Genomic DNA, 233,934 nt, shown 5'->3' with positions numbered 1-233,934 from the left:
ATACCAGTGGGTCTTACATCCACGGTGGGCAAACTAATAGTGAGGATTCTTTGAGATAAGATTTAGGAGCACTTGGAAAAGTTCAGTCTGATTAGGGATAGTCAACATGTCTTTGTGAAGAGCAAGTCTTTCCTCTCAAGCCTGAAAATTTGCTTTTTGAGAAAGTGACAAAGCAAATTTATGAAGGTAGAGCAGTGGATGTGTTGTAGATGGACTTCAGTAAGACATTTGACAAGATTCCCCACGGCTGGTTCATTCAGAAAATCAGAAGAAATAGGAACCATGTAAACTTGGTGGTGTGGATTCACATTTGGCTTACCAACAGAAGGAAGAAGATAATAACAGATGGAACATATTCTGTTGGAGGTTGGTGACTAGTAGTGTTTTGCAGCTTTGTGATTTATCAAGTTTGCAGCTGGTACGAAGATCGGTGGAGGGGCAGGTAGTGTTGAGAAAACAGTAAAGCTGCAGAAGGACTTAGACAGATTAGGAAAATAGCAAGAAAGTTGCAAATGAAATTCGATGTTGGAAAATGCATGGTCATGCACCTCGGTAGTAGAAATAAATGTGTAGACCATTTTCTAAACGGGGAGAAAATCCATAAATCTGAGATGCAAAGGGACTTGGGACTTTGCAGAACACCCTAAAGCTTAACTAAGACCATAAGACATAGGAGCAGAATTCGGCCATTCAGCCCATTGAGTCTGCTCAGCCATTCCATCATGGCTGATGCCAGATCCCACTCAACCCCAGACACCTGCCCTTTCACCATATCCTTTGATGCCCTGACCGATCTGGAAATGATCAACTTATGCTTAAATATACCCATAGACATGGCTTCCATCATAGTCTGTGGCAGAGCATTCCATAAATTCACTACTCTTCTGGCTACAAAGAATTCCTCCTTACTTCTATTCTAAAAGGTCACCTCTCAATTTTAAGGCTGTGCCCTCTAGTTCAGGATACCCCCACCATAGGAAACATCTTTTCCACATCTACCCTATCTTGTCCTTTCAACATTCAATAGGTTTCAATGAGATCCCCATGCATTCTTCTAACTTCCAATGAGTACAGGTCCAAAGCTGCCAAGCGCTCCTCATATGTTAACCCCTTCATTCCCGAATCATTCTCATGAACCTCAAGACTCTCTCCAATGACAACACATCCTTTCTGAGATTATGGGATTCAAGACTGTTGACCATACTCCAAGAACGACCTGACTAGTGCTTCATAAAGGCTCAGCATTCTCTCATTGCTTTTATATTCTATTCCGCTTAAAATAAATGCCAACATTGCATTTGCCTTCTTTACTACAGAATCAACCTGTAAATTAATCTTCTGGAGTCATACAGGAGGATTCTTAAGTCCCTCTGCGCCTCTGATGTTTGAACCTTCTCCCCATTTAGATAATAGTTCACTCTATAGTTCCTGTTACCAAAATACATTATCGTGCATTTCCCAAAACTGTATTCCATCTGCCACTTTTTTTGCCTATTCTTCCAATTTGTCCAAATCCTGCTACAATCGCATTGCTTCCTCAGCACTATCCCTCCACCTATCTTTGTATCATCCACAAACTTTGCCATAAAGCCATCCATAATTCCATTATCCAAATCATTGACAAACACTATGAAAAGTAGCTGTCCCCATAATGACCCCTGAGGAACACCACTAGTCACTGGCAACCAAGCAGAAAAAGCCCCTTTTATTCCCCCTCGCTGCCTCTTGACTGTCAGCCATTCCTCTATCCATACTAGTATCTTTTCTGTAATGCCATTAGGTTTTATCTTGTTAAGCAGCCTCATGTGTGGCACCTTATCAAATGTCTTTTGAAAATTCAAATAAAAGACATTCACTGCCTCTCCTCTGCCTACACTGCTTGTTATTTCCTCAAAGACCTCTAACAGATTTGTCAGGATTTCCCTCCACAGAAACCATGCTGTTTTTGGCTATTTTGTCATCAGTCTCCAAGTACCTTGAAACCTTATCCTTAATAATAGACTCCAACACTTTTGTAAACACTAAGGTTAGGCTAATTGGCCTATAATTTCCTTTCTTTTGCCTTCCTCCCTTCTTAAAGAGTGGAGTGACATTTGCAATCTTCCAGTCCTCTGTGACCATGCCAGAATCAAGTGGTTCTTGAAAGACCATGACCAATGCATGTGTTACCTCTTCAGCAACTTCTCTCAAGACTCTGGGATGTAGACCATCTGGTCCAGGTGACTTATCCATCTTAAGACCTTTGAGTTTTCCTGGCACTTTTTCCTTTGTAATGGCAATGGCACTCACTCCTGTTCCCTGACACTCACAGACCTCTGGCACATTGCTACTGTCTTCCACAGTGAAGGGTGATGCAAAGTACCCATTAAGGTAATCTGTCATTTCTTTGTCTCCCATTACTAACTTGCCAGCATCATTTTCCAGTGGTCTAAAATTAATTCTCACCTCCCTTTTACTCTTTATATAATTGAAAAAACTTTTGGTATCCTGCTTTATATTATTGGCTAGTTTGCCATCATATTTCATCTTTTCCCTTCTTATAGCTTTGTTTATATTTGCCTTTTGTTGGATTTTAAAGGCTTCCCAAGCATCCAGCTTCACACTCATTTTTGCTCCCTTAAATGCCCTTTCCTTTGCTTTTATGTCACCTTTAATTTCCCTTGTCAGCCACGGTTGCCTACCCTTGTCATTTGAGAATAACTTCTTCTGTGGGACATATCTACCCTGCACCTTGTGAACTATTCCCAGAAACTTCAACCATTTTTGCTCTGCTGTCATCCCTGCTAGTATCCTCAACCAATCCACCTGGGTAAGCTCCTCTCTCACCTCTGTAATTTTTTTTATTCCATTGCAATACCAATACATATGACTTATGCTTCTCCCTCTCAAATTGCAGTATGAATTCAATCATATTATGATCACTGCCTCCTAAGGGTTCCTTTACATAAAGCTCCTCAATAAGGTCTTGGTTATTACACACCCAAGGTGGAGTCGGTGGTGAGGAAAGCAAATGCAATGTTAGCATTCATTTCAAGAGGTCTAGAATATAAGAGCAGGGATGTGATGCTGAGGTTTTATAAGGCATTGGTGAGACCTCACCTTGAGAATTGTGAACAGTTTTGGGCTCCTCATCTAAAAGATGTGCTGACATTGGAGAGAGTTCAAGGAAGTTCACAAGGAAGATTCCGGGAATGAAAGGATTATCATACGAGGATCATTTGATGGCTCTGGGTCTGTACTCACTGGAATTTATAAGGATGGGGGGGGGGGGGGGGGGAATCTCATTGAAACCTTTCAAATGTTAAAAGGTCTGGACAGAGTAGAAGTGGAAAGAATGCTTCCCATGGCGGGGGAGTCAAGGACTAGAGGGGTGTCCATTTAAAACAGTGATGTGGAGAAATTTCTTTAGCCAGAGGGTAGTGAATTTGTGGAATTTGTTACCACAGGTAGCTGTGGAGGTCAGGTCATTGGGTGATTCATAGGTTCTTGATTGGACATAGCTTCAAAGGATATGGGGACAAGGCTGTGAAGTGGGGCACAGGAGCGGAAAAAAGGGCCAACCATGACTGAATGACAGAGCATATTTGATGAGCCAATCACCTAATTCTGCTCCGATGTCTTCTGGTCTTATAAATGACTTGGATGAGGAAGTGGAAGGATGGGTTAGCAAGCTTGCAGATGACATGAAAGTTGGTGGTGTTGTGGATAACGGACAAGATTGACATAGGTTACAATGGAATATAGGCATTTCAAAGTAATTTTTTTTATCAAAGTACATACTGTACATGAGAGCATATACTACCCTGGGATTTATTGTTCTTGCAGGTATTCATGGTGAATACAAAGAAACACAACGGAGTGAATGAAAAACAGCACACGAGATGGACCAATAAGTAATGTGCAAAAGACAACAAACTGGGCAAATACAAGAAGGAAAAAAACAAACAAGATATAATAATAAATACATAAACAATATTGAGAACAAGATGACGAGTCCTTGAAAGACAGTCCATAGGATGTGGGAACAATTCAGTTTTAGAATGAGTGAAGTTGAGTGATGTTATCCCCTCTGGTTCACAAGCCTGATGGATGAGGGGCAATAACTCGTACTCCTCAATAATAAACAAATGTTTTGAGAGGCTGGTCAAGGACTACATCTGCAGCATGCTACCACCCATACTGGAACCGATACAATCGACTGAGTGATGAAATAATAGCCACTGCTCTACACACCATCCTTACACATCTGGAGAAGAAGGATGCTTATGTGAGAATGCTGTTCTTGGATGACAGTTCAGCATTCAACACCATAATACCCTCCAGGCTAGACAAGAAGCTCAGAGACCTCAGCCTTCACCCTGCCTCGTGCAGCTGATCCTGGACTTCCTGTCAGATCGCTGGCAGGTGGTAAGAGTGAGCTTCCTCATCTCTGCCTCTCTGACCCTCCACACAGGTGCCCCTCAGGGTCCTAAGCTATCTCCTTTACTTCCTGTGTACTCATGACTGTGTCACCACCCACAGCTCCAATCTGCTCATTTAATTTGCTGATGATACTACATTGATTGGCCTAATCTCAAATAATGACCAGGCAGCCTACAGAGAAGTCATCACCCTGACACAATGGTGCCAAGAAAATAAACTCTCCTTCAATTTCACAAAAACAAAGGAGCTGGTTGTGGACTACAGGAGGAATGGAGACAGGCTAACCCCTATTGACATCAATGGAGCTGGGTTGAGAGGCTGAACAGCTTTAAGCTCCTCGACATACACATCACCAAGGATCTCAAATGGTCTATACATACCAGTTGCATGGTGAAAAAAGCACAACAGTGCCTCTTTCATCTCAGACAGTTGAAGAAGTTTGGTATGGTACCCTAAATCTTAAGGACTTTCTACATGTGCACAATTGAGAGTATCCTGATTGGCTGCATCACTACCTGGTATGGGAACTGTACTTCCCTTAATCGCAGGACTCTGCAGAGAGTGGTGTGGACAGCCCAGCATATCTGTAAATGTGAACTTCCTACTATTCAGGACATTTACAAAGACAGGTGTGTAAAAAGGGCCCGAAGGATCATTGGGGACCTGAGTCACCCCAACCACAAACTGTTCCAGCTGCTACTATCTGGGAAGCGATATTGGAGCACAAAAGCCAGGACCAACAGGCTCCAGGACAGCTTCTTCCACCAGGCTATCAGACTGATAAATACACGCTGACACAATTATATTTCTAAGCTATATTGATTGTTCTGTTGTACATACCATTTATTACAAATTACTATAAATTGCACATTTAGACAGATGTAACGTAAAGATTTTCACTCCTCATGTACGTGAAGGATGTAAGTAACAACGTCAATTCAATTCAACTGTTCCTGAATCTGGTCGTGTGGGACTTGAGGCTACTGTACTTCCTTTCTGATTGGCAGCAGAAAGAAGAGATTGTGGCCTGGATGGTGGGGGTCCTTGATATGATGGATGCTGCTTTCCTGTGACAGCACTCCTTGTAGATGTGCTCAGCAGTGGAGAGAGTTTTACTTATGATGGACTGGGCTGTAGCCACAATTTTTTGTAGGCTTTTCTGTTCAAGGGCTTCGGTGTTTCCATACCAGTCAGCATACTCTGCACTGTACCATCTACTGAAGTTTGTCAAAGTTTTAAATGACATGCAAACTTCTAACAAAGTAGACACATTGCCATACCTTCTTTGCCATGACAATTGCATGATGGACCCAGGACAGATTCTCTGAAATTATAACACTGAGGAATTTAAAGCTGCTGACCTTTTCACACCTCTGATCCCCTTATGGGGTCTGGCACATGCACCTCTGGCTTCCTCCTCCTGTAGCCAATAATCAACTGCTTACATTGAGTGAGCGGTTATGTTCTAACATCATTCAGCCAGATTTTCAAACTCCCTCCTATATGCTGATTCCTCACCACCTTTGATTTGGCCTATGACAGTCAGCAAACTTAGAGATTGCACTGGAGCTGTGGTTTACCTCACAGTCGCAAGTGTAAAGCGAGTAGTGCAGAGGGCGAAGCACACAGCTTTGTGGTGTACCTGTGCTGATGGTGATTGTGGAGGAGATGTTGCCACTTCAAACTGATGGGTCTGCAACTTGGGAAGTCGAGAATCTAATTGCACAAGGAGGCATTGAGGGGATAGTATTGAATGCAGATCTGTAGTCAATGAAGAGCATCCTGATACATGCATCGCACTGTTCAGATGTTCCAAGGTTGAGTGAAGAGCCAATGAAATGGCACCTGCTTTTGACCTGTTGTAATGGTAGGCAAACAGAAGTAGAACAAGTCATTCCTCAGGTAGGAGTTCATATGTTTCATAACCAACCTCTCAAAACACTTGATCACTGTGGATGTAAGTGCTACTGGACAACAGTCATTGATGCAGGTTACTACTTTCTTCTTGGGCACTGGTATAATTGAAGGTTAAAAATATCACTGAACACTCCAGACAGTGGATAAGCACAGATTACCCTCCAGAATGATTCTCTCATGTCAGCCTCAGAGACTGAAATCACAGGCTCCTCTGGGTCTGTAGAAGATCATGAAGATACTTCCATGTTTTGTTGGTCAAAGTGAGCATAAAGGCATTGAGCTCTTCTGGGACCAAAACTATGTTGTCACATATGCGCTTGGTTTTACTTTATAAGGGGTGATGGCATTCAGGCCCATTCACAGAGCATCTTTCTGTGATTTCAGTTTGGTCCAGAATTGCCATTTCACATGTAACATGGCTTTCCAGGGGTCACACCTGGACCTCTTGTATTTTACCTGGTTGCCAGACCTGAACACCACTTATCTGACTCTCAGCAGATCTCTTGGTTCATCTAGAGTTTCTTTTGGGGAAGACTCTGAATAATTTTGTGGGGACACATTTGTCCACCACTGATTTTATGAACTCCATGACAACTGTGTCATATTTGTTTGAATAATGCCAACCTGGGCTGAGAAGTGGCAGATAGAGTTCAATTCTGAAACATGTGAAGCGATACACTTTGGAAGGTCAAATTTAAAGGCAGAAAACGGGGTCAATGGCAGGATTCTTAACAAAGGGGAAGAACACAGGGATCTTGGGGTTCAAGTCCACAGATCTTCAAAGTTGATAAGGTAGTTAGAAGATGTATGGTGTGTTGGTATTCATTAGTCAGGGGTTTTGAGTTCAAGAGCCACAGGGTAATGCTGCTCTAGTTAGATCACACTTGGAGTGCTGTGTTCAGTTGTCTCATTATAGGAGGAATTTTGAAGCATTAGAGAGAGTGCAAAAGAGATCTACAAGGATCATGCCTGGATTAGAGAACACATCCTTGGAATAAAGGACGAGAAGCGACAACTGTCAATGCCAGGGGACATCCTTTTAAGGTGAGTGAAGGTGTCAGCGTGTGTTTTTTTTTGAAACACTGAGTTATGGGTACCCGAAACACACTGTTGGGGTGACGGTAAAGGCTGATAGAAGAGGAACATTTAAGAGACCCTTAGACACATGGATGTAAGAAAAATGGAGGATTATGGGGTATGTTGGAAGGAGGGATTAAATTGATTGTGGAGGTGGTTTACATAAGTTGGCACAACATCACGGCTAAAGGGCCTATACTGTACTACAAAGTGCTGTACTGCTCTATGTTAAACTGCACTAAGATATCTTGAGAAGTAAGAAAATAGTAACAAAGAGACACTTTAAGTATAATGCTTAAATCACTAACATTAGAATGGACCATGAACAAGTAACTTTTCATCCATATTTTGGCATGAATCATGTATTTCTCCAAAACATAAAATATTTTGGAGCATGAAAGATCTATGCCTATTTTAGCCCATTTGGAAGCAGTAATGGGATACTGATGCAGGATAACAGCATCTTGGCAGATATTCAGGCTAATTTTATCTTTTACGTCTGTAACAGTTCAGTATCAGAATACCATGTAAGGAATCAAACAATTTGCCAGCTTTTACGTGGCATTCCTAAGTTGCTTCAATTCACCTTTGTCTTAAGAGGATTTACAAATTCCAGACTTACAATGGAATTTTACTTTCAGATCTGTGCTGGAGTGGACCAGCTGTTAGTAACTTTTGCAGTTGTTCTGAGACTGCTCAGCTGCTTGTGTAGCCACAATTATTAAACAGACCACAATAAATGAGAATTTAAAATATTTAATGAATATTTAAAGCTCCCACAAATTATTTTAAAAATGTTGTCTTCCTTCTGTGAAGAAATCAAGTTCACAGTATTATCTAAATGATACAGTTGTCTTTGAACCAAATGGGTTTTGAATTCTAAATCACTTCTGAACAAGAATTTCATAGTGGGCTGTGACACAGTTTGAACGTGCCAATGGTAAATAAATAATTGTTTTATTTTAATGTTAGAATCAGTGAAATAGCTTCATTCAATAATATAGCTCTATACCACTTTAGGGACAAAGATTTAAGTTTCCCATGCTAAGGGAAGTGGGACAAATCTATCTGTCCAATTTCCTTCTCAAATCTTCTACTTCCGTGTCTTGTATTCATCTATGGAAAAAAGACCAGCAGAGAGTTATGTCTAAAGCCAGATTTTAAGCCCTTGTCTCAAAATCACTACTCTTTCCAGCAGTTGCTCCTTTTCCTAAAGAGTCTCAGAACCAACTGTTACATTTGCAGTTGTGATGTCCAGTTTAAACCACGCTGAATTGCTCACCTATTTAATCCATTACAAAGATTACCAGTACCAGTTCAGCAATATCATGACTCAGCCTACCCATCACTGAAATCCATGTATAGGCATCTGTCATGTGTTGACCCAAAGATTGCCCAGATGTCTTTCCATCTGTAAACTGCAGATGATCACAAACTCCACTGCCATAATCTATTCTGGACCTGGTCCTGCTCACTTGGCATTCCACTCCTTACTTACCAACACATAATTCCTATTTTTCAGTACCTAACAAATTTCCATCGTCATTAAATCCCTAATAGCCTTGCCTTTCTGCTTATACCTGGTCAGCCCTAGAATTCTTCATGAATTCTGCTCTCTCAACTCTATATCCACTTGCTTCAAACTAATTTGTTGTGGATATGCTGATGACCAGTGTATAAAATACATCAAATAGGGTTCAACTGTTTGAGATTGTTATGCCGACTTCACACAGTACCTGTAAGGATGTAGTCTTCAGTTCAGAGGTCATCATTTTAAAAGAACAGTCAGAAAAGTACCAAGAGACAGAAGTGGGGAAAAGCATAAATTGCAACAGTGCCATCTTTTGGGCAGTGTTGTGGCAAACAACAACCAGATGAGCTACTTCATCTTCCACCGACATCAAAACAAGAAACCACTGACTCAACACCTTGCTTTATATCTAGGTTTGCATGCAATCAATGATAACATATTGGTTAATAATGATATCGTAACAGTCTTGTCAGCTTCGCACAGGTTCTCTCTTACTTAATATTTATTGTCCTCCAAAATATAATGCCTCTTTTATCAATGAATATTCTGATTTATTGTCTATAATAATTATGAATTATGAAAGGTTGCAATGGTAGGCAATTTCAATTTTCACATAGATGATCAGTGCAACTCCAAAGCAAGAGAGTTCACAAACATTCTGCAATCGCTTGACGTTGACCTGCATGTCACTCAGCCAACACATAACAGAGGACACACATTAGATTTAGTCAAATCAAAGGGACTCAGATCCTAAATATTGGCACTTCAGATTGTTACTGTATTTTCTTTAATGTAACAATACCTGCTACTAGAATTAAAGAGGAGTGCATTGTTAAGAAATGTTTTATTGATACCACAGCTGCTTCTGGCTTCTCTAGCCGGTCAGTTTGAATTTAGCATTTACTTTAATACAGCTTGCCTTGTAAGTAATAAGGTGGAAAATTTCAACTCTAAACAGAGGGCCAACATAGTAGTCCCCTTAAAAACTTAAGAAATCACCTACCATAAAGCCATGAGAAACTCAAGCAGTCTGTAAAGTCAAAAGAGAATGCCGTAAGGCTGAATGTGAATGGAGGGAGACTGACCTAACTGTTCATTATGAAATCCTGAGGGCTCAAACTAAATATAACACAGCAGTTCACCTTAAGAGACAGTCGTACTTCTCTAAAATTATTAATAAAGTGCAAGTAATCCAAGAGCATTGTTTTCAACTATTGATTGTTGGTTAAACCCAGATGGTTGCTGAAAGCATCTGAGGCTAAAAGTGAGTTTGCAACATTTTTTACAGAAAAAAATAAATAAGATGCAATATAATAAAGATCTCAAGAATAAACCTTGTTGAAACTCAACAAGCTCAACACTGTGCACTAAACTCCTTTACTAAAATAAGTTTACCTGAACTTTGAGCAATAACTACTCAGCTAAAACTGTCCACTTGTGTCCTTGATCCTATTCCCATCAGCTTTTTAAAACAAGTTTCTGACGCACTAATCAAGAGTGCACTTGACATAGTTGTATACTCACTGGTTTCTGGAATTTTCTGGATGCCTCAAAAACTGCAGTACTTAAATCCCTGCTTAAGAAAAATAATCTAGACTGCTCTGTTTTGGACAATTTTAGACCCATTTCCAACTTGCATTTTCTAAGTAAAATTTTTGAAAAAGCAGTTTTTCAATAATTAAGTGATTACTTGAATAAAAATTCTATTCTTGACGAGTATCAGTCAGGTTTAGGTCACATCACAGTACAGAAACTGATTGATTTGAAGCAGTTAATGACTTATGGCTTAACGCTGATGCAGGTAACATATCAGTTCTTGTTCTCTTAAGTTTGAGCGCAGCATTTGATACCATAGAACACAGCATTCGCATAAACCACCTTAGTCAATGGGTAATTCTTTCTGGTATTGTCTTAAGCTGGTTTCAATCTTATATAATAGGAAAAAATTCTTTGGTAGCTCTGGTGATTGTCCAAAATCCATGATATTTTGTCTAGTATGCTGCAAGGATCAATTCTTGGCCCATTATTGTCCTCACTCGACATGCTCCCATTGAGTCAGATTATTTCAAACCACACCTATGCAGATGACACACAACTGTATTTATCTATTACATCAGATAACTCTGAGGCTCTAAACCCTTAGTCCAGTGTTTTACTAGTATTACAGAATGGATGAGTTGAGATTTCCTTAAACTAAATATGGGGAAAAAACCCAAAAATTTTGGTTATTGGTAGCAATAAAAAAAATTAGAAATAATAATTAGAAATAAATTTGATCATCCGACCTTACAAATCAAGTCCAGAAGGAAAGAGCTTGGGTGTTATTAATGACTCCAGGTAAATTTCAAATCTCATATTAACCGTATTACTAAAACTGCCAATAAGACTACTATAATGCACTCTTTTCACGAATGCCCATGTGCTGTTGTGAAAAGCTTTGTGAGTTACTGCAATGTATTCTGAAAAAGGCTACATACTGTAGCAGCTTGTTCAAAATGAAGCAGCAAGAATCTTAACCAAAAAAAATGAAAATCTGAGCACATTTCACTGGGTTTGGCATCATTACACTGGCTGCCTATGTCCGTTAGGATCAATTTTAAAATACTTTAATTGGTTTTGAATAATCTAGCACCTCCATATACTTTGGAATATCTATCCCCTTACAACCCCATCGTAACCTTAGATCCGTGAATACTGGGTGAGAAACATAGAAAACCTATAGCACAATATAGGCCTTTCAGCCCACAAAGCTGTGTCAAGCATGTCCTTAGCCTAGAACTACCTAGGCTTACACATAGTCCTCTATTTTTCTAAGCTCCAAGTACCTATCCAGGAGTCTCTTAAAAGACTATCGTTTCCACCTCCACCACTGCCGCCAGCAGCCCATTCCACGCACTCACCACTCTCTGCATAAAAAACTTACCCCTGACATCTCCTTTGTACCTACTTCCAAGCACCTTAAAACTATGCCCTCTCATGCTAGCCATTTCAGCCATGGAAAAAAGTCTCTGACTATCCACATGATCAATGCCTCTCATCATCTTACACACCTCTATCAGGTCACCTCTCACCCTTTGTCACTCTAAAGAGAAAAGGCCGAGTTCACTCAATCTATTCTCAAAAGGCATGCTCCCCAATCCAGGCAACATCCTTGTAAATCTCCTCTGCACACTTTCTATGATTTCCACGTCCTTCCTGTACAGAGGCAACCAGTATTGAGCACAGTACTCCAAGCGGGGTCTGACCAGGGCCCTATATAAGTTGCAACATTACCTCTCAGCTCTTAAACTCAATCCCACGGTTGATGAAGGTGAATGCATCCTATCAATGTCCCGCTGTAACCTCTGACAGCCCTCCATACTATCCACAACACCACCAACCTTTGTGTCATCAGCAAATTTACTAACCCATCCTCCCCCCAACCTTCCTCATCCAGGTCATTTATAAAAATCACGAAGAATTAGGGTCCCAGCACAGATCCTGAGGCACACCACAAGTCACTGACCTCCATGCAGAATATGACCCATCTTTGCCTTCTGTGGGCAAGCCAGTTCTGGATCCACAAAGCAATGTCCCCTTGGATCCCATGCCTCCTTACTTTCTCAATAAGCCTTACATGGGGTACCTTATCAAATGCCTTGCTGAAATCCATATACACTACATCTGCTGATCTTCCTTCATCAATGTGTTTAGTCACATCCTCAAAACATTCAATCAGGCTCATAAGGCATGACCTGCCTTTGACAAAGCCATGCTGACAATTCCTAATCATATTATGCCTCTCCAAATATTCATAAATCCTGCCTCTCAAGATTTTCTCCATCAACTTACCAACTATGAAGTAAGACTCACTGGCCTATAATTCCCTGGACTATCTCTACTCCCTTTCTTGAATAAGGGAACAACATGCGCAACCCTCCAATCCTCCGGAAGATCTCCTGTCCTCATTGATGATGCAAAGATCATCGCCAGAGGCTCAGCAATCTCCTCCCTCGCTTCCCACAGTAGCCTGGGGTCCAGTCCCGGTGACTTATCCAATGCATGCCAAAAGCTCCAGCACATCCTCTTCCTTAATATCTACATGCTCAAGCTTTTCAGTCCAGTGCAAGTTATCCTTACAATCGCCAAGATCCTTTTCTGTAGTGAATACTGAAGCAAAGTATTCATTAAGTACTTCTGCTATCTCCTCCAGTTCCATACACTCTTTTCCACTGTCACACTTGATTGGTTCTATTCTCTCATGTCTTATCCTCTTGCTCTTCACATACTTGTAGAATGTCTTGGGGTTTTCCATAATCCTGTCTGCCAAGGCCTTCTCATGGCCCCTTCTGGCTCTCCTAATTTCATTCTTAAACTCCTTCCTGCTAGCCTTATAATCTTCTAGATCTCTATCATTACCTAGTTTTTTAAGCCTTTTGTAAGCTCTTCTTTTCTTCTTGACTAGATTTTCAACAGCCTTTGTACACCACGGTTTCTGTACCCTACCATCCTTTCCATGTCTCATTGGAACATACCTATGCAGAACCCCATGCAAATATCCCCTGAATATTTGCCACAATTCTTCCGTACGTTTCCCAGAAAACATCTGTTTCCAATTTATGCTTCCAAGTTCCTGCCTGATAACCTCATATTTCCCCTTACTCCATTTAAACATTTCCCTAATTTGTCTGTTCCTATCCCTCTCCAATGCTATGATAAAGGAGATAGAATTATGATTACCATCTCCAAAATGCTCTCCCACTGAGAGACCTGACACCCGATCAGGTTCATTTCCCAATACCAGATCAAGTACAGCCTCTCCTCTTGTAGGCTTAACTACATATTGTGTCAAGAAACCTTCCTGAACACACCTAACAAACCCCACCCCAACAACCCTGTTATTATTACACTTTTGCTTAGTGTTCCTACAGCCAGCATATAAGAACTGGTAAATGCAATGTACACTGCAGATGGTGTGGTCAAAGCAATATGTACAACACGCTGGAGGAACTCAGCAGGTCGTGCAGCATCCGTGGAAATGAGCAGTCAAAGTTTCCGGCCGAAACCCTGCGTCAGTTGTACATATAAGAACTGGTGATGCAGCCTTTTACTTTTATGCATCAAAAATCTGGAACACTCTACCTACCAACTGAAATACACCAGGGTCGTACTGTAGAACACATTTAAAAAAACATAAACTCTATTTTTTAAAATTTGGCTTATTTATAGGATTACACAATGCCTGTTGATGTTGATAATATTTATATAATTTGGTCTATATGATTATGTTTTATTCTATATAATGTTTGTCTTTACTTATGATTTTTAATTTTGGCTTGTATTTTTATGACTGCATTGATTTATCTTTATAATCTATGTAAAGCACATTAAGCCTGTATTTTAATGTATGAAAGATGCTATATAAATAGAACTATTATGTTGATAAATTGCAAATTAAGTTTCTTAAAAATTGAACTGACAAGGAGTTATTAAGTAATTTCTTCCAGCATTTCAAATTTCCTCTCCCTGCTTTACAAATAAATGTGAAATTAATATCTTTGATTAATTGCACCTGAAAGAGCTGCTAACTGGCCCAATTCACATTGCTTTAAAGGGGGAAATTTGCTCTAGACTTGTCTTAAATTCATTGATTAACACAGTGTCACCATTGTATATATACTTCTTAACTGCACGAAAGCTTTCCTTTCCAATGTCATTAATATTCTTGAGCAGAATTGGCAACGTTAATCCCAGATAATCTTTTTTTTAAGTTATGCGATTTGAACATTGCTGGCATTGCTGGCAGGATATACAATATATCCCAATCCTAAACTTGTGAGCTACCTTCAATTGTGAAGAAGAATTCACTGTCCTATTGGCTAGAGAATTCCACCTTTAAGGAATGGGGAAAATGATCAAACGACTGCTTTGTATTGAATGTGTGTTATTAGCTGATCTTATCCATATCTTTATAATCTTAATGTACTTGCTCAGAAGCTCATGGAAAAGCTTTATGGAGTCAAGAGGCCTGCCATCCACCACAGCATACTCAATCTCTGACCTGCTCTAAAGTCATAAAACAACTTTAAAAAATATATATCTAACTCCAAGACCCAAACTGGAATGTATCTTCTATCCGTTTTAACTTGAAGTGAGGCAGCAACATATATAAACACAAGAACATAAGAAAATGGGAGCAGGAGCAGCTTATCAGGCCCCTCAGGTCTGTCCAAACATTTAGTATGCCCATGTCTGATCTGTCCTACGTCTCAATTCCTCTTCTGTGCCAGTTCTCCATGACCTTGAATTTCTAATTTTGAAAGATCTATTCATCTTCACCATAAGTACTATTAATAACCCTTCCTCCAACACTTTCAGATATCCACCACTCAAATAATAAATTCCCATGTACTTCAATTTTAAATGACCAGCCAATTAGGTCCCTCTGTTTGAGTGCAAACATCTTAATATCTATCATGCCTCCTTAAACTCTCCTGTTTCAAAGAGGTAATTCTTCTAAACTCAAGAGGCAATTCTGTTTCATTCAGCCAATCTACAAATGTAAACAAGACTGGCATGAAGTATAGGTGCATAAATCCAATCTCATCCTTTCTTTACTTCATTAAAATAAGGAAATTGAATATAGTGATGAATTTAGAAATATTGTATACAATAACCTTTCCCGCGATTAATTCTGGGGATGGATCATACATTGGGAGATGAAATTTCACATATCTGGTTGGTACATATTTTATTAATCACGTCTTTTTACCCTACATTTCAGATAATTTGACAAACATCACTCTGTACTAACCCTTCTATCATACACAAGATTACTTAAGGCTTGCTATTCAATCATTTATTTTTTAATGAAGGGAAGTTTGATATTCTCATTTATTTCATTACACCTCAGTCCAATTACCATGGCAGCTTTCTCATTTTTTGCATATATTGTGAAAGCCTGAGGGTATCACATACAGTGTATCATTGGGGGATACCATATGTAATCAAAGTAGTGGTATGAAACATGATTTCTTTATGGTTTACATTTCATAGTACACTCCTCAAGAAAAAGTTACAAATGTCAAACATAACTTGTCCATTACAAATCTGCTAATGCTCCTGTTCTTTCTAGTTCAAATAACCATCTAAAAACATAGATATTAGTGTCTTCTCCACAACCGATAATTGACTAAATAAACTTATAATCTTCAAGTTTCCCTTTTATATACTTGCAAATAATCTTTTATTATTATATTAATTTGTTAAACTGTATTTCCTTCAACTTTCCTTCTAACTTTCAACAACTTGTGTTTGCCTGGGTTGAACTTGCATGTACTACTCAAGGCTAACAAACAGAATTAAACAAGTAAGCCAAAAAGCTACAAAAAGCATCATTTGAAAATTTCAATACAGCTCCTGTTTGCAGATTCTGAAGCCATAATATGACGACTACTTCCAACATCCAAAGATTAAAGTGAAAAGTCAAGCAATAACAACTTACACAACAAAGATCTGTTATTATTTTCACTTATCAAGTAGAGGTCAACTCCATGCATGATACTCAACAAACCGAATATAATTTCATAGGGATACGTCATATCACAGCTTAACAACCTGACAAGAACCCACCAGGATGTAATTATATTGGTTGAGATTCTGAAATATTCAGTATTGCGTCAGATTGAGTTGTGCCAGCCAGGCTCAATGTCAAGATAACTTGTTTACTATTACTAATATTTGAATAGAAATTTTGGATTGATAGGTTATTCCAATGGCAGGTTATCAGGCCAAGCACACTTACACTGGGGTTGGGTTTTAATCTCCTCCTAAAATACAATCCCAATCAGCATCATAATAAAGAGTTTGAAAAATGTTATGTTTCTTCTTGATGTTATTTTGGGCCATGGACAGCAAAGTCAAAAATTATGCACCACACTTTAAAGTACAACAAAGAAATATAGGTCCACAACTAGATGGTTGTTCAGTGCACGGTAACAAAAGAATGCAACTTATGACAGGAGAATTGCATGTTTAACAATGTTTGCATTTTTGTGAAACATTAGTTTTAAAAAAGGATTAAAGAGATCAGCCATAGCTGAAGCAGTTAAAAACATCCTGTACGAGAAATTAGAGCCAGAAACTGCTAGGTCTTAGATGAACAGCTGGGAGATGAGATTAACCTGAAGTCCTATTTAACCAGCATGGACAGAATGGCCTTTTTCTGTTCCATGACTTTCAATTATTTTATTTTGAGTGCTTCAATACAAAAATCAAGTGATAAACCTTGGTATCATTTTCAATTAGGTTTTGAAGTCCAGCAGTAACCATCAGGACAACTTAGATCTACTTCCACCACTTTCTTTCATTACATTTAGCTATCTTTGATCTATACAATTTCCTCGTCCTAATCACCACAATCCCTATTTTAACCACTTTTTCCATTGCTGTTTCCATTTCTTCCATAAATTTTGTTATTTTACCTATTTTCGTCCATGCTCAAAGTTGTCCCTCTTATAAAATTGCAAACACATTAACAGATGATTTACTGCATTGTGGAAAAAGTTATTAATTCCTGGTAGGAAGGGAAATTGAAAGCCAGGAGACAAATTTATTGTAAAATGCATAAGTATGCACAGATGTAATGAAAATCATACTTGAAGCAGCATCACAGGCACATACTATCTTAAAAGTAGTATTTACAAATAAAATAAATTAAGCATGAATGACACAAAATTTTTTAGAAGAAAACACAATTAGTACAAAAACAAAGCCCACTTTAGTGCAAGGTAGTCAAAGTGACCATAGTATTATTAAACCATAGTGATTAGGGTTTTGCCAGTTGGTTCAAGACCCAAATGATTGAAGTAGCTGGTCTTTAACTCAGTGGTGTGGGACATAACATCTAAGTACCAAGAAAGTAGAGCACATTTTGGTACACAATTTTAGTACCATTGTGCTGTGTTCAAAGCAAAAAACATGAGTAAAGTAGGAAATTATGGATATGCATGTCAGTTTTTTGTTTGTATTGCTGAGTAGTTTTTTAAAACATTAAAATCAGAAAAACACGTGTGTAAACAACTTGAAACATACCAGTAAGCCCATAATTTGTTTCATCTGCTTGTTTGTCATTTGCAGGATTAAAAAATGGAGACAGAATTTGATTCTTAAATTTGGTCTAGCTGCAGATCTAAGAAAATTTTGTCCAACTATGGCAGTTAACAGCATAAAATAAACAGACTGATATGGAAAAGTACTTCCTTGGAAATACCTAGATGAACTTGCACATCATTGAACATCACCATTAGTCAACTCAGTTGTTACTAATGCAGAACAAAGGTCAAGAGGTACGTGTGATACTGTTCACACTGCCATTTGTCCAAGCCACAAAACAAGCAGTCAGCAATTGCTGCACAACCTATAAACATGCAGAAGAAATTCCAGTGCTCTCTTCCCTAAACAGCAATTAAGGGAGTGGTGGGATCAAATGTAACTGAGTGTAAGTTAATCTTACACGCTTCAGTAAGCTATACTTCCAGCTGTCAAACATATCAAAGTTATTTCATATTGTCTTTGGTGAGAGCCAAGTTGAATGTGTACATTTCAGAAACTATCACTCCATCCGAAAACTTGAATAGGGCTGTGCTTAGCCTCACAGTCATAAGTATAAAATGAGTAGAGCAGGGGACTAAGTAGACAGCCTTGTGGTGTATCTGTGCTGATGGTGATTTTGGAGGAGGTGTTGCCAATTCGCACTGACAAGGGTCTGCAACTGGGGAAGTAGAGTATCCAGTTACCCAAGTCTTAGAGGTTGTGATTAGTTTTGAGGGGATGATAGTGTTGAATGCTGAGCTGTAGTCAATGAAGCACATTACTGCCTAGATCTTCCAGGGTTGAGTGAAGTGGCAATGAAATGGCATTCTTTACCATCCTATCTCACCGTGCCACCAACTTTGGATTTGTACACTCAGGTCCCTCTGTCCCTCTCTAGATTTAATCATACCTGTAACATTAACATGTAAGCCATTAATGAACCCAACAATCAGTGAGCATCCCAGCACCAATTCCTGAGGTACACCACTGGTCACAGGCATTTAAGTAACAAAAGCAAACCTTTGTGTGTGCATTGTGCATTTAATAACAAAAGCAAACCTTTGCATTGTGTGTGCACGCGCCCTTAACTCCTGGTGCAGTTGTCAGGGCGCTATCATGACAAGCTTTTTGCACCAATCTTTTTTGATGATTGCTCATCGTACGCCGTGTCTTGGGCATCTGAAACCTGGCGGAACCCATCCCTCTCCAGGTTTTTTTAACAAGGTTGAATTGCTAGCTCGACACTCAACCCAGGCACGGATGGAAAACGTGCAAGGGAGCACGTTCAAACCCGGGACCTCTCGCCTCAAAGTCCAGTGTTGATGCTCCTGAGCCACCATCCTCCATCTATTACCAAATAGATTTCAAATTAGAACCCAATCCTGTGGGTTATAACCTCTATGGATCAGTCTTCCAATAAATTACCCTCATCTACACCACAATAACTCAATCAAATTAGACACAAAGGGCTTCTCACCAGTTAAGTCACACAGACGAACCCTGATCAATCCCTGCCTTTCTCAGTGTATACTGATCTTATCCAGTATTCCACCCACCCAACTCCCACCCCCATAACCTACCTACCACTGATAGGCTCAATAACCTGTAATCGCCCGGCTTAATTTGAGAATAAAGGAACCACAGTTGCTATTGTCACCCTGGTGTTCTTGCACCTTATCAGTGTCCATCGAAGATTTAAACATCTCTGCAAAGCCCAATCTTCAACCTTGCTTTCCACAGAAACCTGGGATAAATTTCATTATGCACCAGGGATATATCTATCTTTATGTACATTAAAATGTGCAATACTTCTTTTTTAAATGAGAATACACTCATGACTATCACCAGTTCCCTCCCTGAAACCTCTGAACTACCATGTTTTTATCTTTAAAGAATTTTTCGTTTCAGACCTCACTCATGTCCAGTGGCTCCATGCTGATTGCCTCTTTGGTTGCTAACAGGCTTCATTCTTCCCTTGATCTTAACATACTTACTAAATGTTTTGGAATTTTCCTTAATCTGCTAATAATACCTCATGCCCCCATATCAACCAATTGTCCCCTTTAAGGACCAACAAAACTCTATATTCTTAAATGTTTTCAGTAATCTCTACCTTCCCACAAGTTTCATTTCTTTCTTAAACAAACTGTTCCTGTACTGGAGTTCTCTAATATCTGATTCACAGCTCCTGTGACCATCTGCCACATCTACAACATTTAATCAATAACAAAATCCTGTTGTGTTTCTGTCTGATCATGGTTACTCTTAAATTGACAGACAATATTGTAGTTATGCCACAACTTGGTGACTTCAATGTTTCCTCTTCATCATGGTAGCAGTTTTCACTGCAACCTGATACAAATAACACATTCAAGTGAAGCTTTTTTCCCCAGGATAACAACTTAATTGGATATCAATGGGAATTACATGTTAAAATAAGATTCCAACTCATGTATACAACAGGATACATTGTACGATTTCCCCAACCAAGAATGCTGGGGAAAGAAACTTCATTGTGATAATTCATTCAATAATGTTATATTGTGCAGATTCAGAACAGCATCACCAGAGTTATCATATATTAGTTTCAAGCCTGTGGGATAATGTGCAATATGCACAGCAGAAAGTTATCCTAAAGGAGGGAAAAAAACATTTTTAAATGCACTATAATCCACTTACATATGCAAAAGTAACAATTCAATTCCGCAAATTTCAAAACCAGGCTTGGGTATAAATGACTTTTGAACTCACAGCATCACAAGTTATTTTTAACAAACAGTTTAAATTTACCAATGCAGTTATAAGTTCAATCAGGCTGGACCAAAGCAGGCGTTTATAGTGAAATATATATATATATATATATAATTATATTCTTCTAACTGCCCTAGTACCTTAAAGTAAAAAGCTAATTTGAACATTGACATCTATTTTACTCTGCCTGCAACAGCTGGAATTAGAAAATATTTCAGAAATGTTTCCAAAAATCTACACCACTTCTCCCCACCCTTAAAACCAAATTCTGCTGAAGACCACAACCAAAAAGAAGAATGTGAACAATGCTCATGGAAACTTTACTCCATTTCAACTTGCATGTGCCAGGCATGCTCTTGCACAAATCATGAGTTCAGTTTTCAAGAGATCATAAATGGAGTAGACAAGCATTGCAATCATTGCATCAGGAATTCAAACATTAAATGCTTATAAAATTAGACATTTTAGTTGATGACATGACAAAAAGTATGTTATTGTCTGAACCCCCCTAAAAATCTCAGTGGTTAAATTTACTAATCAATGTGTTGGAGACAGACAAACCAACTTGAAGCCAAATGAACTTTATAGAGTAAGTTAGAAGATACTATTAAGCTGCTACAAATATGCCTCAGCTTGCTTTCACAAGGGATGGATATACAATAGCATGCCTGATTTTGCTCACTTAAAGTGAGCTCTGTTAAAATGTGTACAAACAAGATCTACAATAGCCTTAAGAACAAAGTGGCAATGCTTATTAAAATGTAAAAGAGTATACCAGTACACTGGTGTTTCCATGGTGGAGGTGGGGAGGGGGGTGAAGGGAGAGGAGCTGAAGACAAAATTGTTTTTTCACAAAAAGCATTGACCTTGCCCATTTTCAAATACACACAAATGTTGCATTAGGGAATACATGGCATGTACACATGAGCTAAAATTAACTGGTAAAGAACGATAAATAAACATCTGAGAAAGTGAAGGTTTTAAACACTTGGCTCTGATTGTTGGCATTGACATCATTCATTGATGGCCACATTAGAATGCCTACTGCTGCCAATGTAGATGATTTATCTAAACATTTAAACAATTAGCTAAAAAGTTGCATTTTCTTGAGGTATTTTGCACAGATCTGTAAAGCACCATATTGCACATCAGACAGATATAAGGTGGATGAAATTTTAAATAGATAAAACTAGTAATAGATTTAAACCGTACTGTAAAAATTCTGAATCTTGCACTCACATCCTAAAACATTACTAGAAAATGTTACCAAATAAAGAAGTTTTTAAAATAAATATTCTAAATCTAAATATTCCAAAGATATGCAGGTCAGAACAGGAACAGGGATAGGAATTAACATGGTTGGCCACCGGAAATACCACTTTTGTCAGATGGAGAGATGCTCGACAAATCGGTACCCCAGTTTACATTGGGTATCTCCAATGCAGAGGAGGCCGCATCAAAAGCACTAGATATAATGGAGTTAACAGATGGTTTACTGCTGTCTTCTCAAGTGCATTTTGGCATTGTCAAGAAATACTATCTTGTGTTAATGTTATCTGTACCAATTAAATGAATATAATGCATTTTAAATGTTGAGCATAAACTCTTACAAATCCTGAAGCTCTCTTAAACCTTGGGGAAAAGAGGGTTGAAGTTATTGGATCAAAATTTCAGATGGGCACACAACATGGAACCATTACTGTATTGCATTTTTAATGTATTATGTGCAAATCTACAGAAAAATGATATTCTTATTGCCTGCAGTAACTGAAGCAAGTTTGTGAGTAAAATAAAGTCATGACTGCACTTTATTAAAGGAAGCACACAGTATGAAGATAAAATATCATCTATGATAATGCTTCATCAGTTTTTTTTTGTGTAGCTCATATAAACCAATGGTTTAAAATACCTGAAAAGAATGTAGGTACTCAAAATGTGAACTAATTCTGTAAACAACTGCACTTGTTGGCTGAGAATCACATAGATGCATCAGCATAGAAATAGACCTTTTAGCCTACTGAGGCTGCACCAGTCATTAATCACCCATTTAAACTAATTCTCTACTAATCCTTTTTTCATTCTTCCCACACCACTCAACACAAACAATGACTTAAAATTAACCAACCTGGCTATTGGCCAAGGCTCAACTAGGTTCCATAAATCACTTTCATCTTTTTTAAATCAGAAGAATCGTCACCTATTGCACAATTTTATTTACAGCACCTAGGAAATGAACCAGTCCATCCCTACATACAGCAAGGTTCCATATCATTCATAAACACAATAGATTCTGCAGATGCTGAAAATCCAGAGGTAAACACACAAAATGTTGGAGGAACTCAGCATCTATGGAAATGAAAGTAGTTGACGTTTTGGGCCAAGGCTGTACTTCAGGAGTGGAAAGGGTAATTCACCAGCTTAAAAAGGTGGGAGAAGGAAAGGAGGACTAGCTAGAAGGTGATTGGTGAAGCCAGGTGGGTGAGAAAGGTAAAGGGCTGGAGAAGAAGGAATCTGACAATAGAAACAAGCGGACCATGGGAGAAAGGGGAGAAGGAGGGGCACCAGGGGGAGGTGATAGGCAGGTGAAGAGAACAGGTAGGAGGTCAGAGTGAGGAATAGAAGAAGAGAAAAACAAATTACTGGAAAGAGAAATCAATGCTCATATCATTAGGTTGAGGACTACCTAGGCAGAATATGAAGTGTTCCTTCTCCACCCTGAGTGTGGTCTCATCATGACTAAAGAGGTCAGTAGCCTGAGGAAAACCTGCCGCAATATTCAGGGTCTGGGATGACTGATCTCAAAATAAACAATAAAGCAAGATACAGTGGCATGCAGAAGTCTGGGCACCCCTGGTCAAAATTTCTGTTACTGTGAATAGCTAAGCGAGTAAAAGATGACCTGATTTCCAAAACACAAAGTTAAAAGATGACACAGTTCTTTAATACTTTAAGCAAGATTACTTTTTTATTTCCATCTTTTACAGTTTCAAAATAACAAAAATGGAAAAGGCCCGAAGCAAAAGTTTGTGCACCCTGCATGGTCAGTACTTAGTAACACCCCCTTTGGCAAGTATCACAGCTTGTAAACACTTTCTGTAGCCAGCTAAGAGTCTTTCAAGTCTTGTTTGGGGGATTTTCACCCATTCTTCCTTCCAAAAGGCTTCTAGTTCTGTGAGATTCTTGGGCCGTCTTGCATGCACTGCTCTTTTGAGGTCTATCCACAGATTCTCAATGATGTTTAGGTCGAGGGACTGTGAGGGCAATGGCAAAACCTTCAGCTTGCACCTCTTGAGGTAGTCCATTGTGGATTTTGAGGTGTGTTTAGGATCAGTATCCTGTTGTAGAAGCTATCCTCTTTTCATCTTCAGCTTCTTCCAGAATTTGCTGGTATTTAATTGAACTCATTCTTCCCCTTATCCGTGAGATGTTCCCCGTGCCACTGGCAGCAACACAAGCCCAAAGAATGATCAATCCACCCCCGTGCTCAACAGTTGGAGAGATGATCTTTTCATGAAATTCTGCACCCTTTTTTCTCCAAATATCTGCTCATTGTGGCCAAAAAGTTCTATTTTAACTTCATCAGTCCACAGGATGTATTTCCAAAATGCATCAGGTTTGCTGTCTGGCCCACTGAGTTCTGCCAGCATTTTGTGTTTTCATTCTGTCTACAGTGTTCATCTCCTTTCATTTCCTGCCCATTCCTTAAGACCATAAGACATAGTAGCAGAATTAGGCCACTCAGTCCATCAATTTCATCAATGGAGTCCATCAATGACTCCATCGTGGCTAATTTATTATCCCTCTCAACCCCATTCTCCTGTCTTCCCCCATAACCTTTGATGCCCTAACTAGTCAAGAACCTATCAACCTCCGTTTTAAATATATTCAATGACTTGGCCTCCTCAAATATATTCAATGACTTGGCCTCCTCAAATATATTCAATGACGTGGCAATGAATTCTACAGACTGACCACCCTCTGGCTAAAGAAATTCCTCCTCATCTCTTTTAAATGATGTTCCTCTATTCTGAGGCTGTGCCTTTTGGTCCTAGACTTCCCCACTATAGGGAATCACCTCTCCATGTCCACTCTATTTAGGCCTTTCAATATAGGTTTCAATGAGATCCCCCATCATTCTTCTGAACTCCATTGAGTACATGCCCAGTGCCATCAAATGCTCCTCATATGTTAATCCTTTCATACTCGAATCATTCTCGTGAATCTTCTCTGGATCCTCTCCAATGCCAGCACATCTTTTCTTAGATAAGGGGTCTAAAACTGCTCATGATACTCCAAATGCGTTCTGACCAATGCCTCATAAAGCCTCAACATTACATCCTTGCTCCTACATTCTATTCCTCGTGAAATGAATACTAATATTGCATTTGCCTTCCTTACCACCAACTCAATCTACAAGTTAACATTTAGTGAATCCTGCGCTCCCAAGTATCTTTGCACCTCCAATTTTTGAATTTTCTCCCCATTTAGAAAATATTCTATGCCTTTATTCCTTTTACCAAAGTGCATGACCATACAGTTTCCTACACTATATTCCATTTACCACTTTGCCCACTCTCCTAATCTAAGTTGTTTTGTAAACTCCCAGCTTATTACATGCCCCTTTTCCTGTCTTCCTATCATCCACAGACTTGGATGCAAAGCCGTCAATTCCATCAACCAAATCATTGACATAATAGACAATAGACAATAGGTGCAGAAGTAGAAGTAGATCACCACTTGTCACTGGCAGCCAACCAGAAAAGGCCCCTTTTCCTCCTCCCAGCTAGCCAATCTTCTATCCATGCTGGTATCTTTCCTGTAATACCATGGGCTCTTACCTTGTTAAGCAGCCTTATATGCAGCATCTTGTAAAAGGCCTTCTGAAACTCAACGTAAACATTCACTGACTTTGTCTATCCTCCCTTTTATTCCTCAGATTTGTCTGTCAAGATTTCCTCTTTGGCCTATTTTATCATGGACCTTCTAATACCCCAAAACCTCATCCTTAATAATGGACTCCAAACTCTTCCCAACCACCGAAGTCAGGCTAACTGGACTATAATTGTTTTTTTGCCTCCCTCCTACCTTAAAGAGTGGAGTGACATTTGCAATTATCCAGTTCTCAGGAACGATTCCAGAATCTAGTGATTCTTGAAAGGTCATTACCACTGCCTCCACAACCTCTTCAGCTACCTCTTTCAGAGCCCTGGAGTGTAGTCTATTTGGGTGAGGTGACTTATCTATTTACAGACTTTTCTGCTTCCCACACACCTTCTCCTTAGTTACAGCAACTACACTCATTTCTGCTCATTAACACTCTCGCATTTCTGGCATACTGCTAATGTTTTCCACAGAAAACCCTAGCCTTCTGGCATTTTTTTGTACTCCTTACTACCTCCCCTGCATAATTTTCGAGTGGTTTAATACCTACTCTCGTCTTTTGTTTACTGTTTATATGTCTGGAAAAAAATTAGTATCCTCATTTATATTATTGATTAGCTTACCTTCATATTTCATCTTTTTTCTCCTTATGGCTTTTGTAGTTGTACTCTGTTGGTTTTTAAAAGCTTCCCATTCTTTTACTTTCCCACATAATTTTTGGAATGTATCTAACCTATGCCAACTGCCCCCGAAAACTCCAGCCATAGCTGTTCTGCCATCATCCCTGCTTATGTCCCCTTCCAATAAACTTTGGCCAGCTCCTCTCTCAGGCCTTTAGAATTCTCAATGGTAATACTGATACATCTGACTTTATCTTCACGCTCTCAAACTGCAGGGTGAATTTTATCATATTATGATCACTATCTTCTACGGGTTCCTTTACCTTAAGTTCCTTAATTAAATTTGGTTCAGACAGACAGACATACTTTATTGATCCCGAGGGAAATTGGGTTTTGTTACAGCTGCACCAACCAAGAATAGTGAAGAAATATAGCAATATAAAACCATAAATAATTAAATAATAATAAGTTAATCATGCCCAGTGGAAATAAGTCCAGGACCAGCCAATTGGCTCAGGGTGTCTGACACTCCTAGGGAGGAGTTGTAAAGTTTGATGGCCACAGGTAGGAATGACTTCCTATGACGCTGAGTGTTACATCTCGGTGGAATGTGTCTCTGGCTGAATGTACTCCTGTGCCTAACCAGTGCATTATGGAGTGGATGGGAGTCAATGTCCAAGATGGCATGCAACTTGGACAGCATCCTCTTTTCCGACACCACCGTAAGAGTCCAGTTCCACCCCCACAACATCACTGGCCTTACGAATGAGTTTGTTGATTCTGTTGGTGTCTGCTACCCTCAGCCTGCTGCCCCAGCACACAACAGCAAACATGATAGCACTGGCCACCACAGCCTCGCAGAACATCCTCAGCATCGTCCAGCAGATGTTAAAGGACCTCAGTCTCCTCAGGAAATTGAGACGGCTATTACACAATGTTGTGTCATTACACAACACCCAATCTAGAATGCCTTTTCCCCTAGTGGGCTCAACCACAAAATGCTCTAAAAAGCCATCTCCTAGGCATTTTACAGATTCCCTCACAAAGGATCCTGCACCTTTTTGATTTTGGCAAACTACCTGCCCATTGAAATCCCCTATGACTATCATAACATTGTCCTTTATATATGCCATTTCTATTTCTTGCTGTAATTTTACCTTTTTTCTTTTTTTAAAATCTTGCATCTACTATATCTGAAAGCCTCTAGAATACTACCACCCAGACATTGCATTCCAGACATCCATCACTGTGTTTAAAAAAAATCTTGGCCTGCACATCTTCTTTAAACTTACCTCTTTCATCTTAAATTCACATACTCCAATATTTAGACATTTTAACCTTGGGAAAGATACTGTCTGTAAACACTATCAATGCCTCTCATAATCTTATGAACTTCTATCAGATCTCCCCTCAGTCTCTGCCCCTCCAGAGAAAGCATGTTTGTCCAACTTCTCCTTATGGCATATGCCCTCTATTCCAAGCAGCATTTTGCTAACCTTTTTCTTCACTCTCTCCAAAGCCTCAAAATCCTTTCTCACAAAATGCTGGAGGAATTCAGCAGGCCAGGCAACATCTATGGAAAAAAGTACAGTCGACATTTTGGGCTTGAAATGTCAACTGTACTTTTTTTTCCCCATAGATGCTGCCTGGCCTGCTGAGTTCCTCCAGCATTTTGTGTGCGTTGCTCAGATTTCCAGCATCTGCAGACTTTCTCTTGTTTGTGAAAATCTTTTCTCTATTGGCTGACCAGAATTGAATGCAATACTTCAGGTGTGACCTAACTAGAGATTTATGCCGTAACACAACTTACCAATTCTTGATCTCAATTACTCTATTAAGAAAGGCAAGCATACCATATGCCACTTAAACAAGCCTAGAAAGCAGCCAGTAAGTTGTAAACTCAGCCGTAAGCACGAGCCTTTCTAGTATTGAAGATACCTTCAAAAGGCAATGCCTCAGAAAGACCCCATCATCCAGGACATGCCCCCTTCTCATTGCTACCGTCAAGGAAGAGGTACAGGAGCCTGAAGACACACACTCAACATCTCAGGAAGGGATCTTTCACCATCAGATTTATGAATGGAGAATGAACCCATGAACACAACTTCACTATTTTTTGTTCTCTTTTTTCACTACTTACTTAATTTTTTATAAACTTAATGTAATTTTTAGTTTTCTTTATTATTATATATTGCAATATACTGCTGTTGCAAAAGAACAAATTTCAATGACGTATGCGAGTGATATTAAACCCGATATATTATTAAACCTGTGTAGCCACCTTCAGGAAACTATGGATTTGGATCCAAGATCCCTCTGACCTATTGCCTTCAGCCTTTACTCCAAATGCAAGGTAGTACAAAAGTAAGGAAGTCTGAAGTAAAACAGAAATTGCTGCATTCGTGCAATGGGACAGGTAGCATCTGCTGAGAGAGAAAGTGAGCTAATGTTTCAGATTTATGTCCTATTACTTGGGTAATGTTTTTGTCACTGCACAGGGTTTTAGTAATACTACAACAGGAATACTCAGTACAGTTCTGTTTTCCTTATTTGAGGATATATTTGCCATTTAGGCAGTAAAGCTCAATAGATGAGGAATATGCACTGTGAAGAAAGACTGATTTGCACACTGAACTTTACAACCTGTGGTGATCTCATTGAATATCATGATTTTGAATAATCTCAGATAGGATCAGCTCTGTGGGTTTAAGTGCAAGGCAAAGGGAAATTACTTAGTCATTTATGACTTGGACAAGAAAAGATTTCTTCCTGCAGAGTTATAAATCATTAGAATTATGTACCCAAGTGAACTTCGGAGAAGCCTGAGGGGCCATATGGCATATTTCTACCCCAATTTATTATGCTTTAAATTGATTAAGAATTCAAGTCAGCAGAATATTTGGTAATTCTAAATTCTAATATTTTGATTCTACAATGCAGAAAATAAAACCAAGGTAAATTATAAAATCATTTACACTACTGTATATTAAATTCATTAAACCATGCTCAAGATTTCATGCTCTACTTCAAATGCATGACAAGTAATACAACCTGAAAATATAGTATATGCATTGTGAAACTACTTTAAAGGGGATCAGTTAGAACAGGCACATCTAAATACTTTTGCCTTTATGAATGGTTCTGCAATACGTTAGTGCAGTAATACTATAACATTTACTGTTACTCACTTGATGCTTATTTGCAATATTTTTATAACTTGCACATTTATATAATAGCCAGTTATTAATTTTTCAAAGAATTGCATTATACTATAATTAAACATTTCTATAAGGGCATTCTTATATGTTGAAGTTAACATTTTACAGCCACTGATTCTTTCTTACCTGATTCTTTGTTAAGAGAGCCAATGATTGTTGTGTGGCAATATCATTATAATTTTGATCAGTTATGTCATTTCCATTTGAGTAAGATTCTTCTCTACTGCTGTCATCAGATTGCTCAAAATCATCACTGTCTTGGTCCATTTCCTCTTCATCATCATCTTGTTCTTCTTCTTTGTTCCCTTCTTTGATCTCTGCTGTGATTTCATTGTTGTTTTCTTCTTCATCAGTTGCAGTGGCAGGAGCTTCATCAATGGTGCTGCTACATGCCTCAGCTCCACTGCCATCCGCATTCCTTATACAGTTTGCCTCTTGTACTTCCACAACTCTGTTCATTTGGTCTTCCTCTCCATGACTTAATGAGGCATTACCTCGGAGAGACCCTCCTGTTCGATGCCTCTTGCTGCCCCCACACAGCAATTCCTGGTTCATGTCCAACAGCCAGCTTGCAACTTCCTGAATTTTTGCTAGATTGGTGGATCGTGTGCACGATGTTGCAGCCTGAGAACCAAAGAGATTAGACTAAATTAGAGAAAGTTTCTTTATATTCCAATAATACATTTTCAAGTTTTCAAAGATACTGAATATTTTCTAAGTTGAAAACTTTGAAGCTTTGCATATCAAAAAAGTAGCATATGTAAATATTCTTCTAATAATTTTACAGATTGTTTTGTCACTATTAATGGTTCAAGATAATTCATAATGCCTCATCGCACAGTAATAAAGAGAAGATTAAATTGAACATTGTGAAAGAAAATTACTGTGAATTCTAGACATTTTAAATACAAGCAGAAAATGTAGAAATACTCAGATGAAAATTTATCTCATCTTCACTGATACTGCCTGACTATTTCCAACATTTTCTGTTTTTATTTCAGAACATTTTAAATATATGGAAAGACTCTGCTCTGAGAAATTCATCCAGAAAATAAGGAAGATGACAATAAAGTCAGATACTGAGCAACTAGCTACATGCCAACTAAAATTATTTTCCCAAAAGTCAACAAATCCTTTCCACCAAACAAATGTGTTCAACCCGTTGAGATCCTCTATCAGATTATCTTTTGCTCCAGAGAACAGAATAAATTTGAAAATAAAGGTAATGGCCAAAATGCCAAGGAAAATTTTAATCTTGCTATTTTTTTTTTCCATTTTACATCAACAACCTAGCTGACCTCATCAAACATTTTGAAGTTCTGACCAGAGTTCCAAGTGAAAGTGCAAGAACGAGCAGGAGCTACGGAAAGATCACACCTGATCCTGTCCTCCCCAGGCATCCCAGAAGCATTACCAGTGGGCTTCTCAGCTGAAAAATAATTCAGCTTTTCATTCCCAAATCTCAGAACACTCTGACCAATTATAGCACTTGTACAGCTCACCCAATTAAAACATCCCAGTTCACACGGGTCTTGTACAATGACTACCCCAGCAGACTGGGGAAACAAGCTTTTCGAAAAAGATCAAAACAGTGCATCAGGATGCAAATATTTTCTTTTTCTGTTCTTCAATACAGAATTGTTCAACTTGTGTGATAAATCAATTAAATCCCCAAGTTTGCATAGATTAAAATCTTCCACTTTTGTGAGATTATTTGTTAATACATATTAACTAATAACCTCATGCCTTTGGAAGAGCCTGTAAGTAGTTTTTAAAATCTGCTACACAGTATCACTTACAAATACATTAATAATCACAATATTTGAATCTTGAACAGCAAGACTAACGATTCAAAGTTGACTGTATTTATTCCAATCCTTTAAATGAAAAAAATAGTAAATGATTGAAAGATAGAAAACAAGATAGCAGAACTTCAAAACGTAAAGTTCATGCATAGCATAATTCCATCTTAAAGAACTTCATTATTTTTCCACTGAGGTTTTTCAATGCCCAAAAATCTCATCTAAATACAAATGCATATTCTTACACCCATCAAGTTATATGCAATAGGCAAAACAAAGTGGGACAAACACAAAAACTTTGCAGAGATCCATTATGACTCAGTGATGAAACTTTGTCTTGTTTTCCATTGAACAAAAATAGGATTTTTTCTTGCTGCCAGAGATTAAATTTGACTATCAACTACCTCTACTGGATTTGTACTTCTACTATATTCTACCATACAGTATTTTTTTATATTGCACAACAGCATGTTTTTTTTACTTTTTTTAACCAATTATACAAAGCTCCTTTGAAATCCTTGGAAACTCAAAACGGACAAATTGGTGCTTCCATATCTCCTACGCATCTCAAAATAGTCTAGTAGCATTTTCAGAATTATTTACGAATGATAATATTTTTGCATTGCATCTTTCCCTTCAAAAACATGCAGCACTAAAGCTTAACATCCATTGACAATCAACACTGGCGCACTACAGGGTTACATGCTTAGCCCACTGCTCTACTCCCTCTACACTCATGACTGTGTGGCTAGGCATAGCTCAAATGCCATCTATAAATTTGCTGATTGTTGGCAGAATCTCAGATGACGATGTGAGGGCAAATGAGCAAGATATACCAACTAGTTGAGTGGTGTCAGCAACAACCTTGCACTCAATATTAGCAAGACCAAAGAAATGACTGTGGACTTTTAAAAAAGATAAGATGAGGGAACACAAACCAATCCTCATAGAGGGATCAGAAGTGGAGAGCAAAAGCAATTTTAAGTTCCTGGGTGTCAATATCTCTGAGAACCTAACCTTGGTTGTACGTACTGATGCATCTATAAATAAGGCAAGATAGTAGCTATATTTCATTAAGAGTTTGAGGAGATTTGGTTTGTCACCTAAAACACTTGAAAACCTCTACAGAGAACTGACTGCATCACCGTCTGATATGGGGGGGAGGGCAACTGCACAAGATCAAAGTAATCTGCAGAAAGTTGCAAAATTAGTCAGCTCCATCATGGGTACTATTCAAGGTGGTATCCAAGACATCTTCAAGGAGCAGTGCCTCAGAAAGGCAGCATCCATCATTAAGGACCCCCACCACCCAGGACATGCCCTTTTCCTATTGTTATCATCATAAGGAAGTACAGAAGCCTGAAGACAGAGACTCAGTGATTCAGTAACAGCTTCTTCCTCTCTGCCATCTGATTTCTAAATGAACACTGAACCCATGAACAATATTTTGCTACTTTTTATTTCTGTTTTTGCACTACTTATTCAATTTAACTATTTAATATACATCTATGCTTACTATAATTCAGTTTTTACTCCCTCTGTATTTATCATGTACATTGTACTGCTATCACCAAGTTAACAAATTTCACTACATATGCCAGTGATGTTAAACCTGATTCTGATTCCTCATGATAAATCTTGGTTCTAGTGAAAAATATCTAATTAAAAACTGCAAATGAGACAGTCAGCTAGAGAAATGCACATCATACGACTGTAACCATTTTTTGGGAAACTGTATATTATGATATTGACCAATTTAAACCACATGCAGCCTCAGGCCTAATCAACTGTGATGAACATACTTTTCAACCAGTTCCATGCAGGCTACATCTTCACTGAGAGGTTACTTGCAAGCTCCATTCAATAACAAAAACTAATCAGCAAGTTGTCCTTTCCTGTAGCCACTAAGACTTGTGAAATACAGATTGGGTACCCCTATCTGAAATGCTTGGGGCTGTAAGTGTTTCAGATGTTTTTTTTTATTTTGGAACAAGGTAGCTTGGTAACGCCATCATTTCCAACTCTGAATTTATGTGCTACCAGTAAGCAGCCTTTATCTTGCACTTGTTCATCACATATACTGTATGTACTGTTGCAGCTGTTCGTCAGTAATGACCTTGGCAAACTCATCAATGAATTTCTCTGCTGCTTTGTGATCATCAGATGCTTTATCACCACAAATCTTTGAAAATTTAACCTCATTTTTCTTAAATTTCTGCAACCAGCCTGCAGAATATTCACAATTACCTTCAATTTTCAGTTCTTGATAGATCTTTGCTTGTTTCATGATCACCATACCGTAGAGGCATATGTTCACTCCAATGCTGTTGAATTCACTCTTTCAATATATATTCGAGATCTTTAGTTTTCGCTTTATACAATGTTTTTCTATTTTTCATTAACTTCTCTTCATTACGTATGTGGGGTCACTTCTCAGAATTGTCTGTGGTGTGCATCACCTGGGAACTTTCCCAGCACCCTGTGGAATTTTTCATTTGTGACGTCATGTCAGCACTCAAAGAAATTTTGACTTTCAGAGGTTTCTGGATTTTGGTATTTTGGGTAAGGGGTACTCAACCCGTACATTTTCCAGTCAGTATGAAGGATGATTGGGCATCCTTTTCTTAATCTTTGCAAGCTCTTCTCTGGTATCTCAGATAGCAACCAGAAATTCCCTAGGTATTTCAATCACCAATGAAGTATCTAGTATTAATGAATCCAACATCTAACCCAGTGTGTATTTGATCAACAATATCTATCCAGCATGCATTTCAAAAGCACACTGATAGGTAATCATATCATATCTAAAACCTCATTTGTGTCATATGAAGTATTTATTAATGTAGCAGTTCTTATAAGTTATTGCAGCCAGAAAACAAATCTCAATACACCTATCATAAGATTATTAAATGCCCTTTTAGCTATGCTGGAAATACTGCTTTGTTTGAAGAAAATGCTATGTTCAAGGAAAGGCGGATTACAGTGAAATTTGTCTCGAGGTACTTATGAAACATAGAAATTCCTGAAATACAGGTAGTCCCTGAGTTACGAATGTCCGACTTACGGTCAACTTGTACCTACGAACCGAGGAAAGAGAATGCCGTCCGCCATTTTAAGTTGTTGCCATTGACACTGTGTTGAGTGTTTAACTTTATATTTGGCTTAAATTTTTCTTAGTAAGATTCACCCTGACCCCGACCCCCCACCCCCTGTTCCAGTTGGCTGGTGGCGCAGTCAGATCAGCACCAGGCTAGAGAGCGGAGGTTCCCAAGTTCGATCCAGTGACAGACCGCTCCCATGCCAAGGTGATGTCGATCCAGTGACTCCCGTACCATTCGTGCCGGGTTGATGTCGAGCTCGCAACTCAACCTCGTAAAAAAATACTGCCACCTCCAGTTTAAATTCCCATGCAGAATACTGTGGAGGATCAAATACCCAAACTCAACACAGCCCTCACTTGTCCCATTTAACCTGTCTCAGTGCGGTGCAGTTTAGGATGTGGAGAAATCAATGCGGAGGTTCTTAGGACCCAGCAGACCTCGGGAGCTGGCGGAGCTCGGGACCTGCCGCCCGCAGTGTTTCTGTTCCATTGATAGGAAGCGATCGTGATTGAAAATAAAGTGGAAATAATAAAGCGTTCGGAAAGAGGTGAAACGCCATTGGTCATTGGAAAAGTGTAGGTCAATGATCGGAACAATTTTAAAGGGTAACAGATAAAGTGAGAATAATGGAGCATGTGAAACTCCCTGCCCTGATGAAAGCTACAATTATTACTAAGCAACACAGTGGTTTAATTATTGGAATACATACATTTCTTAAGTGTTTTATATGCATAGAAAGGTAAAATATATACTATATACTAGGACAAACGTTTGACTAACTGACACTAAATAATACCGGATGTACTTGCTCCGACTTAAGTTCAAATCCGACTTAAAGACGGACTCAGGAACGGAACTTGTACGTAACCTGGGGACTGCCTGTAATAAGCAGCAGCAGAACACTGAAAATTTCACACAATTCAGTAAAAATCAAAATCTTCACAAAAAAACTTGTTTTTTAAATTTTCTACTATTTTCTATATTAAAAAGGAAAAGGTAATCTTGACAGTCTAAGACTCTGGGCACAATTTACCCTCCAAAATAATAAAGTTAATCATACTTCCAAAACACTGGTTGTAAAGCTCTTTTTGACTCCCCAGTGCCATGGAAGATATTATACAACTCAGTGTTTTTCATTTTACACTGTAAATTTCACTTTTGGGAAATCTACCAAACAGAGCGATTACGGATAGCTGAAGGATTAAAATATCAGGACCCAGTTTTGAACAAAATAGTGCTCAGTAAATTGTTGGGATGGTTCCTTAACTTAATATAGATTTAAAAAGCATACAATACTCAGTGGATCCAACTATTATTGAATATCTTTTAAATACAGATGTAGCAGCTAATTCTAACAAATCAATCGCCACACTGCTGCCAATCTAGCATGGGTATTTATCCTTGTACGAAGCACCCTCCAATCGCTCCAGTAATGATGTTCCATGAAGTTGAAGAAATGTACTTGATTCTTTATTAGCAATGAGCAAAACATACAATCTTGAAGTGATGTAACTAAGTGTAATTAGATAGATAGATAGATAGATAGATACTTTATTCATCCCCATAGGGAAATTCAACTTTTTTCCAATGTCCCATACACTTGTTGTAGCAAAACTAATTACATACAATACTTAACTCAGTAAAAAATAAGATATGCATCTAAGTCACTATCTCAAAAAGCATTAATAATAGCTTTTAAAAAGTTCTTAAGTCCTGGCGGTAGAATTGTAAAGCCTAATGGCATTGGGGAGTATTGACCTCTTCATCCTGTCTGAGGAGCATTGCATCGATAGTAACCTGTCGCTGAAACTGCTTCTCAGTCTCTGGATGGTGCTATGTAGAGGATGTTCAGAGTTATCCATAATTGACCGTAGCCTACTCAGCGCCCTTCGCTCAGCTACCGATGTTAAATTCTCCAGTCCTTTGCCCTTGACAGAGCCCGCCTTCCTTACCAGCTTATTAAGACGTGAGGCGTCCCTCTTCTTAATGCTTCCTCCCCAACACGCCACCACAAAGAAGAGGGCGCTCTCCACAACTGACCTATAGAACATCTTCAGCATCTCACTACAGACATTGAATGACGCCAACCTTCTAAGGAAGTACAGTCGACTCTGTGCCTTCCTGCACAAGGCATCTGTGTTGGCAGTCCAGTCTAGCTTCTCGTCTAACTGTACTCCCAGATACTTGTAGGTCTTAACCTGCTCCACACATTCTCATTGACACATTAAGAGGTCAACAAAATATATGACACCCAGCGGTTCCCAGAATTAAAATGCCCAGAACAAAGCATGAATATGTAACTTATTCTAAGGCAACACGAGTGAATCTGCAGATGCTGGAAATAAATAAAAACACAAAATGTTGGCCTGCTGAGTTCTGCCAGCATTTTGTGTTTTTACATACCCGGTAACTTATTCTCTTCACTTTCACCACGCACCAACCCGCGTGACTAGTTACCATAAAAACCACACAACACAGAAAACAATGCACATAGAAAATGGATACATGGCTCCTGCAACAGGGTTCCATGCATGGAAAGGGTGGGGGTAGGAGATGGATGTGGTTAGTATGCTGGGGAAGGAAGCTGCATTTTATCAGGCATTAAACTGTTGGGAAATGCCATCAATGCTGAGCAGAAACAGAGTTCATTCTTGGTTTAAGCATTTGGGATACCTGTACAAACATGAAAGTCCCAGTCTTGGAAAGTGGTCTTCAATGACACTCTGAATTGACATCCGAACAGGGTTCAATGCAGAGTGCAAACTTGTGATAACCCTCCACATTTAACACCATCATTTTGCCTGTTGAACCTTAGAAGCTGCCTATCCAGGGGGAGGGGGGCATCACTGCAATGTAAAGTATCAGCTGCAGATGTTAGTTCATTTCCATGTTTTAAATTAATTTGAGAAATAGATTGAACAGAGTAATTCCCAAAGAGTGTTTAAATTTTCCAAAATTAGATTGTGTATTACCTACATTTTGAAATCCTTCAGCTTAGCATGTCAATGCTTACAGAAATTGAAGTTAAAAGAGCTGGTATTGACAGTCTACATGTCCCTGAATTCTACATTTCAATGAACAGGATGCAATTCAGAAAAGACCTGAACAGCAAGAAGGATAGAGCGGTTGTTCTTTAGAATTTCCAGCTACAAGGGAGCATCTATAATTCAGTACTATAGGCACCCAGGAAATTGAAATCTTAAAATAATAAGATAAAACCAATAGACAACTAGGTACGTATGCTTTGGTGGCAAAAGACTGACTGCTGACATATCATTGCCTTGTACTTTCAGTTCCTTGTGCAAAAGAATGTTTGTTGGGGAGGCAAGGGGTGAACAAGCCTGAAAAGACATTAACTTTAAAGTTACCCGTTCTTCCATGTACTCAGATCATCCTTTTAGAAAATACTTTTTATATTTTTGAAGCTACTGGATGCAAATTTTTGAATAAATATCCTGAGGACTGGGGGTTCAGGGTACTGACTAGTTAAAAGTGATGTGAAAGAAGTGGATTTATGCTTTCTGTGCTGCTACTAACGCCACCAAAGGAACACCACACACAAAATGCCGGTGAAACTCAGCAAGTCAGGCAGTATCCATCGAAATGCATAAATAAGCTGAGCTTTCAAGCTGAGATCCTTCATCGCAACTAAAAAGGGGGAAGAGGCCAGAATAAGTATGTTGGGGAGATTGGGGAGAGGGGAGGAGGATAAACTGGAATATGATAGGTGAAGCCATGTATGTGGTGGGGGGGGGTGGGAAGAAGTAAAATTCTGGAGTAAAATTCAGAAGTAAAAGGGGGAGTCTGGATAGGGAAGAGTTAAAGGTAACACCAGAGGTTTTTGCAGACCTGGGCAATTTTGTGTTAATCCGTGAAACACCTTAAGTCTCCTGTTCTCATGTTTTTTTTTCCCTTTCAAGGTGACTGAGTCCTGTCGGAGTCCATAATCTATCGCTGCACTCAAACTGCATTCTTAATGAAGGGTGGGTTCTCGCCGTTTGGAACTTGCCAGACAGCCTGTTCTTTGGTATCTCCAGAAATGGCTTGGAAGGCATGCACCTTCAGCATACAGCCTTGTGCTGCCCTATGGATGTCCCCATTCCTCACCAATGTTGCTGACTGAAGCATTGCTGGAGATCGGAACATTGAGACATCAGAGGCCTCTACACTCGAGTGATTCCTCTCTCTCTCTCTCACAATGGTGAGTGAGTTTGGTGATTCTCGAGTTGGGGGAACGTGACATACAGTAGACGCTGCAGACAGTAATATCGAAACAGTAAGCAGTTGGCCTCCCCTCTTGCTGTGGCAGGAGCGATATCTCTCTCTCACCCTTGTTAGTGAGAGAGAGGGCTTGTTCAGATTTTGAGGTGCAAGGATGGATAGTATTTTTGGTGTATAATAGATCATGGCCTCTGGGGGCTTACTATTGCTTGGTAGGTGGTGGCGGGCTGATGCTTTCTGCTGGAACAATTGGAGAGATGGGAAGGAGGGAGGATTGATGTTCTGCTGCTGCTTGTGCATGGAGGGGGGGTTGGGATTTTAATGTTTTTCTTTTATTCATCCTTTGGGGTTTTTCTGTTTTGTGGATATCTGCAAAGAGAAATAATTTTATATTGTAAGGTGTATACATTCTCTGACATTAAATTGAACCATTGAGAGGAAAGGAGAGTGGCTCATGGGAGAAAGGAAAGGAGGAAGGGCACCAGGTGATAGGCAGGCGAGAAGAGGAAGAGCCCAGAGTGGGGAAATGAAGAAGAGGGAAGAGGGAGGGGAAAATTACTGCAAGCTTGAGAAATCGATGTTCATGCCATCATGTTGGAAGCTAACTAGACTGAATATAAGGTAACACTCCTCCAACCTGAGAGTGGCTCATTATGGCATAAGGGGACACCATGGATCAATGTCGGAACAGGAAGGAGTATACGAATTTAAATGGTTTGCAACTGAAAAATTACACTTTTTGCAAATGGAGCTGAGGTGATCAACAAGGCAGTCCCGTAATCTACGTTAGGTCTCACCAACACAGAGGAGGCTGCACAGGGAGTATTGAGTACAGTAGACAACCCTAACAATAAATTGGTAAACAAGCATTTGAAATGGGTGGAGGGTACCTCTCTCGAGTTAAAAGATGTAGACAGTTATGGTAAATGATGACTGGAGTTCAGATTTTGAGAATAGTGCAGGGATTGTAAACAATGGACTCGTAGAAATTACATTTTAAGTTACAGCAAATCAATGTATGGAGCGAAAATAGCAAAGCCTGAAATGCTTGGAAAAGAAGTACAATTTAACAAATTAAAGCTGATAAGCTTATGATGAGGTATATTTGTTGCAAAATACATTGCAGAATAACAATGCCACATTCACATTAAAATCCGAATACACTGGAACCCAGTTCATTGGGGCACGTTGGGACCAGTACATTTTGGCCCAATTGAACAGCTGCCCCAACTAGCTGAAGTTTCATGAAAATCGTTAAAAGGGTACAACAAAGATAAATTACTGTTTAACTGAGTAACTTGTGTATTTAAGTGAAACACAGAATAAATCAGAACACCACCAATACCACTACTGTACTATAAAATAAGCTGGTAAGGAAGGCGGGCTCTGTCGTGGGCAAAGTACTGGAGAGTTTAACATCGGTAGCTGAGCGAAGGGCGCTGAGTAGGCTACGGTCAATTATGGAAAACTCTGAACATCCTCTACATAGCACCATCCAGAGACAGAGAAGCAGTTTCAGCGACAGGTTACTATCGATGCAATGCTCCTCAGACAGGATGAAGAGGTCAATACTCCCCAATGCCATTAGGCTTTACAACTCAACCGCCAGGACTTAAGAACTTTTTAAAAGCTATTATTAATGCTTTTTGAGATAGTGATTTAGATGCATATCATATTTTTTTACTGAGTTAAGTATTGTATGTAATTAGTTTTGCTACAACAAGTGTATGGGACATTGGAAAAAAGTTGAATTTCCCCATGGGGATGAATAAAGTATCTATCTATCTAAAACTCTGTATTAGTTCCTAATATTTATCAATGGAGGAATTCAACCACAGAATGATGCCATGTTCTTTTGATTGACTGTGAGTGAACAAAATCTGCACAGAGACCTAGTGCAGATAATGGACTGCCAAGATGATTGTCTATACATAGTTCCTAACTTGTTAAAATCATGAAATTGTTTCATTTTTACCCCCAAATGTTTCTGGTATCTCCTAGCCTGAATGCTTGAAAGCGCAGTAAACATAATATTTCTGAATTGTCTTACTGCTTATTTCTTGCCAGCTATTTGTGACAAAAATCACTACTTTTTGAACACAAACAAGCAACTTATGATGTTTAAAAAATGTTCGCTCTGAGCATGATGTAATGTCTATCAATCACACCAGTACACATGACTGACACAAGTTAGAAACTGTTTGGCAAGTCTCCTGTCCCAGTTAAGCTTTGTAGTGTCCCAAATACACAAGGCAAGATCCAAACAAGAGAAAATCTGCAGATGCTGAAAATCCAAGTAACACACACAAAATGCTGGAGGAATTCAGTAGGCCAGGCAGCATCTATGGAAAAAAGTACAGTCGACATTTTCAGATGAGGTCTTTCATCTAGGGAATTCCAAATATTTTCTCAATTACTTCTTATTCTTTTAAGGGTTGTCCCAATTAAACAGCTGCCCTATTTAACTGATGGCTGAATTAACCAGAATCCACTGTATTATTTGAAGTCGACTACTAGTTGTGGTTGACTAGAACTTATACAGAACTATATAAGGAACCGGATAGCAGGTATGACAGAATTTCAAGATAACTAACCAATTTTAATTATAATGTTATGTTTCAGAAGATCAATAAAATATTTTATCCTTTGCAGAGTATTCATATTCCAGCACTAGTGGATTTTTCCAGTTACAACTGCTCAGTTTGAGAAATTCAGATGTGTATATCACAAAGGTTCAATGATTATCAAAGTGTACAACTTTGAAATTCTTCTTCAGATAGCCACAAAACCAAGAAAGAAAAAGAACAGCAGCACGATCAACAACCCCCAAATCATCCCCCCCCCACCCAATGAAAACAAACAAAAATGGTACAGGCACATCGGCCCTCAAATCCCCTACCCCTGCACACAAAAAAAACCAAGAAAGATCAAGTGAAAAAAATTGAATATAAAAAAATATAAGACTGAAAAAAAGAAAGTCTATCGTCCAACTCCACACCCAAAATGCAGAAAACCTGGGTAATATTCTTTGGACACAGCGGCAGGCTCTCCCTTTACAGGTCCCCAGTAATCAAAAGGCAGACAGTTGGCGCTCACCTTCCACATTCATCTCAAAGTTTCAATCTCACTCATTGCTTTGACTGGGGAACAATGGTAGCTTTAATTGGCAAAACTGAGTCGAACAATGGCTTATGCCCCATCCTGCAGCCTACTCGCCGTGAAGTTTGTGCACGCTGATTCTGTCTCCTGGAATTCTCTTGGAGTGCTGAAACACCTGAATGATTGCCAAACTTCCATATTCCCCTACTTTGTCGCTTGCTTTAGTCGATGAACAATGGAAGATTTAATCAGTAAATGGAGTCTAATATCAGCTTATGTCCCATCCCGCAGTCTGCCCGTGCTCGCCACCTTTACCTCCCAGAACCCTCTCAGAGACTGCCGAGCACTGGAACACCCAAACGATCTCCAAACTGGAAATCACCAGCTCCAACAGTTCCTGAATCAAATTCAGGATGAAAACCCAATATAAAAGACATAAAGGAAGTGAAATATATGTTTTCTTGATCTATCCAGAAGACGTCAACTGAAGGAGCATTGCACGCAGGCGCTATCTTGAACGGAATGGTATGACTTTCAATCCACAAAGTAGATTGCATTTCTTTCATTCTGTTCTGCTGAGTAATGGTTTTTAATTTGATTACAAATCTTAGCATCACTTAAGGTAATTAGTTGTGAGAAAGCATAATGGTAAATTGCATTGGTTAAATTCTAGATTTATATATACAGTATGTTGAAGTGATAACTTTTCTAGAGAAAAGAGGAAAGTTCCTGGAGGAGATTATTTCACTGTGGGACCAGCAAATACCTTGATTTGCTACTGGCACACAAATTTACAATCCATGTTCAGCCTCAAGATTTCGACTGAAAATTAATTTTTAGTATGGAAAGTGAACAGCAGCAATGGTCATCAAAACAGAAGGTGAAGTAGGAGAAAAGCAAAAATGCAGGTTTAGTCAAATGGAACTCAATAATCTAAATCATGCTTCTTAGTCTATAGTCACATTAAGACACATTTTCTAATCTTGAATGATTTTTAAATTTTGCGAGATAAAATACAAATACTGCCAATAAATTGTCAAAGGTATATCGAGCTAACTGACGATTAAAGGAAAATACAGTTCGATCAGTTGTCGAAGGTGACAAGAGGATATAGACAGGCTGCAGAGTTGGGCAGAAAAATGGCAGATGGAGTTCAATCCGGACAAATGTGAGGTGATGCATTTTGGAAGGACAAACCAGAAGACTGAGGACAGGATTAATGGTCAGTTACTTAAGAGTGTGGATGAACAAAGGGACCTTGGGGTTCAAATCCATACATCCCTCAAGGTCGCTGCACAGGTTGATAGGGTAGTTAAGAAGGCCTATGGGATGCTGGGCTTCATTAACAGGGGGATTGAGTTCAAGAGTAGAGAGGTCATGTTGCAACTCTACAAATCTCTGGTGAGGCCACACTTAAGAGTATTGTGTTCGATTCTGGTCACCTCATTACAGGAAGGATGTGGAAGCTATGGAGAGGGTGCAGAGGAGATTTACCAGAATGTTGCCTGGTTTGGAGAACAAGTCATATGAAGCAAGGTTAGCAGAGCTGGGACTTTTCTCTTTGGAGCATAGAAGAATGACAGGGGACTTGATAGAGGTCTACAAGATTACGAGAGGCATAGATAGGGTGGACAGTCAGTACTTGTTTCCCAGGGCACCAATAGCAAACACCAGAGGGCATATGTACAAAATTAAGGGAGGGAAGTTTAGGGGAGACATCGGGGTAAGTTTTTTTACACAGAGGGTTATGATTGCCTGGAATGACTTGCCAGGGATGGTGGTGGAGGCTAAAACATTAGGGGTATTTAAGAGCCTCTTGGACAGGCACATGGATGAAAGAAAAATGGAGGGTTATGGGGTAATGTGGGTTTAGTACTTTTTTTTAAAGGATTATATGGATTGGCACAACAAGGAGGGCTGAAGGGCTTGTACTGTGCTGTAGTGTTCTATGGTTCTATATTAAACTTCAAAATTTACAAGTCCCTGAATGGTCAAAGGTCAATGCTTCCCTCATTTTAAAATATTTGTAATGAGAATAAGTAATGCGTAGCTGAGGACATCATGTATTCTTAAATACTGTTTGCAAAATAGACTTTGATCCAGTCTCTAAATGTAAAGGTATGGTAAAATCTAAAACTGTATATCTGATACCTATATTTTTAACAGTATGATGAACAATCCTGTGCTGATTAAATGGCTGGTGTTTACTGATATCTTTAGCTTATTACTTCAGCTGTATGAGGTACTCACCTGCTTCAAGCAGGTTTCAGTTATATCAATGCCTAAGAAGAACATGGTAACCTGCCTCAATGACTATTGTCCAGTAGCACTTACATCCACTGTGATGAAGTGCTTTGGGAGATTGGTGATGAAACACATCAACTCCTGCCTGAGAAGCAACTGGGATCTGCTCCAATTTGCCTACAGTCACAATAGGTCAACAGCAGATGCTATTTTATTGGCTGTTTACTCAAACCTGGAAAATCTAGAGAACAAAAATGGATATATCAGGATGCCATTCATTGACTACAGCTAGGCATTCAATACTATCATCCCCTCAAAAATATTCAGTAAGCTTCTAGAGCAAGCCTCAATACCTCCTTGTGCAGCTGGATTCTCAATTTCCTCACTTGCAGACCACAGTCAGTTCGGACTGGCAATAACATCTCCACCATAATCTCCCTCAGCAGAGATGCAGCACAAGGCTGTGAGTTTAGTCCCCTGCTCTTCTCACTTCTGTCAGGCTAAGCACAGCTCCAATGCCATGTTTAATTTTGCTGACAACACCACTATTGTTGGCTGAATGAAAGGTGGTGATGAATCAGCATGAAGGAGGGAGATTGAAAATCTGGCTGAGCTGTGCTACAACAACCTCTCATTCAATGTTAGCAAGCAAGACATGGAGCTGATTATTGACTTCAGGAGGAGAAAACCAGAGGTCTATGAGCCAGACCTCATAGAAGGATCAGAGGTGGAGTGGGTCAGCAACTTTAAATCCCCTGGTGTTATCATTTCAGAGTACCTGTCCTGGGTCCAGCATGTAAGTGTCATTAGAAGAAAGCATGACAGCATCTCTACTTTCTTAGAAATTTGGAAAGATTCAGCATAACCTCTAAAACTTTGACAAACCTTTATAGATCTGTGGTGGAGAGTACATTAACTGGTTGAATCACAGCCTGGTGTGGAAACACCAATGCTCTTGAACAGAAAAGCCTACAAAAAGTAGCGGATATGGCTAACTTCACCACAGGTAAAGCCCTCTGCACTGTTTAGCACATCTACAGGGAGCGTTGTCGCAGGGAAATAGCATCCATATTCAAGGTCCCCCACCATCCAGTCCATGCTCTCTTTTCACTGCTGCCATTAGAAAGTAGTTATAGGAGCTTCAGAAACCACACCACCAAGTTCAGGAACAGTTATTACCCTCAACCATCAGGCTCTTGAACCAGCGGGAATAACTTTAATCAACTTTACTTGCCCTATCACTGAACTGTTACCTCAACCGATAGATTCACTTTCAAGGATTCCTGTTCTCATGTTCTCAATATTTATTGTTTCTTTTTTTTCTTTCTTTCTGTATTTGCACAATTTGTTATCTTTTGCACATTAATTCATTAATTTTATTGTGTTTCTTGTATTTACTGTGAATGTCTGCAAGAAAATGAATTTCATTATTGCATATGGTGACACATATGTCTACTTTCAGGGGTGTCAAACTCATTTTAGGTCACGGGCCGGATTGAGCAAAATGCAGCTTCATGCGGGCCAGATCAGTCGGACGCGTGCGCTCGCAGCTTTCGTTACCTCCGTTTTTTCAGCCTGCTCTCATGTGTCTCAGTCTCTGCTATAACTACAAAGTGTTTCACTTTACAAATTCCGTTTCTTATGAAGAAGACTGCCGAGCAAGACTGCCGAATAAACACTAAAAACCCTGAAAACCTGGTACCTGAATAATCTCAGCATTAGCCATACCATATGCCATGCTTCGATTACTGGGGCCAGCTTTAATAGTAATTAGATATTATCTCGCGGGCCAAAGATAATTCCACCGCGGGCTGGATTTGGCCAGTGGGCCTTGAGTTTGACATATATGACTTAGATAATAAAACAAAGTACTTTGAACTCTCAGCTTGCACCAGTGCCTACTCACAATCAGAGAAAAACAGAAGACAAGCTGAGGTGGACAGGAACTGCATGAATTTCGAGAAGGAATAATGCCACATACTTTGTGACAAGAGTACTACAGGCTGGTAACAAGTTTTCCACAGTAGTCCATGCAGTCTAAAACTGAGCTGCTGACATCTTGAAACAACACATACAAAATGCTGGTGGAACTCAGCAGGCCAGGCAGCATCTGTCGATGTTTCGGGCCGAGACCCTTCATCAGGACTAAATGAAAGGAAAGATAGTAAGAGATTTGAAAGTAGGAGGGGGAGGGGGAAATCCAAAATGATAGGAGAAGACTGCAGGGGGTGGGGTGAAGCTAAGAGCTGGAAAGATGATTGGCAAAAGGGATACAGAGCTGGAGAAGGGAAAGGATCATGGGACGGGAGGCCTAGAGAGAAAGAAAGGGGGAGGGGAGCACCAGAGGGAGATGGAGAACAGGCAGAGTGATAGGCAGACAGAGAGAAAAAAAAGGGAGGGGGGGGAAAAAACTAAATAAATCAGGGATGGGGTAAGAAGGGGAGGAGGGGCATTAACTGAAGTTAGAGAAGTCAATGTTCATGCCATCAGGTTGGAGGCTACCCAGATGGTACATAAGGTGTTGTTCCTCCAACCTGAGTGTGACTACATCTTGACAGCAGAGGAGACCATGGATAGACATATCAGAATGGGAATGGGACGTGGAATTAAAATGTGTGGCCACTGGGATCCTACAGTTTGGAGTATCAGGTTTCTTTGATATTACCATTACTTCAGTTTTATTTTTGTTTAAGGCTAGGCCAAGTCATGTGCTCTCTGTGTTGATGGTAGATACTAGTTTCTGTAAATTTACTTCGCTGTTTGCTATCAGTACTGTATCATTTGCATAGGGGAGGCTGTTGATTTTGTATCCGTCTATACTTATTCCAGGTAGGTCTTGTATGGTTCTCATGATGTTTTCACTGTACAGGGAGAACAGGTCTGGTAATAGAACACAACCCTGTCTGACTCCTCGCTTTATTGGCTGATATTCACCAATCTTCTCTATCCGTATGGCTACACTTCGTTGCCAAAAGATACAGCAGTAATGAAAAAGAACTCAAAATGAAACCAGCTAGAAAACCTCAGAATATTATCAGTAATCAGTGAAAATAGTACAGGCACAAAACTTTTTGGAAGTGTAGAAAAGGACTGCAGAGATACCAGTATTACAATGACTAAACAAGGGATAAATAAAGCAACATTTCACTTTATAACATCTGAAAAAGCAAGTAACAAGATTTTATAGCTCAGTGTTAAATTTGGTTATATATTAAAAGACAACAGAAGATGCTTAGAATAGAAGAATATAAGAATATAGAATAACAGAAGAATAGAAGATAAGATCCATCCTATTAGTTATATAATCAACAGACAGTATTTCACCATATTCATATCTGGTGATTCTTTCACTCATTCATGAAGTGCTATCACCAAGTATGAACATCAACACATATCAAAATCAGCATTCAAAATACATTCCTCCTTTCTTTTATCTGCCAAAGTGCAGCCCTTCACATTTTTCCACATCGTATTCCATACACAAAGTAAACACACGTTCATGGATCCTTCCTGTATCCCAGCATAGGAAGACACTTGCTTTGTATCTTCAGTAAATGGCATTGATCACTTTATCCAGATAATTGATAGAAATTTCAACAGCTTAGATCCTCAACACCAAATTCTACAGCAGTCCACTAGGTACAGAGTTCCAGGTCTGGTCTCACCAGAAAAAAATACCCAGGAAGATAGAGAAAAGGATTCAAGGATGTGCTCAAAACTTGGTTAAAGAAACATCCTCACTTACTACTACAAGGAACCTTTGTCCATGACCATTCCGTAAGAAGCATAACATAGGGGATGGTATTGAGAACCTGGAGTCCATGTTTCAGAAATAAAGGAGCTCTATTTAAGTGGCAGGAGGAATGCACCACCTAACAAAGTATCCACTTGCTAAACCCATTAAACACTCCTTATTCTATCTAGGGCAGATTCTGCTATTTCCATGTTGGTGTTATCAGCCAGCTCAGAACCTACAAAGTGGACTGGAAGGAAATCATCGTTGAACCCAAGATTAGATGGTGAGATTTAGTTCAAAAAACACATGATGCTTATTTTTTTAAGATCATTGTTTAACTGCAACAAACATATGCTCCATATTTTGATTACCTTAATCTCATAAAACAAAAGCTTCAAAAGGAATTCACAAATATGATGTCAGGCTTTATTTACAATGAAAATTACACTTGAGGTACTGACAGTCAAATAAGAGTAAAAATAAACTAGATACCAAGTTTTGGTAAATATAGGATAAATCAGGAAGAAATTTTCTTTATTCATCAAGCTAGAGAGAAACAAATGTAAATAAAGGAAGATTTATTTGATGATTTGTGGTTGATGCAAAATTCACAGCAACTTTAAGAAAAAATAAAATCTTATACACGAAGAGGTTCTGAAAAAGACTACAGGGAGTTAGAAAGGAAGTTGAGAAGCAGGACCGCAAAGGTAGTACTCTCAGGATTATTGCCTGTGCCACGTAACAGCGAGAATAGGAATAGAATGAGGTGGAGGATAAATGTGTGGCTGAGGGATTGGAGCAGGGGACAGGGATTCAGATTTCTGGATCATTGGGACCTCTTTTGGGGCAGGTGTGACTTGTACAAATGGACAGGTTGCACTTGAATCCCAGGGGGACCAATATCCTACTGGGGAGGTTTGCTAAGGCTACTAGGGAGAGTTTAAACTAGAATTGTTGGGTGGTGGGAACTGAACTGAAGAGACTGGGGAAGAGGAGGTTAACTCACAAATAGAGAAAGCTTGCAGACAGTGCGAGAGGGAGGATAGACAGGTGGTAGAGAAGGGACGGGCTCAGACTAAAGGCTTGAGATGTGTCTATTTTAACGCAAGGAGTATTGTGAACAAAGCGGATGAGCTTAGAGCATGGATCAGCACTTGGAGATATGATGTGGTGGCCATTACAGAGAATTGGATGGCTCAGGGACAGGAATGGTTACTTCAAGTGCCAGGTTATAGTTGTTTCAGTAAGGACAGGGAGGGAGGCAAAAAAAGTGGGGGCGTGGCACTGTTGACCAGAAATAGTGTCATGACTGCAGAAAAGGTGGACGCCATGGAGGGATTGTCTACGGAGTCTCTGTGGGTGGAGGTTAGGAACAGGAAGGGGTCAGTAACTTTACTGGGTTTTTTTTTTAAATAGGCCACCCAATAGTAACAGGGATACCGAGGAGCAGATAGGGATACAGATCCTGGAAAGGTGAAATAATAACAGAGATGTCGTGATGGGAGATTTTAATTTCCCAAATATCAGTTGACATCTCCCTAGAGAGGGGTTTAGATGGGGTGGAGTTTGTTATGTGTGCTCAGGAAGGTTTCTTGACACAGTATGTAGATAAGCTTACAAGAGGAGAGGCTGTCCTTGATTTGGTATTGGGAAGTGAACCTGGTCAGGTGTCAGATCTCTCAGTGGGAGAGCATTCTGGAGATAGTGATCATAATTCTATCTCCTTTATAATAGCATTGGAGAGAGATAGGAACAGACAGGTTAGAAAAGAGTTTAATTGGAGTAAGGGGAATTATGAGGCTATCAGGCAGGAAATTGGAGGCTTAAATTGGAAACAGATGTTCTCAAGGAAAAGTACGGAAGAAATGTGGCAAATATTCAGTAGATATTTGTGTAGAGTTCTGTATAGGTACGTTCCAATGAGACAGGGAAGTTATGGAAGGGTACAGGAACCGTGGTGTACAAAGGCTGTAATAAATCTAATCAAGAAGAAAAGTTTACAAAAGGTGCAGATAGCTAGGTAATATTAAAGATCTAGAAGATTATAAGGCTACTAGGAAGGAGCTTAAGAAGGAAATTAGGAGAGCCAGAAGGGGCCATGAGAAGGCCTTGGCGGGCAAAATTAAGGAAAACCCCAAGGCATTCTACAAGTATGTGAAGAGCAAGAGGATAAGATGTGACAGAATGGGACCAATCAAGTGTGACAGTGGAAAAATGTGTATGGAACCAGAGGAGATAGCAGAGGTACTTAATGAATACTTTACTTCAGTGTTCATTATGGAAAAGGATCTTAGTGATTGTAGTGATGACTTGCAGCAGACTGGAAAGCTTGAGCATGTAGATATTAAGAAAGAGAATGTGCTGAAGCTTTTGGAAAGCATCAAGTTGAATAAGTTGCTGGGACCGGATGAAATGTACCCCAGGCTACTGTGGGAGGCGAGGGAGGAGATTGCTGAGCCTCTGGCGATGATCTTTGCATCATCAATGGGAATGGGAGAGGTTCAGGAGGATTGGAGGGTTGCGGATGTTGTTCCCTTATTCAAGAAAGGGAGTAGAGATAGCCCAGGAAATTAAAGACCACTGAGTCTTACCTTAGTGGTTGGTAAGTTGATGGAGAAGATCCTGAGAGGCAGGATTTATAAACATTTGGAGAGGTATAATATGATTAGGAATAGTCAGCATGGCTTTGTCAAGGGCAGGTCGTGCCTTATGAGCCTGATTGAATTTTTTGAGGATGTGACTAAACACATTGATGAAGGAAGAGCAGTAGATGTAGTGTATATGGATTTCAGCAAGGCATTTGATAAGGTACCCCATGCAAGGCTTATTGAGAAAGTAAGGAGGCATGGGATCCAAGGGAACATTGCTTTTGGATCCAGAACTGGCTTGCCCACAGAAGGCAAAGAATGGTTATAGACGGATCATATTCTTCATGGAGGTTGGTCACCAGTGGAGTGCCTCAGGGATCTGTTCTGGGACCCTTACGCTTTGTGATTTTTATAAATGACCTGGATGAGGAAGTGGAAAGATGGGTTAGTAAATATGCTGATAACATTGGAGGTGTTGTGGATAGTGTGGAGGGCTGTCAGAGGTTATAGCGGGACATTGATAGGATGCAAAACTGGGCTGAGAAGTGGCAGATGGAGCTCAACCCAGTTAAGTTTGAAGTGGTTTATTTTGGTAGGTCAAATATGATGGCAGAATATAGTATTAATTGTAAGATACTTGGCAATGTGGAGGATCAGAGGGATCATGGGGGCGGAGTCCATAGGATACTCAAAGCTGCTGTGCAGGTTGACTCTGTGGTTATGAAGGCATATGGTGCATTGGCCTTCATCAATTGTGGAATTGAATTTAGGAGCAAAGAGGTAATGTTGCAGCTATATAGGACCCTGGTCAGACACCACTTGGAGTACTGTGCTCAGTTCTGGTCGCTTCTCTACAGGAAGGATGTGGAAGCTACAGAAAGGGTGCAGAGGAGATTTACAAGGGTGTTGCCTGGAGTGGGGAGCATGCCTTGTGAGAATAGGTTGAGTGAACTTGGCCTTTTCTCCTTGGAACGACGGAGGATGAGAGGTGACCTGATAGAAGTGTACAAGATGATGAGAGGCATTGATCGTGTGGATAGTCAGAGGCTATTTCCCAGGGCTGAAATGGTTGCCACAAGAGGATGTAGGTTTAAGGTGCTGGGGAGTAGGTACAGAGGAAATGTCAGGGTTAAGTTTTTTACTCAGAGAGTGGTGAGTGTGTGGAATGGGCTGCCAGCAATGGTGGTGGAGGCGGATATGATAGGGTCTTTCAAGAGGCTTTTAGATAGCTATATGGAGCTTAGTAAAATAGAGGGCTATAGGTAAGCCTAGTAATTTCTAAGGTAGGGACATGTTTGGCACAACTTTGTGGGCCGAAGGGCCAGTATTGTGCTGTAGGCTTGCTATGTTTCTAAAATAAATTACATAGTTTACTGTTTCAGAAACAAGCCCAAGCACAATGGGACAAATTACTTTGTTCTATGAAAAATCATCTCCTGCACCAAACTACAAAAAACATTGCTTGAGAGTAGTTCCTCATTATTAAGCCAGTGCTGCATAATTGTATTTTTATCACAACTGCAGTATATTGAAATTAAGGCTCAAAGGTTCATTTTACTATCGAAGTATCCAACTCTGAAATTCTTCAATTCTCCGGGTAGCCATGAAACCAAAAAAGAAAGGCAACACAATCATCAACCCCCAAATCTCACTTCCCCACAAAAAAATGAACGAATACAAGACAGGCATAACAACCCCAATCCCCTCTTCTGTACTAAAAGCAGGAAAAAATGGATCAGACACATCGACCCCCAAATCCTTCCTCCCACACAAAGTAAGAAAGAATATAAAAACTATAAGACTGAAAAAAAGATTTAATAGTCTAAGTCCGCATCCACCTGGGCAACACTCTCCACAGCTGCAAGCTCTCCTCTCTCTGGTGATGTAGCAGAGCAATCATAAGTCAGGTAGCCACTGCTCATCCACCACACTCACTTCGATGCTTCAATCCATCCTCTTCACTTTAGTTGGTGAATAATGGAAGCTTTAATCGGTGAAATGGAGCCAAACATTGGCTTGCACCACATCTTGCAGGCTGAGGTTCATGCCCACTGCCTTCTCTTGAAATCCTCTTGGAGACTGCAAAGTGCTGGACCACTGAAACGATCGCCAAATTTCCACACTCACCTTGATATTTCAATCGTCCTTGTCGCATTGATCGGTGAACAATGGAAGCTATAATTGGTGAAATGGGGTCCAACATTGGCTCATGCATTATCACCATGAGGTTAGCTCTCGCTGTCTCTGCCTCCCTGAATCTCAGAGACTGCAGAGTGATGAACCCAAACAGCAAAACACAGTCTCCAACAGTTCCAGAATCACATTCAAGATGAGAAACAAACACAAAAGACATAAAAGAAGTGAAAAAAATGGTTTATTTGATCTATCCAGAAGATGTCGACCAAAGTAGCATTGTACGCAGGCACCATCTTGACCAGAAGGTTACCAGATAATTATCTAATCATGTTGTAATTCTGCTGCTTTTGGACAAATTAATTCATCTTCAATGCCTGGAACAAGCTATGTTTGTAAAGATATCACTGAATTAACTCAGTCAATATAGATAATTTAACTAGGACAATTCTAGTTTAAATTAAATAGCTGAATTCACAGAATACCAGAAATTTACTAATTTATATACAAAAAATAAAATCAGTCCCCTCAAGTGTATTTTAAATGAGATTTATGCTTGAGAATTACACAATTTGCATTCATATTTCAATGAGATATAATCACAGCAGAACCAATGTGAATATTATCAAGCAGCATTTAGAAAAATCAACTGCTTCTATCAAATAAAAATGTTTTAAAAAAATAACATTTTATTGTAGTTAAGAAGAATACATGTCTAATCAGCTGTTCTTTGTTGCTCTAATGTTCCATAATTTGAATCGGTGGACTGGACTGTTTTCAGGCATTCATCCGGATGAGTATGCTGCAGTTGTTACTGACTTAATTGAAACCTGTGTGGATGAGTGTGTGCCTACGAAAACTTGCTGTGCATTCCCAAACCAAAAGCCATGGATGAGCTAGGAGGCTCATTGTCCGCTGAGGGGTAGATCTGTGGCATTTAAGTCTGGAGGAAGCCAGGTCTGTACAGGAAAACCAGGTACGAGGGCTATTTCAAGAGCAAAGAAACAACTCTGAGTGAGGCAGGAGATGACATTGAATGCACATCAACTCTGGCAGGGTTTGCAGGCCATTCCTTTCTACAAAGCAAAACCAACATCATGCAGGCTGAGGTTCATGCCCACTGCCTTCTCTTGAAATCCTCTTGGAGACTGCAAAGTGCTGGACCACTGAACTATTGACCACTGATCTACCATACAAGTTCAATGCCTTTTATGCCCGCTTTGAAAGGGAGAATATAGTTACAGCTGGGAGGAGTCCTGGGAGGTGACCATGTGATCTGTCTTGGAGGCTGACATCAGGCTGTTTTTCAGGAGGGTGAACCCTTGCAAGGCGACAGGCCCCACTGGAGTTCCTGGTAAGACTCTGTAAACTTGTGCAAACCAACTGGCAGGTCTATTCAAAGACATTTATAATCTCTCATTGCTACAGTCATAAGTTCCCACCTGCTTTAAAAGGGAAACAGTTATACCAGTGCCCAAGAGGAGTAAAGTGAGCTATCATAATGACTATTGTCCTGTAGTACTCACATCTATGGTGAAATGCTTTAAGAGGGTGGTCATGGCTAGAATCAACTGCTGCCTCAGCAAGGACCTGGACCCACTGTAATTTGCCTATTACCCCAATAGGTCTACAGAATAACACAATCTCAATGGCTCTTCACACAGCCTTAATATTACTAGGACAATAAAAACACCTATGTCAGGATGCTGTTCATTGACTATAGCTCAGCATTTAATGCCATCATTCTCACAGTCATGATTGATAAGCTACAAAAGCTGGGCCTCTGCAATTGGATCCTTGACTTCCTAAGTGGAAGACCACAATTTGTGTGGATTGGTAATAACATCCTTGCTGACAATCAGCATAGACGCACCTCAGAGACGTGTGCTTAGCCCACTGCTCTACTTTCTCTATATCCATGACTGTGTGGCTAGGCGTAGCTTATGACATCAACAAATTTGCTGATGATACAACCATTGTTGGCAGAATCTCAGATGGAGATGAGAGGGCGTACAGCAGTGAGATATACCAGCTAGTTGAGTAGTGCTATATATTGAGTAGTATTGCTAGTTGCAATCAACGTCAGTAAGACCGAAGAGCTGATTGTGGACTTCAAAAAGGGTAAGATGAGGGAACATGAACAAATCCCCATAGAGGGAATCAGAAGTGGAGGGAGTGAGTTCTTTGATGCCAATGTCACTGAGACTCTAACCTGATCCCATAATATCAATGCAGCTATAAAGAAGGCAAGACGGCAGCTATATTTCATTAGGAGTCTGAGGAGATTTAGTTTGTCACCTGAAAACTCAAAAATTTCTACAGATGTACTGTGGAGAGCATTCTGACAGGCTGCATCATCATCTGGTATGGGGGTGGGGCTACCACACAGAGTCAAAAGAAGCTACATTAAGTTGTAAAAGTAATCAGCTTCTTCATGTGTTCCAACCTCCATAGTATCAAAGACATCTTAAAGGAGTGGTGCCTCAGAAAGGTGGTGTCCATTATTAAGGACCCCCATCACCCAGGACATGTCCACTTCTCTTTGTTACAATCAGGAAGGAGAAACGGAAGACTGAAGGCACACACTCAATGATTCAGAAACAGCTTTTTACTCTCTGCCATCTGATTTCTAAATGGACACTGAATTCATGAACACTCCCACTTTTTTATTATTTGTTTCTGTACTACTATTTATAGTTTAACTTTAATATATACATACTTACTATAATTTATTTCCCTATATTTATCATGTACTGCATTGTACTGCTGCCGCTAATTTAACAAATTTCATGACATACAGTATGCTGCCTATATTAAATCTGATTCTGATTCTACTTGTTTCAAATATAAATGACAATTCACTGTTTAAAAAAAGTGACCCTTTAAATGTTTTAAAGTCAACCTATTGATATGTATTCAATTAGTCCCCAAATTCTTCAATATGCAAGGATTTTGCAAGTTTTTACAAAGAACTGGATAGGAAAAGACTGGAAACTTAACACTAGGCATTGACATTACATTTAGCAATTAAGTGTAAAATCATATGTCAAAATATTTCCAAATAAACTACTACTCAATATTCCTTTCATATTTTGCTAAAAATCTAAGTAGTTGTTCTTTTGTGGGGATAAGTATTTCATCTCTAGACAGTAGAGGAAAAAAGATATTTATCTACTTAATTTCAAAAGGCCCAGCTTTAATAAGACAATCCTTTGGGAACTCAGTTAATAAATACAAACTACTTGAGCTTAAATTATGTTTCAGATATCAGCTGAAATTCACAACTGCTGTCACACTGCAGATTCCTGTTGGCAATCTATTTTTTTTCAGTGCTTTAAGTGGCCCCAGCTGCTCACTGAATGCCATTTGTTAGCTTCAGCCTCATGTGCAATTAGTCTTTGGTTTGTGTCCAAAACTTCAATGAATCAACTTTCCTCACCGAGCTGAATTATTACTTGTAAACTACATGAACGACAAAAATCTAAAGGGTTATATTAAACTTTACAGCACTCGGTATATAATAGAAAGTATTGTGAAGAAATTAGAGACTAAAAGATCCCATGAAATGTCCTTTGGCAATTATGATTAAGGTGAATCCCATGGCATTTTAAAGCCAGAGAAAGAATAGGTCCACTCAAAGACAGAAGAGACAGTTTATGCGTGGAACCAGAGGAAGTGGAAGAGGTCCTTAATGAATATTTTCTATATATTTTCACCAGGAAGAAGGACATGGTTGCTCATTAGATTAGGGTGGATTTTGATGCTGATATTCAGGGTACTTTGAAAGCCACTAATGTGAATAAGTCCCCAGGATTGATACGAACTATCCCATGGATAATGAGGAAAGCAAGGGAGGATATTGCCAGGGCCTTGACAGTGATCTTTGTATCCTCCTCAGCTACATTCATGGTGTCAGAAGACTGGAGAATTGCCAATGTTTTTCCCTTTGTTTTAGCCGGACAACAGGGACAAACCAGGAAATTATACTCTGGTAAGCCTTAAAGCAGTAGTAAGGAAATTACTGGAGAAGACTCACAAAGATAGGATTTACTTGCATTTCGCAAAAGAATGGACTTATGGATAGACAGAATGATTTCATGTAGATGGGGTCTTAACTCAAATTTGATTGGTTCTTTTGAGAAAGCGATGAAGATAACCAATGAGGGTAGAGCAGTGAATATATTCTACATGAACTTCAGTAAACCACTTGACAAGGTCCCTCATAGGTGGTGTCAGAGGAGGTGGCAATAGTAAATGACAGCAGTACTTTTACAAATGAACAGGTATGCAAGAGGGATACAGAGCATGTTCAAAATAATGGGATTAGTTTAGATTGACATGATGGTAGGTGGAACATGGTTGACCATGTTCTCTGTGCTGCAGTTTTTTTAATCTTCAATGTGTGTACTAAATCTCCATGTTTGAATATTACATATTTAAATAGTAGCATGATTTATATCAAGCATGATTCATACATAATTGCATAATTAGGTACAATTCAATAAATAAATTCTTATTTGACATTTATACATAGCTACTTCTATATTATTGCAAGCAAAAATATTAATTGTTAAAGATAAATATATGTACGGGCATGATTCTGACATATGCTAAAAATATTCTGAACAACAACCTTGGTGAGGTTTATAATAAGATTTAAACAAGCTTCCCGAAATGTAAATACTTAGTGCTGGCTTCATGACAGAGCAGTTGCAGGCCAGATAAAAATGGTATAGCAAATCTGTACACTAGCCATGTTTTGGATTTGGAAGTATTCTCAAAAACCCATCCAAAAGGAGTTCAATAATGATACATCCACAGAGCTAAATAAACAAATAAAACTTCAAGTTCCATGTGACTTCTTCTGATTCCATCAACCCTGCAAACAATTGCTTAGCCCAATGTTGTAACAACACAGTTGAAAATCTGCGACTCACTTGACAAACATTCTGAATAAACATTTCAGGATGACAGTACACATCAACTCCACCTAAACTTCACTTCCAATCACACTACACTAAAAATAAGAGCCAAAATACATTACCACAATACATCTGGTTTAGTGACAAGCAAGAAATGAAGCAAAAATTTAATCCAATTTATTTTTATACTTGCTGCAGGTCTAAACGTGTCTCGGCAAAATTAAGTGCATTGGTTAATATACAGACAGCTCGAGTGAGCAAATTAAACAGAGTTTAGTGCTTACAGAGTGTTGTTAAGTTTTAGATGAAAAACCAAACACAAGGAATCAGCATTAAATGGTATTTTACTGTTCTTGCATGTTAGCACATTTTAACTGCAACTTTAAAGTGTTATTTCTAGCTCATTTTTCACTCATTATTTACTGTGACACACTTAATTTTTGCCTAACTTCACCACTGTGAGGCATCCTAGGGCTGTTCTTCAACATTAAAAAGTGCAAAATAGTTATCGGGTAAATGTGCACTGGACCATGCATTTTTTTCTAGCTATGCACAGAACGTAGTTTTTAGGGCTATTTAGTGAACAAAAGGATTTCCCAATAGCAGGCACATGATACAATATCTAAGATTTCAAAATAACATGCTAGTAATTATGCTGGATGATATTTTCAAGTGACCTAAATTACAAGTTACCCAGATTGACACTGGACTGTCAATTTAAACAAGGAATTACTATCCATCAAGCTAAATTCTAATAATTTGGAGAAGTCTAATGAAACACTTTAGGATAAACTCAATTTAGTTCCTTGCATAAATCTACTGCACAAAATTGATAGAAGCCACATATTTTGTACTAATTTAGTTTCAGGCTACAGAATGATCACAAACGTACTCTTTGACAGGAGGCAGTATGTGTGACTAGGCAAGCAGATCTCTGCCTTTCACTCAGCACTGGTGCATCATCTCGTCCCTCTCCGCACTACATCTCCAATGACCCAACAGTTAAGTGGATTAAGTTTGCAGATGACACCACTATCACAGGAGTAATCACCAGAGACAACAAATACAAGTAGTACTAGGGAGTAAACAAACTACTGTCCTGGTGCAATCATAATAACTTGAAGCATTATGCCCTGAAAACCACAGAGATTCATATTAACTGCAGGAAAAATGTGTCTCCTCACCATCCACTCATCATCAACTATACAGTTTATAGCATTCAGGTTCCTGAGCATCATTTCACAGGACCTCATGTGGAAAAACCATACCTCCATTAACAAAAAGGCTCGGCAGAGGATGTACTTCTTGTGGCAGTTGGTAAAATTCCATCTTTCCCAGAACATACTGGTGCTATTCTACACTAACATCATAGAGAGCATCCTCACATCAGTCAATACTGTCTGGTTTGGTGCAGCATTCTCCTGAAATCTATGAAATATACAGTGTACTGTCAGGACAGCAGAAGAGCCTACCATAACTGCAGGATTTGTATGTGTTCAGGACAAAGAAGTGGGCAGGAAAACCATTGTGGACACTATCCATTCAGAAACCTGGCTTGTCCAAAGCTTCCTCTGTAAAGCATTATAGGACTATTTGGGGAAAAAAACCATGCCATCTTATAAGTCTCTTTCACCAGGCAGTTAATCTCGTCAACCACTCTAGTTAGGGATCATGCCCACCCTTCTTTATTTATTACCTCGGTCACTACACTGCACTATAAAAAGTTTAAAGCATTTTTATAATGTTGTTTACATTGTAAATACATGCTGGCATTTATGTATTTATGCACATTTGTCCCATATCCATAACTTTACTTTTATATAATTCTTTATCATTGTTGAATGTTATTGTTTTTGTTGCATGTAGCACCAACATACCACAGCACATTCCTAATAAATGTAAATATACAGTATATGGCAAATTATGTTGATTCTTGTATCTTTGTAAAGAGTAGTAAGAGCTCCCCATTCTGAATCTAACATTGCTTTGGTTGACCTGGGAGTCTTTCGACATATAAATCAGAAAATAATAAATTTGCCAGTACCATTAGCCTGGATTTTAACAAGACCAAAATTGATCCAAGGCAATTCAAAAATATCAAGATGGAAAAGAAACACTGCACTACCAATGACTTAAGATTTTTTGACACCTGCTTTATGAAGAGACTTCATAGAATCATAAATGCTTAAGATCTTCCCACACTTCATGAACCGTAACTTTAAAATATCAGATTGGATTTAAGGATAGATTGGTAACAGCTTAGAATGAAATTGGCAATAGTATGGGAATTTGAAATTGGACATTATGTATTGAATGTTTCCTCTCAGTAAGGGTTTTTTGATGAAATAGGAATAATGCCCATTACTGTGAAAATGTCACTCACCTGTTCTTTTTTTGTTGTGTTTGTGATGTAGGGCGGGATTAGATTTGTAATGCTCCCAGCAGGTTTACAGTATGTGTGTGAAAAGAGAACAACTAATCTTTTTACTAAAGGAAAAGTTCACTTCTAGGCTTGGAAGGTGAGTAAGTGGGAGTCTTGAATAAGTGAAAGAGTAATGAATAGGCAATAAATGGAAAATGATCCCAGATTTAACCATATTCCATCAGTGCCTTTGAAGGATTTCCAACTAACAATTTTTAGGTTCGGAGGATATAACCCATAACAAGTGATATCAACTTTCTGGAATGGGGCAATTGCCCCATTGTTTTAAAAGTTCTCCTGTTAGATAAGCAATTCTTGTTCATAAGTATTCTTGCTAAGCAATTGAATTTATTTATTTATTTATTTAGGGATACAGCATGGTAACATGCCCTTCCAGCCCAATTGCACCCATGTGACCAATTAACTTATTAACCACACGTCTTTGGTATATGGGAGGAAACCAGGGTTGAAAATAGGTAGGCTTTGTTATAATTATACTGAACATTTGAGACCTCACCTGGAATATTGCTAAGTTTTAGTCCACTTTTCTTTAAAAAATGGTGACATTGGAGAAAAGTAGAAAGCAGATTTACCAGGCTAACTACTAAGATGAGAAGATTGTCTTAGAATAAAACAATAGTGTGGGCTCACATTGCTTGGAGTTTAGAAGATTGAGTTATGACCTTACAGATGTTGAGATGTTTTCACTATTTGGGGTCTCAGAGAAGTGTGAAGTGGTTCATTTTGGTAGGTCAAATATGATGACAGAATATAGTATTAGTGGTAAGACTCTTGGCAGTATAGAGGATCAGAGGGATCTTGGGGTCCGAGTGCACAGGACGCTCAAGGCTACTGAGTAGTTGACTCTGGTGGTTAAGAAAGCATACGGTGCGTGAGTGCGTGGAATGGGCTGCCAGTGACAGTGGTGGAGGTGGATACAATAGGGTCTTTTAAGAGACTCCTGGACAGGTATATAGAGCTCAGAAAAATAGAGGGCTATGGGTAACCCTAGGTAATTTCTCAGGTAAGGACATGTGCGGCACAGCTTTACAGGCTGAAGGGCCTGTATTGTGCTGTAGGTTTCCTATGTTTCTATAAGAGGATACAACAACAAGGGACAGGCCATTTAAAAATGAGACACATTATCATTTTTTTCTGGGGGGGGGGGGGAGAAGAGGGGAGGAAAGACTTTTCACCATGCTCTCCAAAGCATCCATATCCACCACTGTAATACTGCAATCAGAACTGTACACAATCCTCTGAATACAACCTGAAAGCAGTTTTATACAGCTGTATTTATGGAATAGTGGCAGCAGGAATTTAAAGGAGCTAAAGAAACAGTACAGTTATAAAGGGAGTTGACTTATATCCATGCAACTGGATGAAAAGGACCAGGCTATGTTTAGGCAATACAGAGTGGAATGCATAAAAAGGTATCTCATGGGATAACTGACATAAATAACTTCGGAGACTTACTATTGTAGATGATGATCTAGAGTCTGAGACTCCAGAGATTGCTACACTGAACCCCAATCAGACTGATCCAGATAAGGTAATATCAAAATAGAGGCAGTGGGTTTTTGGAATTACTTTAACCTAAATAGCATGTTTTGGAATTTTTGAAATTAAATTCCAAGTCTTGGAATTCTTTGTAGCAAACTGAATAATGGCGATTAAGAAACATAAATGTAAAATAACTATGGTAAGTTATTTCCCAGTGTATTTTATCATGCACTGCATCAAATTTGCAAAATTATGATTCATTTCCCTTCCTGTCTCCTGACTTCATGATAAATATAGTGATCCTAATATGGAGTGCTTATTAGTACAGTACAGTTAATTAGGCCATCAGTTAATCAGGGCAGCCGTTTATTTGGGACTACTCTTAAAGAACAAAAATTGAGAAAATAGCCAGGAGTCCCTTAGTTTATGCGACTTAATTGTTGCAGGACAGTTTCTAACTAGTGTCAGTCATGTGCACTTGTGTGACCATTAGACACTGCACTATGATTAGAGCTGATTTTTAAATAGTGTCAGTTGCGTGTCCTTGTGTTATGTTATTCATTTGGGCCAATGGACACCAATTTTTGCCCTTGTGATACTACTCCATGCAGTAAATCAATGAAAGCAGTCCATTATCTGCATTAGGTGTCTGTGCCAATTTTGTTCATTTACAATTAATCAAAATAACATGGCAGTGTGCACTGGATGAATTCCTGTGTAAATAACTATGAGAATCTAATACAGTTTTATATTATTGTAGTAGTATTGGCAATGTACTAATTTGTTTTCTATTCTATTTAAATACATAATTTGTTACTCAGTTAAATGGTACTTTATAATTTTTATACCTTTTTAACTATTTCCATGAAACCGGATAATTGGGACAGTCGCTTAATTGGGCCAAGAAGCACTGGCGCCTGTGTGTTCCAATTAACTGAATCCACTATAATATCAGTATGAGCTAATGAGTTAGCAAAGTATTCCTTTAATATGCATTCTCTATAGTACCCATCTGTCAAAGCAATAACCAACTTCAGTTTACACTGTCACACTTTATCCACATTAACTGAAAGCTAACAACCACCAACAATTCACAACCATCATTTAAACATCAACAGTGAATGCTTATTAATAAATTTCAGAAGTTTGGCTTTTGCACCTGCAGATACAACAAAAATTTTCTCGAAAAGGATAAGTAACAGGCAATATAAAACTGGCTCTGTCCAAGTATTTTATTAACTTTAATTTACTTTGCTATTTTGTTGAAAAATGATTAATCAACATGTAGAATCAAAAATATACAACACAGAAGACCATTGAAAGTGAAGCACCTGCACTGGTGTTCTGAAAGAATCATCTGTTTAGTCCTATTTACTTGCCCTTTTCCTATATTCTAAAATGTTTCCCTTTCAAATATTTAACCACTTGCCTCCACTGATTACAAGCAACCACTGGTTCAGCTTTCACCATGATTTCGGGTGAGACATTCCATTTCCGAACCAAGTCTTCCTGCAGCTAAAATTCTCCCAAACATTCCATTTATATTTTAAATTTGTGACTTTAAGTCACCAATTTTGCAACCAACAGAATTTTTTCCTTCTTATTAACCTTGTCAAAACAACACACAAGTTGCATTGAAGATGTGCATTTATTTTGGAGAAAAGAGAATAATTTACAGTGGATTCTGGTTAATTGGGACACATTCGGACCAGTACATTTTGGCTCCCATTTATTCTGTTTCATAGTTAAAAAAGCATAAAAAAGAAAAACTACTGTTTAACTGCATAATAAATTATGTATTTAAATGAATTACAGAACAAATTAGAACACTACAATATTATAAAACTGTGTATTAGTTCATAATGGTTTCCGAGGAACACATCAAGGATTATGCTGACATAGTACTCGTTTGGCAAACTATCCATTGAAGGTTTAATGTTGTCCCCAATACCAACAATTCCTTTTTATCAGTTCCTGACGTATTTGAGCAACAGAATGCAGTTACAGTGCCTTGCAAAAGTATTCTGCCGCCAACCCTTTGTTCACATAAATGAGTATCACAACCCAGGATTTTGATCAATTTAACTGAGAATTTTTATTTATGAATCTCATGCTCCCTTTTTCACAGTAGAACAATAGGTAAAATTGTAAAGCATAAAAAGCTAAATATTTATAAATTGAAATGGCAACAGTTCAAAAGTATTCATCCCCCTTTGCTCTGTACTTAGTTGAATCACCTCTTGCAACTATTACAGCCAGTCGTCTTTTTGGATAAGTCTCTATTAACTTTGCACAATATGATAGAGCAAGATTTGCCTGTTCCTCCTTACAAAATTGCTCAAACTGCATCGGGTTATTTGGGGAGTGTAGGTGAACAGCAATCTTGAGTTCTTGCCAGAGATGCTTGCTTGGGTTAAGGTCAGGACTCTGACTGGGCCACTCAAGGACATCAATTTTCTTCTTTTGAAGCCACTCCATGGTTGCTCTGGCACTGCTCTTTAGATTGTTGTCCTGCTGAAAAATGAACTTGCTCTCCAGTTTGAGTTTTCTGGAAGAGCTAACAGGTTTTTAGTCCAGGATCTCTCTGTAATAACAGAATTCATCTTTACATCAATCCTGACTAGGTTTCCAATCCCTTTTGCGGAAAAGCATCCCATAGCACGATGCCACCTCCACCAATCTTTACAATACGGACAGTGTCACCCGGCTGATGTGCAGTGTTAGATTTACACCACACATACCACTTAGTGTTGAAGCCATAAAGTTCCACTTTAGTTTAATTTGACACAAGACTTTCTTCCACATCTTTACAGTATCTTCTAAATGATGCTTTGGAAAGTCTATACGGGCAATGATAAGCTTTTTCTTTTTAGCCAAGGCTTCTTTCCTGCCACTGCTTCATAAGTACCCTTTTAGTGCAAGGCCTTAGAGATTGTGGAACCATGAGCTTCATCTCCAGTGGCAGTCACTGAATTCTGCAAAGTGACTGTTGGTGTCACAGTAGCCTCTCTTACAAGTTTCATTCTCCTCTGGCAACTAAGTTTACTGCAGAGGGGTGGCCTGACCAAAGCAGCATGGCTGTGGTTTCATATTTTTTCTACTTTTTCCATGATGGACTGCACTGAGTCCTTCCCAGATTTGCATTTCTCTATTATAATTTCTCTGACTTGTCTTGAACGCTCTCATGTTTTCATTTTGGTGTGATCTGTTGAAAATCTACTATACTGTTGGACCTTACAGAAAGAGAGGATATTTATTCTTATGAATTCATTGGAAACAGGTGATCTTCCAATTTTCTACATCAACCAATTTGGTAAGTTTGATAAAGTAATATATTGCACCTGAGGAAAATTAGCATAGTGATTATAAATGAGATGAGTACTTATTCAGCCTCACAATTTTTGATTTTAATTTTTAGTAAATTGTTGACATGATGTAAAGTAGCTCAAAAATCATACTAAAATATACTTTAAATTTGGAAAGCAAGACAGCAAAATGTGAAAAATAGTTGTGGGGATTGAATATCTTTACAAGGCACTGTATGTGTTTTTAAACTTGGTCTACTGACATGCACATCTTGTTCAGTTGCAATGGAAAAGTCATTGACTAAGGGCTTCTTCAACATCTGGATCCTTACCTTCAACACTTTCGTTTTTGAGATGTTCCTAGTTGTCCTTTGCATAATACCCATTCTTCTCGCAGTTTATCTTACTGATGTATCAAGCATGTAATTACAGATTTTGGCACCCCAGTTATCTCTGCCAATTAATAGTGAATGGTGTCAGGTGGATGGTTTTTAATATGGTTCAGTAGAATAATATTTTTGGCTAGTGGCAAGCCTTTTAGTGACAAGGGCCTCAAGCAATGTTCCCTCTAAGGTGCGCGCTTCTGCGCATGCACACATCTTTTGCTACTAGTGCTTAAAAGATTGTCACCTTTTACCTCATTGGCACGTTAAGTATATTTCACGATCGTACTCACTCACATTTCCTTTTCCGGTCTCTGATGTGGATGGTATTGACAACGTGGAGTTTGCGATGATTTGTCGGCAGATTTTAGAACTGGCTTATTTCTACTGTTTTTTTTTAATTGAACAAATTATTCAGTGCGCACATGTTGTTACTGGGCAAAAAATTGCATAAGTTTTTTTTGCACACACTGGTCATTACAAATTAGAGGGAACATCAGTTTCAAGAATGTTTTAAGAATCAAAACTAAAACAAAAATTATCAAATTATCAAAATTCACTGCTTTTTCAATCAGCATCCTTTGGCCTAAATGGATAACATAACACAAGCACACATAAATGATGCAACTGTTTGCTCTAAGCATGGTGCAGTGTCTAACAGCCACACAAATGCACGTGACTGACCGCCTCTTGTCCCAATTAGGTGGCATGGTGTCCTAAATGAACTAGGGGTATATTGGCTATTTTCTCAATTTGTTTTTATTGTTTGTTTTTGACTCCGTTCTTATGTACTAAGTATACAAATTTATGTAATCTGCAAAATAAGAAATTGTACTTGTGATTTCACCAGTCTAAGTTATTAATATAAATGAGCATAGTGGTTAGCATAAAGCTTTACAGTGCCAGTGACCTGGGTTCAATTCCCACTGCTGCCTGCAAGGAGCTTGTACGTTCTCCCTGTGACGGCGTGAGTTTCCTCTATGTGCTTGGTTTCCACTCACAGTGCAAAGATCTACCAATTGGTAAATTAATTGGTCATTGTAAACTGTCCCATGATTAGTCTAGGGTTAAATCAGGTGTTGCTGGGTGGTGCAGCTGGAAGGCTGAAAAGGCCTACTCCATGCTGTATGTCAATAAAATGAAAAATAAAATTAAAAAAAACGTAAAAATAACAAATTATGAACAATGATCCCAGTCTCTCAAGAACACGATTATCCACCTTATGTACAGTCCTTACTGTAGTTGTTTTAGATAGTTTACTATCCATAATAATAGTTTTCTGACTTTACATACTGACTTTAGTTGCAATTACTTATGGAGGCATTTAAAAATCCAAATACTGTTACATATACAGGCAGTCCCCAGGTTACGTATGAGTTCCGATCCTGAGTCTGTCTTTAAGTCGGATTTGTACGCAAGTCGGAACAAGTACAACCAGTATTATTTAGCGTCAGTTTGTCAAACGTTTGTCTTAGTATATATTTTACCTTTCTATGCATATAAAACACTTAAGAGACGTATGTATTCCAATAATTAAACCACTGTGTTGCTTAGTAATAACTGTAGCTTTCATCGGGGCAGGGCGTTTCATATGCTCCATTATTCTCACTTTATCCGTTATCCTTTAAAATTGTTCCAATCGTTGACCGACTATAGCCTAATGCTTTTCCAATGACCGATGGCATCTCACCTCTTTCCAAATGCTTTATTATTTCCACTTTATTTTCAATTGTGATCGCTTCCCGTCAATGGAACAGAAACACTGTGGGCAGCGGGTCCTGAGCTCTGCCAGCTCCTGAGGTCCGCTGGGTCCTAAGGACCACCACACTGAGACAGGCTAAATGGGACAAGCGGGGGCTGTGCTGGGTTTGGGTATTTGATCCTCAACAATATTCCACGTGGGTATTTAAACTGGAGGAGGCAGTGTTTTTTTTTAAAATGAGGTTGAGTTGCGAGCTCAACATCAACCCGGCATGGATGGTACGGGAGTCACCGGATCATCATCAACCCAGCATGGGAGCGGTCTGTCACTGGATCGAACTCGCTGATCTCACTGTGCCATCAACTGACCGGAACCGGGGGGGGGGGGGGAGGGCAGGGTGAATCTTACTAAGAAAAATTTAAGTCAAATACAAAGTTAAACACTCAACACAGTGTCAATGGCAACGACTTAAAATGGCGGATGGCGTTCTCCTTCCTCGGTTCATAAGTACGAGTTGTCCGTAAGTTGGACGTTCATAACTCGGGGACTACCTGTATTATCGTTTCTTGTTTACTACATTTTTCCAAATAATTCAAGATCAGTTGACTTCCTGTCAGAAATGTATGCTTACTTCTGCAATAAACCTCAGCCTTCTATGGCAACTGCTGCAATGCCTTATATCCCTTCACTTTATGCTGATGGGAAATATCTGATATGATAAACGTTATGAACAGAAGTCTGAAATTTAGTATTGCTATTCATAAATAAGGAAGGTGCAAGGTTAGAATCAGAGCTTCTAAATTTTCTTTTGCTTTCCACTTTCTTCTTGGGAAGTGTGTTCACCTTGTTCTTATACAACATTTCTTAGACAAGCTGTTCTTGTTTACATGTGTTCTTTCCACTACAAATAAACTCTTCTTAGGCTTCCATCTGGGTACAGGTATCGATGCTAACTGATGTTTTGATGACAAACTCTGCTATCTTCATCAGGGAATATGCCTGGGCACGTCTGGTATGCTGGTGTTTAAACCCCTGCATTCTGTCCCTCTTGATTGGTTAGTCCTCATCCAATCAGGTTTCCACTGTCCCACCTTGTTTACAATTGAATTCCAGATTTTACTTGGAGCGAGACCTTCAACATTGTTAAAATTCTTTTCCTCTTGTTTTTTTTCCAATGGCTTCCTTCAGCAGCTGGTCCCATAAGCCATTGGCAAAGCACAGTAGTTCTGTGCTGTCAAAGTCAATCCTACTGCCTCGCCTTTGCAGGGAAGACAGACGGTAGCAACAACAACAGCCACCTCCCAGCACAGAGCAGATCTTTATACTTTGACTAACTATGCAAAAACAATTTTGGACTCAGAGTCTCCACAAAAAAGTGAGATAATTGCACACAACCTTCCAACAGAATGGCTAAAGGGTAAAGGAAATCAATCCTTAAAAGGGCCAATGGAAAAATCAGGAAACCTAACAATGAGGAGAAACCCATCACTACTCTCCGTCTTACCTATATATCCATGGTTTCTGGAAGGATCACCAGGATCCTGAAGAAATACCAGTTTAATACCATTCACAAGCCCATAAAGAAGCTCAAACTACAGCTTATGCAGGTCAAAGATGACCTGAGACTCAGGGCAGTTGGCATTTATAGGATTCCCTGTGAACGTGGAGCAGCGTATATCATACCGGACACATGGTGGAAAACCACATCAAGGAGCACAGTAAGTTACCCAGAGAAATCAGTGGTAGCAGAACACTGCATTCACAATGGCCATAGGATTGACTTCGATGGCACAAAACTACTGTGCTGCACCAGCGGCTTTTGGGACCACCTGGTAAAGGAAGCCATTGAAATAAAATTACAGGAAAAGAACTTTAACAAAGGTCTCACTCTAAGTAAGAACTGGAATTTGACTGTTAACAAGGTGGGACAACAGAAACCTGATTAGATGAGGACTTATCTATTAGAAGTTGGACGACAGGAGTATAAACACCACCGGACTAGACATGCCTAAGCATCATCCCTGATGAAGATGACAGAGTTTGTTATTGAAACATTGGTTGAAATCGATATCTATACCTGGGTGGAAACCCAAGAAGAGTCTACTCGTAATATACATTGAGAAAGCACTAGATCCTTCTTCATTCTTTTCATTGTTTAAATTCTTTACTTCAAAATGATGTTTCTTTCAGAAGTAAGGCAATGGAAATGATTAAAATTCCCTTATATCATTATGAATGGATTGGCTAAGAGTTCACTTTGGAGGGGGACACTCACTGTTCAATCTCAATTTCAGAATAATAGCTCCATATGTGTAGCAAACTAAAAGAACCAAGGGTGGTATTAAATTAGAAGAAAAAATATATAAAGTTGAAAAGAAGAGGAATAAATTTCAGAATTGGGAGACTACCTGGAGGCAAAAAGAATGGAGGGTGGGGAAAAAGCATAGTTAGAAAACAAAACAGGAATCATCAGTGTGAAATATTGAAAGAACAGACAGATTAAACAAATTTATTTTGAATCTACCTTCATCAAAGACACTAAAAATACAACAAAAAAAGCAGAAAACCGGGGACAAGAGAGACTGAGGAACTTATATTATTGAAAAACGTAACTAATGAAACTAAGGCATGCACCCTAGGGATCTAAAAGAGATGGCTGCATATGATGAATTTATTGACTGTGGTCTTAATTTCTCATGCTTTAAGAAACAAATGCCAAACTAAGGATCAGCAAATATAATCATATAGGGAAGTGACAAACAGCAAACTACAGGCGAGTTACGACATACAACAAATTTCTGGAATTCTCCAGTAAAAAAGTGGTAACAGAGCACATTAACAACATGGTCGACATCATTTTGCCGAAGGTAACATCTTAAAAAAAATAGGTTTTTGATGATGCAATTTCCAAGTTAATTTGCAGCCAATTTAGGTTTTCTAAGAGGTATTTGAAAGGGTGCTGGATGAAGGATTATGCATAAAGTAAAGACTCATAGATAATCCACTTGCCTGTAAAATGGATTGGTTCTCAGAAAGAAAGCAGAAAATAGAGACAAATTGATTATTTTCAGATACACAAGATACAAGGAGTATCCTTTGGTATCAATGTAGGACCTTAGAAAGAAAGCCAGAAGATTAGGAGGCCCTCTGAACCTGATCCACCTTCAATATAATTATGTCTGATCCCTTTACTCTTCCCCCTATATCCAATTATGCCTTTTGCATCCAGAAATATATCCATTTCCTTCAATACTTTCAGCAACTTAGTCTTCATATCCCTGTGAAAGAGAATTTCTCAGATCCATCAACCTGAGTGAAGAAAGTTCCACTTATCAATCTTAAATGTCTTACCATAATCTTAAGAATGTACCCTTTATTCTTGAATCCTGAACCAAGGGAAATGCCTTCCAGATAAACCTTCATTGCAACTCCTCGATGGATAATACTCCAGCTATGGTCTCACCAAAGGCTTGTATAATTGCTCTAAGACACCTTTGCATTCTAAGCTCCTTTTCAATATTTTCTAGTCCATTACTGGATAAATAATACTGCTTTTCCCACCAAAGCGGATAATTCTATATTTACATATATTGTACTACGAATATTGTATTTATTTACTCAAGTAATCAAAAAGCAAAAAAACACCGAATTAAATGGCATCAATCTGAGACATTCAGTTTCTCCTTCCACAAAAGCCCGCTGATACGCTAGCCAGCATGTTCATTTTAATGGGAATGTAGATTGTGAAGAGAAAACTGGATCAGAAAAGGGAGAGGGGCAGATTCCCTGAATTGGAAGAAAGATGGGAGTGCAAAGTGAAGATATCTTCTTTGGTAGAAAGAATTGTCAGAGTTTGAGTCACAAAATCAAAGAGATATAATACAGTGAGCCCTTTAGGGTCCATGCCTACCATCACCATATACTTACACTAAAATGGAACAGAACACTTTACGTAATGAGGTGCCAGAAATGGATGAGGGAGATACAACAGTATTATTTCAGAAGCATTTGGATAAGTTCTTGGAGGGGGCAGGGCTTAATGGGAATGGACTGAATACAAGAAATTGGTGCTAGCTGAGAGGGTACTGTGAATGGTATAGACCAAAGGACCTTCATCTGTGCTATATTGTTCTGTGACCAATCCAACATTTTTTTCCCTAAAGATCTCACCACCTTCTCGTTAAGTCCCCTGATTTTTCACCACTCACCTCCACATTGGGAGCAATTTGCTGTGCCAATGGCATATTACCAATTACAACATATTTTATTATAGGAGGAAGCCAAAGCACTCAATAACTCAACAAAAACTCCCAGTCACAGGGAGAATGTGCAAACTCCATGTAGACAGCAACTGCAAAGGTCAGGATTAAATTGGGTCTCTAGCACTATTAGCTGTACTGCTGTGGTTTTAGTGAAATATTGTGTGGCTATTCCTGTATTTTAGAAATCCTCCTACAAAAAAACAATGTTAGTATAAAGATAATAGCAAGTAAATGAAACAGCAAATGAAATGTTGCCCTTCAATTCAAGGGGTAGGAGTGGGGTTGCAATACAAAAATAAGTTGCTTTCAAATTCGACTGCATTTTGTTCAAATTATTCCGATTTTCGACTTATTCTCTGATCACAGTCTACTTTGTGTGCTCATGCAAAGTATGCATGTCTTGATAGTTAAAATTGACTTTTGTTAACATAAATAACAAACATTATAAGATTTGCTCTGATTTTAAATTTTGTTCAAAGTACATTTATTTTCAAAGTATGTATCCAGTATACAATCCTGAGATCTGCTTCATTAAGCTAAAAGCTGCTGTAATTTTACATTAATCTTGTTCCAGTCAACCACATAAAAATGACTTACAAATTATAACGATAAAATTTTCCATTTTAATTATGAGCTTTGACAGCAAAATTTGGCAAAAAGGCACATTCTTTAATTTATCGGTTGCATTACTTTCTGAAATACCTCAAATAATTCCAGAATTTAACTACAATAATATATTAATATACCTACTTCGAATTCTTGATTACTTTCCTTAGGTCTAAGTTATTTAATTTCTAGACATGCTGTATAATCTTAGGAAATTATATTGCAGGAAAAATTCCTTATTTTGCAGAAGGTTATAGAGGTTATAAATTATGGATGCCTTCCCTGCTGTGCTCATCAAGGCATCTTATTGCCAGTGATCACTAGCAGCAGTGCCCCTAGTTGTTGGTGTGTCATTCCTATTCCATCGATCAATATACATCTGACTGCTACAAATCACATCTGGCTTGAAAGAAATATCAAGCTAGGCATCACTGCTGGAAAGCACATTAATCATTCTACTTTCTTATCTTCGTTGATTTGGTGCTTAATCTTTCTCTTTCAAAAGTTAAAGTTTGTACTTTATGATTCAAAACTGTGTAAACATGCAGCTTCAGTCAAGAGAAGATAAGAGCTGACCACTTAAAGCCTGAGTCTACCATAGACTTTTGATCAACCAGCTTGTGGGAGAGTCAGGACAGAGAATGATATACAAAATTATGAAGTATTGCTGTGAACCAAATAGCAGCATTAATCTTACAGTAAAAGAGTAAAAATTTATGTAGACAAAGACACTGAAAGTTGGAGGAAAAAACTGAGCAAAAGAAACAAAGTTAGTAATCAGGTGAGGAAAATGTGCTAAGGGGAAAATAATAAAGTTGAAAAAGGATGATTAAAATGCTGCAATGTGAGAAAGAGAAAATAAACTCATCAACAATGATAATAAAGCAAATAAGAAAATTACAAGTTGTTATTACCTTTTTAAAGGTGGAAACTAAAAAAAAAAAGTCTCCCTTATACCCGAGAATTACCAATGTTGGTCCAAGGTCTTCCAAACACTGTGACTGTTTATTGAGACATTCTGGAGGCGAAGACCCGTGTCCCTATTCTGGTAAAACCTTGATTTCAAAATTCACACCTTTACTTTTTCAAATCGCTCCATGGTTTTGTTTTTCCATCTCAAATCACAAGTCCTATAACAGCATGATTTCTACACTTTCAATTTTGGTTTCTTGCACATTACTGATTTTCATTACTTCCAGCTGCCAAACTCCACATTCTGGAATTCCCTCCCTAAACCTGATCTGTATCAATATTTTCTTAAGTGGCTAGAGATTCACTTGCTCAGTAACTTTCCAAGCTTGGAAATGGTTTAAGCACTACAGAAATACAAGGTATTGCTTTGAATGAGGATTCTGAATAAAGTCACTTGTCTGTAATTTTTAAAGTTTGATAACAAAATACTGAAATCAAGACAAGTATTCTTGACAATTTTCAAAAAAGCAGTTGAAGTAGTGAACAGGAAGTTATGGTGCATCTTTATAAAACTCTAGTTAAGCCACATCTAGAGTATTGCATGTAGTTCAGTCATCCCATTAAAGGAAGTAAGTTCAGGCTTTGGAGATGGTGCAGAAGAGGTTTTACCAGGATGTTTTGTGGATTAGAGGCCACGTGCTATAACAAGAGTTTGGAAAAACTTGGATTGTTTTCTCTGGTGCAGCAGAGGCTGAGGGGAGATCTGTTAGACCACAAGACCATAAGGTATAGGAGTAGAGTCTGCTCCACCATTCAATCATGGGCTGATCCAATTCTTCTAGTCATCCCCACTCCCCTGCCTTCTCCCCATAACTTTTGATGCCCTGGCTAATCAAGAACCTATCTCTGCCTTAAATGCACCCAATGACTTAGCCTCCACAGCTGCTCGGGGCAACAAATTCCACAGAATTACCACCCTCTGACTAAAGTAATTCCTTCCCATCTCAATTCTAAATGGACGTCCTTCAATCCTGAAGTTGTACCCTCTTGTCCTAGAATCCCCTACCATAGGAAATAATTTTGCCATATCTAATCTGTTCAGGCCTTTTAACATTCGGAATGTTTCTAGGAGATCCCCCCTTATTCTCCTGAACTCCAGGGAATAAAGCCTAAGAGCTGCCAAACATTCCTCATACAGTAACCCTTTCATTCCTGGAATCATTCTCGTGAATCTTCTCTGCACCCTCTCCAATGTCAGTATATCCTTACTAAAATAAGGAGCCCATTCCAAGCGTGGTCTCACAAGTGCTTTATAGAGCCTCAACATCACATCCCTGCTCTCATATTCTATTCCTCTAGAAATAAATGCCAACATTGCATTCGCCTTCTTCACAACCGACACAACCTGGAGGTTAACCTTTAGAATATCTTCAGATTCAGATTCAGTTAATTTGTCATTTAGAAACCACAAATGCAATGCAGTTAAAAAATGAGACAACGTTCCTCCAGAATGATATCACAAAAGCATATGACAAAACAGACTACACCAGAAAATCCACATAACGTTTGGCAATCCCCAATCCAGAGCCCGGAGAGGCTGCTGCGTATTAATATCGCTCTACCATCTTAGCGTGTTCCCCGGAAAGGAGCTCCAAATCCACCAGACAAAACAAGACCAAAAACTAAAGCTACAAGACCTGCACAAAACCACATAGTTACAACATATAGTTACAACAGTACAAACAATAGCATAATTGATTTAAAAAAACAGACCATGGGCACAGTAAAAATAGTCCAAAGATGTTAAAAGACTATAAGTTCAAAAGAAATCACCACACAGTTTCCACAAGTCCCCAGGGTCCCGACAGACTCGCCATCCCACGCTGGCAGCAGAAGGGAATAGCCCCTCTATGGACTTCCACGGCACTGCCCGACTCAGCCTCGCAGACGCAGCACACGATGAAAGCTCCATCAAACCCAGCCTCGCAGACGCAGCACACACCGAAAGCGACCTGACCGCAGCGGACTCCGAGTCCTTCGAACCTCCAAGCCGACGACCATCCCCTCCGGCACAGCTTCTCCGAGCACCATCCTCTGCCGAGCGTATTAAGACTGCCCCGCCAACAGCCATTGGCAACGCGACCCCAAGGACTGGGGGCCTGTTCTGCCCAGCAGTCCTGGACCTCACAGCAGCAGCAGCAATGAAGAAGGTCTTCCTGGAGATTTCCCGGTTCCTTCGTGCTCCCACGTCTGTTTTCAATTGATTATGATTGCGCACGGCACCCCACTTCACAATAACAGATAATCAGCTCCGGAGTGGCCGCTGCAAGCTGCATCGCGCCGCCATCTTGGAATTAATATCTTGCACAAGGACTCTCAAGTCCTTTTTCATCTCTGCATTTTGAATTCCCTCCCCATCTAAATAAGTCTTCCCGTTTATTTCTTCCACCAAAGTGCATGACCATACACTTTCCAACACTATATTTCATTTGACACTTTGCTCATTCCCCTAAACTATGTAAGTCTCTGTTTACTCAACACTACCCGCTCCTCCACCTTTTTTGTATCATCGGCAATTTTAGCCACAAATCCATCAATACCATAGTCCAAGTCATTGACATACATCGTAAAAAGCAGCAGTCCCAACACCGACCCCTGTGGAACTCCACTGGTAACTGGCAGCCAGCCTGAATAGGATCCCTTTATTCCCATTGTTTTCTGCCAACCAGACAATGCTCCACCCATGCTAGTAACTTCCCTGTAATTCCATGGGCTCTTATCTTGCTAAGTAGCCTCATGTGCAGCACCTTATCAAAAGCCTTCTGAAAATCCAAGTACACCATGTCTACTGCATCTCCTTTGTCTACCCCGCTTGTAATTTCCTCAAAGAATTGCAATAGGTTTGTCAGGCAGGATTTTCCTTTCAGGAAACCATGCTGGCTTTGGCCTATCTTGTCAGGTGCCTCCATGTACTCTTTAATCTCATTCCTAACAATTAATTCCAACAACTTCCCAACCACTGATGTCAGGCTAACAGGTCTATGGTATCCTTTCTGCTACCTCCACCTTCTTAAATAGCAGAGTAACATTTGCAATTTTCCAGTCATCTGGTACAATGTCAGAATCTATCAATTCTTAAAAGATAATCGTTAATGCCTCCACAGTCTCTCCAGCTACTTCCCTCAGAACCTAAGGGTGCATTCCATCAGGTTGAAGATTTATCCACCCTCAGACCATTAAGCTTCCTGAGCACCTTCTCAGTCGTAATTTTCACTGCACATACGTCACTTCCCTGACAAAACTCTTGAATGTCCGGTATACTGCAGACATCTTCCACTGTGAAGACTGATGCAAAATACGCATTCAGTTCCTCTGCCATCTCTGCATCTCTCATTACAATATCTCCAGTGTCATTTCGTATTGCTCCTATACCTACCCTTGACTCTCTTTTATCCTTTATATATTTAAAAAAGCATTTAGTATCTTCTTTGATATTGGTTGTCAGCTTCCTTTCATAATTCATCTTTTCCTTCCTAATGACTTTCTTGGTTTCCTTCTGCAAGTTTTTAAAAGCTTCCCAATCCTCTATCTTCCCACTAGCTCTGTCTTCCTTGCATGCCCTCTCTTTTGCTTTTACTTTGGTTCTGACTTCACTTATCAACCACGGTTGTGTCCTTCTTCCCTTTAAAAAGTTCTTCTTATTTGGAATTTATCTGTCTTGCACTTCCCTCATTTTTCACAGAAACTCCAGCCATTGCTGCTCTGCTGTCCTTCCCTCAAATGTCCTTTTCCAGTTAACTTCGGCCAGTTCCCCTCTCATACCATTGTAATTTCCTTTATTCCACTGAAATACCGACACATTGTATTTTATATTTCCCCTCTCAAATTTCAATGTGAACTCGATCATATTGTGATCACTGTTCCCTAGGGTTCCATAAACTTTCTTATCACCTCCAGATCATTGCACAACACCCAATCACCTAGTGGGCTCAACAAGCTGTTCTAAAAAGCCATCCCTTAGACATTCTACAAATTCCCTCTCTCGAGGTCCAGTCCTGGTCTGGTTTTCCCAATCCACTTTCATGTTAAAATCCCCAATGATTATCACAACATTGCCTTTCTGACATGCCTTTTCTGTCTCCTGCTGTAATTTGTAATCCACATCCTGGCTGCTGTTTGGAGGCTTGTATACAACTGCCATTAGGGTCCTTTTACCCTTGCCATTTCTTAACTCAACCCATCGAGACTCTACACTTTCCAATCCTATGTCATCTCTTTCTAATGATTTAGTATATATTAGAGCTTTATGAGATTGTGAGAGGCATAGATAGAGCAGACAGACAGCATCTTTTTCTGGGGTTGAATTGTCTAATACCAGAACACATGCATTTAGAGGGAATAATTTTCAAGGAGATGTGAGGAGCAGGTTTTTTTTAAACACTAAGATTGGTGGTGCTTGGAATGCACTGCCTGGGGTGGTGGTGGGGGCAGAAACATTAGGTACTGTTAAGAGATGTTTATGAGAGGAAAATAGAAGGATATGGACATTGTGGAGGCAGAAGAGATTAGTTTAGTTAGCCATTTGATTATTAGCTTAATTGGATCCACACAATATTGTAGGCTGTGGGGGTTCCAGTGCTGTACTGTTTGCTCTATGTTCTAAACTGAAACAAAATGTAATTGAAATAAAGTGGTACATGACATTTTAAAAACTTTAGAACAAAACAATTGCTCTAATGCAGCACTTACTTAACAACACAAAATGTTTTCTCCCAGAATAAAATATTTTATTACTTCGAATGTTAAACTTCCCACCAAACTTCCTTCCCGAGTTTCATGACAAATTATAACTGTCGTGATTCCTTAAAATTAATTTCTTTGACTGAACGTCTTTTTCAGAATCTGGATTTTATTTACACTTTCCCGGGGAAACGTGATTTAATCACTGAATATATTCGATAACAGGCGATGAGAAGGAATACAAGAGCAAACAAACCAATCCATCTGGATGATGGTTCCCGGGTCCTCATTCTCTCAAGGGAATTCACTTGACATTTCAAAATAGAATGCTCTTCATGTGTGGAATTAGTTGCCAGCATGAATCTAAATAAACCACAGGAGAACATTGATTGCTATAGATACAACCAGTCCGACAGAGCTGAAACTTGAAGTTTGCAGCTAAGTATATGATAGGGTCTACAGTTCACTTGTAGTGTAATTCAAAATGAACAGCATTTTATTCCCATGAGAGAATGATTTTTGGAAGCAATAATTTAGTAAAATTTTTGTTCAATCTACTAATTTACACCATTAAAAAGGATCTGAAAATTTGTTTGATTGCTGTCTTAATAAATTATTAAGCCTTAACCCTTTCAGACAGAAATTCTTGCTTTCTTTTGACCCATAGAGAAGAGGCTGAAATGCAAATTGTTAGGCAACAATAGGATGCCCCCAAATTCTGAAACAGTGGAAAGGAAAATTTTAAAATAACTTTCCATTATTCCTTTCTAACTTCAGTGTGACAAAAGATACATCCTAATCAGAAAAACCATTTTTATTATTTTATGCAGGCTTCCACTGAAATATGTACGTACAGCTAAAACGTTGTTCAAAATTACACCAAACTACCTCGTTATCATTGGTTCTGAAAAATGTTCTAAGTATTTATAACATTTCAGGAAGAACTATTTTTCAGCATTCTTCGTGAAGTTATCTGTTGCACAATTTTACTTTGCTTGATTGATTTTTGGTACTACCCAATGGATGGAAGCATTTAGTAATCATAATTAAAGTACTGGACGTGGATCACGATCTTCTGAATAAGGAGAGAAAACACCATCAATATGCCATCATACGTATCCTTCCAATGTTAAAGTACCCTCATTTGCTCAAACTGAGTTCCTTCAAATTAACATCATAAGATACAGGAGCAGAATTAGAACATATGGCTCATCGAGTCTGCTCTGCCATTACATCATGGCTGATCCACTTTTCCTCCAGGCCCCAATCTCCTGCCTTCCCACCCATATCCCTTCATACCCTGACCAATCAAGAATCTATTAACCTCTGCCTTAAATTTCCATAAAGACTTGGCTTCCACAGATTCACCACTCTCTAGCTAAAGAAACTCCTCCTCATCTTCCTTCTAAAAGGACACCCCCTCTAATCTGAGGCTGTGTCCTCTGGTCTCAGACACTCACACCAGAGGAAACATCCCCTCCACATTCATTCTATCAAGGCCAATCACCATTCGATAGGTTTAAATTAGTTCAACCCTCATTCTTCATGAATTCCAGTGAATACAGACTCAGTCATCATACATTCCTCATATGACAAGACATTTAATCCTAGAATCATTTTCGTGAACCTGCCTTGAGCTGTCTCCAGTTTCAACGTCCTTTCTAAGGTAAGAGGCCCACAACTGCTCACAATACTCCAAATGAGGCCTTACCCATGCTTTACAATGACTCAACATTATACCCTTGCTTTTAACATTCTAGTCCTCTTGAAACGAATGTCAACATTGTATTTGCCTTCCTTACCACAGACTCAACTTGCAAATTAACCTTTAGGAAATCATGCACAAGGACTCCCAAATTCCTCTGCACCTCAGATTTTTGTATTTTCTCTTCATTTAGAAAATAGTCAACCCTTCATATCTTCTACCAAAGTGCATGACCATACACTTCCCAACACTGTATTCCATCTGCCACTTCTTTGCCCGTTCCCCTAATCTGTCTAAGTTCTTCTGTAGCCTCTCTATTTCCTCAACACTACCTGCCCCTCCACCTATCTTCGTATCATCTGCAAACTTTGCAACAAAGCCATCAATTCCATCATCCAAATCATTGACATATAATGGCTTGAGTCTGTTATATTCTGTATTCTTTCTATTAAAACTTTCCTTTGCATTCCTTTGCTTTTAAACTTACAAACTTAACAATGCATATTTTTGTCTCACGTACTCAGAAGCATGTCTTTAAAATGATTTTAATTTGAATCTTTGCCCTGTGTGGTTCCTGCAATCTTCTGGCATTTCTTCTCAGACCAAATGTGGTATTGGTGCGACCCAAGGGTGAAATTATTCCATTTTCTATTAGCAAACTGAGAATGAAGTTGATTTAGATAGCACATTAAGTACATTGGCAAGAAATTGAGTTCTTAGTAATAAAATCAAAATGAGTAAAATTCTGTAATCTAAATGGTCCAAAATTCCTAAGGGAATTTTCAACCCCTTACTTTCTTTGACTATGCTGACACCAAAATTAAATAGAAATTAGCATTTTTTTAAATAGAAGACTGTATTTGTGTAGTGTCTGGTTGCAGTGTCAGACAGGAACAAGATTATGTATGGATGTGAAATCTGATGGACCAAGAACCAGAGCAGATCACTGTCCATGTACCTCAAGACTTTTTCTGTAGTTAGAATATGGACGGCAGTATCTTGGATGAGCAAACTTACGAAAGCTGGAAAATAAAATCCCGCTCAGAAGAACATTAGATTCATCACATCCACAGTAACAAAATTATGAGTTTACAGTTAAAGTGGAGACAGAACCAGGAAATCCAGAGCTAGAATCATGCTCTCTTATTAGTAGTGCAAATGGGTGGTCAGATATTCAGCTTGGATTATATAATGAAATCCAAGTTTGCATGCAGCCTAGATCAGTCTTAAGAGATTTGCCAGAGAAAGGGATAGTGTCTGACAAAGAATCAGATTTTGCACTAAGGATTAAAGAAAATGGCTTTGGTCTTTTAAATATTTAGTTGGAAGTAATTTGATTTGCTACTACTGGAATTGTGGATAAACAGTATATTGAGTTAAAGACAGTGGAGAAGTTAAAGAAAATAAGGGTGATGTGAATCTAATGTGGAACTTAATATTAATTATATCAGCAGAGGCCAGGAGAGCAAGTTGTGGGTCAGCTGTTTGATGGGAACGGGTAAAGAATCAAGAAGGTGTGATTCAAGGACAAGATGAGCCTGGAAATACCATAATGGGAGTAAGACTTGAACTTTGGATTGAGAGAGAATGTGCAGGATGATGGTAAGATGAATGGTCATTACCTTAAAGAAAAGGTCCAGTGCCTCTTTGCTCTTGTATATTGTATGAGGGGGCCCTAAATTGATGTCAATATTTTAAAATAATATTTTATATGAACTATAGTGTTGATATCAATTCTAGGAATTCTGACCAAAATGTAATTATTCAACTGATTGTATAAAGAAGTGATGAAAAATAAGATCTTGAGCTATGGCAATACTTCAGCCAATGGAATTAAAGTTTTAATTAATCTAATAAAGATCTGACATAGACCAAAGGGTCTCTTGTACTGATAACATTTTGCTTTCTGCAACTTGCTTTCAATACCACAATTTGCTTTTCCTCTTTTAATAATAAAGCTAATAAATAATACCACCTAGATCCAGGCAGTATTAAATCCATCACACTCACGGCTAGCAGAATTGTTTCCTATAGTTGCCTTAGTGACAACATCTTTGAGATTTCATTCAAGTGCTGAATGTGGGTAAAAGGAAAATCTTTTGTACCTTTGTCAGAATGCTTTCCAAATGAGCGATGAGTAAAATGCAGACTTCTGCTGAGATGCTGGAGAATTGTACAAATACCATGCATGAACAAAATGATAAGTCTGGAGGCCTAAACCACAGAGTTTTTTCACTCCTAGCACTGTTGCATATCCAGTAAAAGCAGAATCCAATAACAATTTTATTTTAAAACTGAGGAACTGCTGTACAACTGTTCAGAAATCCCATATATCAATGAGTGGCTCACCAGGTAATGGAAACATATGGGACTGCATATGTTCTTTGCCTGGCTCCCTTCTTAATCACCAAGGTTCCATTACAACACAATTTGCAAAGTTTTCTGGGCTCCCTTCTTACTGACTTAGTTCACTGACAAACATATTATAATATTGCCTAACATCTCAAAAAACTAAATCAAAAGTATGTTTGGGGTAGTAATCAAAATATCATCCAACAGTCAGGAAAATCTGCCAACCCAACACCACTAGTTCCAAATATGCTAGATTTTCAGAGTTTTACTATTGGCCAAAATAATTCCCAGCATTATTAAACCAGCTCTACAACCAAAAGTCCACAACAGATTCACTGCCTGAATAGGAACTTTTTGAAATCAATGTTGTTTTGAACTTGATCATTTGCTGATTACCTACTTGAACATTCCAGATGTAACATTCGCATTAATCTAAAGTAAACTTTTAAGATTGTTGTTCTCAAGGAAAACAATCATTTTAGTTTTTTCTTATATCTCAGTTCTTTTATATTATTTATCTCAAAGGCTTGAAGCCTTCAATTACTAAATTATCAAAATTACAGTTTAAAATTACTTTATTCAATGCCTACAAAAGTCCTTCAATAATATAGTTTGAACATGCTCTTTACAAACTAACAGGAAATAAATAAATCATTAAATCTTTAGGTAGAATATTCCATAGAAGAGTGATGTAATAAAATATGAAACTAAGCACATAAATTTAAACAAGTTAGTGGAAAAGTTCAATCAACAAAGATGGATTAAATGAAACACCTTGGGAATAAATTTTAAAACAGCATTCTTCGACAAGCGCATACTCCTTTAAAGTTTCATTGACTGTTGCTATTACATCTGTAACTGTTAGGAAGTTTGGCCCCTACTCGAAATTTGTGTGAAACACAAGTGTGCGGCACTGTGATGCTAGGATTCTCAGTACTGAATCAGAAGCTTTCTGTGGTTTCTCCAAAGTAATAATTTGGCACAGATTCTGGGATGAATAAATGCAGGTCAGAGATGGGTATACTTAGGCCTTCTACTTTTACCTTTAAGATGATAGATTTAATCCAGTTATTTAATTACTGTTATGTATTCACTAGTATTTATTATAACTTTAAACTGAGTCTGTGAATTATATCTTTACTTGTTTAATAAAGTTTCAATATTTGTAAATTCATGTGAGGCTTAGCTGCCTTTCAAAAGAGACTGGCTGAAAGTGACCTTCTTAAGGTTCTTGCCGCAAGATCCACTGGACAAATGGTGAAGACAGCAACCCAGGCACTCCCAGGAAACCATAAGAGCATAAAATGTAGGAGCAGAATTAGGCCATTTGGCCCATCAAGTCTGCTCTGCCATTCAATCACAGCTGATCCTTTTTTTCCGTTCCTCAACCCCACTCCCCAAGCCTTCTCCCCATAATCTTTGATGCTGTGTTCAATCAAGAACCTATCAAACTCAGCCTTAAATACATTCAATGATCTGGCCTCCACAGCTGTGTAATAAATTCCACAAATTCACCACCCTCTAGCTAAAAAAAAATTGCCATATCTCTGTTTTAAATGGACGTCCCTCTATCCTAAGGCTGTGCCCTCTGTCCTAGACAACCCCATCAAACATCCTTTCCACATCTACTCTGTCTGGGCCTTTCAAAATTCGAAAGGTTTCAATGAGTACCCCTGTCATCTTTCAAAAATTCAATGAGTACAGATCCAAAGCCATTAAACGTTCTTCGTACCTCGAAACACCAAACATTTGGCACCTGGCTCTATAGTGGAAGTCAAAAGTATTATGCAAACTACAGGGAGACATGGGATTAATTTTAATGTGGAATTAATATTAATTGACATACAGTAATTAAAGTAAAAGCCGGAATAAATTAACAGCCTAAAATGGAGCCTAAACTCCAGAGTTCAGCAAAGTACTGTATTAACAAGGACCTGCAAGAACCGCACATGCTGAGTGACAGATGCTAGCATAGCAGAATCTGCCTCTGCAAGCCAGACGTGTTGTGGTGACAACCCCACTGATTGGCATGAGTAGATATAGCTCTGTAGATTACACGAAAAAATTGTTTCCAATTACTTCTGAGTGATTTAATGGGTGATTAGTTGCATTTTCACCTTTGAAAAATACATAAAGTTTACAACACTTTCAATAGCTTTCTGGTCAACAACTGTAAGGCATTTATTTTTATAATCCCTGATGATTTGACAGGAAGCAGTTCTTTGCACCCAAGTTCTTGTGAATTTTCAACACTTCTCAAAGGTTGATTGGGTCAATTAGGCAAAAAATATTAAATGCCCTGAATCTAAATATTATAAACATGATACATTCGGCCCTCCTTATTCGCGAATTCCGCAAGCGCGAATTCAACCAACCGTGAATCACGAAAACCCGGAAGTGCTCTTCAAGCACTTGTTGTTCGAGCATGTACAGGCGTTTTTTTCTTGTCATTATCCCCTAAACAATACAGTATAACAACTATTTTACATAGCATTTATATTGTATGTTTCAGCGCCGGGCTCAGGAAGTTCCCAAGTTCGATCCAGTGACAGATCGCTTCCGAGCGCGCTCTCCACTGTGCCGGGTTGATGTGGAGGATCAAAACTCCAAACCTAATAATTAAACCACTGCGTTGCTTAGTAATAATTGTAGCTTTCATCAGGGCAGAGCCTTTCTCACTTCATCCTTTAAAATTGTTCCGATCGTTGACCGATGTAGCCTAATGCTTTTCCAATGTCGTTTCACCTCTTTCCGATCGCTTTATTATTTCCACTTTATTTTCAATCGTGATTGTGATTATTTTCGTGACAGAAACACTGTGGATTCAGATCTCTGCCGCTGGGTCCTAATGTCCACCGCACTGAGACAGGTTAAATAAGGTCTGGGGTTCCACTGGGTCCTAAGATCCACCGCATTGAGACAGGTTGAATAAGGGACTTGAGCATCCACGAATTTTGGTATCCGCGAGGGGTCCCACAACCAATCCCTCGCGGATAAGGAGGGACGACTGTATTCTGACCGTCCTAGGAGTTTTAATAAAAGGTCTACAGAAGTGGTGCATACATTGATCTTGATCTTCCTGATCAAACTGAGTAAATTTACAGGTAGGTAGCAAATAAAACCAAGAAAGGAGGGAGAGAGCAAATAGGCTTGAAGCGGTAGGAGAATGTTAGGTTCCATTATTAGGAATGTGGTTACATGCTGCTTGGAAAGATGGTATTATGTTTTGGCAAAGCAATATCTAGAAGAACATAAAGAGAAGTGGAAGTAGGTTCAATAAGCCTTTAAGCTTACTCTGTCACTCAAGATCACAGCTAATTCCATGTATCAAGACCACTTTTACTCAATCCCTATGCCCTCCAATTCCCTTAATCCAAATATCCATCAATTTCAGCCTTGATAATACATGACAAGTTCAACTAAATGTCCACAAACTTGACTTGAAGAATTCGTAACTCATACAGACTTTCTACAGAAAGAAATTTCTTCTTATTGTTCTCAATGGCCCACCGCTTATCCTAAGGCTTTGTACTTTAGTCCTAGATTGTGGCTAGAGAAAAACCCCATCTGAAATCTACCACCTCAATCTGAATCAGAGTTTTGAATATCTTGATACAGGATACAGTATACTGCATATATTATCTATTTTTGTAAGTATGGAGACCAAAACTGCATGAATATTCTGAAAGATGTCTCACCAACCCCTGTACAATTGCAGAAGGTCTTATTTACTATTGTGATTTAACAGCATTGCAACAAAGATCAACATATAATTTACCTTACTAATTGCTTGCTCCATTGACAAATGTAATTTGTGTTATGAGCAACACACTAAAATCCCTTTGTACAACAACATTTACCATTTAAAGTCTGTTTTTTTATTAGTTTGAGTACCCCTTATCTGAAATTCTAAAATCTGAAAGCCTCTGAAATGCAAATTGTTTTTGAGCACTGACATGACATCACAAATGGAAAATTCTACAAGACGCTGGGAACGTTCCCAAGCGATATACAAGTCCCTGCACACCACAGACAATTCTGAGAGGTGATCTCACATATGCAATGAGCAGAAGTTAATAAAAAAATAGAAAAACACTGCATAAAGTGAAAATTGAAGATTTTGATAGCGTGTAGTCAATGTCGGGGTGAACATTTGCCGCTTAACAGTATGCTGAAATGAAACAAGCAAAGATCTATCATGACGAACTGAAAACTGGAGGTAATTGTGAATATTCAGCAGGCTGGTGGCAGAAATTTAAGAAAACGCACAGCATTGCATTTTTAAAGCATCGGCTGATAATGAAAATCTAGTACCAGAACAAGTCTACGACGCTGATTGTTTTTACACCTTACATAAAACCTAAAAAATACTGTAAAATTCAAATAGTGTACTATAACCTGTTAATCAAAACATGGTATTATAGGTGCAGACTGAAAGCCTACTGTCGTTTGTTGTTGTTCAACAGCTGATTCAGGTATTCTCACAATGCTGCTTTTTTAACCCTGCACACATTATATTTTCATTACATTAATGGTGTATAGTGTAGCCATGAGCACCTGCATGGCCCCCAGCTATGCCTGCCTTTTTGTTGGCTATGTGGAACAGTCCATTAACTAGTAATGCTGCCAGACTCTTTCTGCACTATATTGATGACTTAGGGCTGCTTCACTTCAGCATGCTGAGCTCAACAATTTCATCAACCTTTGCCTCCAAAAATCTACCCCACTCTTTAATTCACTTGGTCCATTTCTGACACCCCTCTCTCCTATCTTGATCTCTTTATCTCCATTTTTAGAGAGACTATCTACTGATATCTTTTATAAAGCCGCTGACTCTCATAGCTATCTTGGCCATACCTTTTCCCACCCTGTTACTTTAAAAAAAATGCCATCCCCTTTTTCCAGTTTCTCTATCTCTACCACGTTAGTTCTCAGAATGAAGCTTTCCATCCCGGACATGTGAGATGTCCTCCTTCTTCAAAGGACGGTGTTTGCCTTCCTCTACCATTGATGATGCCCTCACTCTCATTCTCTCCATTTCCCCGGCATCCACCTTTCTGCCATCTTAATAGGTATAGTGTTTCTCTAGTTCTCATCTACCACATGAGCCTCTGCATCCAGCACATCATTCTCCACAACTCCTGCCATCTTCAACAGGATCCACCCCACTGCCAACTCTTTGCTTTCCACAGAGATTGCTCTCTCCATGATTCCCTTGCCCATTTGTCCCTCCCCACTGATTTCCCTCCTGGCACTAGTCTCTGCAAATGGCAGAAGTACGATAGCTGTCCATTCACCTCCTCCCTCACCAGCTTCAGGGCTTCAAACAGTCCTTCCAGGTGAGGCAACACTTCATCTACAAGTCTTTTGGAGTCATCCACTGTATTTTGTGTTTCCAATGTGGCCCCCTCTATATTACTGAGACCCAGTGTAGCTTGGGAATGCTTTGCTGAGCACTTTTGGTTTGTTTGCAATAAGGAGGATTTTCTAGTGACTAATCATTTTAATTCCACTCCCCATTCCCATTCTGACATATTGGTCCACAGCATCCTCTGCCACCATGATGAGGCCACTCACAGATTGGAGAAGCAACACCTTGTATTCAGTTTGGGTAGCCTCCAACCTGACAGCTTGAAAAGCGATTTCTTCAACTTCTGGTTATTCATACTACTTTTCCATTGCAAATTCGCATTCCCTTCTAACCTCTTCTGCCTATCACCTCTCTCTGGTGACCCTCCTCTCCTATCATAACTTCAGTACCTATCTTCTCCCTCACCTGAGAACAGGAGTTCCTTTGTAATACCATAGATCAATACCATTAAGCATGGGGTCTGTGGACCCGGATTGGGAACCTCTGCCTTAGAGCTTGTACTCATTTCCCTCCTCCACCTTCTTATTCTGGCTTCTTCCCCCTTCCTTTCCAATCCTAGGTGAAGGGTCTCGGCCTGATATGACAATTCTATTCTTTTCCACAGATGCTGCCTGACTCCTCCAGCATTTTTGTGTATGCTATTCTGGATTTCCAACATCTGCAGGATTTCTTGTATTCTCTCACTATTATTGGCCAGGGAATTCAAGCATTTAATGAACTGCTTGTTCCACTCCCTTTCGGGAGTGTGTGCAGCCATCAGCACTTGTCGCAACATTGAACTGGGCCAGTTGCTGTGGACTCACCATCAGGTATGCTGGAGTTCATGTTTTTTGTATTATTTGTTTACTTTTTTTTTAATTGATTACACAATTTGTTCTTTTTGTTCCCAAGCAGCAAGGTTCATCAACACCTCCATCCACTAATCCATCCCCACTACTTTATCATTTCCTGTCAGTCACCATATTGTATGTACAGACATTCCTGTGCCTAGCACTTTCGTATGGACATATAATCAATGTACATAAGCTATATTATGCATTTATTTATTATGCTTTTAAAATTATTATATTTATTATTCTTTATTTTATTGTGGTTTTTTTTGGTACTGTATCAGATCCAGAGTAACAATTATTTCTTTCTCCTTTACACTTGTGTACTGGAAATGACATTACACAATCTTGAACATCGAAAGACCTGCAGGTGGCAGTGTACCCATGTATCTGCTACCCTTGTCCATGGCAGTAGCGGTCACCAAGGTATTAAACTGCAGTGGATTTTACTGCAACCATGGCACACCGATGGTGTAGGGAATATTTTTATTGGTGAATAAAGTGCCTATAAAACTGGAAATGAAAATAAAAATGTTGCCAGGTCTAACTATAAAAACAAGAAAATGGAAATCAAATGCAGAGCAAGAAACATCTGCCACTGAGAAATATCAACTCTTACTCTTATAACAGTTGTTGTCAGGCTTGTTGAATATTTTCAGACATCTCTGTTTTAACTTTATGCCAACTTAATAGGTTGTCTAACACTGGCTGCTATTGAACTTTTTGAATATTTTTGGAGCTACACTCAACCAGGTAGATAGAAAATATTCTATCACATTTCTGAATTTCATATTGCAAATGGAGCATAAAGGTTTGGGATGCCAAGAGATGAGTCACCTGCACAGGCTGACAAGTCCTGCTTTGTAGCACACTACATGTTGACAAGTTTCTGAAAAGTATGCCAAAATATTGATGAACATAAAGAATAGGTCATTAGACACTTTGAAGACTGTTATTTTTTGCCAAACTTGTGGTGTAACTGTTACTTTTACACATCAGTGAGTGGGGGGAGGGGGGGGTGGTGGGAGGGGGGTCAGAGGGAAAGGGGGGCTTGGTGGGAGAGAGAATGTTGTTTACTTAGGTTTTCAGGAGGCCTTTGACAAGGTGCTGCATGGAGGCTGCTAAACAAGCAAAGAACCCATAGTATTACAGGAGAAATACTAACATCGATGTAACACTGGCAGGAGGCAAAGAGGGGGAAATAAAGGGGGGCTTTTCTGGTTGGCTGCTGGTGACTGCTCTGCAAGGGTCAGTGTTGCACTAACTTCTTTTCACGTTATATGCCAATTATATATGAAGATTTTGTGACCATGTTTGTGGAAGATAAAGATAGGTGGAGGGGCAGGTAGTACTGAGGAAGCAGGTAGTACTGAGGAAGCAGGGAGTCTGAAGAAAAAGAATGGGTATAGTGGCAAATGGAATATTGAGTAGGGACGTTTTCTAAACAGGGAGCAAAATCAGAAATCAGAGATGGTAAGAAAGACAATTGCAATTATTATCATTAATTTCAAGAGGACTGCAATATTAAAAACCAGGGGTGTAATGGTAAGGCTTTATAAGGCATTGGTCAGACTGCTCTTGTGGTATTGTAAGCAGTTTTGGGCCCCTATCTAAGAAAGGATGTGCTGGCATTGGAGAGGGTCCAGAGGAGGCTTATGATAATGATCCTAGGAAGGAAAGGGTTACTGTATGTGGTTCTAAGTCTGTACTCACTGGAGTTTGAAAGTTATTGAATACTGAAAGGCCTGGAGAAGAGAGGACATGTTCCTATAGTGGGAGAGTCTAGGACCAGAGAGCACAACCTCAGAGCAGAAGGATGTCCATTTAGAACAAGATGAAGAGAAATTGCTTTAGCTAGAGGTGGTGAATTTGTGGAATTCATTGTTGCAGATGGCTGCGAAGGCAGTCATTGGGTATATTTAAAATAAAAGTTGACAGGCCCTTCATTAGTGTGTCAATAAGTTACAGAGGTGTTTGTGGGGGGGGGGGGGTACTGAATCAGCTATGATGGAATGGCACGTAGACTCAATGGGCCAAGTGGCCTAATTCTGCTCCTATGTCTTATATATCAATGGCAATTCTCATCTCACTGCAGAAATTAGCTTGTTAGAATCAAGACTATGACTTTGGGAACCAACTGGTTCTGAGAAGACAAATGGGAAACACTATGTAGTTTACTGGTGAGTGTTATATGACAGTATTACAAATCTCACCATTTTACTGATAACTGAAAACACTATTATTTCCTGCATTGGATTTGATATGCTTTTAGTGATTATGGCAATTTTCAACATCCTCAGATGGTTGCTAGCACTATAACTATACTGGAGCAACTTTGCTGGAGGGACAGAAAGTTTTGGAGACAAGTCAGTACAGCTGTCGGAGTGTTGTCTGTATCTAGCATGCTCAGCTGTTCAAACTGTCTTCTATGATGGCTAGGAATCCCACTGTGTGATAAAAATCCAAGGAAATCACGCAAAATAGAGGTTGAATTGTATGTAGAAGATAAGGGAATAGTAAATTATTATGGAATGGTAGAAGAATTCAAATATCCAGTAATTACCCCATGACATTTAATGGTATTACCATCATGAACCTTCACCATTGATATCCTATGCAGGGGTGGAGGGCTACCACTGACTAGAAACCTAACTGAGTAACCACATACACAATGTCTACAAGTATAGCACAGGGTGCAAGAATCCTTTGCCAAGTAATTCACGACCTAAATCCTCAAAGCCTATCGACCATCTACAAGGCTCTAGTCATGGTACATGACAGAAAAGGCTTGGACAGATAAGAACCAAATGCAGGCAAATGGGATGAGCTTGGACAGACAACTTGGTTGGCATGGACAAGATAGACCAAAGAGCCTGTTTCCATTCTGTACTCCTGTGAGGACTATGATGGAATCCAACCCACTTGCTTGGATGAGTGCAGGCTTTGAGAAGAGTCAAGAAACAACACTGACCAATTAGCTACATTAAATGGTAAAAATTTCCTATGCAAAGTACTGTACGATTGTACAGATCAATAGTTAAAGAGGAAAGGGTGTTCGAAAGCCAATCAGCATTAATTTAAGTGAAAGTCATATCTGACTATTCATTTTCTTAAAATAAGGAGTATTCATGGCATATTAGATGAAGTATACCTGGACCTTAGTAAAGGTAGAGCATTTGATAAAATTAAATGATGAAATCCCACATGGCACATTAACCAAGAAAGTAAAAGTCCATAAGATTCACAGGAGAGTGGTAAACTGGATCAAAAATTGACTCAGTGGGAGACATCAAACGATACTACTCAAGAGTCTTGATGAGGGGTCTCGGCCTGAAATGTCAACTGTTTACTCTTTTGCATAGATGCTGCCTGGCTTGCTGAGTTCCTCCAGCATTTTGTGCATGATACTCAAAAGAGTAATTTCTAGTAAAATGTGGGTAGTGTGGTTCCAAAGAATGCACCTGCTTTCTGTGTAATCACCTCTTAAAATCCTGAAGTGCAGCAAAGAAGATCCTTTGTTTCCCATGTTCTTTAGTGATTTTTATTACCCATTTGTGTCATGTCTACTTACAGAAGATGCAACCTCTGCAGCAAAGATTCAAGAAAAAAAAACAATGTTTTATTTATTCGCCCTTAAAATTTTTCATATCACTGTCTCCATGAGGCATATTTTTTCATCCACTTCCTTCCCCCCCCACATAATTGATGTAGTTTTTTTCCTATGTTCCCTGCTCATGTACTGTCATACTTTCACTTGCCTCTCTAATAATTTCCACCCTTAGTTTAACTATTATTTTTGTAATCATAGATAGGCTTCCCAAAAATCACCCAATACTCTAGTTTTTTACTCTTCTTGGCAACATAAACTTCTTATATAAAAAAAGATGCTAATCTAGCCAATGCATTCTTTTTACTCACACAATTTGGTCTATTTAAATTCAAAACTATAGTTAATGAGTCTCTTGATATGCATGTTTACTTATCCTCCATTTCCTATTCAATTAAATCCAAATAACCAAACAAAAAAACCCTGAAATTATGCTGAGCATACCAACCAGAAAGATTACCTTTTTAATTTAAAGATCCCAGTTGGTCAGATGATAAACCAAACTTAAGACTTATTGGAGAGAAAAGAACAAGAGTTGATCCATTCTTTGATAGACAAACTTTGCAAGTTTTGACTTAGCTCCAAGCCATTTTAATATGACTAATAAACAAATAGCTCAGAAATATTGGGAAGTTTATTAGAAACACTTGCACACCAAACCTGGTACATTATCAATTTGGAATCTTTGATCTCTTGCACTGTTCCAATACAGTTTAATGGAAACTCAATGGACCCATGTCATTCTACAAAACAGCCTCATTGAAATTGAGGTTAACAATTTCATATAATTTTATTTACTGACAATTTTTTTTAACCTGAAGTGTTAATACTGTTTCTTTCCACCAATGCTGCCTGACCAACTTAGTGCAACTTTCAGCAATTGCCTTTTGATTTTCAGCTCAGTATCTCACTGAGACAGTACATTAGCAGTATTTCAAAATGTGATTTGAAAACAGGATCATCTGCTCAACATTAAAGCCACCATCTGAGTATTACAGTCACTGACACATGATGAAGGATCTCTGCCCAAACTGTCAACTGTTTATTCCTCACCATAGATACTGCCTAACCTGAGTTTCCCCAGCATTTTGTGCATTACACAGACACTGGGTGCAAATAATGTCATGGATCTGTTGAATTAACCAATGATTTAAAGTTCAAAGTTCAATGTAAATTTATCAAAGTACATATATCACCATATATTATCCTGAGATTCATTTTCAATGTGCAAAAGACAAATGAAAATACAACAAAAATAATAATTATAACAATAATAATAAATAAGCAATAAATAGAGAACGAGATAAAGAGTCTTTGAATGAGTCCATAGGTTGTGCAAACAGTTCAGTGTTGAGGTGAGCGAAGTTAAATATCCCCTCTGGTTCAAGAATCTGACGGTTGAGGGGTAATAACTGTTCTTGAACCTGGTAATGTGGGTCCAGGGCTTCCTGATGGCAGCAATGAGAAGCGAGCATGACCTGGATGGTGGGGGTCCTTGATGATGGATGCTGCTTTCCTGTGATTGTGCTCCTTGTAGATATGCTTAGTGGGCTTTACCCATAATGGAATGGGCTATATCCTCTACTATTTTTGTTTACACTAAATTATTCAGATTCTGGAAATTTCAAAATCATTTTGTGATTTCAGGTTATGCTAGTTTTCCTCAACAAAAGCCATATCAAATATATTGCTAATGATTTTAGCAATGTGAACTTCAAAATCGAAGAACAGCAAAAAACAAAAGACACCAGCCTACATTTTGCAGGACTGAAAAACCACTTTAACAGACAGTATCCCGTTTTATTACTATGAAACAAATTGGTCAGTTCACCTTTTTATGTAATTTCAAATTCATTCTATCAAAGTGAGAAAAAGGAGTAGGCCATTTATTCAGTGAAGTCCACTGTCGTTATTATTAGCAATGAGAATTTTTAAACTGCTAACAGATAATTTCTAAAGCATTTTCTATAACTTCTCTCTCTACTTATAGTGAGGAAATTATAGACCAGTTTACCCTGACTTCAGTGGTAACATGTTGGGAGTTCATTTTTAAGAATGGGGCTTCGGGGTACTTGGATGCACATGATAAAATAGACCAAAGTCAGCATGGTGCAACACCTTTTGTTTATATATATAGAGAAACTATAGAATAGTGCTTCAGAGGGGGATCTGGATATACTCATAAAACACCAAGTTTGCAAGCAATTGGTTAGGAAGGCAAACAGAAGGGTGACCTTTATGACAGAGGGACCGGAGTACTAAAGGAAACCATACAGAGTTATTGAGAGAATAAATGAAGCACTATATGGTGGTGCTAGAAAGTTTGCGAACCTTTTAAAAATTTCCCTCTTCCTGCACAAATTACCTAAAATGTGATCAGATCTTCACACGTCCTAAAACTAGATAAAGAGAACCCAATTAAACAGATAATACAAAATTAAACATTTTCATTTATTTGAGAATAATGATCAAATATTACATGTATTTGTTGGAAAAAGCATGTGACCCTCTAGGATTATCAGTTTATTTAAAGGGGAAATTAGTCAGTTGTTTCAATCAATGGGATGACCATCAGGTGTGAGTGTTGGAGTTCCTGCCCTATTTAAAGAACATAAACCTGGGTCTTCACTATCAAAGTCTGATCTTCACCACACAGCTTTTTGGAAATGTGCCATGCTCGAGCTAAGGAGATTTCTGAGGACTTCAGAAAAAAAGTTTTTGATGCTCACCGGGCTGAAAAATTATACAAAACTATTTCTAAAGAGTTTGGGCTCCACCAATCCACAGTGAGGCAGATAGTATACAAATGGAAGAAATTCAACATCGTCATTACTCTCCCCAGGAGGGGTAAACTAACAAAATCACTCCAAGAGTAAGGTGTGTAATATTCCAGGAGGTCACCAAGAACCTTAGGGTAGCATTCTAAGGAGCTACAGGCCTCTCTTGCATTGGCTATTGTCAGTGTTCATGAGCCTACTATCAAGTAAATACTGAACTATAATGGTGTGCATGCAGGATTGCAAGGAGAAAGCCACTACTCTCCATGAAGAACACTGCTGCTCATCTAAAGTTTGCTAAAGACCCAATGTGGATAAGCCAGAAGGATATTGGAAGAATGTTCTGTGAATGGATGAGTCCAAGATAGAACTTTTTGGCTTAAATGAAAAACGTTATGTTTAGGAAAAGGACCTCATTCCATCTATGAAACATGGTGATGGCAGGTCATGGTTCGAGCTTGCTTTGCATTTCCAGTAACCGTTGATCAGTCCTGGACATTGGCTTGGAGGAATTTTAGGCCATTCCTCCTTACAAAACTGCTTCAACTCTCGTTATTGGCGGTCTTCCTTGCATAAATGGCTTGCTTCAGGTCCTTCCCCAACATTTCTATAGGATTAAGGTCAGGTCTTTGACTCAGCTATTCCAAAACATGAAATTTCTCCTGCTTTTAACCATTCTTTGGTGGACTGACGTGTGTTTAGGATCATTGTCTTGCCGCATGACCCACTTTCTCTTGAGCTTCAGTTCACTGATGAATAACCTGACATTTTCCTATAGAATTTACATTTCAGAATTCTGGGGTTTGAGAGGGTGAACAGCTTTAAGTTTCTTGGTATACACATCAGTGAGAACCTCACGTGGTATGTACATACCAGCTGTGTGGTGAAAAAAGCACACAGTAACTCTTTCACCTCAGATGGTTGAAGTTTGGCAGGAGTTCCCAAATCCAAAGGATTTTCTACAGGGGCACAATTGAGAGCATCCTGACTGGCTCTATCACTGCCTGGTATGGGTACTGCACTTCCCTTAATTGTAGGGCTCTGCGGAGAGTGGTACGGATGGCCCAGTGCATCTGTGGATGCGAACTTCCCACCATTCAGGACATTTACAACGACAGGTGCGTAAAAAGAGCCCAAAGGATCATTGGAGACCCGAGTCACCCCAACCTCCAGCTGCTACTATCTGGGAAACAGTACCGCAGCATTAAAGCCAGGACAAACAGGCTGCGAGACAGCTTCTTCCACCAGGCCATTAGACTGATTAATTCATGCTGTTACAATTGTATTTCTAAGCTATACTGACTGTTCTGTTGTACATGCAATTTATTACAAATTACTACAAATTGCACATTAAGGAGATGTAATGTAAAGATTTTATTCCTCATGTATGTGAAGGATGTAAGAAATAAAGTCAATTCAACTCAGTCAATTCAATTCATAGTTCCATGTCCTGGTCCCAAGGCAGCTGGACAAGGGTTAACACCTGCTGAACAACCCCTGTTACTGAAAGGAAAGATTCAAATACTTTTTTCAACAAGTACATATAATATTGGATTATTTTTCTCAATAAATAAATGAAATATAATTTTGTGTTATTTATTTAACTGGGTTCTCTTTATCTAGGTTCAGGACTTGCATGAGGATTTAATCACATTTTAGGTCATATTTATGCAGGAACAGCAGAAAATTCTAAAGTAGTGGTCGCCAACCCGTTGATCGCGATCGACTAGTCGATCTTTGAGACTTTCCCAGTAGATCCCGAAAAAAAAAGAAAACTAAATACACAAATACTGTTGAGAGATTGTTTCCAGGTTGCAGGGTTTTAGTTCTGTTTTTTCTGCCCAGTGCGTATGCGTGTAGCTGCCCCGCCACGTGCTGATCCCAAACCATTGGGCCACAAGGAAACGCTATGAGTCAGCTGCACCTTTCCTCATTCCGTCACGCCCACTGTTGAACTTGAACCCACGCGAGGTCATTACCCAAGCACGTCAGCGATCACTGGTTGGCCTCAGGTAACCGGCTGCTTCGTGCCGCTGACGAGAAGTGCCATTGCTACCGGCCCAGAACGCAAACAGATAGGTGCCGCCTCTAGACCCTGTTTACCACACTGAATGTTCGTGAGGAACCCGGTGCTAAAATATTCACAGACGACCTAATTCAGGCTCAGGGTTTCGTAAGTAGCAGAGCAGCTACCTTGCTGCAATCTACTGAAATAAACTTTTGTCTTCCGATAGATCCTACAAGAGGGGTGGACGCGCGCCCTGGCGCACTCCTCGCTTGGTCGGTCGCTCTCTACGGACTCTACGCCGTGGCCCCAGCATGGGAACAGATGCACCTGGCCAAGGCGGTGGGCGGGCGGGAGGCTGGAGTTCAGGCCAGGAGGCTGTCTAATGAGTCAATGAAGCCCTCAGAACTGCTTCAGTACTGAGTCCAAGCACCCTGCACTTAAAGACAAACCCAATGAGTTTTTTCCAGTGTTAAAAACGTGAGCAAGCGGGACAGCAGGTAAGTGCTGAAAGCCACTTAAAGTAAATTGCAGAATAGACTGGACATAAGGAACCTGCTTTGAGTATCGCCGTATTCCAGTTGTGTTTAACAACCCCCCTCGCCCTCCCATCACCCCCCACCCCCCCTTCGGCCAGTCCGCAAAAATATTGTCAATATTAAACCGGTCCGCGGTGCAAAGAAAAGGATGGTGACCCCTGGTGTTTATACATTATTTCTACTTCTGGGTTGCGGGGTTTTAACTTCTGGTCTTTTCTGCCCGAGTGCGCATGTGTGCAACTAATCGATTTTGAGTTGATCTTGCCTTTCACTAAGGCCGAGGTAGGGGATCTTGGGCTTCAAAAGCTTGGTGACCACTAATCTAAAGGGTCACAAACTTTCTAGCATCACTGTATATACTTCCACTTCTTACTTACTTGGGGAATACTTGCAGTGAACACAGCTCAATGTTTCACCAGATAAATATTTGGTTTGAGCAGTCAACTTATGAGGAAAGATTGAACAGATGAAGCAGATACTTCATTTAGTTTAGAAGAATGGGGCGTTATCTTACAGAAATATGAAATACTTTATAGCAACTTGACAAATGATGCTGAGGAGGGGATCTTGATGTACAAGAGCATAGCTTCAGAATAAATCACATGAACAAGATAAAGCCAAGGAGCAAAATTTCTCAGACAAGAAGCTTTTGAATCTTTGGAATTCTTTACCCGAACAACTATGGAAGTTTATAATAATACTCAAAGCCAAAATGGATATACTTCAGGAATTTAAAGAAGATTTGGCACAATCATGACTATGGATGAATGATCCAAAATCTTGCCAGGTCCAGGGTTCTATCATCTCTATACCCTTTCACCTTTCCAACTTTGACTTCCACACCGACTACCGTTGTAAAGTAACAGTTTAATAATTTTGTGTTATGTGCTTTGTCAGCTTCCTTTTTAAGAATAGCTATAAAGTAAATAATGACTATTACTTGCTAAAGAAAGCATCTTTTCATCTTAAAGTCCTGACGAAGGGTCTCAGCCCGAAACGTCAACAGCGCTTCTCCCTATAGATGCTGCCTAGCCTGCTGTGTTCTACCAGCATTTTGTGTGTGTTGTTGTTTTCATCTTAATGTCACTGTGTAATCAGTTAAACTGTAAATACCGTAGATTCCGGACTACAGAGCGCACCTGATTAAAAGCCGCTGGCTCTAATTTTAGAAAGAAAATCAATTTTTTACTTGTACAGGCCGCACCGGATTTTCGGCCGCAGGTGTCCCACGTTGTAATATGAGATATTTACACAGAAAGATATTACACGTGAGGATTTTTTAACTTTTAATTAAATCCATATGGTAACATAAACAAATACATATTGCAAATGCTTTTTTTCGAACCGTGCCTGTAACGCGGCTACTTTTAAATATACGTTGCGTATACTTTTTTACTGAACAACATTCCAATATCTCCTAACGACTGGTAAAAAATATATATACTGCAGCCTACCAGGAAAAGTTATTGATCGCCTTTAACTTAAAAGCAGCGTTTTGGCTCCGCCGCTCCCCCCCGCCTTCCCGTTTATCGCAAACTGGCATTTTTCCCACAAGACGCGGCGAAACCGGGTGTGACATCATAGCATCCCGCGATGTAGTACAGAAAACAAATATAGTTAAAACTCTTCTAACTTTAACTAGAAAATGAATTACTAAGCGAAAATATTATAAACTAAATAACTGCCATAAAGGCAGCACAATGCTTTTCTTCGAGTGTTTTCCATGTTGATGAGGGTGAGTACAAATGACTGATTTACAATAATTTAATTGTGAAAGTGCGCTTGATTTATCGTACAATTTCATTGGACCTCTGAACTACTCATCAATTTTATTGGTCTACTGTTACGAGGCAAAATGTTTTTGGCGGCATGAAAAAAAAATGCATTAGCCGCTCCGTATTAAAGGCTGCAGAGTTCAAAGCTGTTCAAAATGTGGGAAAAAAGTAGCGGCTTAAAATCCGGAATCTACGGTAGTTAAAATTACATGAAAATATATTTCAAATAGTGGAAAAATACATTAACAATCAGGATTCAGTATACATGAAGTTTACATGTGGAAAGGACTAAAATCTGATTATTTTTAAAAGTCAGTTGTTACTACAGATAATATTAGTGGTATTTACAATTTCTTCCATAACAGCTGAAAAAATGCAAAATTTCAGAAGGCATTATTTGCATATACATGCACTGTCTCATAGCTTTATGCAAGAAAATATAATTTTAAATTGTGTACAGGCAAAAATTCAGAGCAAGATTGTGTTTTTTTTTTAAAAAAGACATGCAGATATCTTTAAAAGTTTATATATAGAGCATATACGTAATGGGGGTGATTGATAAGTTCATGGCCTAAGGTAGAAGGATGGCCAGGTGGATTCAGAATTGGCTTGCCTGTAGAAAGCAGAGGGTCATGGTGGAGGGAGGACATTCAGATTGGAGGGTTGTGACTAGTGGTGTCCCACAAGGATCAGTTCTGGGACATCTACTTTTCGTGATTTTTATGAATGACCTGGATGTTGGGGTAGAAGGGTGGGTTGGAAAGTTTGCAGATGACACAAAGGTTGGTGGTGTTGTGGATAGTGTACAGTATTGTCAAAGATTGCAGAGAGACATTGAAAGGATGCAGAAGTGGGCTGAGAAGTGGCAGATGGAGTTCAACCTGGAGAAGTGTGAGGTGGTACACTTTGGAAGGACAAACTCCAAGGCAGAGTACAAAGTAAATGGCAGGATACTTGGTAGTGTGGAGGAGCAGAGGGATCTAGGGGTACATGTCCACAGATTCCTGAGAGTTGCCTCACAGGTAGATAGGGTAGTTAAGAAAGCTTATGGGGTGTTAGCTTTCATAAGTCGAGGGACAGAGTTTAGAGTCGTGAGGTAATGATGCAGCTCTATAAAACTCTGGTTAGGCCACACTTGGAGTACTGTGTCCAGTTCTGGTCACCTCACTATAGGAAGAATATGGAAGCATTGGAAAGGCTACAGAGATTTACCAGGATGCTGCCATGTTTAGAGAGTATGCATTATGATCAGAGATGAAGGGAGCTAGGGCTTTACTCTTTGGAGAGGAGGAGGATGAGAGGTGACATGATAGAGGTATACAAGACATTAAGAGGAATAGATAAGAGTAGACAGCCAGCACCTCCAGGGCACCACTGCTCAATACAAGAGGACATGGCTTTAAGGTAAGGGGTGGGAAGTTCAAGGGGGATATTAGAGGAAAGTTTTTTACTCAGAGTGGTTGGTGCATGGAATGCACTGCCTGTGTCAGTGGTGGAGGCAGATACACTAGTGAAATTTGAGAGATTACTAGACCGGTATATGGACGAATTTAAGGTGGGGGGGTATATGGGAGGCAGGTTTTAAGGGTTGGCACAACATTGTGGGCCGAAGGGCCTGTACTGTGCTGTACAGGCACAGTATGACTCAAATTTAGAAAACCTAGCACATTTATTTTTCAACATAGTCCATATGTACACTTAGTCCAGTGGTCGTGGAGCATACAGATCCCTTCTTTGTAGAAGTGGTCCACAGTGGGGATGATTGATAAGTTCATGGCCTAAGGTAGAAGGAGTTGAGTTATTAACTTCAAACCTTCTGCATTATCACTCAAAGAGTTGAGCTAATGTAGAAGATGAACTCTCGTTACATACACGTGCAGTTCAACTCTGAGTGAAACAGCAGAAGGTTTAGAGTTCATAACTCATCTCCTTCTACCTTAGACCACAAACTTATCAATCACCCCATGCTGTGGACCAGTTCTGGAGGTCCAAGACACCAACTTCTACAAAGAAGGGATCCATATGCTCCACCACTGCTGGACTAAGTGTGTAAATGTAGGAAAAATAAATGTGCTAGGTTTTCTAAAATTGACTCCTTTTACTTAGGCCACGAACCTATCAATTACCCCTCGTACATACATACGTGGCATATACACACACACACAGAAAGGTATTAGAGGTGAATAGCTTTTTATTTTTCCAAGGGCTTGTTCACAAATATCAGACTTGTAAGCCATCTGTACACACTACTGACAAAGATGGCAAGTGCCATCTATTATAAACAATAACCAACCGTATGCAATATCTTGCTGCTGCACTGTGTAATGCAACACATGGGTAGGCGTAAGCCCAATCCAGAAAACAACCATAAAGGCTAAAATAATTCACAACTTGCTACAGCAGTGAAATCTGTCAAGGATTTTGAATGCTTCTAAACAGCTGCAATTTAAAAATATACAGAATTTAAATGATTAAACAAAAACAATTAAGATGATTAGAATACTGAAAAAACTAAAAATCAATATAAAAGATGTATTATCTAATACCCAATACATCAAACCCCTAAACTAGAGGGCACAGATAAAAGAGGGGAAGTTTGAGAGACCTGAGGTAACTTCTTTAGACAGAGGTAGCCAGTACCTGCAATGTTCTGCTGGAAAAAACATACAAGGCAAATACACTTGCTATGAAGATTTCTTACAATTGCAAGATTTAAGAGGTATTTGGGTTGGTTTACGGAGAAGGGCTTGGAGGTTATAGGATGGGAAGATGCTGTGGTCACCAAAAGGTCTATTCTGATGTATTATTATGAGTGTACCAAAGTTTTCTCCATTTTAATTAAAGGCCTTAATGTCACTATGCCAGGTCAAAAGTGCTGCAGATTTGGTGATACCCTAGCAGAAATGCTAAAGAACTACAGCGAATTCATGTTCCATGCTGAAATATTGTCAATCTGGACTTACCCATGTCAGAAAGAGAAACAAGGTAGAGCAATTTCTTTAGCAGGGAAAACATGTTAAGGCTAAAATTTGTATTTTCTTCTCCTCTGCCAAATTTCATAAATCTGATGTCATTATCATCCTTCAATGAATGTACAGCTATTCATCAGAATCAGGTTCATTATCATCAACATGTGAAATTTCTTAACTTAGCAGCAGTAGTACAATGCAATATATGATAAATATAGAGTAAAATAATAAATAATAATAATATACTAAGTATATATGTGAATATTAAATAGTTGGGTTTAAAATAGTGCAAAACAGTTATATATTTAAAAAGTGAGGTAGTGTTTATGGGTTCAATGTTCATTTAGGAATCGGATGGCAGAGGGGAAGAAGCTGTTCCTGAATCACTGAGTGTTTGCCCTTCAGGGTTCTATACCACCCTGCTGATGGTAACAATGAGAAGAGAGCATGTCCTGGGTGATGGGGATCCTTAATAAAGAACGCCGCCTTTCTGAGGTATCACTCCTAGGAGATGTCTTGGACACTACAGAGGCTAGTACCCAAGATGGGACTGACTAATTTTACAACTTTCTGTAGCTTCTTTTGGTCCTGCCCAGTAGCCCTCCCATACCAGACAGCCAGCCTGTCAGAATGCTCTCCGCAGTAATCTATAGAAGTTTGAATGTTTTAGGTGACAAACCAAATTTCTTCAAACTCCTTATGAAATATTGTCGCTGTCTTGCCTTCTTTATAGGTGCATCGATATTTTGGGACCAGGTTAGATCCTCAGATCTTGACATCCAGGAACTTGAAACTGCTCACTCTCTCCACTTCTGTTCCCTCTACGAAGATTGGTTTGTGTTCCCTCGTTTTATTCTTCCTGAAGTCCACAATCAGCTCTTTTGTCTTACTGACATTGAGTGCAAGGTTGTTGATGCGATACCACTCAAACTGCTGCAACACCACTCAACTAGTTGGTATATCTTGCTCATGTATGCCCTCTCATCTCCATCTGAGATTCTAGATTTAAATCTTAAGGATCCGCAAGCATATCTTATAAATCAGCATGCTGTTTGTTCTAGAAATATGCTGCAGAATGATCAATTTATGTATTCATACATGGGCTGAATGCAGCACAACTCTGAAAATCTAATGTCACAGTCTTGCAGTGCAACACACTGATCATTCTGTGGCTAATGAGGTGAGAGGGCAACTCTGGCTGAAATGCATTGCTTTCCACAACAACCATTCCTCCCAATCCAGAAACACGTCAAGTTAGAGAATACAGTGGAAGTCACAGTCCTGATAAGTGTCTGCTGAAGTTTGAGTATCCATATACGAATCTTTGGACACCACACTCGAATGTAAAAGAACCACCGGTATCTGTTTCTCTGCTGTTGGACTCTGATAATTGGTTTTCATAATTCTACAAGTACAATTATTCATATCCTGTTAAAAATCAAAATCGTCAGCAGAACTATATAGATGCAGAACAAACTCAGAAGCTGCAGCACACTGCAAAGGCATCAATATCTGAGAGACTCACAGCTGCTGTTAGAAATCAATGTTATTATTCTTTAAGCATAAAAGCCCTAATGCTATTTATACAGAGAACTCTCAATAAAGAGATTCTAAACTTAGGGAATGAAACTTGGACTCTTAATGCTTATGTTATGGGGCACAAAATAGTTCAGTCTTAGAAAAACCCTTTGCTTCTTTTTTCAAGAGATTAAACTGTAGTGAATTATCTGCAACCAGGGAATGGAGGCAGGTGAATGGAAGAACTAAGTTAAAGCTACAAATCAGATTGTAGCTATCCAATTCAAAACCTTTTGTATCTAGTGCATTTCATATGCAGAAAATCAACAACTTTTCAGTATTCTCATCACCATATAACAAAAAAAGCTTCTGCTACATAATTCAAGCCCCAGGTTGAACTCTCATTCACTGAAGTGCATTCAATGTGCAGCAAGCTGATCAACATTTCATCTTAAATTGAGAAATTACCCACAACCTTAATACACAATGCAGCTTTTTCTTCCAACTCAGCAGTTAGAGCATTTGTTAAATAAAAGATCACACACCAAGATAATATTTAATCATTCTCTGGTGCTAGTTACAAGAAGTTTTTACATTTAAGATCATGTTTTTGCCATTTCTTAACAAGATTTTAACAATGACAATGTTTTATGCTCCTTAATGTAAGGGACAATTAACAAATAGAATATAATTACTAAAGAGAAACAGACTATACTTGAAGTGAATTAACAAATAAAAATTAAGTATTGTGAGTGAATGTATGTGTGTAGAGAGGGACAGAGACAGAAAGAAATTATAACTAAGTGATGAAAATTTGCTTTACTGAACTTGAGTGACATTGAAAGATTCCCAACCGAGGGTCCACAGACCCTTTGCTTAATAGTATTAGTCCATGATATAAAAAAAGATTGGAAACCCCTGCAAAAATCTGGAACCTGTCCGAATCAACAAAGTATACCATGTTTGCTGTTCTTCACCAGTCCAACTGAAGAATCTGTACAAAGACAAGTGTTTCCTGCTTTAGGGCTCCATAATTTGGACATTTAAATCAGGCAAAAATCAGAGAGTGCACAATGCAGAGTCATTTTGGTTAGAAAGATCAAAGAGCTAGAGTAAAAGAAAACATTTTTAGATTTTATATTACAGTATTATTAAAAACTGAATGAAGAGGCTAAATTGTAGAAGTTAAATTGCAAAGCCAGTTAGACTGCTCAATGGAAATGGACAAACTGTACTGCAGTGTTTTAAAAGTCACATGGTTAAGTTCAGTAACTTCTAAATTTCATGGGAGATATGGCAAAACGAAGTATACATTAAACAGGATAACATTAACTTCCTGATTTTAGACCTTGCATGTGCAAATACAGTAGCTTTTCATTTTTTTTCTTAATAATGGAAAGCAGCAATAAATTTGTTAGTTCTATCCTATAATTATGGCCAGTAACTTAATCTTAACATCTGTATGCTTACAATACTGTTAAAGATAATTACTTCAGTCCAAGTACAGCATTCAAAGCAGGGAAGTTGATCTTTTACAAATAGATACTTTATTGATCCCAAAGGAAATTACAATGTCACAGTAGCATTACAAGTGCACAGATATACATATGGGAAGTAGAAAGAATAAAAAATAAGTTACCACAAACAGTCTAACGGCAGTGGGTCATCACTTCCCTGGGTTTAGGTTGACTCATTATAAAGCCTAATGGCTGAGAACCATAATGACCTCACATAAAGATCTTTGAAATAGCAAAGTTGTCTTATTTGAAGACATTCACACACGGACACATGAAAATCTGACAAAATTAAACATGCTTCAACTTCCAGAAATTTATATGACTAATTTAAATTAAAACATCAAATCACAGAATCCATTAAGGTTGTGATGTTGTTGGAAAAAGTGGATGTACTTGAAAATTTTAGCAGACGAAATAATATTAAGATTGTTGGACTTAAAGAAGGTATAGAGGGAGAGGATCCAATAATTTTTTTTCAAAAATGGATTCCGGAAATTTTGGAAATGGAAGAAGGAACCCAGTTAATTGAAACTGAAAGGGCTCACACAGCCTTAAGATCGAGACCTCAAGTTGATCAAAACCCATGATCAATCTTGATAAAATGCTTAAGATATCAAGATAAAGAAAAGATCCTGAAGGTGGCTGCCCAATGTGCCAGAAAGAGAAACGGGCCATTGATGATAGAAGGGAAAACAATTCTTTTCTATCCTGATATAAGTTATGACCTTTTGAAGAGAAAGAAGGAATTTAACCCAGCGAAAAAAGTTTTATGGAAAAAGGGTTATAAATTTATATTGCGCCACCCGGCAACCCTGATAATTTTTTTAGATGACGGAAAAAGAAGATCTTTTACTGATTATCGGGATGCGGAAGAATTTACACAAGAACTCCCAAATATTCGCTAACCACAGCCAAAGATTTAAAAGTGAAACGGATTAAAGATGAAGACAGGGACATTGAATGGAGTTGATGGATGTTTAAGGACAGAAGAATATTTAAATATATTCTTAATTATATGATACGGGGGAGAAAGGTAAAAATTTGAGAAATATTAACCGAGAGTAGTGATATTATTTTTTCTTCTCTTATATGTACTTTTTTTATGTTACGGGGGAGCTGGGGGAACTTCGGATCGATTGCTACAGGATTCACGTGTGTAATCATGGCGATTGCCATGACCCGTACAATGGAGGGGGGTAATGTTGTGTTTTTTTTTTATTCACAACATTAGTAGGAGGGTATTTTGTTATTTTTTTCTTTATAATCTACTTTTCTTTCATCTTTCTTTCTTTGCCTGGACAATCGGGGGGGGGGGGGGGGGGAGACACATAGCAACACGGAGAATTTTAAAAAGATTCCCCAAGGTACTACAAAAGTTGAAAAGTTAGGTATTACTATAGACTGGAGTAACCCTGCTAAAAATAATGACTATTTTACTGAATTTTTAAAGTTTTAATGTTAATGGGCTTAATGGATCGGTGAAAAGAAAATGAATTTTAACATACATAAGAAAATGAAAATAGATATAGCTTTTAGCTGCATTCCATTTGAAAAAAATTACTTATAATTTAAGAGATAAATATGAAATATTTCTGAAAATTTGGCGCCCTTATTTACAAAAGATAGGATTAAATATATATAGGTGCTCCGAAGATAAAATTATTGGTTATTTGGGGAAATAAATAAATATATATACTAAAACTATTATGAACTCCATGGAGCATGTGGGGATCTTCCGATATCCAGGCATTCTTTCTTTCTTGTTTTTTCTCTTTCTACAGGGATATGTTAGGGGGAAGGGGTTAAGGGGAGGGGGGAAGGGTTGATCATTTTTTTTCCTTCTGTAACCATTTGAAAATTCAATAAAAAAAATTTATAAAAAGGTTGTGATGCACTATTTCAGCAGAGAAACTTCTGAGGAAGGTCAATAAATCACCCGATCCTATTACAAAATCAATTACTGCAGTACATTTCTATTGCTCACAGACTGATCATGGCCAAATATGATATTGGATAGCTACAGGCAAGGTCAATGAGAACTGGAACATATTATTAATAATCCTTATTCATCCCATATTGCACCAAATATACTGGACATTACTATGGTCATTTAATGAACTTGAATGTTGTTACCTTTTGATTGTTGAGCAAACCATTGGAAAGTCTTTCTAGTTGTCCTGATGTAAAACTGCAAGAAAGATTATCTTTGCAGCAGTTTGGGCGTCCCAGCCTCTTCATTAAAGAAGAAATTATACTGCAACCACAGCCACACATTGACTTACTGAATTAGGCAACTCTGTCAAGATATTCTCAGCAAATCAGCATCATCCCATACACATAAAATTGCCAGGTGCCTTGTTCCACAGCTCTCCAGTTTAAATCACGACTGACAAAGAGAAAACCCCATAGTTCCTGGAAAGGTAGTAGTCGTAATCGCATTGTCAATTTAACTGTCAGTAGAGACGGGTTGGCTAATCACAGCTGGGGGAAGCAAAGTGATGTTGGCTCTCTTCCCTCTCTCAATACTGAAATCAGCAGGAAACAAAAGCTGAGAATCTATTGCTAGAATGAATATGAGGAAGACTTTGAAAGTGACAATACTCTCTCCAGTCACTACCATTGATTAACAGATCCTAACAAATGCTTCCAGCTGTGATTATGCCACTTCAGCACAGTCAATCCAATCAGTTCCCTCAGTCATTGGACTCTTGCTGTTCCCAACATTCAATTGAAGTAGGCCACACCCCTCTGTCCCCAGCCCAGAGTCCGCTCAATACCTTAAGGAAGACTGCTGCTGCAGTGTTTAAATCAACAGGAAAACACAATGTATTTCCTTCCTCTCCACCCCCCACTTAAAGCCAATGCACCCTTCCTGACACTACCCTTTAAACAACTGTCAATCACACAGTCAGAATCACAAGATAATCATACTGCTATGATTGCTCAGGATTTGTGTTAAAACAACTGATAGTTTAATATATATAACAAATTAGGAACCCTTGATATGCAATCTGGAATCAATAAAATTTATTCTGTATACAATCACAGCTTTTTTCATGATACTACAGTTCAATTTGATATAGAATGCATGTCAGCATACTACATGAATAATATTCACCCATCACATGTTCAGAGTGGATCTTTCACCCCCCCCCCCCACCCTGGAAAGTCACAATGGTTAGAGTCTTTATCTTGCCTCAAACACTTAACCTGATTACTCACTGTATAAACAGATTTTAAGCTATCATGCAATTATTTTAGGAATATTATAATTAAATTATGTAATTGTCATCTCAGTTTAAAAGCAAATATTTAAAGAGACTATCCTAAATACCAGCCCAAACAGGGGGCAAAACACACAAAAATACACCACCATTTAGCTAGTTTCCATGATTCCTTTTATTTATCACTAGTTTTGAAATCCAAGGTTCAGGCTCCTTTTCAATATACTGCAAATAATACCTTTACTCATGAATTTAGATTACCACAATACGGTGTGAATGTAAATAGGAAAATAATTTAACCTCTTTTGCTAATCAACTGCTCTATGTTGCTTGGAATCCTCAGCCTCTATCAGCAGTCAGGATTCAGCTGTCTTAGCACCTGATCCTACTAACATACATACCTACCCTAGATTTAAAAAATGAGGGGCAAGCTGGTAGTTTTACATAAATCTGCTAGCAAGCTTCATTACTGCAGTACCACATCCCAGTAACAGAACACTTATCACATCACATTCAAAGAGCCACTGTACAGTGCAAAAATAAAGTGTATCACAAGCTGCCAGCAGCTCCCAGCAAATGTTCATTAACAGCAATTGTATATGTATTTGGAGGTTTACAATCATTCACACAACATCAGCAGAGAGCATCTCCATTCAAATTGAAGCAGCTTTGTCTACATGCAATCTGGCTATTTTATGGAACAGGTACAAAATGCACCTCCAGTTTTGTTGCTTTTTGGATCATTATTGCGCAATGAAATTCCCAATGCTAGCAAGATTTTAAACACATAGTTATACACTCAAAGAGCACTGGAATAGTTACATAAATACTTTTCTCTAGCCAAATCAGCCTCAAAATTCACTCCACTAGAGCTTTCAGTCTTTGAAAGAAGATGCAAAACTAAAAATTCCCAGAAAATGTGTCAAAATTTGTAGCTCCTTTTAAATTTGTATAACCAGGTTTAACCACAACACAAATGTGCTTGTTTTAAAGAATGTGCAATTAAAATAATTTAGCTCCCAAGTACACTGCTGGACTCTTCTAACTACATCTTTAAAAGCAGCACACTTCCTTTCCATTTTCCTATAAGCCACATTTCAAATTATCACCAAATTACTTCATTACATGGCCTTAGACCACAAGGAATTATGGTATGCAGATTCTGCCTAGCATGAATGCAAACAATAACTTTCGGTTAATGGTGCAAGCCTCTGATACATAAGGCCTTGTGAAATTATTTGTCAACCCCATTTAATTAAGATCTGTAGAAACAATTTTATTTGTCTTAAACTGCAGTTCAATGTCGTTTTCTTGACTAAAAGGAATTGTCTGAAAATATTACACAAGAATGCTCACAAGAAAATCCATAATAAATCTTATTTCATGGAATGCTTCTCAGTCCTTTTGGTGTTGAACTATGTCACCTACCAAGAATGCGCCTGATTCCACTGAATACATCTGCCTCTACTGGGCAGGAAACAGCACCCCTAGATTCACCAGCCCACACGCCAGGCACTGGGAAACCACAAACAGCTGACATCAGGTTGCACCATGTGAACAGCTGAAGATTCTTTCAAGGTTGACTTCCAGGAAGTGAAGTTATTGGCACCTGGTATGGATGGGAGGCAACTGATTGACAAATAGAGAACGGCAAAAGGGTGACTAGCAAAAACTGGAGAAAGTAGGTGGATCAGGCAAGAGGGGACACAGAGCAGAGGTAAAAGCAGAGAAGACCTGTGAAAGGAGACAGAATTGAATGGGAGGGAAAGAGACTGAAGGAGGTAAATAAAGTAAGAGGTTAACTAAAGCAAGGGAGACTATGTGACAAAGGGGGCACTGAGTGTGGATAAGATCATATGTTTGGCTAGATTGTGCAAGTACACATGCACCCATGATCAGAATGTGCATGCGGGGTTAGTTTCCAATTATATGTACAAGTAAGCTTTTGTGCAGTATTAATACACAAGTGTGTGTGCAAAGTTTGTGCAGCAGAGCCAGTTCCCCAAATACCTTTGGCCTCCTTGACATCAGCCCAAAATTTCATTCTGTTAAGAGCAACTGGTAGCATGCAATAAAATTCAAGCTCAAGGCATCATCATTTCTCAGAGCTGAAGCAGAAACAAATCCCATTCAATACCAAGGAATTACCCAAGCAGTGAAGAAGCTGAGCAATTAAGCCACAAGAGTTCTGTTCCAGCTGGGCACTATTCACTCAAAACTTTATGAGCAGCATCATAATGAAATATAAATGTCAACTGATGGAATTTCATTTCCCAATTACATCATTTGACTGGCAAGAAGAATATCAAGAAAACTCACTCAGAATCAAATAGCCACAAATAGCAACATTTCAGAATCAGAATTTATTTTCAATTGAACCTGCCACTTTCCAAGTTCCATCCCATCCACTTTCCATGAAGTAAGATCACTAGGCTAGGTTCTAATGGGATAAGTCTCCTGTGCATCAATCAAATTGCTATCCCAGGTCTAAACAAGATGACAAAATTGCATTGGTGCATAACTACTGTAACAGAACCCTTTACTATAGTATGTTCTTAAACATATGCTTCCTAGTTCTTAAAATAGAAATGCAGAAGCTATAGTCAAAATATTTCAGTTCACTTTAGTGTGGACACAGAACGATACACCTAAAGGAAAATAACAAAAGTAGAAAATTTAGACCAGTAAAATTACAAGACCATAAGATACAAGAGCAGAAGTAAGCCATTCAGCCCATTCGAGTCCGCTCCACCATTCAATCATGGGCTGATCCAATTCTTCCAGTCATCCCCACTCCCCTGCTTTCACCCCATATCCTTTGATGCCCTGGCTAATAAAGAGCTTATCTATCTCTACCTTCAATGCACCCAATGACTTGACCTCCACAGCCACTCATGGCAACAAATTCCACAAATATACCACCCTCTGACTAAAGTAATTTCTTCACATCTCTGTTCTAAATGGACATCCTTCAATCCTGAAGTCTGCCCTCTTGTCCTGGACTCCCCTACCATGGGAAATAACTTTGCCATATCTAATCTGTTCAGGCCTTTTAATATTCGGAATGTTTCTATGAGATCCCCCCCTCATTCTCCTGAACTCCAGGAAATACAGCCCAAGAGCTGCCATACATTCCTCATACAGTAACCCTTTCATTCCTGGAATCATTCTTGTGAATTTTCTCTGAACCTTCTCCAATGTCAATATATCCTTTCTAAAATAAGGAGCCCAAAACTGCACACAATACTCCAAGTGTGGTCTCACGAGTGTCTTACAGCCTCAACATCACATCCCTATTCTTATATTCTATACCTCTGGAAATGAATGACAACATTGCATTTGCCTTCTTCACCACCAACTCAACCTGGAGGTTAACCTTCAGGGTATCCTGCACAGGGACTCCCAATTCCCTTTTCATCTCTACATTTTGAACTCTCTTCCCATCTAAATAATAGTCTTCCCGTTTATTTCTTCCACCAAAGTGCATGACCATACACTTTCCAACATTGTATTTCATTTGACACTTCTTTGCCCATTCCCCTAAACTATCTAAGCCTCTCTGCAGGCTCCCAGTTTCCTCAACACTACCCAATCCTCCACCTATCTTTGTATCATCAGCAAATTTAACCACAAATCCATTAATACCATAGTCCAAATCATTGACATACATCGTAAAAAGAAGCAGTCCCAACACTGACCCCTGTGGAACTCCATTGGTAACTGGCAGCCAGCCAAAATAAGATCCCTTTATTCCCTCTGTTTTCTGTCGATCAGCCAATGCTTCACCCATGCTAGTAACTTCCCTGTAATTCCATGGGCTCTTATCTTGCTAATCAGCCTCACGTGGGGCACCTTGACAAAAGGCTTCTGAAAATCCAAGTACACCACATCTTCTGCATCACCTTTGCCTACCCTGTTTCCAATTTCCTCCAAAAATTCCAGTAGGTTAGTCAGCCAGGATTCTCCCTTCAGGAAAGCATGCTGACTTTGGTCTATCTTGTCATGTGCCTTCAGGTACTCCATAATCTTATCCCTAACAATTGATTCCAACAACTTCCCAACCATTGATGTCAGGCTAACAGGTCAGCAGTTTCCTTTCTGCTGTCTCCCACTCTTCTTAAATAGTGGAATAACATTTGCAAATTTTCCAGTCATCCGGTACAATGCCAGAATCTACAGATTCTTGAAAGATCATTGTTAATGCCTCTGCAATCTCTCCAGCTACTTTCTTCAGAACCTGAGTGTGCATTCCATCAGGTCCAGATTTATCCACCCTCAGAACATTAAGCTTCCTGAGCACCTTCTCAGTTGTAATTTTCACTGCACATACTTCACTTCCCTGACACTTTTGAATCTCCGGTATACTGCAGACATCTTCCACTGTGAAGACTGATGCAAATTACGCATTCAGTTCCTCTGCCATCTCTGCACCTCTCATTACAATCTTTCCAGCGTCATTTTCTATTGGTCCTATATCAACTCTCTTTTACCCTTTATATACTTTAAAAAAGATTTTAGTATCTTCTTTGATATTAGTCACCAGCTTCTTTTCATAATTCATCTTTTCCTTCCTAATGACCTTCTTAGTTTCCTTCTGCAAGTTTTTAAAAGCTTTCCAATCCTCTATCTTCCCACTAGCTTTAGCTTCCTTGTATACCTTCTCTTTTGCTTTTACTTTGGTACTGACTTCACTTGTCAGCCACGGTAGTGTCCTTCTTCCATTTGAAAATTTCTTATTTGGAATTTATCTGTCTTGCACTTCCCTCATTTTTTGCAGAAATTCCAGCCATTGCTGCTCTGCTGTCCTTCCTGCAAATGTCCCTTTTCAGTCAACTTTGGCCAGTTCCTCTCTCATGCCATTGTAATTTCCTTTATTCCATTGAAATACTGACACAGTGGAATTTAGTTTCTCTTTCTCAAATTTCAAAAGTGAACTCGATCATATTGTGATCACTGTTCCCTAAGCGTTCCTTAACCTTTCAGCTCTCTTATCGCCTCCAGATCATTGCACAACACCCAATCCAGCACAGCCGATTGCCTAGTGGGCTCAACAAGCTGTTCTAAAAAGCCATCCCTTAGACATTCTACAAATTCCCTCTCTCGAGGTCCAGTACTGGTCTGGTTTTCCCAATCCATTTTCATGTTAAAATCCCCAATGATTATCATGACATTGCCTTCTGACACGCCTTTTCTATCTCCTGCAGTAATTCGCAATCCACATTCTGGCTGCTGTTTGGAGGCCTGTATACAACTACCAATAGGATCCTTTTACCCTTGCCATTTCTTAACTCAACCCATATAACTATAACAGCACGCAAACAGGCCATCTTGGCCCTTCTAGTCTGTGCCGAACGCTTACTCTCACCTAGTGTCCCACCTACCTGCACTCAGCCCATAACCCTCCATTCCTTTCCTGTCCATATACCTATCCAATTTTTTTTAAATGACAAAATTGAACCTGCCTCTACCACTTCTACCAGAAGCTCGTTCCACACAGCTACCACTCTGAGTGAAGTTCCCCCTTGTCTCACCCCTAAACTTTTGCCCCCTAACTCTCAACTCATGTCCTCTTGTTTGAATCTCCCCTACTCTCAATGGAAAAAGCCTATCCACGTCAACTCTATCTATTCCCCTCATAATTTTAAATACCTCTATCAAGTTCCCCCTCAATCTTCTACGCTCCAAAGAATAAAGACCTAACTTGTTCAACCTTTCTCTGTAACTTGGGTGCTGAAACCCAGGTAACATTCTAGTAAATCTCCTCTGTACTCTAATTTGTTGACATCTTTCCTACAATTCGGTGACCAGAACTGTACACAATTCTCCAAATTCGGCCTCACCAATGCGCCTTGTACAATTTTAACATTAAATCCCAACTCCTATACTCAATGCTCTGATTTATAAAGGCCAGCAGACCAAAAGCTTTCTTCACCACCCTATCCACATGAGATTCCACCTTCAGGGAACTATGCATCATTATTCCTAGATCACTCTGTTCTACTGCATTCCTCAATGCCTTACCATTTACCATGTATGTCCTATTTTGATTAGTCCTACCAAAATGTAGCACCTCACACTTATCAGCATTTAATCAAACTCTCCACCCCTTACTCTGTTTATCCCTAACGGTGCAAACAACTTTATTATCTTTTTCTTCCTTCTCCCCTACATCTTCGGTCTGAGTGTTCCCCTTCTCTGTCACCTGCCTATCCTCCCTCACACACTGTCTACTAGCTTTCTCTATTTGTGAACTAACCTCCTCTCTCCTAGTCTCTTCAATTTGATTCCCACCCCCCCCCCCCAACCATTCTAGTTTAAAGTCTCACCAGTAGCCTTTGCAAATCTCCCCTCCCAGGATATTGGTCCCCCTAGGATTCAAGTGCAACCCATCTTTTTTGTACAGGTCACACCTGCCCCAAAAGAGGTCCCAATGATCCAGAAACTTGAATCCCTGCCCCCTGCTCCAATCCCTCAGCCACACATTTATCCTGCACCTCATTCCATTCCTACTCTCACTGTCGCGTGGCACAGGCAATAATCCCGAGATTACTACCTTTGCAGTCTTTCTTCTCAACCCCCTTCCTAACTGCCTATATTCTCCTTTCAGGACCTCTTCCTTTTACCTACCTATGTCATTGGTACCTATATGTTCCACGACCTCTGGCTCCTCACCCTCCCACTTCAGGATATCTTGGACGCAATTAGAAACATCACGGACTCTGGCACCAGGGAGGCAAACTACCATCCAGGTCTCCTGACTGCGTCCACAGAATCGCTTATCTGACCCCATAATTATCAAGTCCCCTATTACTACTGCCTTCCTCTTCCTTTCCTTACCCTTCTGAGCTACAAGGCCGGACTCTGTACGGGAGGCACAGCCACAATTGCTTCCCCCAGGTGGGCTGTCCCCTCCCCCCCCCCCCCCCCCGCCAACAGTACTCAAACAGGAGTACTTACTGTCAAGGGGTACAACCACTGGGGTACTTGCCCGTTTCCACCTAAACCCGTTCAGCCAAAGCCCTTAAGCCTTGACTCTGCTCCTGGCTCACTCCGCTGCCTGCCGTATAAGGCTGTTTAAATCTTCCGTGCTTCACTGCCCGACGTCACACACCTGCACAGTCCCACCTCTCTTAACTCCAATGAGAAGAACAAAAAAATCAAAATGGCTCCTGCTGCACTCCTACCCGATTCTCAGACTTCATTCTCCAAATTCAAACCCATAAGAGACTCTACACTTTCTGATCCTATGTCATCTCTTTTTAATGAGATAACATTATTTCTTATAAACAGGGCCACACCACCCCCTCTGCCTACTAACCTATCTTTCCGATACACTGTATATCCTTGGATGTTCAGTTCCCAATGGTAGCCATCCTTTAGCCAAGTTTCAGAGATGGCCACATCATCAAACTTGCCAATCTATAGCTGAATTTCAAGATCATCCATTTTATTTCTTATGCTGTGTGCATTCAAATATAACACTTACAGTTCAGTATTTGCTGCTTTCTGTTTTAACCGCACCACACCTCTATGCCCTGTAAATCATCCCACTGGCTGCGATTATGCCCTGTCCTTTCTATCATCTCTGTTGCATGCTATCTTTGATTTATTTCTGTTTTCCCCTTCCTCACTCTGGCTCCCATCCCTCTGCCAAATTAGTTTAAAACCTCCCTAACAGCTCTATTAAACCTGCCTGTTAGGATATTGGACCCCTTTGGGTTCAAGTGTAACCCATCCTTTTTGTACTGGTCGTACCTCCCCCAGAAGAGGCCCCAATGATCCAGGAATTTGATCCCCTGCCCCCTACACCAGTCTCTCAGCCATGCATTAATATGCCTGATCATGCTATTCTCGTGCTGGTTAGCACATGGCCCAAGCAGCAAACCTGAGATTACTACCGTGAAGGTCTTGCTTTTCAGCTTCCTACCCAATTTCTTGAATTCTCTCTTCAGGACCTCCTCCCTTTTCCTACCTATGTCATTGGTACCAATATGTACCAAGACTTCTGGCTGTTCACCCTCTCCCTTTAGAATACTCTGCACCCAATCCAAGACATCCTGTACCCTGGCACCTGGGAAACAACACACCATGCAGGCATCTCTATTAGACTGACAGAAGCTCCTGTCTATTCCCCTTACTATGGAATCCCCTATGACTACCACATTTCTCGTCATCTTCTCGCCCTTCTGCACCATGGAACCAGGCTCAGTGCCAGAGACCCAATTGTCATGATTATCCTCTGTCAGGTCACCCCCTCCTCAACAGCATTCAAAACAAGATAACAATTACTGAGGGGGATGGCCACAGGGGTGCTCTCTACTATATGAGCTCTTCCCTTCACTGACAGTCAACTAATAGAACTTGAAAGCAAACTTTTACAATGTACTGTATAATTCATATTATTTCCAAAAATTCAGAAATGCATTAGTTAATCAAAGACAAATAGTTCACTCACTGTCCTAATTCATTCTTCTATTTAGATGGGTTTTTCTGAGATAACCAAACATGTTGTTGTATATAACAGTATTTGCTGATGTCATTTCAGGTCCCAAAGCATTTCAAAGAAACTCTGAAAAGATGAGTGATGTATGAGTTAATCAGACAGGTAACTGGTGAAGTTGGGAGAGACTACAAATGCTGGAGGCACTTAGAGGGTAAAGCAGCATCCGTGGGGCCAAAGGGATATACAAGGATTTGAGTTGACTCTCTACATCACGACAGGGTGTAGAAAACAAGACAACTGATACAGAGGTGAGGGGAAGGAGTGAGGTATAGCTGGCAGGCAACAAGTGAAACCAGCTGAGGAAGGAAATGATAGACAGATGGAAGGAACTAAAAGGGGGCAGGGGAAGAAATTAAGTCTGTAGGTAGAAGTAGAGCCAGAGCACAATAGGTACAGACAGATAAGAGGAGAAAAAGAGAAGGCCAGATTAAAGGAGGAGGACTGCATCAGTGAACAACACGACCAAGGACGACATCCTCCAGATGGTCCACGAAACCACTTTTCTTCATGTCTTCTTTTTCTTTCAAATGTGATTCTGCTACTGTTGGAGCCTGCTACTTACATTTTGGTGTGTTTTCAGGCCGATTGAGCAATCTGGCACTTTTCTGTGTCCAAGGGTGTTCTGTAAGGATTCAAGGAAAGCACGTGGCTGAGGTCAAGAAGCTTGAAGATGTGGTGTGAGCCTCTGAATGACACCATTTCTCATCAAGAAAGATTGAAATCATCGAGGTGAATGCAGAAGGCTAGTGGACGTTCAGTGCCATCTATCAGCCTGTCGCTTGCTGCTGCTGGAGGAAGGTGTCTGCATGTGATGTTCTCTCTCCCTTTTGTTCGCTGCTCCCGAAGGAAGGGCCCTGTGTTCACATTGTCTCTTTCTGCCTCGATGTTGTCGGAGGATGGTGCCGGAGTCCTAGTTCTTGGACAAGGTTTGTACATTGGACTCTGTAGTTCACTTTATGATGTGCCTTTGGTCGCTCCTTTTTCTGTTGCTATTTTGGGAGATTTTGAATCAGGGCGGCCTGCAGATAACAAACATTCAGTTGAACTGAGTATGTCTGGACTCTTTCGATTTTGTGTTTTATATTCTGTGTTATTTGTTGTCTTTTGTGCAATTATTTTTGCACGTTGGTTCGGTGTTGCATGTTTTTCTTTGAACAGGTTCCATGGCTTTCTTTGGTTTTGTGGCTGTCTGTAGGGAAGACGAATCTCAGGATTATAGACTACATACTTACTTAATAATAAATGTACTTTGAATCTTTGGAGCTAGAAACAGGCTGGAAGTGATGTGGAGACAAAAGAGAGACCACAGGTGCTGGTGTTTGATAAGGAAGGTGATGAGAAACTAGATATGGGAGGGATGAGGGACAGATAGAACTAGATTGAGGGAGGGGAAAGCAGAGGAAAAAAAAGGAACAGCAAGTTGCAAAATTCATGGTGACTATTCTTTTAGTTTGATGAAGCATGGACAATGTCACCATTTTCCCAACTACCCACATTCTGTCCACAATGGCCATCTTGACAGCCTGGTCGCATGCCATTTAAAGTCCTGGGCTTTCTCCACTGCCAAGGTAAGTCCAAATGCAAACTAGAAGAGCAGACCTTTATATTCCATTTGGAACATTGAAATTAAAAGTAGAGCCAGCATGTATTTGTTAAAGGTAAACAGCATTTAGCTAACATGATGCATTTTTGTTTCAGTCAACTGAAATTGCTGATAATAGGATGCATGAATTCTCAGATTATCTTTTAAAATCCCATATTAAAGCTGGTTAGCAAAAACGTGAGCCCCCATTGGATTATATGGAATTGGATTCAGAGACAAGAAATTGGTCAATGGACAGAAAGCACAGAAGCAAGATAAACAGTCAATTCTCACACTGGATGAAGACCTGAATGTTATTTCTCAAGTATCTGAGGTATCGGTTCCCAGAAAACTACTTTTTCCAATCACCCAGACACGAGTACAGGTAAAAAGACATAAAAGCAGAATTCAACGCTTCAGTCCACTGAATCTGCTTCATCATTTAATCATGGCTGATTTATTTTCCCCTCTCAACCCATTCTCTTGCCACTGACGGCCTTACTAATCAAGAACCAATCAAATCTGCAGTTAAAATATACCCAGCGACTTGGCCTCCACGGACGTCTGTGGTAATGAATTCCACAGATTCACCACCCTCTGGCTAAGGAAATTCCTCATCCATCCTAAAGGGGTATCCTTGGGTATACTGAGGCTGTGCCCCTAGTCGTGGACTTCCTTTTACAAATTGTCACTTTACAAAAACAGTTAACACATTCATAATGAATGAGAACAGAACAGATAAATGGTGCAGTAATTAGCCTGCCTTTTTGTGAAAAGGATAAACCTGGGCATTATTTCTCACTGTTAGAAAAACAGCTTGGTTAGAGACCAGGTAGTTCTTCAGCTCAAGTCTTCAGCAGTATAAGAATATTGTCTCAACTTGAAGTCTTTGCAACATCCAGTGCTCCCATAAGTTTATCATTTGAAGTTAGTAGAAGATGGCAAAGTTTTCAATAAAACACAGAAAGAGATCATCTACAATACGTTAGACCAAAGATAGCTGCAAATGCATCAGGCCAATTCTCGCCTGCTAGGCTTTACCATTTCAGAGATTTTGAATGTATGTAGACCCTTCTCCATTTGGCCTTTCAGGGCACTCTAGACCTAGTTAACTCATTTTGCATCATGAGACTGCAGGAAACCTTCTATTTCCTCAATAACTACTGATGCAAAAATGTCATTAGCTGGAAGAACTTGGGCTCCAAGATTTGGCACATGACCAATAGCTGATGTCACTGGAGTCTATTGTGAATCCATGTTTTGTGGCCAGTATGACATTGGTAATTATTCCATAACTCAATAATTCAGTGAGGGGAATAATTGCGAAAGAGACAAAATAGAACAGGCAAGTAGTTCAGAAGACTCTTGAGGGTTTCTTATTATTGAAATACTTCAATTCAGTGTAGCCTGTCAAGCAGTACATTTAAGGAAGTGTGTTAGGATAAACCCAGAAACTGCAGACCAGATTCACCTCTGCATTGATGAAAGTTCCAGGTACAACAATCAAGGGCAGAATAAATGTGGATTGATTTAAGAGAACCAACATTGAATTTGTTAAAGGCAAATCTTGTTTTGCTTAATTGATAGCTGCTTTTCGTAATAGCTAAGAGAATGAATAAAAGAAATACAGCCAACACATTTGGGGACAGTTGGAGTTGTAACCTGCAGAAGCAAAATTAATCATGCTCAGATTGCCTGCCATCTTACCTTTATCCCTGCAGCTGCAAGTAAAATAATGAACTTTGTAAGCTGAAAAAATATTTAGCAAAGTGTTAATTTAGAATATTTTTATTTGAGTAGACATAATCCTGCTATTTGGCAGCCAACTAACTCTGCAGTATATTGCCGAGTAATGAAAAAGGCCTTGGAGGTCAATCTTTTTGGACAAGATTCAGGATACTTCCCATTTAATCATGCAATGAGAGCAAAAGCAGAGTGGTCGATATCAACTATTAATTATGCAGAAGGTTATTTTGAAGAACTACCAGATGAACCATAGGTTCAGTGGCAACTGTCCAGAGACTGCATTAAAAAAAGTTGAAACATTGTATAGGAATAAATACATTGAGAATGAACTTGGCATTTGCAGCAGTATAAAAATTGACATAATAGATAGATAGTTCAAAGATATTTAGGTAATCTACAACCTGTTAATGCAATTAAGGAAACAGACTGACAATATCTAGGATAGTTTGATGGGAAAATGCTAGAATCTAATATTAAGAAAGTGGTAACAAGGCACTTTCAAAATACAGTAATAATGGAGTAGGCAGAGTCAATAATGTGAATTCACAAATGAGAAATAATGTCTCACATACCTTTCTGGGAAGGCTTGTTTTACTGTTGTTCTGTTGCTGCTTGTATGTTGTGCGAACATGATGTGCATTCTATATTGGTGACAATGTATGACAACACTTGCAGGCTGCCCCCAGCACATCCTCAGGTTGTGTTGGTTGTTAACACAAACAACGCGTTTCATTGTATGTTTCAATGTACTGTACATGTGACAAATAAAACTGTATCTGTAGCTGTAAATAACATAATAAATAAGAGGGAAACCAGAGAATGTGGTGCATTTCTACTTTCACATAAGACAAGAGATAATCGTATAAAATTACAGCACTTTGATAGGGAAATAATAAAGTGGAATAGAAACAGAAAATGTTCATTCACCAAGTCAGAAAGCATATGCAGAAAGAGTAATAGAATTAATGCTTCCAGTGAAAAAACCCTTTGTCTTAACTGAGAATAAAAGAAGACGAGGTAAATTTAAATTGCAGAAAAGGTAGGAAGGATGGTTAAGAGAATAAGCACACAAAACCTTCACCCGATCTATAGTTGGATTCTCCAGTGTAGAGACCACACTCTGAGCATCAAATGCAGTACACTAAATCAGAAATGCAAGCAGTTATTCTTGGATGGTGGGTAGGCAATAAGGCAGGTGCTGCAACAAAGTTGCTGCTTTCCAGACTCTAGGTCAAATTCTACACCTTCTAATAACACGCTCACACCCCCATATCCCATGACCTATTATGTATTTCGTAGAGATGGGCATTTCACAGCTTTCACAATCTTTTATTTGTGTTTACTGTCACTCTCACCCTCTCCACATTTTTTACACAGCTTTAATGTTCCTTTGTTTCATCTCTCCAACTGCACTAATTAACCAGATGTCTTCATCTAAGACTTAAGCCCAAGGCAATCAGTATGACAGATACAGATGCAGGCCGTTTCTGCAGAAGTCCATGAGCTGATTTTGTCAATAAACTGGAAAATACACAAAATCACTTGACTCGGCACCTATATATCTAGGATATTGTAATGATTGATGGCAAGGACCAATTAATATAGAGCCTAGTTTTGTACTACAGCAAACAAAACAGGCCCTTTGGCATGCTGACCTGTATTTCTGCCTAGTTCTACCTAACTACACTTGGACCATAGCCCTCCATACTCCTATCCAACCTGAGCATGCATCTGCCATATCTGGTAGCAGATTTTTCTATACTCAGCGCTCTGGGTGAAGAAGTTCCCCCTCAAGTTCTCCTTGAATTCTTCAACTTTCACCCTTAACCTATGACCTCCATTTCTATTCTCATCTACCATCAGGGGGAAAGTCTGCTTCCATTTACCTTATCTGTACCCCTCATAATTTTGTATACATCTATCAAATCTGCCCTTATTCTCCTACACACCAGGGAATAATGTCCTAATCTTTTCCACTTTTCCTTATAACTCAGGTCCTTAAGTCCTGCCCATATACTTGTAACTTTTCTCTATTCTTTCAAGCTTATTAACATCTTATTGCCATATTGGCAGCACAGTAGCATAGTGGTTAGCACAATGTTTTGCAGTATAGGCAACCACGGTTCAATTCCTGCTGCTGCCTATAATGAGTTTGTACATTCTCCTTGCAACTGTGTGGTTTTCCTCTAGTTATCTCCCACATTCCAAATACATATTGGTTTGTAGATTAATTAGTAAATTGTTCTGTAATTAGATTCAAATTAAATCGGGTGATGTGGCTCCAAGGGCCAGAAGGGCCTATTCCATGCTGTATCTCAAATAAATAGCTTTTCTATAGGTAGATGACTAGAACTGCACACGATACTCCAAATTCTCATCAACATCATATCCAACTTCAAAACATCCCAATTCTTGTACTTAGATTTATGCTCTGATTTACAGAGGAGAAGGTGCCAAAAGTTCTCTTAATGGCCCTAGCTATCTGTGATGCCACATTCGAGGAAATATAGATCTATATTCCCAGATCCCTTTGTTCTACCACATACTTCAGTGCCCATTGATTCTCTGTGTAAGCCCTACCCTGGTTCGTCCTGCCAAAGTGCAACACCTCACGCTTATCTGCATTAAATTCTATCTACCATTTTTCTGCCTATTTTTCAGTTTGTACAAAAGATCATATTGCAAGCTTTAATAGCCCTCCTCAATGTCCACTATGCTCCCAATCTTGGTGTCATCCACAAATTTGCTGATCCGGTTTCCCATCATCATCAACCAATTTAGCACCAATCTCTGTGGCACACTACTAATCACAGACTTCCAGACAGAGTGCAAACATCTACTATTACTGTCTTCTTCCCACTAAGCAATGCCAAATCCAATTTACCACTTCATCCTGAATGGCAAGCAACCTAATTCTCTGGACCAGGCTCTCATGGAGGACCTTGACAAAGACCTTTCTACAAGTCAATGTAGACAATGTCTACAACATTTCCTTCATCAACTTTCCGAATAACCTCTGAAAAACACTATAAATTTGGTTAGACACTACCTACCATGCACAAATGTAATGTTGATTATCCCTATCAAAGCCCATATCTATCCAAATACTTATGCAAGATTTCAATTCAAGAAGATTTCAGCTCATCACCTTCTCAAGGGCAACTAGGGATGGGCAATACATGCTGGTTTAGCTGACAGTGCCCACATCCCATAAATGAATAAATAAAAAGTATCGCAGGAAAAGAGTGCTAAAGTTGAGGTAGCTGGTTTACAAATACAGGCAACTTGTGGTTAAGAGAAGCTGTTGATAGGGCAGAATTGCAGTCAACAGGATGAGTTGCAACATAAAAGGCAGACAAAATCGAAAAGAGTGAATACAGAACTGAAGGTGTTATATTTGAATATGCAAGGTATACAGAATAAGGTAGATGAATTGCAGCACAGTTGTAGGTTGGCAGGTATGATATAGGCATCACTGAATCATTGGCTGAAAACAGATTATACCTGAAAGCTTAATATCCAAGGATACACATTAGGTATATTGAAAGGAGGGGCAGGAAGGCAGAGGGGATGGTGTTGCTCTATTGGCAAAAAAAAAAGAAATCAAATCGTTAGAAAGAAGTGACATAGGGTTGGAAGCTAAGGAACTGCAAGGGTAAAAAGACCCTGATGGGAGTTGTATACAGACCCCCAAAGGATGTGGTCTACAAATTACAACTGAAGATAGAAAATGCATGCCAAAAGGGCAATGTTACAATAGTCATGGGGGACTTCAATTTGCAGGTAGATAGGGAAAACCTGGCTGGTGCTGGATCCAGGAGGGGGAATTTCTAGAAAGCCTTCGAGATGACTTTTTCAGAGTAGCTCGTACTTGAGTCAACTAGAGGATCAATTATTCCGGACTGGGTATTGTACAATGAACCAGAATTGATCAGAGAGCTTAAGATAAAAGAACCCTTAAGGGAAAGTGATCATAATATGATCAAATTCACCCTGAAATTTGAGGAGTAGCTAAAGCCAGATGTGTCAGTATTACAGTGGAGTTAAAGGACTATAGATGCATGAGAGAAGAGTTAGCCAGAATTAATTGAAAAGAACACTGGCAGTGATAACGGCAGGGCAGCAATGGCTGGAATTTCTGAAAGCAATTTGGAAGGCACAGGATACATACATCCCAAAGCAGAAGTATTCAAAAGGAAAGATGACACAACTGTGGCTAACAGAGTCAAAACCAACATAAAAGCCAAAAAGGGGCCAAAGAGCAAAAATTAGTGGGAAGTTAGAGGAATGGGAAGCGTTTAAAAACAAACAGAAAGCAACTAAAAAAGTCATTAAGGTAAAGATAGAATAAGAAAGTAAGCGAACCAATAATATTAAAGTGGATACCAAAAGTTTCTTTAGATACATAAAGTGTAAAAGGGAGGTCAGAGTGGATATCGGACTGCTGCAAAACGATACTGGAGGCATGGTAATGGGGGACAATGAAATAGTGAACAAACTGAATAAGTATTTTGCATCAGTCTTCATGGTGGAAAACACTAGAAATATGGTTCTAGGTGTGGGGGGGGGGGTTCATGAAATGTGTGAAGTTACCATAGCTAGAGAGGGGGTTCTTGGGAAACTGAAAGGTCTGAAAGTAGGTAAGTCACCTGGACTAGTTGGTGTACACACCTAAGTTCAAAATGCAGTGGCTAATGAGATTGATCATGAGAAATGATCTTTTAAGAATTGCTAGATTCTGGAATGGTTCCAGAAGACAAATGTCACTCCACTCTTCAAAACAAAAGAGAACCAGAAGAAAGGAAATTATAGCCTAGATAGTCTGACCTCAGTGGTTGGGAAGATGCTGGAGTCAATTATTAAGGATGAGGTTTCAAGGTACTTGGAAGCAGATAATAAAATAGACCATAGTGAACATGGTTTCCTCAAGAGAAAATCTTGCCTGACAAATCTGTTGGAATTCTTTGAAGAAATAAGCAGGATAGACAAAGGAGAATCAGTTAATGTGTACTTGGATTTTCATAAGGCCTCTGACAAGGCGCCACACGAGGCTGCTTAACAAGGTACAAGCCCATGGTATTAGAGGAAAGTTTCTAGCATGGATAAAGCAGTGGCTAATTGGCAGGAGCCAAAGAGTGGGAATAAAGGGAGCCTTTTCTGACTGGCTGCCAGTGACCAGTGTTGTTCCACAGGGGTCCGTGTTGGAACAGTTTCATCTTACGTTACATATCAAAGATCTGGATGATGGAACTGATGGCTTTGTTGCAAAGTTTACAGACAATATGAAGATCAATGGAGAGACAGGTAGTTTTGAGGAAGTAGAAGACTACTTGTAGGTTGAGTCTGTGGTGAGGAAGGCAAATGGAATATTAGTGTTCATTTCAAGAGGACTAACAAGAACATAATGTTGAGACTTTATAAAACACAGGTCAGGCCTCACGGAGTATTGTGAGCACTTTTGGGCCCCTTATCTTAGAAAGGATGTGCTGAAACTGGAGAGGGTTCAAGGGAGGTTCACAAAAATGATTCCAGGATTGAATGGCCTGTCATTATGAAGAGCGTTTGATGGCTCTGAGCTATATTCACTGCAGTTCAAAAGAATGAGGGGTGACCTCTTTGAAAACTATCAAGTGGTGAAAGGCCTTGATAAAGTAGATGTGGAAGGGATGCTTCCTATGGTGGGTGAGTCTAAGACCAGAGGACACTGCCTCAGAACAGGGAGCATCCATTTAGAACAGAGATCAGGAGGAACTTCTTCAGCCAGAGTGGTGAATCTGTGGAATTCTTTGCCACAGGCAGCTGAGAAAGGCCAAGCCTTTATGTTTATTTAAGGCAGAGATTGATAGATTCTTGATTGGTTAGGGCTTGAAGGGATACGGGGAAAAGGCAGGAAATTTAAGCCGAGAGGGAAATTGGATCAGCCTTGATGAAATGGCACAGCAGACTTGATGGGCTAAATGGCCTAATTCTGCTCCTATATCTTATGGTCTTATTGTCTAAGACAGGTGCACTCAAGAGTAAAGGAGGGAATTTGTACTTGGAGCCAGACCAAGTGGCTGAGGTACTAAATGAGTAACTTGCATCAGTATTTAACAACGGGAAAGAATTGGAGGATTGCTTCTGTAGAGTAGGCCAGGCAAATAAGCTCTTGTATCTTTCTGTTCCAATGATTTGCTCACAGCTGACGTCAGGCTTACTGGCCTACAAGGTGGAGAGCTTCGCAGAAGTTCCATGGCATTCCAGCAGCCCAATCAGCAGCAGGAGCAGCGCAGAGAGGGGGTGTCTCACAGGTCAGTGGCACTCGTTTAAAAGGAGAGCTTCACGGGCATTCAATGTCATTCCAGCCGCCCAATCAGTGGTGGGAACAGCAGTAGTGATGAGTACATAAAAGTACAGGAGGGACAAGCAGAGTGGGTATTGTTGGGAAGGGGCCAGTGGTAAGAGTGAAAGTGTCAGGCTTTGGCTTAAAAGAGGTACTGGCCCTGGGCAAGTTATCGGGGTAAGCTTAAGTTTCCCTTTTTCCTTACTGTGCTAGGGGTACTTGCTGCAGTTTAAAAAGCCATAGTGCTTTCGTTATGCCAGATGTTGGAGTCCTGGGAGAACCAGTCTCCCAGGGAACTACAACTGCATGAAGTGCATCCAGCTGCAGCTCCTTGAAGACCGTGTTCAGGATCTGGAGCAACAGCTAGATGACCTACAGCTTGTATGGGACAGTGAGGAGATTACTGATCTGAGTTACAGGGAAATTGTCACCTCAAAGTTGCAGGAGGCAAGTAGCTGGGTGACTGTCAGGAGAAGGAATGGGGCATTGAATAGGCAGTTAGCATAAGAGCACCCCTGTGGCCATTCCTCCTCAATGATAAATATATTGCTTTGGATACTGTTGTGGGAGATGACCTCCCAGAGGAATGCCACAGAAACCAGACTACTGGCACTGAGCATGGATCCATGGTACAGAAGGGAAAGAGGGAGAAGACAGGAGCAATAGTGATAAGGGACTCTAACAATCAGACGTAGACAGGCGATTCTGTGAACGGGAAACCCGGACAGTATATTGCCTCCCAGGTGCCAGTGTCAGGGACATCTCAGATCGCATCCAAAGCATTTGGATGATGGAACTGATGGCTTTGTTGCAAAGTTTACAGACAATATGAAGATCAATGGAGAGACAGGTAGTTTTGAGGAAGTAGAAGACTACTTGTAGGTTGAGTCTGTGGTGAGGAAGGCAAATGGAATATTAGTGTTCATTTCAAGAGGACTAACAAGAACATAATGTTGAGACTTTATAAAACACAGGTCAGGCCTCACGGAGTATTGTGAGCACTTTTGGGCCCCTTATCTTAGAAAGGATGTGCTGAAACTGGAGAGGGTTCAAGGGAGGTTCACAAAAATGATTCCAGGATTGAATGGCCTGTCATTATGAAGAGCGTTTGATGGCTCTGAGCTATATTCACTGCAGTTCAAAAGAATGAGGGGTGACCTCTTTGAAAACTATCAAGTGGTGAAAGGCCTTGATAAAGTAGATGTGGAAGGGATGCTTCCTATGGTGGGTGAGTCTAAGACCAGAGGACACTGCCTCAGAACAGGGAGCATCCATTTAGAACAGAGATCAGGAGGAACTTCTTCAGCCAGAGTGGTGAATCTGTGGAATTCTTTGCCACAGGCAGCTGAGAAAGGCCAAGCCTTTATGTTTATTTAAGGCAGAGATTGATAGATTCTTGATTGGTTAGGGCTTGAAGGGATACGGGGAAAAGGCAGGAAATTTAAGCCGAGAGGGAAATTGGATCAGCCTTGATGAAATGGCACAGCAGACTTGATGGGCTAAATGGCCTAATTCTGCTCCTATATCTTATGGTCTTATTGTCTAAGACAGGTGCACTCAAGAGTAAAGGAGGGAATTTGTACTTGGAGCCAGACCAAGTGGCTGAGGTACTAAATGAGTAACTTGCATCAGTATTTAACAACGGGAAAGAATTGGAGGATTGCTTCTGTAGAGTAGGCCAGGCAAATAAGCTCTTGTATCTTTCTGTTCCAATGATTTGCTCACAGCTGACGTCAGGCTTACTGGCCTACAAGGTGGAGAGCTTCGCAGAAGTTCCATGGCATTCCAGCAGCCCAATCAGCAGCAGGAGCAGCGCAGAGAGGGGGTGTCTCACAGGTCAGTGGCACTCGTTTAAAAGGAGAGCTTCACGGGCATTCAATGTCATTCCAGCCGCCCAATCAGTGGTGGGAACAGCAGTAGTGATGAGTACATAAAAGTACAGGAGGGACAAGCAGAGTGGGTATTGTTGGGAAGGGGCCAGTGGTAAGAGTGAAAGTGTCAGGCTTTGGCTTAAAAGAGGTACTGGCCCTGGGCAAGTTATCGGGGTAAGCTTAAGTTTCCCTTTTTCCTTACTGTGCTAGGGGTACTTGCTGCAGTTTAAAAAGCCATAGTGCTTTCGTTATGCCAGATGTTGGAGTCCTGGGAGAACCAGTCTCCCAGGGAACTACAACTGCATGAAGTGCATCCAGCTGCAGCTCCTTGAAGACCGTGTTCAGGATCTGGAGCAACAGCTAGATGACCTACAGCTTGTATGGGACAGTGAGGAGATTACTGATCTGAGTTACAGGGAAATTGTCACCTCAAAGTTGCAGGAGGCAAGTAGCTGGGTGACTGTCAGGAGAAGGAATGGGGCATTGAATAGGCAGTTAGCATAAGAGCACCCCTGTGGCCATTCCTCCTCAATGATAAATATATTGCTTTGGATACTGTTGTGGGAGATGACCTCCCAGAGGAATGCCACAGAAACCAGACTACTGGCACTGAGCATGGATCCATGGTACAGAAGGGAAAGAGGGAGAAGACAGGAGCAATAGTGATAAGGGACTCTAACAATCAGACGTAGACAGGCGATTCTGTGAACGGGAAACCCGGACAGTATATTGCCTCCCAGGTGCCAGTGTCAGGGACATCTCAGATCGCATCCAAAGCATTTTGGAGGGGGAAGGGGAGCAGCCAGATGTCTTGGTCCATATTGGTACCAATGACACAAGAAGGGAAAGCAAAGAGGTCCTGAAGAGAGAATTGAGAGCGCTAGGCCAGAAAGCTGAGCAGGACATCCAGCATAATAATTTCTCGATTGCTACCTGTGCCATGTGGCAGTGAGCATAGAAACAAAATAACATGGCATATAAATGCATGGCTGAGGTCCAAGGGGCAGGGTTTCAGGCTCTTGGATGACTGGATTCTTCTGGGGGAGGTATGACCTGTACAAAAGGGAACAAGTTACACCTGAACCTGAGGGGTACCAATATTCTCGTGGGCAGGTTTGTTAGAACTGTAAACTAATTTGGCAGGGGGATAGGAACCAGAATGAAGGGACACAGAACAGGATGGATGGTAAAAAATCAAAGATAGCGTGCAGTCAGACTGTAAGGAAGGATAGGCAGTTGAAAGGACAAAATTGCAGCCAGCGGGGTGAGTATCAAAAACAGTAGCAAATATAGTACTCGAAGTTAAAAATAAAAAAAATTGGATAGGTATATGGACAGGAAAGGAATGGAGGATTATGGGCTGAGTGCAGGTCGGTGGGACTAGGTGAGAGTAAGCGTTCGGCACGGACTAGAAGGGCTGAGATGGCCTGTTTCCATGCTGTAATTGTTATACGGTTATGAGTGTTATATCTCAATGCACAGCATAAGGAATAAGGTGGATGATCTTCATGCGTTTGTACAGATTGCCGGTATGATGTTGTGGCCATCAATGAACCTTGGCTGAAGGATGGTTGTAGTTGGGAGCTGAATCTCCAAGGTTACACATTGTATTGGAACGATAGGAAGGTAGGCAGAAGGGGTGGTGTGGTCTGTTGTTAAAGAATAATATCAAATCAATAGAAAGACGTGGTATAGGATTGGAAGATGTTGAATCAGTGTGGGTTAAGAAACTGCAAGGGTAAAAGGACTCTAATGGCAATTATATATAGGCCTCCAAACAGTAGCTAGCATGTGGACTACAGACTACAACTGGAAATAGAAGAGGCATGTCAAAAGGACAATGTTATGATAATCATAGGAGATATTAACATGCAGGTAGATTGGGAAAATCAGGTTGGCTGCCAGTGACTAGTGGCATACTGTAGGGGTCAATGTTGGGACCTCTTCTTTTGATGCTGTTTTATCAATGATTTGGATGATGGAATAGATTGCTTTGCTGCCAAATTTGCAGATGATATTTAGATTAGTGGAGGGGCAGTTAGTGTTGTGGAAACAGGTAGGCTGCAGAAGGACTTAAGACAGATTAGGAGAATGAGCAAGAAGTGGCAAATGAAACACAATGTTGGAAAATGCATGGTCATGCACTTTGGTAGAAGAAATTAATGTGCAGTCTATTTTCTAAATGGGGGAAAAATACAAAAATCTGAGATGCAAAGGAGTTTGGCATAATGCCTAAAGGTTAAAATGCAGGTTGAGTTGGTGATTAGGAAGGCGAATGCAGTGTAGCATTCACTTCAAAAGGTCTAGAATATAAGAGCAAGGATGTGATGCTGAGTCTTTATAAGGCACTGGTGAGGCCTCACCTTGAGCATTGCAAACAGTTTCGGGCCCCTCATCTTAGAAAAAATGTGGAAAGGGTTCAGAGGAGGTTCACAAAGATTACTCCTGGAATGAAATGATTATCATACGAAGAATGTTTGATAGCTCTGGGCTTGTACTTGCTGGAATTTAGAAGGATAGAGGATGACCTCATTGAAACCTTTCAAATGTTGAAAGGCCTAGACAGAGTAGATGTGGAAAGGATGTTTCCCATGGTGGGGGAGTCTAGGACAAAAGGGAACAGCCTCAGGATAGAGGGATATCCATTTAAAACAGCAATGCAGAGAATTTTCTTTAGCCAGGTGGTGAATTTGTGGCATTTGTTACCACAGGCAGCTGTGGAAGACAGGTTGTTGGATGTATTTAAAACTGAGATTGATAGGTTCTTGATTGGCCATGGCATCAAAGGTTACAGGGAGAAGACCAGGGAGTGAGGCTGAGGAGGGGCAAAAAGGATCAGCCATGATTGAATGGTGGAGCAGACTCAATGGGCCTAATGACCTAAATCTGCTGCTATGTCTTATGGTCTATCATTTCCTGGCTTACTTATTCTTTGAGCTCTCCTTGAACAATAGAACATTTGCTATCCTTCAGTCCTCTGGCACCAAACCCGTGGCTAAGGACATTTTAAATATCTCTGCCAGGACCCCTGCAGTTTCCGCACTAGCCTCCCGCAAGATCAGAGTGTCTGTCTCCCATGTAAATACAGATGCAAAAAAAAAAACACTTACGATTTCACCCATCTCTTTTGGCCCCATGCATAGATGATTATGCTGTTCTTCAAGACTAATTTTATCCCTTGCTATTCTTTTGCCCTTAACGATACAAGCCCTTGGGATTCTATTTCAGTACATCTGCTTGAGCAAACTGCCGTCCTCTTCTCGCCATCCTGACTTCTCTTTTAAATGTTCTCATATTTCTCAAGCATCTCATTTGATCCTAACTGTCTATACATGATATGTGCTTCCTTTTTCTTAACCAGGGTCTCAATATCTCTTGAAAACCAACATTTATTTAGTGTCTTCCTCTGCCAAGTTACAATGGCAATTAAGTATGAAGGATACCTCATGCTCAAATGCTGGATTCAATGAGCTACTTGAATTGCACTGCATTGCTTACAGAGCATATTGCACAAGTATCAATTGAAGTGATTGCTTGTCAATTGTAAAAGCAACTCTAGCTTAAGTGGTTTCCTATGGTGAAAACCAGCAGTCTGTGTTCTTAAAAGAGAAGTGTCCCAATGCTGTGGGGAGGATGAGTGTAAATGGGTTTTATTTCAAGATTGGATCTCATTTGAAGCTGATATTTTTTCCAGAGCTCATGCATAGCCATAGGCAAATCAGGCACTTATTACCTGGGAGTGGATGTATTCCTTCTGTCCTATCCATCCCTCTCCCACTCATGCAATTCAGAACCAATTTTCTTTCCTCTTTCCCAAGTTTTGACAGAGGGTCTTAGACCTAAAACATGAACTCAATCTCACTTTTCACAGATGCTGCCTAATCAGTTTCCAGCAATTATTGTTCCTTTTTTAAATTCCCTGCACATGTAGTTTTTGTCATATTTTCATTTATTGGCAGAACTGGTTAACAGACAGAACACACAAGGAATAAACAGATTGCTTTCAGAGTGGGAGGGTGTAACCAGTGGGATGCTGCAAGAATCAGTACTGGAACCCAACTGCACACTATCTACATCGATTAGGATAAGGAGGTGGGGGGAGAGGGAGTATAAAGTATTTAAGCTTATTGCAGATGCAGTACGGAACAGGCCCTTCTGGCCCAATGAGCTGTACTGCTCAGCAACCCACCTATTTAATCCTAGCCTAATCACAGGACCATTTACAATGACTAATTAACCTACTAACTGGTACATCTTTGGAATGCATGAGGAAGTTGGAGCACACAGAAGAAACCTACATGGTCACATGGTGAATATACAAATTCCTTATTGACGACGCTGGAATTGAACTCCGACACCCCAAACAGTAATAGTGTTGTGCTAACCACTACACTACCGTGGCACCAGTGTTGCTGCTCAGAAAGATCCTGATGCCTTTGCACATGAATTTCAGAAAATTAACATGAATAAATAGCAAGTAATTAATAGGCACATCAGCCTTTATAAACAAGGATCTGAGTGAAAGAATGAAGATGTGTCCCAGGTACAACTACAGAGAGAATACTGTGCATATGTATGGTCTCCTTACCCAAGAAAGAATAAAAATGTGCTAGAGAGAATACAGCCATGTTAATGAGATTGATTCCTGGAAATTATACAATTCAAAGAGTTTAAAGAGTCCATATACCTTTGTGTTTAGAAGAATGAGAGGTAATCTCATTGAAAGATATTACATTTCTTCTTGAACCTTTCTGTTTGCCTGGTATTTCCTTCCCACGAGGGTGCCTGGAATAGAATGTTTGTTTTGGGAGTCAAGTATGTGAATGATATGGCCTGCCAAAGATGCCAACTTCTCCTTAACATGGCTCTCAATTCTGGCCACAAAGAGAGCACTCTTACTGGATCGCTTGCCCTTCTTATGATTTTGGAGCATTTTAAGGAGAAAGTGTCTCAGAAACATTGGAAGGAAGGGAACACTTCAAGGAAGTCACCGTGCAAGTTCTCTTATCATACAATCTTTGTCCTGTAATGTGCTGACCAAAATGGCACACGATACTTCAGCTTTGGCACAATTCACTTTTTAGTTCTAGCATAACTATCTTGTTTTTAATCCATGCCTCGGCCAGTAAACAAAAATTTCTGTATGCCTTCCTAACCATTTTACCTACCCATCCTCTTTGCACCTTGCTGATCAAATGCACTACCTCAATGGTGGGCAGGGGCATGCCAGGTTCCTGGCACAGAAGTGTTACCAGTTCAAGTTCAGTTTATCATCAATACTTATACACCCAAATGAAACAACGTTCCCCCGGACCATGATGCACAACACAGTTCATATAACTCTCATGCACAACACATAGTGATTTACCACAAATAAATGAACAAATAAGAAGAACTGCATCTATACAGTAATTGTACAATCATCCCTGTTTGCATTGATTCCAGTAGCACACCATTCTTAGGAATTTGTCTTGTGTGTGAAGAAAGATAGTCACCCAGCTCTTAGCCATAGAAAAAAACCCACATTTTTGGTGCATTCATGAGATTACTTTTCCTATGACCTAAAGCAAGCAGAGCTCTTCTATAGTAACAGCATTCAAACTTCTCCGTAACTTCCGCCACCTCCAACGGGATCCCACTACCAAGCACATCTTTCCCTCCCCCCACCTTTCTGCAGGGATCGCTCCCTACGCGACTCCCTTGTCCATTCATCTCCCCCATCCCTTCCCACCGATCTCCCTCCTGGCACTTATCCTTGTAAGCGGAACAAGTGCTACACCTGCCCTTACACTTCCCCCCTCACCACCATTCAGGGCCCCACAGTCCTTCCAGGTGAGGCGACACTTCACCTGTCCGTCGGCTGGTGTGGTATACTGCATCCGGTGCTCCTGGTGTGGCCTTTTATATATTGGTGAGACCCGACGCAGACTGGGAGACCGTTTTGCTGAACACCTACGCTCTGTCCGCCAGAGAAAGCAGGATCTCCCAGTGGCCACACATTTTAATTCCATTTCCATTCCCATTCTGATATGTCTATCCATGGCCTCCTCTACTGTCAAGGTGAAGCCACACTCAGGTTGAAGGAACAACACCTTATAAACCGGCTGGGTAGCCTCCAACCTGATGGCATGAACACTGACTTCTCTAACTTCCGTTAATGCCCCTCCTCCCCTTCTTACCCCATCCCTGATATATTTAGTTTTTCTTCCCCTCCCTTTTTTTTTCTTTCTCTCTCTGCCCATCACTCTGCCTGTTCTCCATCTCCCTCTCGTGCTCCCCTCCACCTTTTTCTCCCTAGGCCTCCTGTCCCATGATCCTTTCCCTTCTCTAGCTCTGTATCCCTTCTGCCAATCACCTTTCTGGCTCTCAGCTTCACCCCACCTCCTCTGGTCTTCTCCTATCATTTCACATTTTCCCCTCGCCCTCCTACTTTCAAATCTCTTACTATCTTTCCTTTCAGTTAGTCCTGATGAAGGGTCTCGGCCCGAAACGTCGACAGCGCTTCTCCCTATAGATGCTGCCTGGCCTGCTGCATTCCACCAGCATTTTGTGAGCATTCAAACTTATTTCCTTTTCTCGTGATCATATTTACAGCTTCTTCAAAATCTTCTTAAATGTTCTCTTCAAAGAATAGAAAATTAAGGTCACAACTTTATGCAAGTTATTTCTGTCACCCTTTAGCATTTCAGGCAGGATGTGTTCTCTAGAGGGCCTGTCATTTTTTTTAAAGTATTGGATGGGATTTCTATCACTTGGCAGGGTAAGCTAACATCAGGATTGCAAAAGAATGCTCCTTCAAAATGGGCATTAACTGCTTCTCTATCCCTATATGAGCTTTTCTCAATCCTTGGCTCTCAGAAGGGTGGGTCCTTCAGCATTTCAGCTGTGCACATTCTGAAGAGTGCTAAAGAGTACAGGTATTGTGCCTATTGAATAGTTTCTCAACACATTTAGTTCTTGTAACCCACAATTTTTTTTTGTTAGAGCTTGTCCTTCAGCACCTGTAGACTTTTTTTGGTCTCCCTTTAGCATAGCCTAGCAGGTCCAATACTAACGAAGTCCTGACGAAGGGTCTTGGCCTGAAATGTCGACAGCGCTTCTCCCTATCGATGCTGCCTAGCCTGCTGTGTTCTACCAGCATTTTGTGTGTGTTGTTGTTTGAATCTCCAGCATCTGCAGATTTCCTCGTGTTAGGTCCAATACTTTGCAGTTATGAATCATTAGTTCCTGGAAATCATGGTAATTCTCATTAAACCATCTCAATATTTCCAGGCAGGGAATCTAAACATCTCTACATGGATGCTAATCATGATGGACTTCAAAGTAAACCACATATTATAAACATGAGATTCTAGTTGGTCAGGAGTTGCCAGGTTATTCACAACACACCTGATTTTTTTTAATGTGTGGTGTCCTCAGAGTCTCAGCATGGATTTTCCTGAAGCGGTATTGTTGTTGCCATCATTTAAGGATTTGGTAGAGATGACCACAATCGTTGGCAGCTCCTATGGTCCCTTTATCAGGCAATAGCATAAACTAGCAAGTGCCAGCATATAGATTGAATGCCTTGCCACAAGGTCTCATTTCCAGGTTATGGAAGAGATGTGTTTCTGAGAACCATCTATAAAACAATATCTCTATAACTTTGAAATCTTAGCTTATTTTCTAACCATCTCACATCACTCTTGACACACTTGCTATAATTCTTTTCATTTATCAAAATTCACCTTAATACAGGCCATAATTAATGAAATATATATTGTATCTAGTCATTAATAAATATGACAAAACATTTCATTATTACTACCATCACCACCACAAAAAAAGCTTTAAGATATATAGGACAATGTGCAACATTGCATTTCTGCAAATCAAGTCATTTGCAAGTTCTTCTAATAAAAATCTATTTGCTTTTCTTTATGACAAGACCATTGTACCAGATATTTCATCAGAAGAACATCAGCAGATTTAACTTCCCAGAGGTTGATGTCCTTTTCAACTCATAGGAGCCACTAGTGGAGTAATGGCAGAACTTCTCGTCTTCATCTCCCATCTCATAGCCATGAAAGAAAGTACGGGAATGGTGATACTGTGGAAGCTGCATTAAGACAATGATTGCCTAGAGAAGTTGCAGTCAAGTGAGACCTTTGAAATAAGACCACGGGAAACACCTCTGACTACGACCAGACAAGATGGACCATGGCAGTGTATACTTATGCCAGAAGAGTGAGGCCTCTTTTTGAGAAAAGTCTTCCTAAAACATAGTGTGCCTTTACACAATTAGGGAGGTGCTGAAGACAGACAAGATAACAGAAGGATGTGAAACATACCCAATAACTAAGGCTCTTTTGTCTTAACTTCAAAATAGTAAATGTCTGCTTGAAGTTTCGATTGACCTTAACACCTTTATTGTGAATGACGACTGATTTTGCAAGTAAGGAATTTAAACATATACAATGATCAATATCCATAACTGATAAGCCAGTTCTGTATAAAAATAGTAGTTTACTGTACAGACTTCAGAACAGTGCGTTCTCTTTGTGCACAAGTAAAATTAAAAAAGAATGCCTGAACCATAAGAATGCGTGTTTTCTAGGCCCAGTTATTTTATTATTGGTGACAACAGTTACTTCGACAAAATCACCAGACAGAAATATCCCTCAGGCTTTAAGTTATGTGCCATGATTCAAGGTAAATGGAATTCAATTACCAAACCAGGATTTGGTAATAAAACATTTGTATTAATCAACAGCAGCAAGAGACTACTACTAATTTAGAAAAAGCATGGAATTGAAAGTGATCTGAGAAACCTGATTAATAGTAAGCTGAAGTTATTACAACAATACTTGGATATAATGTGAAGCCGATCAGACATTTGATTCTTTTCATACTAAACTAAAACAATTGAGTAATACTGTGACTCCATACACACCTTGAGTAGGCCTGTATGTCTCCAGTCACTAGAATACAAAAAAAGATACTACAGGCAAATGAAATGACAAAGTGAACAGGCAAAATCATTGAAGGGATATGGGGAATTGATCTTATAAATTAGGCATGTTTTCACAGTAAAAGATCATGAGGTGCTAAGAATACCATCATTATCTGGCTGGAATTCTGATGTAAACAATGCTGTTTGAAATGATCTACAAGAGTAGAATAAAAAGTATGTTGGATTAGATTGTATCATTTATTTTCTTTGTGGTTTAACCTTCTTGCCTTGTTTGTCTTTTTATGTAATTGACTATATATATGCAATTGTTCAGTCTATTTCCTAGTGGTTATAGTTCTTCTATATTTTGAAAGCTTCTTAGGTATCACATTATTTGAATAGAGGCTATGTGATTGGCTAACTCTTATCTACTAATGGAATGGAATGAATGGAATGTCTGTTACAAGAGCAGAGTATGTTGCCACTCTTCTTTCCCTCTATTTTCTCTTAGCACTCTCTGTAAATGTGCACAATGGTAGCGAGGGCTTTACCCATGATGGACTGAACATATCCACCATTATTTGTAGCATTTTCTGTTCAAGGGCATTGATATTTCCATACCAGACCGTGATGCAACCAGTCAATATATTATCCACCACACATCTACAGATGTTTGTCAAAGTTTCATACGCCATGACGAAACTTCACAAACTTCGAAGGAAGTACAAGCACTACCATGCTTTCTTCGTACTTGTACCTACAATGCTGGCCTCAGGACAGGTCCTCTGAAATGATAACACCGAGGAACTTAAAGTTGCTGACCCTCTCCCCCCTGATACCCCAAAGAGGACTAACTCATGCACCTCTGGTTTCTTTCTCCAGAAGTCAATCTTTCAAGCATCACTTGATCCTGGCATGGTCCCAAAGGGCTGGAAGATTGCAAATGTCACTCCACTCTTTAAGAAAGGAGGAAGGCAAAAGAAAGGAAATAATAGGCCAGTTAGCCTAACCTCAATGGTTGGAAAAGTGTTAGAATCTATTATTAAGGATGAGATTTTGAGGTACTTGGAGACTAATGATAAAATAAGTCAAAGTCAACATGGGTTCTGTAAAGGGAAATCTTGCCTGACAAATCTGTGAGAGTTCTTCAAGGAAGTAACAAGCAGTGTGGGTAGAGAAGAAGCAGTGGATGTCATTTACTTGGATTTTCAGAAGACATCTGATAAGTTGCCACACATGAGGCTGCTTAACAAGATAAAATCCTAGGGCATTCCAGGAATGATGCTGGCATGGATAGCAAAATGGCTGACAAGTGGGAATAAAAGGGGACTTTTCTGGTTGGCTGCCAATGACTAGCGGTGTTCCTCAGGGGTTAGTATTGGGACCACTGCTTCACACATTGCTTGCCAATGATTTGGTTAATGAACTGATGGCTTTGTGGCAAAGTTTACAGATGATACGAAGATTGGTGGAGGGGTAGGTACTGCTGTGATTGCAGCAAGACTTGGCCAAATTGGAAGAATGGACAAAAAAGTGGCAGATGGAATAGTGTTGGGAAATGTATGATAATGCATTTTGGTAAAAGGAACAATAATGCAGACTATTATCTAAATGAGAAGGTTCAAATATCAGAGGTGCTGAGGGACTTAGGAATTCTCGTGCAAGACTCCCAGAAAGTTAATTTACAGGTTGAGTCTGTGGTAAACAAGGCAAATGCATTGTTGGCATTTATATCAAGGGGAACAGAATATAAAAGAAAACAGATAATGCTGAGCCTTTAAAAGACAACAGTCAGGCCACACTTGGAGTATTGTCAACAGTTCTGGGCCTAATATCTCAGAAAGGATGTGTTGTCATTGGAAGGGTCCAGTGGAGGTTCACGAGGATAAGTCCGGGATGAAGGGGTTAACAAATGAAGAGCGTACTGAATGTTGAAAGGACTAGATAAGGGTGAATGTGGAGGGGATGTTTCCTCTGGTGGGGGTATCCAGAACTAGAGGGCACAGCCTTTAGAACAGAGGTAAGGAGGAATTTTTTTAACCAGAGAGTAGTAAATCTGTGGAATGCTCTCCCATAGACAGTGGTGGAGGCCAAGTCCATATGCACGTTTAAAGCGGAAGTTAGTCATTTCCTGATCGGTCAGGAATCAGAGGATATAGCAAGAAGGCAGGTGTATGGAGTTGAGTGGGATCCAGGATCAACCATGGGAGAATGGCAAAGCAGACTCAGATGGCTGAGTGGCCTAATTCTGCTCCTATATCTTATAGTCTTAGAGTGACACTATTATAGCTCAGGGTAGAGTTCAGAGTGCAATTACTTTGCAAGCAAGTTTGTACATTCCTTCCTGTGTGTGCATAGGTTTCCTCAAGGTGTTCCAGTTTCCCTCCACAGTCAAAAGATGTACCAGTCAGTGGGTTAATTGGTCACTGTAAATTGTCTTGTGTTAGGCCAGGGTTAATATCTGTGGTTTGCTGGGTGTCGCGGCTTACTGGGGCTGTTCCACAGTGCATCTCTAAATAAATACATAGGTGTCACTTTGTTAGGGGCATAATACAGATCTCTGAACAGTCATTTAAGGAGATAGATGGACAGATATGTAGGCAAATGGCAGAGAGATACGTTTTTTTTTTAAAAAGTGTCATGGTATGAAAAAACTTTAATTTCCTGAATATGAATTGGGATTGCCTTAATGCAAAGGCTCAGAGGTAACAGGATTTGAGATGTGCCCAAAAGCCTATCAAGTACAGATTTCTGAGCCCTTATTACATGGGTAATAAAGAAAGCTATTAGAATAAAAAATCCAAGATACAGAATTAACGATTACTTGGAATGGCAGGGTCTTATCAAAAAGAGATGTAATTGCTTTGTCAGAGCAGATCCTGTCTGATTAATATGACATTTTGTTTGGAAAACAGATAACGTCCTCTCATTTTTGAGAGATCATTGATGAAAGCATCAGTAAGGTGTTATGTAGGAGTCTGGCCCAAATCTGTTAGGACCTACAGGATCCAGTGCAAGTTGGTAATTAAATTTAAAATTGGTTTTCCAATAGGAGACAGAGGGTGATAGTATAGGATTGTTTTTATGTTTGGATGCATGTTACTCCTGATGTTTCACGCCGATTGGTGCTGGGTTCCTTGCTGGTTCTAATGCATGTGAATAATTTGGATGTGGATGTTAGAAGAATAACAAGATGTCAGAAAGATTGGTGAAGTTACTGACAGTGCAGATGGCTACAGTATATGTATTGATGAAATGGGCTGAGAAATAGCAGATGGAATTTAATACAGATACTGGTAACTTGATGCATTTTTGAAGTAGTAATGAAGTTACATTAGAACATTAGAAAGTTTTTGACAACAGGCCATTCAGCCCAACAAAGCTTTCAAAATTCCTATTCACATAGTGTTGAACTAACTATCGATTTAACACAAAAAAGATTATACTTGTCATTTATTTATTGAGAAAAATGATCCAATATTACATGTATTTATTGGAAAAAGAATGTGAACCCTTCACATACCCTTTGCTTTCAGTAACGGGTGGTGAGCCCCTTGTCTAGCAATAACTTGATCAATCCTGCTCATCGGCTTGGAGGAATTTTAGGCCATTTCTCCTTACAAAACTGCTTCAACTCTGGTTTGTCTGTGGGCTTCCTTGCATGAACTGCTTGCTTCAGATCCTTCCACAACACATGCATTAAGGGCAGGACATTCCAAAAGACAAATTTTCTTCTCTCAAAACCTTTCTGTTGTTGATTTACTTGTCTTTCAGATCATTCTTTTGGTGCATTATCCAAATTCTATTAAGCTTCAGGTGATGGATGGCTATCTTGACATTCTCCTGTAAAATATCTTGATACAATTTTGAATTCATTGTTCCCTCAACAACTGCAAGCTGTCCAGGCCCTGAGGCAGCAAAACAGCCCCAAACCATAACGCACCTTCCACCATGCTTCGGAGTTGGTGTGCAGTGCTCTTTTACCTCCAAACATTGTAATGTGAACTTCTGCCAAAAAGTTCAACTTTTGTCTCACCTGTACACAGAACATTGTCCCAGAAGCATTGTAGAATATCCAGGTGGTCTTTTGCAAATGAGATGTGCAGCAATGTTTTTTATTTGGAAGCAGTGGATTCCTCTGTGGTGTCCTTCCATGAACACCATTCTTCTTTAGTGTTTTTCTTACACATGAACAGAAACTTCAGTAAATTCTAGAGATTTCTGCAGGTCTTTTGCTGTTACCCTTTTTCACCTCCTTCAGCATTGCACATTATGCCCATGGTGTGATCTTTGTAGGACACCTAGGGAGAGTAGTAACAGCACTGAATTTCCTCCATTTGTAGACAATTTCTCTTACTGTGGAACGATGAATACTCAGGTCTTTAGAAAAGTTTTTGTAGCCTTTTTCAGCTTCATGCATCTCTGTAATTCTTCTTCTAAGATCCCCTGAAAGTTGATCATGGCATGGTGTACCTAAACATATCTTTCTTGAGAAGAGCAGGCTCTGTCAGTAACCTGACTTTGTGTGTCTTTGTTATAGGGCAGAGCATCTGTACAATCCACACCTCCAACCTCATCTCATTGATTGGAATACCCGGATTCCAAATACATTTTGTAGAAGACCTTGCCACAGAGGGGTTCACATTCTTTTTCCCAACAAATATATGTAAAATTGGATCATTTTGTCTCAATAAATAAATGAATAAGTATAACGTATTTTTGTTATTTATTTAATTGGGTTCTCTATCTAGTTTCATGACTTGTGTGACGATCTGGTCACATTTTAGGTTATTTTAATGCAGAAATAGCAAAATCTCTACAGGGTTCACACACTTTCTAGCACCACTGTATGTTGTATGTCCCTGGAGATCTATTAAATTTCAGCATTCAGCAGCACCTCACTTTCTAAGCTCTCTAAGTCACTTAAAACAACTTTATTTTACTGGCGTATTGCTAGTATCTTTGTAGGTGAATACCAGTTAAGAGTATCCACCATGTCCTCCTCTGTATAACTTAACACCCCACTATTCTTCATAATATACTTAACTTCCTCCTTGACTTTTCTTTTACTACTAAAGTATTGGGAAAAAAAAGCAGCAATATCCTTCTCAACTATCTTTTGGTAATCTGAATTTCCCTCTTGACTATAGCTCTCATATTTTCATATACTCTATGGTTGCTATTTTTTCTGTATTCCTTCTCTTCAATAATTTTTGTCTATCTTTATTCATTTATGTAGCTGACCTATTGTTTTTATTGCTTCTCCCGAACTTGGGTATGAACATTTCCTACACTGAGTGTATTACCTCTTTAAATCGACCCCACTGTTCCTCAACTGGCTCAATATACTCCATGAAACTTCAATGCCTGCTTCAGTCAATCAATTGTCCTTTTTACTCTCAATATCATTGGCTTGAGTTTGAATTACTGGGACTTCTACAAAAATAGCTTATCATGAAAATATTCTTGAAATTGCTCCACATACACAACAGTAATAGCTATGGTCATACTTTCCCAATTGCCCATTTGTTAAAAGCACAGTCTACTCAGAACTACACAGTTTTCCACCAAATTCTCCACTTCATGGCCAAATGCCACTGTTTAAAACCTTTTCAATTTTATGATTCAATCTACAGGCAAGTGAAGCTGAACGGCTTCCTTTGATAGATGACTCCAAATCCTTTCAAAACGCAAGTTCATGGTGGCAAGTCACATGTGATGGAGCAGGGCGGGCAAAATATATGTTTGGAAACTGCCATAAAAAAGATTAAGTTTGAGCTTTTCCACATGAGAGTACTGAACATAAAAGCAGTTGTTAGATATACACATAATTATGAGAATCATGAACACGAGAAAATCTACAGACACTGGAAATCAAAGCAATACACACAAAATGCAGGAGGAGCTCAGCATGTATAGAAAAGAGTAAACAGTTTACTTGGGTATTAAAGTTAATATTTCCCTATTGTCTGTGGCTAAAACAAATTACTCTTTAATTTTGAAAAAAAATAGAAGATATTAATAGATGGAGACACCTGCCAGCATCAGTCCCAGCCTGTATATCGGTCATTAAAATGAACGTCTTACCCCGCACTAATTTTACCAGCTCAATGATTCCACTTGCACCTCCAGCAGGATATTGGCAAAAACTGGACTCCTTACTACAATGCTATGTTTGGAACGGTAAATGACCCAATACAAAGTGGTCAGCTCTACAATTCAAAAAGTCAAAAAAATCTTAGCTATTGGATGGAGGAGAATAAAGTTTCATCATGGAAAAATATAGAACAAGAGCTAATAGCACCAATAAGGTTGAAGGACTTTCTCCTTATAGGTATGTCTACCAAAAATGTGATTTATATTATGGTCCAATTTTAACCCATATGCTACAAGTGTTTACAGCAGCAGAAGAATTCCTAAAATTTAGACGTGTATGGTGCAAATCATCTACATTATGGAACAATTATCATTTTCTATCTGGGAGGAAACCATTCACTAACAAAACTTGGGAGGATAAAGTTATTACTACTCTTCAAGATATTAATGGGGCAAGTACTATCCTTAGCTTTCAAGAACTGGTATCTCGATATAATATTGATAAACACTCTCTTTTCTTCTACTTTAGAGTAAGATCAACTTGTAAAGCCCACAGAGTTCCCTGGGGGTCAGATTTAAAGGACCATTCCATTTTAAGTTGGATACAGAGTGCTCCAAGACAGATAGTGTTATATATCTATGATAAATTAAACACCCAGAAATATATGCCCACATCAGGAATGAAAGCCTGGGATAGGGACATATCTGAATTGGGACAAGACTTAGACTGGGATGCGATTTGGAATAATGTTGCCAATGCTTCGAAAAACCCATTTCATTCGTATATACACTTGAAATTTTGTCATAGAGCATATATCTAACACTGAGAATTAGACATCAAATGGGACTGGTTCCTGACCCATATTGCTCATTTTGCCCCCACAGAACCTTTGGCTCTTTTATACATGTTGTATGGGAATGTCCAGGGGTTTTTGGTTTGTGGGGGAAGGCTATTACTACTCTTACAGAACTAATGGGGGTACAATTACCAATGGACCCCACTGTACATCTTCTAAATGATGACTCCCACCTTTCCCTTACGGAAAAAACACACAAAATCTGTCGGGCAGGCTTGACTGCAGCTAAGAAGATCGTAGCCCAGTGTTGGAAATCTCCTCATGATATATCAAGTACTCACTGGCTTCGGAGCTTTTTGGACATTTCTTACCTGGAATTATCATCAGCAAGAGTAAATGATACACGACCAAACAATTTTAATGTGGACAAATTTGATATCTAACTTAAAAGATCTTCTGTTAAAATAGGAATGCTTTGTCTGTGAATGCACTACTATTCAGTTGGTTGGTGGAGGGGAAAGGGGTGGGGGGCAGAGAGAGGGGTGGAGAGGGGAGGGGGTGGAGAGTTGGGGGTGGCTGGGTTAAACAGTCAAAATGTAATCGGCAACTGGTTGTACTGAATGTAATTTGTTGGTGTTGCAATAAAAATTAGTGATAATAAAAAAAGAAAAAAGAGTAAACAGTTGATGTTTTGGGCCAAGACCCTTCTTCAGTAGTAGAAATAACAATGAGAAGTCAAAGTAAAAAGTTGGGGGAGGGGGTAGGTGGTACAAGGTGAAACTGGGAGAGGGGAAGCAGTGAAGTAAAGAGTTGTGAAGTTGTTTGGTGAAAGAGATAAAGGGCTGGAGAAGGGGGAATCTGATAAGAGAGGACAGAAGGCCATTTTAGAAAGGGAAGTTGGAGAAGCACCAGAGAGAGGTGATGGGCAGGTAAGGAGATAAGAGGAGAGGGATTGAGAATGGGAATGGGGAATGGTGAGGGCGGGGCAATTACTAGAAGTTTGAGAAATCTATGTTCATGCCATCAGGTTGGGAACTACCCAGACAGAATATAAGTTGTTCCTCCAACCTGAGTGTAGCCTCATCACGAAAGTAGATGTGGTCATGGGACTGACATGTTGAAATGGGAATGGGAAGAATAGAAATGAATGGCCACCAGGAGATCCCGCTTTTTCCAATGGACAGAGTGTAGTTGCTCAGCAAAGCAGTCTCCCAATATCCGTCAGGTCTCATCAATAAACAGGGGGCCACACCAGGAGCACCAGATACAGCAGATGACCCCAATAGACTCACAGGTGAAATGTTTCCTCACCTGGAAACACCTGGAAGGAGGAAGGAGGAGGAAGGAGTGAAGGAGGAGGTGCAGGGGCGGGTGTGACACTTGTTCTGCTTGCAAGGTTAAATACCAGGAGGGAGTCAGTGGGAAGGGACAAATGGACAAGGGAGTCACGTAGGGAGCAATCCCCGCCGAAAGCGGAAAGTAGTGGGGGTGGGTTGAGGAGAAAAGGATGTGCTTGGTGGTCCCACTGGGAATGCGGAAGTTATGGAGAATCATGTGCTGGATGCGGAGGCTGGTGAGGTGGTAGGTGGAAAGAAAGCAGAGGGTGGAGGAAGGAAAGCCCTTTCGCTGAAGGAGGAGGACACCTTATTAGTTATGGAAGGAAAATTCTCATCTTCAGAGCAAGTATGGTAGAGGCATGGGAACTGAGATAAGGGGGTGGCATTTTTACAGGTGTCAGGGCGGGAAGTAGTATAGTCCAGGTACCTGTGATTGATTGATTGAATTTCGGTTTATTGTCAATTTAGAAACCGCAACTGCAATGCAGTTAAAAAATGAAACAACGTTCCTCCAGAATGATATCACAAAAGCACACGCCAGAACAGACTACACCAGAAAATCCACATAACGTCTGGCAATCCCCAAATCCAGAGTCCGGAGAGGCTGCTGTGTATTAATATTGCACTACCATCCTAGTGCATCCCCCGGAAAGGTGCTCCGAACCTACCAGACAAAACAAGACTACCCAGACACACCAAGTCAGGAGACCAACTCTACCACCCAACAAACCAAAAACTAAAGCTACAAGACCTACACAAAACCACACATTTACAACATATAGTTACAACAGTAACTATATTTACCATTTATTTTTACCATAACTGATCAAAAAAAGACCATGGGCACAGTAAAAATAGTCCAAATATGTTAAAAGACTAAGTTCGAAAGAAACCACCACACAGTTTCCACAAGTCCTCAGGGTCCCGACAGACTCGTCATCCCACACAGGCGGCAGAAGGGACTACCCCGCTATGGACTTCCACGGCGCCGCCAGACTCAGCCTTGCAGACGCAGCACACAGTGAAAGCACCCCAACCGCAGCGGACTCCGAGTCCGAGTGAGAATCAATTAGTAGATAAACTGTCTCCAGAGATAGAGGTAGAGAGATCAAGATAGATAGATCAAGATAGAGAGGGAAATGTCAGAAATGGACAGGTAAATTTGAGGACAGGGTGAAAGTTGGAGGCATAGCTGATGAAGTCAATGGGCTCAGCATGGGTGCAGGAAGCAGCACCAATGCAGTTGATGTAGTGTAGGAAAATCTGGGGAGGGGGGAGGGGGGATGATACCACTGTGGCCTTGGAACATGGACTATTCCATGTAGCCGACAAAAAGGCATGTACCAGCTGTGACCCATGCAAGTGCTCATAGCAACACCATTGGTTTGTAAGAAGTGGGATGAGCCGAAGGAGAAATTATTGAAAGTGTACATCAGTGAGACCTGGTGTAGGTTAAGAGACTGCTTCACCAAGCACCTATGCTCCGTTGCCAGAAAAAGCGGAATCTCCCGATGGCCACCCATTTCAATTCTACTTCCCATTCTGACATGAAAGTCTATGGCCTCCTCTCCTGCCACATTCAGCTTGGAGGAGCAACATCGTATATTCCATCTGCTTGCCTCCAATTTGATGGCATGAACATCGATTTCTTGAACTTTTGGCAACTGCCCCCCCCTTCCCCCCCTTCACCGCTCCCCATTTCCCTCCCTCACCTTATCTCCTTACCTGTCCATAACCTCCCGCTGCTGCTCCTCCCCCTTTCCTTTCTTCCGTGATCTTCAATCCGATCAGATTCCCCCTTTTCCAGCCCTTTATCTCTTTCACCAACTTCCCAGCTCTTTACTTCACCCTCTCCTGGTTTCCCCTATCACCTACCACCTTGTGTTTCTTCTTCCCCTCCCTCCACCTTCTTACTCTGGCCTGGTCTTTTTCTCCAGTCCTGATGAAGGGGCTCTGCCCGAAACACCGACTGTTTTACTCTTTTCCATAGATGCCTCTTGGGCTGCTGAATTCCTCCAACATTTGGCGTGTAACAATTATGAGACTATACAGTATTAAAAGATTGCGAAGTCTCATTAAATCAAACAGTTTGTCACCAGGTTTTGTGTTATCATGGGATCTGGACCAACTCAGCAAGCAGTGGATAATAATAAAAATATGATTATATTGCTACTCTGGTCACACTGATTTAGACTTCAACAGTTAAAACTTCTGAAGGCTTAGATTACATTTGCTCTGCAATTATAACAATTGTTCAAACTTAGACACTTGTTTTCCAACACCAGCTCTTCAGCATTTCCCTCCAAATAGCGGTAACAGGCTCTTGTCAATGAAAAAATTTGGGGGTAATATCCCCCACAAATCCAATCACTGAGTACAACAAATCCTTGAGTAACACACACAAAATGCTGGAAGGAACTCAGCAGATTAGGCAGCTTCTATGGAGAGGAATAAACAGTCAACATTTTGGGCTGAGACCCTTTTTATGAATCCTGATGAAGAGTCTCAGCCCGAAATTTTGATGTTCATTGCTCTCCATGAGATGCTGCCTGCACTGCTGAGTTCCTCCAGCATTTTGTGTGTTACTCATGGACTTCCAGCATCTGAGAATCTCATGTCAATAAATCCATAACGTGTCACCAACAAGACCATTCATCCACTGCCTCCTTCCCTCACGTCTTTAATTTTGAGTGTGGATCCTCAGGTTCCTGTTCCTGTACCTGTGGTGTGGCTCCTTAGTAATGGATCCCACCTCAACAGAAGGAGGGCAGTGCCTGTGATGGAGCTTTCTGCAATTAGTCAATGCTCTCCACCATATTTCTATAGAAATTTGCATTTAGGATCTTTGTTGGTGTAACTAATTTCATCAAACTCCTAACAAAGCAGAGCTTCAGGCGTGCCTTCTTCATGATTGCCTGATGATTCATTTCCAAGTGGTTGTCAAAATAAATATTGCAAACCTTTGAAAATAGTCTATTTATTTTACTAGAAGGAAGAAACAGGATAATTTAGGAGTTCAAGATATGTAGGTACATTTTCCTGTTAGAAATCTACACTTTCATTGCATTCTACTTCAAAACATTGCTAGTAATAAGTAGCAGAACTTTTTATTCCACAACAGGAATATTTCACACCAACTTCATTAACACTTATTATCTGAATGAGATTAACTCATTCAGATAAAACTAGGAAGTAACTTAAATCTGAGACCTGTGATCTACCTCAGGCATAGACTGATGGACAACAAGTAACATATGGCATTGAAATGCTTAGTCATGAACATACTCCATAAGAAAGTCTTACCAACTACCACCTTAATTAAGTGACATTATTGTCAACATTGAGGGTCACACTTGAGCAACTTGGCCAAACACATAAACACTGAGTATAAGAGCTAGTCAGAGGTTAGGCATCTTGCCTAAAGCTTTTTCATCATCCTATAAGGGACATCAGTAGTATTATGGGACATTTTCTCCTTCCAGTAAAAAAAAATTCCCTTCCCCTACCTTTTTCTTCTATTCCCCACCCTGGCCTATTAACTCTTCTCACCTGCCTATCACCTCCCCCTTGTGCCACTTCACCCAAGGTCCACTCTCCTATCAGATTCCTTCCTCTCCAGCCCTTCACCTTTTCTACCCACTTGGCTTCACCTATCACCTAGCTAGAATCATTACCCCCCTTCACTTTTTTATTATGTCATCTTCCCCCCTTACTTTCCAATCCTGAAGAAGGGTTTATTTCCATGGATGCTGTCTGACCTGCTGAGCTCCTCCGCATTTTGTGTGTGTTACTATTTTCCACCTGTCTGGAAGAGCACAGTGCCAAAATTCTCAAGAATGTCAATACCACCTATGACAAAGCACTTCATTTAATTGGCATCTCATCCACCAACATAAACACTGATTCCTTCAACCAACACATTGATTGCACTGTGTACCATCTACAAAACACACTGCAGTTAGTTTTCCAGGAAACTGCAACAGTACTTCCCAAATACATAACCTTTACAGCAAAGAACAAAGGTGACAGGTGTATGGGAATACTACCACCTGAAGGCTCCTTTCAAAGAAGCACATTGTCCCGATTTGGAAATACTTTTTCTAAGGTATCTGTAGTAAATTATGCCTGCCTTCTAACAATGGCCCACTAACTATAATCTTCCACAAAAAAATGATTTTTGTATACAGTAATTACACAAACCAAGTACATGAGTACTCTTTAGAAAAGAAACCGCATATATTTTGTACAGTACTGGCTTCTACATTAACAATGAAATTAATTTAACTTCAGTTTATGTAGTTCACCCTTATAACAAAAAACAACTACTTCTTTTTCCCCTTCAATGAAATATTCTGCTTCTAGCTCCTTGCCACTTTTATGCACCACATAGTTGACTTGCAGAACACTCAGGAGTAGGTTATTCTCCCTCTGCAGTTCCTGTGCCCTAACCCCAGCCTCACTGTCTTTCTCCTAGTGACACTAAGTCTCTTTGGGATAGATTCCATAAGCAATGCACTACAGTGCCACTCAGCCAAATCCTGTCTTCAACCAGCATCAAGTATAAAGAAAAGAATATATTTTAATAGACAAGTTGACATCTATTTTCCATCAAAATAAGTCATTAGTTTTTTTTTTTGAAAACTACAACCCTTAAATGGATCATTACCTCATTACATTAGTTTAACAACAATTTGAATTTGGTCCCCATTTGCTGCTTAATGCTAAATTCTGACACACCACTAAAATCACCTAAGTACACTGGCACCATACCAAAGCCTTGGATTATAACACAAGCACCATTTAAACTGGAATCAAGTCATGACCAGGTGAAAATGAAAGCCAATAGTATACTCTACTTACACCCAGAAGTTTAGAGACAGTGAAGTAGAAATAAGTTTGAAACAAGGCCAAGTTTATGTGAATGCACCAAAAGAAAGTGATCTTGAGGATCACAAAACAAAGGTCATCACTGGCCACTCCCACTGTTTAGCCACAGTACATAGGCACTACTGTGGCAAAAGAGTTCATGCAAATTGTACCACAATTACATAGTCTACTTATAAATATATTTGTATATCCTTTGCATCTACAAAGCAACAATACTGCTGAATGCGTGCAATATTAAGTATGTGCATCAGGCTGCAAAACCACTTTTTTTTACATTATAGATTCAAATTCATTTCGAGAGAAGTGTGTACAGGAAGTTAATTATGTGAAGCACTGGTGAAGTTAGAAAATTTAGTAGCTTGCACACATCTGATAAACTCCAGCTATTAAAGATTTCTTATGAGATAAATGATGCAACAAGATTTCTTGAAGCAATATATATTCAGAAATAAAATTCTTATTGCTTCTGAGGGAACCCTGAACTTCAGGTTTTAAAATTATAATTTTCGCACTTTATACTTTATCATTACTGATCCTTGAGACACTATGGTGGTCTGACAATTCTTACAATGGCATGCAATCACAAGGGAGGGTCTAATTAGGATTGGATTTACAAACATATTGTTCTATCCATCAGATGAGATAATATAATTGGCATGTCTCATTGCCATGTATAACAACTTCAGAGAAGTTAAATGATGGGTATTCTGCAGCATCAGCTTATCTTTCGACCTCCACAATGCATAGGGTCAAGTGTAGCAGAGTGAATGATATGCAACCTCCACTTATTGAAAGTTGCATATCGTACTGTATTCCAAGACAGAGCAAATATGATTGTGCAATTCCATGAAGTCGTCAACAGTGACCGTTTCTTGACATCTGCCCCAGAAGTGTTTTAACAATCCATACAAATCTTCTGTTTCGCACATGGCTGAGCAATTCATATGATCTTAAAAACAAAAGCAATTGTAAATTGAAACATCTATTACTGTAACTACCGTACATTACTGATTTGTATAAGGCTATAAGTAAACTAGCTTTTCAGCTATCTCTAATGCCCTTCAATGCCAAAATGTTGTTACCCTGACAGAGTAAGCTATTGTAAAAGACATGGACTGGATAATGTTTCAGTGATAGTTTTGAATGTTGATATGACAAACACAGACTGTTTACAATGTAGATGGACCAAAATCTTATCATAAAGTAAGAGAGCACAGGCAACACTTTCGCCTTTCTCACTCAACAACCCATCAAAATAAAATTGTTTTCTCCTTTGTGGCCATAACTAACACATAAACCTTTGCATATAGTCACTTGGTTGTCATAGAAAGTGAACTGCAATAAAACATGTTGCTACATCACTGCATCATTTCCCATTGCAGAAGTACTACAAGACAGTGTTTTCTAAATGTAGTCACATTGAAAACTAAGTCACAGTAAATACAAAATCTAAGCTCTTAAATCCATAGTCACTTTCTAACTTGCCTTAATACTGTTGATACATAACTAATGATTCAAAAATAATTAATAAAGAACACATGACAGACTACCCAAAGTTCAAATAAAATTGCTTTTAATGTAATTTGCTTTTTATTTGTATTAATTTTCAGGATCTGAGCATCACCAGCTATTTATTGCTCTACACTATTTATCACTGTTCACTATTTATCCTTGAAAAAATGATATACTGTCTTCCTAAAGTGGTGCGAATAATCCCACACAAATTTTGGGCAAGGAATTCAGTATTTAGATCCAGCTATTAAGGAACAGCAATCAATTTGCAAGACAGAATGATACACTACCTGAGCAGGGCTCAATAGGTAATTTCCTGGCGCTCTTGTCCTTCTTGGTTACAGAAGTATTTGGTTTGGAAGTTAGCATCAAATCAGCCCAAAGTAAATGGACTACATTTTGTTGATGACAAACTGCAGCTATCATGAATCAGTGAAGGAAATAAATGTTTGAGAGTTGATAGGTACCTATAAGTTAGTTACTTTGTTTTTAATGCCTCTAAGGAATTGTTGGGCCTGCACTCATCTAAATAAGAATTCCTGAATTGAACCTTGCAGAGGAAGGGGAAAATCTTGCGACTAAGTGAGTCATGGGCTAACGGATGTCCAGCCAGAATATTTATGTAACAGACCCATTTGAGTTTCTGGTAAAAAGACATCTCCATAATGAGGGTGGGCACATCTTGAGCTGGATTACCATTACCAAGGATAGTTGTTCAGAATCACCAGATAAAGATGGTCATTGCTCAGCACTTGTTATTTGCCATTTATCAACCCGTGTCTGACTGTTCTCTAGGTCATGTACCTATAGGCATGACAGCTGTTTCAATTTGTCCAGGAGTTGTGAATGGGATTGAGCACTGTACAATTGACAATGCATGTCCTCACTTTAAATGATTCATGGGCCTGACATTCTGCACTGAAAAATTCCTGTGCTAATGTTGAGGCTGGAGTAATTGTATTCTGAAAATCACAACCAGTTTCCAGTTTTTGTATGGAGTCATACCTCATACAGTGGAAATTTTTCTCACTGACCACTTTTAACAGTTCACCTCATTTCATCAAATGATATCTTCAAAGGGTATCGAAACTAAACATCAGCAAGTGGGTAAAAAGCAAGTAAATCTACTTGATAGTACTATCGGCAATGGTCTTTCAGAATCACTTTGCTGAAGACTGTATGGGTATCAGGTAATTTGCTAGATTATCCTTATACACTCCGATATCTCCATTGAGAAGGCCTTGAATCTCTCCACATTTTTCTCAACAACAGCACCGACCAGTTCCCCTTCACCACCACCACCCTCCTTCTGAAGGAACTGGTGGTCTTCACCCTCAAAAAGATGACATTCCCTTTTCTCAGTTCCTTTGTCTCCACTGCACCTTTTTCTCCCAGGATGAGGCTTTCATTTCTAAATGTCCTCCTTTAAAGAACAGGGTTTCTCTTCCTCTACCATTCATGTTGCCTCACAAGTATCTCCTCCATTTTCCACACTCACCCTATCTTCCCACCACCTTAACAGGGATAGAACTCCTCTTGTCCTCACCTGCCACCTCACGAACCTCCACATCCAATGCAAACTACATCTTCAATGGGAGCCTGTTATGTTTTGCAACTCCGAAAAATAATTGAAAGAAAAACACAGGAGCTCAGGATAACTTAGTTTTTTCCTTAGCCAGGTAATCACATATGACATAGTGGCATAATGATGTATGCCATTCATATACTTCATACATATAACCCATAATGAATTATATAAATAAAGAATACTTAACCAAACAATACATTTACAATATTACTCAAATATTACAGAAGTATTAACTACACTACACTTCTAATAAACTCCAACTCAACATAGAATGCATCTCAACTCAAATATCCAACATAATACTCTCTAGTCATCTTAAATACACAGTATACTATATAATACAACTATTTGTATGGTCATGGCTGTGACAGACTCTCAGGTTGTGGGGCCTCCGCTGCAATGGCTGCAAGGGTTGATTCAGACTCTGACAGCTCAGGACACCTTCCTTCTAACAATTGTCTCTGCTCTTCTCAGGTGATTGATGTATCATCTCCAAGTGACATCAGCTGCAATCTCCACTGAGTAGGAGAGTGGTCCAGTTCTGACCATAATTTTTCCAAGTACCCGTTTTTGATCATCTCTGTAATCCCTTGCCAGGATTGCCTCCCCAGGAGTGAAACAGTGAACCTTCTCATTTGAGAAGCCTTCAATTTGTCTCAGCTGTTTGTCCTGTCTGCTCCTTCTGAGACTGAGTTTGAGGAGATTGAAGTGTGAGTGCCTGGAACAGCATAGATGGCGAGTTGTTGGTTGTGGAGTGTGCTGCATTGCAATATGCAAGGAGGAAACTGGCGAGCACAGATTAAGTGTCAGTGTAGAGTATTCTGCTGATATTACTTGCAGTACATTCTTGAGACTCTGGACAAACCTTTCCACCAAGCCATTTGGAGCTAGGTGGTTCAGTGTAGATATAATATGTCTTATTCCATTCATTTTCAGGAATGACTGAAACTATTAACAACAAACTGTGGTCCATTGCCAATGACTAAGTGCTCTGGGACACCAGTCCTTGAGAAGAGGCTTCACAACACATCAACAGTGTGGAGGCTCTCGTGCAGGCTATTGGGAAGACTTAGCCACTTTGTAACTGCAACCACAACTACCAAAAAAAAAATGTGCCCATGAATGGTCTGGCAAAATCCATAGGCAATGCAGACCATTCCCAAGGATGGACAGGCACTATCCTTGGCATCTTCTGGACATGCTGGCATCCTGAACAGTGCATGGTAAGCTGCTCAATCTAACCCACAACACCAGACAAAGCTTTCAGCCAATGCTTTCATTTTGTCTACACCCAGATGACTGGCATGTAGCTTCTCCAACACTTTAGCTCTCAACTTGGATAGTACAGCTCTCAATCCCAACAAAAGGCAACCTCCATCAAGGATTGATAAAAATGGGGCAACTGGAAGATCTGTTGCATGTTCCAGACATTTCATTGCTGTGTAGACCTGAGACGGTGTGGGGTCTTTTATAGTTTCCCTTTTGATCTCCTCTGCCATAATAGGGAGACTTTCAATTTCCATTAGGGAGAATACACCACAGTGGCACAGCAGTTAGCACAATGCTATTACAAGTTGAGGTGTTAGGTGTTCAATCATACCATCCTCTGTAAGGAGTCTGTATGTCCTCCCCATAGAATGCGTTTCCTCCCACAGTCCAAAGACGTACTGGTTAGTAGGCTAATTGGTCATTGTAAATTGTTCTGTGATTCAGCTAGGGTGAAATCATTGTGGCTCAAAGGGACTATTCCACACTAAATCTCTAAATAAATACATCCAGAGGAGTGTCCACTTATGTAATTTTTTTCCAGGTCTTTCCTATTCCTAGGATAAATGAGACAATCCATCAGCATTTCCATAATTAGTCATTCTTTTGAATTCAATCTTGTAAACACGTCCTCACAGAATAGAATCCATTCTGCATTTGTGCTGCTGCAGTTAGTGGAACATCCTCATGTGGATTGAAAATGAACATCAGTGGTTGATAATCAGTAATGAGGGTAAACTTGTATCCCACACAAGTATTGGCTAAAATGTTTTACACACCAAATCCCACTCAAAAACCTCTATCAATCTGGGTGTAATTTTTTTCTGCAGTGGTAAGAGAAAGTGATGTAAAGGCTATGGGGCGTTCACTTCCATCACTCAAAACACATGACATGACTGCACCTACACAATATGGCAAGGCTTCACAGATAAACTTCACTGGACGATGTGGATCATAATGTGTGAGTATGACAAATCAATTAGGAAGGGGTCTAATCGGTCCCAACTTCATTCTGCGGCAGGACAATGACCCCAAACACACAGTACTACAGTATCTTCAGCAAAAAGAAGGAATTCTGCATTAGATGGTATGGATTAGGCTGTCTGGGTTTACTTGGAGAGACAGAAGGAAGTTAGGCAGCCAAAGAATGCAGAAGAATTGTGGCAAATTCTGCAAGATACTTGGAACAACTTAATAAACCATTTTTTTAAATATATAAAATTGCACAGCAGCGTACCTGAGAGAACTGATGCAGTTTTAAAGGGAAAGGGTGGTTACAGCAAATATTGATTTGATTTAGTTTTTTTTTTAAAAAAAACTGTTAACTGATCTCTTTAGGCTGATGATGAAACACATCAACTCCTGCTTGAGAAGCGATTTGGATCCGCTCCAATTTGTCTACTGGAGCAACAGGTCCACAGCAGAAGCTGTCTCATTGGCTCTTCACTCAACCCTGGAACATCTGGACAACAAAGATGCATTCAGCAGGATGCTCTTTATTGATTACAGCTTGGCATTCAATACCATCATCTCTGAAAATTAATTAGTAAGCTCCAAGACTTAGGCTTCAATACCTCCTTGTGGAATTGGATCCTCAATGTCCTCACTTGCAGGCCCCAGTCAGTTCAGATCGACAACATCTCCTCCATGGTCTCCATCAGCACAGATGCACTACAAGGCTGTGTGCTTAGCCCCCTGCTCTATTCACTTGACACTTAAGACGGTGTTGTTAAGCATAGCTCCAATATGATATTCAAGTTTGCTGGTTACACCTTTGCATAAGCCAAATCAAAGGTGTGATGAATCAGCATATAGGAGGGAGATCAAAAATCTGGCTGAGTGGTGTCACAACAACCTCTCACTGAGCACCAGCAAGACCAAAGAACTGATCATTCATTTCAGAAGGAAACCAGAGGTTTATGAGCCAGTCCTCATTGGAGGATCAGAGGCGTAAAGAGTCTGCAACTGTAAATTCCTCAGTGTTACTATTTCGGAGGACCTGTCCTGGGCTCAGCAATTATGAAGAAAGCATGACAGTACCTCTACTTTCTTAGGAGTTTGTGAAGTTTAGACATAAAATTTAAAACTTTGACAAACTATTATAGATGTGTAGTGGTGGGTATATTGACTGTCTGCATCACAACCTGGTATGGAAACACCATTGGTCTTAAATGAAAATCCTACAAAAAGTAGTGGATATGGCCCAGTCCATCACGGTAAAGCCCTCCCCACCATTCAGCACATCTACGGACACACTGTAGCAGAAAAGCAGCATCTATCATCAGGGATCTCCACCATCCAGGACATGCTCTCCTTTTGCAGTTACCCTCAGGAAGGTGGTACAGGAGCTTCAGGACTCATGAACAGATCAAGTATTTCCTCCTCAACTACCAGGGTCTTGAACCAAAGGGGATAACTTCACTTGCCCCATCAATGAAATGTTCCCACAACCTATGGACTTACTTTCAAGGACTCATCTCATATTCTCAATATTACTTACTAATTTATTATTCTTTCTTTCTGCATAGTTTGTTGTCTTTTGCACACTGGTTGAACACCCAAGTTGGTGTGGTATTTCATTGATTGTTATAGTTATTATTCTGTTATGAATTTATTGAGTACACCCACAAGAAAATAAATCTCAGGGTTTATTATGGTGACATATATGTACTTAAAAATAAATTTACTTTGAACTTCATAGTCATTTTTTTGATATTTATAAACTATTTATTTCATTGTTAGAAGCATCTTCTCTTTACAGAATATTCTTTTTTAAATATGCCCAAGACTTTTTACACAGATATATTGACTGGTAGCATCACAACAAGATTTGAAAGATACTTGGGACAGTTATAGGACAGGAAAGTTTTAAAGGGATATGGACAAATGGGAATAGCTTAGATAGAATTTAGCCAGCATGGACTAGTTGGACCAAAGGGCCTTTTTCCTTGTTCTGCATCAATATGACTCTATTTGGCCTCATGCATTCTGAGACATTCAATATGACCATGACTTCCCACTTCCCTATTCTAATCTATTATTCTTTGATTTTTTTTTTTGGATGTTAAGAAAATCGGTCACTCACAATCCTGAATGTGCTCAATGAGTGACCCTTTCCCAGAACTCCTGAGTATTAAGGATGACTAGATTTTTTGAATGAAGACGTCTCTTTTCCACCTGAATCTTGAAAGCCCAATCCCTTATTTTGATTTTGCAGCCTTTGGTTTCTGACAAACCAGGAGAAACATCAGCCCAGCACCTTTCCTATCAAGCCTTCTACTGGCTTCATCATGTCATAGATATCACCCCTCCTTGTTTAAAACTCTACAGAATAAAGACCCAGTCTACTTAAATCACTCCTTGCAAGAATCAATATAATCAAGCATCTTGCACTCCCTATGGCAAGATGTGTATAGTAAAGGTACAGAAGGTTACAAGCCAAACACAAGACAAATGGGACAAGTTTAGATGGTGAAGTGATATCAGTTAAAATACGAATGTTTAAGGAGCATTTACACAGACATGAACTGGCAAGAATCAGAGGGATAGACTGTCTAGGTAAAAGGAATTGAATTAGTATGATAGTCAGCATAAATAGGGAGGGATAAAGGGTCTCTTCTGTACTGTACTATTCTATGCTGTATTATTCTGCAACTTTAAATGTAATGCAAATTATAAACTGATTTGCATAGTATTTTGCATCAGTCTTCCCTGTGGAATGCCAGCGACTGGAGAGTGTCAGCAGATAGAAATGAATGTAAAAGGTACTCAGGAAAATTCTGAAGGTAGACAAGTCACATAGACCAGACTGGCTACAGTCAAGGGCTTTTAAAGAAGTAGCTGAAAAGATTGTGGATACATTAGTAATGATCTTTCAAGAATCTCTATATTCTGGAATGTTTCCAGAGGACTGGAAAATTACAAATGCCACTCCACACTTTAAGGGAGGCAAAAGGCAGGAAATTATAGGCCACTTTACCCGACTTCAGTGGTTGGGAAGATGTTGGGAGTCCTTTAGTAAGGATGAGGTTTCCAGGTACTTGGAAGCACATGATAAAATAGGCCAAAGTTAATTAGCAGGTTTCTTTTTTGGGAAATCTTGACCGACAAGATAGGGTCAGGGATTGTTTTGCTGCTGTTCTTTCTCTGTGGGGAGGGGTGGGGGATTCTGGGGTCTGTGAGTTTTTCCTTTACTTTTTTCATGTGTATTTCATGGCTGTCTGGAAAAGACAAATATCAGATTTGTATTTACCATGCATACTTCGACAATAAAATGAACCTTGAACTTGTTGGAATTCTTTGAAGGACTAACAAGCAGGATAGACAAAGGGGAGTCAGTGGATGTTGTTTATTTGTTTATTTGGATTTTCAGAAGGCCTTTAACAAAGTATTGCAAATGAGGCTTCTTAACAAGATAAGAGCCCATGGTATTACAGGAAAGATACTAGCATGGATAGAAGATTGGCTGACTGGCAGGAAGCAAAGAGTGGGAATAAAGGGGACCTTTTCTGGTTGGCTGCCAATGACCAGTGGTATTTTGCAGGGGTTGGTTTTTGGACTGCTTCTTTTCACATTATATTTCAATTATCTGGAATTGATGGCTTTGTTGCCAAGTGTTCAGACAATACAAAGACAGGTGGATGGGCAGGTAGTGTTGAGGAAGCAGGAAGCCTGCAGATGTACTTGAACAGATTAGAATGGTCAAAGTGGCAGATGTATAGGGAAGTGTATAGCCATGCACTTCGGTAGAAGGAATTAAGGTGTAGACTATTTTCTAAAAGGGGTCTATTTCCTAAAAGGAAACCAGAGGTGTAAAGGGACTTGGAAGTCCTTGTGCAGGATTCCCTAAGTGGTAACTTCCAGGTTAAGTCAGTGATAAGAAGGGCAAATGAAATGTTTGCATTCATTTTCAGAGGACTAGAACATAAGAGCAGGAATGTAATTCTGAGGCTTTATAAGGTATTAGTCAGACTGTAAGTGAAGCATTAAGTTTTGGGCCCTTATCTAATAAAAGATGTGTTGGCACTGAAGAGGGTCCAAAGGAGGTTCATGAGAAATTTTCCACGGGTTCATCTTTGAGGAGAGATTGAGTCACCTGGGGCTGTACTCGCTGAAATTCAGAAGGATGAGAGGAGATCTTACAGAAAAATCTAAAATTATGAAAGGGATAGATAAGATAGAGGCAGGAAAGTTGTTTCTACTGGTAGGAGAGACTAGAACTAGGAGACATAGCCTCAAGATTCGGGGGAGTAAATTTAAGATGGAGATGAGGAGGAACTGTTTTTCTCAAAAAGTGGTGAATCTGTGGAATTCTCTGCCCAATGAAGCAGTGGAGACTACCTCAGTAAATATATTTAAGACAAGGTTGGATAGATTTTTGCATAGTAGGGGAATTAAGGGTTATGGGGAAAAGGCAGGTAGGTGGAGACAAGTCCATGGTCAGATCAGTCATATTCTTATTGAATAGTGGAGCAAGCTCGATGGGCCGGATGGCCTACTCCTTCCTGCTCCTATTTCTTATGTTCTTACAGCTGGATCTCTTGAATATTAAATCTTACATCTCTATGGTATTAAAATGCTTATAAGGTACTACTCAAATTCACTGAAAACTTAAATTTTGAATTGTTAAAGAAATACACAGCACCTAACAACAGCAGAAAACTTTTCCCAGGAAAGGAGAAACCAATCCACGTTGAAACCAGTGTAAACAACAGTCTTATTGGTAAATATCATGAGAAAATTCGCATTTGGTCTAATTTGGTTTTATATTCCTGATATCCTTACTTTAAAGTAGGTATGTTCTTTAATTTGAATCCAGTTTCAAAAGAAATCTAAGCTTACAAAAATAATTACAAGTATAGGGCAATTATATATTTTCTCCCTATCTTCAATGAACAATTGATGAACAAAAGAACCAAAAATTTGAAAAAAAACAAGCTGAAAGGAATTAGGATTTGTAGCACAAAATTGGAAAATTAATAGGACTGTACACCAATAAACCCTTGGAACATAATGATCTGCATCTTTTAAAAGAGTTGGGTATGGAGATGGCAGATGTATTAATGGCATATTTCAAAATTATGTTCTAGAACCTTTTCCAAAAATTGGAAGATAGCAAATGTACTCAAATTATTTATCAGAAGGAAAACTAGGAATAACGGAACTGTTAGCTTGACATAGGTAGTAGGAAAATTCTTGAAATCTAGTCTAAAGAAGTGGTGTCAAGTCATTTTGGAGAAAAAAATTGAAATTAGGCAGTCAATGTGTAGTTATGAAAGGGAAATTATGCTAGACAAAACTATTAGAGATTGTGGCTAATAGAATTGATAAAAAGAGATAAGTTGATATGTTATAATTGAATTCTGAGAAGGCTTCTAATAAAATGCCACACAAAAGATAACTAAAGATTAAATCTTACCATACAGGTTGGACTGAGCATTTTTAATGGACAGAAAACAACATGAAGGAACAGAAGCCAATTTTGGGTTGCAAGATCATAACTATTGCAGTGCCACAGGAATCACAACTGAGGCTCCAGTTATTCACAATCTAATGCATCACTGAGTGAGCATACTAAGTATGATATTGCCAATCTGTCTAACGATACAAAAAAAGTTGAAATGATAAATGATAATGAGGAAGATGCAATAGTGAATAGGCAAGGACATGATGGAAAATGACAGAAAAATGTGAAATCACTTGTTTTGCTAATAATAGTTTCTTATATAGAAAATAGGATTTTTATATGGTGAGAGATTGAAAAGCATTAGTATTAAACCCAAAGTTAGTATAAAGGTCCAGGATTTATGAAGTTAAAATACATGCTGGGCTTTATTGCAAGAGGATCCAAGTCATAATGTCAGTTTCTTTCAACTACAGCATGGCCCAGTATCACATTTGGAATGTTATGCAAGTCTAGCCTCCCAATCAAATGAAAGCAATAGTGGCAGTTCATAAAGATTCGACAGACAGGTACAATGACAGAATGCTGGACATAATCAGCAGGTCAAGATCAACGGCATGAAACGTAGGATCAATATATTGGAGCGTAACTGTAAAAGCGGCAAGATAAGTATTTTTCTAAGTTGCAGAGAGGGTGATCTAGAGAAAAATTGGATTACTTATGATAGGCACAAACCAAAATTGTCAAGGTTGCCATTAGTCAACTAGACCAAAAACAAAGGAAACAATTTAAAGTACAACCAATAAAAATGGGTCTATCGGAAATTAATACATTTAACATCAAGTTGCAACTTTGTAAGATAGCTAGCTAGTAGAGGAGTTGCTGCTCCAAGCTCACGTTTGACATTACTGGGATAATACAGGAAGCCAAAGACAGATCAAAGTGGGATAAAGAATCAAAGTGACAGCTAAATGGAAGCTCACAATCACCTTTGTAGAATGATCAAAGGTGTTCTGCAAAGCACGCAATCTGCATTTGTTTCATCCCATGCGGAAGTCACATTGTGAACATAAAATGCAAAGGACTAGTTATTGCCCTGGAAAGACAATTTATGTCCCTGGAAAGTGGAAAGAGAAAGGGGGAAAAGACAAATATTACATTTCCAGCAGTTGTATGGGAAATTGTCTTGAGAAAGGGCAATTTGACTTGTGGAGATGGAAAAACAGGCCAGGAAATCAGAGGGGACAGTCCCTTTGGAATGCTGAAAGAGTTAAAGGAGGGGTGATATATCTTAAGATGAAATCCCATTGTAAGTGGTGAAAACTATGAAAGATGAGCCACTGAACATGAAAGCTGGTGAAGTAAAAAGGACAAGGAGAATCATTTCCTTAATTTGGCTGAAAGGAAAAGAAGTTACTACAGATATGCAGAAAATAGAGGCTATACAACTGACAGCACTGTCACCTGTAATTCAGCAAATCAAACAACCAATCTGTGTTTGGTCTTCATTTGAACTTGTTCAGTTGCATTCAGCGTTCACATCCCCTTCCCTCTAACAGGAAGCTCAAACATGGACTGGTTGACCACTTAGCAGGAGCATTCACGCAACACTCCAAACTTCCACTGGGATATTAATCTTTGTTCCTCTCCCATTATGAACTCTGTCTTTGACTTTGTATCATTTTCCAATGATGTCCAACATTGGTTTTTGGAAATTCTAGCCCCAGAGAACAGAATCCTTGAATATGTTCAAAGTTCATTTAGATTTATTAAATGTAGATTATGGCGGTAGTACAGGAAACTGGATGAAAGCAAAGTTGCATCAGCCATGATATTTTTGAATGGCAGAGCAGGAGAGGGCAAATTTTTAGTACCCATTTGGGAAGAGATCTAGTACCCAATGGGTTCAGCCCAATTCATGGGGATATCTTTTGGTGGAATATCATGGTCAGATCCAGGCATGTCAAGTTGGAAATCTCAGCATATAATATAGTTTGTAAGAATTCTCCACAAACCTACCACCCCCCCCCCCCGAAAGTTAGCCATCAGAAGGGAATCCTGTATTTTCTTTCTGTGCCACCTTTGTGCACAAGACCATAAACATATTAATAAAAGTAAGTATTTTGCTTCTGCAAGCCTAGATATCCATTCAATAAAATAACGCTGATCCAATTTTCCTCATTCACTTTTCTTTTCCCATAACCCTATATACTCTTGCTGATTTAAACTCTACTCATCACTGAATACATCCAGGAATTCAGCTCCCTGGGGTAAGGATTTCCAAAGACAACTCTTTAAGAGAAGTTTCTTATCTTGTACTTAAGTAGGTATCCCTTATTCAGGAGCAATGCCCTCCCAGAATTTACCCTATAAGCCCCTTAAGAATCCTTTATGTTTCAACAAGATAATCACATTCTTCTAAACTTTGAATATAAAGACTACCTGTTCATCAGACAATCTCTCCATAATCGATTATCCAGTGTTACGCCTGTGCCCCCTCCTTTTTGAGAATCGCAAGATCGCTATTAAGTCAGGTCAGGAGACCCAGGAAATGAGAGAGAGACGCAGAATCCACAGGGGGTTTGGAATGTTCTGGCCCCTCAACAATACAAAGCTACGGAAATGGCCATTGTCTCTTGGAAACGGAATTGTGTATTGAGTACTGTACTTCATGGAAGCCCTCAGGGAATGATCAGAGGGGGTTGGTTGAGGGACTGCATCATCCCGACCTGATTGACATCTGAGACCCTGTGAGTCAGGATAAAAGAGGGTCTGGGGAACAGCCCCTTTAGATGCACAAGAAACGCTAGAAAACCTGTAACAGCGTAATAGTGAAAGCCGGTGGAAAGCCCACGTGCGTCCTTTTCCATTTGCCTCGGAATTGGTGGGCCTTACCATGGAAGAACAGCTTTAGCTAAAACAAAGGAGAAATTAGCCCCAACGACTCTCGAAGGATTGACATCATAAAAGGAATGGACAAGTTTTAAACTCTCTCTCTTGACTCCAACCAAAGGCTGCAGCCTGCAGCTTGAATGAACTTGAGTGACTTTTATATTTCCATCGGACAATACATTATCCCCTAGACAACGATAGAGTTATTTCTTATTGATTATTATTATACCCGCGCTTTTAGATTTAGTATTGACGACGTATATTATCTGTATGGTTGCATTGAAATTATTTTTGTGTATTTTTATCAATAAATACTGTTAAAAATAGTACCATCAGACTTCAACGGACCTCTCTATCTTTGCTGGTAAGTGACCCAGTTACGGGGTACGTAACACCAGATAAACCTTCTCTTAATTGCCTCCCATGATATATCTTTCATTGAATGCTTGCACATGTCAATAGCGGGCCAGATTGCAAACAACTATGAAACAGAGCACACTAAGAGATAGAGAGTCTAGTGCAGGGGTGTCAAACTCATTTTAGGTCACGGGCCGGATTGAGCAAAATGCAGCTTCATGTGGGCCGGATCAGTCGGACTCGTGCGAACGCAGCTTTCGTTGTCTCCGTTTTTTCAGCCTGCTCTCATGTGTCTCAGTGTCTGCTATAACTACAAAGTGTTTCACTTTACAAATTCCGTTTCTTATGAAGAAGACTGCCGAGCAAGACTGCCAAATAAACACTGAAAACCCTGAAAACCTGGTACCTGAATAAACTCAGCATTAGCCATATCATACACCATAGGCGCTTCGATTACTGGGGCCAGCTTTAATAGTAATTAGATATTATCTCGCGGGCCAAAGATAATTCCACCGCGGGCCGGATTTGGCCCGCGGGCCTTGAGTTTGACATATATGGTCTAGTGCATGGTGTTGTTAGAACAATTTTTGGGGTTAGCACATGTAGCAATTAACTTAGCTGTCTTCAGTCACTAGCCTTCAGAATTGAATATGCATTGAAGATTAAATTTAAAATGCAGACCAGACAGTCCACTTAACTGATTGCCTACATATGACAGACTCTAAACAACACCTGAATGCATGGATATGACAGTAATTAAAATGTATTTTAAGTGTGATGGTGGGAAGATCCAGACATTTGTAGCAGACCAGAAGACATTGTAAATATAGATTTGTTTAAATTGTCCTGAATTTTCTTTGATCTTCATCACATAAAATATTGTGTAGCGTTGGGCCAGGCAGACCTTTTTCCACCAAAAGGGTCTCCATCTGATGTCTGTTGTATCTCACTTTGTCGAATAGAGAGGCTGCTTCATATCTACCAGTACTTTCCTCTGGTGACTTCATTCATACAAAGACAGTGTCAAGACAACAGCCTTTCCCTCAATGTCAACAAAACAAAACTGGTAGACTTCAGGAAGCAGAGTACATATCTCTCTCTGTATCAATATAATCATATCTCTCTCTGTTATAGTTACCATCTAACCAACAATCTCTTTGATTCCCCCCCACCCCCCACCCTCATCAAGCAGGAGATTCCACAGCATTAAGACAAGGATAGTTAAGATGGAAAACAGCTTCTTCCTACACCTAATAATTTGTGAACTTTTTTGTGGTAATATTACTTTGTGTGTAGTGTGTGAACTATATGTATTGTATTCTGCACCTTGACAGAGAAGGACACAGTTTTACTTGACGGTATACATGCATACAGCTGAAATGACAATAAACAAACTCAAGAGCTTCAAGTTCTCATTAACAATTTGTTCTTGTCCAGCCACATGGATGCCAAGCAGGCAAACCATATTTAAGCCAAGAAAGCAATTTTACTGGCTTAGAAAATTCAGTACACCCCTGATGCCTCTTAACAAGTTTTATAGATGCACCATAGAAAGCATCCTATCTAGATGCATCGCAGCTTGGTATGGCAACTGCTCTTCCCAAGGCCACAAGAAATTAGAGTTTTGAATGCAGTCCAGTCCATCACACAAACCAGCCTTCCCACCAATAATTTCATCTACACTTCCCATTGGCTTAGTCAAGCAGCAAACATACACAAGGACGCTCACACCTCAGTCACTCTCATCATCTTCCTCTTCCTTTTGGACTTTTATAAAAGCTTGACAATACACATCACCAGGCTCAAGGACTTCAGGAGGGGCGGAGTTAAGTTATGATGGTGCTAAATGGCGACTCCTTTACTTGCATCTTTGGAAACAGCTCTATTTCTATCTTTGATATCTCGTTTTTTCCCTTTTCAAGGTTCTTTTGAAGACCCTGGCCTGCAGTTACATTCTGACTTCAGTTCTTTGTGGGAAGAGGACCCATTCTCAGGGCCTCACAACCAGCCGCTTTTTGATATCCCAAGAACGCAGCTTGGAAGACTAGCATGCCTTCAGAGAGCCAGATTTTCATGGCTCTGCAGACTGGCTGATTCTAGGCCGGTAACCCTGACTGAGTTGTCACAGGAGAACATGGAACATTGGGAGCAACAGGTTAACTGCCGTGGGCTGTTTGTCCAGAGACCCAAGCCTTTCTGGAGCCGACTGTCTTGGCACAGAGTTCGGAAATAGCAACACAACAGACTTTTAACTTCATAAATCATTGAGCTGTTTGTTATGTCTCCCCTCTCACTGTGTTAAGGAGACACCTCTTTTTCCTTTATTGGGTGGGGGGAGGGGGGAGAGAGAGAGGGAGACTGTCTTTATTGATGTTTTACTGCGCACTTGAGTGCTCAATGGGGGGGGGGGGGGGGGGAGTGTACCAATACTTTTTTGCCGGTGGGGAGGAAGGGTGTTGGCTTGTTGCAGCTTGTGTGTGGGAGAGGGTTCTAACATTTAACTGTCATTCATTTTTGGGGCACTGTTTTCATGGATGTTTGTGAAGAAAAAGAATTTCAGGATGTATAATTGTATACATTTCTCTGACATTAAATGTACTTATTGAAACCAACTGAGATGAACCCTTGATCTGTCAATCTACCTTGCCATAGCCCTTGGACTTTATTTGTCTACCTGCAATATACTAAATAACCAACTATATTCTGTTTCCGCCCCCCCCCCCCCCCAGTACTAACTCAATGTACTTCTGAATGAAATGATCTGTCTGGATGGCATGCAAAAAATAAACCTTTCACTATCTCAGTACAATAATAAACCGACTACCAATAAAGGACTTGGTACTTTAGATTTCACAGTGTATACATTCTACCTTGAATCTCCTGACAAAATGGAAGATCCAAAAGATGCAGTAGCAATGTTATCAGGAATGACCAAACATGAGTGCATCAAACAATGCCATGGATATCTCAAATATCATCACCATGTGCCTACCACCAGTTGAACTTCTGTCTGTTCTTGGCTATTCATTCTTCCTATTTTTCATATCAGCCTGGGTTGCCAAAAAACCAGACCCTTAGTATCTGTAAGTAGTCAAACATGACGGTGAAGTGTTGTGCATTTAATATCTCAGTAATATTGTACATACATTGTTTGAGTAAACATTCTTTGTTCTTTACATAATAATTTGCAGGTTATATGTAGAAGTATGTGAATGGCATACGTCATTAGGGCATGCCTCACTGAACTAAAAGTGAAACTAGAGTACGCACATTATTCCCAGCTAGGTGTTTCCTCTTTCAATTAGCTTTATGCATTGGAGTTTCAGCGATGAGTAAGTTTAAAATGAACCCAAGATTATCCCCTACCTGTTGAAGCACAGCAAGACAGTTGAGTTTAAAAAAAAGGTAGGCAACGGTTGAATTCAGGAGTTCATAAATAGTGAGTATCGGGCAATAATCACAATTTTTTTTAAAAAAGCAGAAATGGCTGGCTACATCGGAAAGATAGGCACATTTGATTGCACAAAAGATAACTAGCTGATACACACTAAACTAATTGAACAGCATTTTGAAGTAAATGAAATAGCCAATAAGAAGTGAGTGCCAGTTTTGCTGAATGCATTAGGTGGAAGAGCATACAGTTTGCTTTCAAGTTTAACTGCTCCAACCAAAGCAGCCGAAATTAGCTTTGCTGATATCATGAAAGTACTTCAGGAACATTTAGAACCAAAACCACTGTTAATTGCAAAACACTTGATTCTGTTCATGAAACCTAAAAAGGAAGGCAAGTCCATTTCAGTGAATGTGGCTGAACTGAAGAGATTATCTGAGCATTGTCAGTTCAGTGATGGGCTTAATGATGCACTGAAAAATGGTTTAGTTTGTGGAATCTCACCAGATAGCATTCAAAAATGACTCCTAACTGTAGCACAACTCACATTTAAAAGAGCTGTTGAAATTGCTGTATCAATGGAACTCAAACAACAAGGACATGTTTTTCTTTTGTTTAAACTTACAATGTCTTCATTCAATACCTGAGGGCCACCACCTTTACATCCCACAATTACCCCTGCTCCTCCCATGCAAACACATATAACAGGGAGAGTGTACATTCATACTAAATACTTATAGTCCAAATGAACAGAACTCAACAAATTCTCATCCTTTAAGTAGGTATTAAAGAAAATTACTTTGAAAAAAAATGTGAAGACAATTCAAATGTCCATTAGGATATGGGACTTAGTCCTAACCCTTGAAGTTAATACAACTCTTAAGGTACCCAATCCTTCACTACGTGCCTCTAACAACACAAGAGCTGGGACTCCCTGCTTTGTGAGACAGTCAGCAAATTGTTCCTTTGTAGTTGAACATACCACATGACGAATTTTCTGTGCTTGGGCAAGTTCTTTGATGGTGCTCGTCTCTAAGAGAAGCCTCTTTGCTGTAACTGACTTTTTGATTGATACTATCAAATCCACCGAGTAGTTGTCTGTGACAAGTTATTTGTCAACTGTCCTTCTTTTGGTCACCATAGAGAAGTTTAGAATAGTGTGGGGCCAGAAAAACAGCATTATCAATACCTTCAGACATTGCAAGGGTTTCTTCAGCCAGCATATTCTGTACATCCGTTCAGATCCTTTTTGATCAGCAATAGAGAGGTGAAAATCTTTCCTCTTCTCCCATCAGTACAATAAAATGTCCCCTTGAGTACCTTGACCAGAAAGATTTCCAAGTGAGGCATCACCGAAGACAACAAGCCTCAGGGAGCTATCTTACAAAACTGTTGAAATTTCAAGACTTCTTTTTCAGATTGAATTCTGCGCACAATCTTGTTTGCCTCATGTAAAGCTTGTGCTGGACGCCAAGCTGCAGGCATCAAACATGATGTCAGATCTGCTCTGCCTTGCCACCCTTGGGTCAAAGATAGGTCAGATTCTAAATTGCTCCGCTTCACTGAGGGGTGAATCCCACTGTGTGGCAAGTGAAGATTCCACACAGATTGCCTGAACATTCCTGATGTAGCTTTCTTGCTGCAGTTGTACTGTTCCATCAACAGCAAGGTTATCTATCTCTACATAGCAGAATCTGTCATGTCTCTCCCGTCAAACCTGAAAGGCTGACTTTAGCTGAAGGATAACTGGTATGGCAAGGTTTTGTGAGACTCCCCGCATATAGTCATCTACACAAGAGGCAAGTATTATAAGCACATGATATCCTGAATCTTGCCAGTAAAAAAACAGCTGGATCCACTTGTGACATCGTTCCACCTGATTTCAACATTATTTCCTTAACCTTTTTATACCAGAGTGATGCAACTGCTAGACCATTCACACATTTTATGTCAATGTCACATGACAGTTCCATTCCCTGTAAGAATGCAGATTTTATGTCCATGCAATGGGGTTGCCAATGCTTCCGAAATATCACTAAGAGAAGCAGTTGGAGAGACTCTAATGCACATGTTGGAGAGTCTTTTCTGAGTTCTTCTATGTTCAGTTTCTCAAAACCATCAGCTGTGCTTCTGGTATAATTCCTGGCGGGATTCTTTCAGGGTGCACACTGTCTTTTGACCAATGTCTCTGGCTTCCTCAAACACTCCATTATTTCTCCAACTTCTGATTTCATCCTGATTTGCTGATTCAAACGACATCTCTTTAGTTACTAGGTCATCTTCATATTTCTCACATAGTTCAGCCTGATCGAGAGTTCATTCAATATGAAGTCTGTCTACACATGACATGTTGACTGACCCTGCAGTGCTGGTGACCATGACTGGTTCTAGGTAATTCAAGTTGTACCAACTTTCGTTTCTCCCAATGGCTTTGCCTGCTCGTCCTAAGACTTCAGCTTTGCATGAAATACCAATGTCTTGGTCTACAAACCTCACAGTCTGTCCTGTTTGAAGACGGAAACTTCCATGTTGTCTTTGCATGTGTGACTTCTGTTCAGGAAAGTCTGTTGAGTTCCCAACTGCCCTCTCTTGATCCTTGTCTGTACTATGTGACTATGTGCCAGGTAAATGCTTTTCATTTTTTGTGTCATTTGCCATGGAGTTCTGATGGTCTTCAGTTAATACTTTACATAGTCTGGAATGATGCACTCTCACATATATACCTCCATGTCTCACAAATACCATAACTCCATCCTGACCAATGGCAACTCCAGGACCTTTCCATTCTGTACAGTCTGCTCTTTTGTAATACACGGTGCCCTGTGTCATTTGTAGGATGTACCTGTGCCCTTAGTGCTCTTCAAACTCTCTCTGAACACTCTGCTTCAGTGAAAGCCCTCCTGTGGCACATGCAGTGATGAAATATGTTTCCCAACCCACACATTCCTTGTACTGCCCTCTAGAGCAGGTGGTCCATCAATCAGCAAAGAGGGAAGGATTGGATTCTGGCTGAACAACAAATGATACCGGGCTACAGCCACGTACATTGTGCATGGTATTCTTTGCAATAAAGGCCCAGTCCAGGGCTGTGTTCCAATCACAGTCATTGCTTTTCTTTACATTCAGTTTTATCTCAATAACCATTAATCTGTCTCGCTCCAGAAGTCCATTACTCCAAGGACCATATGCTGTTTTTGTCTTTGTTTCAATGTTGAAGTTCTCTACTATACCTCAGAATTCATCATTAAATTCACCACCATTAGCAGTTTCTCAGGTGGGCAATGCACACTCATCCAGGAAGGGATGAAGTTTTTTAAAAACCATCTCTGAGGGTCTCTTTTATTTACAATGCTATCAGCACTGAAACATGTAACCTCAATGATGTGGAGATACCACTCCTTGCACCAGCTCACGTAGGTATACGGCCACTGCTTCTTTGTATTCAGATGCTAGTGGCAAACCAACCGCAGGCTTGGGCTTGAGCTTGCCAAACTTTTGTCATGTCTTACAGCTGTCAATTACCTCACTCTTCCCAAAAGCGACAACACAACAGCCAAGGCTGTTCCATAACACGAGTCGACATTACAATTTCATTTTATCAGCTTTTGTAAGGCTGGTGGGATCTTATAATTGGAAGCCATTCTCTGCTACCACTGTTAATGCCTGAACAACAAGGTTGTAGCGATGTGCCACACACAACGCTGAAATAACGACACGCAGTCGGTAAGTCATTTGGAGACTAGTTTATTCAAACTTTGCGGCACTGGCATTTAATCCCTAGCGCCCGCCCTCTCCGGGCGGAAATGACGTCAGAGGTGCCTTACCAAAGTCTCCCCCCGTGCGCTAGCTATTTGTGAGCCGGTTCGCCTGTGCAGAAAGTGGGTCGCCACATAACCCCCCCCCCCCCCACCAGAACCGGCGATACACCCCCCCCAATGTCCACTGTCTGGATCAGCCTCTGTTTGGGAGGTCTGCCTCTGCGCCGCGGTGCCTGAACCTCGACGGGCTGCGCCAAGTCCACATGGGCTGGTTTGAGTCAGTCCACCGTGAAAACCTCCTCTTTCCCCCCAATGTCCAGAACGAACGTGGACCCATTGTTGTTGATCACCTTGAACGGCCCCTCGTAGGGCCGCTGTAGCGGTGCCCGGTGTCCGCCCCTTCGTACAAACACAAACTTACAGTCCTGCAGGTCTTTGGGTACATGGGTCGGGGTCCGTCCGTGCTGTGAAGTCAGTACGGGGGCCAGTTTGCCGAGCCTTTTGCACAGCCTGCCCAGGACTGCTGTGGGTTCTTCCTCTTGCCCCCTTGGGGCTGGTATGAGCTCTCCTGGGATGGCCAGGGGTGCGCCGTACACCAACTTGGCCAACGAGGTGTGCAGATCCTCTTTGGGCGCTGTACAGATTCCAAGCAGGACCCAGGGGAAGCTTGTCCACCCAGTTAGGTCCTCTCAGGCAGGCCATGAGAGCCGACTTCAAGTGACGGTGGAAGCGTTCCACTAGTCCGTTCGACTGTGGATGGTAGGCAGTAGTGTGGTGTTGCTGCGTTCCCAACAGGCTGGCCACAGGCTGGAGGTGAACTGGGCGCCTCTGTCGGAGGTAATGTGAGCCAGTACCCCGAAGCGTTCTACCCAGGTTGCGATCAGTGCTCGGGCGCAGGAATCGGCAGATGTGTCGGTGAGCGGGACCGCCTCTGGCCACCTCGTGAACCGGTCTACCATAGTTAGGAGGTACCGCGCTCCTCGGGACACTGGTAGGGGGCCCACGATATCCACATGAATGTGGTCGAACCTCCGGTGGGTGGGTTCGAACTGCTGCGGCGGGGCTTTAGTGTGCCGCTGCACTTTGGCTGTTTGGCACTGCGCGCACGTTCTGGCCCATTCACTGACCTGCTTGTGAAGTCCGTGCCACGCAAACTTGCTGGAGACCAGCCGGACAGTTGTCCTGATAGATGGGAGCGCAAAACCGTGTATGGAGTTGAAAACTCGCCGCCTCCAGACTACCGGGACGATGGGGCGAGGTTGGCCGGTAGCCACGTTGCACAGGAGGGTCCTCTCACCTGGGCCTACGAGAAAGTCCTGCAGCTGCAAACCCGAGACTGCGGTCCTGTAGCTGGGCATCTCATCGTCTGCCTGCTGCGCCTCCGCCGGTGCTGCATAGTCCACCCCCAGGGACAGGGCCTGGACAGCTGGTCTGGAGAGTGCGTCCGCCACGACGTTGTCCTTTTCTGAGACATGCTGGATGTCCGTCGTGTACTCGGAGATGTAGGACTGCTGGCGAGCCGACCAAGGATCGGACAACTTCATGAACAGGAAGGTCAACGGTTTGTGGTCCGTGAACTTCTAAGAAGTACCTGAAATGCCGGATTGCCAGATACAGTGCCAACAGCTCCCGGTCGAAAGCACTGTACTTGAGTTCAGGTGAAGAACGCCAGGGGTTGCCAGCGCCCCTCAATGAGCTGCTCCAGCACCCCACCGACTGCTGTGTTGGATGCATCCACCGTGAGGGCGGTCGGAACGTCCGTTCTGGGGTGCACCAGCATCGCGGCATCTGCCCAGGCTTCCTTGGCTTTAACGAAAGTGGCCGCGGCCTCCTCGTCCCAAGTAATGTCCTTGCCTTTACCCAACATCAGGGTGTACAAAGGGCGCATGATACGGGCTGCTGAGGGGAGGAAACGGTGGTAGAAGTTCACCATACCAACGAACTCCTGCAGGCCTTTGACCGTGTTGGGCCGGGCAAAGTGGCAGATCGCGTCTACCTTGGCGGGCAGAGGTGTTGCCCTGTCTTTGGTAATCCTGTGGCCCAGGAAGTCAATGGTATTGAGACCGAACTGGCATTTGGCCGGGTTGATCGTGAGGCCAAAATCACTCAGGCGTGAGTAGAGCTGGCAGATGCTCCTGACGACAACTGATGTCGTCCAAATAGATGAACGCAAAGTCCAGGTCGCGTCCCACCGCATCCATTTGCCGCTGGAATGTCTGTGCAGCATTTTTCAGGCCGAATGGCATTCAGAGGAACTCGAACAGGCTGAACGGGGTGATGAGTGCTGTTTTGGGGATATCTTCAGGGTGTAGCGGGATTTGATGGTATCCTCGCATGAGGTCTACTTTGGAAGATTCTTGCCCTGTGCAGGTTTGCTGCAAAGTCCTGTATGTGCAGCACGGGGTAGCAGTCTGGTGTTGTAGCCTCGTTCAGTCTGCGGTAGTTGCCGCATGGTCTCCAACCCCCGGCTGCTTTGGGCACCACGTACGGGGGGAAGCCCATGGGCTGTCGGGCCTCCGTACAATCCCCAATTCCTCCATCATCTTGAACTCCTCCTTCGCCAGGCGGAGCTTTTCCAGGGGGAGCCTTTGTGCACGGGCTTGGAGGGGTGGTCCCTGGGTCAGAATGTGGTGCTGTACCCAGTGTCTGGGCATGGCTGCCGTGAACTGCGGTGCCAGAATCGATGGAAAGTCCGCTAGGATTCTGGTGAATTCGTTGTCCGACAGCGTGATGGAGTCCAGGTGTGGAGCTGGCCACTTGGCTTCACCCAGGGAGAACGTCTGGAAAGTCTCGGCATGTACCAGTCTTTTCCCTTGCAAGTCGACCAGCAGGCTGTGAGCTTGCAAGAAGTCCACCCCCAGAAGTGGTTGGGCCACCGCGGCCAGTGTGAAGTCACACGTAAACCAGCTGGAGACGAACTGCAGCTGCACTGTGCGGGTGCCGTAGGTCCGTAACGTGCTGCCGTTTGCGGCCCTCAGGGTGGGTACTGGCTTCCTGTAGCGGGTGTCGTACCCCATCGGGGGCAAGACGCTGATCTCCGCTCGGGTGTCGACCAAGAAGTAGCATCCCGACTGTCTGCCCCAGACATACAAGAGGCTGTCCTGGTGGCCAGCCGCCATAGTCATTAGCGGCAGCTGGCCCTGGCCCTTGCAGGGCGGGCGACAACGGCGGGCTTTTGTGCCCCACTGCTGGTGGTAAAAACACCACTGTTCACTGGCCTCCTCACTCCTGCCTCTGTGTTGTGTGTGCCCCCCTGCCGGGCCTGGTCTGGTCTGCTGTTGGGCGTGTGGCCTGGTAATCTGACCGACGGACGCCACGCTCTCCCTCTTGGCTTTCCACAGCACGTCTGCCCGGACCGCCACCTTCCAGGGGTCGCTGAAATCTGCGTCGGCCAGCAGCAGATGTATGTCCTCGGGCAGTCGCTCTAGGAACTCTTGCTCGAACATGAGGCAGGGCTTGTGTCCATCAGCCAGGGCCAGCATCTCATTCATCAATGCTGACAGCAGTCTGTCTCCCAAACCGTCCAGGTGAAGCAGGCGGGCACCTCACTCATGCCGTGAGAGGCCAAAGGTCCCAATGAGCAACGCTTTGAATGCTTCATATTTGCCTTCTTCCGGGGGCGACTGTATGAAATCCGCAACCTGGGCGGCCGTCTCCTGGTCAAGGGCACTCACTACGTGGTAGTAACGCGTGGAATCAGAGGATATCTGTCGAATCTGGAAGAGGGCTTCTGCTTGGTTAAACGACACGCATGGTCGCAGCGTCCAGAAAGTTGGCAGTTTTAGCGAAACTGCGTGAACAGATGAAGAGTCAGTCATCTTTGGTCCAAATCCCGTTTGGACCATCAGGGTCACCAAGGTAGCGATGTGCCACACACAGCACTGAAACAACGACACGCAGTCGGTAAGTCGTTTGGAGACTAGTTTATTCAAACTTCGCGGCGCTGGCATTTAATCCTTAGCGCCCACCCTCTCCGGGTGGAAATGACGTCAGAGGTGCATTACCAAAGTCTCCCCCCGCGCGCTGGCTATTTGTGAGCCAGTTAGCCTGCGCAGAAAGTGGGTCGTCACAAGGTCGTATTTTTCTTTTGTTTAAACAACTTTACTTTCAACATCTCCATTTAATACCCAAGGGCCACCACCTCGACATCCCACAATTCTCCCCACTCCTCCCGCACGCACCTAACAGGGAGAGTACACATACGTACTAAATACCTACACAGTCCAAATGAACAGAACTCAAAGGCAATGCCTAAACAGAAATTGGTCTGTTAGAACAAATTGTTACCATTGTGTCAGTGGCTCACTTACACCAGATTAGGTTTAAAGGTGAAACCTGAAGCAAATGCAACAAAGTAGAACACATACGGACGAGCATGTTGGACAGACAAAATTAAATGGACTGCACAGGGAAGAGAAAAAGATAAAAAGTCACGCTGCAGTTTCAAAACAGCACTAATTTGTGTGCTGTTGATTAAAATTCTAATAATGATGAGAATGACACAAGACTTGGTAGCCTTGAGGTTTATAATGTGACAACTAACAAGAGACAAGAAATATGGCTTACACTAGAAGTGAACGGCAAATTAATTAAGATGGAATTTGACACCGGCTCGGCTGTTTCAGTTATTCTTCTACAAAATGAGTTTGAACAGCATTTCAAAGATACTAAAGTATTCAGATATCCAACTAAAAACTTACACAGGAGAAAAGATAACTCCGATGGGAATGACATTTGTAACAGTGCAATACAACCACCGATAAGCCACAATGAGCTTGTATGCAGTATAAACAGGAGGACCAGCATTATAGGGTTGTGATTGGTTAAGACAGCTAGAACTTGATTAAGAGATTCATCCACTATTTGCATGCCACATCCCTTGCAACAGTTAACCGAAAGTGAATTAAAAAAGGTACTGGATGATGTGTAACTCAAAGTAAAAACAAGAGTACATATGTTATTCCCAGCTCTGTGTTTTTCTTTCAATTAGTTTGATGCTTTGGAGTTCCAAGAGATAATGAAGGGTACAAAAGGTTGCCTTGCTGAAGAATAGGGCCTTGCACCTGCTCAATAGAATCACATGCTCAAAGTTGGATCAACGATTTGTTACAATAAAAGACCATGTTCAACCCAGTATTTATACATTCCTGACAGACGGGGTCAAGTACTCAACACAGCAAACAAGTGAGAGCAATGATAGTGTTTGGGGGCAGGTGTTGACAGCAACCTTACTTCTTCCCAGATTTAATCAAAGTTTCTGCTTAGTTAAGTGATTACATAGAACTATTTCCAACTGTATATTTTCTAAATGAAATACATTTTGTTGGGCAATTCCAGCTTGCACAAGACAGAAGAATTAGGCCATTTGGCCCATTGAATCTGCTCTGCCATTCCATCATGGCTCATCCCAGATCCCACTCAAACCCATACACTTGCCTTCTCACCATATCCTTTGATGACATGACCGATCAGGAAACAATCAACTTCCACCTTAAATATATGCATGGAACTGGCCTCCACTGCAGCCTGTGACAGAGCATTCCACAAATTTACTACTGTCTGGCTAAAAAATTCCTCTTTACCTCTGTTCTACCTCTCAGTTTTGAGGTTGTTCCCTCTAGTTCTGGATACCCCCACCATAGGAAACATCCTCTCCACATCCACCCCATCTAGTCCATTCAATATTCAGTAGGCTTCAATGAGATTACACCCCCCATCCCCACTTTCTTCTAAATTTCAGAGAGTACAGCCCCAAAGCTGCCAAACACTCTTCATATGTTAACCCCTTCATTCCCAGAATAATCCTTGTGAATCTCCTCTGGACTCTCTCCAATAACATGTCCTTTCTGAGATATGGGGCCCAAATATGCAGGCACAGGATAATTTGTCGATGATTTTTCATGCCCAGGCTGCTAAGAAAGGCATTCTTCCCCAATTGCCCTAAACATGGATGACCACATTGCTGCTCAGTGCAAAACTTACAGCCAAGTTCTGTGATAAGTACAGCCTACAGCCTTTCACTCCACAGCAACTCTGAAGCTGTAGACAATGGCCAAATGATAGGTTCAATGGCCTTTCTGGTAGAGGATTATGACCCCCAAGGGCCTGTAAAGATTGTGGGCTTTGTATTAAAGGATTTGCTGATCCTCTGTACTGAACAGTCTTCCTTGTTCAATCTTAGGACTACTACACCCCCCCCCCCCACCCTTTGCATAGGTCAGAAGAGCAGGCATTTCTCACAGTGCCATATGGAGTGAACTCCAGACTGGAAGATAATCTTAGAAGCCATAGAATGAAGAACGACATACACAAAATGCTGGAGGAACTCAGAAGGCCAGTCAGCATTCATAGAAACGAACAGTCAACATTTTGGGCCAAGACTCTTCTTCAGAGCTGAAAAGGAAAGGGAAAATGCCAAAATAAAAAGAGTGGTGGGGGGAGGAGGAGGAGGATGGCTAAAAGGTGATGGGTGAAGTCACATGGGTGGGAAAGGTAAAGGGCTAGAGATGAAGGACTCCGACAGGAGAGGAAAGCGGACAATAGGAGAAAGGGAAAGAGGAGGCACAGAGAGAGGTGATAGGCAGATGAGTAGTAGTAAGAGGCAAGAGTGGGAAATAGTAGACGGGAGGGAGAGAGATTTTTTTTTAATCCAAAGGAGAAATTGATATTCATTCCATCACGTTGGAGTTGACACAAACAGAATAGAGGTGTTACTCCACTTTGAGGGTGGCCTCATCTTGGCACAAGAGGCAACAATGGATCAACATGTCAAAAGTGGAATGGGAATTGGAATTAAAATGTTGGGCTACCAGGAAGTTCCACATTTTGCAGATGGCACTGAAGTGCTTGATGAAGCAATCCCCTGATTTGCGACGGGTCTCACCAATGTTTAGGAAGCCACATCCAGAGCACTGGATACAATAGACAGCCCCAGCAAATTCACAAGTGAAGTGTTGCCTCACCTGGAAGGACTCTCTGGGGCCCTGAATGGAGGTGAGAGAAGAGGTGAACAGGCAGGTGATGCACTTTGGCTGCTTTCAGGGGTAAGAGGGAGAGACGAATGGACAACGGAATCAATGAAAGAGCAATTCCTGCAGAAAGCAGAGTGGGTTGGGGGAGATAAAGATGTTTTCGATGGTAAAATCCCTTTGGAAATGGCGGATGCTGCAGAGAACGATGTATTGAAGAGCATGGCACCCTGGCCCTTCACCTCAGTACTATCCGAAATTGCTCACTGAGTACCTTTGATTGTACTTGAAGCAGTTTTCTGTGGGTGTGGCAGCTCCACTCTCCGGATACCTTCGATTTTAAGAATCTCTCAGCAGTGCCCTTAACCACTTTCCAATAACACATTCTGCAATCAAAGACGAGTTTCACAATTTTCTTTCCCATCTACATTACTGTGTGCAGAGTGATGCATCTGATTCTGTCCTTGTTCATCTCCAACAAAGGACTCTGCTCTCAGCTAACCCAGAAATCTAAAAGGACTAGGAACACAATAAAGGGGATCCTGTGACTGGGTGTTCCAGCACAAGTAATTGTTTACCACCAAGGAGTACTCCCTAGTTCAGGAATCTGTGCTCAGGACACAAGTAAGACACAACTTGCACAGAAAATCTCTGGCTCAAGACTGTTGTGGAAAGTCCTTCTCAAACTTCTATTGAAACACGCACAGGTAAGAGGACTGACCCTGGGTATTGAGGTCTTAATACCAAAATTGCTCAGTATGATATGGTAATGACTTACTAAAATGTACAGCTTTTTTCCCAAAAGCAGCATTTAATTTGGTACATGAATGCCTAATAAAACAGTACTGTAAGCCACAATAAAGAGATCACCCTAATATACTGTACTTCAGGAGCAAGTACTACAAAAATTCAAAAATTGCATATACTACAACTATCTGCGTACTCTGCAAAATTACATTATGGTAAACAAATTCAAATCCTAACCTCGGGAGTGAACACCGTGGAACCATTCGAAGACTATTTCTCGTTTGGGCAACTGAATTCAGAACATATCTTTTTAAATCAATTTCAATCAAAGAGAACTGTGGGCAGCTTAGAGCGATTAGGTACCAAATGCTGCGATGTGTGCAATGTTGTAAACCTCACTTTGCCTCAGCACTTCTAAATGGAAACATAAAAGGATAATATACACACGGCAGGAACGAATTAAAACGGCTAAGTTATCAGAGCTCCAGGCATCCGTGACTCTTACAGCGGTAAAGCCGATGAATATTTGATTTCAATTTATCTCTTAATCCTAATTGTGCAAATATACGCGTCGATTAACTTCTAATGGGATCGCTGAAATGTCTACCTGGTAAATGAAGGACAGAATTACAGAGCTCGCTACTTTACACGCCAACACATTCAGGGGTGGCTGCTTTGCCTCGATGGTCCCAATCAACAGCACAACGTGCGTGTGAAGGAGGAAACTTACCCGAGTGGCAGGGAGAATGAAGACGCTCTCCGACTCCAGATGAAGCTCGACGCCACCTCCAGCTCCAGCCGCCCCGGTTTCTCCTCGCCGCCACCCCCCACCCTCCGGGGGTGGGGTGGGGTGGACCACGGGCCCCGCTCAGTTTCAGTACTTCAGTCGGGGGATAGCAAGCGGGCGGAGTGGACCGCTGCCCCTCAGTTGTGCCAAATGCCACCGGCTCTCCCCGCTCTTCCAACATCAGGGGCGACCCGGTTCCGACTCCGACCCCACCCTACCCCCCCTGCCCCTACCGTGAGGGGGTGACCCACCCCCACTCCAGCAGCAGGCTCGGCCGCTCCTTTTGTAGCGCAATTGCTGAAGCAGCTGCTGGCGGCCGGCCTCCCAGTCACCCGGGCTGCCCGCAAACTTTGCCCGCTCCTCCCTCTCGCATCGCCCCCGTGGGGAGGGGGCGGCTCCCTGCGCGCGGGTGCACCTCTGCCTCGCGCCGTGCCTCGGGCAGCCCAGCGCACGAGCCGGCTCCGCCGGTCGCTCCCAGTGAAGTTCGAGATCAGAGAGAGAGAGAGAGTGTGTGTGTGCGCGCGAGGCGGGGAGGGGGAGGGGAGGGGCAGCTGAAGGAAAGGGAGCCCCAGCGCGCGCGCACGGCGCGGGGAAATGACGTCACCCGCCGACCAGCTGCTTCAGCGGTCGAGGGAGGGCGGAGAAACCATGGTGATGTTCAAACTTCAGCACGAGTGCAGTAGGTGGAACGGTCGATAATTGCTCCGTGCTTGTTAACATTCTGAACTCAGCGTGGGTCGGGAGGGTCGCCCTTCCTGCCAGTGAAAGTTCAGTGTAACACCTCTGGTGCAGGAGCAGATCCTCTGCTTATTTGCCCTTTTGAACTACTTCTGCGATAAGGGTAAAACTGGGCGTTAAAGTTTACAAATCGGCCACCGAATCCTTAGTGATCATTTCAATTCTGGCATATAAAAGGTGGGGGGGGGGGGGGGAATAGACACTAGTTGATGAATTTGCACCCGACGTGTGGATTTGTGAGAGGGTTGGGGAACGTCATGAGTTAAAAGCGAGATGCCGGCCGATCAACGGGAAGGACAAAATTGTGAAAATATTAAAAATAATAAATAGCATGAGAAAAAGCTATAATCGACGTGTATTTGTGTAAAAAGCATAAAGGTTATGAAAGGAAAAAAATACAATCAAAATCAAGAAAAAGATGTTGTAAGGTGCATCATAGTTACGAGTTTAAATGCATCTGTAGGAGATCTGTCAGAATTTGAACCAATATCGCAATGATAAATAAATGAATTTAGTTTAGAAGTAGTGTTTTAAATGAGCAATCTGTAGGTGATGGATGTTGAAAGATACCCTACAAAGAATGTTGGATTAATCAAAATGTGAAGGTGACAAAGACATGAATGTAGTTGGATCAGTGGCTTAGAAAATTATGAAGGTGTAAATAGGAATACTTGGTCATGAGTACCGTTGAATGCTCAGCTCAGGATAGCAAGGCAGTTAAACATAATCTGTTTCAGGCTGAGCAATGGCCAGAAAGGATGGTGAAATTAGCAGTAATTTTTAGAAGTTTGTAGCAGAAGCCTAAGATGATGGCATTGGTATTCCCAATATTTAACTAAATAAAGTTATCATTCATCCAAGACTGACAATTCTCAGACACCTCCTCTTACCCCTCGAACAGGACCCCACTAAGGAAAACCAGGCTATTGTGTCTCACACCATCACAGTCTTTATTAGTTCAGGGGATCTCCCATCCACTGCCACCAACCTCATAGTTCCTGCATCCTGCACCTCTCGTTTCTACCTCCTACCAAGATTCACAAACCTGTTTGTCCAGGTAGATCCATTGTTTCAGTTTGTTTCTGCCCCACTGAACTCATATCGGCTCACTTCAACTTTGTTTTATTCCCCCTAGTTCGGTTCCTTCCTACTTACATCTATGACACCTCATACGCTCTTGATCTTTTCAATGATTTCACATTCCCTGGCCCCCATCATCTTATTTTCACTACAGATGTCCAGTTCCTATACACCTCCATTCCCACCAAGAAGACTCAAACCCCCCTGTTTCTTTCTGGACACCAGACCCAACCAGTTCCTCTCCACCACCACTCTCCTCCGTCTAGCGGAACTTGTCCGAACTCTTAATAATTTCTCCTTTGGCTTCTCCCACTTCCTTCAAACAAAAGCTGTAGCCATGGCTGCTCGCATGGGTCCCAGCTATGCCTGCCTTTTTGTTGGCTACATGGAACAGTCTGTGTTCCAAGCCTACACTGGTGGGCATCCCCCATTCTTCCTACACTGTATTGATGACTGCGTTGGTGCTGCTTCCTGCATCCATGCAGAACTCGTCAACTTCATCCACTTTGTCTCCAACTTTCACCCCACTCTCAAAATCACCTGGTCCATTTCCAACACCCCCCCTCCCCCTCTCCCCCTCCCTCTCTCGAGACAGCTTATCAACTGACGTCTACTATAAACACGCAGACTCTCATAGCTACGGCTTTTGGTAATGCTGCCCCCCCTTCACCATTCCTTATCCCCTTTACCCTCTCTCACCTTATCTCCCTGCCTGCCCAGTGCCTTCCTCTGGTGCTCCTCCCCCCTTTTCTTTCATCCATGGCCTTCTATCCTCCTCGATTGGAGTTCCCCTTCTCCAGCCCTGTGTCTCTTTCACCAATCAACTTCCCAGCTCTTTACTTCATCCCTCCCCCTCCCGGTTTCACCTATCACCTGGTGTTTCTCTCTCCCATCCACCATCTTTTAAATCTACTCATTTTTTCTCCAGTCTTGATGAAGGGTCTTGGCCTGAAACGTTAACTGTACTTTTTTCCATGGATGCTGCCTGGACTGCTGAGTTCCTCCAGCATTTTGTGTGGGTTGCTCGGATTTCCAGCATCGGCAGATTTTCTCTTGTTTGAGAATGGTATTGTTGTGAGACAATGCACAGTGATCATATTCAAAGTTGATGTTGTAAATGACATAGCTTTTGCTGCTTTGGAGTGATAGGAAGGGTAATATTTTGATGGAAATGGGGTGGTAATTTGGATGAGAGAAGAATAACGGATAAGCATTTAGAGGAGAGAACTGATGGCTTTCTTTTTAAAAATCTAGTAGAAATGGTGACTGGGTCAGAAAATATGAGAAACTGGAATTGTGCATAGCAAGTGTTTCATGGACAAATTGTATTAGGGGATATATAAATTACAATAAGAAGTGTATATGAATTAAATAAGTAGTGTAGAAAGTACTGAAATGTTACGTTTATCCATTTATGTTACATGGATCAGAATGTTGGACAATATCTAGTAACATGAGGAAACGAATTGAAGCAGCAGAGATGTAGTTTCTGAGGAGGATGCAATGAATATCATGGACGAAAGGAATATCTAATGAGGATGTCATGAACAGAGCAAGCACAAAAAGAGAAATAATGTATGAGATCATGAAAAGGCAACGTAACTTCATTGGACATGTGATTAGGAAAGAGGAGTTGGAATGCACGGTAATTATGGGAAAGATTGAAGGGAAGAAAGCAAGAGGAAGGCAGAGACAAATGATGATGGAGACAGCAGCCAGAGAACTGGAAATGAATGCCAATGAATTGATCCACTTGACCCGAAACAGGAGTGTGTGGGCCATGGCAGTCAAAGCTCAAACTGGGCACGGCACCTGATGATGATGGTGAGTGCAGAAAGAGAAGAAAAAATTACTGAGGAAATGTTCATGTGTTCATTGTCCATTCAGAAATCTGATGGCTGAGGGAAAGAAACTACTTGAGACAATGAGTGTGTGTCATTGGGCTCCTGTGCCTCTTCTTTGATAGTAGCAATGAGAAGAGGGCGTGTCCTGAGTGAAGGGGTTCCTTAATGATGGATGCCACCTTTCTGAGGCATCCCCTTTTGAAGATGTCCTGGATGCTAGGGAGGCTAGTGCCCATGATGGAACTATATTTTCTGCAGCTCTTTCTGAACCTGTGCAGTGGCCCCTCAAACCAGATGTTGATGCAACCAGTTAGAATGCTCTCCACGGTACATCTGTAGAAATTTGTGAGTCTTTAGTGACATCGTCATGGCTATCCCTCGAGGTCAAGGTTGATGGTCTTTGTTCCGTTTCCACAGAACGAAGATGCCTGTGCGTGTATTTGTTTAACGTGTACTTGTAGTTGCACTCCAAGAAGCACACGATACTTCACAAATCGACCAACTGATTCCAATGGCATGGAAACCACGACGATTGGAGCTGAAGGATTTGTTGCAGCCTTCATCTGCCTTCACAGCCATTGAATTCGAAGTAACTTTATCCACCTGTTCCACTGTTGAGATCTTGGTTTGATTGTTCTTTGTCATGGACCTCACCTTCGACCTTACCGCCATGGGTGACCCTACCAGGAGCTTAGCTCCAGATGGCATCACTCTCGGGATCTCAGGATCACACAAGCTTCTCCACCAAGACAAGGTGACAATCCACGGAGAAGCTTTAGTGACATACCAATTTCCTCAAACTCCTAATGAAATTTAACCACTGTCATGCCTTCTTTGTAGTTGTATCTGCATGCTTGGCCCAGGCTAGATCCTCAGAGATGTTGACACCCAGAAACTTGAAGCTGCTCACTCTTTCCACTCTGATCCCTCGATGTGTTCCCTGGATTTCCCCTTCCTGAAGTTCACAATCAATTCCTTAGTCTTACTGATGTTGAGTATAAGGTTGTTGCTGCAACACCACACAACCAGCTGATCTAGCCACTCCTGTACACCTCCTCGTCACCCTCTGAAATTCTACCAAAAATAGGTGTGTCCTTTACAAATTAATAGATAGCATTTGAGCCATGCCTAGCCACCCATTTAGGATTCATTCAAATTTCATGACATATGCTGATGATATTAAACCTAATTTGATTTTGTTTCTGATTCTTATATCATATTTCCCACTCTAGCTTTTAATCTCCTCCAACCTTTAACCCGAAATGTCTACACTGCTCCCATTCTGGCCACATGCTTCCCTGAACAGAATCACTCAACCATTATCTTAAGTTGACAAGACCTGAAAATGGAATTCCTTCCAAAAATATGTGTCTCCCTTATAATTTATAACCTAGCTTTTGATCAAATGTTCCTGGATAACCTTGCATGACTCGGAGAAACATACAAAATGCTGGAGGAACTCAGTAGGCCAGGCAGCATCTATAGAAAAGAGTAAACAGTCAATGTTTCAGGCTGAGACCCTTCATTGGGACTGGAAAGAAAGATGAGAAATTAGAGTAAGAAGGTGGAGGGGCAGGGAAGAAGAAGTACAAGGTAGTAGGTAGGTGAAACAGGGTGTGAAGATGATTGGTGAAAGAGATAAAGGGCCGTTGGAGGAGGAATCTGATAGGAGAGGGTAGAAGATCTTGTAGGAGGTGATGGGCAGGTAATGAGATATGATGAGAGAGGGAAATAGGAATGGGGAATGGTGAGCAGGGGGATTACTGGAAGCTTGAGAGATTGATGTTCATGCCATCAGATTGGAGGATATAAGGTGTTGCTCCTCCAACCTGAGTGTGGTCTCATTGTGGCAGTAGAGGAGGCCATGGACTGACATGTCGAAATGGGAATGGGAAGTTGAATTGAAATGGGTGGCTACCAGGAGATCCCAGTTTTCTGGTGGATGGAACATGGGTGCTAGGTGAAGAGGTCTCCCAATCTACATCAGGTATCACTGATATACAGGAGGCTACATCAGAAGCACCGGGTACAGTCGATGACCCCAACAGACTCACAAGTGAAGTGACGCCTCACCTGGAAGGTCTGTTTGGGACCCTGAAGGGTAGTAATGGAGGAGGTGTAGGGGCAGGTGCAGCACTTATTCTGCTTGCAAGGATAAATCCCAGAAGGAAGATCAGTGGGGAGGGACGAATGGACAAGGGAGTCACATAGGAAGCGATCACTACAGAAAGCAGAGTGTGGGGGGGAGAGAAAGATGTGCTTGGTGGTGGAATTCGTTTGGAGGTGGTGGAAGTCACAGAGAATTATGTGCTGGACGTGGAGGCTGGTGGGGTGATAGGTGAGGACAAGAGGAATCCCTGGTGGGGTGGTGGGGGGATGGGGTGAGAATAGACGTGTGTGAAATGGAAGAGATGCAAGTGACGGCAGTATTGATGGTGGAGGAATGGAAGCCCCTTTCTTTGAAGGAGAGCATCTCTTTAATTCTGGGATGAAAAGCCTTATCCTGAGAGCAGATGTGGTGGAAATAGAGGGAATGGCATTTTTACAAGTGACAGGGTAGGAAGTGGTATAGTCCAGGTAGCTGTGAGAATCAGTGGGCTTATAAAAGATATCAGTACATAGACTGTCTCCAGAGATAGAGACGTAAAGATTGAGAATGGGGAGGGAGGTGTCGGAATTGGACCAAGTAAATTTGAGCGACACGCACAAACTGCTGGAGGAACTCAGCAGGCCAGGCGGCATCTATGGAAAGAAGTACAGTCGACATTTCGTGCCGAGACCCTTCAGCAGCCTGAAATGCTGATTGTACTTTTTTTCATAGATACTGCCTGGCCTGCTGAGTTCTTCCAGCATTTTGTGCGTGTTGCTTGGATTTCCAGCATCCGCAGATTTTCTTTTATGAAGCAAATTTGAGAGTAGGGTGCAAGTTGAAGCCAAATTTGATGAAGTCGACAAGCTCAGCATGGATGCAGGAAGCAGCACCAATTCCGTCATTGATGTAAGAAGAGTTGGAGAGCTATACCGATGTAGACTTGGAACATGGACTGTTCCTCATAGCAGACAAAATGGCAGTCATAGCTGGGAGCTATGCAAGTATCCAAGGCTACACGTTAGGTTTGAAGGAAGTGGGAGGAGCCAAAGGTGAAATTATTGAGAGTGAGGACCAGTTCTGCCAGACAGAGGAGAGTAGTGGTTAGATATGACTCGAAGACAGTTTTGTTTGTTGATGCCTTTGTGAAATGCCTCTGTTTTTTTAACTATAGCAGTGACACTACATTAATGGAAATTATCACTTTCCTTCTTGCCTTCTTGGATTCTTGATGAGTTATCAGAAATGTTCCTAGTTTACAGTTATAAAAACAAATTTTTGAATGAACACACATAACATGGCTTAATAAAAATTATATTTTACTACTACCTTGTCTGGTCTATTACCAGCTGATATCTTCATGTGGTAATTAATTTGAGAGGGCACTCTACATCAATATAAGAAAGTACAAATTAAGAGCATTGGGCCATGTGGCTCTGCAAATCTGCTTCATCATACAGTACTAAAGTTAAGGTGAACTTAGTGCAGTATTTCATCCGTTCAGTACCCAGATACCTGAATTTCCTTTTTCCATATTTTAGTCCTAAATGGTTCACTCTTTATCCTGAGAAAAAAGTTAACCTGGTTTTGAACTCTACAGTTATAGGAAATTGTTTCCCAGCATCTACCTGTCTATTTTTTCAGAATTGTTTCATTCTTCCAGCCTCAAATGAACTTGAGCAATTTTATTCAGTTCTTTCACGTGAAGGAATAAATCTAATTCGTCTGTTTAATGCTGTTCTCAATGTAAGCATACCCATTGTGGTTTTGGTGACTGAAGTTGAAAGTCTTGGTGAAATCTCACTAACACACGACATGTGGATAAAGCAGTCTTGTACTCCATCCTCTTTACAGTAAAAGGAAAAAGACTATCCACATTTTGAATTACTTGTTATATCTGCTTGTTAGCTTTCACAATGAATGTCAATATTTGTTTATTATCATTTTTTTAAAAAGGTGATTTTTTAAATCCTTCCCATTAAGTAAGTAAATTCACATTTCCTGATGTTATTCTTCATCTATAAAATGGAAAAAGCTACAGAAAGTGGTGCCACAGCTCAGTGTGTCACAAGCAAAGCCCTCCCCACCACTGAATGGAGCACAGTGAGAAGAAGATCCACCATCAAAGAGCCCCACCATCTAGTCTCTGTCCTCTTCTTACTGTCGGCCAGGAGGTCCCACACCACCAGGTTCAGGAAGTTATCACTCCATAACCATCTAGCACTGGTGTGGATAACTTCAAACACTCTGAACTGATTCTACAACCTACAGACTCACTTTCAAAGACTCTTTACAACCCATGTTCCCAGTATTATTTTTTATTTGCACAGTTTGTCTACTTTTGCATGTTGGTTGTTCGTCAGCCTTTGGCTGGTTATATATATATATAGTTTTTTTTTTATAAATTCTGTTGTATTGAGCTCGGCAGGTTGAGTTGCACCCTTGGAGGTGAGGGGAAGATTTGGGTCCGGACCCTGCATCAGGACTGAGAGTGAAGAGAGAAGATAGCCAATGTATAGAAATAAGAGGGAGGGGTGAGACAGAGGCTGGTGGTGATAGTTGGAGCCAGATGAGTGGGCTGATGGGCAGATGGAGCTAGGAGGTGGGGTGGACTGCTGTGTCAGAGGCTGGTAGGTAAGAGATGAAAATAGATGAGGGAAAAATAATAAAGGCAAATGGAGCCAAGTGGGGGAGGGGAGAGGGAAGGGTAGAGGCAGAAGCTGGTAGGTGAATGGTGGAGCCATATAGCAGATGGATGAGGCAAATGAAATGAGGATTGGGAGGGCATAAGAAAGGTAAACCAAAGGAGAAGAAACCCAGGTGGATAGGGATTGCATGTTAGCTGAATGGAACCAGGTGGGGGAAGGTAATGAGGCTTGGTAACAGGAGAATGAATAGATTTTGGAAAGATTAGGAAAATAGGCAAAGAAGTGATAGATGGAATACCAATATATGTAAGTGTATGGCCATGCTCTTTGGTAGAAGGAATAAAGGCATAGACTATTTTCTAAAGGGGGAGCTAGTTCAGAAATCAGAGGTGCAAAGGGGCCTGGGAGTCCTGGTGCAGGATTATCTGAAGTTTAACTTGCTTGTTGAGTCAGTGACAAGGAAGGCAAATGCAAAGTTTACATTCATTTCCAGAGAACTAGAATATATAGAAGCAAGGATATGATGCTGAGGCTTTATAAGATGCTGGTCAGACTGCACTTGGAGCACAGTGAACAGTTTTGGGCCCCTTATGTAAGAAAGGATGTTCTGTAATTGGAGATGGTTCAGGGAAGGTTTGTGAGAATGATTCCAGGAATGAAAGGGTTAAGATGAAAGTGTTGGATGGCTCTGGGCCTGTACTCACTGGAGTTCAGAAGAATGAGGGAGAATCGCATTGAAACCTACTGAATATTGAAAGGTATAGATGGAGTGGACATAGCGAGACTGCTTACACTAGTGGGAAGTTTAGCACCACAGGATACAACCTCAGAATAGAAGGAAATCACTTTAGAACAGAAATAAAGAGGGATTTCTTTAGCTAGAGGGTGGTGAATCTGTGGAATTTATTGCCACAGCTGGCTGTGGAGGCCGTTATTGGATATATTTAAAACAGAGGGTGATTATTAAGGACGTCAAAAGTTATGGGGAGAAGGCAGGAGAATGGGGTTGAGAGGGATATTAAATCAACCATGATTGAATGGACGAGAAAACCCACAGGGCTGAATGGCCTATTTCTGTTCTAATCTGTTATTGTTGTACAGGTGGAAGGATGCAAGGTGGAAAGGGATGGAAAAGGTGAACAAAGGGAGAAAGAACCAAAGTAAGTCAGTAGGAAATGGGAATGGAGTGCAAAAGCAGTGGGAAATTCAATTGTCTTTGACAATGTCCAATTGTAGTTCTAAGTGAGAAGTTCATAAATGAAAGCAACTACAGTAACTATGTCACAGAAAGGCATGCGAGTATAACATCATGGTCATGACTGGAAAGTGGTTAAAGCTGTAGGTTTTATGCATATTATATTTTGTGGTGAAATGGGTGTGGAGCAAATTTGGAGAAAAAATATAGCTACAAAGTAGGATAATTTGCTAAGAAGGTAAACAAATGAGATCATGTAAATTGAATGCAGAATATAAATATGGCAATTATTGTGCTCAATGTGTCTCTAGGCTCCTGAATACTGAGAACATTTAGTGGCAAATTCATGAGAAGTGAATAACTTAAAACAATGTTACTGTAAATAATTTCAAAAGCCCCAATTTAATGGCGGACAACTTTGGCTGTGAAGGCAATATTTCAAGTTCATTCCATTTCAGGAATTCATGAGATGCATGCTTTGTTTAACAATGCAATACCAAATCCCAAAAAACAGAAATACGATAGTCTTTGCTGATCTACTCACAGCCATTCTGCTGTCTTTGTACTATCCCCTTATTGATCCATTCACTATGTCCTTCTTCGCTCTCACCAGCAATGTTCTCCAGTATTAAACAGTGAAAGAATTGTGTCATCAGCCCTAAGCCCCAGTTTCATACAGTGACACCCACACACATGGGTATAGTATCTCTTTCGGAGTGACTACCAATAGTATTCAGCTGGATTTAGAGCTGAACATGAATTTGGATTTGGACTCAGATGAAGAATTACACCCGGCCCCAACATAGTGTCTGGAGATCTGGCCCCAGTCCTCAGCTTAGTCAACCCCTGGTCCAAGTGGTCCTGAAGGTCTCCATTAGTTTTTGCCCAATGTTGGTTGAGCTTCAGGAATTCAAACCCAGTCTGCTTAGGCTTTTCATTTCTACCTTTAGCCAAAATCCTCTTTTTGTCTCCTGGTAATATCACAGAACACAACTTTTAAAGAGTTGGGACTGTTCTGGTGATACCCAGGCAATGTGGCAAGAATACATGAGGGAAGCAAGCATGATAGGGCAGAAGCAGTTAGCAAATGTGAACGAGCTAACCCCATCTTGTCATCTGCTACTGTAACATATGAAACACAGTCCTAAAACTAAAGTTCAAGTCTAAAGTACATTTATTATCGAAGTATGCATACTGAGAACCCCCACAGAACCCATTAATAACAAAAGAAGACCATCGAACACCCAGTGGCAGAGAGAGAAAAGAAAACAAATCGTGCAGACAATAAAGCAAGAAAACACCATTCAGAATTGAAGTTCACAACATCAGGCATCACTATAGCTGATTCAGAACTCCACAGAAGCCAATTTGGAAGGCCTCAGCCCAGCACAGAATCAAGCAAACTCTGCGGAGCTCCAAACCGAATTGGCCCATCTCTCACCTCCAACCCCGAAAGCCCAACCATTTCAATCTGGTTTGGCACTTAAATCTTTCAAACCTCAGGTTGTTCCTCACCCTCGGGCTCAGGCTCCATCACCTCGATAAGGCGAATACCTGACCTTTCCAATTTGGCTCAGCTCTTAAATGGAACAAACCTCGGATCCCTCCTCGCCTCGGCTCCACCATGCCTAATTGCCTCTCAAGTCCGCTCCGGCAACTCCAACCCGAACATGCTGCATCCGTCCTGTCCCAGTGAGGTTCCATTCACAGTACAAAAATGCCAGATTATACAGCTGATTCTGCTCAACTTGGACAGGCCACTGTTTGCAGAAAAAAAATGTGAATAACAAAGTGTTTAGTTTTTTTTGTTTCATTGGCCACCAGAAAGTTGTCGCTTAAACCAGTTAGTAGTTTAAACCATCTTAAAAGGAGACCATAACGATGTAAGCTGCATGAAAATGATAAGTTCTTAAAATGTATCAAGCCCAACATACAGTCACCAATATACTTACCGACCGAACCACTCTACAACAGATGCAATAGCATCTGTCATGCACCTGGCCCTGACACACCTGAAAAACAATGATGCCTAGGTCAAGATGTTGTTTGTGGAGTTCAGTTCAGCATTCAACACTATTGTCCTACAGACTTCGGTGAACAAGTTCCTTCTCGTCAGTCTAACTACACCACTGTGCAACTGTGTGCATTGAACTTCCTAACCAACAGACCTCAGAGGTCAGGATGAACAACTACTCCTCCCTCCTCATGAACCGCAACATGGGTGTTGCCCAGGCCCGTGTGTTCAGCCTATTGCTGTACATGGCCAAACATCTGAGTCAACTTCACCAGTGACACTACAGTGCTGGGGCTTATTGCCAACAACGATGAGCTGGCCTACAGAGAGGAGGTGGAAGATCTCAAGGCAAGTAACTTCTTCCTTGATGTTAACAAGACAAAGGAGATGGTTATCGACTTTAGGAAAACTCCTATCACACACAGCCCCCCCCCCCCCACCTCACCTCAGTTGTACAACAGCGTAAGCTGCAAACAGTTTCAAACTCCTGGGAATGCACATTGCACACAACCTCTCATGTTCCCGGAATGCCTCTACAGTCCGAGGAGGCTGAAGAGAGCTGGATTTTGCACATCTGTACTGTAAAGAGCATCCTGACACGGTATGGAAACTGCACTGTGGTGGAGAGGGAGGCTCTGCAACAGGTAGCCAAAACTGCCCAGTACATCACCGGCACCAGCCTACCCTCCATCAAAGACGTGTGTTCAGAAAGGTGTGCAAAAGGGCCAGTAACATCGTGAAAGATCCCGCCCACCCACCCTGCTCATGGATGATTTGTTCCACTCCCATCCAGGAGGAGGCTATGTAGCATCCATGCCAGGACCACTAAACTCAAAAACAACACACAAAAAATGCTGGAGGAACTCAGCAGGCCAGGCAGCATCTATGGAAAAGAGTATAGTCAATGTTTCAGGCTGAGACCCTTTGGCAGGACTGGGGGATAAAATGCCCGAAACATTGACTGTACTCTTTTCCATAGATGCTGCCTGGCCTGCGGAGTTCCTCCAACATTTTGTGTGTGTTGCTTGCATTTCCAGCATCTGCAGATTTTCTCTTGTCTGAAACTCAAAGACAGTTACTTTTCTCAAGCAGTAAGGCTGATGAACATCTCCACCCACTAACCCACCCCTCCACACCCCAACCACCACTACTTTATTATTTCCTGTCATTCACCTTATGTATAGTCACTCCTCTGCCTAACGTCACTTTATGGACATACAATCAATCTATGTATGTAAGCTATCTTATATATTTATATCTATAGTGTTTTATTATTATTATTGTGTTCTTTATCTTTTGTGTTTTTTGTACTGCATCTGATCCAGAGTAACAATTTTTTATTCTCCTTTACACCTGTGTATAGGAAATGACATTACACGAACTTGAATCTTGAGAGAAGCACTCGAAAGTTTTAGCAAATGAACCTGAATGAATGAAACAGATTACAGCGGGTGGGCGGAGGGGGATAACGCACAGTGGAAGCAGCGCATAACTTGTTGAGATTTAACTGGTTGATGAAACGAAGTATAGACCAGGTTTTACATTGATGTTCCACATTAGAAAATAGCTGATTTCACTGTGCTTGAACTGACTTCACTGAAAATCAGACGTGGCTTTTACTTCCGATAAGAAGAAGTGGGTAGCTTAAGCCAGTTGGAGTTGAAAACAATTATATAGGATTGAAAAGTTACCATTTAGAGATACATCTTAATCAAGGACAGCCAACATAGATTTCTTTCAGAAGGTGATTTCTGACTAGCTTAATTGGATCTTTGGAGAATTATCAAGGACTGTCAACGAACCTAGCTCATTTGATGTAATATATATGGATTTTTGCTTTTTTTGAGAAATCCCACATTGTGGAATGGTCAAGGAAGTAAAAGCCCCTTTCTTTTCAATCATAGAAGTAAGTTGGATTTTAAAAAATGCCTCAGTGGGAGAAAGGAAAGGATATATACTGACACGAATTTTGGTAACTGGTGAGGCAGATGCAGATCAGGAGTACATATTCTAGACTATGAATAAAAGCCAATGTTATCAGGCTGATTTAGCAAGAAGGGGGTTGGGAATAGTGGCTTAAGGACTGGAAGGTTGCTGACATTTGGTAGGCTTTCAAAAAAGAAGCAAGGATAGACTGATCCAGGGGAAAGCCAAACAATTGAATTAAAATTTGTCTTTGTGGGGAAAAGTTAGACGGTAATTGCCGACAAGAGTTTTGGTGCAGGAAAAAATGTAAATCAATCTGAAGTGAAAATTCCAGCAGGGAGGGTTTGACAGGATTCACTATTAGATCCCTTGCTTTTCATTGTGTATATATAATAGAGCTGGGTGTTAATTTAAGGTCACAAATAAGGACACGCCTGTCCCATGTAGACATGCTCATCTTCAGTCTTCTCTACTGGCAGACTGAGGCTTGACACAGATTAGGGGAACAGCACCTCATATTCTGCCTTGGTTTCCTCCAACCTAATGGCATGAACATCAATTTCTCTAACTTCCAATAACTACTGTCTGTCTCTGTTTCTTCCTTATCCCATTGGCCCCAGCATCCCATCTCTTTCCTCTCCCCCCCCTTTTGATCTGTCCATCACTCACACATTTCTCACTCTGATTCCTCTTCATCTCCTTCCCTTTATTTCATGGTCCATTGCCCTCTCCTATCAGATTCTATCTTCTTAAGCCCCTAATCACTTCTACCTATAACCTCCCAGTTTTTTATATCATTCCCACTCTCCCTCTCCTTCACTTGCCTATTAACACCCCCTCAGCTAGATCCACCTATCTTTCCTCCAACCTTTTAAATTGGGTATCTTCCTTCTTTCCAGTCCTGTTGAAGAGGTTCAACCAAAATCAAAGTTCAAAGTAAAATTTATTATGAGAGTACATACTTGTCACCACATACAACCTAAGATTCTTTTTCATTAGCAAATCTATAGAACAGGAACTGTAAACTGTAAACAAACTGTGCAAATGCAGATGTAAATAAATGGCAATAAATAAGGAGCAGGAAATAACACGATAAAAGAATCCTTAAATGAGTGTAGTTGTCCCTTTTTGTTCAAGAACCTGATGGTTGAGGGGTAGTAACTGTTCTTGAAACTGGCAGTGCAAGTCTTGAGGCCCTGTACCTTCTACCTGATGGCAGCAGTGAGAAAAAAGCATGGCCTGGGTGCTGAGGATCTTTGATGATGGATGCTGCTTTTCTACGGCAATGTTTCATGTAGATGTGCTCAATGGTTGGGAGGGTTTTACCTGTGATATACTGGGCCAAATCCACTACCTTTTGTAGGATATTCCGCTCAAAGGCATTGGTGATCCCATACCAAGTTGTAATGCAGCCAGTCAGCACACTTTCCACCACACATCTATAGACGTTTGCCAAGATTTTCGATGAACTGCTAAACCTCCGCAGACTCCTGAGGAAGTAGAGGCACTGTTGTGCTTTCTTTGCAATAATATTTATATGATGGGTCCAGGACAGGTCCTCTGGGATAGTAACACCCAGGAATTTAAAGTTACTGACCCTCTCCAACTCTGATTCTCAAACTAAATGGGGGCAAATTCCTAGGTAGATTGCAAATATCAGGTTGGTTCTTGATCTCAAGAAGGAGAATTTGTAGAATGCCTATGAGATGACTTTTTAGAGCAGCTTGGGATTGAGTCCACCAGGAGAAAGGCAATTCTAGATTGGGTGTTGTGTAAAAAGACAGATTTGATTACAAGGCTTAAGGTAAAGGAAGCAGTGATCATAATATGACAGAATTCACCCTGCAGTTTGAGAGGGAGGAGGTAAAGTCAGTGGTATCAGTATTACAGTGGAGTATCCTAGTGTGCAAAGTTAACTCCAGTAGACTGGGGGGATGAGTGAATGTGTGTGTGAGGTCCAATGGCCAGGAAGGTGGTTCTGCGGCACTCTGTGAAGAGCAAAGGGCATGGCAAGGCACAGGAGACATCATGGCCATCCACTGCAACCAAGAAGGTCTCCAATAACTTGTACCACTAGAATAGAGCTTCTGAGGTCAAGAGAGTGGAACTGCTCCACTTTAGAAGCTTTCCTGCACAGGTTCCTCATCATCATTGAAATTGAAAAACAACAAAGGGAATTATAGAGGCAAGAGAGAGGAGCTGGCCAAAGCTGATTGAAAGGGGACAATAAGAGGGATGACAGCAGAACAGAAATGACTGGAATTTCTAGGGGCAATTCAAAAGGTGCAGGATAGAAACATCACAAAGATGAAGAAGTATTCTAAAGGGAGGATGAGGCAACAAGTGGCTGATAAGGGAAGTCAAAGACAGCATAAAAGCAAAAGAAAAGGTATATAATACAGCAAAAATTAGTGAGAAGTTAGAGGATTGGGAAGCTTTTAAAGACCACTAGAAGGTGACTGAAAAAGTCAAAGAGAGAAAAGATTGATAAGCTAGCTAACAATATGAAAGAGGAGCACTGAGGTCCAGGTCCTAGAGTGAGGCACTAACTGGTGCTTGGACAATTTAAAGTTCAGCCCAGACAGACTGAAACCCTGAGTGTCAGGACCTGAGGGAGCTTTGGGCTGATATTGCTCGCTCTCCCACAAATGTTCTTTCCTCTCTCTGCAGCACAGAGCTGTGAACTGATCCGGCTGCTGTGTCTTTTTGCTCACTGGTGTGATGAACTGGGACTGAGGCTTGGGCCTACTCTGGCTGCTGTGGGAGTTGATCTGGGGACTCAGTCTGGTTTGGAATGCTGTTGGCTTGCATGATTTGAGCATTTTTGTCTCTTTCTTTGCACAGTGGTCTTTCTTTTTTTAATTGGGTCATTTGGGTTTCTTGCTTTGTGGCTGCCTGTAAGCAGACAAATCTCAAAGTCTATAAACTATGCATTCTTTGATGATAAATGTGCTTTTATAATGTGTCGGAATGGGAAGAGAATTGAAATGGGTGGTCACTGGGGTGACCCGCTTTTCAAATTTCAATTGAAAAGCCAGGATCTCCCAGAGGCAACCCATTTCAATTCTACTTCCCATTCCCATTCCAACATGTCAGTCCATGACCTCCTCTACTTCTGTGATGAGGCTACAGGTTGGAAGAGCAACATCTTATATTCTGTCTGGGTAGCCTCCAATCTGATGGCATGGACATCGATTGCTCAAGTTTATGGGAATTGCACCCCCCTTCACCATTCCCCATTCCTGTTTCCCGCTCAAACCTTATCTTCATACCTATCCATCACCTCCCTCTGGTGCTCCTCCCCTTCCTTTTCTTCTGTGATCTTCTGTTCTCTCCTGTCAGATTCCCCCTTCTCCAGTCCTTTATCTCTTACACCAAACAACTTCCCAGCTTCTTACTTCACCCCCTGCCCCTCTCCTGGTTCACCCATCACTTACCACCTTGTACTTTTTCCTCCCCTCTCCTCACCTTCTTGCTCTGACTTCTCTTTGTTTTACAGTTCTTTTGAAGGGTCTCAGCCCGAAACATTGACTGTTTACTCTTTTCCATAGATGCTGCCTGACCTGTTGAGGTTCTCCAGCATTTTGTGTGTGTTGCTTTGGATTTCTATCATCTGCAGATTTTCTTATGTTTGTTATTCCTTCTCTATCCAGTTTTCTCACTTTTCCTAAATATAAAGACTGCTAATAGTCTCTTATTCACAGACTTATTATCCATTGAGAGGATATTATTCAAAGGTGAGCCTTGCCATTGTATGCAAAGAGGCTTTTCAAACAACAGCTGAGTCCTGCCTTTGTTAACCTCGCCCAACATCCGCATATCCTCTCCAACACTGGTTACTGTATAACAATCAAAAGTGGAACTTGGCTTCTTTAACTCACTGATAATTATTATGAGAGTCACGCAGCCAAGAACATTCTGAAAAGAACAATGGATCAGGGATTATGGCCAAAAAGATCAGCTACTGTCTGAAAAAAATCATTGCAAAATCAAGGAAACATCTTCAGCTGTTTTGCTATTTTTCACACCAGGAAAGACATTTTGGATCTTTCATTTCCACATTGAGTAAATTGAGCATTACTAAAGTGCTCAAAAGAGAGAGTAAGAATTTGTGCACAAGGAAGATAGAAACTAAACATTAATATAAATAATTTATTTAGGCTTAGAAAAATATGATCAATTATTGACAAGGTTTTACTTTGAGACGATTTCACTTTGGGCAAAAATGGATTAATTCAAAGTAAAACTATGGAAAAGCTCTATGCTATAATTGATTGAATTTAGATCAGTATCACAAAATAATGAGCTATTTGATGTATAAAAGTAATTTACTTCAGTTGATCTGTGCATTATAAGTAGCTACTCAGAAAAGCATTTAATTGGTAAAAAGTTAAAATTTTCTGTGAATTAATTATTATTGCAGTATTTATCCTGACACGGAGGACATTTTGAACAATGTAGCAATAATCAATCAAGTATTGAAACTTTAAGTTAAAGAGGCTTGTTCAGTTGAAAACAGTAAGACTCAACAAGTCTGAAATTTCTTGAGAAGTAAGTTTCCTTATTGCCACATGTTCTTCAAAAGGATAATGGTTATGAACAGACAGGAGATTTTTCTATCCCCATGAGTGGCTCCATATGGGTGCCACTCGATTTTTCTCAAGATGGAATGCTGTACTATGAGGTTAGTGAAAAATTATTATTCATTGCTTAATTACTTTCAAAGTTCAAAGTAAATTTATTATCAAAGTAGATATGAGGGATGATTGATAAGTTCGTGGCCTAAGGTAGAAGGAGTCAATTTTAGAAAACCTAGCACATTTATTTTTCAACATAGTCCCCTCCTACATTTACACACTTAGTCCAGCGGTCATGGAGTATACGGATCCAGAAAGGGGCCACATCAGGGGTGATTGATAAGTTTGTGGCCTAAAGCAGACAGAGATGAATCATTAACTTCAAACTTTCTGCATAATCACTCAAAGAGTTGACCTGCATGTGCATGTAACGAGAGCTGTATAACTCATCTCCTTCTACAAATGTTTGTACCTTAGGCCACAATCTTATCAATCACCCATCTGTGGACACTTTCTGGAGGTCCAAGATCCGTATACTCCATGACTGCTGGACTAAGTGTGTAAATGTAGGAGGGCACTATTTTGAAAAATAGATGTGCTAGGTTTTCTAAAATTGACTCCTTCTACCCTAGGCCACGAACTTATCAATCACCCCTCACGAACTTATCAATCACCCCTCATATATGTCACCATATACAGCCCTCAGATCATTTTCTTCCGAGCAAACTCAAATCCAATAACCATGATAGAATTAATGAAAGACTGCACTAACGGGGTGGACAACCACTGTGCAAAAGACAATAAACTGTGCAAATACAAAAAGAAAGATATAATAATAAAAATCACTAAATAAGCTATAATAAGCAGTGTGTCAGACAGAGTGGTCAGCAGCACTGGGGCTCCACAGGGGACTGTCTTGTCTCCCTTTCTCTTCACCATCTACACCTCGGACTTCAACTACTGCACAGAGTCTTGCCATCTTCAGAAGTTTTCTGATGACTCTGAAATAGTTGGATGCATCAACAAGGGAGATGAGGCTGAGTACAGGGCTACGGTGGGAAACTTTGTCACATGGTGCGAGCAGAATCATCTGCAGCTTAATGTGAAAAAGACTAAGGAGCTGGTGGTGGACCTGAGGAGGGCTATGGCACCGGTGACCCCTGTTTCCATCCAAGGGGTCAGTGTGGACATGGTGGAGAATTACAAATACCTGGGGATACGAATTGACAATGAACTGGACTGGTCAAAGAGGCTGAGGCTGTCTACAAGAAGGGTCAGAGCCGTCTCTATTTCCTGAGGAGGCTGAGGTCCTTTAACATCTGCCGGATGATGCTGAGGATGTTCTACGAGGCGGTGGTGGCCAGTGCTATCATGTTTGCTGTTGTGTGCTGGGGCAGCAGGCTGAGGGTAGCAGACACCAACAGAATCAACTGATTAAGGCTGATGGAGATTGGAAGGGTCTACTTATGGATCAGGGCTTATTAGAGAAGATGGGAAGAATTGTAGGCAGGGCTGCAGTCCAAGGGCCAAAGCTGCAGAGGGGCCAAAATAGGTAGCTATCATCATGGCGGACAAAAAAAATACGAGAGTGGAGCACAGAAAAGAAAAAAGAAACAAGAAAAAGAGGACCGTGAGAAAGAAGCATTAAAAAAATCATTGAAATTGACAGAATTTTTAAAAACTGTTCTTGATGATGCAGCAGTACCATCGTTCTTGTCACAGTCTGAGACCAGTGGACAAATGGAGACTTGTTCACCAGCTAGCGCCAGCATTAGCACAGGACCACCGTCCTTGCCACAGTCAGCAGCTAACGTTGAAGAGGCAGAGAGCATTACTTTGGGATTCCGGACCACAGAGGCCTCCGAACAACCAAGTCAGGCCACCATTAATGTTAACGTTACCGCTACTGAGGATCCTTACAGCACTGATCCTACTTGCTGGAGAAAGGAAACGTCAGATGATTCAGTCCGAGCATACTGGGCTAAGGAAGGGCCGGAGTCCTGCCAGAATAAGGATGTGGATATCAAAGCTTTGAACGAGTATGCAAACAGCAGAGCCGTTTTTTCTCCAAATTTCACTTCAAATGCAGCTCGTAAATGGTGAGTATATATCAAGGCAATGGCTCTTACATTCCCCTTCCACCAGCTGTGTGTTTTGCTTTGCATGCAGCATCTTCAGTGATGGTAACTGTCAGTCCATCTTCGAAACTGGCTTTAGTGACTAGAAACATGCAGCTGAGCTCATACGAGAGCATGAAAATAGCGAACACCACAGGAAAACGATAGTAACCTACATTACACTAGCGTTATCTTCCCAAATGTAAGCATTGCTTTGAGGCTTTACCTGACTCTCCCTGTCACAAATGCAAGTGGTGAGCGATCTTTCTCCAAGCTCAAGCTAGTGAAGAATAGGCTCAGATCCACAATGGGGCAGGACAGGCTGAATCATCTGATTCTGATGTCAATTGAAAGTGATCTTGTTTGGAAACTGGAGTTCAGTGATCTGATCAAGGACTTTCCTGCAAAAAAATCCAGAAGAGCTAGGCTTTAATTTTGAAAAACAAGCAACTCTGACTTTGTAAATATCTGGGCTTGTGTGTCAGTGCTGTTCCTGTTTTTGTGGCAATAGGCTAATAGTTGATGGTTTACAAACCTAGTAAGTAATAAGTGATCTTTACTCTGCAAGCCACACAGCACAGCAATAGGTTAGTATATGCTAGATCTCATTTTTCAAAAAGATTGTTGGAGTATTGTCAAGTTTCCTAGTTTGCCATAGTACCATCTCTCTTAGCCTTTTTGTCTCTTATTTCCATTTTACTTTCTCAGAACGTGCGGTTGAGAAAAATACCTGGATAAAAATGCTTTGGCATTGTTTGTGAAATAAGGCCTATGGTATGTGCAGCAATAGCTAAATAAAGATTTAAGATTGGGTACATCATACTTCATCTCCCTCATAATTTTACTAAGCCAACTAAGCCTAGGTCAATTTTTGAGTGCTTTAGATGCTGTCCTTCAAACTAAGGATCTGCATTACTCTCTGTCCTCCCTCTTAAGGCCTGTAAGTTTATAGCCTGCGTATGGTACTAAACTGATGTCTTGGTTCACAGATTTGATATTTAGACCAGTACCACCTTTGCTCTTGTTCTTGCCTTTTTTTTGCTTGGTACGGCAGCATTTTATGGTGTCAGCAGGGGCCCATCAGGACCTCCAGCCCAGGGGTCCCAGCCCCACTAAATCTGGCCCTGATTGTAGGAATTGTTGAAGAAGATAAACTAGATTCAATCATTAGAGGAAAACTTCAACCCTCCACTCCTCAGCCACTACCAACCCTCTTCTCCCCTCTGATCCCAGCTGTCATCTATGTAGGTCTTCACAATTCCCTCTGACCTCTGAGACAGAATATTCTGTTCTCAGTAAGGGCCTCTCCTTTGTTCCTCTACGCCCACACCTCAGTGAGTTCCGCACCCACTACGTTGCTGAGCTCTTCTTCCACTGCCTCCGTCTCCATGCCTACTTCTTTGGCAAGGACTCTCCAGCCCACACCGATGACCTCTTCTCCTGTCCTCTTCCTGGACACCCCGCCCTGGTCTTCTGCCTGCTGTAGATCTTTTCATTGCTAACTGCCGGTGAGACATCAACTGTCTAAACTTTAACACTTCTCTCTCCAATTCAAACTTCAATCCCTCTGAACAGCTCTTCATGCTCTCTGCACTAATCTCAACTTCACCATCAAACCCACAGATAAAGGGGGTGCTTTAGTAGTCTGATGGATTGATCTTTTCCTTGCTGAGGACCAACGTCAACTCTCAGACACCTCCTCTTACTTAACCTCTCGAACAGGACCCCACTTAGGAGCACCAGGCCATTGTCTCCCGCACCATCACTGACCTTATTAACTCTGGGGATCTCCCATCCACTGCCACCAACCTCATAGTTCCCTTACTCAACACCTCCTGTTTTTACCTCCTACCCAAAATCCGCAAACCTGCCTGTCCAGGTTGACCCATTGTTTCTGCTTGTTCTTGACCCCCGAACTAATATCTGCATACCATGACTCTGTTTTATCCCCCGTTCAGTCCCTCCTACCTACATCCGTGACACTTCACACATTCTGAATCTTTTCAATGACTTTGAATTCCCTGGCCCCAATCGTCTCATTTTCACCAAGTTCAGCCCCTATACATCTCCATCCCCCATCAGGAGGGCCTTAAAGCTCTCTGCTTCTTTCTAGAAGCAGGTACAACCTGTTCCCCTCCACCACCATTCTCCTCCATCTGGTGTAGCCATGGGTACTTGCACGGGTCCCAGTTATGTCTGCCTTTTTGTCGGTGACATGGAACTGGTATTGCTCCCCAACTTCTCCTATGCTACGTCAATGGCTGCATTGGTGCTGCTTTCTGTACTCAAGCTGAGCTCATCAACTTTGCCTTCCGTTTTCACCCTGACCCAAATTTACCTGGTCCATTTTTGACACCTCCCTCCCCTTTCTTGATCTTTCTGTTTCTATCTCTGGTGACAGTCTATCTACTGCTATCTTTAATAAACCCACTGCTTCTCACAGTTACCTGGACTGTGCCTCTTCCCACCCTGTCATCTGTAAAAAATGCCATCCATTTCTCTCAGTTCTTCAGTCTCCACCGCCCCTGCTCTCAGGTTCTCATCAAGAAACTCTACAAGGATTTTGCTGGGATTTGAGGACCTGAGTTATAGGGAAAGACTGAAAAAGTTAGGGTTTTATTCCCTGGAGCACCGACCGGAGAATATGGGGAGATTTAATAGAGATAATCAAAATTATGAATGGTATAGATAGGATAAATGCAAGCAAGGTTTTCCACTGAGCTTGGGTGAGACTAGATCTAGAGGTCATAGGTTAAGGCTAAAAGGTGAAATAGCTTAGGGGAACCTGAGAAGGAGCATCTTCACTAAAGTGTGGAATGAGCTGCCAGCAAAAGTGGTGGATGTGTGTTTGATTGCAACATTTAAGAGAAGTTGGATGAGTACATAAATGGGAGGGGTATGGAGGTCTACTGTACAATTGTGGGTCAATGGGACTAGGCAGAATAACAGTTTGGTACAGGCTAGATAGGCAGAATGGCCTGTTTCTGTGCTGTAGTGCTCTTTGACCCAATGACTCTATGACAACTTTTCTTAATCATTCTGTGTTTAATTTCTTTAAGTTTTACTTTGTGGACTCAGCTTTTGTACTTCTTGCACTCTTATGTTCCTAACTTAAATTTCGATCGAGGTAGCAGAAGGATACAGTCCGGAATCAGGCCCTGTGGCCCATCAGCACAGTGTCAACCATCAGTCACCCAGTTACATCAATCACATTTTTTCCAAACATTTTTATCAACTTGCCCCTAGATTCTACCACTCACCGTGTGGGCAACGTACAATGGAAAATAAACCAACCAACCCACCTGTCTTGGGGATGTAAGCGAAGCCAGAACTTCTGAAGCAATCTATGCATTCACAGGGAGAACGTGCAAACACACGGATTGAACCAGTTCAATGGCATTGTGGGCAAGACATCAGCTCTTCTATGCCACTTACCTCCGTTTGTTATTTACTCCACAGCAAACTCCTTTTAATATTTAAGTTTCCAGGAAGTCTTTTTTTCATATGAAATGTCACTTTTTCAAGTGGCGTCTATTCAGTACTATAATTTTACTACCAAATTATAGATATTACTTCAACCCTTTGTTACATTGAAAACTGACACAGCAGTCTTGCCTTTCAATGCAAAATCTGAATTCTGCAGGAAATTACTCTGTGAATTTCTCTGCCTTAAGGTGTTGAATGTGAGCTGATATTGACAAAGGTAGACCACCACATAGTTGGTGAGTTAGTTCAATAAATTTATTATGAAAATGATAGTCATCTTGCCAATTTTCTTTGCCAGCTTAAGCCAATTTACTCACCTCATGAATGTGAAACGTTCCTAGAGTGCTTGCCTATTTCAATGATTGTGCTTGTGGAGGAGTTTGTAAGACATAGGCCAATGATTATTTAGCATGAATAATGCTATAACTGACATGACAATGCAACGTGCAACAAATTTAATGGTAAATTATAGAGCCAAGGTAGTAACATCAGAGGGTGAGTGATCTGTTTGCATGGTTGCCCCCCAAAAAATATTGCTGTTGGCTTAGAAGGACCCTCCTGTTCCTGTGGAATGAAACATCCCCACTTGGCCAGTGCAAGCTTGCTGGGACCTACCAGTGAGTGATATGCTGTCACAAAATGGAATTGACTGGGTAGCCAATGAGTTTTCTAAATTTTACTGGAAACTTTGAGAGTACTGCTGTAGGTCATAGCCCCTGGGTGGGGAGTCGCTGGGACGATGGTAGAGGATTAACATGGTTAAAAAGTGAACCCTGGGGCAGGGCAAACTGACAATCCAGATGAGTTCGGGACCATCCTGGAAGGGACCAAGCAACTTGCACCTGAAGATTAGGGGAATGGGGAGGGGGATTGACACATTAAGTGGTGGAGGTTGAGAATTGAGCGTTGAGAAAGAGGGTTTAAGCAATAGCGCGTGTGTGCGTGCGCGCGCAATGTCAATGTTCTGTGGAATATATTAGGGAGAATATTTCTGATATGAAGAAACTAGAAATCAGGAGTTTCATCCTGTTGACAATTAAGTGCCATCTAAGAGACTGTTAATTTAAGGACGCTATGTGCCATTGAATAAGGTGCAATTTTTAAATTTTTAGAAGTATTTCCCTGAGCTTCTGGCACATGGAGCTTACAAATGTTCCAGATCTCAATTACTGAATGCGAAAAAAACAACCGGTGGTTCAATTCTGGATTTAATTTTTGAGAGGCAAAGACTTGACGAACAGGGCAATCCATTGCTGTCTAGTCAGTTATCCCACCATTTACTCTGTTTCAGCAAGTTTCTGTTTCTGTTCACCTTGATATATTGCACAAGATCAGAGTTACAGCACCTTATTTTATAAAGCACCCTAGATGTTCTCTTGTGATCTCCTTGTTGGCAGATTCTGATAGCCTATTGCTTATAATGCAGTCCCTCTTTCTGTGCCTGAAGCTACTGATAGCTGTTCCCTTTCACTAATACGCTTTACCTCTGATGAATGCCCATCTGTAGCTCTTATCCTTAATGGGTTGTCTTTATTCTGATTCCCTCTGCCAAATGAAGTGTTTGAAAATAATGTGTATGTAGTCTGAGAGGCAGTTTTGAGAGGGGAATGGTGATGCCATGGACAGGGGACAGGAATTTCTAGTTTCTCTGTGTCAGGGGATCTCTCAAGGCCAGGTAGATAATCACGTTCCAAACTGCTGCAACCCAGATTGCACAATTAAAATACCCTCCAGACTCATTATAGATCTGCATAGTGCAGGTAGAATGTAGAATGGCTGCAGTCTATGCCTGCATGGCAGCTGTTATCTGAGCTGGTAGTTTGTTTGTGATGGAACTATAACCAAATAAAGAGCTGAGAAGCATCTGTTATCTCCAGAGCAGAAATGATGGTTATACAGCCACTTGCAAGAGAGGGGAGTTAGGCTCTGTCAGGCTACTTACCATCTCAGTCGAGCTCCAAAATGCAGTACAGTCCATCCCCGGATCACAAACGGCTAACTATGCATGTCTGTGCATACAAGTGCAATCCCAAGATCTTATTAAATCCAGATCAGATGTTTCTTCTCACCTCAACCCCAAACCCAATCATAACCAAAACATTTTTTATAATTTAGACTTCAGCTGCACATCCAGTTAGTCGATTCACCAGGAAACAGGTACAAATGGAGTTAATCATAAACACAAGTGATTCTGCAAGATGCTGGAGATATTGAGGAACACACTCAAAGTGCTGGCCTGTCATCTATTGTATCTAGTGCTCCTGGTGCGCCTCCTCTACATTGGTGAGATCCAGCATAGTTTGGGGAACCACTTTGTTGCACATCTTCACTCTGTACACAACAAGCAGGACTTTTAAATAGCCAAACATTTTAATTCTATTGGCCATTCCAATTTCAAATCCAACATGTCGGTCCATAGCCTCCTCTTCTGCCATGGTGAAGCCATTGGCAGGTTGGAGGAGCACCACCTCATATTCCATCTGAGTAGACCCCAGCCTGATGGCGTAAACATTGATTTCTCCAACTTCTGCTAAGTTCTCTCCCCTTCCCCGTCCTCTCTTCTTCCATTACCCATTCTGGCTCACCTCTTATCCCTTCTCCTCGCCTGCCAATCACTCCGTCTGGTTCCCATCCTCCTTCCCTTTTTCCTAGTTTCCGCTCTCCTCTCCTATCAGATTCCTTCTTCTTCAGCCTTCTTCCTTTTCCACCTATCACCTCAAAGCTTCTCACTTTGTCTCCCTTCCCCCACCCACCTATCCTTCCCCCTTCACCTGGTTTTACCATATCACTTTCTAGTTTGTACTCTTTTCCCACCCCCACCTTCTTACTCTGGTTTTTTCTCCCTTCCTGATGAAGGGTCTCAGCCTGAAATGTTGGCTCTTTATTCCTCTTCATAGATACTTCCTGAACTGCTGTGTTACTCCAGCATTTTGTGTTTGTTACGCTGTTTTAACTCTTCACCTGAAGGTGTTACAATCTCTTATTGCTATGTAAAATAGAATTCTGCTGAGATTCTGTCATAGTTTTGATTTTACTCTCTAAGAAAATACATTTTGGAACCCCATTGCAAATGCATAGCATTGGTGAAATCCATAAGAGGACCCCCAGTCTCCTGCTGTGAAGTGTGATGTTTGAATTTCACACCCTTCTCAAAATTTGCTGCTCAGTAAGGTGGCAATCATTCTAGGGAGAGACTGTTTGGAAGCTGTTGTAATTCTGATACTATTACCCCCTGGTGGATGGAGGTAGCACAAAATAAAACGGTGTTGCATACTGAAGCAGAAGATCAAAACTGCTGAGCTGTTGTTTAATATTCAGTGTCTGCATGCACTGAATGGTGCTGCTATGATAATTAGCTTTGAGAAGGAGATGAAGCAGATTAAGCGGGATGATCACAGGTGCAAGTGTTGTTTCCTTTTCACAAGTTTCCCAACTTGTTACTAAAATTGATGTAGTGAAGTTAGTTAGCGTTTACTAGTGATATTTGGGTGCAAACTGAATTGTGCTCTTCACAACAAGCAAATAAACCACCAGTGAGATTGAATTGTTAATGTTTTTCATACAGTTCCTCAGGAACTCAGAAGCAGCTACTGAGGCCAATGTAGAGTCTTCCACAGAGGGAAAGGTAGATAAGGAGGACAAATGTGTAGTTTGTGAGCTGTTCTGCTCCTTATACCACTTATTCAGGGTCTCCATGTGCACCTAATGCGATAGGTGGAGTGACAATGGACTGAAAAAACTGGAATTCTGATAGGAGAGAAGAGTGGACCATGAAATAAAGTGAACACAGAGAACTGGTGGTAGGAATATGTGGGTGATGGACAGATTGAAAGTATGGGAAAGGGGAAAGAAATGTGACGATGGGGTCTACTGGGATAAGGATAATGTGGGTGGGGGTGCAGAGGACAATGGTTACTGGAAGTTAGAGACATTGTGATTTCCACCATTCACCTCCCAGCTTCTTACATCATTCCCACTCTTCCCCTTTCCTCCCCAGTCTATCACCCCTCCTGGATCTACCTATCACCTGCCAGCTCTTACATTCCCCCCACCTTTTTATGTGGCTGTCTCTCCTCTTGCTTTCTAGTCCTGATGAAGTGTCCCAACCCAAAATGTCAGTTGTCCATTTCCCTTTATCGATACCATCTGACCTAACTCTGTCCTTCCAGCATTTTGCATGCAGCTTCAGATTTCCAACATCTGCAGTTTCTAATGCTTCCAACTTGCTAATATCATCAGATATAGAAATGTAACTATAGAAATGTTAATTATTACAGTATTGTAGGAAGGTACAATATTTATGTATGCTCTCCTCCACTTTGAGGAAGCGATGCAGTCATCCTTGATGGGAGAGGTTCCTTTAAGAGATGCTCTGATTCTGTTGTTATCAACTCCCTCTAGTGGTCAGCACTGTTTCTTCCTCTGTATATTTTTGTATCACGAATAAAATTTATTAAAAAAAATTAAGTACAAAATATAATGAGAACATGAGAAGCAATGTTGAAACCTGTTGAACTGCATCTTGTTTTCCTTCAGTTTTGTCACATGCACAATTATGGGAGGAGGTGGGGCCTTATTTGGTGCTGTCCCCAGTGGTGATACATTATGGAGTTATTCAAGCACATGTAGACCCATGCTCTTAGACATCCTCTCATGGTGCTCACTGTTGTACTAACAATTCACTGCCCTCCCTGTTGTTGAGCACTATCATGGCAATTGGTGTGAATCCATTCCCTCCTTCCACTGGTGTTAACAGAAGCCTCTGATTTCTCTCCCTTTATTTGACTCTTCAACCCGGAGATGTCTCCTTGGTTTGAATTCGTTACCATGAATAATATTGTGACTGTAACTAAATCAGTGGGGAAAACAGAGAGACTGGTAGAATGCAGAAGGTCTTTCTCTTGGAGACACTCCCATATGTGGACTCACAACTACACTTTCACATCGACTTCTTCATCTCTCTGCCATGTTCTTTGATATTTTGCGATTATAAAATGGAGATTGGAATTAAAATGGTTGGCCACTGGAAAATCCTGATATTTGCGGATGGAGAGAGGGTGCTCGACAGAGTGGTCTCCCAATCCATGTCACGTCTTACCAATGTACAGTAGAGGAGGCCACATCGGGAGCACCAGATGACCCCGGATGGTAGATGTAGAAATTCTTTTTTTCAAAATGACAAGTAGACATTCTCTTGGAGGTGGAGGCTGCAAGTAAGTTTCTAGTAAGTTTTATTGCACTTCCTTTGTCTATTAGTACAGTGTTGGATTAAACTGTATAATTGATATTTTCTTTGCAGCTTATCATTTATTCCTACTTGTATTTTATGTGATTACATATATACATGTAAAATGTTCAGGGCGCCCTCTGGTGGTTACAGTTCATTTTGTCATTCGTAGAGCTTCTCTGTATCACGTTATTTGAATAGGGCTCTCTGATTGGGTAACTCTTATCTACAAATTTGATGGAATGTCTCTTATCTATGATATAAGAAGGGCTGAACATGCTGGCCTGCCATCTTTACTTACCTACTATACCTCTGCTTCACCCTGTTTCCAATCCTCTTTGTTCTATCAGTGTTTGACAAAAAGATTGTGAAGCAACAGGGTGAAACCATACCTTTTTCTTGACTTCCGAAAGAACTTTGAATCAAAAACATCAAAAATGCTAGTGCATTGAGAGTGGGTGCAGGGTAGTGGTATGTTCTTCGTGTGAGATGTGGGAACTCAGGGAGACCTCCCTGATATCTGCAACTGCGTCAAGCTTCAACTCCTTAGAGACTATATTAAGGAACGAGAGCAGCAACTGCATAACTGTTGGCTCATATGGGAGAATGAGGAGATGATAGATTGGAGATATATAGAGAGTTGAGGAGGCAGGTAGCTGGGTGACTGTTAGGAGAGGGAGAGGAAATACTAGAGCATCCCTGAGGCCATTCCACTCAATAATAAGTATACTACTTTGGACACTGTTGGGATGATGACCTACCAGGGAGAAGTCCTCAGTTCTCTGGAACTAAGTCTGGATCTGTAGCTCAAAGGTGAAGTGGGAGGGGGGTGAGGCGGGAGAAGAGGAGTGCAGTAGTGATATAGTTAGGGGAGCAGACAACAGAATCTGTGGACATGAAAGAGACTCATCTCTGTGTTGCCTCCCAGGTGCCAGGGTCAGGGATGTAGGGATGTCTTGGATCAGGTCCCTGGCATTCTAAAGGGGGAAGGTGAACCATCAGAAGTCATGGTACATGTTTGTACCAATGACACAGGTAGGAAAAGTGTTAAAGTCCTGAAGAGAGGATTTAGGGAGTTATGTCGGAAGCTTAAAAGCAGGATGTCAAGGATAGTGATCTCTGGATTGCTACCTGTGCCATGTGCCAGTGAAGATAAGAACAGAATAATTTGGCAGGTGAATGTGTGGCTGAGGAACTGGTGCAGAGGACATAGTTTCAGATTTCTAGATCATTAGGATCTTTTTTAGGGAAGGTATATTTTGTACATAAAGTACAGGTTACACCTGAACTCAAGGCACACCAATATCCTTGGGGGTAGGTTTGCTAGAGCTGTTGGAGAGGGTCTAAACTAATTTGGCAGGGAGATGGGGCCAAAGTGATAGGGCTCAGAATGGGCCAGTTGATATACAACTATCTGCAGTGTGTAGTGAGACTGTGGGGAAAGACACAGTTAATAGGGTAAGATTGCAATAAGTGAGATGAGTTTAAGTGTAACATGGGGGCAAATTTGATTTAGAAGTTGGCAGGTATGATGTGGGCATCACTGAATCGTGGCTGAAAAGAGGTCATAGCTGGGAGATTAACATCCAAGAATACACATTGTATCAAAAGGGTAGGCAGGAAGGGTGGGGTGGTTCTGTTGGTAAAAAATGAAATCAAATCTTTAGAAAGAGGTGACATAGGATGTAGAATCCTTGTGGGTGGAGTTAAGAAACTGCAAAGGTAAAAAGACGCTGATGGGAGTTTTATACAGGCCTCCAAACAGTAGCTGGGATGTGGTGTTCATATTACATCAGGAGATAGAAAACACATGTCAAAAGGGCAATGTTACGATAGTCATGGGGGATTTCAATAGGCAGGTAGATGGGAAAATCCATTTTGTGCTGGATCCCAAGAGAGGGAATTTGTAGAATGCCAACAAGATGGGTTTTTCAGGCAGCTTGTGGTAGATTTATAGGGAAAGGGCAATGTGGATTGGGGGTTGTGTAATGAACCAGATTTGATTAGGGAGCTTAAAGTAAAGGAACCCTTAAGAAACAGTGATCATTATATGATAGAAATCACTCTGCAGTTTGAGAGGGAATAACTAAGGTCAGATTTGTCAGTATTAGAGTGGAGTAAAGGGAATACAAAGGCATGAGAGAGGAGCTGGCCAAAGTTGATTAAAAAGGGACACTATCAGGGATGGCAGCAGGACAGAAATAGCTGGAGTTTCTGAGAGCAATTCAAGCCACAGGATAGATACATCCCAAAGAAGAAGTATTCTAAAGGGAGGATGAGACAACCGTGACTGACATGGGAAGTCAAAGACAGCATAAAAGCAAAAGAGAAGGCATGTAATGTAGCAAGAATTAGTGAGAAGTTAGAGGATTGGAAAGCTTTTAAAAAAACAACAGAAGGCAACTAAAAATCCATAAGGAGAGAAAGGTGGAATACGAACATAAGCTAGCAAATAATATAACAGAGAATGCAAAAAGTTTTTTTAGATATATGGAGTAAATAGAGGTGAGAGCGGGTATCAGACTACTGGAGAACAATACTGGTGATGTAGTAATGGGGGAGCAAATAAATGGTGGCAAACTTAAATTTTTAGTGCCAGTCTTCACTGTGGAAGACACCAACAGTTTACTAGAAATTTGTGAGTTTCAGGGTGCAGAAGACAGTGTAGTTGCTACTACCAAGGAAAAGGTGCTTAGGATGGTAAAAGGTCTGAAAGTAGATAAATTACCAGGACCAGATGAAATACACCACAAGTTCTGAAAGAGGTAGCAGAAGTGATTGTGGAGGCATTAGTAGTGATTGTTCAAACATCACTCGATTCTGGAATGGTTCCGGAGGATTGGAAAATTGCAAATGTCACTCCATTCATTATGGGGGGCGGGGGGTGCAGAAGAAAGGAAAGTATAGGCCAGTTAACCTGACTTTAGTGATTGGGAAGAATCTATTTTTCAGGTTGCTTGGAGGCGCGTGATAAAGTAGGCCAAAGTTGGCATAGTTTCCTTCAGGGGAATTTTGCCTGAGAGATCTGTTGAAATTCTTTGAGGAAATGACAGGCAGAATAGACAAAGGAGAGTCAGTGGATGTTGTTTATTTGGATTTTCAGAAGGCCTTTGACCAGCTGCTGCACATGAGGCTGCTTAACAAGATAAGAGCCCATCATATTACACGAAAGGTACAAGCATAGATGGGAGATTGGCTGACTGGTGTGAGGCAGTTAGTGGGAATAAAGGGGGTCTCTTCTAGTTGGCTGCCGCTGACTAGTGGTTTTCTGCAAGGGTTGATATTGGGACCGCTCCCTTTCACATTATATGTTTATGATTTGGATGACAGAACTGATGGCTTTGTGGCCACATTTACAGACAATGCAAAGATAGGTGGAGAGGCAGGTAGTATTGAGGAAGCAGGGAATCAGCAGAAGGACAAGGACAGATTAGAAAATGGGCAAAAAAGTGGCAAATGAAAGATAGTGCAGGGGAGTGTATGGTCATACACTTTGGTAGAAGTGGCATAGACCACTTTCTAAATGGGAATCTAAAATATTGGTCGTGCAAAGGTACTTGAGTCCTTCTTCAGGATCTCCTAAAAGTTAACTTGTAGGTTTAGTTGGTGGTAAGGAAGGCAAATGCAATGTTAGCATTCAAATTGAGAGTACTAGATTATAAAAGCAATGATGTAAAGCTGAGTCTTTATAAGGCACTGGTTGGACCACACTAGGAGTACTGAGCAATTTTGTGCCCTTTATCCAAGTAAAGAGGTGCTGACATTAGAGAGGGTCCAGAGGAAGTTCACGAAAGTGATTCTAGGAATGAAAGGTTTAACATATGAGGAGCATTTGATGGCTCTGTGCCTATACTGACTGGAGTTTAGAAGAATGAAGAGATCTCATTGAAACCCATCAAGTATTGAAACAACTAAATTGAGTGAATGTGGAGAGAACATTTCCCACAGTGGGGAAGCCCAGGACCAGAGCGCACCACCTCAGAATGGAGAGATTTCCATTTAGAACAGAGATGAGGAGGAATTTCTTTACTAGTATCCCTGAACGGCCGTGTTCGTGGATCAACAGCACTGTCAAAAACTCATGTCAATATATATAGGGCCATAATAATGCTTTACTGTTGATATCATCACTCTGTTTGTTCCTGAGAATGTATCCTGAACACTGAGATTTATCAATGTGTTTACCTTTTAAAAACAAGTGAATAAAAATCTGAAATGAATGGAATTATTTGAAATGCTTAACATTGAAAAGTAATACTACAGAAATACTTATCTTGAAGAGCTGATGTATGGGGCAGGGAAGCGGGGACTAATATAACAAAGTAATTGGTTGGAATAAGTAAGATTTTGAAACTGTTTGCATTAAAACCATGAATATAATAAGGATCATTTGAACAGAGTGCCGAGGGTAAATGTGACTCTTGTCATTTCTCATTGCTTGAATCACAAGACTGGTTTTGCAATGATTGAAAATATTGGTGCTTTGCAACATTATACTTTACATATAGTGACAAAAGTCAATGGTATCCAAACTGCCAAATGGGATATTACACTTTATTAACTAAAGCAGAAGACTTATACTAGTATTACATAAGTTGACTTGAAAGAATTAGAATACTGCATCTCTTCTGCACCAAACAAGAAGGATGTGTCAACACAAGAAAAAAAAGATTTATCTAGATATTTTGAGGGCTGTAAACATTTTGACTTAGACAATATAGTGCTGAAATGTAGGATCAGAGCATGTCTTTTCCCTTCCTTTTCAGTCCTGAAGAAAGGACTCGGCACAAAACATTGATGGTTTATTCATTTCATAGATGCTGCCTGACCTGCTGAGTTCCTCCAGTATTTTGTGTGTGTTGCTCTAGAATTACTGAGATGTTTTCTTTGAAAAGAGGAGAGTAAGAGAGATTTAGTTGAGACTTATACAAGTATAGGGATCTCAAAGCAACTCGACTTTCAATATTCCTGTATGGGAGGTCTGGACACTTAATATGCCTGCAAGCAAGAGGTTCAGAAAAGACTGGAAAGCAATTGAAAGAAATGGAAAAAAATATATCTTCAAGTGGGAAGACTAAAGTAATACTTTATTGTAAGGGACATTGTTGCCCAAGAATTATATTGAATACAGTATATCTCATCATGCCGTAAAGACAAGGAGTCCTTGAGGGTCCATTTTATTAGGATTATGAAGCAAGGAGATTGTTGGGACTGTACTGTGTATATCATATTAGCTACACAGTGAACGAGCTGGAGACTGAAGTTCAGTTCAAATAGTGATAGGGATCTGTTTGACAAACTTTCAGCAAAATTACAGGAATAACCAAGAAGAGATTTCCCCCTACCATCAGAGAAACAGGTCTCCAGCTAATTCAATTCACTCCACATGCTGACATGAAGCAGTGGAGAGCACTGGATTTCGCAATGAATACAGGAGAGACAATACCCACCAATTTGCTCTATTCTAGAATGCCCATATTCCAGAACAAACTGTGCCTTTATCCAAACAGTGTGGATACAACATCAGTATCTACCTGAATATGTGAACATGTGCAGGTGCACGCATTTTACAAAAAGCAGCACAAATCCAATCTGTCCAATTGTCACCCAATCAATCAGAATCAGAATCAGGTTTATTATCACTATGATGTGAAATTTGTTAACTTAGAAGCAGCAGTTCAATGCAATACATAATATAGCAGAGAGAGAGAAAAGAAATATAACGATAAATAAACAAATCAATTACATATATTGAATAGATTTTAAAGAAATGTGCAAAAAACAAATACTGTGTATTAAAATGTGAGGTACTGTCTAAAGCTTCAATGTCCATTTAGGGATCGAATGGCAGAGGGGAAGAAGCTGTTCCTGAATCACTAAGTATATGCCCCTTCAGGCTTCTGTATCTCCTACCTGATGGTAACAATGAGAAAAGTGCATGCCTTTGGTGCTGAAGGTCCTTAATAATGGACGCTGCCTTTCTGAGACACCGCTTCCTAAAGATGTCCTGGGTATTTTGTAGGCTAGTGCCCAAGATGGAGCTGACTAGATTTACAACCTTCTGCAGCTTCTTTCGGTCCTGTGCAGTAGCCCCTCCATACCAGACAGTGATGCAGCCTGTCAGAATGCTCTCCAAGGTACAACTATAGAAGTTTTTGAGTGTATTTGTTGACATGCCAAATCTGTTCAAACTCCTAATAAAGTATAGCTGCTGTCTTGTCTTCTTTATGACTACATCAATATGTTGGGACCAGGTTAGATCCTCAGAGATCTTGACATCCAGGAACTTGAAGCTGCTCACTCTCTCCACTTCTGATCCCTCTATGAGGATTGGTTTGTGTTCCTTCATCTTACCCTTCCTGAAGTCCACTATCAGCTCTTTCATCTTACTGAAGTTGAGTTCCAGGTTGTTGCTGTGGCACCATTCCACTAGTTGGCATATCTCACTCCTGTACACCTTCTCGTCACCACCTGAGACTCTACCAACAATGGTTGTATCGTCAGCAAATTTGTAGATGGTATTTGAGCTATGCCTAGTCACACAATCATGTGTATATAGAGAGTAGAGCAGTAGGCTAAGCACACACTTCTGAGGTGTGCCAGTGTTGATTGTCAGCAAGGAGGATATGTTATCACCAATCTGCACAGACTGTTGTCTTCCGGTTAGGAAGTCGAGGATCCGATTGCAGAGGGAGGTACAGAGACCCAGGTTCTGCAACTTCTCAATCAGGATTGTGGGAATGATGGTATTAAATGCTGAACTATAGTCAATGAACAGCATCCTGACATAGGTGTTTGTGTTGTCTTGGTTGTCTAAAGCCATGTGGAGAACCATTGAGACTGCACCCACTGTTGGCCTATTGTGGTGATAGGCAAATTGCAATGGGTCCAGATCCTTGCTGAGGCAGGAGTTCAGTCTAGTCATAAACAACCTCTCAAAGCATTTCATCACTGTCGATGTGAGTGCTACCGGGTGATAGTCATTAATGCAGCCCACATTATTATTCTTTGGCACTGGTATAATTGTTGCCTTTTTGAAGCAAGTGAGAACTTCTGCTTGTAGCAGTGAGAGATTGAAAATATCCTTGAATACTCCCACTAGTTGGTTGGCATAGGTTTTCAGAGCCTTACCAGATACTCCAATGAGACCTTCTGCCTTGTGAGGGTTCACTCTCTTTAAAAACAGTCTAACATCAACCTCTATAACAGAGATCACAGGGTCATCAGGTGCAGTAGGGATCTTCACAGCTGTAGTTGTGCTCTCCCTTTCAAAAGTGGCATAGAAGGCGTTGAGTTTATCTGGTAGTGAAGCATCGCTGCCATTTATACTATTGGGTTTCGCTTTGTAGGAAGTAATGTCTTGCAGTCCTTGCCAGAGTTGCCGTGCATCCGATATCACCTCCAAACTTGTTCAAGATTGTCTCTTCGCCCTTGAAATAGCCCTCCACAAATCATACCTGGTTTTCTGGCACAGGCCTGCGTTGCCAAACTTGAATGCCACAGATCTAGCCTTCAGCAGACAACGTACCTCCTGGTTCATCCATAGCTTTTGGTTTAGGAATGTACAGTAAATCTTTGTTGGCACACGCTCATCCACACAGGTTTTAATGAACTCGGTAACAACTGCAGCATACTAATCCAGATTCAAAGATGAATCCCTGAATACAGTCCAGCCCACTGATTCAAAGCAGTCCTTTAAGTGTTCCTGTGCTCCCCTTGTCCAAACCTTCTTGGTCCTCACTACTGGGGCTGCAGTCTTTGCCTATACTCAGGGAGTAGAAGTACTGCCAGGTGATCATCTCTCTGTCATCAACAACGTGGCATATTTTAAAGATGAATAAAAATATCTGTTTTTTACTGGTTGCCTTCCCTGCTACTTTGTATGTTCTGCAGATTGTTGAGATATTATAAACACTGGTTAGGCCGCATTTGTAGTATTGTGTTCAGTTCTGGTCATTATGCTACAGAAAGCTCTGAGTGCACTGGAGACGGTACAGAGGAGACTCACGAGGATGTTGCTGGATTGGATGAGTTTTGTTGGGGAGAGATTAGACAAGCTGGGTTTGTTTTCTCTGAAGCAAACGAGGCTGAGAGGTGATTATGAGAGAGATGGATAGGATAGTTAGTCAGAATCTTTCCCCTCATGGCAGAACTAGCAAAATCAGAGGAGATAGGTTTAAGGTGAGGGAAGAGAATTTTAAAGGGGATTTGACAAGTAATTTTTTTCCCCCACAGAGAACAGTGGTTATCTGGAATGCATTACCAAAGGAGGCAGTAGGATCGGGTGCAACTGTGATGCTTAGACAGACACTGAAATCGGCAAGGCACAGGAGGATTCAGCCAAATGGGGACAGTGTAGAGAGAGAGAGACCAACAGGTCAGCATGGTGAGCTGTTTAAGACATGACAATAACTCTTTAAGTAGGACTGGCAGGATTCTCCCAGTGAGTGTTCCCGTTGATATGATAGCAGTACAATGTCCTTCTAAGTGAAATAATTTTTACACTTGTATTCTGTTAAATAGAGTGGATCTACTTCTATTAGCAGAAAGTTCAATAGCCTGTAGCATAGATTTTAAGTAGATTAGAAAGGAATTTTGGAATCCTATTTTTTCATTCAAGGGATAGAGGGGGTTGGAACTCAATTCATGGAAAGGTGCCTTTGCATTCTTTGAAATGTAAAACATCTGAAAAGTAGCTTGAAATGTTTATAAGGCTGGAAATCAAAAGCTGGGAAGTGGGTGGGATAGGTGGTCACACTTTTTTTTATACCTGAATTTGACTGCAGTATGAAACTGACAGCAACTTTAAGATTTCTGCAGAAGCAATCCTTAAATTATTAATTAGATGAAACTTCTCCACAATCTGTGCTCTTTGCAGTCTTTTCCAACAAAATCAACAAAAGCAAAATTTAAGGAATTTATAAGCTAGTTGCACTGTGCTGTACCTTGAAAATGTTGCAGTTTGGTGCACAAAGTCTGAATTTTTCATGCCAACCTCAAACATGATTACTACTTAGCAAATATTTGGTCACTGTATACCTAATAAAATAAGTGGGTTGTTTACTTCACAGATAAGTGTTTTGAAATTTAACACATTTAAAAAATAATAATGCTTCTTTTACATTTATCAAACTTATTTGTAAAATTTTATATGCCTCTTGCTTTTGGCTGTACTGACAATGGGGATTTTAATGGCTGTTCAGCCAGTTCTTGGACAGTACAGATGCTGGTGATGATGGGAAAGGGGAAGGACACCCTAGAGGCATTGCTAGAGGTATGTGGGAAACTATTTTTAAAATTTGTGTTTCACTGCTGGCCATAAAATCCAGTCATTGACTTTGTTGTGATACCTAGAATCTGCAGAAGAACGTCTAATCACAATAGAGATGACATGTGAAAGGATGTGACAATGAGTTAGGAAGCATTAAACTGTATAACCTATATTTTGAATTATTTGTTATGATACATGGGCCCCAGTTTCCTTAATTTTATTTATTAGACCATGTTTAAAGATAAGTTACAAAATAGAGCACAGTCATACAAGGTTATGCTGTCTTTGGATTCAGCTATCCTCCAGATATTGCCAAAGCATTTTTTCAGATGTTATATTACTGAAATGTAAATATTACAGCTAACTTGCATGGTAATGAGTTCCACACAATTTCATTATTATTCCCTGATGTAATAATAACAGGGTATTCATCATGAGGAAGTTTTGCTAATGGAAACCTGGATCTGTGTTAAGATCTGTTTCCAGACCAGAAAGAAAATTTTAAATGAGATAATGACTTGATAAGGGGAATGCAGCCAATGCCAAAGTAGTTTTTCAGAAGCATTATATAAATGTAATTGCAAAGAAAGCACAACAGCACCTCTGCTACCTTAGGAGTCTGTAGAGATTCGGATTGACCTCAAAAAACCTGACAAACTTCTATAGATGTGTAGAAGATGTATCAACTGGCTGCATTACGGCCTGGTATGGGAACACTAATGCCTTTGAATGGAACACCCTACAAAAAGTAGTGGATTTGACCCAGAACATCACAGTTAAAGCCTTCCCAACCATTGAGCACATTTACTTGAAATGCTGTCATAGGAAAGCAGCATCCATCATCACAGATCCTCACCACCCAGGCCATCACTGCTGCCATTGGGTAGAACGTACATGTGCCCAAGGACTCACACCACCTGCTTCAAGAACAGTTACTACCCCTCAACCATCAGGGTCTTGAATAAAAGAGGCTAACTCCAGTCATCTATTGAGATGTTCCCACAACAAATGATCTCACTTTAAAGACCCTTTATCTTGTTATCTCATGCTCTTGTTATTTATCGTTTTGCTTATATTTGCATTTGCACAGTTTGTTGTCGCCTATGCTCAACTTGCTCTTTCATTGATCCTGCTTACAGCTACTATTCTATAGATTTGCTGAGTATGCCCATGGGAAAAAGAATCTCAGGGTTGTATGTGGTGACATGTACAGTATGTACTCTGATAATAAATTTACTTTGAACTTAGGACCAAGAAGATTGTGAAGAAATTTATTAAAAGATTGCAAGATTAGCATTATATGAAGAATGTAAAGAGAGAAGCTGTTCCCACGAGCAGTTTCAAGGAAATAGACACATGAGCTGTGAAGATATTTTTTGTGCAGAGGATTGTAGTGAAATATATCTGTGTGAAGGAGTGGTGGGTATTGAATCTATTTAGACTTTCAAAAGAGAGTTAGGTAGATAGTTAAACAAAGCCATTTTTCTTTTTATCCAAGAATCTATCTGAGTCTCTTAGTTTTCCCCAATATATTGCCTCTACCATCACCCCGGCAGGGTGCTCCATGCACTTAACACTCCCTGTGTAAAAGCCTACCTTTGATATCCTCCCTTACACTTTCAGTCACATTAAAGTTAAGTTTCCTTATTTATGTTTGCCGATGACACCACTATCATTGACCAAATCAAGGGTGGTAATGAATCAGTGTATAGGAGGGAGATTGAAAATTTGGCTGAGTGGTGCCACAACAATAACCTCTCTCTGAACGTCAGTGAGGTGATTATAGGCTTTTGGAGGAGGTAACCGGAGGTCCACGAGCCAGTCCTTATTGGGGAATCAGAGGTAGAGAGGGTCAGCAAATATAAATTCCTCGGCAATACCATTTCAGAGAACTTGTCCCAGGCCCAGGGTGCCATTAAGAAGAAAGCTTGACTATGGCTCTACTTTCTTAGAAGTTTGTGAAGATTTGGCATGTCATCTAAAAAAACCTAGACAAATTTCTATAGATGTGTGGTGGAGAGTATAGTGACCGGTTGCATCACAGCCTGGTATGGAAACACCAATGGCCTTGAACAGAAAATCCCAGCAAAAGAGTGGACACAGCCCAGTCCATCAGGAAGGTGGTAGAGGAGCCTCAGGACTAATGTTACAGCTCTATAAAACACTGCTTGACCACACTTTGGAGTATTGTGTTCAGTACTGATCGCTTCATAAGAGGAAGGATGTGAGCAAGCCCATTCCTAATTCATGCCGCAAAGTTCTCTGGATCCCATGCCTCCTGACTTTCTGAATGAGCCTAGCATGGGGAACCTTCTCAAACGCTCTACTAAAGTCCATAGAGAATATAGAATGTAGAACAGTACAACACGGGACAGTGCCTTCATGTACACCACATCTACCGCTCTACCTTTCATCAAGTTGTTTTGTCACTTCCTCGGAGAATTCAATCAGACTCGTGAGGTGCCAGCTGCCTCTCACAAAGCCATGCTGCCTGTCCCTAATCAGACTATGCTTTTCCAAATGCTTGTAAATCATGCCTTTAAAAATTCTCTCCAATAGTTTTCCTACTTCTAATGTAAGACTCACTGGTCTATATTTCCCAGGGTTACCTCTACTCCCTTTCTTGAACAAAGGAATAACTTTTGCCACTGTCCATTCTTCTGGTACTATTCCTATGGCTAGTGAGGATGCAAAGATTGTCGTCAAAGCACAGGAATCCCTTCCCTCACTTCGCTTAGTAACCTGGGGTATATCCTGTCTGGCTAGAGGTCTTATCTATTCTAATGTTTTTCAACAGTTCCAGCACACTTTCTTTCTTAATGTCAGGCTGTTCCAGCATTATAGTCTGTTCTATGCTGACCTCACATTCGTCAAGGTCTCTCTTTCTCTGAATACTGGTGAAGTATTAATTAAGGACATCCCCTACCTTCTCCACCTTCAGGCACATGTTTCCTCTTATTCCTGAATGACCTGCCCTTGCTCTGTCCATCCTCCTTTTCTTCACATACTTGTGGAATACCTTTGGGTTTTCCTTAATTCTACTTGCCAATGCCTTCTCATGTCCCTTGCTGTGTCCCTTCTTAAGCTCTCATGGCTACCTTATAACTCTCCAGACCACTGTATGATCCATGCTTTCTAAACCTTAAGCTTCTTTCTTCTTCTTGACCTGCTGTTCTACATCTCTTGTCAATCATGGATCCTTCACCTTACCACCCTTTTCCTGCCTCAATGGGACAAATCTATTCAAAACCCAAAGCAAGTCCCCCCTAAACAACCTCTATTTTGCATTGTACATTTCCTCAAGTACATCTGTTCTCAATTTTATGCTTCCAAGTTCCTACCTAAGAGCATCATATTTCAGCATCCAGCAATTGAAATACTTTGCCATGCCATCTGCTCCTATCCCTGTATAAGCTATGATAAAGGTCAGGGAGTTGTGGTCACTGTCTCTGAAATGCTCAACCACCGAAAGATCTGTCACCTGACCAGGTTCTAAGCCTTGTACCAGATCCAATATGGCGTCTCCTCCAGTTGGTCTATCTACATGTTGTGTCAGGGAAAACTTCCTGGACACTACTAACAAGTTCCACCCTATCTAAATCTTTGGCACAAAGGAGGTGCCAATCAATATTAGGGAAGTTGAAGTCCCCCATGAAAACAACCCTGTTATTTTTGCATCTTTCCTAAATCCACCTCCTGATCTACTTCTCAGTGTCTAGTTTGCTATGGGGGAGGGGGTTCCAAGAATAATCCCAATAGAGTGACTGCCCTCTTTCCTTGAGGTCCTGTTTTTCAGCTTCTTCCCTAGCTCCCTATATTCACTCTTGGTGCCTCATCTCTTTTCTCTCCTCTGCTTTTGGTTCCAATATGTGGCCTGAATTCTGGATGCTCTTCCTCTCCCTTAAGGATGCTGTGGACCCAGTCTGAGACATCCCTGACCCTGGTATCTGGGAGACAACATACCATCGGAATGTCTCTTTCACATCTACAGTATCCCTTAACTATTGAATCCCCTGACACCACCACTCTCCTGTTCTACATCTTTCCCTTCTGAGCCACAGAGCCAGACTCAGTGCCAGAGAACTGGTTGCTGTGGCTTTCCCCTGGTAGGTCAGGCACCTTCCCCCCACCCCCCACAACCGTATCTAAAACAGTATATGAGTTATTATTGACATCTTCATGGAATATCAAAAGTAGCATCACACAACCACATAGAGTTGCACACAATGAATGCTGGCTTTAGTAACACGAGTTCAGCAAATCACTGCCAACAGGAGAGTGTGGATAAGTCAACGATGATAAGGATCATGGCAGAGGGGGCTTTGAACAAAACATTACTTCTATATCCACCACATTTTTGCAGTCGGTACCCCATAGGCAACTTACTGTCCTGAATCTGCCCCCCCCCCCCATTGGTAAAGGTTGGAAACACTTGTGTGGGTCTATAGAACCTTGAAGATATAGGCAAAGTGCAACTTAGCAATCAGAAAGAAGTACCTGTCATAGTGGGGTCATTGGGAGTGGACTCAAAAGCAAGACACAGACACTGAACTACCAGGAACAGGATTAGGTGTGAGAAGGAAGCAAGGAAAGTGGGGAAGAAAGGACGCTGGACATGACACAGGCCCTGGATGAGACAAGGATTCCGGGCCTGTGCTAGGACTTGACAAGGATAGCGGAACCAGGACATGGAACTGGGAACTAGGAGCCTGGGCTTGGACTCCGAGCCAGAGACTGGACAAGGACCCAGAACCTGGGTTTTGACTCGGGCTCGGACTCCAGAACCAGGCAAGGACAAGACGTGGCTACAGGACGAGGAGAGGCAACAGGACTGGACGTGAGACTCCTGGACAGGATGAGGGAACCCCAACATAGAATGAGAGAACCCCAACACAGGACGAGGGAACCCCAGCACTGGGCTGAGCAAGGTAATCCTGGACTGGGCGAGGCACATGACAAGACGAGAACACAAAGCCGTGGCTTGGACAGGACAAGGACCTTGGATGTGACTGGAACTGGACGAGACCCCAAAAATTGACTTGGTCGAGGAAGAGACAAGAACGCAGAGCCTTAATTGAAGAAGAACAGGAACACAGAACACAGAGCCGAGGGAGAGACAGGAACATGGAACACCATGCCCAGACCCTGCCTTGGGTACAGGACGTAGGGCCGGGACTCATTACACAGAACGCTGAACACAACGAGACAGTTCCCAACGCTAGGTAGCGGCAAAACGGCCAGACCTACCTAGCGGAGGCGTGGACACAAACAGACAGTTCCAAACAGGGCGAGGCTCCAGACACAGGTGAGGCGAGGCGAGGCAAGGCGCCAGGCAGAGGTGAGGCGAGGCAAGGCGAGGCAAGGCGCCAGGCAGAGGTGAGGTGAGGTGAGGCAAGGCAAGGCGCCAGGCAGAGGTGAGGTGAGGTGAGGCAAGGCGCGGCAAGGCGCCAGGCAGAGGTGAGGTGAGGTGAGGGAAGGCAAGGCGCCAGGCAGAGGTGAGGTGAGGTGAGGCAAGGCGCCAGGCAGAGGTGAGGTGAGGCGAGGCAAGGCGCCAGGCAGAGGTGAGGTGAGGCGAGGCGAGGCAAGGCACCAGGCAGAGGTAAGGTGAGGCGAGGCGAGGCAAGGCGCCAGGCAGAGGTGAGGTGAGGTGAGGCAAGGCGCCAGGCAGAGGTGAGGTGAGGCAAGGCAAGGCGCCAGGCAGAGGTGGCGAGGCGAGGTGAGGCAAGGCGCCAGGCAGAGGTGAGGCGAGGCAAGGCAAGGCAAGGCGCCAGGCAGAGGTGGCGAGGCGAGGCAAGGCAAGGCGCCAGGCAGAGGTGAGGTGAGGTGAGGCGCGGCAAGGCGCCAGGCAGAGGTGAGGCGAGGCAAGGCGAGGCAAGGCGCCAGGCAGAGGTGAGGCGAGGCAAGGCAAGGCAAGGCGCCAGGCAGAGGTGAGGTGAGGTGAGGCGCGGCAAGGCGCCAGGCAGAGGTGAGGCGAGGCAAGGCGAGGCAAGGCGCCAGGCAGAGGTGAGGTGAGGTGAGGCGCGGCAAGGCGCCAGGCAGAGGTGAGGTGAGGCGAGGTGAGGCAAGGCGCCAGGCAGAGGTGAGGCGAGGCAAGGCAAGGCAAGGCGCCAGGCAGAGGTGAGGTGAGGTGAGGCGCGGCAAGGCGCCAGGCAGAGGTGAGGCGAGGCAAGGCGAGGCAAGGCGCCAGGCAGAGGTGAGGTGAGGTGAGGCAAGGCAAGGCGCCAGGCAGAGGTGAGGTGAGGTGAGGCAAGGCGCGGCAAGGCGCCAGGCAGAGGTGAGGTGAGGTGAGGGAAGGCAAGGCGCCAGGCAGAGGTGAGGTGAGGTGAGGCAAGGCGCCAGGCAGAGGTGAGGTGAGGCGAGGCAAGGCGCCAGGCAGAGGTGAGGTGAGGCGAGGCGAGGCAAGGCACCAGGCAGAGGTAAGGTGAGGCGAGGCGAGGCAAGGCGCCAGGCAGAGGTGAGGTGAGGTGAGGCAAGGCGCCAGGCAGAGGTGAGGTGAGGCGAGGCGAGGCAAGGCGCCAGGCAGAGGTGAGGCGAGGCAAGGCAAGGCAAGGCGCCAGGCAGAGGTGAGGCGAGGCAAGGCAAGGCAAGGCGCCAGGCAGAGGTGAGGCGAGGCAAGGCAAGGCGCCAGGCAGAGGTGAGGTGAGGCGAGGCGAGGCAAGGCACCAGGCAGAGGTGAGGCGAGGCGAGGCAAGGCGCCAGGCAGAGGTGAGGCGAGGCGAGGCAAGGCGCCAGGCAGAGGTGAGGCGAGGCGAGGCAAGGCGCCAGGCAGAGGCGAGGCGAGGCAAGGCGCCAGGCAGAGGCGAGGCGAGGCGAGGCAAGGCGCCAGGCAGAGGCGAGGCGAGGCGTGGCAAGGCGCCAGGCAGAGGCGAGGCGAGGCGAGGCAAGGCGCCAGGCAGAGGTGAGGCGAGGTGAGGTAAGGCACCAGGCAGAGGTGAGGCGAGGCAAGGCGCCAGGCAGAGGTGAGGCGAGGTGAGGCAAGGCGCCAGGCAGAGGTGAGGCGAGGTGAGGCAAGGCGCCAGGCAGAGGTGAGGCGAGGCAAGGCAAGGCGCCAGGCAGAGGTGAGGTGAGGCGAGGCGAGGCAAGGCGCCAGGCAGAGGTGAGGTGAGGCGAGGCGAGGCAAGGCGCCAGGCAGAGGTGAGGTGAGGCGAGGTGAGGCAAGGTGCCAGGCAGAGGTGAGGTGAGGTGAGGTGAGGCGAGGCAAGGCACCAGGCAGAGGTGAGGTGAGGCGAGGCGAGGCAAGGCACCAGGCAGAGGTGAGGCAAGGCGAGGCAAGGCGCCAGGCAGAGGTGAGGCGAGGCGAGGCAAGGCGCCAGGCAGAGGCGAGGCGAGGCAAGGCGCCAGGCAGAGGTGAGGCGAGGCAAGGCGCCAGGCAGAGGCGAGGCGAGGCAAGGCACCAGGCAGAGGCGAGGCGAGGCAAGGTGCCAGGCAGAGGTGAGGCGAGGTGAGGTAAGGCGCCAGGTAGAGGTGAGGCGAGGCAAGGCAAGGCAAGGCGCCAGGCAGAGGTGAGGCGAGGCGAGGTGAGGCAAGGCGCCAGGCAGAGGTGAGGTGAGGCGAGGCGAGGCAAGTCTCTAGGCAGAAAGGTGAAGGGAATGGATACAGACAGGGGGTTAGGACAGGAACAATCCAGCAGCCAGAGGATGAATCCTGAAACTATTTATGAAGCCAGCCTGAACAAGAATCAGCTGCCTCAACAGAAACTGGGGAAACCTGGAAAACCTGGAATAAGGAACAAGGACCGGACCGTGAACCAGAATGCAGATTTCACGGACCGGACCATGACAGTGCCTTTGCTGAACTCATAAGAATTGTATCATGTAGGAGGTCTAGAGGTTATAGTTAGCAGTTGTATAAAGATAAAAATATGGGTGTTTTACACATTTCAGTTCTTGGACTTACACAGAAGTTATTTGTTATCATCACCTTCAGGCCAGGAACATTTATGATTAGTGAGAGGCAGATGGCTTTTAAAGTTGTGTGGACTGAGATTACAGATTGACACTGCATCAGTGATGGGAAGCTTGGCTATTTCCAGGGTTGGACTGAGTTGGTAGGAGGTGGGTGGTGAGAGTAAACAGGATATTTGTATTCAGTTTTGGGAAATAATGTCAATCACTAATTGCCCATGAGAAGATGGATGCAAGTCACATTCACTTCATTTTCCTTCCACCTGTTCAAAGATAAACAACAACCCCTCCGCAAAAAAACATTTAAAAATAGAGTGAAAAACACAGAATATAAAGCACAAAATTAAAAGAGTCCAGCATATTCAGTTCAGCTCATTGTTCATTATCAGCAGCCACCCTGATTCAAAATAGCCTAAAATAGCAACAAAAAGCAGCGACCAGAAACCAGAAATACATCATAACATGAACCTCAGAGTTCAATCCACAAATCGCAGCAATTAAACCTTGCCCGAGACTCAAACTCCAAACTATCCTCCGGCAGCTTCCAGCAAGAGAGAAACCATTCAAATGTAGGGACCTTCCTATGGGAACCTTCCTCGGTGCTTTAATTGGCGAGATCCAGTGAGAAATGGAGTTGATCATGGGCTCGTGCCCTGTCTCCAGGCTTCTTGGATTCAACGCCACACCCTTTGCTCGAAGCATCACAGAACACCCTTGGAGATAGCTGAGCGCCAGATTGCCCAATTGGCTCAAAAACACACCGCCAAAATGTAGATGACAGGCTCCAACAGTAGCAGCACCACATTCGAAAGAAAAAGACATGAAAAAAGTAGTTTTGAGAACTTCTGGAGAATGCCGTCCTTGGTTGTGTTGTTCACTGGTGCCATCTTCTTCTGGCAATACTGAGTAGGTAGTTCAAGGATATTAATCCAATGATATAAAGGAATGGTAATGGATATCCAAGCCAGGGTTCTTTTGAAGAACATGCTGACTTTGGTTCTTTGTGGAAATGGGACCCGCTCTCGGGGCCTCACGACCAGCCGCTTTTCGATATGCCAAGGACGTGGCCTGGAAGACAAGCGTGTCTTCAGGGTGCCGGATTTTCGTGGCTCTGGAGGTGGGCGGATTCGAGGTCGGTGCCACCACCTGATGTATCGTGGGAGATGGAAGGTTGAAAGCAGGGAGCTGGCTGCTGGCTGTGTGCCCAGAGACCCGAGATCTTTGGGCACAGAGCTCGGAAAAAGCAACGCAACAGACTTGTAACATCGTAAACCAGCAAGTTGTTTGTTATGTCTCCCCTCTCGCTGTGAAACGGAGACATCTCTTTTTCCCTTATTAGGGAGAGAGAGAGCCCTAATCAAGTACATCAAGTTACCGGGTGAACGAGTAGTCTTTGGGGTACTGAAAGTCTGTGTCTTTATTGATGCTTTGCTGCACACTTGAGAGCTCGGTGGAAGTGCAGATGCTATTTTGCTGGTGGTGGAGGAGTTATCATTGCTTTGCTGCTGTTTATGCATGGGAGGGGGATGTTGGGGGGTCTTTGGGAACTAACAGTTCATTGTCATTCATTTCTTAGGGCACTCCTCTGTTTTCATGGATGTTTGCAAAGAAAAAGAATTTCAGGATGTATATTGTATACATTTCTCTGGCATTAAATGTACCTGTTGAAACCTATTGGTGCAATTCAGAGAGGAACCTGCAGATGTATCTTCTGCCATTGTCTAACTTGGTGACAAAGGTTGCAGGTTTGGGAGAAACTCCTGGAGTAACTGCAATGCATTTTGTAGATGGCAGCCACTGTAGCCACTGATACACTCATGATAGATAGAATGAACTTTTAGAATGGTTGTTGAAATGCCAATCAAGCAGTGGCTTTGTGTTGGATTGTAGAAGAAAGAATCTAATAGGAGAGGACAGTGGATCATGGAAAAAAGGGAAGGAGGAGATTGGCTGCAACACAACCCGGTATGGAAACACTACCGCCCTCGGACAGGAAGTCCTACAAAAAGTAATGGATACGGTCCAGTCCATCACAAGTAAAGCCCACTCCACCATGAGCACATCTACACAAAGCATTGTTGCAGGAAGGCAGCATCCATCATCAGACCCCCACCCAGCCAGGACATGATCTCTTCTCACTGCTGCCATCAGGAAGAAGGTACAGGAGCCTCAGGACTCACACCACCACGTTCAGGAACATTTGCTACCCTTCAACCATCAGGCTCCTAATCCAAAGGAGATAACTTCATTCAACTTCACTTGCCAATCAGTGAACTGTTCTCACAACTTATGGATTCACTTTCAAGGACTCTTTATCTCATGTTCTTGATATTTATTTCTTATTTATTTATTATTATTATTATTTCTGATTTTGTATTTGCACAGTTTGTTGTCTTTTGCACACTGGTTGAATACCCAAGTTGGTGTGGTATTTTATTGATTCTATTATGGGTTTATTGAGTGTGCCTGCAAGAAAATGAATATCTGAGTTGTTGTTGGTGTCATGTATATACTTTGATAATAAATATACTTTGAAATTTGAACTTTGAACCAGGGTGTGGTGACGGCAGGTCATAAGGGTAGAGGAAGAGAAGGGGTGAGAGGGTAACCAGAATGGAAAATGAAAAGAGAAGGGGGGAGGATACTAAAAGAGGGGAGGGATTACCAGAATTTAGATAAATTGATGTTCATGCTATCAGGTTGGAAGCTCATACAGTGCTTAAGACATAGGAGCAGAATTAGGCCACTCAGCCCATCGAGTCTGCTCCGCATTCCATCATGGCTGATTTATTATCCCTCTCAAACCCATTCTCCTGCATTCTCCCCATAACCTTTAATGCCCTTACCAATCAGGAACCTATCATCCCCTACTTTAAATATACACAATGACTGGCCTCCACAGCCACCTCTGGTGATCAGTTCTACAGATTCACCACACTCTGGCGAAAGAAATTCGTCCTCATCTTTGTTCTAAAGGGACATCCTCTACTCTGAGATTGTGTCCTCTGGTCCTCAACTCCCCTGCTATAGGAAACACTCTATCCACATCCTTTCTATTCAGGCCTTTCAGCATTCAATAGGTTTCAATGAGAATCCCCCCCCCCCCCCCCATTCTTCTAAACTCCAGCTTATGGAATTCTGTTCAAGTTAACGTGGGTATCAGACTGTGTGTGGATCAAAACAATTTGCCTGAGTGTTTACTTTTTCTACTTCCCTGCAATTACCGTTAGACAACATCTGTAATTAAAAAGCTTTTATTTTTGTTTATTTAGCCAAATCTCTTCACATTCTGGGTACTACAGTAAAATTATGGTACTTTGCCGTGCATTTGTCCCCCTCGTGCTGACTTCTGTTTAGATTTTCATTTCATTGCTGAATCAGAGAAGGTGATAGATTTTTCTTATTACGTCTTTAATAAGGAACACCGAAGGCCATCCACATAAGAAAACATTCAAATGAAATGTCTGATGTATTAATTATTCATTCTCTTTTATGAAGGTTTTACATATAAATAAGTCATTGGATCAAACATATAGATACCTTCTGCATAACTGAAAAGCCATCATGATAAAGATTCTACAGCAACCTGGATATTGCATGTTTTAATACTGTTGGTTCATTACAATGCCAGAGAATCATTCAGTAGGAGATTAAACTGAAAATTGACTCACACAATATTCCAGAAATGGAACAGTGATAAATTTATAAAAACTCCACAGTGAAAGAAAATTTTCTGTCTGCAGGGTTATTATGCTCAGCTGTTGTTCAGCAGGCAGCAAACTTGCCTACCTAACTGACAGGTTGTGAGTGCAAGATCAACTGAAGCAGCTGTAGCAGAGCTTCCAGTCGTGATTATAGGAAAGATACCAGCATGGATAGAGCACTGGGTGATTTGCAGGGGGCAAAGTGAGAATAAAGTGACTATCGATGACTAGTGGTATTCTGCAGAGGCTGGTGTTGGAACCCCTTTTTTACATTGTACATCAATGATTTAGATGATGGAATTGATGACTTTCAATTCAATTCAAGTTTAATTGTCATTCAACCATACATGAATACAGTGAAATGAGATTAGATTAGATTCAACTTTATTGTGATTGTGCTGAGTACAGATACAAAGCCAATGAAGTTCAGTTAGCATCTAACCAGAAATGCAAAAATTGCGTAATTTACAAAATAACTGAATAAGAAGTTAAGTGCTACAGCACACAAATATAAAAATACTGAGACAGTACAATATGGGTGCAATATTGTTTAGCGTTGTGATGTGAGGTTCAGCTTCCTGAGCCTGCTGGTGCAGGAGCGGAGGCTCCTGTAGTGCCTACCATATGGGAGGAGAGTAAAAAGTCCATGGTTAGGGTGGGATGCATCCTTGATAATGTTTTTTGCCCTGCCCAGGCAGCGTTTATGTTAGATGTTCTCAATGGTGGGCAATTGGGTGCCGATAATCCACTGGGCAGTTTTCACCACACACTGGAGTGCTTTGTGGTCCAATATGGAACAATTGCCATACCACACTGAGATGCAGTTGGTGAGTATGCTCTCAGTGGTACAGCAGTAAAAGTCTGTCAGTATCATGGGACAGAGGTGAGCTTTCTTGATGCTCCGCAGGAAATAAAGGTGCTGTTGCACCTTTTTCATCAGGATGGGGGAGTTCAGGGACCAGGTGAGATCCTCGGAAATGTGGACACCAAGGAATTTGAAGCAGTACTACAGGGCGAAGGTGCAAAGCACAGTACCGACAGTCACATACAGCACAAAGCACACATAGCACATACAAGATAGAAAGATACAGCCTCTCAATAAAGGAGACCAAACTCAAACCATCCAACGCCTCCAAAATCTGCAGATGACCACAATGGAGCTTGGCTGCCGAGCGAACACTGGGACTGGAGGGTGTGGGGAGGGGGAAGGTGCATCACTGACTCCAGCCTGGACACTGCGCCAACCACCCCCCCGCCCCCGATGCCTCTCCCTGTAAACAAGCAACACCGAGGCCTCAGGCCTAGTCCTCGCATACGCATATGGCTCTGTTTACAGACGATACTGAAGAAAGGTAGTGCTGAGGAAGCAGAGAGGTTGCAGAAGGACTTGCATAGATTAGGAGAATGGGCAGAGAAGTGACAGATGAAATTTAGTGTCAGGAAGTGTATGGTCATGCACTTTAGTAGAAAGAATAAAAGCATAGACTATTTTCTAAACAGGTACAAAACTCAAAAAATCAGAAGTGCAACGGGACTTGGGAGTCCTTGTGCAGGATTCCCTAAAGGTTAGTTTAAGCTGAGTCAGTAATGAAGAAGGCAAATGCAATGTTAGCATTCATTTTGAAAGGATGAGAATATAAAAAGCAAGAATGTAATGCTGAGACTTTATAAGGCACTGGTGAGGCCTCATTTGGAGTATTGTTAGCAGTTTTGGGTCCCTCATTTAAGAAATGATGTGATGACATTGGAGTGGGTCCAGAGGAGGTTCATGAGAATGATTCCTGGAATGAAAGGCTTATCGTATGAGGAACAACGGATGGCTCTGGGCCTTTATTCGCTGGAATTTGGAAGAATGAGGGAGGATTTCACTGAAACCTATTGAATGTTGGAAGACTGATAGAGTGGATGTGGAGAGAATGTTCCCTATGGTGGGGGGTGGGGGGGCTAGGATCACAGGGCACAGCCTCAGAATTCAGGAGGAATTTCTTTAGTTTGGGGGAAGTAGAGGCTCTGGAGGCTAAGTCACTGGGTATACTTAAGGTGGTGGTTGATAGGTTCTTGATTAGGCAGGGCATGAAGGTTTACGGGGAGAAGGCAGAGGAATGGGGCTGAGAGGGAAATGGATCAGCCATGATGAAATGGTGGAGAAGACTCGATGGGCCAACCCAGACCCATGATGAGGCCACCCAGACAGAATATAAGGTGTTGCTCCTCCAACCTGAGTGTGGCCTCTGTTGTTGAGTGAATGAAATCACCAGAGAGAGTTACTGGTAGATACAAAGCAGCTTTTTTATTGGACAAAACTAAGTACAGCAGGCATTTTACAGAGATGCTGTCGGTGGAAAGGTCTGCTGGCCCAATGTGGGGCTCAATATTTATTTGCTAAACACAAAGGACAATTCCATATTTACAAGTATAGACAATGCTTTCTTTTGAAGCTACATACAAACTTCACACCTTTTGGTTCACATCCATCCCACAGACACAAGCATGGTCTGTGGACTGGGATTCACAGCTTTCAGGAAATGCATTGTTACAAACTAAATCCACAATGCATTGTCAAGGAACAGAAGATTGGTGGCCAAAGCCACTCGCTAAATGTAAATGACCTAAATCCAAAAATTACTCAAACAGCCTCATCGCAGCAGTAGAGGAGGCCATGGACTGTCATGTTGGAATGGGAATGGGAAATAGAATTAAAATGGGTGGCCACTGGGAGATCTGGCTTTTTCTGGCAGACAGAGTGTAGGTCTCCCAATTTATGTCAGGTCTCACCAATATACAAGAGTCCACACTGGAAGCACCGGATACAGTAGATGACCCCAACAAACTCACAGGTGAAATGTTGCCTCACCTGGAAGTACCGTTTAGGGCTCTGAATAGTAGTGAGGGAGGAGGTGTAGGGCCAGGTGTGGATTTTCTCTTGATGATGAAATCCAGGGCAGCCTATAATCCGTGGACATTCTGTGATTCTTGCAGCCTGAGTGAGAAGGTTATTGTTGAGGCACCGAGGAGAGCTGTTATGGAGGGTTTTCAGGTTGATATTCAAGAGGCAATGCTTAAGTTCCTGCTAATGCTTTGGGTCCAGATTAGGGAACTAATAGTGCAGATGGAGATCAGTGCAACAACAGCATTACAGTAGCTGCCGTTCAGGATTATTCCAGTGTTACAAACTTATGGACGTTATAATTATGGATTAATTCAAATGAGAGCCATTCTTCAGGAAATAAAACCTGCTCACTGTTTAACTTCAAGTGATACTCTAAGGCTTTGAAACTTGTGTGTTGGACATTTTGATCCTGTCCCATTGAAAACAACACACACAAAACACTGGAGGAACTCAGCAGGTCAGGCAGCATCTATGGAAAAGACCAAACAGTTGACGTTTCAGGCTGAGACCCTTCATCAGGACTGAAGAAAAAACATGGCCTTCCATAGCCTTCTGTTCTCTCCTATCAGATTTTCCCTTCTCCAGCCCTTTAACTTTTTCACCAATCAACTTCCCAGCTCTTTACTTCATCTCTCCCCCTCTCCTGGTTTCACCTATCACCTACCACCTTGTACTTCTTCCTCCCCTCCCCCCACTTTCTTACTCTGACTTCTCAACTTTTTTCTCCAGTCCTGATGAAGGGTCTCAGCCCAAAATGGCGACTGTATTCTTTTCCATAGATGCTGCCTGGCCTGCTGAGTTCCTCCAGCATTGTGTTGATTGGATTTCCAACATCTACAGAATCTCGTGTTTGTGAGGGGAAAGCAATAGATGAGTGTTCATTCTAATCAATGTCATTGAAAACCTTCTGCACTAACACATTATTAAAAGCATGTCTCTGCCTCTTAATGCACAGTTCAGGACAGCTCTGTTTTGTCACTAAGTATTCTGGCTAGTTGTATTTCCAGGGAGACATCCCTCAACACTGTAACAAAAGAGGTATATTTAGCGAGTCTAGATTTCTGCTTGGATGCATTCAGAACGGACACTGGGGTTGAATAGTCAAAGAGATTCTGCTAGTTGTTTATGCAGCTGTTGTAAATGAGTAATTCTGCAAAGCAACACACACAAATTGCTGGAGAAACTCAGCAGGTCAGGCGGCATCTACGGAGGAGAATAAACGGTCGAGGTTTTGGGCTGAATCACTTCATCAGGACTGCAAAGTTACCTGACTACATTGAAATAGCTCAAATTTAGTAAGTGATTATAGTCATTGAAACTGTACTTCAGATGCAAGTTTGTTTAATGCCATTTCCTGTACGCAAGTGTAAAGTATAACAAAATAATTGTTAGTCCAAATCTGACGCAGCACAAAAAAAGACATAACAAAGTAAAGAACACATGTCTTGTGGACATTGAGGAAGAGATTATTTGCCTGGCACCAGGCCTCGAGATCTCCCACCTCCTCTCTATAGGCCATCTCATCATTGTAGGTGACGAGCCCCACCCCTGTCATGTCATCGGCAAACCTAACAGTATGATTACTCAGGTGTTTGGCTGTGCAGTGGTATGTGAGCAATGTGTGTTAAACAATGGGCTCAGCACACAGCCCTGGGGAGCATCCGTGTTGAGGAGATGGGGCAGGAGGAGTGGTCCTGACTCTCTGACATCCTGACTGTCTGAGGTCTGTTGTTTAGGAAGTCCACCCCGTTGCACAGTGGTGTACTTAGACCCCAGTGTAGGAGTTCGCCCAGGTCTGTGGGACAACAGTGTTGAATGACAAATTGTAGGAGTTCGCCCAGGTCTGTGGGACAACAGTGTTGAATGACAAATTGAAATCCAGAAGCAACATTCTGACATAAGTGCACTTGTTTTCTAGGTGTGTCAGGGCCAGGGGTATGACAGATTCTACAGCAGTTCTTTGGTACAGGTGGCTGATGTGGGGACAGCAGCCTGTGTGAGTGAGTGAAGTGGTTAATTATTGTTATCTTTGCGTTTGACAAGTATAATGTCTTGTGTCAGAAGAGTGAGATTCTCTCCCTCTCTCCAGAATATCTGCTGTGTGATTAAAGACTTCTACATCT

General features: G+C 41.1%; 1 protein-coding gene across 1 annotated transcript; it reads right to left on the bottom strand.

The window, feature by feature from the left end:
- Positions 1-8,094: 8,094 nt before the first annotated feature.
- On the bottom strand, positions 8,095-166,569 carry LOC140726470 (uncharacterized). Its single transcript, XM_073042897.1, has 3 exons — positions 166,443-166,569; positions 29,616-30,113; positions 8,095-8,532 (listed from the first exon to the last, which is right to left on the bottom strand). The coding sequence occupies exons 1-3, from the start codon at positions 166,476-166,478 to the stop codon at positions 8,461-8,463; spliced, it is 606 nt and encodes a 201-aa protein (XP_072898998.1). The 5' UTR covers positions 166,479-166,569; the 3' UTR covers positions 8,095-8,460.
- Positions 166,570-233,934: the final 67,365 nt, after the last annotated feature.

This window comes from Hemitrygon akajei, chromosome 4, assembly GCF_048418815.1.
Source record: "Hemitrygon akajei chromosome 4, sHemAka1.3, whole genome shotgun sequence".
Classification (NCBI taxonomy): Eukaryota; Metazoa; Chordata; class Chondrichthyes; order Myliobatiformes; family Dasyatidae; genus Hemitrygon; species Hemitrygon akajei.
Note: the sequence above shows the minus strand (reverse complement) of the source record. Positions and strands in the feature narration are given on the sequence as shown.

What these genes read in the sequence shown, in the direction of transcription:
- LOC140726470 (XM_073042897.1), bottom strand. Translation starts at nt 166,478, where the DNA reads ATGAATAGCCAAGAACAGACAGAAGTTCAACTGGTG. An exon ending in AGACAGAAGTTCAACTGGTG is followed by an intron (nt 30,114 to 166,442) that starts GTAGGCACATGG and finishes TTTGGTTCTCAG; the next exon opens with GCTGCAACATCGTGCACACG. An exon ending in CTCTCTTAACAAAGAATCAG is followed by an intron (nt 8,533 to 29,615) that starts GTAAGAAAGAAT and finishes TTTTTTCCATAG; the next exon opens with ATGAATACAAGACACGGAAG.